This window comes from Bactrocera dorsalis, chromosome 4 (assembly GCF_023373825.1).
Source record: "Bactrocera dorsalis isolate Fly_Bdor chromosome 4, ASM2337382v1, whole genome shotgun sequence".
In the NCBI taxonomy this organism is placed as follows: Eukaryota; Metazoa; Arthropoda; class Insecta; order Diptera; family Tephritidae; genus Bactrocera; species Bactrocera dorsalis.
In genome coordinates, this window is record NC_064306.1 from 63,997,726 (window position 1) to 64,224,142 (window position 226,417).

Genomic DNA, 226,417 nt, shown 5'->3' on the forward strand with positions numbered 1-226,417 from the left:
AATGTCATGTATCCCAGCCATGCCACGTTTTTAGATTTTGTTTTTTACATTTTTTGCTTACATATCGTCATTTCATTTAATCGCCATAACTCTCCCAGGATCCGGAAACTAGCAACCTTAGTGCATGAAGAACGTAAATTTTTTAATAAATTTCAAAATTTACGAATAACTTAAACATGTCAAAAGCAACTCTGTAACAACGTCGTAAATATATAAAAGGCAATGGCAACTCTTATCAAAAACATTTAGCTGTCAATTTCGTCAACAGTTGTTTTAGCTAATTTTGGGAATGAAAAGTGTAAGTTTATAATATTCCTGCCACAAAAAAGTAAACAATATGCCGTGCTGGTACTGGGATAAAAAGGACCTGCGTGATACACCTTCTATTCTGGATGGAATATCATTTGAGACTGAACGCCGCTACCGAAAGGAGGGTGCACGCTTCATAATGAATTGTGGCACAGAGATGGGACTAGGTCACAACACTATGGCTACCGGTGTAGTGTATTTTCACCGCTTTTATATGTTTCATTCCTTCAAAAGTTTTCCAAGATATGTTACTGCTTGCTGTTGCCTCTTTCTTGCCGGTAAAGTTGAAGAAACACCGAAGAAGTGTCGTGACATAATAAAAATAGCAAGAACTTTACTGTCCGATAACTATTTCTATTCCTTCGGAGAAGATCCCAAAGAAGTAAGTTCCCAAATTATTTATGTTTCTTTTAATGAAAAATTAAATTTATATTTTGTTGTAGGAGGTTATGACATTGGAGCGCATTTTGCTGCAAACTATAAAATTTGACTTGCAAGTGGAACACCCCTACACATTTCTTTTAAAGTATGCGAAATGTTTCCGAGGTGATCAAGTGAAATTACAAAAAATGGTGCAAATGGCTTGGAATTTCGTAAATGACTCCCTTAGCACGGTTGTATGCTTACAATGGGAACCCGAAATAATCGCAGTGGCACTTATACATCTTGCTAGTAAGCTGAGCAAATTTACCGTCGCCGACTGGGCTGGACGTCAGCCGAGTCATAACCGTTGGTGGGACATGTTTGTATCAGATGTAACAATGGAGATTCTTGAGGATATATGCCATCAAGTATTAGACTTATACCAACCCAATCAAAAAGAGACACCTGAATCCAATAGTCCACCACAAAAACCACCTAGTCGCGCAGATAGTCCTACACCAACCAAACCTGTGGTTACCACTGCTAATACAAGTTCACCCGCTGCAAAACTAAAGCCACCACAACCTAGTACTTTTAACTCCGCCACAAATGCGCAACCCGCGATACCAGCTGCTAGTGAGCTGAGTAATATTCAAACCATAAGATCGCTGGCAAATTCTGGCCCAATTGCACCCACTGTTGGAGAACCTGCCGCTATACCTACGGTCGGTATGGCCTCAACCTATCACAATATGTATCCGATACCTTCTTCAGTAACCACACATCCAATACATTCGCTTTATAATTCAAAAGTACCTGCTCCACCTCAACCGCCACCACATAATTACGCAGGTCCTGGTGGACCATCGAGTGTCGTACCGCCACCACTTCCACCACCCATAGCACCATATAATATGCCACCAGCAGCGCCATGGGGAGGCCCAGCTTTGAATACGAATTCACATTATCCATCAAATGTACAACCGCCTATGCCACCTGGACCAAGTGGTGGGGGTTCACAGCACGGATACCAGGGAACGTCCCAATATTCTCGACGTAATTACATGTGATTAAACGCGAATGACTATTTATGCAAAGCAGATTTAAAAGGATTAAGAGATTAGTAAATCACGGTAATAAATATTTGATACATTTAAGGATAATATACAATAAAAACAAAACATAAAAACAATTGTGTAAAATGTTTTTTTTTTTTTAATATGGGAATTATGAAATTAGAGGGTTTAAAACTTATTTGTATTTGCCTTAATGAGTTCAGAAGTTTATTTATAAATGTGTTTTGCGGCATCTGGCAGCTTTATGTGCATATGTCATCAAAAAACACGTATAAATACAGACGTAATCAGTTTTCAATTGTTAGTAAAGTGCTCATGGAGTGAATAATAATACTAAAAATCTATTTAGATAAAATAAATGATATAAATATAACAGCGGCAAGACATATAAATAAAACAATTAAAACTGACAATTGTGCTGCTGTAATAAAACACTATTGCAATTTGTGTGTACTTCCAAGATTCTAAAAAGTGAGTTCATCGTGGCTGCAATTGGCACCGACTCGATGATGAAAGGCATATAGCAAATTAGTTAAATTTTAACAGCAAATCCGCCTCTGATTTGTACAATCACCATTAGCCATTGCCTTCGGTGAAGAAACAATGATAGGCGTTGTGAAATTACCATAAATACTGACGTAGTACATAGAATTTATTACAACAAATATTTTGTAACTTCCTTCATGCATTAAATTGCTAGAAGTGCGGCTAGATTGTCAGCATTTTAACTTAATATTTCAAGCTATTTTTGTTATTTTTAATATGTGTGTCATTGAATAAATCATGTTGTAAAGGATTTTTATAATTGTAGTTGACGCATTTCATGCAAACATAAACAAACTTGACAGTTCACACCGTATGCAACAAAATTATAGCATGCCATTTTTCCCAAATATCATGCTATATCTTCATATATCGTAAACATAATATACGATATATTTTAATTAAATAAGTACAATATACATTGAAAAGACTCTTCTAAACTTTAAAACTATTTTAATTTAGTAGAAGATTGCATAATTGTCAAGTAAAAATATTATGCTAAACATATTGATTTTAGAAAGTCAGCAACCGTCAAATATTCATTGAACCCGATTCCCGTAATTCGAATATTAAGGATAGTTTGTACGTTATTATTTTGCTGCTCTTATGCTAATATATAAAAATTGTACAAACATTTATTTAATATCTCGAAATTATATATTAATATTTTGGAATAGTTTATTTAGAAATTTCTGCTTTGCAGGTAAATGCATACATGCCAGTTTATGGATCGATATTCGGAATAAAAGTGAAAGAACAAGCAGCTACCCTTATTTTCCCTGGATTTTTTCTCCAAAGCAGCAGTCGGGCTAGATACTTTCGCAATTAAGAAGATAGTCAATAATTGAAATCTATTTGTGCAGTGTGTAATAGCAAAATGTCCTACGTATGTTGAATAACTGTTTCATAAGTCAATTGCGGTGTTAAAATTAATTGCTATATATTTTTACAGCGTTTGAAAGCAACAAAATGTCCCACAGACGAATTGTCGGTAACAAACAAGGCCATCGTGAATATTAACGATTTTCCAGAGGATGTTAAGTACGTATTGAAAAAAATATTTAAATAATATATAAACTGCATACAATCATTTTCAAAGTATATAACGGTAATTTTGTACGTTTTCAAGGTATGCCGACATATCGCCTGGTCCTGGACAACATTACATATTTGCACTATTGCATACCAACGAGGTGGCACGGGGTCATGTTGGATTTTCGCTAGTGCAACGAAAATGGGCCACACTATCCATCAATCAGGATATCGATGTGAGACCTTATCGTTTTGATGCCAATTCCGATGTCATAACACTTGTCTCCTTCGAGACCGACTTTTTGCAGAAGAAAATGTAAAGTACTTTTTATGCAATATTTCACATTATCGATTTATTTACTACCCTTCTTCGTAAACAAGAACAAATAACAGTTATTTCTTTGTATTATTTTATTTACAGTACCTCCCAGGAACCCTATGACTCTGATCAGATGGCTAAAGAGTTTTTAATGCAATTTGCTGGCATGCCATTAACTGTTGGTCAGACCTTGGTCTTCGACTTTCAGGGCAAAAAGCTGTTAGGACTTGCTGTCAAAACATTGGAAGGTGAGTTTTAAAACAAAAATTCAATAAATAAATGTTTACGATATTTAAAGGTGAAATTTTTATTTTAATACATGTTTTCTTATGAAAATTATAATAATTCATTATTTCACGTTACAGCTGTGGACCCCAAATCACTTGGCGAAGGCAAAGAAACAAGTACTAAAAATGTACGCTTTGGTCGCATACTGGGCAATACAATCGTACAATTTGAGAAAGCCGAGAATTCCTCACTTAACTTGCAAGGCAAGTCAAAGGGTAAAATTGTACGTCAATCAATTATCAATCCCGATTGGGATTTCGGCAAGATGGGCATCGGTGGTTTGGATAAGGAATTCAATGCCATATTCCGACGTGCTTTCGCGTCCCGTGTCTTCCCACCGGAACTTGTGGAGCAGCTGGGCTGCAAACACGTTAAAGGCATACTCTTGTATGGCCCACCTGGTACCGGTAAAACGTTGATGGCACGTCAAATTGGCACTATGTTAAATGCGCGCGAGCCGAAAATTGTTAATGGCCCACAAATTTTGGACAAATACGTAGGCGAATCAGAGGCCAATATACGACGTCTCTTTGCCGAGGCTGAGGAAGAGGAAAAACGGGTAAGCAGAAAAAACTTTATGATAAAAAAAACCATAGAAGTCACATTACTTCCTCTTTGTCTGCAGCTTGGTCCCAACAGCGGTTTGCATATTATCATTTTCGATGAAATAGATGCGATCTGCAAAGCCCGTGGTTCGGTCGCTGGCAATAGTGGCGTACACGATACAGTGGTCAATCAATTGCTCGCTAAAATCGATGGTGTCGAACAACTGAACAACATTTTGGTGATCGGCATGACAAACAGACGTGACATGATCGATGAAGCTTTGCTGCGACCCGGTCGCTTGGAGGTGCAAATGGAGATTAGTTTGCCCAACGAAGAGGGTCGAGTGCAAATTCTGAATATACATACGAAGCGTATGCGGGAATTCAACAAGATTGCCGGTGATGTTGACTCGAAGGAAATCGCTACATTAACAAAGAACTTTAGTGGCGCTGAGCTGGAAGGTTTGGTGCGTGCAGCACAATCTACCGCTATGAATCGCCTGATTAAAGCCGACGCAAAAGTGCATGTTGATCCGCAAGCGATGGAGAAGCTTAAAGTTACACGCTCTGATTTCTTGCACGCGTTAGAGAATGACATTAAGCCGGTAAGTTGACAATTGTTACAAATAAAATACTTTTTGTTAACAAATATTGCAATGCATCCCACTAGGCTTTTGGTACAGCACAGGAAATATTAGATAACATGCTATCACGTGGCATAATCAATTGGGGACAGCCTGTGGCCAGTCTACTTGAAGACGGCATGTTGTATGTGCAACAAGCGAAGGCAACCGAAAGCTCTGGCTTGGTGTCGGTGCTCATTGAGGGCTCACCCAATTCTGGCAAAACCGCGTTGGCTGCTAAATTGGCAAAAATGTCCGATTTTCCATTCGTTAAAGTGTGCTCACCCGAAGATATGGTCGGCTATACCGAATCAGCCAAATGCTTACACATTCGAAAAGTAAATATAAAGCAGCTGATCGCATGAAACAAATATTTTCTTAACATTTTACTTTTTGCTTACCATAGATATTCGATGATGCTTACCGTTCCACTTTAAGCTGCATTGTTGTCGACAACGTCGAACGTTTGTTAGACTACGGTTCAATTGGTCCACGCTACTCTAATTTGACACTGCAAGCGTTGTTGGTTTTGTTAAAGAAACAGCCGCCAAAAGGACGCAAACTGCTCATTTTGGTCACTTCGAGCAGACGGTAGGGCTACAACAACTGTTTATTTCTTAAAATATTTATTAAAATAATTGTGTATTTTGCATGGTCTGCATCTAGTGCTGTTCTGGAGGAAATGGAAATGTTGACGGCGTTCACTTCCATCTTGCATGTACCAAATCTGTCTAGTCCAGAACATGTATTAGCCGTGCTCGAACATGCCGAGATATTCAGCAAGGGTGAATTGCAGGCTATTGGCAAGAAGATGTCTGGCAAAAAGTAAGTAAAAATCGAAAGAAAAACAAAAATTTCTGCTAATTCACACATTTGTGCTTTATTATTGTATAGGATATTCATTGGCATCAAAACATTGCTCGGTCTGATTGATATGGCGCGACAAACGGAACCACAGCATAGAGCCATCAAATTCCTCTCAAAAATGGAAGAAGAAAATTTCTTAGGATTGGCTAAGGATCAGTAACTAGTACGAAAGGAATTCAACATGTCAATAGTGGAGCTTAAGGATATTTTCTGAATATAAAGACAACATTGTGTTAAAAGTATGAACTAACTAAAAGCATATATACATATATAAATACGAAAAATTGCGTAACATTAAATTAACTTATTACACATTATAACTTATGCTAAAGAGCAGCACATATGCATGCAAAAAAATTTAAAAAATGGTGCGTAAATATTGTAAAAGTGAAGCAATTGTTGACCAACGGTGGTGGGCGGTTATTGAGCGAGCCGTACATGAGAAAATAAAGCGTGTAAACGAGTAAAGTTTAGCATAAACAAAATAGTATTGATTTGTAGGCTTTTTAACAAACATAGTTAAATTAACGGTGAAAGTATTAAATGCTAATATTTGGCACAAGGGACAGCGGTTTATATGTGATTGATTTATAGTTGATAAAATAAGCAATTATAGAAACAGAAAAATTAAAATTAATTAAATAATTATTGAATTAGCACATTTAAGTCCCTGGTTTTGCAACATCTTTCCACTAAACACACCAGCATACTTCATTTAACCTAAACCACAATTTTAAAAATCTTTAGCTTTGCATCGTTTAAACCGTCCTACTATCAATTGGCGTTAGTAAACATATATTTCCTATAAATATTATATTTAGTTATGTTTGTATTAATGTTAAAAAATATAAATATTTATTAGAATTCCTACATTCCAAACTAAAATCTTAATATGCTAGCCTAAATGAGCCATGAAAAGTATTTAAATCACGGCATTTTGACATACGCATGAATAACTGTATAGTGCAGTTGGATTTTGCTGCCAGCAAAGCAAAACAAAACAAAGTGCATTAATATCGCATGAGTGTCAAAATGTCTGCACATATGACACACGTCATATTCACAATTTGTCGAAATTAATTTATTGGCAATAAAAGTGAATTTTTATGTAACGAAAGCTTACTTGTGTTAATTACAATTGGCTAAATTATAATAGCTTGCTTGCTTTTTCATAAAAAAAATGCTAATTATTATAAATGTCTAATTACGGTACAAGGGCCGCAGAAACTTAACCTCAATTAATAGCATTAAGGAAACCAACGACACTTTGTAGGAAAATTTCTCTTATAATATTATTAATAGTGTGTAAATATAATTTATATTGTTATACAACTCGAGTGCGAGCTGTTAGAAATAAATGGATGAATCGCTAGAAGTAGAGACCTAATCATTTTATTTTGTTTGCACTCAAAACACTACAACTAAACATTTGTGAGGAGTTCTAAAGGTCTAAATATCGCACTGTTCACTTATATGCAGTAGATTTCTCCGAATTACATGAGGACCAAAAATTAAGCATTATTATAAGACTATGGTTGAAGTGCGAGGTTTTTGATGGTAAACTTTTCAATAACATTTTAGTAGCTAATATTATGAAAACTTTGAACAAATGCAAAAAATTAAACATTTAACTTTTTATAGGTTAGGAAAAGAATTTTTTGAAATATAATAGTATGGTGAAAGTGAAAAATTAAATTCTAATAATTTATTTTGGTGACAGAAATACTGAAACGAATAATTTATGCTTATTTGCTCTAGCGAATTGTTATTGGGCTTTATATTTTACTCGAAAGCAAGCGTTATAATGCTCCAAAAAGGTAGGGATGTTTTTATCCACGTATTGTTTTTAATAAGGTATTTATGAGAGAAGAGTTTGCATAAAAGTTAAATTGTATTAAATAGTTAATTAATGAAACTAAATGTAAAAAAAAAATGTTATTATGCTGTTGACTTCCCTATAAACCATGTTAAAACATCAACTTATTTCAATATATGTATGTAATTAAAATTTACAACTAACGTAAATATCTATAATCAAATGCTACTGCATAAAAAATACAAAAATAAATAAAAACAAAATAACAAAAACTCACGATTTTGGAAAATTACTTCGATTAAATGCCAAGATATGCTTATAGTTCGCTGAAATTGCTATATTTTTCGAAAACTCGGGCGCTGCACTTGAAATGTATGACTATAAACAGCAAGCAACAACATGATTGCTATGACGAAACTTAACAAAAGTCCTTGGTTACCGCGTGTAAGCAGTCAGAGCAGCATTTCTTCGCACCCTTTTTGTTATTTGTATAAAATACTTGAACACAACGCATTTTTAGTCACAAATTTAACGGTATTTTTAATTTCTTTTTCATTACAACAAATCCGTGCACTGCATTTTTTATTATTTTATTTACTAAATTTTAATTTCACTATAAATATATTTTGAACAAATAAATGCAGGGTGGTTTGGCCTCTTCTTTTAAATAACGGTTTTACTATGGTTTAATGACAATTTTCCTGTGCGCACACGACGTTGTAAACGCTACAAAAAAATAAACAAAATAAAAATATAACAATTTATTAAACAATATAAATTAATTAATTAACGGTAAATAAATAAAATAGAAGCACCTGATTGAATAAATCTCTGATTAGACGATTCCCTTGTCGACGTCGCTCTTCACGCTTGCGTTCCCGCTGCTTCAAGACCTCTGGTAAATTCTCACAATGCCGCTGTGTCATTGCCTTCATCTCTTTGGTGGCAAAAATGCGCAAACGCTCTGAAAGTGAAATGTCATATTAATTTTCAAAAAAGTTATATGCACATCTAGGAAACCTACTGGTTGCGGGTGGGGGCAAATGTTGCAACCGCGTCTCCAACGAGTTTTCACTGGCATTCTCAATAATGTCGCGCAATTCCTTACCACGCTCCTGACGCAGCATTTGTATTTGATTGAGTATAGCCTTACGCTCCTTTGTGTGCGCAATAAATTGCGGTTTGGCACGTACTAGATAGTCCTGCAATGCGCACGCTTGTGCATCTTCACGTAGCAAATCGTTGGACTTGCTGCTGGAATGCGGTGTAAATTGGTTGCCGGCGACTGATGTGGCGCTGGTTGTTGTTGTGGTTGTTGTAGTTGTAGACGATGTAGTTTTCTTTTCGAATTGTATAACGTATGCAATGGCTTTCGGCTTCACTTGCACGCAAATCGATTGGCCAGAACAAACGGGTTGCGGATTATAAGCGAAATACTGTGGTACATTCATATGCGCCGAGTTATATAGTATGCGTCTACCGAAAATCGGCTGTGAGCGACGTAAAGAATCACCAGTTTGCACAGCGACTCCTGGTGCAGCTGCAGTCACGGCAGCCACGTCATCATACTGATGTGTAGTTGTTGTGGTCGAACTGGTGCTGCTTGAGCCCATCGGTATGGAGACCTCGGATGAAATGCAAAATATTGACGAAGTCGATTGCTCGCTGTGTATTGTTTGTGTTTTATGGGAGTAATTGATTGCATTGCCCTGCTGGGACTGCACACGTGGTGGACAGGGTGGTGGGCAGGGTGGTTGTGCCGTTTGCGAACAGTTAATATTCGTTCGCGCTTGCGCCGTACACTTGTTGTTGTGCTGTTGATGAAAATACGCTTGATGATACGCTGGACACTGCGTTGAGGCACACTGACAATAGCCATTGGGGGGCATATTGCGGGGCACAGAATAGTGTCCAGTTGTTGGCGGTGCTGGTGTATGCGTGATTGTGTTGCAACGCTGCTGCAACTCATGTATAATCTGCTGTTGTTGTTGTATTAACATTTGTTGTTGCTGGTGTAGCAATGACTCGTAATGACTGCGTTTTTTCATGCGATATTGTTCTAAAAACTCGCGTTTGCGTTGTTGTGCGAATGAGCCGACACTCTCGCCGTCATTACTATCACCGGAAGGCGTGTCAATTTTGGAGCGTTGCTGCTGGCGTTGTTTGGCACTTGGCAATGGCTTCGGTTGAGCTGTTGGTGCGGATTCGTCCGTTAATTTAACAGCTGGTGGCAGTACTTGTTCTTCTTTAGTAGTCACCGTCTCGGTCATAGTGCGGAAAAGCGCTTTGCCTGGCACTAAGTTGTCATATGTGTTTGTAGCTTCAACGGGCTTGTCGTAAATGATTTGTGTTTCTCGCTTGCGTTGTTTCGTCGATTTCGTTTTATCATCTAATTTAATTACATCCTCGTTTGACTCCTCAATAATCACTTCGATTTCCTGCATCGCTTTGTCATTTTTACTGCTATGTGCGCCGGTTGTCGCCGAGCTGGTCGTTGAAGCCAACTTTGTGTCCGTAAAAACAGTGTCGTATAATTTTTCCACATTTAGTGGAATCGATTCATGCATTTCCAACAAATTTTGACGTTCTATATTCGGCTTTAGCAAGAGGCAGCGTAGTGTTTCTAAGCGTTCGATTTCCGATTGTATCCACTGCAGTTGTGATTTTCGTTCCGGCTCGATTTTTTCACTTGCAATGCATTTGGCTAGTTTATTTCTCTTGGCGGCTACCTTTGCCATTTCTAACTTCTTTTGTTCATATTCAATTTCAGATTGCGTCATAGGATTCAGCCACTCGCGCATTGTAGAATGCGCAGCGACGTCTACATCTGTGTCAGAAGCGCCACCACTTTCAATATTTATTAAGGCTTTCTGTGTGGTGACATCTTTAGATGTAGAGCTAGCTTTAGAGGCAGACGAATCTTTGTCCGTGCCTTTATTTACATTTTCTGGTTCATTCGGCAGTGAATTTTTCTGTGTTTCAGCACTTTCGGGAATCTCCTGCGTATTACTGTATTTCGGTTGTGGTACATCCGTCTCTTCCACTTGTGTGCCAGCACTTATACGCGTGTGCGGTATGTGTAATTTTTGTACATCCTCGGTATTTTCAGCGGCCAGTTGAGCTCTTGCCTTGGCAGATGTTGTAGGCAGCGATGATTTCCTTAAAACTTGAAAACAATAGGAATTAAAAATTAATTTGCTTAAATGTCAATTTCATTACCATCTACACGCATAAGACGTTCGTCAAGTCCTTCGCTGCTTGTACTCGAAGGTAAATTACTCGCTATATCGCTCATGTCCATCGTAGCTTTGCCAGTTCTTGCCACCGTAACCGCAGAACTTGTTTGGGGTGTAGCTTCCATATTTTCATTTTCATTCTTATGTGTTTCACATTTCTCCATTTGTGCCGTCAATGCATTGCTAATATGTGCGGCAGCAATCTCCGCGGCATCACCTTCCTCGTCGGCATTGAGAGTTGATATGCGTTTTACGATATCTCGTACGAGTCTTTTCTTTTGCTTTTGACTTAAGCTTCGTGCATCTATTAGCGAGCACAGCAGTTGTATGCCTAAATCTAGTTGTGGCGAGTTGATGAGCGATGAAGTTGAAGAGGAGTTTTCTTTATTTTCACTCAGAACTTTTTTCAAAGTATCGTGTACTTTTTGTAAATCCGCTACTATACTCTCTTGTTTGGAACTGTGTTTTCTCGAGTCAGCTATTTTACAAGACGACAGCATTTCATTAATTTCTGCTACGAATGGGTGCATGGGCTCTTCGCTAACTTTGGACTTCACAACATTTTGATGGACACTTTTCAAAGCACTTTTTTCAACACGTTTTTCTTCGTCTGTTGTGGATCGTCCCGAACGGGAGGAATAATAATCGAAACTGCTCGGAGTTGCAGTGCCCGCTGCGGTCGAAGATGTAACAGAAGGCGTATTGGACAACGTCACTTGCACTTCCCGAGATATGTGCTGTGGCGGTGCATATGTAGAAGTTTGCGCATATTGATCATATCTCTTTTGTAGTGACATTGATGTGCTTCTAGAGACCAATTTCGGTTGAGACTTGTTGCTCTTTCCTTTATCCAATTGCATCATTGTGCTGGAAGCTAAAGGCGGTGTATTACTTTCGGGCATATGTTGCTTTGAACTTTTTTCCGGCTTCTGTGTTTGAATTTGTTCATCGACATGTTTTTTCGTTCTTTTCGAACACTCAACAGTATTGGTTTCCTTTTTCGAACAGCTCATAGATGAAATTTCTTGAAAATATTCTTTAAGCACAGAACGTTCTAAAATGCTAATATTGCTAGTTGATAATGACTTTTTATAGCCGACATCGCCTAAGGAATCCCATTCAAGACGTCTGTGTGACTTTGCTATGGATTCAGGAGTTTGTGTTTGTTTAGTTTGACCTTTCCTATGATTACTGGGTGGTGGTGTATGCAAGTCAGGAGCAGATGATGTGCACTAAATATTAAAAACGTAATTGTCAAAAACTAATTGGTATTTTTCATATTTGCCTCACCTCGTCAGCTTTCGACTTCAGTCCCTTTCCAATAGTGTTATTAGACTGCATTTTTATTGGCACTATAAATTCTTTCGGTTCACAATCACTTTCTATGGTCGTATCCGTTTCTTGATGAAACAATCGTCTCATACTGCGTCCTTCATCTTCACTACGGCAACTGCTGTTTGTTGTTGTACTGCTACGACTTTTGCAATCGCTCCGACTTCCGCATGGTGAATATAGACGCATATACTTTTCTAAATCGCGATCTTGTCCAAATTTTAAGTAATATTCGATTATTTTCTCATTAACTCGGGATGTGCGAGGAAGTTGCGCACTTTTACGCATTTTTATTTATGCTTCCTTTTGCGCCATTGAGCGCTTTTACAAAATTCGAATAGTTTTTTCTTCTTCTACGTTGAAGAGCGTAAATAAATTCACAATGAGGATCAACTTAATAATATTGACACATATCTTTCAAATTGTGGTGAGAATTAGCTGAGCTGCAAATTCGAGGGAATGTTGACAAGAAATTGGTAAATTTTATAAATTCCTTAACATTTAAGGTACAAAATAAGAAATATTTCTACAATTTTTTATTTATTAATGTATTTAAGTTTCTATCATATAATATAAAAAATGTATTTAACTGATTTAAAAACATGTTAATCGAAATCTACCAAACATTAGTTCACCATCGAAAACAATTTCACTGTTCGAGCACTGTTTAGATTCTATAGGTTGATTGAAATTAATTTCGGATTCAGCTGTGCATATTTACCTACAGAAATGGATATACAAGTGTATTGTTAAAACTAATCTTTTATATTGCTGCTATATAAGAAAACAAAGAAAAAATAGTTGTAGTTTTAGCCCCTTTGTTTACGTCGATTAATAAATACTAATTTAGTGCATTCGGTTGTGTTTTTTACTCGTATATACTTGTTAATTTTAGTTTAATCCGCAGTGCGAAAATCGTAGGTAGCTTGAGCCGCTATTGCGACACGTCGACAGATTTTAATGTCGGCTGAAAGCGGAATTGTAGCATATCAAGTAACATAGTACTAAAGCAGTTGGAAGCATTTATTTTATAATAAAACTTTTGTTTATAAAATGCGTGTAAGTAATATTCGTGGGGGTCGATTATGTCGCATAGCGCTGTGCTGTTGCATTATATTGCCGCTAATATTTATACTGGTCACATGGGGTGACACAAAGCGTGGATCAAGTAGTTATCACGGCAAATTCGCCAGATTTAACCATCTACGATTAGAGGGAAGGCCGCGTGAGGTGCCAAAATTGGTGGAAGGTAAGATACCATCATTTGTAAATATTTTAGTATGTAAACTTGTTTTATTTACTTTAACTACGCCGGTAAAAAGTTCATTGACTAGTTGTGACCTTGTTTTATTTTTAATACAATGTTTGGGTATTATAAAGAGTGAAGCGCATGCAGCAGTTTTTATAACCAAATTCTTCTGCTGGATATTTATTGTAATCTTTTTTGCAATAGGCGAATATTTTTGAATGTAACTTTTTATGGAAATACTTTGTGATCAACCTGTTTTACTAAATACAAGTACAAATGTGTGCCCGCTTATGAGCAATATTTGTTGCAAAGAATACAGCAATCACAAATATACTAATTAATTTTTCGAACATCAAAAATATTTTAGCGCTCAAAGTTGATAACAAAAAAATCAGCTATTTTTTGTAAATTTTCTTTTTTAACCCGCTATTGAAACGTATGCATTAAATTAATTAAACTCAAAGAAATTGAAAAGGTGTGCTCTCAGAAACAATTCGTGGCGAAATATTGTCTTAAAAACAAAAAAACATTTTATATAACGTCACGCGTTCTTGTTCGCTCGTCTGCTTGCCCTTATATTTATATTAGACCTTATTGTTTTTTCTTGCTTTCTTATAATTCTAACTATCGTCCTGTTTTTAGGTCTTGGAAATTTTGAACCAAAAAATGTTGAAGAACGTGTCGGACCCGGCGAGAATGGTGATGCACATCAACTGTCGGCCGACAAAAAAAATCTCGCAGATGAATCTGAAATGGAGTATGGCATGAATATTGCATGTTCAGATGAAATATCAATGCATCGCTCGGTGCGGGATTCACGATTGGAGGAGTGCAAACATTGGGACTATCCCTATGATTTGCCCAAAACTAGTGTTATTATTGTTTTTCACAATGAGGGTTTCTCAGTCCTCATGCGCACAGTGCATTCGGTCATCGACCGCTCGCCTAAGCATATATTACATGAAATAGTGCTGGTGGATGATTTTTCGGATAAGCGGGACTTACGAGAGAAGTTGGATAACTATTTGCTACAATTCAATGGTTTAGTAAAACTTATACGCAATGACGAGCGAGAGGGTCTAATTCGTACGCGTTCGAGAGGTGCCCAAGAAGCGAGTGGTAAGCAAAATATTAAAAATGCCAACATTTTAATTTTGAAAATACACATATTAACCAATTTACTTTTCGTTTTGCAGGTGAAGTGATTGTCTTCCTCGATGCACATTGCGAAGTGAACACGAACTGGTTGCCACCGCTGTTGGCGCCCATCTATCGCGATCGCACGGTCATGACTGTGCCCATTATTGATGGCATTGATCACAAAACCTTCGAGTATCGGCCAGTCTATGGCAGCGATGCACATTTCCGTGGCATTTTCGAATGGGGTATGTTGTACAAGGAGAACGAAGTGCCCAAACGCGAACAACGCCGCCGCGCACACAACTCCGAACCATACCGCAGTCCCACACATGCCGGCGGCCTATTTGCCATTAATCGTGAATATTTCCTCGAATTGGGAGCATACGATCCGGGCCTATTGGTTTGGGGTGGTGAAAACTTCGAATTGAGCTTTAAGATCTGGCAATGTGGTGGCAGCATTGAATGGGTGCCATGCTCGCGCGTTGGACACGTTTATCGCGGTTTCATGCCCTACAACTTTGGCAAATTGGCGCAAGCCAAGAAAGGACCACTGATAACAATCAATTACAAACGTGTCATCGAAACATGGTTTGACGATACACACAAAGAGTACTTCTATACACGTGAACCGCTGGCGCGTTATCTCGATATGGGCGATATTAGTGAACAATTGGCTCTGAAGAAGCGTCTCAATTGCAAATCCTTCCAGTGGTTTATGGATAATATAGCATATGATGTGTACGACAAATTCCCCGCACTGCCAGCCAATTTGCATTGGGGCGAATTGCGCTCCGTCGCCACAGATGGTTGTCTCGATTCGATGGGTCATCAGCCACCTGCCATCATGGCGCTCTCACACTGCCACGGCGGTGGTAATAATCAACTGATACGTCTAAATGCCGCCGGTCAACTGGGTGTAGGTGAGCGTTGCGTGGAAGCGGATCGTCAAGGCATTAAATTGGCTGTATGCCGTTTGGGCACAGTGGACGGTCCGTGGAATTATGATGAGAACACCAAGCATTTACTGCATCGCACACACAAGAAATGCATGGCCGTGCATCCGACATCGCAGCAGCTATTCTTGGCACATTGCGACGTCAACGATGGCTATCAGCAGTGGTGGTTCAAAGCAATCAAGCCCAGGTGGTAAACAGCATGCCTCAACAGCAATGTAGCACGGGTTTCATTAGCAACGAGGAAATTATGAAATGTATTTGTTGAATTTGAACAGATTTTTAAGATTTTAAAGTGAGCAGAAACGCAAATTGCAGTGAAGTTTGTCTACAATGGGATTGATTGTGTGTATTACATACATATGTATGTATGCTATAGAAATGTACGGGCTCTTGTGCATGTTTATGCTTGCTTGCTCGTAATTTTAGTTGTATAAGCGAATTTATAATGCAAAATTATAAAACCGAAGCTTGCGAAGAAGGGCACACGAAGTATGATATTAATTCTTATGGCTAAAAGTGCTGACGAAACGAAAACAAAAATCAAGCAATAACTGTAACTATGTTATGAAACGATAGAAAAACAAAAACAATCATAATTATGTGTATGTATATGTGGAAGTCACTGCATCGATAACCGTTCCAAGCGTTTTAACGCGCTCAAGTTTATTAAGTTTTAACTAAGTACTGGTTTTTGACGTGGATGGATATGAAAATGGCCTTGAACATTTAAGATCACGCTGACTTTTCGGCGCTAAAGACCTATGCTAACATTTTTTATATGTAGGTATATTCTTTTTTATAGATACATAATGAAATGCTTCAACATTGCCAACTAAACATAGAAAATTTTAAGAAATTTTATCTTCCAATTGTTATAATTTATTACTAAGAGCATATGGGACGTTAGTTTCTGGTACAGTACTATAATTTAAGTAAATCATGTAATTGAATCTGTAACTTTGTAATTTATATCATATTTGTGTATATTTCGTGTGATACAGAACGTTCTTTTCTTGAAACTAAAATATATATTTCATATAAATTATTATGTATGTATGTGTGTACCTCTTTACACACTTTTAACAATTTTATTTATTTCTTATTTATAAAGGAATTGCAAAAGTAGAATATAAGTCTGAAGAAAATATGCAATAAATGATTTTAACGTATGCTATTTGTTTGTATGTTTTGGTTTTGAGGTTAGGGAATTAATAATAATAGTTTAATAATACTAAAAAATTAATTTAAATTTAATAAAAAATATCATTTAATAACAATTTTATCAAGAAAGTGCTATAAAGCAAAATACCCAAAACTAAAATATAAATTTATGTACATACATTCATATTTAAGCAGCCGAACGGAAGTTGTTCGTCATTTATAGACAACTCTGGTATCTACGGTTATCTACACCACTTCATACAATGTCTGTCAGCTATGTCACGGTTCCTATGACATCAATTATCGTTGTCAGAAGCATTACAGTAGTCGGAAAGCCTGATTTTTAACACTTGATGAGTTGGAGTGGCAGGCATACATGTTTTAGACTAGTGCAGAAGCCCTTGAAAATGTTAAAAAAGGAAAGAGATTCATACTATATTGAAACACATCGGAAACTAAAAATGAAATAACAAATATTAATGGAAAAATAATTTAAGAGCAGTCTGAGAAAGTCGAAAAAAGGAAAAATGGTGGTTAGTTAGATGGAAATCTTGTAGGTAATGAAAAGATCTGTATCGTTTGTATATAGAGTTTTTTCACATAACCTCAATTTTTTACATTCGATTTTTCGATTGAAAATTAGCTGTATTTGACACATAAGAAAGCAAGTTTCCACCAAAATTTTGTGAAAAAAATGTTTTGTACTTAAAAAAACTCAGAAAATAGGTTATTTGAATTTTTTGAAGAAAATTTGAGGTTATGTGAAAAAAGTTTGTATACAAAAATTATATACCTTTCCATTAGCTACAACATTGCCTTATAACTTTTATTTATAGGACTCGTAGTTTTGCCAGAAATCGAGATAAATCATTCTTAAACTTCAACTCCGTCCCTTCCCTTCCTTTTCCGGACTCATATGGCCAGGCGGCGGTTCCGGATCTTTTCATTACCTGCAACATTGTCTTATAACTTTTTTCTAAGGGACTTGTAGAAGAAATCACCCCCCTCCTCTTCCTTTTCCGGCTCACAGTTCGCCTATTAATTATTCTTCCTCTTTCTTATTATTTGTTATTTTATCTTTCGTTTCCGAGGGGTTTCAGCGACTGTGATTATTTTTGTTTTGTTATATACTACATTTCATATAAAAATATTGACAACTGATAAATACATACTGATAGACATATTTATGTGTATATATTATGTGCAAATGTAAGCGAAAATATTGATAAGATCGTATTTGTATATACTAAATATATACACACACACTTATATACAATTGTTTATAAATACTAAACTTTGTATGTAATGAGTCATTTGATAAGCTAGATAATGTCTATAAATCAGTAACGGTAATCGAAAGTCATTAACTGTGATTAACGGTGGTTGAAGATTTCCTAGAATTGAATTGTAAATATGTGTCATTGTAGGAAGATATTTCAAAAAATTGCTAAAAATAGTTCGAGACGAGTTCTAGAGCTTTCAAGTAAGATGGAGACACCCTTCCGGGCCAAACTATTACGCATCGAAGAGTTCTTGCTAATTGGAAATACTTAATTACCCCATACATTTATGCGTAAACAAATCAAGTCAATTTCAATGATAAGTCAAGATTACCTTTTAATGGTGCCATATCATTAATTGGTCTCAAAATTAAATTTCTGCTTTCTAGAGCACCTGCCAATCGAAGTTTCGCACAGTGATAAAATGAGCCCTTTTATTGCAAAAAACTCGGTGAGTTCAGAAAAAAGTTTAGAGCCAGACAATACCCTTCGCAGGTGACTACCTGTAGCATAGGGTTCAAAAAGATCTTTATCATAATTTTTCTTGGTCAGTTTGCATGGCAGCTACGGTAGTCCGATTTGTTCAGAGATGGAAGCGTTACCTCGGACAATAATCTGTGCCAAATAACGTGATTTTGACCTGGATCGGACCGAGAGACTAGTTCGCTTATTTACGGACAGAATGAAGAATAAATTTCTAGGTTAGAAATATATCACGTAATCCTGTACTGTTGGCTAGCTAATACTCGCTAAAAGAAAGTTATTCGTCACTTCTCCAATAATCATTTAGAGTACGGATTGTACAGGAAAGAACCCGAAATTTTAAGTCTGGCGATCAATAAAAAATCAATAAAAATTCCCATAAATCCCGAAATCACACAGTCAGCAGACTTGACAACGCTATTGCCGGTGTTTTTTTGTTTATCATTCGTTGTATTTGATAAGATTTCTGTCGCTTTAATTGTAGGCTCTTCATCGATGTGGTATAAATGGGCGAATTCCCCGCATTAACTTATCATTCAGTGATAGTAACTGTAAAAGTGTAAACAAGTTTTCTTTTTTATCGAAAATGCCACGTTTCTACGCTTTGGCTGGTTTTACGCTCTGCGCCCTTTTGGCTGTTAGTGTCGTGAGTGGCGGTATTGTCAGGGATGGCAGCATCGAAATAGCGCCGGAGAAAGTGCGTCAAATAACGGTGGTCAAGGATATTAATGAGTTTAAGAAAACCCATCCAGGCCTATCCTTGGTAGCATTGAAAAAGGTGACTGGCCAGGCGAGAAGCGGCTCCACTGTCGAGTATAAACTAGGCGGTCGTGTAGATGGTGAGTTGATTGTGTGGGAAACCCTCTCAAACACTTTGATTAATTATGGTTCTTTGGCTCACATTTCAGGCGATACTTTAGTCGCTCAGATCGCCGATGCTTTTAACTATGAAGATGCGAAGGATGTGACGGTTCAGTTGACCTACCCACAAGCTGGCACCGGCAGCATAGTCACCTATGTGTTGATCCATTGCGAAGCGGACTCAACTGAGGGCAATGCTTACGTAGTTGCCGGCGGTATTGGCCAGCGATTTATCTCTATTGTATTGGAGTCCGCCTCAACGAAAACGTTCTTCTACAATGCGCAAATCTATGGCTCAAGTTAGACGAATTTCATATAAATAAATAGTACTTTTTTTATAAGCGGAAACTTTCTACAAATACATGAAAGTACTCGTATTAATGGAATCAAATTCTAAATGTCTTGTTTTAGACTATATAAAGTACAATATATATTATCAGTGTAACATAATGAGTTGAGTCGATTTAGTCATGACCGTCTGTATGTACGTCTATATATACGGGAACAAGTCCCACAGTCCTTTTCTCACCAAAAGGTTACACATTTGTAGGAGCCGTCAACATTGGACTAATATAGGATATTCTTCTTCTTTACCGGCGTTGAAACGGCGTACGCGGTTATAGCCGAGTCAACAACAGCGCACCAGTCGTTTCTTCTCTTCGCTACGTGGCGCCAATTGGATATTCCAAGCGAGGACAGGTCCTTCTCCACCAGGTCCTTCTCCAACGAAGTGGAGGTTTTTCTCTTCCTCTGCTTCCTCCAGTCGAATACTTACAGAGTTGGACGACATGACCTAGCCAGTCCCTTAATTCGCTGAACTATGTCAATGGCGTCGTATAACTCGTACAGCTCATCGTTTCATCGAATGCCATTTTCGCCGTTGCCGATGCGGAAGAGATCAAAAATCACAGTTGCAGAACCTTCCTCTCGAAAACTCGTCACGCCGACTCATCAGATGTTGTCTAGTCGCTAGGGTTCTTCTTTTCATTGGGGGTGTTTTTAGCGTTGAGGGTCCAAAACCCAGCGCACAACCCTGGGGCGGGATGGTTCGTCTTCTCACTTTAGCACGCCTTCAAACAGATGTTCTCTGGAACACAGGGGATACTTGATCTAAGACTGAAAGTAATGAACTGCTTGACTCTTAAGTAAAAGAATCGTTACTGGCCACTCTCAAGTGAATAGCGCTCAGAGAACTTTCCTCACTTTCGCGAATTTCTACACTCGACTCCATAGGATATATCTACTATAAAAACCGAACATCATTTCGAACGATCACACTCAAGTCCCTCTATGAAAAACATTTTTATTTGGCAAGTATCTTCATGAAATTGGAAACAGATTATTCTCCAAGGCAGCGCTTTAATCTCTGAACAAATTGTTTAGATCGGAACGTTATATCATATAACTGACCGAGCAACATCAAGTTAAATATCTGTATATATCCTTTTATGTTATAAATGTACCTGGGAAGGGTATTATAACTTTGGAAAGTGTTTCTTTTCTTATTGAAAATCATATTTTTCGATTTACCGATCGTTTAACTTATGCGTAGTGGATCAGAATATTATATTTTAATCTTAGCTCTGTTTTTCTTCGATCATATTCGGTATAAGTGCTTATGAATTTATTTTGTTGGCTCCTCTCTTCTGTAGTTAATACATCCCTTTCCAGCTTCTACTATTCAAACTTCCTCGCATCCTTTTTTTAGGGGTTTGAAAGCTCACAGGTCTTGAAATCTATGGGCAGTAGTCCTTATGGCTCAGGTTGGTCCCTCATGAAATATATGTATAGGGTTAACTAGCTCCAAACGTTTAGTATTGTACTACTTCTATAACAATTATAAAGTATTCCTCCCGGTCCTTTTATTCTACAAGAGGTTTCAGATAGATTATGTCACAAGTTTTTTTCATGTACATACTACTGTTTTTGGGTAAGCAGATCGCCTAGTGAAAGGATTGTCTGTTTTAACAGAAGTTCTCTCTCAGTGTGTTTTTTTTCTTGCAAATTCTTTTGTACTGATAATGTGGTCGCCACTGTCGATTGATTGGCAAACGGATTCTTCAAACAATACATGCGCATACTTGTAAATGTTGTTCTTAGCCTGAAAGTATGCTTTTATTGGTATATATGATACTACTTGCAAGACTTTAAGGTTGAGACAAGTTCTTTTGTATATTGAAAAGAATGGCGAAAGTACACACACCCACCAAATGCTTGATTATGAGTTCTTAATTATCTTCCAACATTTTGATACCATTTTCAAGTGCAATCTGATACTCGTATTCGATTCAAAAGAGATCGCATTCTCACCAATTATAGTATGTACCTATTTATCTTTTTCCAGCAAACCTTTTATTTGAGTCTAAGAACAGGTAAAAGTCACTCGGGTCAGATCCGGAGAATATATGGTGTTTAGATCTTAGTAGCTATATTTTGTAAATTTATCCATGGTCTTCGTTGATTTGTGATGAATCAGGAATAGGTTATGTTCCTTAGATGTCTATAGAGTATTAACTACTTCGATCTATCCGATGGACATCCAAAATATTTTTTGGAATTTTTTTGATGTTTTCGTATTTTTCGGATATTCATTGGTTTGGGCATCCATAAGAAATATTCCACAACTGTTAAGAGGCTTGTCATTTTTGAGAAAACCTTGGTCATTGGTCATTGGTTTTAATTGAAAAAAAAATCATTTAAAATACTTGTAGTCACCGCTAGGCCCACATGAGGTGACAAACTTTCTAGCTTGACGACAACATTTGTAATTCATGCATGATATGACGAAAACGGAAGCGAAACTATATAATTAGCTGTAAGTTGGCGGCGATTAGCACGCCTCTGTTGATAAGGCTACTTCCTACTTGCCAGCGTTGATTGTGAAATTTCTTTCAACTAAATCGATTCTAATAATGAAATGTGTCGTTAAGCATAATAAATTAAACTCGGTACCATTCTAAATTATTTGATTACGTACCCAATTGCTTATGTTATCTACCCATAACTGAGATTAAGTACCGTTCTATATGCTTCTTTTACGTCATTTTTCCTCAACGCCTAAAAATACTAATTTCTTCAAGTGTTACCATAAATATTCAAAATCCTTACCTAATATACGATCTGTGGTTCTGAGTGTTCTTTCATTTGTTTCACTTGAATTAAATCTCAAAAAACGCAATCTGGCTTGTAAATATTAAATAACTACTTCACCTGAAGCAAATTTGTCAGACCACGTGACAGGTATACACTTAGCACGCTTAGGTAATAGAAACTTTATGCCTTTAATTTTCTTATAAAGGGTGTTCTATTTCGGGATTCGCTATTTTTTTGAAGAAAAAGCACAGAAATTTCAATTTTAGTGGGAACTGTTTCTTTTCAAAAAGCCTATAGAGCGGATCGATGTCGATTGGGAAGGTCGAGCGGCTTCAGTACTTGCACAAGCTGTAATTCAATTTAAGATCTCGACGTAAATTGCGCCAAGTCGTTCCATACGTCAGTCCGAATGGCTGAGACCGCGCCGAATCGACTCTCCACGTTCTTCGTGCACACTCTCAGCCACAACATTTATTATTTGTATACTTGTATATAACTATGTATAAATTATACGTCATTAAATCGTTTATACCAAGTTAATTTTGATTTATCTTTGATGTAAAACCGTTATATTAGCGCGGTGAAATCTGTTGTCAACAAATCAATATTTTCGATAAGGCAAATATTAGGGCAAAATAAATAACAACAAGGTTTTATAATAAAGTTTATCGCTTTCATCGGTTAAATATGTTTCTGCACTCATACATTGTGACAAAAAAGTACCCGAAAATTGACAAATGGGTAAATGACATTTCAAAAAAATTGAAAAAACGAGCCGAAGCCAAACTTCGCCAAAGCCGCTGTTTTCTTCCAATATTGGTGGTTTGCCATCATGACTTTGTCCCAGAGGGACAGACGGTCAATAAGTAATTCTATTTGCTGTTGCGCCCCATCTGGCGCAAAATTTTATCGAGACGCGTTGCTCTTGGTTTCGTTTTTCCATTTTCGTGATGAGCTATACAAACATACGTCTATTCCTCTTGACGTAGCAGGCGAACTAAATAAGCTAGAGTAATGGTACAGATATCGATGGAGAGGGGAGAGATGCCGGAAAAAAAGAAAAGGAATTTCAAGGTCACAGGTTTACCACAAGCGTGGCAATAAAATCAGTCTCATTACTTAATTGTCAAACCTCGTATGTATGTACTAAATTTTCCTATGAGGAGTAGCCACTGTTGGGGTAACTTATTATGAGCAACTGAACTGGTAATACCCATAGACAATGGTTTATCTATTTTCTGATAATAAAAGACATTCTTAATGTATTATATCTCTGTGAGAATCAGATACGCGAACATACCAACTGATCAAATTTGAGTCGGACTGATCCAATTAAACTGCGACAACTGTTGAAAAATCAAGCGAATGACGCTCCAAATGTTGGATTAAGCAATGGCAAGGGTCAAATTTGATCAGTTCGACAGATTGATTGGTTTATGGTTTTTTGAACAGTTTGCCAAAAGCGTGAGCTCTAAAGTCAGAGGCATTTTTCCATGAATCCTACGTACTACACCTTAAAACTCGAACTCGACTATTCGAAGGGAGTGAAGGTTGTGAGCCTTGATACAGACTAACTTGTCTGCTTTTCATAACCTTCTATGCTTAGTTTTTTCCAAATGTTGAAGCTGACTTTTATAAAATAAATGCAAAATATTTTTCTTAGGTTGGTACAAACTCTTTTATGATTGTTCAAAGTTAAAACGCCGCAAAGAACGGGAGGGTACAACCTTGTAAGGTTAAAAGAAATATTCAACCTCTCCCAAGGCAAATTCTGCCTCCTTGTCGGGCTCTATACGGGGCCTGCAGGAAAACTTGTCCTACAAGGGCATAGTCTATGCACAGACTGGCGGTTTTGCGGCATGGAACAGAAAACTTCAGTACACCTGATTCTAGATTGTCCAGCAATTTGTAGAAGCAGACTCAAGGTCCCAGGCTTCATCTACGTGGATAGGAATTGCATCACCTTAGTCGCGCCAAGCAAGTTCCTGGAATTGTTTAGAATGCTGGACCTGAGTGAGCTTATGTGATATAGGGGAGGGCACAATAGACCATATACCATACAGCAAAGCCTCAATTTTCTACCTATCTATCTATCTAGATCTCCATTTGTCAAATTGGGGTTTTGGCAACTGTTATTTTACGACGCGAAAAATTTGTTTGTCGATTTTTACCAAAGAAAAAATTTTACAAGGAGCTTGATTGGAGTTTTGTGTTTCCATATTCTGTTGCAAAAACTATGCAGAGCAAGCATCATTACTGGTGACGAGACGTAAATAGCGAATGGCGCTCCAACAATGAGCTAATTAAAAAAAATATATACGCTGAAGGTATTGAAAGCCATTCCAACCGAGGCTTATAATAGTAAGTGGAAGGAAAAATGTATTGGCCATAAGAAATACGTGAAAAGTTTTTTTCAGTCCGGGTCAATTTTGATCAGATGATATATGACATATTCCGGAAGGTCTTCTATTTTTCGCCAAAAGTATGTATGGTTCTAGACTTAAATCAAGTGGTTTGGAAGTTATATACAACATATGAACTGCTCAAACTTAGAAAACTGTCTTTTAAGACTTTCGTAGAAGTGATCCCTCTCAAGCCGGTTCTTGTATTTGATCACGATTCGAAGAGTAGTATAAGTTATTATCAGAACACTAGAACTGCCGCGTTTTTGCGATTTTTAAGCCTCAAATTCAAATACATGATATGGTAATGTTCTGGAAATTCTACAAATAAAAAAATATTATTTACGATTGTTGTTTTGTATTTATTTTGGGCGTGGAAATGCAAAGTCATCGAAATGTGTGAACATTATCTTCTCTAACACTTGTGCTTTATCATTTACAGATTAAGATCATCAAGAGGAAGAACGACACACCTGCGTTCCTACGTTTGTAAATATTGCCTGTTAACATTTACAACCAAATTTTAGGGTGCTGACTTTCAAGTTTCCTGATATTGAAGATTAAAAAAAAATGAGTTATGGCGTTTGTGTAGGGAAATACGACGCCTTAGCAGACTATTCGAGTACAAACTTTTTCTAATGTGAATGACATCTAGAACTTTTTTTTGACAATCCCAGCTTACTTCATAGTATGGATATCATAGAGGGTATCAGCCTCACCCCCGATAGATCAAATCTTCGATACCATTTTGTAGTACGATTGAACTTTTTTTACAAAATAGACCTTAATCTTTATGAGCATTATTTTCAGTATTGAGATAGGGAAAAATTCTCCAAAAAGACAGCATCTTCAAGATTGAGTAGGTGACTCTCAACAGAGAGTTTGGAAATCAAAACTGGAGATGATGATAGTTATTGAGTTCACCTTTTTGAGAGGATTGTTTACTTCTCACTGCGACATAAATTGATTTTCAGTAAGGCCCACCTGTTGAAATTTTCGGATTTTCCTCTTCGAAAAGCGCAAGCCACTCCAATTAGGTGGAGTATGTGAGCTATAGCTGCAATCTAATTTGTAGAGCATACGCCGATATAGCTGGTATTCTAAAAATAATTATTAGCGCTTTCTTAGTAGCGTATTTATAGGTGTACACTTCAGTTTTGATAAGAAAAAATTCGGTAAAAATTCACGCCAAATTATTTTAATTATTATTTATAGCCAATTTCCAATTAAATTATTCGAATACTTCAAGTGCAGTCAATTTGGCAGGAATGATTGATATATATACAGCCAAATGTCACGGTTTAAGATGCAAACTGATAATCAGCAGTCCATTGCATGCGTGAAGTGATAAAAGTTTATTACCACTCGTATCAGGTCTTGCACGCCTAAAATAATTAAGAGATGACAAATCGCTACTTTTGGATTGTAGAGCAGGAAATTGCTTATGTGCTTCGTCAGCGATAGAACTCAACCCTATTTGAAAGTGATTATAAAATTTAAAAATATTTGAGTGTCATTCTGAAATCCCAGGTAGAAAAGGTAATAAATATATGATTAGACATGATAAGAGTGTAGGGAAAAAGTGGCTCTAAAATAAAAATCTAAAGTACTTAGCATAGGTTAGGACGTAGGGCTGAACCTCGCACCAAAAGTAAAGCAGGATTGCATTCAGATAGCAGTTCTCAGGACCTTACATATTCCCACAGGAAATAGTCAAATGGTGTGATATCACACGATCTTGGTGGCCAATAGACCCTCCCAAAGGGACAACGGTCGCCATTGTTTTTTCTGAATGCAATGGCAGCTCTTGATTATATTCAGGTTGCTCTTCGTCCCGAATTCTGCAATTTTGCTTGTTTTTTTACATAGCCATTGAACCAGAAATAGGCTTCGTTGAACAAACTTTGCCTCGAAAACGTCGGATCTTCTGGGAACTTTTCAACAGCCCATAGAGCGTAACGATGTCGCTTGGGAAGGTCGATCGCCTTCAGTTCTTGCACAAGCTGTACTTTGCACGTTTTCAATTTAAGATTTCGACATTAAATGCGTCAAGTCGTTCCATAGGTCAGTCCGAGTTGCTGAGACGGCGCCGAATCGACTCTCCATAGTCTTCGTATACACTCTCAGCCACGCCTGCTAAATTTCTTTACTGCATGCTGGACGTGGCCTATTTGCTTGAGTATTATCCAATAATGAATGCTGGGTCTCAAGATGGGTGATGGTGTTGCCAATAGTACGCTGAAAGAACCTATTATGTTGACCAGAAGTTGAGGGAAGAGCGCGAAACACACAACGTGAATTTTCGAAATAAAGTTGAACAAGTAACCGGAATGGACCCGGAATTTTATCCGCCCAAGAACTGTCAAATCGGCACCATTCCTCGAAATTACTTCAGGAATATTTATTGAACTCAACTGATGGACCATCTGAGACGTAGCCACGGCCAACATTTGAAAGAGATAATCTTCAAAAAGTTAATAAAAAAGTTACGCAAATAGAAAAGAGCAATGCTGCGCTTTCTTTAATTGATATTTCTGTAGAATGCTGTTATCTTTTAATTAAATCGTATAATATTCCAACACTAGATATGGACAGATTATAATAAGTCAAAAAACGTTTTGTCACGCTTTCACAGAAATCATTGCTCGTGTTTATTCAATGTTAGGGGTGTTCTTATTAGTTATAATAGGTGTATTCATTCCGAATATGTATGAAAAATAAAAAAGAGTCTGGGGAAGGAAAAATGATAGTAGAAGAGATACTCTCATGTAAAAACGCTGAAACATGTTGATTTCGATATGCGTCTCTGCTATATGAGAGGTAGGTTAAGAAGTTTTCGGGGTCTCTTGACTCGCTTAAAATTTAGAAAATTCATATAAACCTCTTTTAGGAATTCAGTGATTCTTCCTGCGATTATGGCGTGATACCCGCATAAGAATTGACATTGTTTACCTTCCTTAATATCTGTGATTTCAGTAATGGGTTGTCAAAATCTGTTATTTCATGAATTTTGATATTTAAGGGAAGCTCCTTAAAGATTGGTTTGAGGCTTGGATGTTGGTTTGGGAATCTACTGTCGCGAATGCTTTACATTCAGGCTGCCAAAAGACCTGAAGAGTTGAAAAATCTTCTTTATTTTCCACTAAAGCATAAATTCGAGACACCAAGCGCATCAGCTTTCGAGTACAGATGGGTGCGTTGTGATGAATGAACGACGCTTTCACCTGTGCTTGCGAGAGTTCTAGCATTTTCGTTATCTTATCACCAACCAACACATACACAGGAGCGTGTATTTGTATTTAGCACCGAATTTGAGAAATTAGTGAGAGTCATAATTTTCACGTTGATAACACAATAATTTACCTGGAAGCGCCTGGTCGATGGCATGAAGATAACAATGAATGGAGAGTGGGAAATAGAGAGTAGAATACTAAACGTGGTTTGATAATAGAAAAATGTGCCATGATATGTATACATATATAGTACATACACACATACATGTAATTGTAAATGCATGAAGATGTATTGAGCAAGGTCTACCTGTTCATAGAAGAGTTGATTTATTTGCAAAATTTGTGGTTGAGTCCCAGCAATTGCCTATCTACACGAGCTTTTGCTATAAAAACTCACTAGAGCCACTCGGGGAACAATTGATTTGGAAAGCGTTTAGTCGACAACGGACGCGATTGCCATATAGATGAGCTAGACCGAATATTGTTTTAGAAACCAACAACAAAAAAAATTCAAGTGCTGAAAGTGTGTTCGAAATTCCAAAATAAAACAAAAAACATTACAAAGATGATTGATCTATCGAGGAAGTGCTTTATTGTCTTAATCTGCATTACTAGTGCATTAGCGGTCGATTTGCAGTACTCGGAAATAGTAACGGTTAACAATGAAACGCGTTATATTGTGCTAAATCCAGATGCCGCTTTGACTTTGTTCAATAAAAATCATTACGTCGGCGGACAATATGTTTTCACATCCGGCAAGAGAATTACAGGTGAGTGTCATTGGTTGCGGCTGTTCTTACGAGCCGAAATTTTATGACAACTCTTAAGCATTTAAAATAAATAAGATTGTATGTGAGTGTTACAGATTTCAACTAAAAATTGTGTTGTAGAAGACAGTGATATATTTTCGAGTGTTTTTGTGACAATGTGATAAGTAGCTGAAGTCCACTTGAGTTAGTGTGTACATACAAGTATAGTGTTTTTACTAACAAATTTTTGGAGGCAAGACTTTCTGCTTTATCTCAGAGAACACCTAAGAATTGATGGTCTTAAATTATGTGAAAAACCTTTCGAAAAACTTCTTTGAGGATCAAGTTATTTTCTTTATATGCTTTTTAGCGATTTTCCTTCATCTTGCGTTGGTTTTTATCTAAAAGATCATGTCAAAATGGGCTTCCCGTGTTGCTCTTTTGGGTCTGTTGAATCGTCAGAAGATGTACGGAGCTAGATCAGATAGAAGACGGTGGTTGCCAATATTTATTAGCTCACAATTTTGGCCATTTCAGACGAATTGATTGACGCGAATGCCGCATAACGCTATTATCTCTTTCAAATGTTGGCCGCGGTCATGTCTCAAATGGTTCATCCGTTGAGTCCAAATTTCGCTGACTTGTTCAACTGGTAACTGGCGAATGACACGCGTGATGTTTTGTCTGCATAGACTTTACATATACCCACAGAAAAAAGTATAACGGTGTGATATCATACGATCTTGGTGGTCAATCGACCGGCCCAGAACGTGAAATTATCTGCTCACTAAAGTGTTCTCTTAATAAATCCCTTGTTTGATCCGATGTGTGAGAAGTGGCGTCATTTTTTTGAAACCAAATGTCGCTGAAATTACGAGTTTCAATTTCAGGCATCAAATAGTCGGTTATCAAAGCGCTTGGGAATGTCGAGAAGCTTCAGTTCTTGCATAAGTTGTATTTTTATAAGCTCTTAACATAAGATCTTTATGTAAAATGCGCCAAGTCATTTCATATGTCAGTCCGAATTGCTGCGAAGGCCGCCGAATCGACTCTCCGCGGTCTTCGTGTACACTCTCAGCTGCGGCTGCTATATTTTCTTCACTATAAGAAATGCCGAAAATCAAATCGCTTACTTAGTGAATGAAAGTTCTAAATCAATAGCACCAATAAATCGATAGTAATCTTTTATAATTATTCGCTCTAAAAATGCTTTTCGAAAATTTATGATTTTTGTAACTTTGTACTCCTATTCCTTGCAGGCGATCGCTTGATACTCAACTTCCAGGACTCAACGCAATTCACTAAAGGTGAAGATGTTGAAGCTCTACTACGTTATCCAGCCAAGGGCACCGATACAAACATCATAACTCAGGTAGACATCTATGCAGCAGTATCCTCAGAAGATGCGGACTCTTTCTTCGTCGATGGCGGTATAAACAAATCCTTTTGTGAGATACTTATCGCCGGCAATAAGACAAGTTATGTCGAGTTTGAGATGTTCATTTATGGTTATTAGCTGTACGTAATGTGTGCCGTTACATTGAAAATGAATACATGAAATAATTTTTGTTGAGCAAAAATTTTTATCTCTGGTAAATTTAGAGAACAAAGATAACTTAATAAAACTGTGATCTTAAGTAAAATTGAAATAATGGAATAAAAAGATAGTGATGCTACGTTGAGCGTAGTAACAAGTTTGGAATATAGATTAAGTTCTTAGAGTTTTTCACTATATTTTTTAATAATAATAATAATAATAATAATTATAATATCAATGATAATGGGCTTGGCATGGTATTTCTTACTGAAAACTTTTTTCCTTTTTTGTTCAGCTTTTGAAATTATCAACACTTTTGATGCTTACGAACGCATTTGAATAATGATAATCGGTTAGGAATAGATGAACTAAAATGCATACGAATAAAATCCAAGTAACGAAACCAGATTTCAAAGTTGAAATTGCGAAATCGAATTTTCGATGTCGAAAACTTCGAACTTCGAAAACAAAATTTCGTTATTGCATTTTCAAAACTATATTTTCAAATTCGACATTTCAAAACAAAAATTTCGACGTCGAATTTTCGAAGTCGAATTTTCAAAACTGAATTTTTGAAATTTTGCTTTTAAACTAATGCCGAATTTCGAAAATTAAATTTCGACATTGAATTTTGGAAACTAAATTTTCAAATTCGAGATTTCGAAATAAAAATTTCAACATATGTAGATTTTCTTTTGTTTTTGTGATCACAGTGGCATTCGACCAATGCTAATGAGTTAAGCGTAGTTACACCAAAATTAGTCTAGTAATTTAAGTAATGAAACCGAATTTTCAAAGTTGAATTTTCAAAATCGAATTTTCGAAATTGCTATTTCGACACGAATCCTAAGTTGAGATTACGATATAAAAATTTCAATGCTTATCAGTTAGGCGTACAGTGTTTTAATTAATGAAACCAAATTTTCAAAGTTGATTTTTCAAAATCGAAATTCTGAAGTCAAGTTTTCGAAAATGAAATTTCGATATTCAATTTTCGAAACTTGATTTTTGGCGTCGAATTTTCGTTCTTTTTTTTGCTTACGGATGCATTCGAACAGTGCTAATCAATTAGGTATAATTAAACTAATTGTAAATACAGCTTTCTCTTTTTTTCGCCAATAACTTCGAACTACTGTTCTTCTTAGTAAAACGCAATCCGAAAAACACGCCAAAAATTAATGCTCGAAATCTTTATTTCTATCAGCTTTGAATAATTTATTGATCTTTGATCATACGATGTTCATTCTCTCTCGCTCTTTCTCTCTCCCTCTCCCGCTCTTTAATATTAATTCTAATGTTTTCCAATATAGTAAATTGGGTTTATAAGCTTGTTCCATAAAATTAGCTGACTGATTCTGAGCTAATCTATGAGTTTTGCAAAAGTCCATTGACCTTTGATCGTAAGACTATGTTTCTTAGAAAACGATCTTACTCTGAATCTCGAGTTCATTAGATTGTCCGAAAAATATCATATAAAGCTGACCTTTCATAACACATTTCCTCATCAGAAGCGCCAAATGCTCTGAAAATATGCGCCGTGGTCGAGCTTTTTTGCCGAGGAAGGTATATTTGTTCGTTGTTTACTATTTTGCGCTAGAATTTTATTGTTTCTGACAGTAAACAATTGACGTATTCCAGAGATTACAGGCAGAATTTATAATTAAAAGAAGTTCTATGACCAAAAATAAATGGAAAATTTATTGAAGTCGTGCATTTGTAAGTACATATTTTTTAGACAACAAACTTGTACGCTAATTTCGCAATTGATTCTACTTATCTTTGGCAAATTTATAATTGCTTTCTTATCAAACGGTAATAAGTTAATATTTGGTTTATATTGGCACGTTCTTACGACTTTATTGGCAACGGCAGCGCTTATGGTAAGTACGCAAAAATACTCAATTCATTACAATTTGAATTCAGAGGCTAATATTTTTCTTTATCACAGCTGATAATCGCTTTTATGGCGTCGTGCCGGTACACCATCTGTCTACATACGTACATGGGAACGCACAGAATTTTGGAGTTTCTCTTCTACAAGTATGTATATATATGTAGGTATGTATGTATGTATATCTAGCGCCCGTTTCCTATAAGACAACACAAGTACTTTCGAGTAGTAGATACTTGAAATTACACAATGTGCTTATTTGCTCAACTAAACTAGAGGGTAATTAGAGATAGTTCAGGCGTTAAAACTAGATAATTGTCTGAAGTCGATAGTATTATTAGCACTTGTCGAACAAGAGAGTAATAATACTCATATTATAATACATATAAAGTAAATACATATAATTATTATTGGCGAGAACTTTCAAAAAGTGCTATTTATAGTATTATTCTATAAATGCAACCCTATTGTTGGTGAGTACTTGTGAGACTTGGTATGTTGATATGGTCTTAAACTAAGACACGTCACTTATATTGGAGATTATGGATTTCACCTGGCCAAAGTACGATTTTCATATTTGTATAGTGATTATAACTATACAGGGTGTCCCATCTTGTATGCCGGTATGTAAAAATTATATAACATTAGAGAAAACCAATAACGTACACTGCACCAACGCTTATTTTTAGATCGGACGACTAAAGGATACAGCTGCAATTCAAATCGAATGCTCAAAATGATGTTCTTGTATGGAAACTTAACTGTGAAGGGTATTATAGCTTCGGTGCAGCATAAGTAAACATTTTTATTCTTGATTTGATTTGAGGGAAGTGCTCTGTCAATATTTAACTCAAGCGTCCTTTAGTTTTCTAACAATCCGACAGTACGTGCTCTTCAACTGCTACTTTCGGTTCTTATATTAGATGTAAAACTGCTGGACTCAGAGAGTCTGTAATAATTCGTTCTTATCTAACGTCTCTCTTCACTGAGCTTTGAAAAATATCTGGCCTGACGATGATAGATGGCACTGCTAGAATTAAATCTATACTGTTTTTTGATAGCCCTAACCTTGAAAAGGTGCTTGTATAAATTTCTGCTCATTAGTTTGTGATTTATATCATGTTGAGTGAAGCAACTTGAGTTATTGAGAAAAGAACAGATAAAAAGGAATTTCGCGAATTGATAAAATATTGCTTTTTGAAGGGAAAATATATAGTTGAAGCCAAGACTTGGCTAGATGACGTGTTTCCGAACACTGCCCAGTCAACTATCAAAGATTGGTATGCCAAGTTTAGACGTGGTGAAATGAGTGCCACAGACGGTGAACGCAATGGACGTCAAAAAGAGGTTGATACCGACGAAAATATCAAACAAGTTCACAAAATAAGTTTGGATGACCGTAAAGTGAAGTACAAGACAGCAGGTACTCTAAAGATATTAACTCAGCGTGTACATCATATCATTCGCGAATATTTGGCTCTGTGCAAAGTGGGTGCGGCGCGAGCTCACTTTCGACCAAAAACTATGAGGAGTTGATGATTCGGAGCAGTGAGTGTTTGGAGATGTTTGACAGTAATAAACCCGAGTTTATGCATCGATATGTGACAATGGTTGAAATGGTCCAAAGTTCAACCGGGAGTTATTCGAGTGTACTGCACACGATGAACCCCATCCAAAGCGCAGAAAGATGCGACAGTCGGCTGGCAAGGAGGGCCATCAACAGCGACTATTACATAGCGTTATTGCGTTTGAAGAATGAAATCGCCGAAAAACGCTCGCATTTGAAGAAAAAGAAAGCGCTGTTTCACCAAGACACGACATAAATTGGACTTAAAATTGCTTCCGCATTCACAGGTTCTCCAGAAGTGGCCGCCAGCGAAAATTTCATCTCAAAAAGGTCTTTTTCTGTTTCTCACATCTCAAAAGAATGCTCGCTGGATGAAACTTTCGTGAAATAAAAAAGTGATCGCCGAAACTGTGGTCTATTTTGAAGAAGAAAACAAATCGCACTACAAAAAATGGTATCGAAAAGTTGGAGGGTCACTATAATCAGTGTATCTCCTTTGAAGTGAACTATATTGAATATGAAAAAGGAATTTTGCCAAAAAAATATGTTTTACTACAGTAGGCCAAGTTTTTTCAATTGACCTGGTAATTATAACAAATAATGGTCCACATATCTTTCGCAGAAACATTACCTGATTGAGCGGTTTAAAAACAACTCTTTTTCTTGCTCTCAGAAACGGTTTAAATACAAGATGACATCTTTCAAGTCGCACGAAGTCATTACAATAATTTTCTGGTCTGTTTATTGGTGTAATCAGTATTGGTATTTTTGTCTTCTTTATTTATTTTCTTTATGACTTTCTTTAGTATGCTGTATAATCATTATTATCAGCCTTTTCCTGGTAGAAAAATTTTATCTACACATTTCAATCTCTATTTTCTTCATTTAATAAGTAATTCTCTCTCTGATTTTTAGCGCTTCCGAAAGTTTTAAATCTCTAAACCTTGGGTCAAAAATTAAAGTCGTATAATCGTCTATTAGAAGTTTTGTACAGGGTCTTCAGATTTTTTTGTGAGCTTTTAAAGGCATACCAGCTGTTTCTACTAATGACCTAGATAGTTCTAGAGAGACCTTCTTTAAAACTTTGACGATTCGATTGGAAAAGAGTAATGTAATAACGGTTGTAAAAGGTTTCATATAAAAATTATAGTAGCGAATTTATTTACATAAAAATATTCATATATTTAAAAGTTTTGAAACTTTTTGTCAAAAAAGCAGCGATTCTAAACTGTATACTATATAATTTAAAATAAAAAAATTTATAAAAAATATTTTTGATGTTGATGCAATCCTACTTTCAAAGGGTTAATTAGGATGTGAGTTTATAATTCCAGAATTTTTTGATAGTTGGCAATACTCTTCCAGTCTGGATTTAGGCGTAATTTATATTTATAATATATACAACTCATATGCGCTTCAACAAATCGTTTATGTACAAAAGTTCCTTGAGAATGTCACAAATTCTTCCAAACGATATCCTCAATAAAGTCCAGATAAGATGCAACCCTAGTATAAAGGCTGGGAGTGACGCTAGCGCAGCCATCACCGGCCGACACCACACCAATTACACGCATCTTTCGATACGCTTCGTCAACGATGAGGTTAAGCGGGCCACCCGAGTCACCCCAACAGGCGTCGCTGATGGAATTCGGATCGCTGGCGCAGATTTGTGTGGGTAAAATACCGCGACTTGGTAAGACGCCGCCGCGCACATAAGCCTTTCTGCAATTTTCTGCAGAAACAGCTTTGACGCTTGCCTGTAGAAGTACATTGGATTGTCGACGTGCTGATATGGGTGGAATATGAACCGAAAAGAAAAAAAAAAGAATTAATTATTTATTTAACGAAATCACAGTTTTTATTAATTACTTTTCAACTCCGTTACACCCCAACCGGTTACGTTGAGCGTCGCTTCGGGTGGCGGATCAGCCAGTTCTGTGTGCAGGCAAACTGGAAATACTAGAGAAGAGTATTCAACATCATTTTTCAGCTCTATTATGGCAATATCATCATACTTTTCCAAATTCCGGTAATTCATGTGTGGGTAAAGAGCCTAAAATATGGAAAACTTTATAGAACTATTAAGTCATACATTTTGGTAGAACATAACAACATTACCTCGATGGGCACATCGACAGCATTTTTCATTTGTTCGGGATTATTGAAATCCGTTACACCCAAGCGCACAATAATCGGTTTGCTATCCGGTCGATTAACACAATGCGCCGCTGTGAGCACAAAACGTTTATCGATCAGAGCGCCGCCACAACGAAACTCATAAGGTGAGCTTTGTGGATTGATCGGCGCATAGCCGATAGCAGCCATATGTGGATATTCGCCCGGCGCCACCGGCGAGCCGCCTAATATATGTGGCACAGTGTACGGCTCGGCGTATTCATCTAATAAGCGGCAAGCTTTTTTCGCCTTTCGCTCTTGCGCACCTTCGAAGTTACCACGTGTCTTTTTGTCGTCATTTGAATTTTTTTCACTTTCTAAAAAATCTTCTTTGGTGTCGAAAATTCCTAGCAAATTTTTTTCATTTGCCAGGGGACAGCAGATGATTTCTTCATAAATCGTAAAACCACATCGTTTCACATCGGCTTTCGTAAGTCCAAGATTTTGCATTTGTTTTGCAATGTCAGGACAATCGCGTGGTAATGCGCATCTGCCAAACACTCCTTGTTTGATTTCACATGGATTGCCCTCTGTAAGTGGAAAAATATATTTTTGTATTTAGAAAATGTTTCGAGGTTAATGCACAAGTGTACATAATAAGTGTTTCTATAAATAAAAATGGTAAGTAACAAATAATAATTTATTTCATAAAGTTCGAGAAAGTCATATTAAGATTATTTATAGAAGTACGGCTGCCAGCGGCATTATGAATACAGAATCTCACATGGTCTTAATTATCACGGAAAAATTGCGGTCCAAGGACGCCGTCGGCCTACAAACCGCACCAAACCGTAATTCGGTGACTCATGGAGTACGTGTGGATTGCTGCCTGACCAATAACGCATACTTTGCTTATTGACAAAGCCATTCAGCCAGAAATGAGCCTCATCGCTGAGGATGATTTTTCGACGAAAACTTGGATCATTTTTAAGTTGTTGCTCAGCCCAATTCACGAACATACGATGATTATGATTCTGGTGGTCAAGCGGCTTCAGTTCTTGCGTCAATGTAAGGATGTAGGCTACGATCTTTTCGAAAAATTTCCCACAACGAAGTCACAGAGATGCCCAACGTTTGAGAAAGACGTGTGAGAGACTGATTTGGGTCTTCCTCAATTGATGCATTAGGGACAGCAGTATGTTCGACACTACGGACACTTCTTTGTCTCATGGGAACATTTAGTATTGTCCCTGTGGATTCAAAATTTTCCACTATTTTCCACATGGTTGATCTGACGGGACGATTATGACGACCGTAAATTTGACGTCCTAAAGTTGAGTCCACTGACTCCGAATTTCGGTAGTAAATTTTAATAATTTCGGCACGTAGTTTGATCGTTTATCTTTCCATGATGAAATGGCAAACCTTACTAAAGAGAAATGTCAAAAAAGCGGAAAAAGATTTGGCGTCGTTTGCTGTTCCTATCGGTCTACTTTTGTAGCGTCCTTATTGAAAAACCCGTTAATATTTCTTACGGCACTTAGTTTATCGCAACCCCAGATGATGTCACATCCTTATAAGTCACGTCATTCTTAGCACCTCTCATGAAGTCACATCATTCTTAGAACCTCTCATGACGTCACATCATTATAAGTCACGTCATTCTTAGAACCTCTCATGAAGTCACATCATTCTTAGAACCTCCCATGACGTCACATCGTTATAAGTCCCGTCACTCTTAGAACTTTTCATCACGCCACGTGTATGACATATCAAATTTTTAATAGCTTTTGTCCTTCAATCTAATAACATCTCATCATACCATATCACCTACAAGTTCGATATCACATGGCTGAAGTCATATCAAATTTAGATCATATCATACCGCCTTATATCACATTATATCATATCGGTAGATCTATCACATCATCATCTATTTCAGATCTATTGCAGTAAGATCTATCACATCAAATCATTAAAATATCAGATCTATCGCCGCACTTCATATCATCCACAAGTCAAATTAATTACATCACGTCATTAGTCAGATCATAACACATTAGATCTTATTATTAGCAAGTCAAATCAATCACAACATAACATATCACAACACATTCAGAAATTGGCACATACGATAAGATTATTATAAACACACATCACACATAAACTTTTTAGATACAGATAACATCACACCGCAGTTGGTCATTCCTGTTTCACAAACACATACATAACAGTTACATTTTCATAAGATCCCATTTCGGTATATCATATTTTGATTTATCGCATCATCACATCGCATGAAGAGGCATTACGTCATTACAATTAAAACCTAAGGAAATAAAAAAAATCTCTTTATTTGCCACATCGCGTCATAATTGGTTCATGACGTCGAAATAATACAATAAGCAATCTATATGCTTGTGGAGTGCATATTAACACATCACGTCAATGCCGCTCATTTGTAGGTTTGGCGGTGTTACGGAAACTGTCTAGTAGTATTAATTGAATTTCATTAAATAGATTTATAAGCTTAAAAATAAGCAACTGTCCATGCTTGCCTATTAAGCTACTGCAAGTAGTACATATACATATACTTGTACAGCTTTATTTAGGTACAAGACTCGTGTTTACGTATATTTGATTCAATTTCGAAAATAGTACTTGGAGTGATTAAAACAAAGGCTATCAGTGTGATGTTGGAACTATGCAGTAAAATACTATGGAAATGAAAACTGATAAAAAAGTTGATTAAAGACACCTATCTAGTGCATAAGAGAGATTCCTTGAATTAAGTGCGTAATTAAAGAAGATTTTGCTTTATGTATGCTAATTATTTTATTATTTATTTTCGCATATTCGTCTTACTGAACATACTTACCAATTTCAGCAGCGGATGTCAGCGACAATGTTGTTAGAACAATATGCGCGCAAAAACACAATCTTAACACCAAACAAAGCTTATGCGTTGTAAACATTTTTTAAATGCACTAATTGATAGTAAGAAATTAAGTACAGAGCACGAGCGAGTAAAAAACTATTCTAGAGACAAGACAGTTTTGCTGTCACAACAGACTGCATACAATCTGATCTGATCTTCGCACAAATTTTTTGTTCACTTTTTGTTTTACTCTATTTATTCTCAGTTCAATACAATACAACAGCGGCGATCGCACTGCGAGATACGCTGTCGGCAATGTTAGCGATCTGTCTGCTCGCCTACTCAGATTTTATGAATTACTTGAAGCTGGGAGAACATTGTATATATATACTCGTATACCGTATGTATATATTTTTGCATTTGTTTATTTATAAATTTAAGTATATATCGATCGCCAGTGTCTGTCTTGTAGACGCGAATGAATGCTTGTTTAAGTTTTATTACTATTTTGTTTGCGTGTTTTCAAGGTCTTCAAACATTTTCGAATCTATATCTTCCCGTTTTGGCACTACTATACAATAGAAAACAATAAAGACACGAATTGTTTGCGAAAATACGCGAAAACGAGATCGACTTGAAACTAACGACTCTCTCGTAGCAATGCACCGCAACGACTGAGTCGCTCAGACAAACTGTCTGCTGATCGCAAGCCTAGATTTTCTATAAACAACACTGTGCTGCATAATAAAAATGAAATTGGAAATGATCGCTGTTTTGATTGAAAATACATTTTTTACTGAAATGTTTTTATTTTGGTTAGCAATACGGTTTTGTTTTTCGAAAATTTGTGGTGATGAGACTGAATTGACTTCTATGAAACTAAAATAATTCTTTATACCTGCTTCTGAGAGTTGATCGATAATGACGCTTATAATCCGATAGCCAGAGCCTTCATGTATTCTTCAGAAGTTCTGAATCGAAAATGACATCAATAATAAGTCGTAATGCTATTAAGTGTCGACGAGCTGCCAAAATAAACAATAGTATTAGGATCTGTCATTGATGGACGTTGGAGCTGTTTAATGCCCAACATTTAACCTTGATAGTGACATAACAGAAAATTTAAGACTAAATACAGACTAGAAATGACCACAATCGCAAAGAAATCGAGTGTCTTTGTGATAAGACTGGTTTGGATGTCAGGCCACAACGGAATTGCAGGAAACTGTAAAGCTGATGAGCTAGCAAGAAAAGGCACTCTAGAACCGCTATCGATAGAATGGGAGTGGATCGGGGCTCCCGTATCTTATCCATAAATAGCTGGGCCTCACGGAAGCTTGGTCAACGTTGGGCCATCAAATGCAAAGGTAAAGCCTTTAGGCCCAAGATCGATCGCAAGAGATCTAGTGATCTCTTTGCCTTCAGTACAGCTTTTAGTAAGGCTGAGAATTCTACCAGACGCTGGCTTTGCTAATTAGGGCTTCAAAATATATTGTCCGTTTTCGACAATTGTTAGACTACAGATGGATTACCTCAAAGGTTCTATTTGTTTACAATGGAATTACTTCGGACTAAGTAGGCAATTGAAGAGTAAAGTCCTCTCTCGACGAACAAAAGCTAAACTCTATAAGTCACTCATAATTCCTGCTATATGGTGCAGAGGCTTGGACGATGACAACAACTGACGTGGCGAGTTTTCGCGAGAAAGGTTCTGAGAAAGATTTATGGTTCTTTGAGCGTTGGCCACGGCGAAAATCGCATTCGATGGAACGATGAGCTGTACGAGATATAAAATTAAAAGACAGCGGCTACGCTGGCTAGGTCATGTTGTCCGGATGGAAAAAAACACTCGAGCTCTGAAAGTATTCGACGCAGCACTGAACTTCATAAGCTAGCCAAAAAAGGGCTCGATCACTGTGAAGCTCTTTACTGGATAGAGATTACAAGCTCTAGGTCCTTTTGATTATGGTTTATAAGCTTAATGGTTGGTCTACCTTATTGGCAGCTAAGGGTTTTCCAATTAAATTTGAATATTCCTTACCCTTAGCTTCACCTTAAATTTCGAATATTATTTGAACAACATTTAACTCAAACAGCGCGATCACCTTTTTATTAAATTTTGTAAAAATAACTTCGTTTTTTACAAATATTTTAGTTTTTAATTTTTCCAGTTAAGCTTTCAAGCCATCAATAATCACAATATAGCGTAGTGTCTCTGTGTTAGTGGCGACCACCTGTACTGTAATACTTCGTTCGCCTATGCCGCCCGCCGTAGCGTACGCTTGAGATGTAAAGCCCGCATCGCCCTCCAGATACAAACTGACTTTCGTAATAAGTTGATCGCCAGCGTCTGTTGAATCGCTAACCGCAGTGTCATCAGTTGATTTCGGATATTGTATATTAACGATTATTTCATTTTGGTCAATGTTGGGTGTAACGGTCTCTTGAAATTGGTAAATCGGTACAGCACCTAATGGATGAATTATGGAAAATAGTTTTAATGGCAAACTAAAAATTTATTTTTATTTATAAATTATACCATCAACGGTGCTACCCAATATGAAATGTTCGACGGTCGTGGCATCCGATGAGCTTAACGGTTCGCGCTCCGAAGCACTTAAAGACGTTGCTGTAAGGGCCAATATAGCGACGATGAAGAAGTTGAAAGTAACGCTCATCTTTGAAGAAGTGTGTTCTAATATTTCCGCAAATCGATGTTGCACTAACTGTATATTCTATTTTACGATTTCTTATATATGAGCATCATTTACACGAACATAACTGATTTCTTGTAAAACTGTGTCGTTGTTTACATTGTAACGGCCTTCCGCGGCACCGTTTGTAAATTTCATTTCTGATAAAACATACTTATCTACTTATTTCTAATAGAATAACAACAATTTGTATCGACTAATTACGAGGGTTGGTTTCGTAGTAACTATATTAAACAGAAACACACCTAGTCTCATATTCTGGCAAAAATTTTAAAATAAGTTGGATTGAAACATAAACAACTGGAGATTTTGTACTCGGAGAGCGTAGAGAGCATTGCTTAATCTTTTAACTGCGTCTGTGAAGTTAAGCCATATATTTCGTCATCAAAATACAAAACACTCACTTTGTATACTTTTAAAAATAATTTGCTCTTTCAGTAATATGGCGCGGTTAATACTGCACTTTCAGAGTATATAATCTCACATTTCAATCAGCATGACAAGTGACTAGTGATAAATATCAATATAGAAAAATGCAAGCTGTATCTCATATATGTATTAGATGACGTACTGCAGTGAATGAGAGACAGAGTTAGAGAGAGTGAGCGACCCTCTCAGTGAGTAGTGGGTTCGAGACATGCTCGGAGAAAGTAATAAATTATCGAAAAATATTATGGAAATAATTTTCGAATAGTCTTCAGTGTTGAGAGTGTTTTAAGGAAGTTTTAACTTTTAGAAATTATTAATAAAGGGTGGTTTCTTAAAAAAAATAAAATTTTTTTGGTAGTCGAAAAGTCTTTTCGTGTTTCTAATCAAACTTTAACTTATTTTTTTATATTTATAATGAACTTTAATGGACCAATTATGTACCATTTTGGTCGACCGCTTCTTGCCATTTTACCGCTACAGACAATATTCCATCAGTGTAAAACTTTTCTGCTTTCTCGGCGAAAAACTGCGACAAGTAAAGTTCACAGGCTTCTCGTGAAGCCAACTTCACTACATGAAGATAGTTCCGTATTGACCGAAACAAATGGTAGTCTGATGGCGCACGGTCATGGCGATATGATGGATGCATCAAAACTTCCTACCCAAGCTTTCGCATTTTTGCCGACTAATCAAAGATGTGTATGGTCCTGTGTTGTCCTAATGGAAGACGAAGACCTTTCTGTTGATCACCTCTGGCCTATTCTTCGATTGTTTGCTTCAATATCATCAGCTGTTGAAAGTAAAATGTAGAATCAATCGTTCTAATAGGCTGGAGCAGCCCTTTACAATCCCCACTCAGCATAACCTTTCGAAGCGTCATTTCGGCGTTCATTGGCTGAATGACATGGAACCAGGGGCGGATCCAGAGCTGACTCAAAATGAAACTTTGAAGAATTTCATCAGAAAACCGCGTTTTTAAATCTTGTACGAGCGTGTCAACGAGTGGAATGTATGCAGAAACCCTCTCTTCATAACTTTGAGATGGCTGATTGTTTCGTTGATTCTGACGACCGCAAGTTCTGGGTTTTTTCACTTCAACTTCTAATTTTTCAGCCATCTGTGTAGCATAAAAAAAAATTATCAAAGTGATGATTAGCATGCACTCTTCGTGTGTTCAGTGTTGCAACCAATGTTGTTATGACTTTTGATGCTTTCCAAAGCTCGATTGAGTGTGTTTCTCGGGAAACGAATTAAGTGGCTGCGTCTGTGACAAACCATCACTGAGACAGAGAATTCCCACAATAAGCTCGAAGTTGCACTGTACAGTGACCAGATTCAACGTTTTTACTGCAGTCGTTCTATTCTTCCATTCGCTTATTTTTGTCAGTGCATGAACGATTTCTGGAAGAGGGCCTGTGAATTGAACAACGGCATCATATCTTTGTACCCACCTTTTCTCATAAAGCTGCACATTTTTTTTTTGCCAAGAATTGAGTTAAAACAGTGCTACGTTTCGGTCTCGAAACTTGGAAATACGTTGTAACCTCTCCGAATATTTCAAATATCTTTTTAATCAAAGCAATTTGAACGGATTTCGAAATGCTGCTGTTCAATTTACGGGAAAAATATGGTGTCATCTCAGCGTTGGTAGCTTCTTTTTGTATTTCCCTCACGGCTCCAATCCATCGTTGTGAGGTGAGTTCCCAGTTAAAATTTAACAAGTGTTCGCTGTTGAACCTGGAACTTCTCACTGTTTTATGTTCTCTGGCTCAGCTGTAACTTTAACGCTGTAAAAGAGAGAGTAAGAGAGAGAGAGAGAGAGATCTGAGAGATGCTGTTATAGAACTCTTCCATAGAAGGGTAAATGTGCGTAATCGATCCATGGATCAACATTGCTCCGAAGTAGGTCTACTCATTTTGATATGACTAACCAAACTGAGTATAAATCAAGTAACTGTCACAAAGAACGATGTTGAAAACAGTTTTGCCTCATTGGAAACCACACGCCTAATAAAACACCCGTTATATTTAATTCATCACCGCAGTGACTTTCAACAGAAATAAGCGGTCAGAGCGCCACACAAGATGAATGAAATTAAAATTATGCAACTTTTAGTTGAGTGTAATTTCTGGTTCGTGCTAGTAGCTAGAATAGTGATGTTTTTCTAGCTAGAATAGTGACGTTTCTAAGCTGGAAAGTACGTAAGTAATTATGCTACAAGCCATGAAGCTTCTTGTTTGCACTTCAACGAATTGTTATGGCATCGGATGATGGTATTTGACTGGCTCTTAGAGAATAAGACTCAGTTGGTTTAACTTATGCGTGTGCGCTTTTACCTTGCAGGCCATTTTAAATACTTTTAATTTATTTAGGCTTTCATTTTATGACATCCGGTATCATTGTACCTTCATACACGGAGCCTGAAAATTATTCAAACACCTAATTGGAAGCCGTTGAAATTGATAAAAGTCGGGAAATTCCTCTCCTTAGTCAGTGCCATTGTTCTAAAGCACTTTTAGACCAAAAAAGCTTCCAAGGAAAAGCCGGACAAAGCAAAGGAACTAAAAATAGTTTTATTAAAAGCCGGAGTTCGAAGTTCTTGGAAATGCAATCGCGTGGCTGCATACACAGAAGTACATGCATTTCAATATTATTGCGCCAAAATGTTGCGCTGACTGAGAGATCTCATTATCACCTCTTTCAATTTTTACACTTAAAAGCATGCTCATGTTCAGATTACATGTATCATAGAGATCACTCACAACCATATATGTACTTATATGTTTCACGGAACAATATAAATTGCAGTCTTGTTTATAAATAACTGTTTCGCGGAAATATTGTTCAACTGAAATATTCTTATCGCAATGCAATAAGGTGAGATGAGATGAGATGGAATATTCAGTTGTGCGAAACTAAAGCGACCGTTTGGTTAGATCGGGCATTTTACGGATCAAGTGTTTTTGCAAAAACTCGCAAAGTTTTTATTACAATAATTTAAATGGCTTGACAGCAAAAGGATTGCATGAATTCTGTGACTTTTTTTCTAATAATAACTGAACCAAAAAAATAATATATAGAAGAATCAGCTAAAAATAGAAATATATGAGTGTAACGTGAAATTTACTTTGTTTAATTTCGCCATAAATTTATTAATAACAAAAATATATATACTTCATAAAAAGAAAACATAAAATACAGTTTTTATACTTTTTTAAATACCGAATGCAACCGAGTGTTGTTTACAATTAAAATGCTTGCGACATCAAGGCGAATTTGCTTCGTGTTAATTGTTCTATTTGCTTCTTCGAGGCGTGGCGCGGCAGATCAGGAAGGTAAGTTATGTTTTCGGAGATGTAAAACCTTATTTAACAATTATTTAGCCTGTCTCGGCTATGTCAGCGACTCGAAAATTTAGAGCCAAAATCTTACGTGAATGAAAACGAACTCTGATTGGGGGAGCAGTTTTCGGATCAAATAATCGTTTGTTTGGAAGTTATAGTGGCAACTTTAAGAATATGTGATTTTTTCGAATTAGCCTTAGTCAGTTCATGACCGAACCAGAAAGTCTCTGCTTGGCATATGTTCTTCTTTATGGGCATTAACGACGCTTATGCGGTTATAGCCGAGTTTACAAAAGCGCGTCAGTCGTTCTTGCTCTGTGCTGTTTGACACAAATTGAAAATTTTAAGTGTACCCAGACCTTCGCCACCTGGTGTTTGCAACGGTGTGAAGGTCTTTCCCTTCCTCTGCTTTCACGGTAAGCTACTGCGTCGAATACTCTCAGAGCTGGAGTGTTTACATGCATTCGCACGACATGATCTAGCCAGCGTAGCCGCTGTCTCTTAATTCAATCAGTTTGTTGACAGCGGACTTCAGTTTTTCGCACAGTACGCTCAATAGAACCTTATATGCGATGTTGAGAAGGTATATCCCACGGTAGTTGGCGTAGATAGTGCGATCTCCCTTTTTGTGGATTGAACAGAGCACACTTAAATTCCAATCGTCGGTCATGTTTTCGTCCGACCATATTCTATAAAGACACTGGTTTATGCTGCTTTAAAAGTTATTCGGTTTTCTTCTTGGTCCGGCAATCGAACGTCTGCTCTATCGCCATCGATGGTTTCATTGCCTTTCAGCAGGCTGGCGATATGTGTTATCGAAAAATCACATAAAACTCATTCTCTGGAATCCGGTAAAGCAATGTACTAGTAGATCAAAACAACCGATAAATCGCTCATAAATTATCAATAGTCTAATAGCGTCAAATCGCACGACTGACTCTATTGTGAAATTCGCTGTGTGGCTTGTTCCGCCGTCTTGCTGAAACCACTTATTGCTCAAGTCCATGCCATCGCATTCGGGCCAAAAATATTCGGTTATCATTGAGCGGTTGCGATTCCCATTCACTATAACATGCCGGTTTTGATGATCATGTGAGAGACTGATTTGGGTTTTCCTCAATTGATGCGCAAGCGGCAGCAATATTTTCGACACTGCGGGCATTTCTTTATCTCACTGGCACGGGAATATTTTATACTGTGCCTGTGGATTAAAATGTTTCCACTAGACGTTCAATTAATTATGACAACCATAAATTGGAATTAAAACAAGAAAAACACTTCGATGGCACCGAAGCTATAATACCGAACTGAAGCTATAATACTCTTCACAAATCTTAAAAATTTCTTATAAAAACTTTGATCCGATCTGAACAAGTTCTTCGGAGATTGCGTCGTTGTCTTGGAAAATAACCCACGCCGAGTTTGGTAAAGATATCTCGTCAAATGAAAAAATTTTCATAGAAGCACTTAATTCCAATCGTTCGGTTTGTATGACAGCTTCTTGGTGAAAAAGGTACGGTTGCAAAATTTCAGTCTCTCGATATCCCAAAAGCTTAGTACCCTGTTCAGGGTATAACAAACTAATTGGTGGCCAAAGCCATGGCGAAGTCTATATCAAAAATACTTTTCAATAGTTTCGCCACTAAATTTTTTAAGAATCCTTAAACCTCTTACCGACTATTCTGAATAGCTCAGCTCGTAATAGATTCGATACTACATATATATTCAAACCTGATAATGTTACTTGAAGTTTCTCTTACCCAAGTAGTGAAACATTAGTTTCATTGTCAATAATTTGGTAGACGATTTCGACTACTTCTCCACGTATTTAATTGATGGCATTTTGGAATATTGGTCTTACTAAAAATTAACCAGTGCTTCAGTCTCCTATACACGGTTTTGTTCCATAATTTTATCACATATTTTTTTCGTTCGCCTAATTCATTTCTTAATCCAAGCTGTATTTTCATTAAAGAAAATGATCCCTGTGAAACCGACGATTATAGAGGGGTGTGCTACACAGCGCGAAATTGTCCACATTTAAAGGATGCAATGACAGCGATGGGCCTCAATAGCACTTTCGTGGCGACTTGTGGATTCACGGTTTGGGAAGAGCTCATTTGTTGTCCGTAAGTAGTTTTTCCGAACAACTTTAACCAATTTTATTTTGTTGTATCGAACATGCGTCACTTTATTTAATAGAAATGAAGTGAGTTTTAGAACAACAACCACTAAATCGACGGAATTCACCACGATATCTTCAAAATCCATACGCGATTCGCTGAAGGGGCTTTCGCCCGAGGAAAGTAAGCGGCGAATTAAAGAGTTAATGCGGGAAGCAATGGGTGGATTGGAACGACCGCCAATGAAGAGGTTTTTACAAATTATAGCCATTTAGTGGTCGTATATAAATTATACTTTTTGTTCTTTGTAGGAATGGCACAAGTTTGCGTGCATCGGAACGCCCAGCTGATCGTGGTGAGTATAGCAGAAAAGCGATACATAAAATTCAATAAATATTAAAAAATATTCTGTAAAACATTTCAGCATGCAAAGAAATCGAAAAAAATCTAATGCCCAGTCTGCAACCGCATGTACTTAACGGAACCGAGACCAATTTTGGCGAGTATCCGCACATGGCGAGAATTATATTCGACTTGGATAGATTGCGGTGTGGTGGCGTCTTAATCGATAAACGTTTCGTGCTCACCGCTGCGCATTGCGTGCGAAACAAACAAGGAAAACCAATCAAGGTTGTGTTGGGCGTAAGTGACTTTAATGATAAAACTCAACTGGAGTATCGACAGGATATAAATATTAATGTAAGTTTATATAATTATCTCTTCACTGTGGTTTCTACTAATATTTTTTTTGTAATTAGCAAACCTATTTACCGCAAAACTACAGTGAGTTTAGCTTTTACGATGATATTGCTTTGATTGAATTGGCCAGAGATGCCGAGTTTAGCCAAGGCGTATATCCCACCTGTCTACACACCGACCAAATGGAGCTGCCCTATGATATTGATCTAATTGTAACTGGTTTTGGCAATACCGAAAATAAAAGTACGTTGTCTGAATGCAGTCTTCTTCTATTGCTTTCTTTCACTTTATTTGTTATTTTTATATTTTTAGAGTCCTCCGATCGTTTGTTAGCGGCCAATTTGACGTATATACCCGGTTTATTATGCGATCAAGGTTACGCTGATATCAAGGATATTCGTCTCAACCGCGGCATCGTTGACACACAGCTCTGTGCCATTTCACCGTATAGCGATGCTTGCCAGGGTGACTCTGGTGGTCCGATACATTTTGTCAAAGATAAACATTATAATAATTACCGTGTCGTTGGCATAGTTTCATTCGGCTATGAGTGTGGTTCGGCGTTGCCGGGTGTGTACACTAGAGTGTCGGAATATTTAGATTTTATCGAAGCCGTTGTATGGCCGGATGGCTGATTGCTGTGGCCATGTAACAAAACTGTATTATATATATTATATATTTAGATACGTTTTTATGTTATTATCAGTAAAAATTTAGGATTCTTCGGTAGTTTTAAAAATGATTTGCTTAATTTATAGAAAAAATTTAGTAGAACATACATTTAGTTTTATAAACGATTATTATTAGTCGAAAACGAAAGCTTAATATTTTCTTACTTTTTCCGAATCTTTTCTCGTTTTGCGTTGTTGTATTATTGCTTGGAATCACGCTCAATTGGCGCATAATATTGGGTAGTCGAAAAAGTTTTTTCGTATTTTGTCAATAAATATCGTTGCGGTGGTATATTCCCAGTGATACCAATCACATTATGTCATACCATATAGTGTTGGAAAGGAGAGATTTTAAGCTGCATTTAACCAAAAAAAAACATAAAATTTGTGAAGTTTACGGAGACGATGCTGTAACAGTTCGTGTAGCACAATAACGGTTCGCACGTTTCCGTTCTGAAAACTTCGATGTGAAAAATGCACTTCGCTCTGGTCGACCTATCGTTGAAAAAGTCGATGAAATTATGGAAAAGATTGACCAGGACTGTCATATAAGCAGCCATTGCATAACTAAGGAACTTAGCATTCATCATTAAACGGTTTTGAACCATTTAAAAAAGGCTGGCTACAAAAAGAAGCTCGATGTTTGGGTACCACGTGAATTGTCTGAGAAAAATTTAATGTACCGAATTAACATCTGCGATTTTTTGCTGAAACGAAATGAAAACGAACCATTTCTGAAGCGAATTGAAACAGAAGATCAAATACGACAATATTGTGTTGAAAAAAAGCATGATCCAAGCGTGGTGAAGCTCAACAAATGGTCACAAGGCCAGGATTGACGACTCGAAAGGTTATGCTGAGCGTTTGGTGGGATTGGAAAAGAATCATCTATCTATGAGCTGCCCCACCCCGGTAGAACGATTGATTTCACATTTTACTGTCAACAACTGATGTGATTGAAGCAAGCAATTGAAAAAAACGGCCAGAACTGAACAGAAAGGCCTTCGTCTTCCATCAGGACAACGCTAGACCTCAAACATCTTTGATGACTCGCCAAACATCAAGAGATGGGTCGCTTCGTTCAACGTATAGTGAGGAAAGTATAGCAGCCGTATTTGAGAATAAACAAGAAGACTGTGGAGAGTTGATTCGGCGCCGTTCGCAACAACTCGGACTGACGTATGGAACGACTTGACACATCTTACATCGAGATCTTAAATTGAAAGTATACAAAAAACAGCTTGTTCAAGAACTGAAACCGCTCGATCTTCCCAAGCGACATCGCTTCGCTCTATGGGCTCTTGAAAAGTTCCAAGAAGATTTGACGTATACGATCCATACTTTGTTCAGCGATGAGGCCCATTTCTGGCTCATTGGTTATGTAAACAAGCAAGAATTTCTCAATTGGGGCAAAGAGCAACAAGCAAAGGTTCAAAAGCTGTCATTTCATTCAGAAAAACCAAGAGTTTGGTGTGACTTGTAGGCCGGTGGAATCATCGTGTCAAGATAACCGACTATTTGATGCCTGAAGAAGTTAAAGCTCGTGATCTCGGCGACATTTGGTTTCAATAGGATGGCGCCACTTCCTATACATTGCTTCAGTCAAAGGATTTATTGAAAGAATAAGTCAGTGAGCAGATAATTTCACGTTTTGGGTCGGTCAATTGGCCATCAAATCCGTGTGATGTAATACCGTAAGACTTTTTCCTATGAAGGTATGTAAAGACTAAAGTCCATGTGGACAATCTCGCTTCGATTCAGGCTTTGGAACAAAGCATCACGCGCGTCATTCGCCAGTTACTAATCGCAATGCTCGAAGCAGTCATCGAAAATTGGACTCAACGGATGGACCATCTGAGACATAACCATGGACAACATGTGAGAGCGATAATCTTCAAAAAAATATGTAAATGCCAAAGGAAGCTCTTTTGAATGATATTAAACATTCCCCACTAAATTAAAAGTTTCTGTGTTTTTTTCTTTAAAAAAGTAGGGAACCTCGAAATGGATCAGCTTTTTTAATGAATTGCACAAATTCTTTCCTTCTACAATAGATATATTGAGCTACAATGAAGATATTTGAATATGATTTAACACAAATTATTTTTCTATTATGTCGCATCAAAAAATGGTTAAAATCGATCTATATTTCCGCCATTAGATGCCGAATATGAGAACTTGCTACAGCTGAACTTATACCGAATATATCGGTCAGTTCGTGAAATACACATTTGGCTGCGGTTTGTGTTATCGTTTGATTTACTAGGAAGAAAGAAGGAATGAACAAGAAATCATTCAAAGATTTATTTCGCAAGCGCTTTCTGTGAAAATAAGCGAGTGATAAGAATTACAGAGGCAGACTTTAATGTTTTGAATGTTTAGTTATTTTTTGACAGATGTTTAGTTATTTGTTGCGTTGCGTTGACATTGCTCAGGAGATGTTGGACTCAGTCCGCGACTACCCAGATCCGCTTCAGACGTACATAAACTGGTGACGAATCATTGGTTTATGGTTATGACGTGGAAATCAAAACACAATCGTCCCCGTGGGAGCGTCGCATAACCTAAGACGGAAAAAAGCACACCAAGCCTGGTCGAATTTGTGGATTTTGCTAGCAGTTTTCTTCGATGTATGATAAATGAGGTCTTGCCAAAGGGATTATTGTTTGTGAGCCGTATTTCACAGATCTGACCACAATGACTTTCTTGTTCCCAAAACTGAAGATGTCCAAGAAAGTACTACGCTTCGCTACGATTGAGGATATAAAACTGCGTCGAAGGATCGGGAATCAGAAAAAATTACTTCTTTAAGTGCTGTGATAATTGGAAAAATGCTGGCAGCAGTTCCCTATATCTGAGGAAGATTACTTTGAAGGGAACAAAATAGATATTCATGAATAAATAAACACTTTCTTAAGAAACACAAAATGTGTTATACTTTTAGAGCAAACCTCGTATTTATTTACAGTGCAGTGCAGTCCATTATACCAGTCGGGAAAGTCTATGTATATTTGCACAATAAAATGAATCAGACCGAATATTTGGAAGAATTTGATTTCAGCGAATTTTCAGTTTGATAATTTATGGTATGGTACTTCAGAGGAAACTACTAACAGTCGGGTTGTGTATTTCTGTGAAGTCTTGTTTGAAGCACTCAGAGTGCGACCACAAACTTTTTTCATATGGTACATTGACCTTGGTGATTGTTTTCCTTCAATAAGGGATTCTTAAAATATGCTTATGCTATTATCAGCAACGATATGTGTTCAAACCAAATTTTCTCGCAATAAAACTCAACATGCTGAAGCTGAATGTTTCAGTTGTTGAGTGAACAAAACGACGATCACACGTGCGAATTATAGCGGACTTGAAGGTTGTTTTGCAAGCGCTCAAACAGCAGACACGGGAAAGCTGGGGCTATATAAATAACGGTAGTGTTGCACGCTTGCACTCAAGATAGTGAAAGAGTAGTGAAAATAAGTGAAATAAACTGGGTAAATGCAAATATCAAAGAGTTCCACGCATTCGAGCTCTATATAAATACATAAGTGGAATCGAGACAACGTAGAAAAGTGCATACTAGACTGTGGCACCACCCACTTTTATGATAAATTGCTTTGCAACTTTCTTATAGGCAACATTAGATTTCCAAGCAAAATGCACAGAATACCGGCAAATAAGCTTAAAGAGCACACTCGGTTGTTTATCTTTCTCATACTGAGCGCTCTCAGTGCTGCGAAACAATACGACGGTGAGTAAGAGTACAATTCGGTGAGTTATTCGAGGCATACTAAAGGGTGTTGTAATTTAGAGGGTGATTTCTGTGATTTTACGGGTTACAACGGGATATGCTTGAGCGCCACAAAATGTGCTAACTTACCGGCCTTGGCGCATACCTTGGGTTTGAGGCGAGAGCAAATTGGTCATTGTGGTTTTTCGATGAAGGAAGAAATAATTTGTTGTCCGTAAGTACTAAGTCGTCTTTTATGCCAGTAAAATACTTACATATTTCACTTCGCTATGCAAGTTTACCATTACCGCTTCAAGGTAAAGCCGAGGGCAGCACAAAAGGTAGCGAAGACGATCGAGTACCCGCTGGACAGGTTGGACGACGAATGCAAGAGATTGACATTTCCGCGCCAAATTACGTGAGAGGTAATTCTACTTTTTAGCCAAATCGCAGAGCTTTGCTCATTTCTTCTCATACTTATGACATTTAAGCTAATTCACCATGTGAGACGAGACACTATAATGGCACATGCAAGACAAAAATACAGTGCAGACATTTAGCCGCTAGCTTGGCCGATATGCGTTTAAATGATATGGATGTGGCATATTGCGATCAAGAAGATTTAATTTGTTGTCCGTAAGTATTTAAGTGTTTGTAAAGAAAGATTCTTGTATGACTTCAATTTGTAATTGAGCCATTAATTGTATTCGCAGCAATATTGAGCGACCAGCTGTTCGTGGTGAGTATTGAAGAAAGGAATTTGCTTGCGTTATAAATAAAAATACTAATATTCTTTAGCTTGTCGAGCCATTGAACGCAATTTAGGGCCATATCAAGGGGGACATGTCACCGGTGGCCATAAAGTGTTCGCCACGGAATATCCTTTTATGGCTCACATTTCTTATGATCGCCCGGATTATATCTGTGGTGGCACATTGATTCATGAGCGTTTCGTGTTAACAGCAGCGCATTGTGTCATAGTAAGGGAAGGTAAAGCCAAAAAAGTAATTTTGGGTGTTGCTAATATAAATGATCCTAAAGAAGCACGCTATCGGCAAGATATAGATATTAAGGTGAGTTATATACTTAATTAGACAAAATTATGTTAGGTTAGGTTAGGTCGATCGTAAGAAAGATCTCACTCGAGCGGTTTAAAATGGCAGTCTGCTGTGGTGCCTGAAACTCCAAACTGGACCATAAAATGTGATCACTTTCGACGTATCAAGTATCCAAATATAATGGGGAATGTTTATTATCATTCGAAAGAACTTTATTTGGTATTTATTTTTTGAAGATTATCTCTTTCAAATGTTGGCCGCGGCTACGTCTCAGTTGGTCCAATTTTCAATGACTTCTTAGAGCATTTCGACTGTTAACGGGCGACCGACACGCGTGAGGTTTTGCTTCAAGGCCTGAATCGAAGCGGAATTGTCCGCATAGACCTTAGACTTTACATATACCCACAGGAAAAAGTCTAACTGTGTGATAACACACGATCTTGGTAGCCAATCGACCGGCTCAAAACGTGAAATTATCTGCTCATCGAGGTGAGCTCTCAATAAATCCAATGAGTGTAGCGATGTGTAGGAAGTGTCTCCGTTTTGTTGAAACCAAATGTTGCCGATATCACGAGATTCAATTTCAGACATCAAATGGTCAGTTATCATGGTGCGATAACGGTCGTCATTGATGGTTAGGTTCTTACCGGCAACATTTTGGATGAAATATGGACCGACAATTCCACCGGCTGGAAAAAGTCGGCTCTTCTTGGAACTTTTTAAGATGCCAAAGAGCGAAGCGATGTCGCATTCAATTTAAAATCTCTACGTAACATGCGCTAAGTCATTCCATATGTCAGTCCAAAATGTTGCGAACGGTGCCGAATCGACTCCCCCCGGTCTTCGTGTTGCTATTTTGTCTTTACTGCGTGCTGAACGTTGTCTTTTCGGTCGAATGTTATGCAATAACGAATGCTTAGTCTCAAAATGGGTGATGGTGTTGGGGAATTGTATGCTCTGTGATCCGATTATGTTGACCAAAGAAAAGCTATTGAAAAAAGGGAATCTACTTGGATCCGTTTCCATGTCCGTATGGCTGTACTTGTATATACAGGATTTGTCGGGAAAGTAATAAGACGGAGTCCATTTAAAAAAAAAATTATTGAACCAGTCGTTGCAATTCTTTAAAAAAGTAGGCTCCTTGAATCCATTGAAGGCGTCACGGAAGGAAATCTCTGAAATAGCCTTGATATCCAAGGTGAATACTGCTTGGATTCCCTATATCGTCTCAAAATGTTTGCCTTTCATCAGCATTTTAAGGCAGCATACTCCAAGATTCATGACTCGTCGCCTGTGTTTACGTTATTCAAAAATTGGGGGTCAGTTTCACACTTGTTCAAAATTTCTTGGCACACTTCCACTCGCCGCAATTGCTGGTCGTCAGTGAGCAGTTTTGGGAACATCATCGCGCACACTTTGCGTAAATTCAAGTGCTCCAATACAATGTCCTGAAGCACAGATTTTTATAAATCTAACACCTGGACACCTGGACCTGGACGAACATCGCACACACGGGTCACATTGTCGATATTTGTCGAAGTCGCAGGTCTTCCAGCACGGTCTTCATCAGCGAATTTTTCCCGGCCCTCCAAAAAGCCCTGGCCGGACCACTTTTTGCTAAAGCAACATCTGGTTAAGCCTGCATGATCATATCAAACAACATCTTAGTCGCAGATTTACCGAGCTTCACATAGAATTTAACTGCGAACCTCTGCTCTGCATTTTTGTCTGCATTTTCGGCTGCATTTTTGGCTTGCACCACTCACAGATACACGTCGCTCGAAAATATTTATCCTGACTCTCCAGGTGTTCGGAGACACCTGACCAGCCGCTTGTTCGTTACCTAGGAACGCCCTCTGCCGAATCCAGTCGGTGCGCGTACGCTCCGAAGTACAGTCGCGGCGGAAGAAAATCAGTCCTATTACTTTGCGGGCAAACCTTGTAGGAGTACAAGTTGCTCAGTATTTGGGAAATCTGAAATTTTGCACACAGCCTTTTTTCTTTGAGAAGCTGCACCTTTCCGAACCGCCGTTAAGGGACTACTATAGCTTACTACACACTCAACGATCGAAACCTTTGCATGCGAAACTTTTTTATTGACAATTTGTTTTTTCATTTGAATTTCCTCGACAGAGAACGATTGAACATGAGCAATATTCAAGCTTTTCAGAGTATTTCGACATTGCATTGATTGAATTGGCTAAACCGGTCAATTACAGTCTAACCGTTTATCCGACATGCCTGCATACTGATCAAACCGAGTTACCTGATGGCACTGAACTAACTACGGCTGGATGGGGAATTACTGAGAATAGAAGTATGTTATAAAGCCCTAACAAATGTGATTTCACTTTCAGTGACATTTTTAATATTTATTTTATATATGTTTTTTAATTTGTTTGCTTTGGTTATAGAGACCTCAGAACATTTATTAGCGGTACAAGTGAATAAATTATCGCTTTCACAATGTAATGAACGTTATGCATATGCAATTGGACGTGCTATAAAACATGGTATTGACGATACACAACTCTGTGCCCTTGCGTACGGAAAGGATTCGTGTGGCGGTGACTCCGGTGGCCCTTTACTTCTAAGTGAAAATGCGGCTAAAAATACGTACAGAGTCGTCGGGATCGTTTCCTTTGGTTCAAAAGTATGTGGCGGCACCTTACCGGGTGTGTATACCAGAGTGTCAAAGTTTTTGGATTTCGTTGAAGCCAATGTCTGGCCGCATGGACGGCAATCGTATTTACACAGTATATATCATTAATTAATAGAAATAATTATAACTAAGTAACTTGAAAATAAAAGTAACTAGAACTATTTTAATTGTTTGTGGAATAAAAAAAAATCTATGAAAATTTTAATAATAAAATACACGAAGCTAATGAATTATTAAAGATGGAGTTTTTGGTGTCGCTCAACGTCAGTTTACACAGCCGTATTAGATTTGCGGGGATACCAAATTCAGTCATCGCGGCATAAAGGCAGCTGCTTTTTGTGCTGTCAAAAGTAGCTTTGAAATCGACCAAGAGGTGGTGTGTGTCGATTCTATTTTCACTTTTCAAACGGGTAATTGCAACTCGAACGTCTTCATGATCGGGCGCTGGAACATATGCTCCATCGTCATCGATTGGGGAATCGGGTTCGCCTTCTCCTGGCGTTATGCTTTTACTGCCATTCAGCAGGCTGCTGAAGTGTTCCCTCCATAATTTTAGTATGCTTTGGGCATCGGTTACTAGATCATCTCTGGGCGTTCTACTCTGGTCTTGAAATCTTCTGTTGGTCGCCGCATTTTTTCGTAGAATTTTCGAGCGTTATCCCTGTCGGCCAACTTGTCAAGCTCTTCATACTCACGCACTACGTTCTCTCTGTTTTTCTGTCTGCAAATGCGTCTCGCTTCCCTCTTCAACTCTCGGTATTTACCCCTTTCCGCATGTGTTGTGGTCGACCATAACGTTGCAAGGTAGGTAGTCTGTTTTCTCTCCGCTGCGACACGGCACTCCTCATCGTAGCAGTTGCTCTTTTGTATTTTTCGAAAATCATTGGTTTCGGTTGCAGCTGTACGTATGTAAGGAGTTTAAATTGCCGTTATACGGAGTTGTTGACGAGTGCTCTCAGAGAGTAAGAGTGCAAGTCAAGTAGAAAGTCGTTCGGCTATCTGTTGTGATTGCTGCTTCTCGATGTCGAACCTTCCTTGTGTTTGTTGACGTACGTCGGGTACGCGGATGCGAATCTTGGCTGCAACAAGATAGTGGTCCGAGTCGATGATAGGTCCTCGGAGCGCACGCACATCTAAAACACTGGAGATGTGTCTTCCGTCAATCGCAACATGATCGATCTGGTTAGTGGCTTTTCAATCCGGAGACAGCCAGGTATCTTGATGAACATACATAAAATAGTTACTTTAAAAAAGATTATACTAAGAAATAGTCTAGTAAGATCTAGCTCTGCAGTCATTATAGTCCAAAGTGTTTTGCCTTCTGCGACATTCGATCCATGAAAGACTTCTTCGACTACTGTCACATGGTTTCCCTTGAATTTCTTTCTAAGAATCATCAATATTCCAGCTGGATTGGACTGTCGCTTATTCTCAAAATATTCAATAGAACTCAAAGTAATTTCACTCACTTTTCAATTGGTCGAATTTGTGGGTTTTGCTAACAGTTTTCTTCGATTGCAAAGGAGGCGTGTGTCATGAGGTCTCGCCGTATTTCACAGGCCTGACCACTGTGACTTTCTTGTTCCCAAAACTGAAGAGGTCCAAGAAAGTACTACGCTACGCTACGATTGAGGATATAAAACTGCGTCGAAGGATCGGGAATCAGAAAAATTACTTCTTTAAGTGCTGTGATAATTGGAAAAATGCTGGCAGCAGTTCCCTATATCTGAGGATGATTACTTTGAAGGGAACAAAATAGATATTCATGAATAAATAAACACTTTCTTAAGAAACACAAAATGTGTTATACTTTTAGAGCAAACCTCGTATTTATTTGCAGTGTAGTGCATCATCATACCAGTCGGGAAAGTCTATGTATATTTGCACAATAAAATGAATCAGACCGAATATTTGGAAGAATTTGATTTCAGCGAATTTTCAGTTTGATAATTTATGGTATGGTACTTAAGAGGAAACTACTAACAGTCGGGTTGTGTATTTCTGTGAAGTCTTGTTTGAAGCACTCAGAGTGCGACCACAAACTTTTTTCATATGGTACATTGACCTTGGTGATTGTTTTCCTTCAATAAGGGATTCTTAAAATATGCTTATGCTATTATCAGCAACGATATGTGTTCAAACCAAATTTTCTCGCAATAAAACTCAACAAGCTGAAGCTGAATGTTTCAGTTGTTGAGTGAACGAAACGACGATCACACGTGCGAATTATAGCGGACTTGAAGGTTGTTTTGCAAGCGCTCAAACAGCAGACACGGGAAAGCTGGGGCTATATAAATAGCGGTAGTGTTGCACGCTTGCACTCAAGATAATCAAAGTGTAGTGAAAATAAGTGAAATAAGTCAACAAAACTGGGTAAATGCAAATATCAAAGAGTTCCACGCATTCGAGCTCTACATAAATACATAAGAAGAATCGAGGCAACGTAGAAAAGTGCATACTAGACTGTGTCACCACCCACTTTTATGATAAATTGCTTTGGAACTTTCTTATAGGAAAAATTTGATTTCCAAGCAAAATGCGCAGAATACCGGCAAATAAGCTTAAAGAGCACACTCGGTTGTTTATCTTTCTCATACTGAGCGCTCTCAGTGCTGCGAAACAATACGACGGTGAGTAAGAGCACAATTCGGTGAGTTATTCAAGGCATACTAAAAGGGTGTTGTAATTTAGAGGGTGATTTCTGTGATTTTGCGGGTTACAACGGGGCATGCTTGAGCGCCACAAAATGTGCTAACTTACCGGCCTTGGCGCATACCTTGGGTTTGAGGCGAGAGCAAATTGGTCATTGTGGTTTTTCGATGAAGGAAGAAATAATTTGTTGTCCGTAAGTACTAAGTCGTCTTTTATGCCAGTAAAATACTTACATATTTCACTTCGCTATGCAAGTTTACCAACACTGCAAAGTCCAGTCCTCAACATTTTAGAAGAATTTAAGCCGACCGAAACTCGTGCAAAGTCTCACCGGGTTGGAGACAATACAAACGAGGAAAACAATTTTCTTGATAGCATATTCAAAAAAAATTTTGAACCGATTGTGGCTGTGAACGAAAACGAGGGAATAAAAATGCCGATCGGGAATGCAAATGAAAGACTAATCAAATTATTTAATGGAAACATACCAATTCAAGGTAAAGCCGAGGGCAGCGCAAAAGGTAGCGAAGACGATCGAGTACCCGCTGGAAAGGTTGGACGACGAATGCAAGAGATTGACATTTCCGCGGCAGATAACGTGAGAGGTAATTCTACTTTTTAGCCAAATCGCAGAGCTTTGCTCATTTCTTCTCATACTTATGACATTTAAGCTAATTCACCATGTGAGACGAGACACTATAATGGCACATGCAAGACAAAAATACAGTGCAGACATTTAGCCGCTAGCTTGGCCGATATGCGTTTAAATGATATGGATGTGGCATATTGCGATCAAGAAGATTTAATTTGTTGTCCGTAAGTATTTAAGTGTTTGTAAAGAAAGATTCTTGTATGACTTCAATTTGTAATTGAGCCATTAATTGTATTCGCAGCAATATTGAGCGACCAGCTGTTCGTGGTGAGTATTGAAGAAACGAGTTTGCTCGGCTTCTGCCAACCAATAATACTAATACGAGTATTCTTTAGCTTGTCGAGCCATTGAACGCCGTTTGGGGCCATATCAAGGGGAACATGTTGTCGGTGGCCATAAAGTGTCCGCCACGGAATATCCTTTTATGGCTCACATTTCTTATGACCGCCCGGATTATATCTGTGGTGGCACATTGATTCATGAGCGTTTCGTGTTAACAGCAGCGCATTGTGTCATAGTAAGGGAAGGTAAAGCCAAAAAAGTAATTTTGGGTGTTGCTAATATAAATGATCCTGGAGAAGCAGGCTATCGGCAAGATATAGATATTAAGGTGAGTAATATACAAATGTTAGGTTAGGTTAGGTCGATCCTAAGAATTGTCTCACTTGGAGACTTGTGCCGCCTAAAACTTCTATAAACTGGACCATAAGACCCTTACAATTAGACATAAAGCGTGATCAATTTCCATGTACCCTACCTTTAAAAAAAAAACAAAGAAACTTCAAATATAATGGGGAATCTTAATTATCATTCGAAAGAACTTTATTTGGTATTTATTTTTTGAAGATTATCTCTTTCAAATGTTGGCCTACTTGGATCCGTTTCCATGTCCGTATGCCTGTATATACAGGATTTGTACGGAAAGTAGTAAGATGTCGGAGTCGATTTAAAAAAATGTGTTGAACCAGTCGTTACAACTCTTTAAAAAATAGGCACCTTTTGCGTTGTTGCAGCGTTGCTAGCGCGATTTCTAAGCATTGAAGGCGTCACGGAAGGCATTCCCCGAAATAGCCTTGAGATCAGAGGTCATTGCTGTTGGGATTCCCTATGTCGTCTTAAAATGTTTGCCTTTCATCAGCATTTTGAAGCAGCATACTCCAAGATCCATGACTAGTCACCTGTGTTTACGTTATTCAAAAATTGGGGGTCACTTTCGCACATGTTCAAATTTTCTTGGCACACTTCCACTCGCCGCAATTGCTGGTCGTCAGTGAGCTGTTTTGGGACCATCTTGGCGCATACCTTGCGCAAATTCAAGTGCTCCGTCACAATGTCGTTAACCACAGATTTTTATAAATTTAACATCTGGGCAATTAAACGAATACTTGGTCGCCGGTCTGAGTTCAAAACATGGCGCACACGGGTCACATGGTTGGTGTTTACGAAGTCGCAGGTCTCACAGCACGGTCTTCATCAGCGATCTTTTTCCGGCCCTCCAAAAAGGCCTGGTGCCACCGAAACACACCACTTTTTGCTAAAGCAACATTTGGGTAAGCCTGTTGGATTATATTAAACGTCTCTGTCGCAGATTTACCGTGTTTCACACAGAATTTAATCGCTCTTAAACCTCTGCTCTAACAAACGCTGCATTTTCGGCTTGCACCACTCACGGAAACACATCGCGGGAAAATATTTGTTCTGACTCTCCAGATGTTCGGAGAGACCTGACGAGCTCATTCGTTAGTCAGTTCTATTACTTTCCGGACAAACCCTGTAGGTTGAGACATCTGAAATTTTGCACACAGCCTTTTCTCTTTAAGAAGCTGCACCTTTCTCGGAACCGCCGTTAAGGGACTACTATAGCTTACTACACACTGAACGGTCGAAACCTTTGCATGCGAAACTTTTTTATTGACAATTTGTTTTTTCATTTGAATTTCCTCGACAGAGAACGATTGAACATGAGCAATATTCAAGCTTTTCAAAGTATTTCGACATTGCATTGATTGAATTGGCTAAACCGGTCAATTACAGTCTAACCGTTTATCCGACATGCCTGCATACTGATCAAACCGAGTTACCTGATGGCACTGAACTAACTACGGCTGGATGGGGAATTACTGAGAATAGAAGTATGTTATAAAGCCCTAACACATGTAATTTCACTTTCAGTGACATTTTTAATATTTATTTTATATATTTTTTTAATTTGTTTGCTTTGGTTATAGAGACCTCAGAACATTTATTAGCGGTACAAGTGAATAAATTATCGCTTTCACAATGTAATGAAAGTTATGCATCTGCAATTGGACGTGCTCTAAAACATGGCATTGACGATACACAACTCTGTGCCCTTGCGTACGGAAAGGATTCGTGTCGCGGTGACTCCGGTGGCCCTTTACTTCTAAGTGAAAATGCGGCTAAAAATACGTACAGAGTCGTCGGGATCGTTTCCTTTGGTTCAGAAGCATGTGGCGGCACCTTACCGGGTGTGTATACCAGAGTGTCAAAGTTTTTGGATTTCATTGAAGCCAATGTCTGGCCGCATGAAGGGCACTAAAGTTAGTGCATATTTACTCAGTATATATCATTAATTAATAGACATATTTACTAAATAAGACTAAGTAACTTGAAAATTAAAATAACTAGAACTATTTTAAGTGTTTGTGGAATAAAAAGAAAATATATGAGAATTATAACAGTAAATTACACGAAGCTAAGGAGTTATTAAAGATGGAGATTTTGGTGTTGCTCAACGTCAGTTTACACAGCCGTATTAGATTTGCGGGGATACCAAATTCAGTCATCGCGGCATAAAGGCAGCTGCTTTTTGTGCTGTCAAAAGCAGCTTTGAAATCGACCAAGAGGTGGTGTGTGTCGATTCTATTTTCACTTTTCAAACGGGTAATTGCAACTCGAACGTCTTCGTGGTCGGGCGCTGGAACGTAAGCTCCATCGTCATCGATTGGGGAATCGGGTTCGCCTTCTCCTGGCGTTATTCTTTCACTGCCATTCAGCAGGCTGGAGAAGTGTTCCCTCCATAATTTTAGTATGCTTTGGGCATCGGTTACTAGAACATCTCTGTGCGTTCTACTCTGGTCTTGAAACCTTTTGTTAGTCGCCGCATTTTTTCATATAATTTTCGAGCGTTACCTCTGTCGGCCAGCTTGTCAAGCTTTTCATACTCACGCACTACGTTCTCTCTATTTTTCTGTCTGCAAATGCGTCTCGCTTTTCTCTTCAACTCTCGGTATTTACCACTTTCCGCATGTGTTTCGGTCGACCATAACGTTGCAAGGTAGGTAGTCTGTTTTCTCTCCGCAGCGACACGGCACTTTCTCATCGTAGCAGTTGCTCTTTTGTATTTTTCGAAAATCATTGGTTTCGGTTGCAGCTGTACATATGTAAGGAGTTTAAATTGCCGTTATACCGAGTTGTTGACGAGTGCTCTCACAGAGAATAGGAGTGCAAGTCAAGTAGAAAGTCGTTCAGCTATCTGTTGTGATTGCAGCTTCTCGACGTCGAACCTTAATTGTGTTTGTTGACGTACGTCGGGTACGCGGATGCGAATCTTGGCTGCAACAAGATAGTGGTCCGAGTCGATGATAGGTCCTCGGAGCGGACGCACGTCAAGAACACTGGAGATGTGTCTTCCGTCAATCGTAACATGATCGATCTGGTTAGTGGCTTTTCAATCCGGAGACAGCCAGGTATTTTGATAAACATACATAAAATAGTTACTTTAAAAAAGATTATACTAAGAAATAGTCTTGTAAGATCTAGCTCTGCAGTCATTATAGTCCAAAGTGTTTTGCCTTCTGCGACATTCGATCCATGAAAGACTTTTTCGACTACTGTAATGTGGTTTCCCTTGAATTTCTTTCTAAGAATCATCAATATTCCAGCCGAATTGGACTGTCGCTTATTCTCAAAATATTCAATAGAACTCGAAGTAATTTCACTGAGGCTCGTAACCCATTTTGGAGAAAATAGGTTGGTGATTTATTGTAAATAAGTCTATGTGAAAGATATCCAAGGCACTGCTTAATCGATGGTTTCTAAAACCATTTTCAAAATTATGGTCTCTTCTGCTTTCGTATAGGGTTAGAATCTTATTGTGCTATATAACAAAATAGTTTTTTGCTCGTAAAGGTCTTACCGTAAAGAGTAGTTCGACAGCTAAAGCTCTATAAATCAAAATCACCGACATTTTTCAGTGGAAGTTTGAGTTCCTTTAGATTTTTTCCGAAAGATAGAGTTTTATACCATATATGAAACCGTTTCGAAAGTGCTAACTCTTGATAGCATGTCATTCAGGTACTCGTACATATTCGGCAGCTGTGAATTATGCCCATGTGGCGTGGGATATAAAAAGAAAGTCAGCCGATTTTGCAGACACATAAAAAGTTTAACACCTTGAGAAGCTGGTAGACATAGTTAATGGTCGAAATTTCTTTGAAAAGATGCGGCTACTTCTAGAACGTTTTATGACCGGAACATACTCAGTGAACAAACAATAAGATGATCTAATCAACGATGCCCAGGGCGTACTGAATTTAAAGAAGGCAAGCTTTTTCTGCTGGAAGGAATGGAAACTGCGACAGCCGGAGACGATAAACACGAAATCAAAGTTGAAGTCGATAGACGTAAGAGACGTTCTAATACTCGACTATATGGTGCAGAACCATGAACGAAGTCGACATCCGTTAAGATGGCATACGATGATTTATGGTCCTTTGATGATGTAGACCGCAGACAATGGAACGATGAGCTGTGCGGGTTATACGACGACAATGACATAGTTTAGCGATTGAAAAGACGTCTCTACGTGTTTGGACGGAAACGCTTCAGATATAAAGATGTTCGTTGCAGTACACGCTGATGGAAGCAGAGAAAGCAGAAGATCTGCACTTCTTTGGAAAGATCTGGTGTAGGTTTCGCTTGGTATTTGCAATTGGAGGCAAACTGCGAGAAGAAGAAACGAACGGCGCGGCTTTGTTGATTCGGCTATAACCGCGTAAGCGCTGCCTACGCCTATGTAGTAGTATCAGTAGATTCATTTACAATATTTAAAAATTATTATAAAAAAACAAACATTCTCATATCAAATTTCCTGCAAATACGCATACATACATATGCATGTGTTATCAGCTTAACGAAGCCCGTAGTAACGGGTGATTTTTTTGAGGTTAGGATTTTCATGCATTAGTATTTGACAGATCACGTGGGATTTCAGACATGGTGTCAAAGAGAAAGATGCTCAGTATGCTTTGACATTTCATCATGAATAGACTTACTAACGAGCAACGCTTGCAAATCATTGAATTTTATTACCAAAATCAGTGTTCGGTTCGAAATGTGTTTCGCGCTTTAATTTTGTTCAGCGATGAGGCTCATTTCTGGTTGAATGGCTACGTAAATAAGCAAAATTGCCGCATTTGGGGTGAAGAGCAACCAGAAGCCGTTCAAGAACTGCCCATGCATCCCGAAAAATGCACTGTTTGGTGTGGTTTGTACGCTGGTGGAATCATTGGACCGTATTTTTTCAAAGATGCTGTTGGACGCAACGTTACGGTGAATGGCGATCGCTATCGTTCGATGCTAACAAACTTTTTGTTGCCAAAAATGGAAGAACTGAACTTGGTTGACATGTGGTTTCAACAAGATGGCGCTACATGCCACACAGCTCGCGATTCTATGGCCATTTTGAGGGAAAACTTCGGACAACAATTCATCTCAAGAAATGGACCCGTAAGTTGGCCACCAAGATCATGCGATTTAACGCCTTTAGACTATTTTTTGTGGGACTACGTCAAGTCTAAAGTCTACAGAAATAAGCCAGCAACTATTCCAGCTTTGGAAGACAACATTTCCGAAGAAATTCGGGCTATTCCGGCCGAAATGCTCGAAAAAGTTGCCCAAAATTGGACTTTCCGAATGGACCACCTAAGACGCAGCCGCGGTCAACATTTAAATGAAATTATCTTCAAAAAGTAAATGTCATGAACCAATCTAACGTTTCAAATAAAGAACCGATGAGATTTTGCAAATTTTATGCGTTTTTTTTAAAAAAAAGTTATCAAGCTCTTAAAAAATCACCCTTTACAATCGCTAAAAAATGCATACTTCACGAGAGGCACGCAGAAATGATCGGACAGTTATTGTGAAAACAAGTGCTTGATAATAAGTACTGAAAGCGCACGGAAGTTTTCATATTATTCTGAGGTAAGAGCTATTCAATTCAATCGTCGTTTGAACTATGTAGATAAGTGCGTTTGCAAAAGTGAGAAAACATCTTAAGTGAAGTGGACTAGTATTAGATGAAAGACCAAATCTGTTCGTTTATCCGAAATAATGTCTTCTGCGAAAGGTCATACGAAGCGCCTATAAGGCAATGGCGAATGTCTGATTGCTGGAAAAGTGAAATTAGCGTATCTAAGGTCAATTAAGTCAGTATAATAAGCACTCGAGTTCGTAGAAAAACTTATTTCTAACTTTTTTGTGGGGTTTTTTCAACGAATCTGTTTTGATTTGGATTAACCAATACATATGTGAATAATTTATATAATATATGGTACACATATATATGGTATATTATATATACTTGTTCTTGGAATCCAAACAAATAAACAATTTTCAACCGACAGCTTTTGATAAGGCTCATAAGAATCCGAATTATATTATTTTCTACAACACATGAAAATTTTTATAGCGTAGGGATTTTAAAAAGGGTTTTTATTTATGGCGAAATATTTTTTTCTTGAAATCTATAAACTTGAAAAGAGTTGCTGAGTTTTGATTTTGAAAATTTGCTTATTGCAAGAGCTTAGCTTTTACTCAAGATATCTGAAAGGTAAGGGAAGGTAAGGGACATGTGTACTAAAATTTTGTCATGTACGAGGTATGACAATTAAGTAATGAGACTGATTCCATAAAAACCGTATATTTGAAAATTATGCTATAACTCTGCCTTCCCCCTCAAAGTAGTCCCCTTGGGCAGTTATACAGCGATTCCAGCGCGTTTTCCATGCTTCGTAACATTTCTGGAACGCTTCGACTGGGATGTCCGCGAGTACCCTCGTCACGGCCGCCTGGATGTCCGTAATCAACTCAAAATTGGTTCCTTTGACCACCGATTTTGTTTTAGGAAACAAAAAAAAGGTCACAGGTTTACCACAAACGCGGCAATAAAATTAGTCTCATTACTTAATTGTCAAACCTCGTAGGTCCTGTACGAAGATGATATTTCTATATACAAAATATAGTGTGAAAACAAACGATAACCATGAGTATATTTTTGCAGATACCTAGAACGAATTTCACCTCTCCTAATCAGCCTTCATGCTTGCCTCAACTTCGTATTGCTTCGTTATAAATTTGGTATACTAAATGGGCGCTACATTTGCGAACAAAATGCCTAAGCTTTATAAACTCAGCGCGGTCGTTCGGATATTTATTCTGCTCGCTCTCTGCGGTCTTAGCAATGCACAAGTACTTTACGGTAAATATACTGCAGTATTTAGATATTACAATATTTTATTAGACGAACTAAGTAATCATTACTGATAAAATTCTAGTTGACGACTTTTGTGATTTCGCTGGCTACGATGGCATATGTTTGGAAGCTAGCAAGTGTACTGACCTGCAGGCCAAAATGCAGGCAATGACTTTGGAAAGCCATCACGTGGGCCGCTGTAGCTTCGGCGTTAGAGAGGAGATTATATGTTGTCCGTAAGATTGATCTGGTATATTTTCAACATTCTAATTTTATAAAAGTCTATCACTTTAAAAAAAAAATTTCCAGAAAGTGGCAAATCTCGACATTTACTTTTTGAAGATAATTTCATTTAAATGTTGACCGCGGCTGCGTTAGGTGGTCCATTCGGAAAGTCCAATTTTGGGCAACTTTTTCGAGCATTTCGGCCGGAATGGCCCGAATTTCTTCGGAAATGTTGTCTTCCGAAGCTGGAATAGTTGCTGGCTTATTTCTGTAGACTTTAGACTTGACGTAGCCCCACAAAAAATAGTCTAAAGGCGTTAAATCGCATGATCTTGGTGGCCAACTTACGGGTCCATTTCTTGAGATGAATTGTTGTCCGAAGTTTTCCCTCAAAATGGCCATAGAATCGCGAGCTGTGTGGCATGTAGCGCCATCTTGTTGAAACCACATGTCAACCAAGTTCAGTTCTTCCATTTTTGGCAACAAAAAGTTTGTTAGCATCGAACGATAGCGATCGCCATTCACCGTAACGTTGCGTCCAACAGCATCTTTGAAAAAATACGGTCCAATGATTCCACCAGCGTACAAACCACACCAAACAGTGCATTTTTCGGGATGCATGGGCAGTTCTTGAACGGCTTCTGGTTGCTCTTCACCCCAAATGCGGCAATTTTGCTTATTTACGTAGCCATTCAACCAGAAATGAGCCTCATCGCTGAACAAAATTAAAGCGCGAAACACATTTCGAACCGAACACTGATTTTGGTAATAAAATTCAATGATTTGCAAGCGTTGCTCGTTAGTAAGTCTATTCATGATGAAATGTCAAAGCATACTGAGCATCTTTCTCTTTGACACCATGTCTGAAATCCCACGTGATCTGTCAAATACTAATGCATGAAAATCCTAACCTCAAAAAAATCACCCGTTATATTTTCAACATTCTAATTTTATAAAAGTCTATCACTTTAAAAAAAAAATTTCCAGAAAGTGGCAAACACCGGTGCAAACCCCACCCAAACTTCCCAATGCTTTTATAGATCTCTCCAAACAGCCTGAGTTTCAACATAAGTCGCCACCAGACGGTGCGTTTAGTGATAGTTCTATTCCCATCACTACAAGTGCACCCATAAATTTTCCTCAAAATGGACTCTTCGTTGCAAATCCACTGCCAAATGTACAGGATAACCAAAATATAAATGGCAACCCTGTTGTCGATGAAAATGAAAGAATGAATGCTATATTCGGTGTTAACCCTGAACAGATCGGAAATGATAAAGATGAAAAGAAGGCCAATTCTCTCCCGGTTGTAAATGAAAATAATAACGGGTTCTTCATTTCAAATCCAGTGCTGAATGTACAGGCTAACCAAAATTTAAATGGCAACCCAGCTCTCGATAAAAATGAAAGAATAAATGCCATATTCGGTGTTAACCCCGAACAGAACGGAAATGATAATAATAAAGATGAAAAGAAAGTGAATTCTTTCCCGGTGGTAAATGAAAATAATAACGGAATTTTCATTGCAAATCCACTGCTAAATGTACTGGATAACCAGTTAATTGGTTACCCAGTTATCGATGAAAATGATAGATTAAATGCCGTATTCGGTGTTAACCCCGAACAGATCGGAAATGATAATAATGTAGTTGAAAAGAAGGGAAATTCTTTTCCAGTGGTGAATGAAAATAATAACGGATTCTTTGCTACAAATCCAGTGCTGAATGTACAGGCTAACCAAAATTTCAATGACAACCCTGTTATTAATGAAAATGATAGATTTAATGCTATATTCGGCGGTAATCGTGAAGAGGCTGGTGTTGATAAAATCCAAGAGGAGAGGAAGGGAAATCCGGTACCCGTTATAAATGGAAATAATGGAATTGTCAGTGCAAATCCAGTGCCGAGTGTACAGAATAGCCTTAAGTTGAATGGTAACCCTGTTATCGATGAAGATCATAGATTAAACGCTATATTCGGTAATAATCTTGAACATAACAGCAATGATGAAAGTAAAGAAAGAAATCCTGCACCGTTCGTAAATGGAAATAATAACGGATTCTTCAGTGCAACTCCAGTGCCGAATGTACAAGGCAATGGACAATTTATTGGTAGCCCTGTGATCGATGTAAATGAAAGAGTCAAAGCTATAATAACCCTGTACAGCTAGAAAGTGATAATAGTAAGGATGGTAAGGGAAATATTGCTCCGGTAGTGAATGTAGAGGGCAACCAAAATTTTAATGGCAACCCTGTTGTCGATGAAAATGAAAGATTTAATGGGTGATCAAGATTCAGCTGAAAATTTAAAAGCTAAAATTAATGCTATATTCGGCGGTAATCGTGAAGAGGTCGGTATTGATAAAAACCAAGAGGAGAGGAAGGTAAATCCAGTGCCGAGTGTACAGAATAGCCTTAAGTTGAATGGTAACCCTGTTATCGATGAAAATCGTAGATTAAACGCTATATTCGGTAATAATCTTGAACATAATAGAAATGATGAAACTAAAGAGGAAACTAAAACAAATCCTGTACCGTTCGTAAATGGAAATAATAACGGATTCTTCAGTGCAACTCCAGTGCCGAATGTACAAGGCAATAGACAATTTATTGGTAGCCCTGTGATCGATGTAAATGAAAGAGTCAAAGCTATATTCGGTGATAACCCTGTACAGGTAGAAAGTGATAATAGCAAGGATGAAAGTAAGGGAAATATTGCTCCGTTAGTAAATGATAATAATAACGGGATTTTCAATAAAAATCCAATACCGAATGTAGAGGGCAACCAAAATTTTAATGGCAACCCTGTTATCGATGAAAATGAAAGATTTAATGCTTTATTCAACGGTACTCCTCTCCCGATTGATGATGAGAGGGTTAGGCCAAGCGGTGTAATTGATCAAGATTCAGCTGAAAATTTAAAAGCTAAAATTAATACCATATTCGGTGGTAATCGTGAAGACGTCGGTAATGATAATGACAAAGAGGAGAGCAAGGGAAATCCAGTTCTGGTTGTAGATGGAAATAATAACGGGATTTTCAATCAAAATCCAATACCGAATGTAGAGAACAATCAAAAGTTAAACGGTAACCCTTTTTTCGACGAGAACGAAAGATTTAATTCGTTATTCAATGGCAACCCTAGTCAAAGTGGAAGTGTAAGTAGTACTGAGAAATTGAAAGGAAATTCTCTTCCTGTTATTGCTGAAAATAATAACGGCTTTTTCAATGAAAACTCAGTGTCGAATATACAGTCTAATCAAAATGCAAATGGTAACCCTTTTTTCGATGAAAATGAAAGATTTAATGCTATATTTAATGGCAATCCCATCCCGAAGCAAAACAATATAGGTGGACTAAATGGTGTGATTAGTCAAAATCCTGCTAATTTGGGCGGTCAATCTGTACAGCTTGGAGATATAAGCAACAGTAGAGTATGGAAAAGAAAACCTATTCCAGGTGATGATGAACTGGTCCAAAATAATGCGGCAATGGATGGAAAAGGTATACCTGATGAAAAAGCATTGATAAATGCTATATTAAATGGTCAGTTAGAAGGCAGTCCTGAGCATTTTATATTTAATGATAAGCCATTACGGGCCAGAACTCTAAATAGGAGAAGACACGGTACATTCATGGAAAACCGAAGTACATTCAATAATGGACGTTTTAATATGAGAAATCATAGAAGGTCTGAAGAAAGAACACACCGAAGAAACCAGGGAGTTTACAGTGGTACCAGCAGAAATACACGCATTCGATTTGCAAATAATTAAATGAAAATTATATTATTGAATTGGAGATATTCTAAATCACTTTTAAATGTCATATACACATAATATATTATATTTACATATCATATATAAATACAAAATATTAAAATAATAGAGTTAACTTTATCGATTTTAGTACTGGGTTGTAAAATATTTGTTCTTACTCACTCTTTTATTTTGTCAATCAATTTGGGTGAAATTCATATGAATTTAAACCTTAAGTGATAAGAAAATTGTGGGAGCACAGGTCTCTTACCAAAAGCATCAGTGGCGTAGCTACTTCGGGCGCCCGGAACCAAGGATCTTCTGCCGTCCCCCTTTATCAACCTACCTACAAATTTCATGAGGTGGTTCGAATAATTTTTACAAAATATCTTCCATATTAGGTATATAAAATTTAGAAATTAGAAGCCACGCAAATACTCACTATACCTGTATCAGTTGCATCTTGTGAAAGATCTATTAGCAAACCTAAATTGATCAAATCTTACTTGAGATCGACCATGAGTCAGAGTAGACTGTCCAATCTCTCAATAGAATGTGAAACTGCTTCAACTTTAAACTACAATGATATGTGATTTGCAGCGATCAAAGCTAGAAAAGTGCATCTTTAAGTTGTATCACTATTTTCAAGAAAGCTATAAGCCAAAAGATATAAGACAAATTCAAAGACTGAAGGGTATGCGAGTAAAAATTAATATTTTTTTATTGTTATTCAGATTATTACATTGTAAGTTTACAACTCTTTATCTTTTATAATAAATTTTGGAAAAAAAATTGTTGAAGTATTGTTCTGAATATTAAAAAACAGCGAAGATCGTTTTTCCGCCCCACACCCCTTCGCCCCCCTAGCTACGCCACTGAGAAGCATTAATTACATATGTAAGTACATATTGGCCAAGAACTCCAAAAAAAAATCTTGAAATCTTCAGTATATGTTCGCCATATCGATATTTGTGCTGGTTTGCTTGGATTCTAGACCTGATACCCGCGACGAAGGAAGCTATGAACTGTGTTTTGAAGCAGTTTCACAAAATTTTTAAGAGTTTTGAGACCGCAAAAAATCTTAGATGCAAAATGCACACAAAAAAGCGATTTGATAAGTCATCCTCCATACCATCCAAACTTAGCACGGAATGCCGTCTTTTTCCCCGTTGGCAAAAAAAAAATAAAAACTCAAAATTTGTTTACATTCTTTCTTAATGTATTCATATGTCTTTAAACGGTTTCGCCGGAGCAGAAGAATCAATGCACTAAGCGACGGTGCATTACGGTGAAAAGCAAGAGTTGTCGGCACATAATTTCGGTATCTTTTTACCAATAGCTTCCATAAATGACGCATAACAATCAAATATTTAGTATTCATTCTTGATAGTTTGGCCGGCCGGAAGGAGTTCGGTGTGCACCACACTTCGATTACCAAAGAAAACTGTCAACATAACCTTAATTTTTGAACTGCTTTGACGTGGTTTTCTTGGCTTCGACTCACGTCTCGTTATACCGTCGTTTAGTCATGTGTTTCCGGGTCGTAATCATAGATCTAAGACTCATCGTCAGTAATAATATGTTCTATAACATTCTGGTAGTCGGAAAGCATTGTTTCACAGAATAATGACGGTAGGGCTTTTCCAACATTCTGAACGTTTCGGCAACAGAAAATTTGATTCCGCAAACAAAATTCAATGGAACTTCTTTATTGAATAATTTCACTTATCGTAAAAATTGCGGAATGGATTTTATATACTTCAGAAATACAAGCGTATACTAAACACAAATGAATATTATGATGTGACATTTGGGGCAGATGTCACTGACATCCAACATAGAAAAAAAATATTTCGACAAATGGATGTTAGAACGAAAATTAAAGTAAAAAGTCTTACTAGTTTTTGCCCACAGTTAAATTAATTTTCGGTAATTAAAATTTGTTTTGTTTTTGTTTGTTGTTCTCTAATTCCGAAATATAAAAGGCAACCTATGTCCCGTTATTTTTTTTGTAAAAAATACGAAGGCCGCAACGAAGACTCTCTACTCTATATTTACAAATCAGATTAAAATTTGTTTTTCGCACATGTGGCAACTCTTTAAAAACAATCAAAATTTTACTGACTCAAAACTCTGTATTTAAAAATATTTCTATATTTAAAAGACCATAAAATCAGCAAACGATTTATAAAATAATAAAAATAGTATTTAACACGTTTTGAGTAACATTTTTTGGTATTGAGGCGTTTAAAGTTAAGCTTACATGTTTTTGGTATATGACAGCAAAACATATATAGCCTCAAATCAGCTGTCAGCTGCTAACCTGCTTCTCATATATTTACGCTCACTCTCTCCACTTTCTCTCTTTTCAATTCTTTACCTAAGTTGGCAATTAGCCTAAGTCTACTTGAACTGCTAAGCTGAGCTTATCTGGTCGGAAAACATATGTACATACATAAGTATTTATTTTTGGCTGCCTTAAATACTCGGCATATACACATAAGAACGTCTCTCAAAGTGACGTAAATTCAGAAGCTTGGCTCTCCAGCAACACAACACACAATTGAGCTGACCAGTGTTCATTAGCGCACCGATTGGAGAAGATTTGTGCCAACTCTTTTCACTATTTTTACTAAAATTTATTTTACTAGGGAGCATAAGTTTGTGAAGGAGTTTCATGGGATTTTTGGGTTTAAGATGGGCTTATATGTAACATAAAAGTTTTTGAAGTATGCAAAAAAAATATTTTTTAGTACAATTTTTTATTATTATTTTTTCTAATTTTTTATTAATTTTTTTATTAATTTTTATTAATTTTTTTAATAATTTTTTTTTTTACTAATTTTTTTATTAATTTATTAAATTTTTTTTATTAATTTTTTTAAATTTTTTATATTAATTTATTTATAATTTTTCTATTAATATTTTTATTAATTTTTTATTAATTTTTATTAATTTTTTATTAATTTTTTTTACTAATTTTTTTATTAGTTTTTTTAAATTAAATTATTATTGAATTAAATGAAAAAAATATTTTTTAGTACAATTTTTTTTTTTAATTTTTTATTAATTTTTTTATAATTTTTTTTATTAATTTTTTACTAATTTTTTTTTTAATTTTTTTTATTAATTTATTTATACTTTTTCTATTAATTTTTTTTAAATTTTTTTATTAATTTTATTTATTTATTTATTTATTTATTTATTATTAGTTTTTTTAAAAGCTTACTCCACAAATTCTTTTTATACTACACTTTTCTTTCGCCTTCTACTACGCTTTTCAAGCGGAGCGCGTTGAGAGCTCGAGAGTTTGGTGCAGCTCAGCTCGCAAGCCAGTGCTCGCTTAGCTGTGGCGTGTTGCTGAACACCGCATATTAAAAGTTGAACTAGAATGTTGTTTTTGAAAAAACTCCATTACTCTAATTATAACTAAAAAAAAATAATAAAAAGAAATATATTTTTTACCACGCGATCAAATCACTGCGGTTGAAAGGTTCGTTCAAATTTTGCATGCTTTGTTTACAATTACATATTAACCGAAAAAATTAAAAAAAACAAAAAAACAAACAAAAAATCACAAACCGGATGAGCAACTGTTGAGTACGCGCGAAAAACGCAGCAAAAGTGTGTATAAACACACACACAGCACAAATTGCTTTCTTAAGAATTAAAAGTAAGGAAACAAAATAAAACGCAAAAAACAATAACAACAAAACACCAGCAGTGTCATATAGTGCATCCACATATTTATTAATTGCCAATGGCAAAGTGATAAGACTGACAACAAGCGCAGCTTTTAGATTATAAACATACATACATATATGTCTATCGATATATACATATATGTATATGTATAAAAATATATTTGTTTGTATTGCTAAAACAACTTTTGTGACGGGTATAACTTCGCACGGGTCTTTATGAAAGGTAGAATCCCTACAGCGGGGTTATTTTTATATTTCGAAGTATGAGTAACTGTTAATTTTTAATATATAGTATATGTGCTCTACTTAATACAAATACATAAAAAAAGTGACGACCTAAATTGATAAAAAGCTAACGGATTTTTTGATTTGATAATTTCAATTTAACAAAAAAACAAGACAATACCTTAACGTGAATCTGATATGGTGAGTTTGGCTGGCAGCTAAGAAGAAGATATCTTACCAAAAAAAAGTATTTTCCACTTAAAACTTGGATTGATCAGTTTGTATGGCAGCTATATGCTATAGTGACGTATTTTTGAAACCATTTACCGGATGAGCTTCAAAAATTTTGGAGAATATTCTTAAATATGAGTATGTACAGATACAATCGATATACGAGGACTGCTATATATATTTATGGCCTAATAATGAAAATAGGAATATTTATCAACGAAAATGTTTTTTTTTTTTCGTTGGATTTGGCTCGTCTTGGAAGACTCACACGGTCGTCGATTGCTGTTTTGTTTCGGGCTCATACGCATAGATCCATGATTCGTCACCTGTGACGATCTTATAAACGTCTTTTGAAGAACCGCGATCGTATTTTTTCAGCATTTCTTTACATCAATCCACCCGAGCGATTGTCAAATTGTGCGGGATCCAACGAGAACAAACCTTTTTTACGGTCAGGTGTTCATGCAATATCGAATGTATGCTGGTGGGAGGAATGCATAGGCATGCCTTTATCTGAAAGTATGTTACATGACGGTCTTGCATTATCAGTTCACGTACGGCATCGATGTGTTCTGGCACAACGGCTGTTTTTGGACGACCTTCACGGAATTCGTCTTTGAGCGACCGTCGGCCACGATCCAGTGCTATAGGATGGTGCTTCATAGCCATGCAAAGATTTTAGTTCATCGATGCACTCTTGTCGTGATAATCCACGTCGAAAGTTATGAAAAATGATCGCACGAAAATGTTCACGAGTTAATTTCATTTTTTGGCCGAGATGAATTTTTTAATTCCCTGTAAATAAAACAATTCACGATTAAATGACAAAACGTTCTGAGTGATGTTATGCTAAAAAATGTCAAACTTTCCAATGGAAATGTCAGATTGCACCTGGCAACACTTAGTGTTGCCTAGGCTAGAAATATATATAGCAGCCTATGTACATTGATATAAAAGAATACTTGGAAATTACAATTTGTAGTAAATTCCCCGGGTAAATGATATTTCAAAAAAAGTGTATTTCGCTAAGCTGGTTGGACTATCCTTAATTACTATGCTTACTATTACTTAAAGTAAACAAGACTTAAAAAACAGCACAAATGGTTTTTTCGACAAAATCAATTTATTTTATTCAAAAAAGTCTCCTTCTGCTTCAATACAGATTTTTGCACGATCCAAAAGCATGTCGAACGAGTGTTTTAGTTAGTCATTATGCCGGTGCACGCCTTTTGAATAGCCTCTACGTCTGCATAACGCTTTCCTTTCAAAGGCAAATGCATTTTCCGAAAAGTAAGAAGTCGCACGGTGCCACATCAGGTTAATACGAGGAGTGGTTAATGGTTAAAATGTGATTTTTGGTCAAATAATCGGTCACAAGCGTCGATCGATGAGACGGCGCATTATCGTGCAACAAACGCCAACTTTCATCTTCCCGAACAAGGTGAATACGGCGCACTAAACACTTCAAAACTACAAGGTAGAATACCGCATTAATGTTTTGGCCGGGTGGAACAAATTCTTTGTGAACAATACCTTTGGAATCATAAAACGAAATCAGCATTGTCTTCACTATTGACTTCTCCATGCCCGAGTTTTTGGGTTTCGGCTCCTCCGGTGCCTTCCATTCAGCACTCTGGATTTTTGGTTCGGGATCATATTGGAAACACCACGTTTCGTTACCAGTCACAATATTGTTAAGGAAGGTTTTGTCCTTTTTGGCCTCTTTAATGATGTCCTTCGAATGTTGGATTCTGAGCAATTTTTGGTCGTCAGTCAATTTGTGCGGAATAGATAGATGGCGCCACCAGAGGGCGCTATATTCAGAAAGATAGATTCCAGTTTACTTTGGAACGCACCTTGTATTAGAATGATAGCAGAGAGCTGGACAGCCGTCCGCTCGAATGATTTTGGTGGATATTTTAGGTATGAAACGCATTCTTTGTTCGACTCCTTCCGATAAATTTGAATTTTTTTCAAAAAGAGTACTGTAAACAGTTCTCTTTGGACAAGCTTGATCGTGCAAGTTTCGACTCCACATTCATGGAAAATGATCCGCCAAGCCGCTCAAAAATCAAGATGATGCTCATTGCTTTCATCGATATTCTTGGTTTGGAGCACCTTGAATTTATTTCGAAGGGACAGACGGTCAATAAGGAGCTCCAATTGTCCGTATTGAGGCGTTTGACTGAGATCGGTTGTTGAAGAAATATTCATGGATTTTGCACGATCATAATACACAACCGCATCGAACCTCAATTATGACCGAAATATGGCCAGGTTTGGCTCCGTGTAATTTTTTCTTGTTCTTAAAACCGTAATTGCCTTTTTGTGAAACTCGTTTTCAGTCGAGCGAAAAGATAAAACCAAATTCGCTGAAGGAGCTGAAGGCCATCTCAAAAAGTGGACTGGAAAAATTCCTGGCATAAGTATATTAAATCTGGTGGGGCTTTCTTTAAAGGCGACAAAATAAATATTGACAAATAATTAATTATTTTATTTACATCTTCCGGGTATTTTTTTGTCACAATGAAATTAATGAAAAAATGATTTTTTGAAATTCGCCAGTGGATATAACAACTTAAGGGTGTAAAAACATTTCATTAGTATTTATTTATGTTAATGAAAAACAATTATATTTTATTAGCAAAATTACAATTAAATTTTACTACCAAAAAGGCTATTTAGCAATATTTTTCTAATTTATTGTAAAACACATTATTGACGCTCATTTTTTTCAAGAAACATTTGTTCGTTTGCGAGGTAATTTAACTCGAAAAGTTTTAACTTTAGGGAAAGAGCATTAATTTTTGTAAATTTTGTGAGAAATTTTATTACCTTTCGCATGAAAAATTGCATAAAACAATTTCATAAAAAATTATTATTAATTAGTGTTATAATGAAAAGTGTGGAGAAATACTTTTTACGCTTTTTATTTAAAAGCTCGCAGGTAATAAAAACATTTCTGATATGGTCTATTTGTTGATTGTGTCATACGAATGTAGTTCAAAAAGTCGGGGAATGAATTGATATGCAGGTGCTTTGAAAACTGTATTTCATGGTCTATCCCAGTTTATTTTGGGGTTCCTAGGTCCAAAAGCTTAGTTGCTCTGGTGTTGATCGGGAAAAAAATACTAATGATCGCTGCCTGTGGAATCATCTGGGACTCTCCCTTTCTTTATTGAGCCTGTCATGCGCTCTGATGATAGAGTAATGTCTGGTGTGGTGTTCTTGCACCGCGGTCTTCCTAACGTGTGTGGGTTTCTCGTATTGAGCCCTATTAGACCAAGCCATTTCTAGATTGTGCATTCCTCTCGAGTCCGTGGTTGGCATACCCTACTCTACGACTTTTTAATTTAGGTTTTCGACGATAATTAGTTGACCTTTTATAGAGCTGTAGCAGCTAATTCCTGTGATATGGTCGTATCTGACCCAGACGAAACCGTTGCCGTTCCCTTTGTTTATAGTGTCGGCGTTACTTCTTGGTTGTAGTCATATAGCGGCGATTGTGCTGCTATCTTCTAGTCAGGTACCTCTACCTTTCATTTTTCATTGCACGATTATGATGATTCAATCGTAGCCGTTATCCAGGGTGGCTTTGGGTATTTGTGACCAGGCATTTTAAGCAAGCACCTTGTCCTCTCGTATCGGCCCCTTTGCAGTCTAAGGTTAAGTGTCCTCGTCCAAATCAGGAAAAGCACCTATATTCTTCCCTTGTTGTCGCTCTTTTGCGTTTTTATGTGTTTCTTCCACTGTTACTTCCTTTGTTTCGTTTGGGTCTTCTTTGCTCTTTTCCGTAATTTTCGCTTGGTGGTCGCACTAACCGCTTCGAGGTTATTGACTCAAGGATCGTGATGAGTCGGCTTAGATGTCCTGGTTTTTTCTCATGTGATGAGCCAGTTTCTACGGTCACTTTTGATTATTTATTACTTGATTGTTAATAACTAAATAAGTAAATAAAGTGAAGTAAAATATATTGAATTAAAAAAAAAATAAAATAAAATAAAATAAATCAAAGACACAAAAATGTTAAATATAGAAATCATAAAAATCAAACCAAATAAATGTACTGCTTTTGGAAATATTGACACAAAATGCCCACTGAAAGCATCACTTAAACTTCGCCTGCACCAATCGCGAAATATAGTTTGTCAATGTCAAGGCAGTGTTCCGCAATCTGCAGCGGCGCACAAGGTCACACGCATAAAAGTTAATATTTATTTGCTTATAAAACCGGTGTCGAACACAAGTATATATGTACTAATATCTTTACATACATGCACATTTTATTGCAGATTCGTTCACGGTTCAATGACTTAATACCACCTGTATCGCGTGCCGCTGCCATAACATATATATTGTACATACATACTTCCAGCCAGTTTAAGCGATAAAACTGCACCGCAACGCTTAGAGGCCGCTCAGTAAGAATATTGTGCAAACTGATTTAAATTGTTAATCATATGAAAATCGGAAATGCATTTCAAACATTCTAAATCACGACCAAGTGAACATTACAAGATGCTGCTGCTGCTGTGGAGCGTATTTGCCGCCCTGCTTGGATTGACCACAGCTCAAATGGAGGGTGAGTAGTCGATATTAGAATTTAATTTATATTTATATGTTAGATACATATCTATATACCATGCGATCAAAAATGACCCGGACTGACAAATAACTACATTTTCAGGTATTTACAATAATTAAAATCTTTATTTTCGCTTTCAAAGTAGGCTCCTGACCAATTACAAACATGCCGGAGCTTAAACCGAAGCTTTCCATAAACTTGTTATAAACCTGGGCTGGAATGACCCTCAGCGTATTTTTTCTTTAGCGAATTTCGGGTTTTTCTGTTTCGGGCGCCTTTCGCGACTTTCCATCTAGACGGCAACTTCATAATACCTTCCTCGTAGAAGCCCCCTCCTTATTTGCATAGAACTTGGACAGCCACTTTTCACAAGCCTGTTTTGAGTTCAACTTTACACCAACAAGGGCGTTAGCCATGGACAGCAGCAAGTAGTAATCACTTGGTGCTATGTCCGGGCTATGTGGTGGACGCGATAAAACCTCCCATCCGAGCTTCTGTAGTTTCTAACGAGTTATCAACGAAGTGTGTGGTCTGGCGTTGTCCTAGTGGACCACTGCGCCCTTCCTGTTGGCCAATTCTGGACGCTTCTGGTCGATCGCCTGCTTCAAGCGATTCAGTTGTTCGCTGTAGATGGTAGAATTAAGCAGCGTCTCATAGTGGATGATTCCCTTCCATTCCCACCAAACACACAGCAAAACTTTCCTGGCCATCAATCCCGGCTTGGCCACCGTTTGGGACGATTCACCAGACTTCGACCACGACCGCTTTCGCTTGATATTGTCGTATGTGATCTATTCTTCGTCGCCAGTCACCATCCGCTTCAAAAATGGGTCGAGTTCGCTCCGTTTCAGCAGCATATCGCAGGCGTCGATTCGGTCCGGAAGGTTATGCGGCACCCAAACATCAAGCTTTTTTGTGTATCCAGCCATCCAATCTTCTGCAGATGGTTTAAAATGGTTTGGTGACTAACTTCCATCTTCTGGGCGATGTCACGAGATGCCACATGCCGGTCTAACTCGATGTTTTCCATGATTTGATCGGTATTTATCGTCACAGGTCTGCCGCCGGCTGGCTTATCCATGGTGTCGTTTTTACACGCTCTGAATTGTCGAATCGTCTTCCTTCGCAGTTCGAAGCACCTCCTGACCTTTCAAAGATGAATAGTATTGCCAGATACGAGCTTTGTAACGCTTTATACATAGCCGCGAAATTCAAAAGACAAAAAGGCGGAAGGGAGATACCCAGAGGATACTTGGTCTAAGACCGGAATGTGTAAACTGACGATGAGCAATATCAAAAGCTTTAGCCATATCCGTCGGTTTGTCTATCCGTCCGCCTGTCTGTCCGTCTGATATCGATCTGAAATTTTGAAAATTTTTTTTCTCCCTCAGGAGTTCAATTGTCGTTACCGCCGATATTTAGCCACCATAGCATATATGTACATATAGTATGTAGGTGCCATACAAACTGACAATCGAATCTTTGTATGGAAAACTTTTTTATGTGACAGAACAGGTTCACAAAATTTGGTATGGACTAATATAATATGACAATATCTAATCTCCGAGCGTATTATTTAGACCTTGTAGAAATATTTTGGTCTGACGAAATGATTGTGAGTTAATATAATACAGCTACCTAACACACATTTCGTTTTTAATCTCGTTTCAGTAGGTGATCAATGTCAGAATACAAATTATAGAGGTATCTGCACTGAGGCAAGCAGATGTACGGATCTGCCGTATGCTATGGCTCAGCTGAGCCTGAAAAGACGTGATATAAGCCGATGTGGATTCACAATATTCGAGGAAATTATCTGTTGTCCGTAAGTTGAACGCCTATGATGCTATATATACTACATATATAAACGACATTTGTAATCTTTCACTACTGCAGATCCCTTTCCGTTCCCACAACAACCATAAAAACACGATCCGATGATCGTCCAGCTGTAAAAGGTGAGTTCAAAAACATATACCGATTTGTATGTAATAAAAATCGATACTAACCGTACTTTTTCCAACCTGGTAGCCTGCATTGAAATCGATGAACAATTGCAGCCGCTGCTTACACCACACATTCTAGGCGGTACACCGGTAGAATTAGGTGAATATCCACATATGGTGGCCATTGGACTGACTGACACAGATGGTGCTGTGGAATATAATTGCGGTGGTACTTTGATTGGAAAGCGCTATGTTTTAACTGCGGCCCATTGTTTAGTCACGCGACAAATACCGGTTATGGTGCGTATGGGTGTGGTGAATTTCACGGATACCGAACAAATGAAGGCGGCGGTTGAAATCAAAATTAAGGTAACGTATGTCTACGATTGAACTCAAGCATCATGCAATATACCATACATTCTCCCGCAGAAAGTTCACATACATCCGGACTACACGAGCGCTAATGTTTATAACGATGTGGGCTTGCTGGAATTGGAGGACGAAGTTACTTATAGCAACAATGTATTCCCGACATGCCTTTACACCGATCCAGATGATCCGCCAGCCAATTCTCCGCTCTTTGTTACCGGCTGGGGTGTCATCAATAGAAGCAGTAAGCAATACACAGCCTATAAAATATATTATCAATATCATCTTGCTAAACATTTGCTTTCTTCTTGCTTGTAGCGCGTGAAAAATCGAATGTTTTATTGAAGGCCCGTCAGACGATCGTTGACAACTCGAAATGTAATGAAAGCTACGTAGACAACGGCTTGACGCGTCGTAATAGAGAGGGTATCATCGCCAGTCAGTTGTGCGCACATGACCCGGGTCTAACAAAGGATGCATGTCAGGGTGACTCGGGCGGTCCGTTGAATTTGGTGGTCGACGAGGCTTTGAATAAATACCGTGTAGTTGGTGTAATTTCAGCTGGCTTCAGTTGTGGCAGTTCCACTCCTGGTCTGTACAGTCGTGTGTCTTCCTTTTTGGACTGGATCGAGAGCATCGTTTGGCCCAGTGGATAGACTTGCCGTTATTTTACGCTTTATCTTCGCGGAAGTGATAATTCTGAAACATGAAACCACCATATTGCCATACTTTCTCTAAAACGAGTTTAGGGGAAAATAATTAAATTAAGTAATGCTTGAATTAATATTATACTATTTATGGGCCCAAAGTAATAATTTTAATAAAGAAACACAAAATTCAGTTATCCAAAACTAAGGGATTAAGATTATATGATCAGGATGACGAGAGAATTTAATACTATCCTTAATAAAATATTTAAGAAGTACCAATCTGGAATATGGAACACAAAGAGCTATCTATCGGCGTTAACCTATCTGATCAAATTTGGCAGGGATTGGTCCAAGTAAACTGAGCGCGCAAACCAACTCGACGAAAACTTTGTGTTTCCAGGTTGAAACAGTCTCTTTTTATGTCCTATGAAGCTTGATACCCATATGTTAATTAGTGTGTTTTTGGCAGCTTGAAAGTTTGTTACGGAATCAATGAAATGTTGCAGAATTTCTTTGAAGATTCTATTTTAACATGAACTCAAGTTGGTAATATCGATTTTGGTCGCGATGTCATCGAAAACTTGTCTTGAGCAAGTCGTCCATCCATCTCTTTTAATAAAGAAAATATCGAAAAAGGTAAGGCGCTTGAAAATTGTCGACTTGACATCGAAGATCTCAACATCTCTTATAGTTGGACTTAACCAAATTGGTGAATGTTTCGGGTATGAAACGTGTCAGTGATAGTACCCCTTAAAATACCTGACATAACCGAACGAAAACCACGTCGAGTAGAGGTTATAAAAGAGATTGTTGACAACGTAGGCGAGGACTCTACATTCGTCAAACACATCATTACCGGTGACAAGTCGTTGGACGCCAATATAAACTTGAAACTGTTTAACAATCGAGTGAAAGACACTCCAAAAATGAGCCTAAACCGAAAAAAAAAATGCGCTGAAGGCACTGAAGGGCATCTCGGTCGAGATGGATTGGATTGCCATATATGTATTGGCTTGGAAACCTATATTGAAACCGATAATATATGTATTAATATATATGAAAATATTTTTTTTTGTCAGTACGGGTCAAAAGATCAGATGTATATAGGCCAATATCTCAGACAGCTTATGAAATGAAGAGAACATATTTGCTACATAATCGGTTATCATTTTTCCAAAGACTAAACTGTAATTGTATTATTGACATAGAACATGTCATGTGAACATTATGTGGTTGCTTCTATAAATTGGTAATATCGGTTCCTACCTTGCAACAGCACTAACCTGATGAATATAGAGACTTCTGTTAATGAGGTTAGATTTAATATAAATACATATTTTGCGCTGATTGTAAGTGACCAGGTGACCTAGACTATGTGGTAGATGATCTGTGATTAAACATAATTGTAATGAGTTAGAAATTCCGCTTAACGACGAGTGTTGAATTCATAGGAAAATCTTTTTAGAACAACATTTTCAGATTTCTCGATAAATAGCACACCACTACAAATCTTAGTTATTAGGAGAGCATAAAAAGCTGGGCTGTGTTTGAATCTTACCCTTCTCTACTAGTTTTTTTATTATTATACCCGGTGTAACGCGTTATACAAAATGTGTATGAAACGCAAGCCGATCTATATTGCTACTGATAAAAATTTCAACTGAGTATAGCAAACTGATTTGTTAAAATTCAGCAATATATTCTCGAAGAAGTACAAGGACTTACTGAATGTGAGCAAAGCGAGTATATATTAGTAGAGCTAAAAATTTCAACTGAGAATTAATGAGAGCAAATCCAGTATATATTGCTAGAGCTTAAAGTTTCAACTGCTAACATAAAATGTATGTATTTCATTAGCACTAACATTCTGACCTCGACGAAAATTGGCAACAGCGCCTTGAAATGCTTTAAACAAACAATGAAAATAAAGTCATATTCTATATTCCTAGCAAGGGTTAATTAATGCCAGAAATTATTTATGTATGACAGTAAAAAAATAACTTTCTTATCAATTCTGCGAAAATTAATTAAAAACAAGGTTCGCGAAGTTCAAGATATAGTAAGGCAATGCCACTAAAGATTATAACATATTTTTTTTCCATCTTCTGTAAGTATAAGCGTTAAAGCACTTTATCACTATCACTTATTTGCTGACATTTCTTTGAAATGAACGCTAGTATTAAAATTTGGCTGGATTTCCCCGAGATTCATTCAACGTCCATCAGCTGCAAGCTAACGACTTTGGGGATTCCATGATGAATCATTATTAAGATGAGAAAAATATTTTAGCAGAAGCGTGAAATTCGTATATGTTAGATTTGCAGCTCTTTTCTTCTCTCGGGTTGATAATTGAGATATGTTATAATTATGTGCTCGGTGCTTGTGTTGTGTTGTGTGATATGCTTTGTCGTTAAGCTGGGGCTCTGGTTTATCAGAGGCAGCTGAGATAAATATTACAAATAATTTGATAATTGATTTTGCTCAAAACAAACACAACAAATGAGAGTTATAAATGAGTTGCCAAGGCGCTACAATTTATTTTTCTTGAGTCCCTCAGGTTGGGAGAAAACGAAGTACATTTTATTCTGAAATATTGTATTCTTAAAACTTAACTGCTCCTCAGCACTTTTTTCAGTCTGAAGGACCTAAACATGCTATTTGAATATGTCGAGCGTTTCTTCTATTCTCGGAAATAGTTGACCATAGTTCTGTTTTTTTTTTGATGTGTTCAAGTGAGTTTAAGAGAATAAGAAAATAAGTCATGTGCTATCGGATCGGTATTCTAAGGCAGTGGATAAAGCAATTTAACATTTTTGTCTGGTCCGATGATAAGAGCTCCCTTTATTTTGGTGAAATATGCGCCATTCGGTTTTATAAAATTTGATCCATTTCGAAGGATTTATTTTTTGAAGATCATCTTTTTTAAAAGATGACCGCGGCTAAATCTCAGATGGTCCATCCGTTGAGTCCAATTTTCGACGATTATTTCAAGCATTTCAATTAATAAGTGGCAAATAACGCGCTTGTTGCTTTGATCCAAGACCTGAATCGAAGCGAGAATGTCCACATAGACCTTAGACTTTACATATCCCTTAACGGTGTAATATCACACTTCTTGTTGAACTATCGACCGGCCCAATACGGGAAATTATCTGCTCACCGAAGTGTTTTCTCAATAAATCCATTAATTGATGTGATGTGGGGGAAGTGGCGCCGACTTCTTGAAACCAAATGTTGCCGACATCACGAGCTTCAATTTCAGGCATCGAATAGTCCGTTGTAATACCACGATGACGGTTACCATTCACTGTTACGTTCTCACCGGCATCATTTTTGAAGAGATCCTTGTATGGACTGATTGTTCCATCGGGCTTTTACACAGTTCAGTCGTTAATAAGTACTTTTCATCTTTTTTTTTAAGATCTGGCATATTTGTCAAGGTCCCGTGCTCGATCTGTACTCTTATTCTGGACTCGACCCCGACCAACCAAAGCTCATTAAAGAGCTCTTCGATAAACCAAACTTTCACTCATTATAATTTGGTAATAAAATCCGTTCGCTTCTAGGACGTGGCTTTAAACTAGTAGATTGGTTGAGACCAATGCATATGAGTGTTGTAAGGGTCAAGCATTGTCTAAGAAAGGAACGCTTTATGTTCGAGAAATGTTCCATATCATCTATAGCTTACTTTGTATACATTTATACTAACTTGAATTTAAAAAAAATCTCTAACGAACAACGTAATTTTACTCACAAAACTGGCAACTCTATGGGGAATTCACGTTAACGCTTAAAGCGTAAGAATACATAACAAAGAGCGCAGCTTGTCTGATTCTTAAAAACCGGTTTCAGATGAATACTCTTATCTACACATTAACTTAAGTATAATATTTGCTCACACAACGTTCGTAGCCGCAGAAGCCAACAAGCTCTGTGCGCGAAGATTTGTTTCACTTGGCTCGCTACTGCCGTTAGCTGCGGTTCATTGTCCGTTTAAGACCGCAAAACGTTACAGTAAAAGTTAACTTACTACATTACAACAACTTTTAAATAAAGATTTATTATTAGTGTCAATATTATACAAAATAACGATAAACATGTTGAAAAATTCTTGTCAACTGTCGGTCTTCTTACTCGTGTGCTTTTTCTGCCTCACACAGGCAAAGCCACAAGAAGTGGTGTTATATGGTAAGTAGAAAGTGCAGTTGTGGTTGTATTGGTGAAAAGTGATAACAGCGTTCCAAAAAAAAGAAAGCACCTCCCTCTGTGACAAATTTTGTAAATGTTTTGCTTAAAAATATATATTTATTTCACCAGAGGGCGACGAGTGCGTTACAAACAGTTATGATGGCATCTGTTCGGTGGAGAAGCAATGCCCGCATTTAGAGGCTACGATGACTGGAAAAGGTCTGCTGGCCCGAGATGTCGGTCACTGCGGCTATACGGTCTACGAGGAAATCATTTGTTGTCCGTAAGTAATTTTGAGCTTCCATCAACTAGCACAAAATTTATGTGTTTGCACTTCTTCTTTCTTGTAGTTCAAACGAACCGGAGCGCCCACTATACAATAAATATTTCGCTCCCTTGGTTATTCAACAATCGATAACATTAATTATCACCACGAATGCGTATATACAAACGGAGAAAATCGGCGATCAATTGCTATTCAGCCAGTTCAACAAGACACAGCTCAATTAGTATTATAAGCACATCTGCCATATTATTAAGTGTAAGCCACGAGATTTGCATATTTAAACAGATACATATGTACCTACATATTGACATATCAGCATGAATACATATTCGTTTGTAATATCTCATAATAGACTGTAATAAATTCATTGTAATCCAAAACAAAAAATTCCCATGAAATTTAATCAGTGTTAAATATGCGCTTAGCACCCCGTTATGTACATTACAAACAAATACACACGCATACATATTTATAATGTAAGAGAAATATGTATTTAGTAAAATTATAGTTTTTGCTCACTCTTCGCGTGATGCGAGTGAACTTTCATTTGTTTTCGCCAGACATTACTCAAGAAGTATAAACTGTTTATATTTCTGATTTAAATATATGTATATATACATACATGTATGGAAATAGTATCTATTGATATAAACATTTGTATATATATTTTTGTAATTTTAATCAGCAATATGGAAGACATATAGACATATAGACTTTTATGTAGAATATGTAGCTTTGTTCGAAGGCAACCCATTAATCAACAGCGCATCTCATTAACCCCAACATATTTGATATAACTAAAGGGGTTTTCAATAAGAGCGCTACAAAATTTTTTGTTTTTCGAAACATTTTTAGGATATCCATGAAATTCCTGATACCTGTGAAAGTACATTCGATGCCATTCAGTAGGGAACTCAATTTCTTTTGCATGGCCACCACGCGCACGCTTGCAGCAGTCCAGACGTTGAACCCAATTTTCGACGGTTTTCCAACGTAAATCAGCCGATACTGCAATTTCACGTTCGATATTCGTACGAAGTTCATCAATCGTCGCTGGCTTGTTGGCATAGACCATAGACTTGACGTAGCCTCACAGGAAATAGTCTAACGGCGTCAAATCGCATGACCGAGGCGGCCAATTGACTGGGCCATTTCGTGAGATAACACGTTCACCAAACTTGGTTTTCTGTAAATCTATTGTGACACTCGCTGTGTTGCTTGTGGCACCGTCGTGCAAGAACCACATATTGTCCAAATCCATACTATCCAATTCGACCCAAAAATATTCGGTTATCATTAAGCGGTAGCGATTTCCATTTACAGTAACGCGTCGGTATTGATCAACACGGAAGAAGTACGGCCAAATGACGCCGCCGGCTCATAACACGCATCAAACCGTAACTTTTACTGGATGCAATGATGAGTCATGGAGTACGTGTGGATTACTGCCTAACCAATAAAGCCTGGATCATTTTCAAGTTGTTACCCTGCCAAATTCACGAACATACGACGTATATGGTGATCAAGCGACTTCAGTTCTTGCGTCAATTTGATCTTGTAAGGATTTAGGTCAAGTTCTTTTCGCAAAATTCGCTACAACGACGTCTCAGAGATGCCTAACGCTTGTGAGCGACGTGTGAGAGACTGATTTGGGTCTTCTTCAATTGATGCGCTAATGGCGGTAATATTCTCGACACTACGGGCACTTCTTTGTCTCACGGTCGTTCTTCCTCTTCGCTGTATGGCTCCAATTGGAGATACCAAGTGTAGCCTTCTCCACATGGTCTTTCCAATGGAGTGGAGGCCTTTCTCTTTCTCTGCTTCCTCGGTGGGTATTACGTCGAATATTTTCAGAGCTGGAGTGTTTTCGTCCATTCGGACGACAGCTTAGCCAGCATAGTCACTGCCTCCTAATTTGCAGAATTTTTCCCTCGAAACTTCGTACCGCCGAATCGTCAGATGCTTTCATCGTCAATGCCTCTGTATCAAACAGCAGGACAAGATGATGAAGAATTTGGTCTTTGCTCGTGGAGAGAGGACTTTACTTCTTAATTGTCTACTGAGTCCAAAGTAGCATCTGTTGGCAAGAGTTATTCTGCCTTGGATTTCGATTAATGCCTGTTCAAGATAAACGAAATTATCTACGACCAAGCTTCCGCGAAGCCCAGCTATTCAGTAGTAGAACTCAAGAGTATACGGGAGCCTCTACCCGCTCCCATTCTACTGATTGCAATTCTAGGATGCCTTTCCTTGCTAGCTTATCAGCTTTAAAATTATCTGCGATTGTGCTGTGACCAGGTGCCTATACCAGTCTTATCATAAAAAGACTCGATGCTACTGATAGCGAAGTTTGGCACTCCTTGACTAAGCCTGAATGCACCGATGACTTCAGGGCTAGTATCGATGAACTGGTATTTGAGTGGACAGTCATTTCTCCGAAGGAGACTCCACTACGGAGCTGTATATCTACTGTAAGCTTAATGGCTGCAACCTCGGCTTGAAAGCATTGAAATAGGACAAAAGGAAGTCTGAAGCTGGAGTTGGCAGAAAGCTTGTAAGAGGAAACCCCTCCATCAACTTTCCCCCAAGCTTTGACCCATCTCCAAAGAAGTACACTGCTCCTCTCCTCCAACTGCTTCCTCCCACCCACAACTCTCTCGCTGGTATATGGGCAGAGAAGGAGCCGCCAGAGTTCGGCTTGGCGACTCCATGAACCAAGCAATCGGGTAAGTCAAAATGTGTGAGGATTCCCGAGTATTCAGACACGTGTTCTTTTAGGAATCCTGATTTTCTGAGTCTGATAGCAACTTTCGCAACCATACATCTTCCGCCGATTTCTACGGTCACCATGAGCCAGATGGCGTTAAGTGCCAAGGTTGGAGTGGAGCTAACTGCTTCACACGTTCAAAAATATTTCAGCCTAAAATTTAAAATTTAACAAAAAATTATTAAATAATATCAAATGTGCCCAACAAATAAACATCCTTGGTAAAGTTTCGAATTTCCAGCCATATACCGCAGAGCACTTGTCACCGTTGCCTACCACAATGCCAACAAAGTTCAGACAATCGCCGACTGCGTGTTGAAGCAACATGTGTTTGTTACATTTACCCGACGTGGCTCGGCGTGCTATACCAAAATAGATAATAACGGTTGTTTTCTCGTATTTTATACGTCGCTTTGCTTGCTTTTCTTTTTGCTCGGCTGTTTTGCGCTAGCAATTCGTAAACAAAAACAATGAGTACGCTCCAACGCCTTAACATATGCAATGCCTTTTCCTCTCTGAGCTTTAAGCTACTCTAAGGTGACCAGCTGCAGCACAAACATTTAAAGGCGGCTATTAAAAGCTCAGCGAAGTGATTTTTATATATGTTGCGTGCCACAGCAGAAACTTCAGTTGATGTCGGAATGCGATAGTCGTTAGACGTGCGCTGGCTAAACAAAACCGAGTAGAGGAAACGGATATTGTGGATAACAGTTAATTTGAAAAAAAAAAAAACAAAGCAAAAATGTGTGGTGTGGAGTTTGCTTGTGTCTGCAGTATAATTGAAAGTATTTGAAATTGGAAAATTGAAAAAAAATTGTGTGTTGGCTTGTAGAATTATTTAAGTAATTAGAAAGGAAAAAGGAAAAATTAAATAATAAAAATTTGAAAAAAAAAAATCAACAAAAAACAACAAAATTTAATAAAAAATTTGAAAAGTTAAAGAAAATTTTTTAAAAATTTAAAAAATATTTGAAAACTTTAAAAAAAATTTTGAAAAGGTTTAAAAAATTTAAAATGAAATTTTGTAAATTTTAAACTAATTTTTAAAAAGTAAAACAAAACTTTATAAATTAAAAAATATACAAAAAAATTTTGAAAAATTAAAAAAAAAATCGAAAAATTAAGAAAAAATTTGAAAATTAAAACAAAGTTAAATGCGCAAAAAATATTTTGAAAAATTTAAAATAAAATTTTGAAATTTTTCAAAAAAAAATTTTAAAAGTAAAAAAAAATTTTGAAAAATTTAAGCACATTTTTAAAAACTAAATCAAAATTAAACAAATAAAAAAATTAGCAAAAATATTTTGAAAATTTGAAAAATTGAAAAATTTAAAAAATTGAAAAAATTAAAACAAAGTTAAATGAGTAGAAAATAAACAAAAAAGTTTCTTCAAAATAAAAACCAGCTTGAAGTTTTTCTAATAGTGCTTACAAAAAAAATATTTAAAGTGTTTGCCAGTACAACTCTGCAAATTGAATTTATGTAATTGTATACTAAATAATACAGTCAGTGTAATTTAAATCACAGTGCTATAATACATATATATAAATGGAAAAAATATGTCTACTCCAAAGTTTTGCTCTAAGCACACCTACATACGCTGACGCCCTGCCGTGTGTTTAAAAATTTCCGCTCCACATCCAGTATTCGCCCACAAATCGGCTGTATACACACACCTACTTAATTGCATGTAGCAAAACAACAAAAAAATAAAAAAAAAGTAAAATAAAACTTGTGTAGTTCAAACATTTGAAATTGCCTGCCCCTTACATATGACCTGACAATTGTGCTACTCGGCGTAGCCTACATTTAGGGGCTAAAAGTCAAATTGAAACTAGTGAGTACATAAACACTGCGGCGTTGTAACAATTTCGGGCGTCAGTGTGTCATGCTAACGAACGGCCGGTGGCAGACAATTTGTGACAGTCGGAACTGGTGCACCTGTTTCGCATATTAAATGTCAGTGTTGGAGCGTTGCGTTGGCTTTGCGGCAAGCTTCGCATGATTTTTAACACAATTAGTATTGCAGTTATCGGCCTGAAAGTGGGCCGCTAGGAATAACAACTGCATGCCGACAGCCAGTGCTGCAGGCTAACCTCGATTATTTGTTGCAACAACGGTGCGCTCTGGGGAGCACACGTGACCGTAGTAAAGCGAGCAGTGCCGTTACATATATATGTGCGCTAACTGTAGCTACATTGTTGTTGGTGGTGGTGACGAAGTAAGTTGCACTTTGAAATACTAGCTACTGCGTATATAAGTACAAATATATATATATGTACATATATATACATATATATATGTATAAGTGTGTATGTGTGCGTGTGACTTTATTGCAGCAAGTGCACTCAAAAGTGTACATAAATATTTAAAAACACACATGCAAGTGCTTAAGTGTGTGTATGTGGGGGCAAACACTTTGTAATGTATACATTTAGGCGCATATGCCGGTTGGGTGCGTACTAAGCGCCACTGTTTGCACAATTTAATTGGAACGCGTGTGCTTTTTGGCATACATTTTTAATTTGAGGCGATTATAACGGTAGTGTTAGGCCACTTTTTTCGCTCCCTACTGTATGCTTGGCGATATTTGATATGGCAAATTTTCCACGTCAAAAAAGTTGAAAAATATTGCCGCAATATTTATTATATTTAATAACTCGCACGTGTGAAAATTTATGAGTGAAATTACTTAAATTAATTTATGGTCTAGCTTAGCATTAGTGCATTGGCATTAGCGCCTAAAAATATGCTTCCCTTGCTAGTATCTGCGTTGGCATTCACCGGAATTGTAACACCTGTGCAAGTGATTGCTTTTTCCCCAAAAGCTGATAAGTGTTTTCATTTATGGCCAAATTAATTTATATATTTTCGCAATAACGACAATAACAATAACAATATTTACAATGGTTGCCCAGCGAGCGCGTATTAAAAAAAAATAATATTTGCACTACTGCTGATAAGTTAGTCAAATAAAGGAGGCAAGCGCTGTTGTATGGTCACGTCACGTTGAAGCCGCCTTGTGACCTTGTTGCAGGCATTATAGGTTATCGGGAAAAGTAGAAATAGCAAAAGTTTGAAGGGTATGAGTTTGGGTGCAGTCGAGTTGGGTTCATTGGGTGCTGTTGCAATCAGTGCGATTTCTTTCATTTAAGCATACTTGATTGCATCATATTATCTCACCAAAATATACCACCATATGTGCTGTAAAATCAACCAAAATAAAAATAGTTATTATCTTGGGTATATGGGGCGATATTAATGCGTAAACAAGATATGAGCTGATGGCTATTATTTTTACAAGAGTTTTGTCATGTGTCAGAAGAGGAACTGTGTTTGATAAATAGATATTCAAACTCCATAGAAATATTTATTACCTATATTTTATCACAATAAAAGCAATACAAATTTTAGCCCAATTTGAGCATTTCGTCTTAAAAACAGACACACCTTCGTAGATAAACTGCTAACCAAAAAATTTGAAGAACACACATCTCCTTCTACCATTTGACTATTTGGTAAGTTTGGTATTTAACGCAACTGTATACTTGTAAATCAAAAATAAATACAGAAATTTTTTTGGAACACAATTCCACGGTTATATGTTTTTTTTTTTGGGAACACTGCTTTCTCTCAGCACACTCACATTGTCATGCTATATTCATAGATTTGTTCTTGCAAGAAAGGTTACCACTTTTATTATCTCGACCGCGGTCATAATGTTAAATAGTCAGAGTGAAGTGAAACCAATTTTTTGCCTGAACATTTTTTTTCATCAAAAGAGCCTCATAAATGATAAGTGGAATAATATCAAGACGTATGCTTCAAACAAGTTGAGAATATTATTAAAATAGTCATCTGTCATCGTGTATGTTTTTGACTTTTTTCTGATGTCGCGGAAGTTAAAGTTTTTTTCAGAAAGTTTGACGAAGCAATAAATTAATTTGACCAAACCAAAAACTAAGCTGTAAAAACTTAACTTGACATAAAAAAACAAACCTTTGAAATCAAGTTTTAGGGATATTACTTAAATGTTAATTATACCCTGAACAGAGTATATTAAGTTTGTCACGAAGTTTGTAACACCCAGAAGAAAGCGTCGGACACTCTATAAAGTATATACTATATATACATAGTATAAGTGAGTATGTTGAGCTGAGTCGATTTAGCCATGTAGGTCTGTCCGTCTGTATACATACGAACTAATCCCTCAGTCCCTCAGTCACTTAAGATATCGTTTTGAAATTTCGCAAACGGCATTTTCTCTTCAAGAAGCTGCTTATTTGTCGGAATGGCCGATATCGGACCAGTATAACATATAGCTGCCATACAGACTGAACGATCGGAATTAAGTTCTTGTATGTGAAACTTCCACATTTGACAATATATATTGACGAAATTTAGTATAGATTATTTTCTAAGGCAACAATGTAATCTCTGAAGAAATTGTTAAGATCGGCTCAATGTAGCATATATGTACATACCTACCATACAAATCGAACGATGGGAATCAAGGGCTTGTATGGAAAACTTTCGTATTTGACATGGTATCTTCACGAAATTTGACATGGATTACTACTTAATATAATCTCCGAAGAAATTGTTCAGATCGGCTTACTATAGCTTATAGCTTCCATACAAACTGAACACATAGTTACGAAAATAAAAGCACCTGTGAAGGGTATTTTAGTCAGTGCAGCCGAAGCCGTTTTTTCTTTTTTTTAAATCAATTAAAAAATATATCAAAATTATAAATTTTAGAGAATTATTAATAGTCAATAAAAATTATTTCATGCGCACCCCAAAATACAGACGCCATTAGCTTGCCCAGTCGGCTGTTGTGTTTTTTTATGTTCTGAAGCAGGTTCAACGTGTGCAATCCACTCAGATGACTGTCGATCTTTAGAGTGAAATAATTAAGCCACGTTTCATTTATTGTCACTTATTGAAGCAAAAACTAGGGTTTATTACACTTGAATATCTCCAAACATTGCTTTTAACCCTCAACTCGTTGATTTTTTTTCGATAAAAGGTGAGCTCGCGCGGCACCCACTTTGCACAGAGCTTACTCATACACAACGTTCAGTTGATATCTTTAGAGTGATAGAAGATCAACAACTTGGTCATGTATACTCTGTTTTGTGGTTTATGTACATAAGTATCCTTCAGTTTTATCGGCAACAATTCGCCGCTTTATAACTGATATAAAATCTAAAACTCAACTAACTGGAAATTCCAGTCGAAGTTACACGAAATGTGTTCATTTTTACTTCTTCGAAATAATCACTTGACTACTTTGCTCCACAATATCCTATGTCCTAAGCCTTATTAAAGGGTTAGATGAGTTTTGGAGAAACAGCTTTGAAAAATAGCCTTCGCTATGCCGGGAGGAAAATGGAAATTGGATTTTTGGCAGACATTTTTACAAAAAAAATGAAAACTTCGAATTTTCTTAGATGCAACAACTGTAAATTTGTTCGATAATTGCCGATTTATAATTAAATATTTTTTTTGTGTCTCCTTTAACCTCAAAACTTAACTCTTTAACCGGAAAGTGTATATTATAAGTTTGAATGCATTGAGAAACATTTAAGCCGCCGTTATACGAGTGTGGAGCACGTTATTTAATAATTACTACTAATAATTAATATTTATTATTATATTTCCATGTGTATTCTAACATACACACACACACACACACACCAACAACCAATATCAATGACAATAATTAATGGTAGAATGACAGGCGAATATTTCCCGTCTACGCCAGCAATGAAACGAGAAATTTCACTTATATAATTAATATGTTAAGCATATTCAAACATATGAGCGTCTCATCAAAGCATGAAAAGCATTTTCTCTACACACATACACACACACTCACGCACATATATACGCGCTCGTAAGAGATAGCGACACGTTTGAGTAATTATGTGTGCGTGTGTGCTGGAGAAGGTTGAAATGTTGGAGATATTAATTAGCGTGGCGCACCCATTCACGGTCTATAAATACGAGTACTTTATGCAAAAACACCAGCAAACACACAGACACGCACACATGGAAATGTGTATGTAAGTGTATGCGTGTATTTATAGTATATACAGTTATAGCTATATAGTTCTAGTATAAACAGTTAGTTAGTTCATTGGTTAACACACACAAGGCTATTGCGTTTCTGCGCTGACGAGCCTTTGTGCCACATGCCACATATAATATATTGCTTCTGTACATATTTCTAGTCTTGAAAAAGTGCTCGTTGAAATTCCGCTTAAATACACACTTACAAAAGGGTTATCCTGTCATCTAGTGTTAGTGTGTGTGTGTTGTTATAAATACTACAATCGATTGTTGTGTGTGCAACGGTATTGCGCGTTGCCCGAGCAACTTTGTAATCATAAACCGCGCATTTTTTATGCATTACCGTTATGTTTTTCTCACTAATATTATTATAATTTTTTACTATAATGAAATTTAAAGGGAAATCCGCTGTTATTATAGGCGAAAATGTCTGTGGCATTTCAATTAGCGTTTTATGCGGGCTTTTTTTGTTTTAGTGTAAGCTTTTCACTCAGGTTGTAATTTAATTCAAGTTTTTAGCTTCATATACTTTAAATGACAGCATAATTTGATTTTCTGCAATAATCTAATTTGGCGCATTACCTTTATGATTTTATTAAAGTAAGTGTGCTTTTATTGCCAAAAGATTACAATTACTTTGTAATAGCATACACTTTGTATAGGCATATGTTTATCATACCAACCATCCATAAAAAATTCACTCCTGGACTGGATTATCGATCAAGGCAAGAGTACAATCTCCGAAAAAATTGTTCAGATCGGCCCATTCTACTTTAAATTGTAAAAATGGTATTCGGATATTGTAAATGAAACGCAAAACATTTAATTCTTCATCAATATCTATTTTTCGGCTTCAAAATAATCCCTAACAGATGTAAAACACTGATGCCAACGATTTTTCCACTTCTCGAAACATTTTTCATATGTACTTTTTGGGCTGGATTTCTGCTCCTTCAACGAATGCTTTAACTCTCCGATCGACTGAAAACGGGTTCCACAAAGCGGCAATTTCAGTTTGAGAAACAAGAAAAAAGCCACACATCGAGTAAAATCTATGAATTGTTCTTTCATCATTCCGGCCGTTTTCAATGGATATTTTCACGCAAACGCCTCAATAAGGCCAAATAGAATGAAGCACCAAATCATGAATATCCAAAAAAAACAATTATCATTGCCTTGATTTTTGAGCGATTTTGGCGTGGTTTTTTAAGTTTCGGATTTTTTCACTTCATTCCTAGGATTGTTGACTTGTTTGCATGTTAAACTCATAAACCCATGTCTTATCGGCAGTTACAATGCTCTCCAGGAATGTGGGATCGAAATTCGCACGATCAAGCATGTCCAAAGAGACCTGTTTATGGTATTCTTTTTGAAAAAAATTCAGCTTTATCGGGACGAGCCGATGAAGACCGCGTTTCATACCCAAAATATCAAAAATCCTTCGAACGGGTGAGATATCAAACTTTCTTGCCTTCTACCTAACACTTGCCTCACGACTTTCGAGCACCATATCGTAGATAATAATTACGTACAGCCCTACCAAATTAGCAAAATACTTTTGTTTGAAATATCATTTACTCGGAGAATTTAACAGCATTTTTCGGATATTTTTTGTTACAATATATAACTGCCATAATCGGTCAAAATCGAGTCCTCGTATGGAAAAAATTTAATACCAGATTCTGTACGACGAAAATTAAAAGTCTTTGTTTTTGTTTTAAATTGTAAATATTTTATTTTGAATACAGCATTATCAAATCAAAATATTATAGACTCTTCGGACCTTCTCGTGCGGTATAACGATGTTTTCGGACCTACATATGATTAGATTTCGTCTTGCGCTTAACAATCGTTTGAGATTTTCGGATACACGGCCTTTTTTCCTTTGAAATAATACTGCCTTTGAAATAATCCTGCCTTCTAGACTCATTGCGAGTCCAATTTGAATGTCCAGCTGACTAGTCAAAATCATCTTTTTGACATCAAATGTTAAGGAAAGTTTCTACAAATGCTGAACCGCTTTGGTATTCACTAATACTTTGTGAAATAATACATTTTAAAGTACTCTTACCAAGTAGATTTCCAAAAATTGAGCAAGTTGTTAAAATAAAAGAATTAAGGAAATGAACGGTTCAAATATCATTCATAACATCTTTTAGTTTTAGCTGCAATCTCAGAAGTTAAGAAAATATACATAGCGGATTTTTCTAATTAGCTTACTTTCTCTTCTACAAAGTCGTCCATTAAAAAAATTAAATTTTTTAGATTAAAAAAGGACGATATGGTTTTGAAAAAACCAATAGGCTTTCACCGAAGAACTTCGTAGAAGAGTAAATTCTCTAAGGTCCAAGAGCAAATAGACAGCATGGCGCAAGGATCACACTTAGACTGCTGTGTTGTGATATTCAGTCCTTTATAAAGCCACCTCATGTAGTTGGATGTTAGGTATCGGCAAAGCGGTCTGAACCTATCATAAATTTGCTTCGTTGGTTTACTTAAATTTCCGCGACTTTATCTGGATGTCTGAAAGAATGAGTCCGAGTTTTTTTCGCCTTGATCTGACAAAAGCGACCCTTCGAGGAGGGAGTGTTGAGATGATTCTATCTCATATTTTTCTAAACTGCTGATGCAGCCGGCATCTGGTAGATGTTCAATTTTTACTGCATGAATCCTGATCGGACATTGTCCAGTAAGAATTTCTAAACTATTAAAAGATGCACCTTGCTGAGAGCAAAGATTTCCCTACATTTCCTCCACTTTATCTTGGGCCAGAAAAACTGCACAGCTCGTGGTGTTGAGGCCCAAAAGTTCAGTAGTGAACGACAAGAAGCCAACGAAGTTTCCACCCGTTTCCATTCTGCAGTTATTGAGCCTAAAGTAGCTGTTCTACCAAGCTCATCAGGCTTACAGTGGAGTGATGGCAAGTTCCCGATAGAGCTGATAGAAAAAATACTATCAAATTGGAAGGAATACATTTTTGTAGTTACTTTAACACAATTGTAACTACTCTTGGGTTACTTTTGAACCATACTTTAAGAAATGTACTACAAAATATCTTTTTGGCGACTTTTATTGAAAAAAGTTCGTTATTTTTGATTAAATGTTTTGCACTATTTTTTCGTCTCAGGTAATAAATTTATATTAGGAATATGGCTTAAATCCGTTAAAAATGAAATTTATTGAGAATGTTCTAAGTTCAGCACCATCTCGATTTTAACTATAGGAATTCTATATGGAATATTTTAAGTAAAATATTTATGACTTTTCAAGTCTAAAAAAAAGAAAACGGTCGATTGCTGTTTTGTTTCGGGCTCATACCCATAGATCCATGATTCGTCACCTGTGACGATCTTATAAACGTCTTTTTAAGCACCGCCATCGTATTTTTTCAGCATTTCTTTACATCAATCCACACAAGCGATTGTCAAATTGTGCGGGATCCAACGAGAACAAACCTTTTTACGGCCAGGTGTTCATGCAATATCGAATGTATGCTGGTTAGTGTTGCCTAGTCCAGAAATATATATAGCAGCCTATGTAGTGCTGTCGTAATCCGATTATTTTTTCATATTTTTTTTAATTAGACTATGTGTGTATATATCTGCTGCCTTTTTTCAAACGTTTGTGAACACAAGTGCTACCAAAAACCTTCTTTTATTATTTTTTATTTGCTTGCAGCATTTCGTCTTTAGATAGCGCTCAAGAATAACAAAGTTAAATCGCTCAACATGCCAGCGCAACATGTTTTGCACGAAAACGGCCATTTCGTCTACGAAATTTGCATGATTACCTTCCGCAATATTTCTTACATTTCGGTGCTATTTTTTCTAGCACGAATACCTCTACATTTGCGAGCTCTGGAATTGATGTTGCACAATAACTTTTCCTGCTCATCACCGGCCTCTGCAATACATATGTATGTGCATAGGTATGCATGTGTGGGTGGGAAAAGTTTTCCAATCAAATCACAATGATATATCCGCTATTAGGCTTCGTTGCGTTAAGCGCTCATTCATCACCGTCGCTACAAGTGGCTATGAACAGAAAATAACACGCAAACACACACACACACACATATATATATAAGTACATATGCGGCCACTTGTTTGAGGATGACTGGATGATGCTGTAAATCCAGCTTTATAAGAAAAGTATACGCTTTCAATATAATATCTTATTTGTATGTATGTGTGTGTGTGCGTGTTGCACTGCTTGCGCCAAATCGTCTTTTTATCGCTTCCTCAGCTACGGCAACACCTCGACTCATTATATCTGTGGATTACTCACTACTAAATTCCAATCACTTCTACAATTACATTCCATCGTTTACTGGCATTCCGTTTCCGTCTCCGCCTCCGCTCTTGTTGTTTTTTCTTTTTTTCTTCTTCGGGAAAGTTTGTCGATTATCATTCAAGTGGCTATAGGAATTGAGCGAACTTATGTTGCAGCTTTAACAAAGTTGTTGTAATGGAGTACTATTTATATTTTGTAATGAGCAGGAAGAAAAAGAGAGAAATAAATAAATGAGGCAAATAAAAAATCGATATAAAATGGCTTATCCTGAAAAAAATGTAATTTTTCTCTGTAGCAACTTTGCATGAAGCATTTGCAACCCATGTTCTCCACATACATATGTATATACGTACATATGTTTTGAAGCAGCTATCTGTGGACTTGTAGGTGTATACGCTTTGTTATGAAGTGCGATTACATGATTTAGTTGAGTGCTTGAAACACCTATACTGGCGGGCGAGTGGTGCTACGTAGTCAAGTGGGCATTATCTCTAGCTGAAAGTGCCTCCCATATGCTGCTGAGTACAGTGTGCTCCAGTTATTTATAGACATTGCGCGGTGTTAAGGAGCTTGTTATGGACAGTTGTATGAATCAATATGAAGCAGTAAGCTACAATGGCTTAACGCGCTTTTAAAAATAAAAAATATGACGCTCCCTTGAACGGTTTCCTTCAACGTTTATATACGCTAAAGTCAACTTAAGCGGATATGAATATTATATAAATATGGCAAGTATTTGATAGGATCACGTAGAAATATTTGTGCTTGAATGAAACTTTTTCATTGGAAAAATGTATTTTTTTTACTCCTTCAAAATGTTGCTACAGAGTATAACAGTTTTTTTTCATCTATATATACTATATGTGATAACTAGGAACCCAAGATACAAAACTGTGATTTAGTATAGCGAATTGAACTAAAGAGGTGCTTCCAGCTACTAGAACCTTAATACTTATGTTTAATGTATGTCACAAAGGACTGAAGTACAAGTAGATCCATAGATCGACCAAATTCTCCATGACGAATTTCTAACCTCACCTTCTTCTTTCATTTCCCATATAACAGTTATGCTAACTGTTAGCTAGTACTTAATGGTTTCAAAGAAAAAGGTTAAAAATTGGACAACCGATATGGCACCACATACTTTTCGGTGAATTTCTATATCTCAGGAACCACTTCCACTAAATTTTGATGACGTTAAATGGGCTCGAACTATAACTACGCCGATTCCGATTTTCCATTTATATATACATATATCTGGCCTAGGCAATACTAAGTGTTGCCAGGTGCAATCTGACATTTCCATTTGAAAGTGTGACATTTTTTAGCACAACATCACTCAGAACGTTTTGTCATTTAATCGTGAATTGTTTTATTTACAGGGAATTAAAAAATTCATCTCGGGCAAAAAATGGAATTAACTCGTGAACATTTTCGTGCGATCATTTTTCACAACTTTCGACGTGGATTATCACGACAAGAGTGCATCGATGAACTAAAATCTTTGTATGGCTATGAAGCACCATCCTATAGCACTGTGAAAAACTGTTACAACGGATCCAATCGTGGCCGACGCTCGCTCAAAGACGAATTCCGTGAAGGTCGTCCAAAAACAGCCGTTTTGCCAGAAAACATCGATGCCGTACGTGAACTGATAATGCAAGACCCTCATGTAACATACCTTCAGATAGAGGCATGCCTATGCATTTCTCCCACCAGCATACATTCGATATTACATGAACACCTGGCCGTAAAAAAGGTTTGTTCTCGTTGGATCCCGCACAATTTGACAATCGCTCAAAAAAGACTCGTGTGGACTGGTGTAAAGAAATGCTTAAAAAATACTTTCGGGGTGATTCAAAACACTTTTATAAGATCGTCACAGGTGACGAATCATGAATCTATGCGTATGAGCCCGAAAAAAACAGCAATCGACCGTGTGGGTCTTCCAAGACTAGCCAAATCCAACGAAAGTTGTTCGTGGAAGAAGCACTTCGAAGAAAATGGTCGCCTGTTTCTTCGCCAAAACTGGTCATGTGGCAACTGTTCCATTTGAGCAACGTAGGACGGTCAATTCTTAGTAGTACACCACCATTTGTTTGCCTGCCTTCGGAGAAATTCGAAAAACGAACAAGAGAAGACGAATCATTGTGCACCATGACAATGCGAGCTCTCACACATCGGCTCAAACCAGCGCCTTTTTGACCGGCCAAAACGTCGAATTGATGGGTCATCCGCCGTACAGTACTGACTTGGCACCCAATGACTTCTTTTTATTCCCACACATCAAGAAAATAATGCGTGGTCAACGATTTTCGTCGCCATAAGATGCTGTTGAAGCATTTAAAAACCATGTTTTGGAGGTGTCTCAATCGGAGTGGAAAAAGTGCTTCGAAAATTGGTTTGAGCGCATGCAAAAGTGTATAAATCTTGATGGAGAATATTTTGAAAAACAATAAAACCATTTTCGTTGATAAATATTCCTACTTTCATTATTAGACCAGAAATATATATAGCAGCCCTCGTAAAGGTGGTACACTGCTTATCGCGACCCTCAATCAGCCAATGTTGCATTTTCTACGCATTAGAGTGGGTTGATCGTGTGCAGTCCCCTCTTATGACTGCCGATTGAACATCTCCGTCTTCGGTGCTCATTTCCCCACATAATTAATGTACTTATTAGAATTTTTTATTGTTACAAACATACACTATTAACAGAGAAATTATAAAATGTTTCGAAAAAAATATTATAAAATCTGCTATTGCGACGCCATAACCGACGACCCTTCAGAAAAAAGTCTTTACGAATTGTTTCTCAAAGACCTGTTTAAAATTTCACGAAGATCGGTTGGGTAGTGCTCGAGAAATCTTGTCAACCAACTTTAAAAATACAGTTTCGAGAAAAGTTCTGAAGAGCGTATCTCCAAAACTATTACCCCGATCAACTTAAAAACTTAGGACAATATTCTAGATGTGTTGTAGAACTTAATAAGACAATAAAAAATATCGATTTTTTGAAAACCATAAACCCATGTAATCCCTTAATGATTAATTTCCCTACGGCAGTTTCCGGAAACTCGTCTTTAAGCCAAGTTTTTGCTTCAACTGTATTTTTTTCCCAAAACTCATTGCCTTACTAACACACGAAATTCCTTTTCATCAATCTTTCACTCAAAATTATATAAATCCCTAACTAATGATCTGAGTTGTCCAAATTATACAAGCACCTTTTGAAGGTTCGTGTTAACTAAAAAGAATATGCGGAGGGAAAAGTATATGGACTTAATGATAGTAGCGCCATCTATGTGTCAGGCCGGGACTTTTCAATTGGCCTGTTATATCTAGTTTTTTAAATTTCGTCCCTCTTGTTTGAATTAAGTTGATATTTGAAAATTGAACGGGTACAAAGTGTTCGGTTATACCCGAAATAAACTCCTTTATACTGATTTTTTTATACTTGGTACTCCAAAAACTTTCTAATCAATACTTGAATATATAGATTTGAATATTTTAAAAAAGAAATGCTCCATAGAGTTCAAAGTCCTTCCCAATTAGCATTCAGAACTGTGGTTATGTTAACTTAAGCTGTTTCCATATCCTTGGTTTATTTGTATAATAATAAAATATAAGTGTAGGAGAAAGAAATATATTATTTGATAAGTTGTTAGAAATTTGAAAGTAATATAGTTATACCGCTCTCATAGAAATCCACGTGTCTATTGACAAGAAGCTGGTACAGTCGATTTTCACAAGGTTTTTCTTTTGGCGAATTTTTCAGCCGCAAAATCATTTACTAAAAATATAAAAAGGGAATAATCACTTGGTGCCAGATCCGGATTATAAGATTCTTAACAGTCTCCTAACAAAGCTTAAAGTGCTTCTGGCGTGTCAATGTGGATGTGAGTGACCTGGTGTTCTCTTGATAGAGTACAATTTCTCTTATATTGGCCATAGTAGGCCGTTTTTGGCTGTTAGCTTACTTCAGAAAGTCCGATTATTAACAACACAGGTCTGAGCGTGGCCGTAGAAAAGCAACTCATAGTAGGTGACTCCCAGAAAATCCCATCAAATAAATAACAAAACCTTCCTGACCATCAATCCTAAACTAAAATATGAAATTTCCACGAAAGACAAACCGAAATTAACATAAAGATATTTCATATGCAAAGAGCTTTTATGAATACTACTCATTTATATTCATTTTCTTTTTTGGTCAATGTTTCTCCGAGGCCCTAATACCTGTCTTGCCACTAAGTAAAAATGAAACAAAAGTTTTTTTTCACAAAACAAAGACCAAACCGCCTCCAATTTATGTTTACATTAGAGGCGGTCAATCGTAATTAGCAAAGACAAAACTTTTGCTCACCTTCGTTGACACAGCACAGATTTGAAAAGTTATGGCAACTACAAACAACACAACTAAATGTGCGACCGTGTGTGTGTGTGTGAGAGGTTTATGTTTTCAGTTGCGGTTTTATAACAGATGTGTCTGTGTTTGAACAAAAGATTTAGTGATTTACAAAGCACACACCTAGAAACCGAGCGCAGGGTCGCACTCGAGCATAACGCAGCAGAGATGTGAAGGTATGCTGACACACACGCGCGTACATGCAACAGAATGTGGCAACGAGTCTGTAATGCCATCATCAACGTCAGCAGTAACATCAACAGCAACAAAAACAACAACATCAAGAGACAACAACAGCAACATCAAGAGGTAACAGCAACAACAATATCAAGAGACGGCAACATCAACTGCTGTCAGCCGGCAAAGTGTGGAGATGAGCATTTGGTTTAATGACAAAATTCGTTAGTTCCATTCAACGCGCACCTTGCCACACGCGCACAGCAGCAAACACCGATTTATGCTTGTTTACATAGACTATATATATATGTGGATATGTATGCGTGTGCGCTGTTGAACTTGTTGCCTTGATTGCATTGTCAGTGTTGTTGGGCTGCAGGCATAGTTTGTCATAGCGAATCCTTGAACTTTTTTGCCCTCACGACGACAGTGTGTGTGGAGCCAATTGAAAGCGTTGCAAGTGCAGCGGGTGGCAGGCGGCACACCACACGCATTTTCGTTAGATGCACACACACATACACACCTACCTAACTGCATATTTGTTGTAATTTAGCATATGTTGCTAGGCGTAGTGTTTATTTGCATGCGCCTGTGTGTTGGTGTATGCGTTTACGTGTGTTTGTCAACAGCTGCGCTTGACTGAGCTTTGTGTGCAGCGCGCTGGGCCGCCTAAAAGTATGCCAAGTGGTTCAACTTTTCTATTATTCGCCTGCCTACTTAGTCGCCTGTTTGTTGTTGTGGTTTGCATAGTTTTATTTCAGCTTTTGCGGCGCTTTGTTTACTGTTATTTGGGTTCGTTCATCTGCGCAAACACATTTGTGGGCACTGCGGTGAAGATTTACCAAGCGCACACCAACACACTCACATATATATAAACACACATATACTCACAAACATACATACGTAATGCTTCATATTATACACAACAGTATTTGTGTTGTTTGTGGTGAAGGTCTCAATGCAAAGGTTGTTACTGAGCGATTTAATTGGAAAACATTGTTGGGAATTTGTGTGAATTGTGTGCTTCATTTGTGGCAGATTTAAATAAGTATGATAGGATATGTTAAGTGATATTTGATAGCAACGGTTAGTTTATTGCCCAAGGGGCACTTTTATATATAATTCAGTAGATTTTTTGTGGTTTTCCGATTTTCCGTGGAATGTTTTGATAGCTATTGAAAATTTTTCCAAACAACTAAGTTTTTTTCACTCTGGGGAGTTTACGAGTGCATGAAACTTTTTAATCATATTTGGTTGTCTATTATTATGCGATATAGAGTCCGAAAGAAAAACCAACTTGACAACATACATATATTGAGAGCATGTAAACGTTTTATAAAACACATATTCGAGGGAACAAACAAAACTTGTATTCATATTTTTATAGAAAATGAAGTTGATCTTCTTGTAATGTAATGTATTAAGACTGAGTAAGTAAAATATTTTGTGAAGTTTGTATATAAATGGTCTGCCAACAAAAACGACTTGTTGATAAATGAAATAAAATACTAAAATTTCGTCAAAATAGTTCTGATTGTTTTTTTATGCATATATTTGTATGCCATTTATGATTTGAGCAAAATGTTTTCGATGACACCGGGCAGTAATCCGGCTGTAATTTCAAGTATAGTGCGCTAAATGTTGTCTTCGGGCTCCTTGAGCATAGCTGGTTGATTGACATAAGCCTTTGATTTGACATATCCTTAGAGAAAATAATCTATAGGCGTTAAATCGCATGATCGTGGCCACCATTTGACTGTTCCTTTCTCCAAATTAACGAGTCGTAAAACTTTGTACCCCATATGTCCATGTTTACACGCTTCACCATCTTGTTGTAAATAGAGATCGTCAACGTTGTACCAAAATGAATTGTGACATGATAAAATGATGATGATTATATTATATTATTTTTAATAAGTAATTATTCAATGTTCAAGTTCAGCCGTTTTTTCCACGTAGGCCTAAGCGTAAATTCTAATTAGAAACATGATAAAATTCATGAACGAAAAGCAGTTGATCCTTCTGTTTGCTGTAAGAGAAAAGGGGAGAACTTTTAAACAAAATCTTAAATTTTTGATTGAAAAAAAAATAAATGTAGATTGTTCATAAAAAGAGTTGTTATCATAATTAAAATTTTAATTTCATATGGTTTCTGAAAACCAACGTTGCCCGATTTGAAAAATACAGTTTCAAGAAAAGGTGTTGAAACTGATACAGCCAACTTTTATTGTCTGTTATACCAACAGAATAATATTTTTGGACAATAAAGTCTAATTCAAGAGATAAGAGGTTACTTAACCTAGATTTATTTGTCATAATTTCTCAGTAAAGAAAATAAAAAGAAATTCGTTTAAAAATATAAGCTGATATTCCAATGAATACCGAAGAACCGAAGCTCAAATATTCTTCAAAAATAAAATAGTTTCCATCCAAGTACCTGAATCTGGTCGTTCAGCATAATGACACTTACCTGCCAACCATCTCATGTCGTGAATCCGACAAAGGAGTAGCTTTTTAGGAAGAAAAGAACGTGCGTAAAATTTCAGAGCGATATCTCAAAAACTGAGGGATCTCAGGGATTTGCGTAGATACAGCCAGAAAGACGAATAGGTGGACAGAGCTAAATCAACTCAGCTCGTCAGCTGATCATTTAAATATATGGTAATTTTTATAACGTCTATTATGTTTGTCACGAAATATTATATATCAAAAAGGAAACAGCGTATCCCTATAAAATTGACCATATATTTTAATTTTCGTTATAATGAAGATTCTTCGAAAATCATTTTCATATCAAATTATTATCGAATATAATTAATGTACTCATACTCAATTTCAAACACTTGAGTCGAACCCTTTTTCCAACTTTATAAACAAATATCCAAATATAAATAAATTAATAAATTTGTGTTGACGAAGCTATTTTCATTACAAAAAATACCCGAATTTTTTAATTAAATCACCAGACAACCCGGCAAAAAGTAACAATAAAATTAAATTTATCCGTAGCGAGCCGCAAAATAGAATTCACCGACAAATAATTACCCAAACAGCAGCAATTAATAAAATTTATACGAGTGAATATATTAACAGAAACATCGCTGCCAACAATTAAACATTGTATTAGCAATCTATACAGCGTATAACGGTTTGTTTAGGGTAGCAAATTAATTACTCATTAAACGCTCACAGCTCGCACATAAGCAACAAATTAGGATCAAAGCCGACGAATGTTTTGCGCGAAGTGATTAATCCGTTAGGCAAGGCGTCGCTGCCGTTAAAAAAAAACGTTGCTATCAACATGATTACCTATAAACACAGTACATGATGGCTGTTCGGTTATTTGCACAGGCTACCCGGTACAAATATATGGATGTATATGTATGTAAATACATATATGAGTGAGTTTAACACATTAATGAAGTCATTCCCGCTTGCTGAAATGGATGAGAAGATCCGTGTAGTACTTTGCGGTAGTTGTTGACCATAAGCCATATAATTATATGTTTGTAAGTGTATGCATGTTTATGCATACATATATACAAGTATTTAATACAATGCTATCTAGCGGCTATGAGCTCGATATGGTGACAATGTTGTTGGGTGAACCTGAAAATTATTTTAGTTGATTTAATTTGATATGTCAGTGACAAGTCAAGCATGCAGTGAAATGCTGCCAATGAACTGGTCAAGAATATCAATTTATTACCGTTTAAATAATAAAAAAAATGGAAAATCTAAAAATAAAAATATAAGATTTTTGTACTAAATTTCAGTTTTCCTAATAGGTGATAACTCCAATCCGAACTATAATAAATAAAAAAGCTTTTTGAATACCTTTCGCATAATTTTCTGATATCTTGTGTGTTCGCTGCAAAATTTGAAATAATTTGACTTATTTAATTTTTTCCAAAAGGTGGCAACTCTTCAAAACTATTTTCGAAATACTTTCGAGAGACCTTGCTAACCGGCAAATGGTACTCCCAAATTTTTTAATGTTTCTAGTTTAACATTTTTCGTTAGGTGGCAACTCAACAAAAGTACAATTTTTTTTATTTATCTAGTTCGTTACATTTACAAACCGTAAAAAATACAAATTTTTTTTATCTAATTTCTTAAAATCACAACTCATATATGGGTATATATAATTTTTTGTTTAACATAATTTTTCCATAGGTGGCAACTCCACAATAAAGCGAACCTTTTAATTATACCAAGTTCGTCACATGTACATATCATATTTTGATATACATAATATTTTGACTATTTTTTTTTCGAAAGGTGGTAACGTTATTAAAATATTTTCGAACAGACTTTCCCAAATGGCATATGGTTTAATATTTCTGGATTCAAATTATTGTATGGGTGGCAAATCTATAAAAATAACAAACTTTCTAGTTCATTACATTTACAAATCATATTTGGGTATACAAAATATTTTGATTAATATAATTTTTTTTAATGGGTGGCAACTCTACAACAGAACAAACCTTTTAATTATACCAAGTTTGTTACACTAACGAATTATATTTTGATATATTTAATATTTTGAGAAATATACATAATTTTTTTCGAAAGGTGGCAACCCTAAAAAAATTGTCGAAATAGTTTTGGCTGATTTTCATAAATGACATAAATGGATTAGATTTTGCAATATTTTTGGTTCCAATTTTTCAATAAGTGGCAACTCTACAACCAAAAAGTTTGTACTTACCGACTTTGTTAAAATTAAAAAATCATATTTTTTCATTTTATTCCTTTATTTATTTTGTTATGGAAATTAGTATTTAGTTGCTAGAAACCACATTTAGATATTTTTTTCGGAAAATAGATGAGGAACTTTAAAAACTCTTTCCTTAGAGGTTTTTCGTCTTTCACGACTTAAAAACAACTAACTTAATAACGGGTGATTTTTTTGAGGTTAGGATTTTCATGCATTAGTATTTGACAGATCACGTGGGATTTCAGACATGGTGTCAAAGAGAAAGATGCTCAGTATGCTTTGACATTTCATCATGAATAGACTTACTAACGAGCAACGCTTGCAAATCATTGAATTTTATTACCAAAATCAGTGTTCGGTTCGAAATGTGTTTATCGACAAATTTTGTTCAGCGATGAGGCTCATTTCTGGTTGAATGGCTACGTAAATAAGCAAAATTGCCGCATTTGGGGTGAAGAGCAACCAGAAGCCGTTCAAGAACTGCCCATGCATCCCGAAAAATGCACTGTTTGGTGTGGTTTGTACGCTGGTGGAATCATTGGACCGTATTTTTTCAAAGATGCTGTTGGACGCAACGTTACGGTGAATGGCGATCGCTATCGTTCGATGCTAACAAACTTTTTGTTGCCAAAAATGGAAGAACTGAACTTGGTTGACATGTGGTTTCAACAAGATGGCGCTACATGCCACACAGCTCGCGATTCTATGGCCATTTTGAGGGAAAACTTCGGACAACAATTCATCTCAAGAAATGGACCCGTAAGTTGGCCACCAAGATCATGCGATTTAACGCCTTTAGACTATTTTTTGTGGGGCTACGTCAAGTCTAAAGTCTACAGAAATAAGCCAGCAACTATTCCAGCTTTGGAAGACAACATTTCCGAAGAAATTCGGGCTATTCCGGCCGAAATGCTCGAAAAAGTTGCCCAAAATTGGACTTTCCGAATGGACCACCTAAGACGCAGCCGCGGTCAACATTTAAATGAAATTATCTTCAAAAAGTAAATGTCATGAACCAATCTAACGTTTCAAATAAAGAACCGATGAGATTTTGCAAATTTTATGCGTTTTTTTTTTTTTAAAAAGTTATCAAGCTCTTAAAAAATCACCCTTTAGTTATGGAATCCAGTTATAGGCAACACGCCTTCATATTCTCATGAATATTTAATGGCTGGCAAGGAAGTAGTGAGAGTTTGGAAGAGTACCAATAAACCTTTTCTGGTTTCGTGGCAAATTTTCTAAGGTAAGGACCCCTTTTGGTATTTCTCTTTGACCTTGTTGAATAACGATTCTCTTATATGCATACCTCAGGACTTTTGCAAGAAAGTTTAGTTCGACGGAGTGTACCCACTCAGTCTCCCATTTTCAACACCCTTTATTAGAAGGAAAAAACTTTTAAATTTTCTCTCTCACCATATGTTTACAACATTTTTTTAGTCAAGTGGCAATTTGTAGGAGTCTACAATTATTATAATGGTGGCAATTAAAAGGTCAACACAAACTTGTTGATGCATTTTACCAATTTCCAGCACCGCAATTAAATTCCACAGCACAAATGTCACGAGTGAAAAGTAAGGCATTAAGACTGACGTTAAGGTAATAAACAGAAAATAATGGAAATATGAAAAATGTGTATGCAATTGTTCCGCAGACTACATTGTTGTATCATTTGCTTGTATGGCCCCGACCTGAATGGCCACACTTTAGTTTACTGTTGTAGTTGTCTAACTGATAGCTAACATATGTATACATAAGAATATACATGTGTGTTCATAAAAGCTAGATAGTACAAGTTGGGTGGCTTGTTAGTTAATGGCGGCTTTATAGTGCCCTAGGGTGACTTTTTTTTAGCATTTTATATATGAAATATACATACATATAAGGAGGGAGTTTTGTATTAGGATGTGTGGGTAAATAAGAATTAAAGGCAGGATATATAATAAAAAATATGTAATATGTATATAATAAAAATAATGTAAAACCTCGTATTTATACATTATATTTTCATTTATGTATTTAATTAAATTTTTGTCTTATATTTGAGTTTTATTTTTCTAATTTTCATATTATTTTCCCGATATTACCTTCAAAGCTTTCATATCATTAAAATTTCAAGAATTCGAAAGTTTTAAAAAATCAATAATTTTTAAACGGAATATAACAACTAAAGCTTTGACTTGAACAAACAGTTCTTTAACAATACTTATTTAAATCTTTTTCAACAGTTTTGCAATAATTACATTAGCTTCTGTAATATTAATAGTTTCCTTGTGTTGTATAGTATACAGGGCGTATGAGTAACTTTTTACTTTTGTCATAAAATATGAAGTGCAATTTGTTCCATATGAGCATTTATTTACACCGAACAGGACATACTAAGTTTACAACAAAGTCTATAATACCTAGAAGGAAATATCGGAGACCCTGCGGCGTGAGGAGCTGAGTTGACTTAGCCATGTCCATCTGTTCGTCTGGATAAACGTGAACTAGTTCCTCAGTTTTTGAGATATCAATTTGAAATTTTGTATACGTGCTTTTCTGTCCAAAAAGCAACAGATTTGTCGGAAGCATATAGCTGTCATACAAAGGGACCGATCTAAATCAAGACCTTGTATGAAGAACTTTTTTATTTGTTGATATGTCTTCACGAAATTTAGCATACATTATTAGATAAAGCAGGGGTATGATCTCCGAAGAAATCTTTCACATCGGGTCACTATAACATATAGCTGTCATACAAATTGGTCGGTCAAAATCAAGGTCTTGTATTGAAAACTTTTTTATTTGAGTAGCTATGCTCATGAAATGTTGTACAGATAATTGTGCAAGACAATCCTATTTTAACCGTAGATATGGTTTAGATCGGACTACTATAGCATATAGCTGTCATACAAATTGAACGATCAGAATCAAGACACTGTACGAAGAACTCCTTTATTTGACAATATATCTTCATCAAATTAGGTATAGGTTATTGTTTAAGGCAACCCTACAATCTCCGTACATGTGGTTTAGATCGGACCACTATAGCATATAGCTGCCATACAAACTGGCCAATCAAAATCAATTTCTTGCATGTAAACCTTTTTTACTTCTCGGTTTAGCCGAAGTTATGATTTTTTCTTGTTTTTGTAATCAAATAAGTTATGTCAAGTAAAAAGTTAGAAATTCTTTTAATATTTTCATGCACGAAATCTTATTAGGATAGAAAAGTATACTACTAATGTATGTACTGTGGATTATGTAGTCTAGGCATCTTATTGTGATTGAGCCAAATTCTTTTTAAACTAACTCTCTGAAAAATTTTCAGTACTACCGGGGTACATTGTACAAATATATATAATATATGTACACATGTGCTCGTATATCGCGTATATTATGCATGGTATGCCAGCTTTGCTTGAAAAAAAAAATCACTCATACGCATTGTAGCACCTTATTAAAAATGCTATATTGTTTTTGTTTCTTCCACACCCGTCAGCGGCATATATAAAAACATGTTGAAAAATATGCGCATATTAATATAAAGTGAATAATGTGATGGCATGCTAGCAATTTATAATTCTGCAAAGCCTGCCTGTGTGTATAAATCTATGCGTGCACGTAGATATGTATGTATAACACACATATTTTTGCACAGTACTAACATAAAATACATACCTACATGTGTGTTCCGTTTATATGTATATGCATGCGTGATGCTAATTTTTTGTACAAAAATGTGTCGCATAACAAATCATAAAAACAGCCGCTTGAAGGACAGCGGCATAACATTTATGTGTGTGTGTGTGCAAAGTGTGAGCTTAAACTGATAAATACGGATGATAGCTCGCCCCAAGAAATATTTTTGTAAATACACGCATTCCATATTTGTTTTCAGGTGTTGCGGGTTTTTGAACTCGAAAAATGCTAGAAAGAAGTGCTTGCCTAGAATATTTTCACAACAAGAGGCTGGCTAATGTATGCACATTTGCGCACGTGTGTAGACAATCGCACAAACAGAAGCATGAAAATATTCCCAAATTTATGCGAGATCAGCAATATGGCACTTAATTTATTATTTCGATTTCATCGATGCTGAAATTCTAGTGCGCACTTTTCACAAAACAAAAAACAAAACGGTGGGAAATAATCGAATCAATTCTTTTGCGTGTTGCCACTTGAAAATATTTACACAATTCATTTGCATATGTGCAGTTTATTGTGCGCTGATTAAGCAAATTTCATTTGTCAGTAATTTCCTGAGTAAACAAACGTGAGTAAATGTTCTGAAAAAATATTTATTTTTTTTGCTTGCAAGTTGCTGGGGTTTATTGGTGGAAGTGCATATACATATAGGAGTATATATGTGTTCATTTATGGCAATGTTAAGTATTTTTACTTTGATAAAAAGTTTATAGCTGATTACGTTTGAAGTAAAACTCTGAGGCACGAAACTTTTGAGAGAGAAAATAAGCAAAAATACTGACTTTTCTGTTTGCAAACTTTTTTTTTTTAATTTTGAAAAATTTGTATTAAATATTCTACTTTTTTTGTGCACAAAGTTAAGCGTACATTTTTTTGTCACACTACCGTAAACAAAGATTCGAAAGTGAAAATGGTATTTAATGCTATAAGTATATACATCAGTGCCAAAATTGTACTCACCATTGTTAAAAATTACTTGAATGCAAAAATTTTGCTCATTGCTGTAATCATATGTATATCTGTGTACTAAAATTTTGATCACCACTGTTAAACACACTTGAATATAGAGATTTTGCTTATTGCTTTAATCATATACCTGTGTACTAAAATTTTGCACACCACTGTAAGAAAATCCATTAGTGCCAAAATAACGCTCACTACTGTTAAAAACACTTGAATACAGAAATTTTGTTCACTAATGTATTCATATATTTTGCTCATCACTGTAAGCAATATACTGAGTGCCTGAACTTTGTTCACCAGGGCAAGCAAAAACATAAGTGCAAAAATTGTTATTATGATATTTTTCTCAAAATTTTGTTCACTAATGTATTCATATATTTTGCTCATCACTGTAAGCAATATACTTGAATGCCAGCACTTTGCTCAACACTGTTAAAAACACTTGAATATAGAAATTTTGTTCACTAATGTATTCATATACATATTTTGCTCATCACTGTAAGCAATATACTAGAGTGCCAGAATTTTGTTCACCATTGTAAATATAGTATATATGTAAATATTTATTTGTCTAAAAATTTTGCTTGACCCTCACGTAAATAAGTTGAGGGCTAAAACTTTGCACAACACTGTAAAAAATTGATATGGCAAAATTTTTTCCAAAATTTTGCCTGGCACAAAAATCGTTGAATGCCAAAATTTTACTCAGCACTATAAAAAAATGTGTGTACCAAAATTTTGCTCACCACTGTAAATATAGTATACATATGTATATGTAAATATATATTTTTCTCAAAATTTTGTTTGACCCTCACGTAAATAAGTTGAGTACCAACACTTTGCTCAGCACTGTTAAAATTTTTTTTGTGCCAAAATACTGCGCACGACTGTATATGTACATATACATATGTATGTATATATGTATGTTTTCCAAATATTAAACGTGATATTGTACAAAAGTAGTTGAATGCCAATATTTTACTCAGCACTATAAAAAAATATTTGTACCAAAATTTTGCTCGCCACTGTAAATAAATGTGTATGTATACAAACCACAGTGGTCATTCCCCCATCTATAAAAATGGCTTACTGGCTTAACTTAAGTTTATTTACCGCTCACTAAAATACAGGGTGTTACAAAATTACAAATTATTTAAATTTGCTGCCATTTCAAGAACTCTTCGCAGTTGAGGAAGTTAAACACTATTCGGACTATATTTGGTATGAAAATTTCGAAGTGCGGCCATCAAACATTCATAATTACATTATTGTTGAGTAATGCAGACAGGTTGTTCTATGTATAGTGTAACGTTGCAATTTTACTAAGCTTCAATTGTGAGCTGTCGATTTGTGTTTTTTTTTTGTTTTCTTTAGGATCTTCAACAGCTTACTACATAAATAGCATGAAATTTAAACCTTGCGTCACTTTTGGGACACCCTGTATTCGATTCCAATCATGCATAATTTGGGACACCCTTTATAATAAAATAATTAACGCGTAAAAGGTGTAATAAATAAGCCAACAACCGCTTACATTGCTCCCAGCTGCCAGCTATTTGCTTATCAACGAAACTATGTAAGTCAAGTTCACGTTCAGGTTCAGGTTTGTTGACATTCGTGCGCCACAAGGGTGTCGCTAAATTAGTTAATTAGTTTAGTGGCAGCAGAACGAAAATAGTTGGAACAAAGAAAAGAAAAAAAAAACAACAACGAGCTACGAAATGTAACAAAACAAAAGGAGAATATAAATGTTGCGGTTAATTAAAGACCAAACCGGAACTTTGAATTGTGCATATAATAGGTATTTAAGTATACTAGAAGCTGTTAGTTGTTATATGCAAATGCGGATATAGGTGTATTAGGGTGTCCTTTTTTTATCTACGATATTAAGTAGATAATATTCTAATAAAAAATTTAATCCTCTACGAAAAAGGTTAGGTTAGGTTAAATTCTGGTAAGCCAATGAGCCAGGCATAGACCAATTTGTATCCTTTGCCATACCAAATGGAGTTCAGTTCCTAGATATATGAAGAGTAGTCATCCTTTAGAATGCCTGCGCTTGACGCTTATTTGAATAGACTCTGTGGCCTCACTATTGATACCTCCTCCAGTATATCATAGCGTATGGACCTCATATGCTTACATTGGAGTGTTGCCATGCGATACAAATGCACAACAGATACTCCATTGTTTTCCTGGTGCCTAGCTTTAGACATTTCCTGTAGTTTTCTCGATCTATCAGCTCTATTCTGCGGGCATGTGTCGCTACCAGACACTGATCAGTTAGTATTCCGATCATGTTCTTAGAGTCTCTTCCATCGATTGCCTATAGGACTTTGTGTTTTGCACATGACATTTGCAGTTTTGCACTCTGATAGCCCATCTCAGCGGGTTTCAATTTTCTTTACCATGCTTCTATCCAGATCGCCGTATAGACAATACATGGTTTACCCAATGTTGATCACGTTTTCGGTTGTTAGATGTTCACCATTTTTGGCCATCTCGTCTTCTATTTCATTGCCCTCAATGACTTTGTGGCGTGGCACATAGTTGAAGTGAAGTTGCTTGTTTCTGGCAATAGTTTCCACTGCCGCCCTGCTTCCCAAGACACTTCTGGACGATATGCGATACGAGATTACTGCCTTGATTGCTGCTTGGCTGTCTACATAGATGTTGACTCTGGAATTGTTTGCAACTGTATTAGATCAGCTCCGCGGCTTTCACAATAGCAAAGACCTCAGCATGAAATATACTGCAGTGGTTCGGCAACTTGAAAGGCTGACTTATGTTTTACTCTGAGCAGTATATCCCCGCACCAATTCCATCGTCCATTTTCAAGCCATCCGCATAAATTTTTAGAGTGTTGCGCATAGCTAACATACCTTTGCGTCAGCCATCTTTTTCTATGTTTACTTAGAACCTTCTATCCCAGTTGAAAAGTGGGGTCATGTAGTCGATGTTTGCCCAACCGCCATTACCCACTGAGCTATGGCCATAGGTTCTACTTACAAAAAAGCAAAATTTACCAAAAAAGGAAACAAATTTACCGAAAAACACGTGAAGTATAAATTAAAAATTCACCTTTCAATTTGATCATACATATACTACGTAAATTTTCCTGCGGCCAGTAGTCGTCCCGCTGATTTTGCTGCGCAGTTTTCAGCGACGAGGTCCTGTACGAAAAAGTTTAATAATTTTTTTCTCGTAAAACTACTGCCTTAATAGTTATAAGCACTTAGATTTATGCATCAAATATACTGCATTCATATAGCGCACCATGTCGTATGAGCAACACTTAATCCATACAGCACTTGTAGGAGTAAGAATACTCAGAACGGTTGATGTATGACTTTAACTGCGTATAACTTTTAAAATATTAGCTTTATCGAAAAAATTAATAAAATCTTTTTTATAGAGGAGAAAATTTTGTATATGAATATGTAGTTTTCAAAGTTTTGGGTTTATTTGCTTCGGAGATAAATAGCTTACTGTAAAAGATAACAAAAAAATACATGTGATATGAATACATGGGAAAATAAACATATAAATCATGGCAAGGTTTAAATTGAAAAAAATTAATACAATGTTCTTTTATTTACTAGATAAAGTTTTTGGAACAAAAACTGAAATTTCAGGGAGTATCTGAATAAAAATCAACTTAGAAAGTAAATGACACCCTAATGTGTGTATGGACAAGCATATATAAGTAGAAAATTATACGCTCAAATTATTGAATGCTGACATAGCATGTTAATTAAGCATATGTGGTACATATGTACATACCATAAAATGTTAATATCTATAAGTTTATGTATGTGTGAATATGCCAACTTGTAATTAGTATAAAAAGAAAGCTCATATAACATAATAATACAAAAACTGTTAAAGCATACACACTGGCACATATGTTCATACACATTTTTACATACATATATGTGAGACTTATCATATTTCATTACCATCCGAGGGACACGGAACACAGCTAATCGCTAGCGGAAGATTAATGCTGAAACAGTCAATATTAATTAATTATCTGCAAGCAGCATAGCATTCAGTTTGCATAGGATTTATTGATGTGCGCAAGAAGTTTATAACCGCAAAGCAGCTGCACACACATTTCTATACAAATATGCACACATATTTATACTTTATTCTATGATGCCGTAAAATATTCAAGGTTAACCAGCAAAATGGTCGCTGAAAGGAAGGTCGCTTGTTTGATGTCTGCCGTTTTTGTTTATGTTATGCAAGTATACATATATGTATGATTAGCCGCTATCTAGGCACAGCCACTTGAGCTTAAGCGTGCATGTGTGTTTGTGACTGTGGCCTGCCTCAAGCAAACTTCATACTTGAGATGGGTCAACAGGTGGTCTAAAGGTTAAAAGTTTTTGTTTGTCTTCTTTGATAATTTAATGGTCGCATGGTAGGAGTTTGTGTGTATATAAAAGCAACAGCAACAACTATAAAAGTGTTTTTCAGCACTCAACTTTATTGCCGCGCTCTTATAAAATTAACTGTAAATATGGTTGCAAAGTTTTTGTTAGTTTGCGGTTCTATCTTTTCACATTATCACCTTGAGAGTTGACTCTTCTTATGCGTTTTCTAGATTGTATCTTTGTCTAGAATGTGTCGCCTCGTAAAAGTTTGTAAGGCTTTGCATGTGTGACCGGCTGAATGGACATAAATGTTGTTTATTTACTTGATTTTAGGTATTTTAGCTTACTTAACCGCAAATTTTATGACTTTTGGTTAAATTTCTCTAAAGTTTTTTTATTTTTATTTTTATGTGTATGATATTATTATATGATCTTCTAATCAGTATCTTACTTTCATACGAAATTATAAAAATATATATATTTGAGTAAAAGAGCAATAAGTATCAAAGTAAAATATTTAAATTTTTTTTTTTTAATTGAATATAAATTTTCCAATTTCCAACTGCTCTTACCAAATTTAAAAATAATTTGTATGAACTGTCTTTTTCAAATCACATGGCAACATCAAGTAACAACAATCAAGTATTTTCGCTGTTATTAAATAGTATTAAGATTATACTTGTTCTAAATTAAACAAAAAAAATTAAAAATATTTATAAATTTTGAAATAAGTGGCAACCTTCTAAATTTTTTTGCAAGCATCAGAAACCATAGAAGATTTGTTCTCAATTATATAGATTATATGTTTGTTAAATATTTTAAATAATCTCATTTATAATCAGGTGGCAACTTCACAAAAATACATTTTTAGAATAAAATTTTTAAAATTATATACATATTATATCTTTTATTAATTATATACATTTATTGTTATTTACATAATTTTTACATAGCACACATCAAATTTTTGTTAACTGTTTTTGTTTTTTTTTTGTAATCACATGGCAACATCAAGCAATTATATTTTTGCTGTTCTTAAATAGCTTTAATATCATACTTTTACTAAATATTTAAAAACAATTTTCGATAATTAATATTTAAAAATTTTGAAATAAGTGGCAACCTTGGCCATACTTATTCAAGTGTCTGAACATTTTAAATTTTGTCACGCAAAGTTATGAAAAATTCTATGTTTTCATATGTACATATGTATATTTTAAATAATTTCATTTATAATCAGGTGGCAACTTCATAAAATAACGTTTTTAAAATAAAAGGATATTGAAATATTTCAATTTTTTACTGTTGTTGTATTAAATTTGTATGTTATTTGCATAATTATTACACTGCACACATCACAAATATAAAAGTGTGGCAACATTTTTAATTATTTTTACCGACTTTGGCGAAATTAGTAGCTTTCAGTTTTATCAAATCACATTAAACATTAGTTTAATATAATTACTATAGAAAAAGTCTGAATAAATTCAAATTAAGTAGTAATTATTATTTTCCATAAATAAAATCAGGTGGCAACATTACAAAAAAAGTTGTTATGTTACATACAGTCTATTAAAAACATTAATATAATACTAGCATTACGTATAATTTGTTAATTTTAAGTAATGCTAAATTTTAGTAAAAGTGGCAAATACCTTTAAGTTTGTATTTAAGGTTACGTCTAGTTTCTATACTCGTATTTGAAGTGTTATTACTACACTCTGTTGAAATTGTGTAAAAGTTATTTATAGTGTTTTCCATTTAGAAAGAAAATAGGTGGCAACCACTTAGATATTTTGTTTTGCTATAAAAGTAGTTCGAATGTTATTTAGTTAATATCCCCATTGTGCAAAATAATTTTTTTTTTACCTAAAAAATCGTTTTTAAATGCACATGTAAATAATTTTTTAAGTCCAAGTGGCAACCACTGAAAATAAAATTTTCTCACTATTATTAATTTTAATACCTTTATTGTTTAGTGTTTTTTCTTATTTGCTATTGTTTATAAATATAACTGCAATTGTTTTTTTTTTGAAACCAGGTGGCAACCACTGAAAAAAGTAATACATGAAAAAAATTTATTTTAATACCATTATTCTTAAAATTCTTATTCAATTTTGTTTATAAAGACATTTGCAATTGTCTTCTTTTTGTCCAGATGGCAACCTCTGAAACTAAAATTTGTCTCAATATGATTAATTTTAATACCTTTATTGCTTTAAATTTTTTTTCTTATTTACTATCGTTTTTAAATTTACCTGCAATTGACGTTTTTTGAGTAGAGGTGGCAACCTCTGAAAAAAAAATTTGTCTCAATATTATTTATTTTAGTATCTTTATTGCTTTAAAATTTTTTATTTTTTTTTCTAAATCGTAATTAAATACATGTGGCAACCTATTGCTGTTTTTTTTTAAGTCTTAACTGGTTTCAAAACTTGACAGCGAATCTAAAACTATTAATAACTTATGACTATTAAAAACTTTATTGTTTTAAATTTTTTTTTATTTACTAACGTTTTTATATTTTTCGACAATTGATTTTTTGGGGTCCAGGTGGCAACTACTGAGGATAAAATTTTTTCCACTAGTTTTATATATTTTGATTCCGTTATTGTTTTAATTTTTTTGCAAATTTTTTCTTTGGAAAATCATAATTAAGTACATCTGGCAACCTCTGATTAGTTTTTTAAAGCTTTAAACGTTTTTAAACTCAACAGCGAACCTTTATCTCTAATGGCTATGGCATCAAGGACTTCCTCGGGCATAAATATGCCTGAAGTAAATAAATATTTGTGATAATTTTTCAAATCAATAACTTACTTATTATTAATCTAAATATATTTATTATATAAAGCTTTATTATGTAGCATCAAATACGTAAAATACGAAAAAATTCTCACTCACGCTACTTCCTGCATTCCTTCCTGACACATTTTTACACCGCTCACAGTGCATACGTGCACTGACGCCGCGGAATGCAGCGCGCGAATTTTCCAACGCACCTCACGTGCCACTCAACCAAATGAAAATTTAAATATTTCGCTTTCTACGTGCGCTTATTGCTTTAATTTCATGGGAGATAAGTTCATTATGGCATGCGGAATTGCAACTGCAAGTCAGCTACTCAAATGCATTGTATGACAATTAACCGTGTTTATTGCTCTAGATAATGCGGCAGATAATGTAGTCCACGCAAAAATACACGCACACAAATACACTTAAATATATACATACATATATGCATGAAAGCGTGTTAACACACACTTACATTTGCTATTTATAAGTTAAAGTGGAATTTTATTTTTAATGACCATTTAAATAAATTGTTTGTTTTTCATTGTGTGTATGTGTGTGTGCGGTGGTAATTATCCGCTCGTGGAAATATGCGAAAATGCTTAAATTACACGCAAATGAAATGGAATGTATACTTTATTGCGCCAGCTGACGCTGCAAAAGCAGTAGAATGCAGGTCAAGTTGTGCAGGTGCTACGCTGCGTATGAGTAATGTGCGCGCATAAATGCCCGCATAAAGGAAGCATGCGTGAATGAAGCGCAATTTAGATAACAATTTTTCACAGAAAGGGTTATTTTTGTATGCGGATTCATGGTTAAAACTTTTTCCCAACAAATTTTCCCATCATATCGATAACTTTAGTATTTTTTGAAAAATAATCGATATTTAACTCACTTGACTTAGCTAATTTTAGTTTATTTAATCTACTGAAATGATTTCCTCTTTTAATATGTGTTAACTACTCAACTCAACTCGTCATATCAATTTAAGTACTTGTGTTTTCATACCCTTGCAAGCACCGAAATTAATTGCTTTTGACAATGAGCGCACGAAAATCATGCAAAGATTTTAATTACATGTCCACCAACATAACCGTTAGCTGACACCATGACAGCGAGACGTGAAATTATGTATAATAACAGCTAATGACATGTTAAGAAACTATTGTTCAATAAATCATCAATCAAGGAACAGGCAAAGCTGTTAGCAATGAACCGCCCATTTTAGGTTAGGTTACCCAAAATAGGAAAAATTTGCGCCAAACAAAGCTTATATATACAGAAGTCACTAATAAGATATTGTGAAGGCCACAAATAGTTGAGAAGTTGTGCTGGAGAAAGCTGTTTCAAAATCCTAACCACTTGCATAAGTCCATAACTTAATGACTTGTGTAGTCACAAAGCTCCAAGAGGGGTTCCTTAATTAGTTCTGGATCCTAAGAATACTCTGCAATAATCAGCTATGCAATGGCACACCAGCGCAATTCTAAAATATCCGCAGGTTATACTCGAGTTTTATGGATTTTTCGACCATATTGAACTACTTCGAGATCTTAGCCAAGAAATCGGGTATATTATAGTATAACAAGACTTATTTTTTACTCATTTATTAGTTGGTGGATTCACTATACAATTTTTTAGAGTAAATGTCAACTGCCGTTATAAACCATGAACACTATCGTCTAACTAAAGAACTATTTCAGCATTTCTTTATAGGTTATAAGCGCCAGTACACTGACTTAACTACTTATATATATGTACATAACACGAAAAATATATGTGTCAGTAATCCAGTGTTTATTTACATAAAACTACACATTTGACTTGCCTCCATACAAGGTCCGAATAATTTATTAACGCTCATTTGTCTACAAATTTGTTCTCACTGCCCATTTGTGGGCCATAAAAGTGTAAATAAATAAAATTATAAATACACGTGTGTACAGAAAGAGAGATAAACAAACAACAAAAACACAAACAAAAATAGTAAACAAAACTACAGTTTAGACTAAGCTTTGGGGCATTATTTGCTCCTTCCTCGATGGTAATAAGAACTAATGTGACGACTATTAATATTTTTTCTTGCATATTTACCGTTGTTGTACGCCGAAATTGAAGCGCATAGCTTAGCCTGAAGGCAAGTTGCGGCAGATTGATGGCTTGGTTTTCATTTGTAATGTGAAAATATTAACCTAAATTTGTCTTCATGCTTGTAGTTGTTGTAATAGTGTAAGAAAAATAATTTACTTTATCTGAGGCATGCATCTTAATGTCCCAATTCGGTTATTTTTGTAGCATTTTATTTTAAGATCGAACTGCCAGAAATAGTTTGGTCGATTGCAGCGAGTGAGGAGGAGGGATTAAGCTGCATATTTGTGTATGGATTGTTGAAGTATAATGAAACTAATGTTGTTTATCTGTAGTTTAGTGTGTGTTCTTGAGATATGTTAGTTTCCGTATTTTCCAAGAATTACTAGGGTTTTCTTTCTCTTTTCGTTAATGGTCGACTTTTCATTTTGCCATTACTTTTTAACTAGAACATGTAGTTGTATCCAGTACTAGTTTGGCTGGTAGGCAGGAGTGCATAACATAAGCGACATTGTTCAGTTGTTCATCAGATGTTAAAACTCAACATGTAAGAATTACTGGGAACTGAAATATCTCGAACTTTGGGGGACCAGAATGCTACAGAGGAAGTGAAAATTGCTCATTTAGCAGTTTATCTTCAACTTAGTCTTAGTTTCTTTAATTCTTTTATCAGTATACCATCGTTGTTCAATCACATTTTTCATGTTCCAATGTTCTTTTGTTAAGATTTAATTTTTAAGTACAAGAAACGAGTAAAAGTCTAGTTTTAGTTTCTCAAGTGTTAACTTTTGTGTCCTCTTTCTGGAATATTTGGATTGTCTTTCTTAGGCTCCTTTCTATTGGGACACTGATGTATTCGATCATCAAGTCATTTTTTTCTTCCTTAGCAAGAGTGAGGCTTCCTTCTTTTCACTACTTGGCGTCAATTGGAGATTCTATGTTTATCTAGGTCCTTCATCACCTGATCTCTTTAACGGAGTGGAGGTCTACCTTTTCCTTTGCTTCCACTGTCGGGTACTAAATTGAATAATTTTAGAGCAGGAGTGTTCTCCGCTATCCGGACAAAAGATCTAGCCATCTCGATTCACTGAACTATAAAAATGTCGCTTTATATCTTGTACAGCTCATCCTTCCATCGTTTCATCGTTCCTTTTTCTCGAACACTCTAAACGCTGACTAATCAGATGTTGTTATTGTCCATTCCTCCGTATGTAATTAGCAGGGTGAGAATGATGGTGGCTTGTAAATATTGTTCTTTGCTTCTCCAGAGACGACTTTACTTCTAAATTTGAAGCCCATTTGAGAAATATATTATAATGCGCGAGGCAAGTAGAGGTACTTTTTTCTATGACCTTTATTTTGAAAGATCACGCGTGAGTCGTGTCAAGCTGTCATGCTCTATGGCCTCTTGAAAAACCGAAGAAGATCCGACGTTTTTGAGCCAAATTTTGTTCAGCGAAGAGGCTTATTTCTGGCTGAATGGTGAGTAGATAGTTTCACTTTTTAAGCCGGTTGATTGGCCATTAAGGTCGTGTGATACCAACTCGAATTATCTTGTTACTCCTCTCTGTAGTATAAGGCCTCAACAAGGTTTCAGATTTTGGCATCGGCCATGACTTCTGTTGCCTTGCAAATTGACTTCCTCATAATGCGGTCTGGAAACTACTTTTTCCTTCTTTCCATCTGCTGCATTTTATTTTCTTCAGTACGGCTCTTCTTCACAAAGCTTCCTAACGCTTAATTGCTCATAATTTTGAGCCGGAATATTCTGCAGACGATTGTTAGCATATGTTGATAATTTTTTAAAGTCTTAGCTTCTTAGTGAATGATGCTCAGGCTACACAAAAAATCCTACGTGTTAGAAAATTAATAAAATCTTTTCGGTGTTAGCAACCCAAAATAGGCAAGAAACATCTTCTAACATCACAGTCGCAAAATGTCTCTAAACTGGCGTGATGGCTTAGGTATTTTTAGTGTTATATATTTTTTGGTATTTTACTTGAGTATGGAAAATAAATATGCTCAAAACTTTCTTCCAAATTGTCCTTCACCAAGTTATATTATTCAGCACTTAATTAAGGTTAATCTTTCAAAAATAAAAAATGGTTTCATATCACCGAAGCCTATCTTAAGGCGCAATTCAATATCAGCAACTTTTAAAATAAGTCATAAAGCTTCAAAATCAACAAATCTGAAGTCTTCCTCTTGTTCAATCGCTGCCAACAATAACATTTTCTTGAAATTTATAAAATTCCATATTATTTAAACACCAACAACCACATATAGCTTTTATTGTCTCAATTTCCATATACAATTGGCTAGGAGACCTTAAGACAAGCGACTTTTATAACAAATCGTTAAGCAAAATTAAGTCATATCGTGTTATTGCATATATTCGTAGATATCACACTATCTGTTTAACAAGCTAAAACGATTTTATAATCACCCATACACTGATGCAGACCTCTAATGTCGTCATATCTTGACTTTACAACCGCTTTAACAAAAGAATATAATATTTTTATTTTACTACCTTGGAATTTATACAAGCACTTACACACAAATGTATATATGTAGTTAAAATCGATATTACTCACTTGATATTTTCTGCACACAAATACATATTTATACATATGAAAATATTTGTGATACTCCGTTTTAAATTTCACTCGAGCAAATGCGATCGCGCATCCATATTCGTCATACGCAATTGACATTTGAAGCTGCTGCTGATGCTCCCACTATATAACTGTTTGTATTGGCATAAAAATATATATGTATGTGCTTATACTGCCAGCAATACAATTTTACTTCTGCTAAACGAATTGCTAACCCTGACAAGTGAGTGTCAAACTGAGAAGCGTCGCTAATGGCAATGGCAACAAGGATTTCCTTATTGTCGCGCCATTTTGTTTACGAGTGCAATCGACTAGCATAACTGTATGCACATACTGACAGCTTTGTATACAGATATACGAGTATTATATATGTTTTAAGATACATATATATTTATGTGTATATTTGCGCTTTTTGAGCGCTTCAAATATCCCCGATTGTCGTGTATGTGGCAAGTGCGAATACGAGAATAATAAAATAAAAGCACAAGTGTTAGCACAAATAGAACAAAACGTCGAAAAATAAATGCAATATAACATAAATGGATCTCAAGCTGCGTCAGGTAACAAAATCAAATTGAATTGTGTTGTATTGCCAACACGAGAATAGCTGAGGGCTCTTAAGTGACAGACCAAATGTTCTTCCACGGATGGCATTAGTGCTGCGTGTGTATGTGGTTCTGCAAAATACTATAGAACTCAAATCTTTAACAACAAAACAAAGATCATATATTTGAAAGCAGTTTCTTGATGTAAGATTTCTGTATAAGTGAGAGTAAAGGTGATATATAATTTAGCAGAATTTAATATTGTATGTGCTACAGATTGCCCAAAATGTTTGGATTGATTATCACATAGGATTTTACAATAACACATGAATTAGCTTGGCTTGAATTTTATTATAATGAAAAGGCATAGAATGGATATCATTTTCTATTTAAGCAAGCGAGACACAAAGTAGTATTTCTATGTTTTTATTCAACAAAGAAATTGTCTGAACATTTTGGAGTTTCTCTGTTTCTCTGTTATGCCGTTCAGAACAGATCAACCAGATGTTAATAATAGCCCATTTGGGATATGTCTGTTCACTTCATACATATTAGAAAATTTTCCAGAAAAATCAAGGCGGTATTTTTGTTAGATTTTATTTCTGACTTCTACCTCTTCTGATGGTACTCCTATCTGCGAAGTTGTGCTGCTTGGACTGATGGTGTGAGTTTCAGATAAGATTGAATATAGTACTTTATGAAGTCATATCCTTACTGGGTTTGTCCGGAAAGTAATAGAACTGAGAAGATTTAAAAAAATTTATTGAACCAATCGTTACAATTCTAAAAAAACTTTCAAAATCGGCTCTTTATGCGTCGATACAGCGCTGCCAGCGCGGTTTCCAAGCATTGAAGGCGTCACAAAAGGCATTCTCGGAATAACCTTGAGAGCTGAGGTGCATGATGCTTGGATCCCCTCGCGGTTGTCGTCTCAAAATGCTTGACTTTCATCGAACTTTTCCGGCAAAAAAAAAAATCTCGGGATCATACTCAAGGATCCATGACTAGTCACTACTAATTACGTTATTCAAAAATTGGGGGTCACTTTCACACATGTTCAAATTTTCTTGGCACACTTCCACTCGCCACAATTTCTCGTTGTCAGTGAGCACTTTTGGGACCATCTGCGCACACCTTGCGCATGTTCAACTGTTCCGTCACAATGTCATGAACCACAGATATTGATAAATTTAACATCTTCGCAATGAAACGACAGTCTGAATTCAAAATTTTTAGCACACGAGCCACATTGTCGATGTTTGTCGAAGCCGTAGGTTTCCCAGCACGGTTTTCACCTCTTCCCGGCCTTCCAAAAAGGCCTGGTGCCACCGAAACACGCCACTTCTTGCTAAAGCAACATCTGGGTAAGCCTCCTTGATCATATCAAACATCTCTGTCGTAGATTTACCGCTCAGTTCAAATAGCTCCACCAGTTTACTTTTAAGCGTTTTTTTTCTTAAAATTACATTTTACAAATTTGCTTGAGTTATTACCCGTAAACAAACAATCCTAGTATTATTATCTTTTTTCTGTTTTCATGCTCCGTATATTTACATAATTCTCTATACAATGACCTAGCAGATCCAATATTTCGCAGGCCGAAAACGACCAAAATTTCTAATAAAATTCAACTTTTGTTTGAATCGAATCCATTTTGTCAGTTTTATTCATTTTTTCGTTAGTAAGTCATTAGACCTATAATGCCTTTTTTAAGAAAATTTTTTCCGGTTTCATTCATGGAGAAGACCGGTATAACTGCAGCAGAGTAGGAGATGTTTTTACACCACAGGCACAGGAGATCGCATGTATGTACCTCGAAAAATATTTAATTTTTTTTTCTTCAAAAATTTTATTGTGGTTTCAAATATACTTACATAAATGCACACTTAAAATTATAAAACAGTTGATATAGCACTTTTTTGATTCCTAAAAATAACAATTTTTAGGCTGTCACACTAAGTGTGCCGCTTAATACACAAGCAACATTTTTTATTTTTTCTGTAATGTTTCTATAAACATTGCACTTCCTTCCTTATTCTTTCATTATTTTTATTTGTTTTGTTAATGTGTGTTTACATGAGCGTCCAAATATTATTACAATTTTCAAAAATAATTCACTTTTCGCTTACTTAACAATCAACGTGCTCCAGTTGTGTCTAAAATTAACCTGATACTGGAAAACCATATATACCTCTATAAAAGTATAAAGGTATGTGAAAATGTAGCTGTTGAATTTTATTTTTATCTCACAACAATTACAAGCGTACACACTCGAACGTGAGTGCTCTCCAAATGCATGTGATAATTTTAAAAACAAATATTATGTAAAGAATTACATGCTTGCTGAGTGGCGAGTAATTTTAAAATAATTGCAAAAATAATAAACCGCATACTTCAGATGAAAAACAACACAATATAACTACATATGAGTAGGTATATATGTTAGTATGTATGTAAGTAATAAATAAGTATGTAGAAAAAACAACGTGAATTGCATGTTATGCCGTTAGAGTGGTGAAAAAGTGGAGACAGCGGTTGACTACTCATACAATGTTGAAAGAGTGGCACATAAAAAAGATATACATCTATATACATATATAAAATATACATACAAAATTTATCGCTGTACAAAACAAATTCTCAAACATACATACATACACATATATTTTTTATGCAATTATGTGACTCTCATAGAGCGCAATATTTATGTTTCGGCATACAGTTCTTAAAAATTTGATGGATGAATTCTTTTACTCACTTTTTTTAAGTAAAACACGCATATACATACATAAGTATTGTGTGCAATATATGAGTGTTCTTGGCAATAATTGCGTTTACTTTATACATTAGACAACATAAAAAATGAATATTAAATGCATTCTATAAATAACGCGTGATATATTTGCATATACTCGTAAGCATGTGTAAAGCCAACAGAAGATCTCCAGAAATACATATATATCAAAGCCGCGTGCTGCTAATGAAGTATCGCGCACATTTTTATGCACAGAATCAAGTCTTAATAAACGATGGAATTCAAGCGATTTCTTGGAATTTATTTTCTTGCTCAAAACTTGTGGTGTAATAAATGTGTGAGATACGCTGCGGTTTGATTCTTACCCACAGACTTTCATATTTTTTTTTAAGAGAAAAAAAGAAAAAAAAATCTGACTGCAACGCAAAAGCGTTACGCAACGAAATAGCACCACAACCGCATTTATGTATACAGTGAACCACTAGTTATAAAAAAGAACGATTGACTTTACATTGACAAGTTTTTGAGTTTGTCGATTTTAGCTTTTGTAATAATAATATTTGAGCACATGAAAGCAAAAAAAGTTAAAATGTTGCCAGCTACCAGATAAAAATAATTAAATAGTTAATTCATACATCTGATATAATACAGAAAAACTAAAATACAGCATTCAAGTAAAAACAGTGTAAGAAATCTAAAAATTTAAAATAATTTCGAATTAGAGTTGCCACCTTTTTTGAAGTCATATTTCATTAAATTAATAAGAAAAAGTAGATATTACAATAAGGGTACCAAACTGAGTGGCTTTAAAAATGATTATAGTTGAAGATAATGTTGATGAGGGTTGCCACTTGTTTAAAATTTACCACCAATAAGAAAATTTTTAACAGGTGGCAACTCTTATCAAAATTATTTTCAACTATAAATATTATGTAATTATTTTTATTAAATTTAATTGAATTGACTGATATCTGCGTACATTTTTAACTTAAAAATAATCAGTAGAAAGGATTTTTTTTCGTTTGATACCCAAAAACCTCGTTGACCTGCCACTGGCTGGATTGTACGAACAGTTCGTTCTCTCTATTGAATAATATTATAATACTAATGATGACACTAATATTGAGGTTACAATGCATATGATCTCTTCATAATAATCCAACAATAATATTTTAGTATACTTACAATATATGTATATTTGTGATAAAATATTTAATTGTATTTATGATAAATATAACTATGAGTAAAAGAACTTTAGATAGATTTCTCATTGCTTTAATCCATAAATATTTCTTTCTAAAATAGTTAGATTACAGCATATTTCTGACTATTTGTCTCTTGCTTTGGGGATTTCACCAACACAGCGATCCGAAACACACATATCATGCTTCGTTAGGTCGTTATTTAAGGGGTACATCCAGTGTGTTAACCTAAAAATAATCATAGGCGCTTTTGAGAATTAAAAAATCTACTGGATCAATAGTTTTAAAATTTGAAAAGTATTTGTATTCATATTTAAGAAATACACAGCAAATTTTTTGAAGAATTAAGTGGAAGAAACCTAAACAAAAATTTTCTCTATTAGATGTTGTACTCGTACAATGGCTTACAGTCGAAAAAAATCAATAGTTTACAAAATGGCTGTGCTTCAAAAAAGTTGCATTTTGCTGAAAGTTTTGGTAGTTTTTGGTCAGCTAATATTGGATTTTTGTTCGAATCGAAACTGTTTGATCATTGTTGAAAGAGCTATGTACAGAACATGTAAAAGAAGTTGATAGCGAGTCCTAGTAACAACTCAAGAAAATTCGAAAAATGCGGTTTTGGGAAATCCCTTTTATAGATACTGATGGAACTGAGTGGTTACATTTTAGAAGCCTGTAACTCAACAAATATCTGAAATGAAAATCTTAAGTGTATACGAGTATAAAGTTTTAGTACGACATTTTTAAAGGCATATGCTATCGAAATATGCAAAACGTAATAAATGAATTTTTCAAAACTTTTCAGTTTTCAAAATTTTTAAAATTTTAAGATTTTTGAAATTTTCAATTAAGCGGCCCACTCACGACAAATTTGTTTGACAAATCTGTTTGAGTTTGAGGTGGTTTTTGTCGTGAGTGGGCATGTTGTCAAACGGATTGAAGGTTTGCGACAAATTTCAAAAACTAACAACCGATTTGTGGATTCGTTTGTCGTGAGTGGCGTGGTTTGCAAACATTTGGTCAGTTGCTTGAAATTTTTGCAGAGTAAACATCAGCGGATAAAAAAATTGCAAGCGTGAGCAAACATTTTTAGGAAGAGTTTATTGAATTATTTAAAAATGAACCGGCCTTATGGCAATGCAAAAGTGAAAATTATAAGAATAAATGCCAAAAAGATAAGTCGTGGAAAAATTCAGCTCCATTGAATTTAATAGTTTTACATGTGAGTGGTTATATCTCTCACATAACCACTCTTTCATCCATTCTTTCTTCATTATTTTTTTTTTTTGCATTTGGCTTTTTTCGCTTCATGCACTGGTGTATTACTAGTAGCGCAATTACATCATCCGCGTTATAATCAGACATGTTAACTCCGCGAAGCACACAATGGAAATAAAGTTTGTCAAATCGGTTTGTCGTGAGTGCTCAACCGTCTTCAAACAGATTTGTCAAACAAATTTGTCGTGAGTGGGCCGCTTTAAACAGACAACATTTCATAGATATATATTTTTTTACGAAATGTTAAGGAAAGTGAAAATGGGAGTATCCAAAACTTGAAATATTTTTATTTTCATAAAGACTTATCGAGAGCTTCCACACATGCACTATGAAAATACGCAAAACATAAAAAATAATAATTTTTCGAAAATTCTTCAGTTTTTCAAAACTTTTAATTTTTCCAAATTTTTCAATATTCAAAATTTTTCAATATTCCAAATTATTAAAATTTTTCGGTTTTAAAAATTTTTCAATTTTTCAAATTTTTTAAATTTTTCAGAATTCAAAATTTCTAATTTTTCAAAATTAATTCAAATTTTAAAAATGTTCAAAGGTTTGAAAAATAAAAAAAATTGAAAACTGAAAGTTTTTAAATGTTTTTAATAAAATTTTTTATTATTGTTATTATTATTTTTTGCATATTTCGATAGTACATACATATGTATGTACTTACATATGTATATGCCTTTAAATATTGAACATTTCAAAAACAAAATTTAAACATTTTTTAAAATTTTCTTAAGTTTTTTAAAAAATTTTAATTTGCACAAATTTTAAATTTTTCAAAACTTTTAAAGTTTCTAAATTTTAAAGGCATAAAATACATTTTTAAAAATTTTGGACGTTTTCAATTTTTAAAGGAAGAGAATTTTCCAAAATTTATATTTACATACTATCTTAATATGCAAAGAGTTAATTTTTTAATATTTTTCAGTTTTAAATTTTTTTAATTTTCAACATTTTTATTTTTGTCTAAGTTTCGCATTTTTTTTAAATTTTGCATATTTCAGAATTTTTAAAATTTTCAAATTTTGAAGCTATGAAAGTTAATTTTTCTCAATTTTTAGCTCTTTAAATTTTTAAAGGCATATAATGTCAAAATATGAAAAATTAAAACAAAATAAATTTTTCAAAATTTTTAATTTTTCAAAACTTGTAAAATTTTGAAGTTTTTAACGCATATACATACATACAATCGAAACATGCAAAAATATTTTCAAAAATTTTCAGTTTTCAAAATTATTGATTTTTAAGAGTCTTTAAGATTTCAAAATTTTTATCTTTCAAAGTTTTTTTTTTTAATTTTTCTTTAAAATTTTTTTTTGTGCAATGCACGGAATACTTAACTTGGATAATAGACATTTCGTAGGCTTACAATATATACTATACATAGTTGCAACTTGATTGATTTGAGTTTATTAGTGATATTTTTGCTTTTACTGATTATTATTATTTTTGTAAATTTCTAGGAAATAATTCCCAGAGAAAAAAATTTTAATTAAAATATGGCAACTCTGATCATATTATAGAGATGTATCAACTTTTCCATTAAAATAAGTTTCTGTGTATCATAAATTTAAGCAACTTCCATTAAACAAGCGCCAACAAAACTCATAACTGCTTTAAATAATCTGCATACACACACCCATACATACATACATACATATGGTACATAAAAGCACGTGATGAAACTTAAGTAAAATATCGCTTTTGTTGTTGTTCTGCTATAGTTCTCTACTTTTACGAAAATGAGTGGAAGCAGCAAACTTTCTGCAACTAAGTTGAATATAAGCATAAGTGCAGGCTCCAAGGCACCAACACACATGCGCATACTTATTAATGTTAGTTTGGTGTTGCAAATCTGCACATTTCAAAGTTGCGAGTGATGAGTATAATGGAAAATAATTTCAAACTATTGGACGCCACTCAAGCGTGACGCACCGTATGTCAAACAAAGTTGCCACATCTGCTGCTAATGCTGCTGCTGCTGCTGTCGTGACATGCGCTTTCGTCTTTCAGGCGACTAGTTTATTACCGGCGTCGCTGTAATGTTGCTCGGAATGCATGTAAACGATGGTGTATGCATGTTGCACGTTGCACGTTGCAAGTTGTTGCATGTGTCTCAGCTATTACAACATTACTGCTGGCACTGCGCATTTGCCGTTATCGCTCGACTGCAGCTGCGCGTAAATTGCATTCGGCACATACATACACATACACACACATACATGCGTTGAAACATTCATAAAAATCACTGCAAATAAATCATTTCCACTATAATAAACTGAAGTGATAGCAAAGCGTTGCATATGTTCCAGGCGCTCGACAGGGCATGTAGGGAAAGAAATGCCAATTCACACACGCAAACATGTGTATATGAAATATATGTATGAGTGCCTACATATGTTTTATGTAACGCTTCCCAGGCATTCAGGCCAGCCGCTGCAGTGCATGCCGCAAAAAGAGAAGCGGAATTGGCTAACAAGCTACTCGAGTGCTTTATATGAATTTATGCTCCGAAACACTCCACACACACACACACATCACAAACAAGTATGCATGCATGTATGTCTGCGATCTAAATGAGCGCACAAACGAGACGTATATGTGCCAGAGTGACGTGTGACGTTGATGTTGCATAGAAGTCTTCTGCCACACAAAGCACATTTCAAATGGGCGAAAAACCCACAGGATGTGTGGAGAAATTACAATAAAGGAGGCACCACAACAAGAAAAATTGAAATATAGTAAGAATAAATAAGTGAACTTAAAAAATTGCAGAACATTGTTAGCAAGTACATGGGTAATTTGCGGTACAAAGAGTCTATGATGAACTCAAGTAACGGTTTACGGGGATATAAAGGGTTATGCGGTAGGGTTGTCGTTCGAAGTGTTACATGCGAGTGTTTATTGCTTAAATTTTCTGTGGAAACTGGTTTTCAATGATTTTTTAATAAAGCTTTTGAAGCTTTGATAAAAACGTTTAAGGCTTAGTGAAAGCTCACGAAAATTTAGTGAAAGTTCTATAGAATATGTCCAGAGGTTACTAAAATCAAGTAGTTTTATTATATTTATAAAGTTTTTCGAAAGCTTTCTGCTGCAAAAAGCTTAAAAACGTTCTCAAAAATTAGATTGTATGACGAAATGCTCAAAGTTAGAAAGCTTTTCGAAACCTTCTGTTCAGCCTTGTGCTGATGAAAGCTTAAAAACCTTCATAAAAATATATTTGTATTACGAAATGTCTATAAGTTTCTAAAACTTTAAATATTTTTTTTATTTTTATAGAAACTTTTTGAGAGCTTTTTAAACTTTCTGCTGCAAAAAACTTAAAAACCTTCCAAGAAGTAAATTTGTACTATAAAATAATATAAAATGTACTATAAAATTTAAAATATCTTTTATTTTTATAAAGTTTCTCGAAAGCTTTTGCTAAATTTTTGCTGGAAGAAGCTTATAAATCCGGTTAAAAATATATTTTTGTTGCAAAATATCTATAAGTTTCTAAAACTAGAAATATTTTTTATTTGCATAAAGACTTCTCGAGAGCTTTCTGCTAAACTTTTTGCTGAAAAAAGCTTAAAAACCGTCATACAAATAAGTTTGCATTAAGAAATGCCCATAAGTTAAAAAATTCTAAAATATCTTTTATATATGTAGTTATAAAGTTCTTGGAAGCTTTCGCTGAGCTTTCTGCCGAAAAATAAGTTCAAAACCTTTCTAAAGACAAATTTGTGTGTTTGAAATGTCCATGTGTTGCTAAAAGCCATAATATTATTTTACATTTGAAAAGTTTTTCGAAAGGTTTCGCTAACGTTTTGCTGAAAAAAGCTTAAAAACCTTCACAAATATAAATATGTTTTACGAAATGTCCATAAATTACAAAAACCTAGAATATTTACTATATTTAAAAAGATTTTTCAAGAGAGCTTTCGCTAAGCTTTCTGCTCAAAAAGCTTAAAAGTAGTCATAAAAGTGAATTTGTAGTACGAAATGTCCATAAGTCACTGAAACCAAAAATATATTTGATATTTATAAAGATTTTCGAAAGCTTTCGCCAAACTTTCTGCTGAAAAAAGCTTAAAAACTTTTATAAACAAATATTTGTGTTACGACTTCTTTTACACAAGCCTACCTTTAATTGTTCTAAATAACAAGCAGCATTTTTTCACCCATTTTTGATTCCATATTCATACCTCATCGTGACACCCAGTTCCACCACCACCATGCCTACACATAAGCGAGCAAGTGTTCCAGAACAACGACTGCCAAGAGGCACATCACGTGCTCGACCAAATTCGCTGTGGCATGTGTGCTGGCAGGCGGCAAGCAACGTGCTCCTCCCCCACTACGCCTTGCACGCGCCCACACTCTCACACTCGCCTTGTGGCAGTAATGGCTGTGGCATAGCAATGGCAAAAAAAAGGCTGAAGAAAACTTGGCAGACCCATTTTTACTTGGAGTCAGCTCCATATGTCGTCGTAGTCGACGTTCTTGTTTTTTAGAGTTGTTGTTTTTTTACCCGGCTCTTTGCTAGAGCTGCCGTTGGCAAGCTGTGCGGTTTTGCGGCAACAATACGCGCAGGTCGTTGCACTCGCCGCCGCTGACAGGTCACCGCCAACAAACACAACACCAGGCCTACACACATACTATATGAAACGTTGCATGCAACATGCTGCACATGGCCGATAAAGAAACACGTACCGAGGCATAAATACGTCAGCATTTATTTGTGTATGTATGTATGTATATATGTATATATGTTTGAGTGTGCAGTTGTGGGCAGCTGAAGGCAGCTAGTGGTAGCCTCAGCAGACAGTCAATAACAGGCAACAAATTAAGGGCAATAAATTGAACGGAAGTTGCCGCTTTTTGCAGCAAAACGAAGGGTGCAACACACGCATACAAACATTCACATAAAGGGTTTGCAAGAAAAACCACCGCTATTCACTGGTTGAATAGCAGAGCCGATACAAAAAACTGCTCCTTAGCGAGCATTTGTGTGTGGCAAGACGAACGGAAAAATGTGGAAAGGTTGTTAGGAAAGAATCCACGTGCCACATTTGCCGTCATTGCTGCTGCCCACGCACCTGCATACACTCACACATACACATACAAGCAGTTGGGTATGTAAATGTTTTTCACTATAATTCCAGCAACAACAACAAGTAAAAAACTGCGTTATTTGGAATTTTATTTGCCACGTTTTCTATTTGCGTCGCTCTCGTTGCTGCCTTCGCCGGCGCAAACAGTTGGCAACGTTTTTGTGCTGCGCTGTGAAAATGCTCACTTCCGCTTGCCGTTTCAGCGAAAATAAAGAAATCAGCTGCCGGCGCAGACCCGCGAACCACCTTGCTGCATAAACTTACGACTCAACTGAAAGGAAACGGAAATGGCTGGCTTGCTGTTGTTGTTACTGCTGCTGCAGTAGCTGATTGCCGCTACCAGCGTTGCTTGTATTTGCGGCAAGTGCGCGCGAAAATGCCGTTTCTACTAGCCACTTGAGAATTGCACTCGAAATTCTGTGGCAAAACATGTTCAGCTGCTTGCCGGCCGGTCCCCTGTGATTTTGCAACTAAATTGGCCGTAAATTGAGTGAAGTGGCTATGCATAGAGTCCAAAGAGAAAAACAAGCGTGCATTGTTGCTGCAATTCCAAGCTCTGTTGTTGCAGCAATTCTTTCTGCCAAAGTTGTTGAGCGTGGCTTCTTCTCTGGCAGCCATAAATATCGCCGTGCTTCGGCGTGTTTGTTGGGAGCAATTTAGTTTTTCAATAAAATGCAGTTTTTCTCTGTATCTCAAGAGACATTACAAGGTGCGAATGGCGTTTGCCGAAGTGCTATTTGAAATACTGCGTATGTGCGTGTGTGAGCTCTAAATCCACCTTAGGTTATATATATTTTTTATTTTCAGTTTGGTGGAAATATTTAAAAAATACGAACTTTGAAGATGTTGGTATTGGATGGAGTAAATTCATGGAATGCTGAAGAATATCTTCATAGTGCTTACCGCTGAGTTAAAAATAGAACTTCACTTGTAGTGGTATTTTTTCATATTTGTTTAGATATTACAGTGTTTTTGTTCTTATTGTTGTAACCTGTACATAAACCCTGTTTGTAACAAAGTTTATAACTCCCAGAAGGAAATGTTGTCGATGCTATGCGAGGTTTGTACAAAAAGTATGGCGAATTTTGAGCTCTGGACGACTATCAACCTCCACCGACGCGGGCTACGACAAAGATGCTTGAAAATCATTGATTGATTATTAGAGATCTCGCGGATAGTGTTGGAATATAATTTTGAGGAATGTTTTGTGTCTCAAATGAGTCAAATATCGATTGATGCCAAAAATCGCTCAACTTCTCATACTGCATTGGTTCCCCGCGATTTTTTTCTCAAAAACTCGACACGTAAATACTTGTATTATTCCGCAATCACCGTATTCGCCTGATTTGGCTCAAAGTCATCAAAGATGTGTGTAGTCTAGCGTTATCCTGATGGAAGACGAAGCCATTTGATCAGTTCTGGACGTTTTTTGATGGCTTTCCAATCCCACCCAACACCCAGCATAACCTTTAAAGGCGTCAATCCTGGCTTTGCGAGCATTTGTTGAGTTTCACCACTCTTGGACGATGACCTTTTTCACACATTATAATCGTATTTGATCCATTTTTCGTCTCCTGATCATCAAAGATGTGTGTGGTCTAGCGTTGTCCCGATGTAAGACGAAGTCCTTTCTGTTGATCAGTTCTGGCGGTTTTTTTTCGATTGCTTGCTTCATTCTCATCAGTTGTTGACAGTAAAATGTAAAATCAATCGTTCGACTGAGCTGGAGCAGCTCATAGTATATGATTCTTTTCCAATCCCACCAAACACCCAGCATAACCTTTCAAAGCGTTAATCCTGCGTCTGCGTAAACTTCACATATTTTATTGGTAGCTTCCATGGCATTCTTCCCTTTTTTATAAAAAAATTTCAAAATACAGTGAATTTCTTCATTATCTTCCCTCATTTTCGAACAGCTGTAACTTTTTTTAATTTATTAGAATTTTAATTTTTTTTTGGTTAAATGAAGCTCAAGAAAATCTCACTTTTCCAACACTATAAGGTATGACACAATGTGATTTTTAGCATTGGAGATATACGACTGCAACGACATCTATTGACAAAATACGAAAAGACTCTTTCGACGACTCAATATGATCAACGAGACGAGCTGAGTCATCCATTAATTTGAGTCCCAAATTCATTTAATAAAGTAATTTTGGAATTAGGGATTTATATCAACTTGAAAGACAGAAAATTTTTTTGTGATATATTTTTGCAGTTGTATTTCATTTAATTATAAATTTATAAATAAATAAAAAATACTTCAGAATAGCATGAAAATCGAAATTATTATGAAAATGTATAAAAGGATCTACCACCGAGATGTATATCTCCCCAGTCTACGAGAAATTTTCGATGACTCAGTGTAGCACTACGGCTATATTCTAAATGTTGTCTTTGAGCTCCTCGAGCGTTGCTTGTTCATTGGCATAAGTCTTTGATTTAACATACTCCCAGTGAAAATAATTTAGAGGCGTTAAATCGCATGATCTTGGCTACCATTTGACTGTTCTATTTTTCGAAATTAACGAGTCTCCGAACTTTACACTATGTGTCCATGTTTAGATGTGAAACATGAGACTTCGTACCATCTTGTTGGAAATAGAGATCGTCCGCATTGAGTTCATCAAATTCCAAGAAAAAAATTTCAATATCGTGTTATAATGCTCGCTATTGATGGCAACGGGTCTACTACTATCTGCTTTATTTCGAATGAAAGACGCCAATGATGCTGCCGTATCCCAGTCCGCACCAAACAGAAAATTGTTGGCGATTAAATTGCGTTTCTGGAACCACAGAAGAATTTTACTCAACTCAATGTAGACAATTTCGTTTGGTGACAAAACCATAGTGCCCTAAATAAGGTGCATCTCAGAAATTGATTTTTCGATGTATATCGTCGTTCCATCGCTTCCAACATCTCCAGCGCCCAATCTGCAAAGTTAAAGCTCTTTGAATGGTCTATCGGCTTTAGTTCTTGTGGCAACACATCTTATACAGATGCAAAGCCAAAACCATAAATTCGCCGTGTTGTCATCGGAGAGAGACCCTACTGCGCAGAACGACATGGAATGGACTCCGTTCCTAACGGCAGTCGGATGTAATTAATCGGAAGGGACCCCGTTTTTTATCGGGCCAAAGACTGCCAACTCAGTATCATTACTCGAAATTACTTCAGGAATGTTTTCTATCGTTACAACAACAAACACAACAGGTCGAACCGACTGAATCGGTTTTCGGTTTGACATTTCTTTCATTACGGGCTTTCCTTTGACGGGAAGGTAGCAAACTATCGGAGAGACTATAATCGTTTTCGAACTTTCCAAGTAAGCGTTGAATACCGCGCTCAGAAGCAGCATCATGAAGACCGTGTATGCCGGAGAACCTGAATTTGAGTAATAATCTTGGACAATTTCCAAGCGTTGTACCAAACTGAAACGTGACATGATGAAATGATAATAATGATAAGCCCTTATTGAACATACTGTCAAAATTTGACACAGATCCGTACACAAACATGGATCCACGAGCTGTCAAAATCACGACTTCCCTACTGGTAAGCGCTGTATATAAATGATCAGCGTGACAAGCTGTCCGTCTATCTGTCTGTGTGATGTTATGATCAAGTATTTTGCTTTTTCCATAATTTTTTTTGGATATAACGGCACTTCAGCAATTTCCACTCAACCAAAAGTGAGCTTCTTGAAAAATCAAATTTTTTTTTGTGAAAATTGAGATCGATCACCTCGTTTTCGGTAAATTTCTCTTGCACGAGGTGGGTTTTGAAAGCCCGCAAACCAAGACACTATCGTTAAATCTTTCATAAAGCGGATGCCTACAGCTCCAGTTATACTGCGCAATGGCTGGGGAACTCATTCGGGTCTCCGTCTTCACAGTGGCAATAGCGCCTTCGCTGTGAACTAGACGGTATCTTTGACGATGCGCATTATCCACTAGAATCATGCCATGCAGAACCGATCCATGGTTGCTCGAATGACCGACTCTACTGGGCGATTATGTCGACCGAATATGGACTATAAATTCGGGATTATACGTTCTGTACTTAAGTGTGGTTGAGCTCTCAACTGAAAATTGTATTCCTACTACAGATAGGGTTGCGAATATTGAAAAAAGTTGAATGTCGATAATGTATTGAGTTTCCGGTAGTTGTGGAAGGGTTTTTATTAAGTAGTGTTGCATATAAAGATATTCGTTTATATATATAAATATAAAATATTGCCAATTTATTTTCTAACAAATCAACTTTTTCCATATAAAAACTTCCAACTCACTTTGATCAAAACATTTGGTTTCTTCTTCCTTGCAGCTACATAAACAGATGTCTCAATGCCTCGTTGAAATCCATTAAAACTCTGCTGCGCACTTAGGCAGCCATCGGCAACCTTCAGCGGTGGCCACAATTGAACATTAAATCACTTAAGAAACTACAACCACAACAACAGCAATAGAAATCAATAAAAATGCGTTCCTCACCCTACGCCTATCACATCGCCAACGACTTGAGCGAAGAAGAGTCCGACGGCGATGCACTGGACTATCACATGGCGGCGGCCATTAGCTCGAACCATCGCCACCAGCAGCAACAACAAATGGAATTGAAATTGAAAGACATACCGGAGAAGTATTTGATGGTGATTGCTCACTTCCTGTCGGGCGATTTCAATGACACCGAAGCGATGGACCGTGTCAACGGGCCCATACTGAAAGCCAGCATTAAGTCCGTCCATTGGCTGTTCCTCATCCAGTATGCGTTATTGGCGCTGGCCGGCATTGCCATGAATGTGAGCATTATTGCGTATGCGATGTACAATCGCCTCTACAAGGATGTGACGCACGCATTCATCGTTAATTTGGCGTTGTGCCATTTGGTGCAGTGTGCGCTGGTGTTGCCGATAACATTGATGGTGATGCTCATACAGAATTGGATATTCGGACAATTTTTGTGCTTCTTTCTGCCGATGCTGCAGGTGAGTGCTTGAAATGAGGGTGCGTTTGGAGGAGGGAGTGGTGTTAAATGGAAAATGCTTATGTAGAAGTGTTGGTGTAGTTAAAAAAGCTAGCTACAGGTTGACTGTAAATAAAAGTAATTTTTTCACTAAATTCGGATTTTTTGTATTTTTTGAGTAGTTTTGAGGTTATGTTTAAGCTAGAATTAAGCTCAAATATTTTGTTATGTAACAGTCGATTCTTATATCAGTTTCATGAAAAGTCAGTTCGAATTTAAATCCTTCAATTATTATTTTAAGTATCGCTTATTACTCTTTACACTAATAATTAACAAAATAAGAATTTTCGGTTTATTCCTTGTAAGATTATTAATGGAAAAGTGTTGGAAATTTACATTTATTGACTAAAAAACAGAAAAAATCAGAAAATCCCTCGAACTTCTGATTGACCTTTTTTTTTTGAGGTTTAGGACAAGCTACCTCTACTCTTAAGGGGTTACCTGGGTTACCTCGGCTAAAATATAGTCTTTTTTCAAAAATTTTTTTTTGCGATGAACGAAAGAAAAAACTGAAAATTGGATTTTTGGCAGACGTTTTCATCAAAAAATGAAAATTTCGCTACATTTTTTTTTTCAAATGAAAAAAATACTTCATCCAATTCTTCAATAATTGTATATCAAAAGACCTAAGTAAAATTTGATGAATTTTATCGGTTGAGTAGTTCTCAAGAAATCTTGTCAACTGACTTCAAAAATAACGTTTCGAGAAAAACGCGTTTGAAGATGGCGCACTTAGCCTAGCTAGCCTCGAGCACACAAGTTTGCAAGCATGTATCTCCGAAACTATTACTCGGATCTACATGAAAATATAGGACAATATTCTTGAGGTTTTAGGAATTTAATAAGATAATAAAAAAATCGATTTTTTGAAGCCCGTAAACCCATGTATGTAACCCCTTATGATATTGAGTTTGTTTGACATACCCCACCGTCCATTTATTGACTCTAACTTCATTTCCCACTGAAATAACACTAGTTTGGTATAGCCAACCTCTTAAAAATGATCAACGAACCGTTTGATACTAAAAAACGCTAAAGGCTGGAAAAATCTCTATTGTGATACTTCTTCAACCGGATTCTGAAGTTTTGACGAGCTGCAGACTTAAACCAGCTTACAACTGCTCGCGTATTTATGGCATTATTTATTAGTTAGTATCAAGCTTAATTGAATAAAAAAGTAAGAATAAAGATGAATGTGTTCTACGCCAAATAAAGCAATATTCCACCGATATTTTAACTCACCCATCACTGTTCGTCAAGGCATTGAAGTTGTGGAAAATTGACTCCAATTTCGAACAAACATAAGTTACGAAAACAATATCAGCCTTGAAATCTACAGAGGAATAATTCTACATGAATAAACACAGCTTTGATACGAGTAATTAATTCAAGATCAAAGGTTTCACCAACCAAACTACACTTTCCCATGCATTGTGCAGGTCAGTAAAGTGGACTAGTTTGGGCTGTAGTGTGCCTGGGATAAGGAAAAAGTAAAACATCTAGGGATGTAACTAATAGTGATAAATTTTGAATAAGATGTTGAGCTCTGCCATTATTCGGTAGCAACTTAGTGTTATGAATAAAAAATTAGAGTCTATACTTTGCTAAAATATGTCGTCAGTTTGGCGCTACAGCCTTTACAGTTGAGGAAACCTTCAAAATTGCCACCTCTTGTTGTTTTCGGGCTGAAAGACCGAATTGTAGTCATTTAGTTTGAAGCTTGTATGAATTACTACTGAAAAAGCCCGCTCCAGCTCCTATCTCAATTGGGAAGAGTTGAAAAAAAGTTACAGCCTATAACTATTCAAAAAAGAGTGAAAATAATGAAGAAATTCGGTTTACTATTTTGAAATTTTTTTATAAAAAAGGGAAGAATATCACGCAAGCCACCAATGAAATTTGTGAAGTTTATTTGATCGTGTAGCACAACAATGGTTCTTTCGCTTCCGTTCTGGAAATTTCGTAGGGAAATATTCACCTTGCTCTGGTCGACCTATCGTTGAAAAAGTAGATAAAGTTATGGAAAGATTGACCAGGAACCATTATATCGCTAAGGAACTTAACATTCATCATCAAATGATTTTGAACCATTTAAAAAAGGCTGGCTACAAAAATGTTTGGCTACCACATGAACTGTCTTTGAAAAACTCAAAGGAACGAATTAACATCTGCGATTCTTTACTGAAACGAATGGAATCGAACCATTTCTGAAGCGAATGGAAACAGAAGACGAAAAGTGTATCAAATATAACAATAATGTCCGAAAAAGCAAGCGTCCAAGCGTGGTGAAGCTCAACAAATGATCACAAAGGCAGGATTGACGCCTCCGAAGAGTATGCTGAGTGTTTGGTGGGATTGGAAAGATGATTCGCTATGAGCTGTTCCAGTCTAGTCGCAGGATTGATTCTATATTTTACTGTCAACAACTGTTGATATTGTAGCAAGCAATCGGAAAAAACGGCGAAAACTGATCAACAGGAAGTGTTTCGTCTTCCATCAGGACAACGCTAGACCACACACATCTTTGATGACTCGACAAAAACTGAGAGAGCTTGGCTGGGAACTTTTTATGCATCCATCATATAGCCCCGACATGCACCATCGGACTAACATTTGTTTCGGTCAATGCAGAACTCCATTAATGGAGTAAAGTTGGTTTCAAGAGAAGCGTGTGAAAATTACTTGCCGCATTTTTTCGGCGAGAAATCAGACAAATTTTACACTGATGAAATAATGTCTCTAGCGGAAAAATAGCAAAAAGTGGTCGACCAAAATGGTACATATTTGGTTTATTAAAGTTCATTATAAATATAAAAAAAATAAGTTGAAATTTGATTAGAAATACGAAAAAACTTTTTCGACTACCAAATATATGGTAATTTACCACTTGCTTAATGATTGGTTAGTAATATTATTATATTTTGCAAAAATTTTTGTTTAAAGTATGGTTACATTATTTATATAATTTTTTTAAATCCTTTGCCATAATTTTCCCATAAGGCAATTATAGTCGCAGACTCTGTAGATTTCGAAAGCAAAAATATTTGTTAATATTAATACCTTTATACGACTAATTGTAATTGAACGAAATTCCTTCAAATTTAATTAAATTCAAATACAATACACTGCAATTACCTTTAACGAAACTATGCAACGTTTCACTAGAAAATTCCCAGACATAAGAACTCAGCTAAGCTCTAATTTAATTCTTACTGAGAATGGTTAATCAAATAAAATAAACAAACCTTTTATAAATTGTACACAAATCGAATTCGATTTCGCAAATAACAACATTTATATATATTTTGCACACCTTTGCAGCGAAAAAAAATTTCAGTCGGCTAGGAACGTGATAAATGTAATAAAAGTAAGTTGCGTATACGCAGTGTAGCCGCATTACAGCGTGTGCAGCTGACAGCTACGAGTGTTTGCCTTTTGAGTGCGTGTGGCACACAATTCAACACGTTTTTTCTTTCACACAGAAACACACATAGATACATATATACGTGCACATGTATGTACATACATATATACTATAAAGGACCAACAAGCACCATTGAGGTCGGTGCGGCTAAGTGGCCATTGGCCGCTGTCACTTGAAATTGCCGCTATATCTATAAAACTGCTGTGGAAATAAAATTTAATTCGCATTGTTATTTCATGCGAGCACTTCGTTCAACAGCGGCATCACAACATGATGGACCGTCGGCCGTTTGGTGGCACTGTCCGCAGCTTAACCACACTGACATTTACTCATATACATATATTATATATTGTTATGAAGGTGTCCTGCGAGACAATACCAGTTAATACGGCTTCAGTGGTGCGGCACATTTTAGCTGCCTTGTCATGCCTTCAGCATTCAGAAAAGGCATTTGTGACACGTGCTCGGACGCACCAAAGCGTTGAAAGCGGAAACATAAAATTTATTAAGAAGTTTCGCTTTCACTGCCTGCAGCGCCTTCACTCTCACTCACTATCACTTGTTTTCTTACACTCTCTCTGTCTCTCTCTCTCAACAGCGGTTGCCATGACGCGCTCGCGGGCATTTTCTGCACATTTATCGATAACATTCATTAGCGATAATTGCTTTCGTTTTCGACGCGTTTCGCGGAACAAAGTGCTGGAAATAGCAATGGCACACAATAGAAAGCAACAGCAACAGCGGCAGGGTATAAATTAAATTAATTTGAAGGCATTGTGCGTGAGTGTGCGTGAGCAGCAGCTGTTGTCTTTATACGCACACACACACAGATAAATACATATAAATACTTTCACACTGCTTCGTCGTTCATTACTCCCGATGCCAGCCACCTATAACAACTACAACAGTCGCCATTTGCTTCGTGCTTTCGCGTTTTGCGCTAATTTCATCAGTTTAATGAAATGAAAATTCTTCTGCCATTCTCTTTAAAAAATAAATTCCCCAAGTTATGAGTATTACTTTCACGCCTTCGCGCTGTTGCTCTCCTTGCCTGGCTTTGTTGAGTGTTTAGCTTCTTTGTTATACGCTTTCATTTTGGCTTTCACTTGTCGGGTCAATGGCAGGAAGTGCGCTAAAATTTTGGCGCCTCTCAATTTCCTTAAACTGAACTTAATCACCGGATATTGACCTGAATACATAATTATTTGCAGTCATTGTCATGCAATATTGCTGTCATCTATTTGTCGTTAATGTGCACGGACGCAAGAGTATCGAATTCGCTTGAAGGCAGTGTTGACATTGGACCAAAAGGCATAACTTGTGCTGGTGTTTGCGTCCTTCACGCTTTTAAATCCGCATTTTCAAGTATTTTTGCGCTCACTTTCTAAGTATAGGCAAGTTACTATGTTATGTTATATGTGCGCACACCTCATTAGGACGCCTAAATAGTTTCAAACATTCTCGCATTTGTTCTATAAATAGAAATCTTCACTTTAATGCATGCAACAACACAGAAGAAACAGGTTTAGGAATTCAGTTGCCTCAGATGTATATATATATACATTAGGGTGTTTTTTTTTTCTTTGAACAAATAAAATTTCCTGCAAGTTTGTCATGAACATTTTTTGACAATCAGAGATCTTACTAACATCGTTCAAATAACGGAAGGGTCAGTGAAAACCAGTTTTAAAAATGGGCCTAAGAAAAGTCGAAGTGCGTTAGTTCCAAAATCACTTAAATTGTCTTCAATGTCTTGAAACGTTTTATTAGTGGCAATGAATCTTGGATCTAGGCTTACCACCCGATTAATAGGTCGAATATTGTGGCAAAGTTGAGCCGAAGTCGAAAAAATCGCGTCAAATCAGGACAAAAATCAAGGTTATGTTGACAGTTTTGTTTGACTATAAAGGTGTGGTGCACTCCGAACTGTTTTCTACCGGCCAAATTGTCAAGGGAATTATTTTTATTTATTTTAAATAACAAAATGTGTGAAAATAATCATAAATTCAGGGCCAATTCACTTTTTCTCGATAAAACCACCTTTTGCCTTAACTATGGCCTTGAGACGATCAAAAAACGAATCGCAAGCTGCCCGTTGTTTTTCAGCAATTCTTAGTTCACTCCCGCTTTGTGAGACAATGCTGAGTCTTGTTGAAAAGTCCATGGTTTGCGACCAAAATGTTTGTTTCCCCACGGCTTTAAAGCAGCCTCCAGAACACTTTCCCGATAATATGTCGCATTTACTTTGACGCCAGGCTCGATGAAAACAATTGGAGAGCGCCCATCTGCGGTGACAGCGGCCCAAACCATTATTTGTGGCGGGTGCTGTCTCTTGGTGGCCAACCGATGACTTAGATTCTCGTATGAACGTTTGGTCAAGTAAACCCTATCGTTTTGAGAGTTTACGAATTGCTCAATTGGAAAGATTTTTTCGTCAGAAAACACAATGTTCAGAATTTGACCGCTTTCGGCCAAGCGAAGCAACTGCTTGGCTCTTTCAAATCTTACTAGTGGCTGCTTCGGTGTAAGATCATGGGCCTTTTGGAACTTGTAAGGCTTGATCTTGAGTTCATTTTTCAATATGCTTCGAATGCTGCGTTCGGATATTTTCAGTTTTTAAGCCATTTGATTGGCACTTCGTTGTAGATCTCGCTCAAGTCGCTTCATTATTTTCTGAAACATCTCACGTGACGTTGCAGTCTTTTGATGACCACCTCCATGTCGTTTGGCGATGCTACCAGTAGCATTGTAACGAGTGATGGTGATGGTAATTAAGAGTTTGTGGTCTGACGACGTAAAAAAGCTATTTGTGCTCATATATTATACTAACGAGAGTTCGTAGTAAATACAATATATGCTGAAATGCCAAGAAGTGGAGCAATGATTAAGTCTTCTATACAATTTATTGAAATTTCTTCAATAACTTCGATATAATTTGGTGAACAGAAGCAACAGTATTTTCTAGAACACAAATAGAAAGACTAAGAATTATGTGGCCTATTATTTTTAGAGCTCTTAGTCTTAATTCTACAGCTGCCACATCGATGAAAGGCCGACGATATCGACCTCAAACTCACAGGCGGATCTCTAAACATTAGTTAAAGAATATTTAGCTTCACCGGCTGTGACAGCGAACTTCTTTATATTATGACTTGGATGTGGAGAGCATATGGAAAACACTGAGAATTAGAAAGTTTTTGAGTTACAAGAAAAAATACTTTTATCTCGATATCAGTAACATGTGATAAGCTATGCAACCTTCATATGGTTTATTACTTCATATCAGGGTTTCGTGTAAGCTTTTGTGAGTGTTGATAAAGTACTGATACCAGAGTTCTTCGACTTTTTTTGCTAGAGATAAATCGTAAGAGGTTTTGGTGATGTAGAACTTACCGATCCAAACGAGACTAGATCTCCAAATGTACTGCCCTTTGCCGAATGAAATCTGGGTCAATTTCAGTAGCGAAGAACCGACAGATGTTGGAATTGAGGTCTCTGTGATGTTCTTCGCCGCCGCCGCCTACGTTGCTTTCCCAACATAGTTGAAGTGGCTTTAAACGGTCTTTGGTAGCGGAAGATTAAAAATCGTACCAAAATCAAACCATCAAAGTTTTTGGAAAAATATGTAATACAATCATGTTTAAGATTGTTTCTTCCTTGCGATAACAAAGCCAAATCTTTAACCTTCAGTCAAACACCTGAACTAATAAAATTATAAACAAATTTCTTAAGTAGGTTGTGATCCAACTATACGAATTCCTTGGCTTCATTGAAGATTTATTTTTGGTTCTCAAAGTGTGATTCTCATTCCAGTTATAAGTCATAAAAGCTAATTTTGGCTATCTTGTCTCCATTTGGTATCTTTTTTATACATAAAATTTTATTTGAGAAAGAAACAACATTTTTTAAATTTTGTATTCTCAAAACTCACGGCAACATAAGTGTCATAAGAGAAATCCAAAGCTTAAATATTGAAACTGGCAACTGTTTTTACTTGAATAAACATTTTCACGAGTTCTTTATACCACACACTTATACAATTAAATAAAAAAATTATATAAAAAAATTCTCAAATATTTTTTATTAAACGTTAAAAGTCTCAGAAGGTCGTAAAATAAACCTCGTAATAAAATTTTGTGTCCACAATTCACTACAGAATCAAAAACAAGATCTAGAAAATCGTTTTTATTGCTTGAAATTCGAACAATAACATGAACCTAACTGTCCTTTGGGACATCCAAGGGTTAATTAGCATAAATTTTGCTATGATAATTTAATGATTAGCAGCTAAAAGTATGCAAAAGTTATGAGTAAATATCCGCAACACTGCCTACAATAACCAACTTGGCTTACGGAAAAGGTTTAACCGTGATTCCAGCGCGATTACGAGTACCATTAGCCTACACAGTCACACATACAAATATAACTAAATTTTTTGCGGCGCACAACTTTTGCCATTAAAACTACGCGAAAGTGTCATTTGCGGCAGATATGGAAAAGTTTGCGGCCTGAAGTCAATTGCCTGTTGGAAGTTGCACGAAACGAAAGTTCAGCGACATCGGCTAATAAAGCGAGTGTTTTAATAGAGCAAAGGAGGTAGAATAAATAAAATAAAAATAAATATGAATTAATACAAATGTATATTTATAGTTGAAAGTAAACATTGCTTTAAAAGCACTAACATCAGCTTGAAAGCTCTAATAAGCAAGTGGCAATATCAAACGAAGTTAATTATAAAGTTTGCAGAGTCAGTTTCTAAATAAAGCGCTAGAAAGTCAAACAAACTCTCATGGAAGTTGCCCTTTTTAAAGTTGCCTTCACAACAACAATTTTACTATATATTTTCATATATATGTATACATTTGCCTTTTTTATAATGTTTTTACTTGTTTTTCGGTTTCAATTTCTCTTCTTTATGCTCGCCACAGGACATTCCGCTGCATGTTGCCATAATATCGCATATACTCATCGCCTGGGATCGCATGCGTTGGCTGAGCGATCCACTGCAGGGCCGCTTGCCGGCCTTTGTGTGCTGCTGCGCGACTTGGCTTACTGGCATGGTGATTGCGCTGCCATATCCCATCTATACGATTTATGTGGAATTGGGGGTAAGTGAAATATGGACACAGAATTATTTCATTTACAGATTTTATATACTTGCTTTTGTGTTCAACATGATAAATGGAGTAAACGGGGTAACTTCAAACTTAAAGGTTTTAGTGCGTTAAATTTAAAAAAGCTCAGAAAAAGCTCGTGTCAAAAAATAGTGAATTATTTCGGTTTTCAGTAATAGAGGCCCCACTTTTGGAAGAATGCACTTAAAGTAGACTCACTTAATATCTCGTTTCGAACGATTTCTTCAAACCGCGGAAGTTGAAGATTTCTTCCCTAATATGAAACGGTTGTAATATTGAAAAGCTCTCAGAAAGCTTTATAGATTTTTAACTAAGCCATTTTTGCCCCAGTTGAAATACTGAAAAGCTTTCAGAAAACCTTATAGATTTTTTACTCAGCCACTTCTGCCTCGGTTGAAAGGCTGAACAACTCTCAGAAAGCTTATGGATTTTTTACTAAGCCACGGTTGAAATGCTGAAAAGCTCTCAAGGCTTTATGGATTTTATACTCAGCCATTTTTGCCACGGTTGAAATACTGAAAAGTTCTCAGGAAGCTTAATGGATTTTTTACTAAGCCAGTTTTGTCACGATTGAAGGACTGAAAAACTCTCAGAAAGCTTTATGGATTTTTTACTAAGCCATTTTTCAACGCTCGAAATATTGAAAAGCTCTCAGAAAGCTTTATGAAAGCCAATTAGATGTTAAATTTGGTATAAGTCGACCCATTTTGAACCCATCTCGCGCACTGTAATACTTCGGAGTTTCGAAATTTCTGAAAGGTCTTAAATGGCTTTAAATCTTGATTCGGATATCGCATAAAACGAGTGAGTTGACTTGACTAAAATAAACTGACCTAAGTGGAAGTAACTGATTTTTTTACTTCTTTATAAAAGCTTCAAGAAGATTTCACTTATTTAGCAATCTTTCCACAAAAGGTTTTTATCGGATAATAGCAACTCTTAAAAGCTTAAACTAAAATTAACGTCTTTTTCTGAATCTAAGTTCTGAAAGTAAAAACCGTTTCTACTGGCCTCGAGAATCTTTGGCCACTTGGTTTTTTTCCTTGTAATGGGTAGTCTAAGAGAAGTCTGGCCAACTGTATGCCAGGTCGTCTCATAAAAGCTCTTTGGAATTGTATGTTACAGTTAATGTTTGAAAGCTCGCGGTATCGTTGCGAATGAATACATTTATTCTTTCGACGAATACGAATACACATTATTGGCATAAAAATGTCAATGCCGTGTTTTCTGATTTACTTTGCTCTAATGATGCGCTAAAAATAACTTCGTATTTAGCGAGACAGCTTTTAGGCGATGCTGGTTTACTTAAGTGATCTTGGGATAAAAGTTTAGGGCTTTAGAAGTTATGTAATTGAGGATCTTTAGATGCAAGGTGAAAGCTTTAAAAGTTTATCAAGCTTTTTTTATAAGTTATGGTTTTATATGCATGATTTCCTTCGGCCTCCAGGAGCTTTCATAGAGCTTTAAGCTTTTTGAAGCTTTGATAAAAGCTTTGTAGTACTTATAAGTTTTACATTAGTGCTGATATTATATCTGTTTTGTTGAATGTCTTGAATTTTTTTCTGCATGAATAAAATCAAAACTCAATAAGTTACTTTTTCATCAAAAGCTCCACATAAAATTAGTTTAATTACAATGTTGGGTTGTAGGCTGAAGCAATATGAATATTGCATGTGGTTTTCATTGGAAATTATTACTGGTGTGCCTATAATCTAAAAATAAAATATACCACAATTAAAGATTATTTAAAAATTAACGAATCCTGCATATACTTCACTTCGTCAGCAGGTTTATACCCACCGTATACCGAGCTCGTGACTGCCTGGAGCGTTAAGCGTGTCTGCCTGTATTTGTAAAGTTCCACCGGCAGCAATTTCATTTGTATTTGTATTTCCAACGAATTCCTGTTTGTTATTATTGTTCTGTGTTGTAAAATCCAGGTGAAAATCCATTGTTCCGTTTGCTGTTGTTATTGTTGTCTGGAGTTTAAAATAACAGTGTATTTGTTTTCTTGCAGCTTTACTGTTATTGTTATTTTCAATTATCGTTCATTGTTATTTCGAATTGTGTTCTCACACCTTCTCCGAAATCGGACATTTATTGCTGTCAATTTCGGCTTTACTTGACAGGCAATGGCCGAACCTTCGCTAAAGATCCTTCAGTATCTTGTTGGTTGTTATATAATGGAAATATATAAATATTTACTAATGTTTAATATATATGTATGTACATACATTTGAACTTTCCTAGAAATAAAATAAATTATATTAGCTGGAATTGAATGTTTGAGCGTTGGAATGAGTGTACTTGAGAATGAGAACCCCCCGCCGTACAATAAAAACATTTGTGAGTGCACGTGCACCTACTTGCCGATGGCTAGCATTCTTATGGTTATTGTGTAGGACTATTCGAGTTTTTTAGAGTTTTCCAAAGAAAATTTCAACAAAGAACTTTTCATTTCGATTCCTAATTGCTGTTCTAACTAATTGAGCTTATCTTTAGAGCTTTTATAGAATACCATAGTTAGTGGTAAATTACTGAAACAAAGCAACTATTTTTGCAATAAGAGCTTTCAGTTATAAAGCATTTAAATGAAAAGGACTTCAGATATAATTTTCATTCCGAAAATAAAAGCTTTGGGTTGGAGCTTTCACCGTAAAAAGGAAAAATAGGCTTTAAGTCATTATTTTAATTAAAATGAGCATACTTTTAGGCATATGTTGTATATGTAAATGTATATGTTGTTCATAAATATATTTGTAGAGCATTGTAGAATTAAAATGGAAACAAAAATACTTTAACCCGCCAATAACGTTCATAAATAAAGACGTTCCCTTATAAAAACTTGATTTTACTCGTTCAGTTTGTACGACAGCTATGTGATATAGTGGTCCGATCTTGAAAAATTTCTCAAGTATTATAACATTACTTTAGGAAATAATCTATGCCAATTTTTGTGAATACATCTTCCACAAAAAAAGTTTTTCATACAAGGATTTGAGCTTGATCGTTTAGTTTGTATGACAGCTATATGATATAGTAGTCCGATCTTAAATTTTTTTCAGATATTATGGCGTTACTTTAGAAAATTGTCTATGTGAATTTTTAGGAAGATATCTTTCTAATTTTTTTTTTTTTTTTTTTTTTTGTTTTTATTGAAACGTAACAAGACATGGATTTACATTTCATTCGAATTGCAACTAGTGACAAGTGTACTAACAAGCAATATTTTTCATAACTTATAAGGTAAAACAACAAAAGCTCTATTAAGAAGCTTTTTCAAAACTAAACTTTGTATTAAAAGCTAAATATTATAATATTTGCTATTTGCTTAGAAGGTCATGGAACGTTGTTCTTTTCAATCTGCGCCTGCTATTTCTGGCCTCACCTAGTTGTCGGGCTTCAGCGTTTACGTGGTTTTGCAGCCTTGTGGCATGTTTCGATGCCGTTTCGCGAATGACTTCCCGAACCGTTTTTATGTGAAGATCACGATGTAGATCTGAGTTCCGTACGTACCACGGGGCATTTACAATTTTTCGAAGAACTTTATTTTGGAATCTTTGCATCATTTCGATGTATAACGGTGCAGCACATCCCCATAGCTGAATTCCGTATGTCCAAATGGGCTTCAACGTTTGATTGTAGACTAAAATTTTATTTGAGGTTGTTAGGGGTGATTTCTTGCCGATAAACTAATTTATTTTGTTGTATTTTAGTTTTAGTTCTGCAACTTTTCTTTGTATAAGCTCCTTCTACTTTAACTTTGCATCCAGCGTCAAACCAAGATATTTCGCCGAGGTGGAGTACGGAATTACTTCATTCCCAATATATAAGGGGATATACGTAGCAGTTTTGTTAGTGAAGTTTATATGTATAGACTTCAACTCGTTGAGAGTAATGTTCCATTTTTGTGTCCATTCTACAATTAGGTTGATTGAAGACTGCATTCTGTTCGACGACTCTACTACATTTTTATCAGTAGTAATGATGCAGGTATCATCTGCAAATGTGGCGATTGTGCTGTTTGGCGGCGTAGGCATATCGCTAGTAAACAAAATGTATAAAAGTGATCCCAGGTTGCTTCCTTGGGATACACCTGTTTTTATTGACTGTAACATAGTATATCATTGTTCCTGCTTGATTCTGAAGTAGCGGTTGCTCAGGTAAGAGACAAGTAGTTCAGTTAGATGCTGTGGAAAGAGAAGTTTTAATTTATGAAGTAAGCCATGGAGTCGTACTCTATCGAACGCCAGGGATTCGTCAAGAAAAACAGCTGTGCAAATTTGCTTTTTTTCCATCGCATCCTAACTGTTATTCGATGAACTTGATCGATTGAGGAATTGATCCAAATTGATGAATTGGTATAAGGTCCTTTTCTTCAACTAAGAACTCGTATGTTCTGAAGTCTTCTTATAATTACAACTTCAAGTAGTTTGGACAAAATAGGCAACAGTGAGATTGGACGATATGATAATGCTTCCTGTGCGCTTTTCCCGGGTTTTTGTACCATAATGATTTCAGATACCTTCCATGACAATGGAACGTATCTGAGATATAAGCAAGCGTTTACTATCGATGTCAGTTTTTCTAATGCTTTCCGCGTTAGATTTTTCAGTACCTCAGCTGTCACCAAGTCGAAGCCGGGAGCTTTTCTTGATTTAAATCTACTTTTAATTATATTTTCCACTTCTTTAATTGTTGCTGGTTGGATTTCTCCTACGCATTGCGAGCCTTCCATCTGAGGTAATGTTCCATGGAGCAGAATAGGACTAAACGTTTTAGTGAGTTTTTCTGAAAAAACTTCCGCTTTTTCTTCGTCGCTTTTGGCCCAGGAACCATTTGGCTTTCTGAGGGGTGCATTTGACAATATTGGTTTCCTAGCATTTTTTACTGCTTTCTTTCCAAATGAAAAAGTTTTTCATACAAGGACTTGAGTTTGATTGTTCAGTTTGTATGACAGCTATATGCTAGAGTAGTCCGATGTCGACGATTCTGTCAAGAAAGCAGGTTTTCGCAGAGAAAGGAACGTCTGCAAAATTTCAGATTGATATCTCGAAAAATTAGAGCCTAGATCGCCTATATATTGACACACACGGGCAGCCATACGGACTAATCTCATCACACCGATATTTATATGTATATATATTATAGTTTTTCTAACGCTTCCTTCTGGATGTCAAGAATAATATAACATATAATATACCTTGCTCTAGGTATAATAAATACTCACAGTTTAAGTAAATTATTGAAGCATACATTTAGGCGCATCAAAGAATTATAAATCCATTATAATCGATGCCTTTAAGAAAAAAAATATTTATTTTTATTTTAGTCTAATTTAGTACGCTTTATTATATATTATTCTTAGAAATCTCGTCCAAAAATATTACCGATTGACAGTCCTCTACACTTAGAGTTCAAATGTCAAACATTTCTTAGCAGTTTGAAGTCAAAAAAAGCTGATATTGACATTGACTGGCCACTCAGATCTCCAAATTTGTCTCGCCTTATTTCATACTTTGGTATCGTAAATAAATGGAATCAAGTTAAAAACTTTTTGATTTAAAGCTAAGTAAGAGAGGAAAAGATTAAGAAGTATTTCTTATCAGAAAAAACAACAAATGATCCACCTTTAGTGGACTTTTTCTAAAGTTTTTTTATGTCGCATCACTCATTGTAGCATATTCATCAGTTTGCAGCTCCTTTCCTTTCAACATATTTACATTTGAATTCCTTCGAACTAGTGTTTTCAACGCCTTAAATCCATAAAATCATCTCCCTCTAAGCTTGAGTTAGTTACTAACGCCATTTCGTTGCATAGTTGCAGGCGTCATTTTTCCTTATTGACCATATTTCTGCATTTTTTGCTCACTGCTTTCTTCGTTATTTGCTATTTTTGACATTTGATGGCCGTTAGCCATCAACTTGTGTCAATGTGAATTTATGTCAGCGCGTTAATAAAGTGGCCACTCCGTTTGGGTTTCATTTGCATAAATCAAGTTGATATTTGATGAAGTCACTTAAGTCATAATTTATTGGGAACACATAAACTACAAACAGCATTCTATTAAGCGGCTTGTTGCAGCTATATGAATGGGGATGTTGCATTCTGTTTTGGGATTAAAGTACGAAGTTTGGTTACTTCAAAGCAAGCGCTTGTAATACAGGTATATGAATGATATATACTACATAACAATAAAAAAATAAATCTTTTGCACAATCCTTCAATTGTAAAAGTTCCCACATCTCAACTTTTTTCAACATTCTTATGCAATATATATACATATATATACATATGTATATTAGAGCTGGTCAAAAAAGTTCCTCTTGTGTATTATAAATAATTTTGTTCGCTTTTACTCTGTGGTAAAATATAATAAAATATATTTGAAGGATAAAATCCTTGAAAATTGCTAAAGAATTTCATTTAAATTTATTAATTAAATTATGGTTTTGTGTAAATTTTATAAGTACTCAGTAGTTGGTATGCATTACTTAAAAAGATAACACATTATTTTACCGTTATTAGTAATGATTACGTTTAAATACTGTCTTCACTGAATATATGTATGCTGAAAGCCTTCAAAGTAAATACTTGAAGCCCAAATGCCAATGATATTTGAATACTATTCATATCAATGAATTGTCTTTCATTCTTGGAGAGCATTACAACAAAAAAGCCAATTATAATTTTCACGCCTGATGACCAGAGACAGTTGGAGCCAAGGAATTTTCCAAGACACGTGATTACTTTGATCAATTTGCCTCAATTAAGCAGATGATTTGATTGAAGCCAAAGACGACAAAGAAGAAGTTAAGCGGCTTTAATGAAATTTTCGACTTCTTACATTTATATTTATACATATATACATGTATATACATATGTATATATGTATATAATAGATATATTGAACAATAAAGCCGCTCACAGCTGGTAATTAGAAACAAAGGCGAAACGACTCAACGTAATATGAGGCATATGAGAGCAGATGAATGACTCTTGAATAGAATTAATTTGAATGCATAAAAACAACAGTTACAAGCGCGATCAGTTGTAAATAATCTGATTTATTGTGTTGCCATGCATCAGTGGATACACGCGCGAACAAATATCAGCGTTTCGTACACGAAGGCACACTTACATGCATGTAGTTGTATATATGGCGTTGCAGATGCATGGATTCAAGCAGAGGAAGAGGAGGAAGGAAAGAGTTTGATGCGAAAATAAATAAATGTGTGTATGTATAGATATTGAGTGATTAAGTAATTTGAGACTTTTTATGTGAAATCAAGTAGAAGCTGCGGAGCACATATGCATGCCTGTGTAAGTGTGAATGTAAGTATGTAACGATGTAAGAAAACACCTTTTGTGTAAGGCAGCACCTTTGCAAATAAATTAATATAAAAACAAGGAAAAATGTTAACTTCGGCTGCATGTATGTTATAATACCCTTCACAGGTGCATTTCTTATGCCACAAAAGGTAAAATAAGAACTTTTATTTGATTTTGTGCGGTCAGTTTATATGGTAGCTATATGATATAGTTATCCGATCTTAATAATTTTTTTTGAGATTATGGAATTATTTTAGGAAACTATTCTTAGTGAGTTTTATGAAGATAACTTGTCCAATAAAAAAGTTTTTCATACAAGGAGTTGCTTTTGACCGATCAGTTTGTATGACAGCTATATGCTATAGTTATCCGATCTAAATTATTTTTACGGAGACTGTAGTTTTGTATCAGAAAATTATTCATAGGGAATTTCATGAAGATATCTCGTCAACTTAAAAAGTTTTTCCTACAAGGACTTGATATTGACCGATCAGTTTGTATGGCAGCTATATGTTATAGTGAGCCGATCTGAATAATTTTTTCGGAGATTGTGGAATTGCTTTTTTAAATTATTCTTAGCGAGTTTCATGAAGATAGCTTGTCAAATAAACAATTTTTCCATACAAGCACCTGATTTTGACCGATCAGTTTGTAGGACAGCTATATCCTATACTAGTTCGATATAAACAATTTCTTCGGAGAATATAGCATTATCTCGGGCAATAATTTGAGGAAAGTTTCGTAAAGATATTTAGTCAACTTAAAAAGTTGTTCAAACAGTGCCTGCATGTTGAGAGATCAGTTAATATGGCAGCTATATGCTAAAGTGATCCAGTTCGACCAAATTTTGAAGGGCAAGGCAGGTTCTTAAAAAAAATTGAATGCCAAATTTCACGAAGATAACTCGTAAAATAAAAAACTCTCCATACAAGCAAGTGACTCTGATCGTCTAGTTTGTATGGCGAGAATATACCTCAGTGGTCCGATAGCGGCGGTTTCTACAAATGAGCAGCTTCTTGTGCAGAAAGGAACATTTTCAAAGTAACAGATCGATATCTCAAAAACTGAAGACTTAATTCGCATATATATATGTAGGCGGAAAGGCAGAGGGACATACCTAAGCCGGCTGAGCTCATCACACTGATCAGTTATATATATATGTATATATTATATAGGATCTCCGATATTTCCTTATGGGTATTACAAACTGTGGGAAAAGTGATACTTCAAGCACATTTGTCTTATGTCTTATCTTATGTATGCATGTATGTTTGTATGCCTGTACCTCATATATGTGTGCAGCTATTGGCTCATAAACGGACAGCGAGCTATGTATTTAAGCAGTCAAGCGGGCGCTTACCAGCCAAGCAGTCTCTATTGAATTCGTTTACCATTGTTGTTATTGTGGTTCTAGCTCTTATTGTTGTTTTTGCCAACGTTACGATTCATTCGGTTCCATTGAATGTGTCACTGAGGGTCTCAAAGTGGGAAAACAAGTGAATTATGACACAAATCGTGCGCACCAGAGAAGCGCCTGGGCTCACTTTACACGCTTTCATCTTCAGCACACCCACAAACAAACACACTAACACTACTATGAACAAACACACACACACGCATACTTTCGTTCGAGTGTGTACGTGTCGCAATTCGAGCTTATTGGCTCAATGGATTTCTATGACTCCCACAAGTGGTTGTTATTTGCACTGCTGCTGTTGTTGTTTTTGTTGCTATTGTTAACTTATGTGTTTTCGTTTTGTTCGTCCATTGTTTTTGTTTATGAGCCTGTCCTCTCGAGAGCTCGCACACTGCACGGTGTGTGCTGTGTTTATTTGGCTCTTGAGCGCGCAACAGCTGTTCATTCAATCGCATAGTGACGGGTGGTGCCCCTCTGCCTCTCCACTGTCTTGCCACTATTGCTAGGCAGTAATTCATTTACATATTGTATATGTATGTTTGTGTGTGTGGATAGTTGTTGGCGGCGTACGTCACATTGCATTTGGATGAATGAGTTCATTGAAGTGGAATTATGGCAACTCAAGTTGACAGTTTGAACGACACAAATAATAATGAGTTAATGAATTACTCAGAAGACATGATGAAAACGCGCGCGCTGACGCTGTAGATGAAGACTTTGTTTATTTTGACGAAGCAGCGACACGTAGTAGGGCAAGGAGATCGCTGAAATTAGAAAATACATAAAAAGTGAATTATTTAAACGGAGGATTCGCATTGAAATCGTGCGTTAGGTCGAAGTGAGTGCCATGTCCGAAAGTCCGGAAGAAGTATGTCCGAGCGGAAGTGAATATTAATACATACCTGCTCTTGAAATTTATAGTATTAAAATAAATTTTGGAGTATTTCGAAAAAAAGGAAGGAAATGATAATGACTTCGGGTGAAAATGAACAGTGATGAAGGAATGAATATACACTTAAGCCATAAGAATTAAATTTTTATATTAGGAGGTCTTAGTTTGTAGTGTCTTAAAAAAAGAACAAAGAAAAAACGCCAACTTCGGCAGCATCGAAACTATTATACCCTTCATAGGTGCGTTTTATATAGCATAAAAGGTATAAAAAGATATTTATTTTGATTTTGATCGTTCAGTTTGTATGGCAGCTATATGCTATAGTAATCCGATTTGAACAATTTCTTCGAAGATTCTAGCGTTGCCTTAAACAATAATCCCTACTAAATTTCATGAAGATATCTCGTCAAATAAGCAAGATTTTTATACAAGAACGTAATTTTGACCGATCAGTTTGTATGGCAGCTATATGCTATAGTGATCCAATATCGATGCATCTTACGAAATAAGCAGCTTCTTAAGGAGAAAGAGGCGTGTGACAAATTTCGGATCGATATCTCAAAAACTGTGGAACTAACACACATAAAACAGACAGAGAGACGGACATGACTAACTGGCTATGTATTTTTCTCGTCACGCTGCAGCGCGCTGTTCTCATATTTATATGATTTAAAGGGTTTCTGGTGTTATAAACTTTGTGTCATACACTGCTAAGGGAATACAAATTTAAACTACGATTTTACCCTCGTTAGTTCTTCGAATTGAAGTTCTCTACTTTAAACACTTATAACGTTAGGTACATAGTTGATTATCATACTATTTAATAAATTAACCTCAATACTGACTTTTTCCATAATTTTATTAAATTATTCAGCTTGGTAACCGGTAATAACAATAACTGTAACCGGTAATCATGGTAGATAACGGTTAATATAACGGTTATCATTACCAATTTTGAACCAAATACTTTTACTCTTTACCATATAACTCTTAGCTAACTTCTAACACCATGTTTGTTGAGATATTTTTCATATTTCTAAATAAACACATTGTGTGTTCAAGGGACTAACCACAAGTGTCTTTATTTGTTCATGGGTTCTACCAAAAAATATTCACCGACCTGGCCCATCTTTACAAAATTTTGCTTTTTTATTCCGACTTTAACTTTTACAATGAAAATGGTTATGAAAATAATGAAATCTTTCCAAATCTCTCAAAAAGTTTACGAAATAAGCCATTTATCCTAAAAGTAGGCAGTGCCATGGCCACTTGCTCAACCTTAAGCCATACCAGTCGTCATAAAGACAGACAGATGAAGAGAGAATCACATTTATGAATACTAAACGAAAACTTCCTCTCATTTTTTCAAAACTGAAGTTAAACGCATTTTTTATTTGAACATTCAGAAATGAAAGCACAACAACTGTTTTCCACTTACTGCACTTTACCCGAATATTATATGGCGAAGCGTGGTTGTTTCGCCGATTTAACGCTGGATCGAGAAGTTCTAGTAAAGCATTGCTAACTTTTTATAACTTTGTTTCCAAAATGAGAAAATAATGAACAATCAACACTCCGCTTCAATTCAAGCTGGCACCATTAAAACATTAGAAAAACAATTTCTGCGTTTTGAAGCCTGCAAACGATAGATTATGGAACAATACACTACCCACACCACCTGCTTAATGGAACAGTTAAAGTGTAACAGTCCGAAAACGTTTTATGTGTTTATTTACACCCAATAAGCGAAAGAATAATGCAAGAAAAATCACAAAGCGACTTCCTGTGCACGAAGACACTCAATTCGGCCGGAAACTAAGAGAAATGTGTTGTGTTAAGGACGTGACTGTCTGCACGGCTTAAACAAGGCAACTCACTGAGTCTTTATTGCTTTATGCCTTTGACGCTGCGGCCATTTCCGGCGGTACATCGTTTACTCCCACCATTTTACTTGCTCGGTGTGGGTTGGGGAGCGTTTATCTGCGACTTCCGCCAAACACCAACTGCGCAGCGCTGACCCTTACATAAGCGGCTCAATATTTTTGCTTCCACATCATACTTTTTCGTAAATATATGTAAGTGTATATAAATGTATGGCATATTTAGCACTCGACGCTGACGCTTTTGGCGCTAAGCCGTCAGCTTTATTGCCAGCAACGCCATAACTTTTGACTGCGATGGCACAAAAATATTTTCCGAGGGGCTGCAAAAGTTGTGCTCAAGTTGTTTTTACGTGTCTGTGCTTATTTTTTTATTGTTGTTATGACTTCAGCTGACGCGCTCTTCAAAGATAAACAGTTGAGCTGCTATTTCCGTTGCTACTTTTTCGCATAAACCAAATTTGGCGGCGTTCAAAGCCTGTTTTTAGTGTCGATTTTTATGGCTTTTGAATTCAAGGCGAATGACCATAATGTTGGGAAATTTTATTTTCAGTGATTTTGTGTAAAATTTTAAAGTATTTTTGAGTTGTTTTTATTATTTTCAGTAAATTTGGATTTCGAGTTACCTTAATGAATCATTTAATTTGCCTAATACCTGATGGTTGATATGGGAATGGTATAAACTCAAGTTTCTTTAAATTTTGTTGTTTAGTAATAAATTGTTGTCATAAGCATAGATTCGGTTAGGAAGTCAATTCAAAAGAAGATCCTTTTAGACAGCATAGAATAATAATCCATTGTTATACATAAATACTCCTATGTATTGATCGAAAATATCCTCAAAACTCGATGAGACACTTTGCCTTCCACAAAATTTTTGAGCCGGCTAATATCAAACTCGGCTGTTTCAACAGTTTCACCGAAGATATGACTGACGAGATCTTTGCACATCTGTCTTGCAAAAGCTGGACAATGAAGGAGAGAGTGTCTTCATGTTTCCACTCTACCTTCCTCCATAAAATGTTTGCTGTTAGCGTCCGTGAGCTCCGTCTATGAGCTTTACGGCATGTACTCCTTTTGGATAATGTTCAGTAAAAACTTATACGATAGTGGCAAGATGAACCTTGTAGAGCAAGTATTGTTCAGTGGAACTCCAGCGTTCTACACCCAAGATCAAGTTCCAGGTCAAGCCTGAGAGACGGATATTCCGAAATCCTGTCTCATTTCGACTGTATCCTGGATAATTGGAGCACTGCGCCGCAGAGCCTACTTCTGAACTTCTCTGCGCAAAAACCTCCGATGGTTATATGGGTGAGCCGGATTTGCTGGAAAAGAGGTGCGGTTTGCTTTTTCATAAATGGACGGAAGCTCAAGGGGAAGGTTAAAGTGGGAGTCTTCTGTGGGGAGCTCTCAATCCATTCTTGTTTCAAACAACCACTTAACTCTCTTTTTCTGAAGCAGAAAGGGTAGCCATCAATTTAGCAGCAGATTTATTTCTTCGAAATGTTACTTCTTCTAGAGAAGTATGCATCCACTTCGATAGCAGAGCTGTTATACAGGCATTGAGCTGGCTGCTAATGAGCTTAATGTTGGTTAAGGAGTGCATGACCCCTCTGGGGGGGGGTAGAATTCTACTTCCATATTAAATCTGTCTGTCTGCCTGGCCTCAGCGGAATCGTCGGAAATCGTTCAGCCGATAAACTTGCAAAGAAAGGCACACTTACCCAACGCATAAGCAGCGATTCTGCAGCCTTCATGCATTCGGACGCTGAATTTATGGGTTTCTCATGAGCGTGTTGGATTTCGAAAGCCTTCTAGCCCAGAGTGGTACATATAAGATCTATGAGCCTCTCACGAGCTCAGCAATCGTTGGTTAGCAACCATTCCTTGTGGGATTGCGAAAGCCTTCTTGGCCCTGAGTAGTAGCTTATAGCAAGGTTCACATTGCCGCCATGTGTCCTAACTCGACACTGTCCCATTGAGACTCACTCGCTGAGGCTAAAGAATTTGGAGGACGCAACTCTTCAAAATTGCAATAAGGAACGTGAGGAGGAAACGTCCATTTCTCCGCCACCGTCCTTCCGCCCGTCTAAGGTTAGAGCTTGGAATTGAAATATGCGACAGTTGTTTTGATTCATTTCTAGAAGCTTAGCACCTCGACAGTCGTCTTTAACTGTCCCAGTGGTAAATCAGCAGATTTACCTAATCTAATCTAACCTAAATGTTCTTGAAGTGGAGATAAGAAAAAGAAAACGTGTTATCTTGTGATTATCTCTACTCTTCTGGTCATTGGAAAACTAAAAAGTCATATTTTTGAGGCCAGTTTTTGACTTCTCAAAATTATTTAAATTAGTAAAGCTAAAGATGCTTAAAATTTTGTTACTTCCCACCACAAAAGGATGAATATGGAAAACCTCTGACGTTTTAAAGGAATATCGTTTGCTTTCAACTCACGTTGATTCGCTATTCAAGTTCGGACTAAGCGGACCGAGATTCAGGACACTAAATGACAATTTGGTTTTTGAGATCACTTTTTGAGGAAGTATTCTTCAATATTGAACCTTAAGATATATGAAAGAAAATTTTCTAAATTTTTTTTAAAAGTTATAATGGTTTTCAAAACTGTTTCAAATACATACAAACTAATACTACAGTTATATTTGCACCTATACTTTCATTTTACTTTCTTATCTCACATTTCATTGAAGAGAAATATTTTTCTAATCCAAAAATGCCTCGAAATTGTATCATCAACGCAACCAGCAGCCAAATCATACTAAAAACTCCAAATATTTCGACTCTGATTTTTTCCAAGAAATTATTTTTCACATTTCTAACGAAATTTTTGCTCAGCTTACTTGAATTTGCAACAAACTTCAAGATTCATTGCCACTCCACACAAAATCCTGTTAACTTCGTTGTTCACACACCTCACACACATCTACAAGTAATCCCTCACTCGAATCCCCAGCATATCCTTTGCATATTAAAATGTTAATGCCAATCAACTGACATTGATACAAATGTCCGGTCTTCCAGTTGACCGCCGAAATTCGTGTAGTTCATTCGGAAATTGTATGACTGACAGTCATTCAAGTGTCAGAAACATTTTGCTTTTGTGCACAGTGAAGGGTACCAAGGCAGAGAGTGTTGTAACTACTGTAAACTGATTTAAAATGCAATGGGCAATATTCATAATGACAGGCCACGAGTAAGGCATGGAATTTAAAATAACTAGTTTGCAGTACAAACAATGAATATAAATATATATTATAATATAGCTGGGTACTCTGCACTGAAAAAGTGGGTGTGGGGAGGGTGTGAGATGAATTAGAAAAGGGCTGCTTTCACAAGCGATTTCCTTTTAATTAATTCAAATGGTACCTAGATTAACAGCATATTCTAAAAGTTATGAATTTCAAATAAGAATAAATATTTGCGCTTTCTACAGCCAAAGCCAAGAGGAAGAGGAGTGGAATTTTACATCGAAAATCAAAAAAATTTGCATAAAATCAAAGCAAAGTCACAAAAAAAAATTCATAAAAAATATATTTTCACCTACACATACATATAACGAAGTAAAAACAGCTTTCCATTCAAAGCACATTACATTAAATTTGAGTTTAGAACTCGCCTAAAAATAATTTTTGGATAAAAGTATTTGGGACGCATCAACAAAAAGCTCATACAACATCATTTAACTAAATCGTATTTACTTAAGCGTCTAAGCCTATCATGTACCACACAAATGAACAAATAAAAAAAAACAAAAAAATTGGAAAAAATCCCAAAAATGTCCAAAAAATAAAAAGCAAAAAAACACAAGCATAATCATGCATGACCAAATCCGTATAAATCGCATTGTTCAAAAGTGTGGCAACACCATAATGTCTGCACAAATGAAATGTGTCCGAAGATTGACTGAATTTGTGCACAACACCAACACTAATGTGACATAACACAAGCACACAAATGCGTGCGCCATGTCGACACACATCCAAGCTTTGTACGCACACATCACTCATACGCTCCGGTGCACACTTGACATTCAACTAGCAGTATAATTGCATGCACACGGTTGTAGTGGTTTGTGGGTTGCTTTGGCAGCAAGTTTGCGCACTGAAATGGACACGAGTGTACAGTGACATGCTTTGTACTTGTTATTGTACACATAAATTACATATAATACACATATACATATATACTTCCATTATATACTACTTGATACTAGTGAAATATGCCCAGTACTAAATAAAATCTGCGCGGAAACTTTTCAATTATGCTCGCCAAAAAACTTTTGCGAATTGTCAGCTGGCGGGCGAGTTTTATGTTTTTGCTGTGTAACTGTAAAAACGTTTTGCATGTAGTGGTGTATGCTTATGAGTGTGCGTATAACTCAATGAATATCAACGCATTTTCTACTAATTAGAAATGTTTTCAACTGATTTTCAGCATATTCAACTCTCAATCTCGTACACCGTTATCTGTTATCCAGGAAACGTGTGCGTAAACCTGTAAATTTGCTAATTTGCGGTTTTTAATTCACAGCAAATGCAATTGACACAGCTGCTGCGGATGCGCTGAAAGCCTTGATTACCAGGTCAAATAAGTTTTGGGAAAATGGCTTTGCTGTTTTAATGAAATAAAAAAAAAAAATGCGGATTTGTATTTCTAAGTTAATAATTTCTCTAAAAGCTCGGTGGCATGTCTGAAAGTATGTGCTCCCAAGTGCTTGAGTCTTGTTGAGTTATTTCCACCTTATCTTCTACCACACAGCTTCTGCAGATGGCGTCTGGTAGGATTCCCAGCCTTACTGTGTGGACGCCATTGAGACAATGGTTCTTTAAAAGTCCCAAAACTAAGCTGAGTCTGGCCTAATTGAGGCCAAAAAGATCACTAAATCTCTTGCGATCGATTTTGGATCAAATAGCTTTTGCGACAGCGCATGCACCGTTGGTGGCCCAGCGCTGGCTAAGCCGAAGGCCAGTTATCTGATAGTAGAACACAAGATGATATGGGATCACTGACCCGCTAGGTCTAGGCTGCCTTTTCTTACAATCTCTTCGGCTTTGCAGTTTCCTGCGATTCCGCTGTGGCCTAGCATCCATACCAATCTTATCACAAAGACACTCGATTCTATTGATAGCGAGGTTAGGCACTCCTTGACCAACACCGAACGTATTGTTTAACGAATTCAAGGCTAGTATTGCGTCCTGGTATCTGAGTGGACGGTCACTTCTCTGAAGGAGGCTTCACTCCGAAGTAGTAAATCTACTGCTACCTTAATGGTGCAAATTCAACTTGGGAAAACACTGCAATACCAGTCAGGAAGTCTGAAGCTGGAGTTAATAAAAAGCTCCTGGCGGTAAACTCCTTCACCAACCTTTCCCTCAAGCTTTGACCCATCCTAAAAGAAGCTCACTGCCCCTTTCCTCCAACGGCTTCTTTCCACCCATAACGCGCTTGCCGGTATATGGGCAGAGAAAGAGCCGCCAGAGTCGGCTGTTCCAGCGCACACAATGACCGAATTATTGCGAGAAAAGTTAGGAGATTCGATTATTTTAAGAAATCGTGACATTGAATGGCCTCCAAGAAGTTGTGTTTTAACACCAATAGACTACTTCTTATTGGGTTATTTCGAGTCATTGAGATTTAGCAATAAATCGAACTTTCTTCAAGCTTTAGAAGTCAATATTGAACGTGCTATTTATGACATACAACAGGATTTAGTGGTAAAAACACTCAAAAATTGGCCTCTTCGAATTCGTTCCTGCAAAAGAAGACATGAAGGCCATTTGAATGATGTTATATTCAGAACTTCAATGTATCGATTCTACTTCATATTAAATAAAGAACATTTGAATTTCCTTAACAATTAGTGTTCTTCGCTCTTATTGAAGATCCTTGCATTTGAAAATGTTCTCCGAAAATTCGAAGTTTATCCAGCAAATTGTTACGGAGATAAAAGCGTATTTTTAACTTAGCGTAATCGGCTGCCAAAATTTAAACACTTTTGACTTTGAAACAATGTTTTCAGAGTCGGTGAAGAAAATTTCTTCGAATGGCTGGAACGCTCGGCTTTAACTTTTTACATGACATTTTTTAATATATTTGATATATAGTACATATGGGCTCAGATTAATTAATATTTTTAACAAACAAGTATTACATACGCTGCTATATATATTTCTGGACTAGGCAACACTAAGTGTTGCCAGGTGCAATTTGACATTTCCATTGGAAAGTTTGACATTTTTTAGCATAACATCACTCAGAACGTTTTGTCATTTAATCGTGAATTGTTTTATTTTATTTATAGGGAATTAAAAAATTCATGTCGGCCAAAAAATGGAATTAACTCGTGAACATTTCCGTGCGATCATTTTTCACAACTTTCGACGTGGATTATCACTACAAGAGTGCATCGATGAACTAAAATCTTTGTATGGATATGAAGCACCATCCTATAGCACTGTGTAAAACTGGTAAAACGAATTCAATCGTGGCCGACGCTCGCTCAACGACGAATTCCGTGAAGCTCGTCCAAAAACAGCCAGAAAACATCGATGCCGTACGTGAACTGATAATGCAAAACCGTCATGTAACATACCTTCAGATAGAGGCATGCCTATGCATTTCTCCCACCAGCATAAATTCGATATTGCATGAGTACCTGGCCGTAAAAAAAGTTTGTTCTCGTTGGATGCCGCACAATTTGACAATCGCTCAAAAAAGGCTCGTGTGGATTGGTGTAAAGAAATGCTGAAAAAATACGATCGCGGTGCTTCAAAAGACATTTCTAAGATCGTCACAGGTGACGAATCATGGATCTATGCGTATGAGCCCGAAAGAAACAGCAATCGACCGTGTGGGTCTTCCAAGACGAGCCAAATCCAATCCAATCCAAAAACATTTTCGTTGATAAATATGCCTATTTTCGTTATTAGGCCAGAAGCCCACGTATAACTGCGAAATGTAACATTCTAATACAAATCATTTCATACAAATGGAGTTAAAAACAAACATAATAAACTTCCAACTTTCAAAACTATTTTCATTGCATATTTTGAATCAAATGCGTGGCAACAACATCGGCAAAACACATTTTGATTACTTATTTAATGTGTGCCTGGCCTCTCACTTCATGCACAAGTAATAGCATGGTTACTATACTATACATAGTATACGTATACTCGTATATAGTGAAAATTGTTGTGTTTGAATAATAGTGCAACCAGTTGTAATATCCGGCACATAGAACTTTATAATTAAATAGTTGGACAGCGCAATTAAACTGTTTGCGCTGCAATTCCTTCTGTTTCTGGAATAGTAATTTATATATTAATGTGAACTTCGGCGAAACTTTCATTTCTAGCTAGTAAATTTAATAAGTTTTGAGGCAATTTAAGATCTTCACTTGCATGTTTGGCAACTCTGTGTTGCGAAGTGATGCAATAAGAGCATGGAAAGGTCGAGATACTTCTGTATAATGACAATGTAACAATACTCGGAACTTGCTTTTGGGCATACTTCTAGGAGCATATCTAACACTACCATATTGTAGAATAACCAAGATTTAATGTAGTTCTATGGAGCTTCCGAGATAATAAAGTTGCGCACAAGCAATCCATTAAGTAATGTACATACAAAATAGTACATAAACTCACTGAAGAAGGTTACCAAAAGTCAGATTGCTGGGTTAAACTACAAATTCAGAGCGGCAATTTTATAATCTATATAGCCACCCAATCCGAGAGGTCGCTATATAATATTGTAATAGGCGCAGACGGTGGATACAGCCCCCATATAATGTTTCCAAAACTCAAGAATTAGTTCAATGATTAGAGTAATGAAAGATTATTATGGAGTTCCAAGATCTCATTGAATATTATTTCTCTTAGATAAAATGCTGTACCAAAAATTCATTGCGACAAAAATACCTGGAAATTGTAATTTAAAGACAAGATATTTAATTATTCATTAATATTTATTTTGTCATATTCAAAGTGATATCCTGGAATTTAGATGTAATAAACTTATGCCAACGATTTTCCTCGAAACACTTTTCATAAGAATTATTTGAGATGACCTTTAGCTTCTTCAGAGAATTTTGTTGTGTTCCATGGAGCGGCAATTTCAGTTTGGGAAACAAGAAAAAATCACACAGAGCCAAATCTGGTGAATACGGTGGTTGATCGATGGTATTCATTGCGTTTTTGGCTTTAAATGCGGTCACAATCGTGGATCGATGCGGTTGCGCGTTATCATCGTGTAAAATCTATGGGATATTCTTCGTTTTCGATAGTTGCTCTCATGCCAACGCCTCAATATAACCAAAAAGAACTCTTTCTTGACCGTCTGTCCTCCGGAACAAATTCATGATGTACCTAACCACCAATATCGAAAAAAATAATGAGCATCATCGTGATTTTAAAGTGGCTTTGGCGTGTTTCTTTTTGATTTCGGCTCCTTTTTTCCCACCATTCCGATGATTGTTGATTTCTTTGCATGTCAAACTCATAAACCCATATCTCATCGGCAGTTATGTTGTCGGCTTATTATGTAAGACTAACATTAGCAAAAAAATTAGTAAACCCACCTACAAATATCCCGAATCATATTAAAATTCAATAGACAAATTTGTAAAGACCCAAGGGAAGTTAAACAAAACCTCCCAAAGAACAATGACAGTGATTTTATTTTCTTCTTTCTATTTTTTTTTGCCGGTAAGACCGCTTGTAGAAGACTTAAAATATATGTAGTTATATGAGAGCCCTTATGTATTACATATATGCAGCAGCAGCTTAAATCACACAGCACAGTATATCATTTCTTTCCATCCACCGTTAGAATATTTTATGTCACAACAATATTTATTTAAGTACCTCCATGAAAAGAGAAGAAATAATCGAAATCTGTAACAAGTCAGTAACAATATTTGGCAAAATAAGCTGCGCTTGTACATCGTTGGGTGTGTGTGAGCAGGTGAAGTTATGGAAGAAGGGGATGATTTGGCATATGAAATGATTGTGGGTGTGGCAGGTGTTGTGCTTTGCAGTGGATAAGGTAAGGTGATGTGCAGGGCACACTCGAAAGCGTCTAAAGTAGGGTTTAAGTTGCTCGAATGCTGTTGCTTTTTTCAGTTGTGTGCATACCAATAAGTGTATTTAGGTACATGCTCACCGGTCCGTAAGGCTTATTTTAAGACCTTTGTGCTGGTTTGGCTGCTAGTTGTGGGTTTGGCTGCTATTGTAGATTTCAGCAATGACATTGCTTTAATAATGGTATTGTCTTTTACAACAATAAACGAGTAATGTGTAAATAATAGTTAGTATTATATAAAAGCTTCTACCAAGCGTACTTCTTCGCTTGTTTGAAATTAAAAAAACTGATTTAAGCTTTCGCTATAAAAGCATAGCAAAATGGAAGGAAGTTAAAGTAAGACATAAAGGATAAATACCTAATTATCTCATACTTGAAAAGTATATCCAGTGACAACTCAAGTTATAGTAAAATTTGTTAATTTTTCATGGAGTGCCGAAAATGGTGTATCATATAGAGAAAAAATAAAATTTGTTTGACAAAATTAAAGAATAATGTTCAAAATAGTTTATAGAAGTGATGATAGGCTATCAAACCGGAGATCACTACACTTTAAACTTTCCGAAAAAATTTTTTATCGCGATTGGTTTCTGGCTTCAAAGTAGGCCTCAGACTCGTTGATTGGCTTTTCATTTGTTTAATTTCTCGAGCACTCTTTTGAAGTCTTTGAAAAAAGTAATAGGTTGTTGGGGGTCTGATTTAGCGAATAGCATTTTCTTCTTCTTCTTAAAATGAATTCGTTGTGTCACGATTTCGCCCCTCAAACGTTCCGGCAACTCTATAAAATAGTATTTGGCGTTGATAGGTTGCCCTATTCGAAAGTAAACGTTCAAAACATATTCTTCTTCTTCTTTATTGGCACAGACACCACTTATGAGGTTATAGCCGAGTTTTCGACAACTCGCCATTCGTTCTTCCTTTTCACTGCGTGGCGCCAATTGAAGATTCCAAGCGAAACCACATCTTTCGCCATCTTGTCTTTCCAACGGAGTGCATGTCTTTCTCTTCCTCTGCTTTCTCCGGCGGGTACTGTGTCGAATACTTTCAGATCTGGAGTGTTTTCATCCATTCGGACGACATGACCTAGCCAGCATAGCCGCTGTCTCTTAATTCGCTGAATGTCGAACCTTCTTTGTGTTTCTTGATATTGGTTTTGCTGCATAGGGACGGGTGCGTACCTTGGCTGCAAAAAGACAGTGGTCCGAGTTAGTGTAAGGATCTCGGTGCGTACACACGTCTAAACCACTGGAGACATGTCTTCCGTCTGTCACAACATGATCCATCTGGTTGGTGGTTTTTCGATCCGGAGATACCCTTATCGCTTGATGAATTTTTCTATGCTAGTACTAAAGATAAACATATTTCGGGCTCGGTGAAGTCGATCAGCCTGGCTATACTTCATGGATATGGAGCCTGGATTTACCAACCGTTGTGTCAAAGATACGTTTTTTGCTGAACCTGAAGTTTTGACAGTCTGGGGGGCAGCTCTCATAGGTACATTCCAAGCGCTCATAGAAAGTATCTTTGGTGATCCACCGGGATGAACGCCAGGACTCGGCGACGGAGTCTTTCTCCCATCACGAACTCAACACCGTATTTGGGCTCTTTTAAATGACCACTGTAGTAAATGCCACAAGGACCCACTCGGCACAGTCTTTGCCCCGTTCATCGCATTTCTTGGACGGCGCTGATGTCAGCCTTCACTGTCAAGAGGACATTAATCAGCTGCGCAGCGGCACCTTCCAAATTAATAGAGGTGCTTACCCTTAAAACGTAATCCTTAATACGTTTGCAGTAGTCGTCATCAAAAGGGGGTTTCTCTTTCGTGGCTATTTGGTTCTTTTCATTGGGGGTGTTTTTTACTTTTCGGGTCTCAAACCCAGTGCTCAACCCTGGGGAGAGATGTTTCGCCTTCTGGCTTAAGCTCGCCTTCAAACGGATTTTGTTCGGCTACTAACATTAAAGTCGCCTAAAAATACTGACTTCAATTCCCTTCATCATTAATACTACAGAAAAATTCGGATAATAAACTGGTCTGCAGTAACGAAATAAGCGGTAATGAAAAAACCTGCCATAAAACACATATTTCTGCCATCAAATGAAAACAGAACAAATCTCGCCACAGGGTTGCACAGTGCACACATTGTTGCTACTTTATGTACTTAATTACAGTTTATAGTTCTGACGAGCTGCCCGACAGATTGCTGCCATCATTTCTCGTCATTTATGTGTGTACTCGTATGTCACCGTTATTGGCCGAACAACTGTTTCAGTTTTATTGCTTAAACAAATGTCTGACTTCTGCATTTGAACTGCTCATCTGTCGGTAGTCTCCTTGTCGCTCACACTTTTCCGGCGCTATTGTTTCAGTAACGGTCCATCTGCCTGCCACGTGCTCTCTCCCACCGTGGTGGGTCGAGTCATTTTATGGTTTTTCTTTTAATTACTCTGGTTAAGCTTTTAATTGCCCTTTATGTTGACCAATGACAGAGAGAGACTGTCAGCAGCAGGTAGTGTTGAACAATGGGATTCAGTGTGGTGGGTTGTCAGACGAGATTTGTATCTTTTTTTGGAATTTGTAGTAAAGGTTACATTTTCAATTTGGCACTTGAAAGATTTTTCGATAATTTTTTACCTTTCTGTTTTTTAATTATTACGGAAAATGTGTTTTAGCAAGGGTTGACTTATTGTTGTTAATTTATTTTACCATTTTCAGGTAGATAATGAATAGCATAATACAAATTGGCCAGACGAAGCCATACAAGTATTTATTCTAAAAGTTTCACCTGAAAATTTCACAAAGATTTTATTAAGAGATTTTCAGTTTTTTAAATATGGAGGAAGATGAGATATTTATGAAAACTGACCTTTTTTGACATCTTTCTTTGATTGCATTCAAATGATTGAGAAAGTCGTTTGCCCAAAACAGAAGTGAGCTTTCTTTAAGGCCGCAGTGAACTTTGTTTTCAATAAAATATTTTAATTGCCGAACGTGTATTTTTATGTCAATAAAAATTTTCTAAAAAAAACTCTCCAAATGGTTTCAATTGTTGTGTATATTTTTTTAATTTCGAAAAAGTGTATATGGAAAAATCTTTGTTTTACCTATTTAATATAATAATAATTCTCCGATGTCATTAAATTTAATAATTTAAATTTTATTCAGGTAGCAAACCTTCTGAAAATTTTTAAAATCGATTAATTTGACGGAGAAGAGCTTATACATCATAATTATTTTGGGATTTTGATTCAAAATTTTAAAAGGTGGCAACTCTTTCAATAAATTCTCCGAAAATATATTTAAGTCTTTTTAGTTTGACGGAAATATCCTTATGTACCATAATTATTTTAGAATTTTAATTTAAATTCTTAACAGGTGGCAACTCTTTTCAATAATTTTTTTTTGCTTTGAGTTTTTTTAAGCTGTTTGTATGTCCCATAATACTAATTCTTCTTTGACACAAAATATAGTAAGTTAAATTTTGTCTAGATGGCAACCCTTCTGGAAAATATTTAATGCTGTTTAATTTGACGAAGGTGTTCTTATATATCATAATTACTTGTGAATTTCGATTAAAATTTTTAACAGGTGGCAACTCTTTTCAATAACTCTTTTAACTTTAACTTTTCTTATACTGCCCACAATTTTGTATGGGCCATATTCTAATAAATTTAACCTTTTCAATTTTATTGATTTAAAATCTACTTCTAATGTCCCCTTAAGAGTGAAGTCGTAGAACTTAGCATTTTTAGGCTACTGGCGGGAAAGAGAAGTAAATTGAAAGACAAATTAGTTAGTTTGCTCTGGAGTATATATGGCCGTGCTGATAAAATTAATTTCATATATCTAAATCTTGATTTAGTTTACTAGTTCCTTGGTCACATATAAAGCCGGGTCCGGTCCGTTGGTCATGACAATTATTATTTTTATGCCCTGAACACCGGACCACTATAAGATATAACTGACATATAAACTGACCTATCAAGCTCAAGTTGATGAAAGTAAAACTTTTCTATTTAACAAGGTATCTTCACGATAACGTTTATAATCCAAGGCGTCGCTTGGCTCCCATATTCCTGTAAGCTGAGTAAGAGGGTGACCTCCACTCAGTTGGAGAAGGATCTGGCCACTCTTGGTATCTCGAATTGACGCAAAATAAATTAAAGGGTAATTACTTAAGCTTTTAGTGGGAGGTCTCCGCATTTGTCGTCACTCACAATATATCTTCTTCTTCTTTCTTTATTGGCGTAAACACCGCTTACGCGATTATAGCCGAACAAACATTCTTTCGTTATTTAATAAAAAGAGTCATGGTAAGATTATCATCTGTCCACTGTGAACCAGACGAATACAGGAATTGAATCCCTGTTCCTACAAGCGACAATAAAATTATTTTTCTCAAAATTGTTGTTCTCACCGGAGCGCATTTCTGACAAGAAAATACGTCTCATAAAATACAATAGGCATATGGAGTGTTAACAAAATTTTTGGGACCCGGTTTTGTCGAACAAAATTATGCGGCACAACACAAATGCGAGGAGAGAGCCCAATCAGGCAGCTAGACTGGATGTTAATGCCATTCATATGTGTACAATTTATACAAATAATTAAGTGAAAAATTTTGAATGTGTGGCGCTCCGAAATTAAACAAATTTAGATAGAAACAGTTGGAAGAGGAAGCTTCCACACCTATGTATGTAAACAAAATTTGTTAAAAAGCTTTGAAACTTCTATACAAAAACACATATGTGTATATTAAAACCGATTGTTATTTTTAACTTTCCCTTCCTGAATATTTATCAGCAGCTGCTAACCATAAATTAAATTTAATACGAAAATTAAACCAATTTCCCGCAGAGCTATGCCTAAGCCACTTGTGTCTACTTTAGCTATGCAGACTGTTTATATTTCCAGAAAAGCGAACTCGTAAATATTTGCATTTCCACTTTGTGAGTGTGTTTGTGGGTGTGTGTGTGTCTGCCAGTTGCTTTGCAAACTCCGGGCATTTTCCTTGCAAGACGAATTCTTTTATCAGCCACTTCCCCATTGTTAAGCGACGCGTCTAATAATCACATGCAGACTGCTTTGTTTTGCCACTTCCTTGGTGCACCCCCCTCTCAAACCAACTAGTTAAGCGCTCCCACTGCCGTGCGTCAAATGTTGCTGTTTTTAATTTCTCCGGGAACGGAATTTTAAGCGCTTCTCCAAGGCGTGCTCTTAAAATGCTAAAGCGTTTTTATGGAGCAGAATTAAGACACCTCCTTCTAGGCACCTCCTTCGCATGTGCCTATTATGGCACTTAAACTGCCGCACACGCTCCAGCATGTTTTAATGCGAACTCTGGCTAACGCTTCGCTTCGCTTTGACGGCTGTACGGTATATTAACAACCGGCTTAAGTCGCAAGTGCGTGTCGAAAATATATATATGTGTGTGTGGGTGTTCGAGAACAACCAGCGCGAAATGTGTAAGTTATTCTTCTCTAGTGAATAACTGTGAAACTAACACAATAACGGGAAATAACAACACAGCCTCCGGAAGGTCGGTTATACAAACTTACATGCGTACGTGTCTTCCGATTCGTCTAAGTCTGAAATATTCCACAGCGACGTGATGGTTATCGTGATTATCTCACGTCTCAGGGAGCAGCATTCAAGTGTGTAGGTCTCGCAACGTGGCTGCAGTTAACACTTTAACACGTCAAAATACTTACTGATTGAAAATTGAGGAACTTTTGCAAATAAGTTTTTTTTTTTGGTAGAGTTCTACTTATATCATAGCGTCTCTCTCATACTCGAGTCATTCATTCTGAACTTTTTCTTATAGTTATACATCTTTCAAATAGTCAGTTTCCATAAGGCTCTTCTTTGTTTCAAATATCATTTCATTGATAGTAGTAACCAGCTCTTAATCGAAGTGAGGGAACTAAACGAGCTTGATCAACCTTCTTTTCTGAAGCTCTGCCTTCTGAACGCCGAGTTTACAACAGCGCGCCAGTCGTTCTTCCTTTTCGCTGTTTGGCGCCAATTGGAGATTCCAAGTGCAGCCAGATCCTTCTCCACCTGGTCTTTCCAACGGAGTGAAGGTGTTCCTCTTCCTCTGCTTCCCCGGCGGGTACTGCGTCGAATACTCTCAGGGTTGGACCTAGCCAGCTTAGCCTCTGTCTTTTAATTCGCTGAACTATGTTAATGTCGTCATATATCTCGTTTAACTCATCGTTCCATCGACGACGGTATTCGCCGTTGCCTTCCGCCATTCGCCGTTGCATTCCTAGAACCTTTCTCTCGAAAACTCGTAACGCCGACTCGCAGCTGTTGTCATCTTCCATACCTCTGCACCATGTAACAGGACGAGATAGATGACTTTTAGAGTTTGGTTTTGGTTCGTCGAGAGAGAACTTTGACTATCAGTGACACAGTAATAAACTCGGAAAGAATTCGAAGCACACAACGCTTCGATTCACTAGTTAGGTTTTTGACCGTGTTTAAAATTGTGTTAGTTTTTCTCTTCCGACACTAAATGAAACATACCAACTGTCGAGGCTTTGCTTTTACAATTTTCCCAGATAAGGTTCTTCCAACATCTGGTCAAACCCAGATTAAGTATATCTAGTCTATTCAGACATCACCAGAACTTTGACACATCTGCTCTCGGTTGTTTTTTTTTATTGACGGCGAAGGTTTGGTTTATAGATTGAAACTTTCGAAACCCGATTTATTCGATATTGGTAACTAAACTGGGATCCCAGGGTTCCACAATATATTAGCAGAGAACTACATTTCCATCAGATATATATTTGATTTTAAAATTTATTAGTATCCAGATGACTTTTGGGATATAATAGTCTCAACCGTGAACGGATGTTGTTAGTCGATTCGACTTTTTGCAAACAGGAGCAAAATAACGAGACCAGGGTTAATACAACACATTTTTTTTTTTTTTGATAATGGCTCAGTTCATTAAAACTAACTGGTTTCCCTTACGCTACAACCGTCTTTGAGTATATGTCTCTACTAGGTATTCTGGTAGAAAATATTTTTTGAACAACCTTCTTTCTAAAACCCCTAAACCTCATCTAAATCGAGTTTGTCAAAACTACTTTTCTATGACCTTGGAAATAGAGAGAGCTGAAATAAAGCAACAGGATCCTTCAAAAGATCTATCATACCGATAACGTCAAAGTACAGTACCACCATTTAAAAGCCTCCTGTTAAAAGCTAAAGGCAATTCAACTCCACAAAAAACAATCCAATTTATTGTTTCCGCTGCTGGGTTAATCCGAACTCCTCCATCACATGTACCCGGCGTGGCACGTGGTGAGTAAAAAACACGCTGGCTGTCTTTTGTGTTGTGTCAGCAGCTTTTTCGCGTCTGCTGCGCTTAATGTGAAGTAAAATGGTAATTTATGCGTTTTTTGCCTCTTTGCCGTGTCGCACATATTTCGGCGAAAGTTTTTATTTTCGCTGTCAAAATTATGCGAAAGCGCTCGAAAGGTCCAACGTGCTGGCTTTGCTGAACCCTTTTTGGCGTTGCGGGTGAAAAAAACGAGTGATTGAGTTATGCTTAGGCTAGAGGGCACATACTCATATATCAATCACAATAAATGCCGTTTTGGGGTTTTATTAATTGTTGGGTCAAGTTGTTGGGTTAAATGTAATAAATGTTAACATTTATTGAGAGTGTAAAGGTATTCTTTGTAAAATATTGCGAAACATTTGAAGCTCTTACGTAAGGCTTCAAAATGTGCTTTGGTTACTGGTTGGAAGCATGTTAACAACGGATAATAATGACATTTACATAACCAAGTTGGCCAAAGACCGAAGAAAATTAATATTTATTGGCTTGCAATTGCTGGTGTTGCTTCTAGATTATTCAATGTATTATATATAGTGGGTTATATTAAGTTAGGTTAGGTTAGGTTAGGTTAGGTTAGGTTAGGTTAGGTTAGGTTAGATTAGTTCGATTATAGCTCTCTAAGGCCAGAAGTTAATAGAACTTTATGCAAGCTACTTAAACTAGATGTAAACCAGAAATCGCATGAGGCTACGAAGTTGGAACTCACAAGCCAAAATATGACTGAGATCTATGCTTATCCACAATCTTTGAAGAATATATACTTAGGAGACGTGCAGTCGAAAAATAATGAGACAAATTCTCTTCATACTTCTTTACTAGGGACTGCATTCAAGAATTCAGAAGTTCTGATAATTCTTTATTCTATATCGAACGGTTCGGAAAGAGGTCTAATTTTACTGTGGTGCTGATTGAATAAGGGTCTTTTCAGAGCATAGAGTCATTGGCTTTGTGAAAGTAGTTCCCATTTTCAACGAACTTTAACTTTAACTGAGGTTCGAAAAAGTTACTAATCATTCGCCAAAGAAATTTAAACCAAATTTCGTCGAAGCTAATACTTTGAATACCGCCAGAATTCTGCCGAGTTGACAGCCCTTGATCGAATAAAAAATCTGATTCTATTTCGGTTACGTAGACCCGACTGTCGTGGAGACGGTTGGCTATCAAACTAGATCGGTCAGTTCATTAGCGTCATTTACCATTTCTTGAAATATACTGCAGTGGTTAGGTGGCCTAAAAAGTTTTTCAAATGAAAGTTGCTAACTTTAACAACCAACTTCGAAGCATCTGACCAAATAGTAAATTCATTCTTCCAACACTATGAAACTTTTTATGGCGCCTAAGATCAAACTAAACCAAAAAATCTAAATGAAATCGACCAAAAAACCAACGATCGGTAAACTTCGCCGGTAGAAGACTCCGATTCCAGCCGCATATCCTAGACGCTGAGTTTTAATCGAAGATCTACAAAAGACGTCAGCTTAAAAAAACTACCTAACATTAAGAAATGAAGCCCAATCGTGCGTTTGCTGCACAGAGCCGGGTGCACATCTTCGCTGCAGCAAGATAGTGGTTCGAGTCAATGCTAGGACCTCAGAGCGTAAAAACACTGGAGACGTATCTTCCGTCTATCAAAACATGATCGATCTGCCTGTTGGCTTTTCGATACGGGGACAGACAGGTAGCTTGATGAATTTTCCTTTGAATCTATTAACACATATAACCATATTTCCGGCCCCGTCGAGGTCGATCAACTACAATCCGCAAAAAATTGAAGACAGATTGTAGGAGCTTTTTGAAAAATTATAGGAAAAGGCCTTAGTTACCGTTTGTCATAGAAATAGGTTAAAAAGTAGGAAAAGAGTATATCTACTTCTCTATCAAAGTAAAAGTTCACATTTTGTAAGCCAAGTTCGAAACTTTTAGCACAGTTAACCCTATTGCGATTCCCTGCAATTTACTCTCACAGGCAAGACTATGAGTGTCATAGCTATTTAGTAAGCGAGTGGGTTTGTCTACCCAAAAATGTAATACAAATATGCAAACTTTATTTAAACGCGCATTCTTATCAACAGCAACATTCTCTCCACATTTCTTAACCACAAAGGATTAAAGTGTCTTCAAGGCCACAAGTGTGTCAGCAAAATCAGCAAGCTTCCGCCGCAATAATTTTGTTACCCGCCGGGGCTCTAAACTCTTAAGAAATTCAAATTGTGTAGGTATGAGCACGCAACTGTTGCCTAAATGCTTAAAACCTTAAATTCCTTAGCGCATCTCTGGCAATAAAAACTTTAAAGGGTTCTTATAAGCTCAACGGCACTTTTTGCGGAATGCGAAACTTTCACTTTTAATTACAAAACCGCACGAACACACACAAATATCTACAACAATAATATAGCTATCAAGTTGAAGGGCAAAAGTCAGCGCTTGCGAGCTTTTGAGTGTGATATTTCGCAAAATTATTGCACACTTTTTATTTCACAGTAAAGCAACAACAAGTGGTTGCTGATTTTTGCTGAATTTCATGGCACATGTACGAGCACGAGCTTGCGGGCAGCCACCGCAGTAGATCGTCGTGGTGAGATATTTGCCGCGTTTGCACTTCTTTCCAGCTTTTCTGCCTTCACCTCCACCGATTCGTATGAATTTTCTTAACCGACGGCAGTACAACATTCATAAATTACAAAATTAAAATTCGTTTTCGCCGAAGTGCCAACAAAATGCGTTTCCTTCCACGCGCGACGGCGTAAAAAAATTGTGTGAAAAAGCCTTAACCACACATTCTCATTTGTTTTACTCGAGCCTAGACATTCTCGGGAAGCCAACTTACTTTTATACAGTTCGTTGGTTGCATAATATTTATTTAAGTTACGCGGAAAAACAGCAGTGTTCGTACGGACTTTAGTTATTTTTTCCGTCTATAAGTTTTATGAGTTTTCGTAATCGTTGAAAGAAACTGTAAATTACATGGAATGGCGTAGTGTAGACACAGTAAGCACTCTTATGCCGGTGGTTGATTGAAGTTAAGTAATATATTTCATACTCCCCTTGAAAACAAGCCTTGTAAGTGATCGTTTAACATCTGAGCTTTTGTTGAAGGACTGCAGCTTTCAGAGCTTTCCCGCTAACTCACTGGAAAAGTCAAACGTTAAACCTTTTAGCGTACCCTCATATAGTTTTTCTCCTTAACAATAAGTCTCTTCCTTCTTAAAATGAATAACTTCGAATAAATCTAATCCCAGACCTGGCAACCTCCTTTATAACGGCAATCCTGCTTAAAAATAACTCGGAAAGAAAGGCTTGTAAAACTTTCCGATCCAAATCAGTATAGATCTCCGAAAGAACAGCCCTTCGACAGATAAAATCCGAGTCAACATAATAACATAACATAAGAATATAACATAGAACCGGCTATCGTGGTAATCGTGCTCTGTTTCGCTCTGGATACTGTAGCAGGTTAAACTCCTACTTATCCAGAATTGACCCCGACGTATAAAATATATATCCAGCGTGCAACGAGGCCCCGCATGATATTAACACCTCTTTGCAGGTCCAGCTAACCCTACACAGCTGATATCCCTCTCCCTATGGTCCGACCCTATCTTAACAGCACGTTTACTGGGACTACCGTTGGATGACCTCGAAGAAAATTTATCTCAACCGCACCACCCTAACGGAGACTAGATAACCGTTACAACCACACAGATTATTTTCTATGAACTAGTAAATTTTATGAATACATACATACTTACATATACCTCATATGATTAATGTATTTTATTTAAAAAAAAATTTTAAACATCTGGCAACCATTCTCAGATACTCAGTACTTTGATACTCATATTAACATTGCAATAATTTATTTTATTTTTTTTTTAATTAAGCAAAATTTCAATTAGCTGGCAACGCTTCTCAGAAATATTTTTAATTCTAATCTTCCGTAAACTTTTTTATACATGTTATTATAGCTGCTTTATTGTATTTATGAATTTCATAGAACGAATATAATTGAACAGGTGGCAACGCCCCAAAAAAATATTTTTAACATTTCTAAAAAACATTTTCATTTTTATTTTACATAAACTTCCTTTCATAAACATGCTGTTAAAATAAATATTAAGGTGGCAACCACATAAAAAATATAATTTCCACTATCGGTTGCTAAAAAGTTGTATTTTTACTGCATTTTTCCTGTATACCATATTAGTATTTTTTCATAATTTTTTGTAACAGGTGGCAACACTAAAAATTTTTTTTGGGGTATACAAACCTTCGAAAAATCTACATACATATAGACACATTGTATTGGGTATAAAAAAAATATATGTATGTACAGATGTATGTGTATAATTGTGCTTAGCTTTTCAGTGGTGATATTCTGTACCCAATGATTCCATAAATATACTCTTAAAATACATAAATATTATATAATAAAAATTAATAATTTTCAACTATCGGTCGCTAAAAAGTTGTATTTTATACTGTATTGTGCCCTTATTTTATTATAAAAATATAGTTCATAATTTTTTAACAGGTGGCAACACTAAAAAATTTTTGGGTGTGAAAAACTTTCAAAAATATATAGAATTGTTTTTAGTCTTCTTAGTAGTGTTGTACTGCGTCCACTGATTTAATAAGCATGCTGTTTAAAATAATATTGTTTAACAGATGGTAACCTCACAAAAAATAATTTTCAACTATAGGCCGCTAAGAAGTTGTATTTAATACCGTATTTATTTTTCGTAACTTTTTTAACATGTGGCAACACTAAAATTTTTTTTTGGTTATAGAAACGTAAAAAAATATGTAGAATTGTATTTGGTCTATTCGGTAGTGATTTTCTGTGCCCACTGATTTCATAAACACGATGTTAAAATAAATAATATAAAAATATAAATTTCTCATAAAAAAAAAATTTCGTAAAAAAAAATAATTTTCAACTACCTGCCACTAAATATTTTGTATTTGTTGTATTTTATACTGCATTGTTCTTGTATATCATAAAAATTTTATTAAAAAAAATTTTTAACAGGTGGCTACCCTAAACAATTTTTTTTGTTATAAAAACGTAAAAAATATATAGAGTTGTTTTTAGTCTTTTCGGTAGAGAGTAGATTTTCTGTGACCAATGTACGTGACGGAATTTTGTTGCGTTACACAATTTCGTTGCGAAAATCTTAAAGTAGTACAAGTATGTTTTAAACAGCAGCAATAATTAATTTTAAAGTTATTATTTTGAGAATCTTAAGAACACACGTAGAGATCTGAACTTTCGAGGAACTTATTTGCAAACTCTTCGCTGATTTAATTAAAATATATTTCGCCATACTCTCATCGTATATGTATTTGTACTGCATTATAATGTAATGATTAAGCAATCAAACATAAGCACATACATATGTAAATATTAACATTATTTATTTAACGCAGCAGATGCCGGAATATTCCATATAATCCATTTATGGGCTTCGCATATATGTATGCACGTATTCATAGTAATCACATGCCAAACGCATTTAAGTTGAATAATTAAAGTGAAATGGGCTTTTGTGGTCTCCCACACCTTCTCTAAACATGTGCTTTCACGTATTTTCACTATTTACAATTATAAATATGCATACATATATGCAAATAACCGAAATTAACGCAGGTGCACTTTCCTTGAGAATTTAAGCAAATATTTTACAAATCTCTAATCAGATTGCACACATCAGCGGTTATAGATATTGTAGACATTAAAATTAAGAAATTACGAATAAGTATTTGCATTCATTTAGGTTTAGGTACGAAGGTATGGTCAAAATTAAAAGTAATCATTATGGCACTCACATATAATTATATATATGTATGTATGAACATATGTATGTAGGTCTAGCAATTTGTTTATAACAGCTCATGCCTCATACTTTTACCCACTTTCGCTTTGTCTTTGGCTAATAATCGATAAGTCAAATGACAGTTTTCGCTCGCCGCTCAAACCATACAAACGGTTTCTTAACCTATAGCTATATGCCACTGCTACTATCATTAACACGCAATTGTCGGCAATGTACTTCAACACACTTTTAAAGTCGATGTAGATAACGACCATGAAGGAAAAATTTAACTAGACTTATATTGAAGGAAAAAGAACAAATTTTTTTTTTTATAAATTTTCTGTTTCAAATATAAAATATACAAATATATGTCACTCACCAAATAAATGGAACAAAGAATAGTAATATTTTAAACGAATACAACTGTACAATACACAATATACCAAGGTGGTTGAGATAATAGTTCGAAAAATAATTGAACTGAATTAATAGCTTGAAGTAACGGGGTTCGGGATATCAATGAAATTATTTACTCCTATGAAAGTACATACATTCGATGCCATTATGTTGGCACTCGATTTCTTTTGCATGGCCACCACGGGCACTTTTCCGGAAGTCCAGACGCTGAACCCAATTTTCGATGGTTTTCAAGCATAAATATGCCGATACTGCTGCAATTTCACGTTCGATATTCGTACGAATTTCATCAATCGTCACTGGCTTGTTGGCATTAACAAAAAACTTGACGTAGCACCAGTAGAAATAACCTAACGGCGTCAAATCGCACGAAAGAGGTGGTCAATTGACTGCACCATTTCGTGAGATAACACGTTCATCAAACTTGGTTTTCACTAAATCGATTGTGACATTTGCTGCGTGGCTTGTGAAACCACATATTATCCAAGTATATATCATCTAATTCGAGCCAAATATATTCGATTATAATTGAGCGGTAGCGATTCCCATTCACAGCAACGTCCCGGTCTTGATCATCACGGAAAAATACCACCCAATGACGCCGCATCAAACCATAATTTCTTCGGGATAAATGGTGACTCATGTAGTCTGTGTGGATTACTGTCTGACCAATACCGCATATTTTGCTTATCGATGAAACCATTCAGCCAGGAATGAGCCTCATTACTGAGGCTGATTTTTCTATGAAAATCGGGATTATTTTCAAGTTGTTCCTCAGCCCAATTCATGAACAAACCACGATTTTCGTGGTCGAGCGGCTTCCGTTTTTGCGACAATTTGATCTTGTAAGGATGTAGGCCAAGGTCTTTTCGCCAAATTCGACACAACGACGTCACAGAAATGCCCAATGCTTGAAAACAATGTGTGAGAGGCTGATCTAGGTCTTTCTTCCTCCGCCAGCGTCAGCAATTCTCCATACTACGGGCACTTCTGTGCCTCACTGGCACGGGAACATTTTGTACCGAGCCTGTGGAATCAAATTTTCCCACTAGTCGCTCAATGTTTGAACTGACATTTAATAAATTGGACTCGTTGTTGGATCGTATATTTTTCAATGACGAAATGAGCGGGAAAAAAATTAGGCGTCGTTTGCCAAAAGCATCGATAATATACCAAATGTAGTTATAAATAAAAATTGTTATTTCAATAATGCGAACCTAGAGCTGGTCCTCTTTGAAAGTTACTATTTTATTACATTTCCTCCACAAGTTGATACTCTTTTTAGGTTATGCATTTCCTACCAGGTTATAAGCAATATAAAATCGCTCACATATTTACATCTTTACTCATTTGCCTATTGCAACAGTTTTCACGAAGTCCAATCCATATGTACATACATACCTACACATGCAACCAAGTACATAATAACACACGCCTCTCTGCATAATAAATACACAGAGTTCCTACTGGGCACGTGTGCCGCCAACATTAAAAATTCATTTTGCATTTTGCCTCTTCCCTTTTACATTGCGCTATGTTGTAATTTGTCGTTTGTTATTATACCGAATATGTCCGTTAAATGTCGAAGGAATGTAGGTCTCTTCAGGTCGTTGTTGTGCTGTGTACGTTTGTTTTGTTTTTGGTATTACGAATATAAACTAAAATCAATTGAATTGCATGTCAACATGAACATCGTCAATGGCCATTCGCCTTTGCTTTGTGTGGCGAAGATTCTTTTCGGCGAAATGTTAAGTGGCGGGCGTGGAAGTGGAAGAAAGCCAGCGGTTATACATATGTAACAAACATATCTTAGATAAACAAACAGACACTAATTTGGTATGCACGTTTTTATAAATTTGTTATGAGCTGTCATTAATACCAAATGGTATTTAATTTGACACTTAAACATGACACAGAAAAGGTTACGGCGTTCATTTTAGTTTGAGTTGCATAAGACTTAGGCTTAGCCTACTCAACAGTTGATTAGTAAAAAGTACTGACCTAGTCAAAACAACAGAAATTGAAGACTAACAGTATTTTTCAAAGGCTAGCTACTGGGTCTTTCGAAGTAGATGGAATGAAACCCTCATGCAAATCCTGCAGCAGCGGATGCCAAAATTTGCTATTGCGATGATCTAAGCCATTTAAGAATATATTTTTATAGCCGTCTTCTTACATAACACTCCTGGCTTAAAAGCAGAGACTTAGCAAAATTTCGAATAAGTCAATAAGCTTCCTCACTCACTCTCTGCCGTTATTAATACCTTGGGGGCCAAAATATCCACTTACTTAGGCGCTCCTCGACTGAAATGAGTTCGAGAAACCTGAAAAATAAAGTGTGATCCATTTCGAGGTTCAAGACTGTCTTTTTCAAATGTTGGCCGCGGCTACCCGTCAGATGGTCCATCATTTGAGTTCAATTTTCGATGATTCGTTCGAGTATTCGTTCGAGTATTTCGCCTGGTAACTGGCGAATGACAGGCGTGATGTTTTACTCCAAAGCCAGAATCGAAAATGGAATTTACGCATATCCTTTAGACTTTACATATGCCAACAGGAAGAAGACTAACTGTGTGACACCACACGATCTTGGTGGCAAATCGACCAACCCAAAAGGAAGTGATCTGCTCATCGAAGTATTCTCTCTATAAATCCATTGCTTGAAGCGATGTGTGGGAAGTGGTGCCATCTTGTTGTAACTAAATGTCGCCGAGATCACGAGCTTCTATTTCAGGCATCAAATAGTCGGTTATCATGGTGCGATAGCAGTCGCCTTTGACGGTTACGTTCCCAACAGCATCATTTTTGAAGAAGTATGGACCGATGATTTCAATGGCCCACAAACTACAGCAAACCGTTGTTTTTTCTGGATGAAAGGGCTACTCTTGAATCTCTTCAGGTTACTCTTCGTCCAAAATGCGGAAATTTTGCTTGCTTACATACCCATTGAGCCGAAAATGGTCTTCATCACTGAACAAAATTTGGTTCGGAAAAGTCGGATCTTCTTGTAACTTTTACAGAGTCCATAGAGCGAAGCGATGTCGCATGGGTGGGTCGAGCGGCTGCAGTTCTTGAATAAGCAATATTTTGTACGCCTTCAATTAAGATCTCGACGTAAAATGTAAAGTAAGAAAATGTAACTGTTTCCTTGACAATCGGATCTTAGTTATCGGAAGGGTCTCGAACTCGTATACTTGTAACGACAACAACTACAATAATTTCTTTAGTCTCATTTTCTTCTTTAAAAAAATGTATATTATTTTTTTTTTTTTTTTGATTATACTGAAAGCATTCAATACAGGCAAAAGTTCATGGGATGAACGCTTCCACATAATAAGCTTATTAAATACTTCAATATTTGTCCAAAATAATTTAATATTTATTGTCCTTTGAAATTACCCACTAATCCCCTACAAATACTTATATCCTCATCCTTGTATGTAAGTCTCTATCCAGGCGCAGCAATTTAATTGTATAATGTTTATTTGATTTCATGTCCAACCTACTTATTGCCAACAATCTGCTTGTAAAAGTGTAATTCCCAAGTCAATTTACGGTTTTTCGATTTTTATATAAAATTGCTCGTGGCAATCAAAGTGACAAACAAGCAAATGTCGTACATATGTCTGAAGTGTTTAAGTATGCACTCGCGTCTAATCGTAAAAACTTATATATGTAAGTGTATATGTGTGTAGTAAAAGTCGTTTTTCCAAATGTTTGGCTCTTGTACTCGATGAATAAGTGCTGAGCTTTTGTGGCACAGCAATTTCAAATGATTCACGCGATCCAACAATCAACCGAACGGGCGTAGCGCTGTCAAAGTTGGCGACCGAACTCGAACCGCGCGAGTACTTCCAGTGGCAATTCGGAGATGTCTGTGATGTATACCGCCATATACTGTATCCTCTTGTACAAGTAGATGTGTAAGCTTTGAGGGTGTGCGGGTGTGTCGGTTCCCTGCACCAACGACTCAACAACTTGTCTACACATGTCTTTTTCGGTGTCAGCGGTTCAACTTTGATTCAATGCTCCACTTGAATTCGCCGCCACACCGACCCCAAAACTCTTCGCTTTAAACTCGGCTATCGCGGTTAAGTAAATTGGAACGAAATTACAGTGGGAGTAAATATTTGATTAGATTCTTTGGAAAATCGTTAAGCACGTACTTGTGTCGGTAATCGCGTATATATGTACTCATAGCATACGCGGGGATACCAGAAAGCAGTATATACTTATACGATATGCATATAAGGAAGTATGTATATATTTTAATGGGTGTTTATTACATAGTATTTCGTCGCATTAATAAGGGTACTGCACCTTATCGTATGAATAAGCTGAGCGTAAGTCTGACAACTGGTGTTGGTAGTGTTGCCGCCCATTATATGTTAGAGAATTGTTTCGTAAATAAATTTTAAATACAAAATATTTTTACTCATCTATGAAGATCTTCTCTTCGATTTGTCCCACAAAGCTCAGTACTAATAAACGGTGCTTCTCAAGTGTTCAAACAAGAAGTAGTATGTCTACCTAACATGTTTCTATAACAGACACAACTTACGCGGTTGGTCGCCAACAGCGTGCTTCTTCATTCTTTCGCGCCAATTGCAGATTTCAAGACACATATCTGGTCTTTCCAATGGAGTGAAGGTCTTCCTCTTCTTCTGCTTTTCCTGACGGGTACTGCGTCGAGTACGCTCAGAGCTTGAGTGTTTTCATCCTTTCGTACGACATGACTGAGCCAGCATAGCCTCTGTCCCTTAATTCGCTGAACTATGTATATCTTCGTTCCATCGCCGTTGACAATGGGCAAGAACCATAAATCTTCCATAGAACCTTTCTCCCGAAAACTCGACTCATCAGATGTTGTCATCGCACATGCCACTGGACCATTTAGGAGGACCGGAATAATGAGAAACTTATAGAAAGTGGCCTCTGTTCGTCGAGTGTGGACTTTACTCTGCAATTGTCTACTCAATCCAAAGTGCCAACAGGTGGCAAGAATTATTCTGCATTAGACTTCGAGGCTGACATTTTTGTTGGATTTAATACTGGTTTCAAGATAGACGGCATAATCTAAAACTTCGAAATTACGACAGTCAACAGTGACGTGGGAGCCAAGTCGCAGAGGTCTATAAAGAAATGAAATGTGTTAATTTTATTTTCTTCAGATTTTTCAAGAATTTGCCTTACTATAAATATCTGGTCGTTTAGTTTGTCTCCCACTTTCGCCCATGGCTGTGGCATGCTTTCTAAGTTCATATGTGACGATTCATGCCGTCGACCGATTAGCACAGTCTGGCGATACCCATCTCTATTTGTAATGTTCTTCGCGGTGACAAAGCTGTTCAGCTTCTTACCGACGACACCTACTCCAAACATACGCTGCTTGTCATTGCAAGTATAGTAAAAATCATAATTCCTTTTGTAGATAATGCCACTTCCAGTCCACCACACTTCTTGAACAGCTGCGATGACAAGTTTATTCTAAAACTTATCGATCCAAAAGAGGTTAGATCACCGAAAAAATATCCCTTGGCTGGATAAAATCCGCGTCAATTCTGGTAACGTAGAACGGGCTGTCGTAGGATTTGTGTGATCATGAAATCGATGAATCGAACTCGTCACAGCTTAGTTCCAGCTTCCCTGGCCGAGTCTTTTTTGTGGTATCAATTTGTCAGACTTCTGCCCAATCCCCCCCAGGATGGTCACATGACCCTTTCCTTCCTTCTTTTTTCCACTGGAGTTGAGTACCTAGTTGTAAAAATAAATATTTTTTTTTTGTATTTATTGACTCAAATAATTTTTATTTTTCAATTCCAGGATTATGTGACAGAGCTGAATGGCATCGGCCTATGTGTGGTCAACTTAATGGATGATATGCACGAATATATGCGTGGACTGTTTCTGCTAATGTAAGTAGCGTATACTAGTAAAATTTTTTGCATTTAAAAAGTAAATTTATAGACAAATGAGAGCTTTTCCTTAATATTTTTTTAGTTAATTAAAAATGTATGCGCTTTGTTCTACCCGGTCAAAGAACTCAGTCCGCAATATATTAATGGTGAGGCGGAAGTATAAATTCATCTTAAATAATCCTCTAAGAAAGACAAGAGAAAATTATCTTTTGACATTAAATATAAGTTTGTTCCTTCAAAAGTCCTTTCTTCGATAATACCAAATCTACAAACTCACATAGCCATAAATCAAAAAAAAATTGTTCCGCCACATTTCCTGTTTATTAAGCTTAAGCGCTAGCTTTGAGTCAATAAAAAATTTGTCAATACACAATATTATTGCTTAAAATGCAAATTGCGCGCACCACAATCCCTAAAACCATTATTCTTACTTAACACAATAACAACAATAAAGAATGCTGCATAAAAACCAAAGGCAGGAGCAGCGCTTGCCAGCTCAACGCTTGGCTTCCCTTGGCTTTTGGCCGTCTATCAAAGTGGTCTTAGCTTTTTAAATGGCAGCATTCATTGCTGATCGCTTTATGTGCATTTAGACAAAGATTTATATTTGGATTTCGACATAAAAACGAAATGGTCACTATGATTTGTGGCGCCAGCAAGGCACTCAAGTTCACTATATAGTAAAACCGAAAGTGCGTGCTTTTAAACGTCGCTTTCTAAAGGGTGATTTTTTAAGAGCTTGATAACTTTTTTTTAAAAAAAAAACGCATAAAATTTGCAAAATCTCATCGGTTCTTATTTGAAACGTTAGATTGGTTCATGACATTTACTTTTTGAAGATAATTTCATTTAAATGTTGACCGCGGCTGCGTCTTAGGTGGTCCATTCGGAAAGTCCAATTTTGGGCAACTTTTTTCGAGCATTTCGGCCGGAATTAGCCCGAATTTCTTCGGAAATGTTGTCTTCCAAAGCTGGAATAGTTGCTGCTTATTTCTGTAGACTTTAGACTTGACGTAGCCCCACAAAAAATAGTCTAAAGGCGTTTAAAATCGCATGATCTTGGTGGCCAACTTACGGTCCATTTTCTTGAGATGAATTGTTGTCCGAAGTTTTCCCCTCAAAATGGCCATAGAATCGCGAGCTGTGTGGGCATGTAGCGCCATCTTGTTGAAACCACATGTCAACCAAGTTCAGTTCTTCCATTTTTGGCAACAAAAAGTTTGTTAGCATCGAACGATAGCGATCGCCATTCACCGTAAACGTTGCGTCCAACAGCATCTTTGAAAAAATACGGTCCAATGATTCCACCAGCGTACAAACCACACCAAACAGTGCATTTTTCGGATGCATGGGCAGTTCTTGAACGGCTTCTGGTTGCTCTTCACCCCAAATGCGGCAATTTTGCTTATTTACGTAGCCATTCAACCAGAAATGGGCCTCATCGCTGAACAAAACACGCGCGCGAAACACATTTCGAACCGAACACTGATTTTGGTAATAAAATTCAATGATTTGCAAGCGTTGCTCGTTAGTAAGTCTATTCATGATGAAATGTCAAAGCATACTGAGCATCTTTCTCTTTGACACCATGTCTGAAATCCCACGTGATCTGTCAAATACTAATGCATGAAAATCCTAACCTCAAAAAAATCACCCGTTATTTACCACAATAATGCTTCCTTTTCAAATACGCACCATTGTTTGCTTTATACTTCCTACTTTATTTTATCTGGCTTACTTTTCCTGTTTCTTTAATTTATCGCAATTTTGCAGGTACTGCGCGCCCTCCGTTCTGTTGGCTTATCTTTACATAAGGACTTCACAGGAGCTGCGACCACCTGATGGTCCATTTGCCGTTATGATGTTCGAGCATCGCGCGGATATGCGAAATCGCCAACGGTATGTACTGACTGATAAGAAATTCGAGTAATTGTACTAAAATGTCTATATTAAGTAATCTATTTTAAAGAGAGAAACAAAATTTGGTCAAAGCAACCCAAATTTCCACGTTGACATCACTAAACTGACTTACGAACTGAGATGTAAAAACTGTACTCCATTTTGTTGTTTTCAGTTTATTCAAAATTTTTGTTGTAAATTTTTAGTCACCTCGGCACATTTCACTGAATTCGGAAAATAATAGATACATTTTGTTGTGAAGCAATTTATTACTTAACGAGTGTCAATAATAGTGGATACAGGTATATATGGATACTTCATACTTTTATAATCTTCATTATCTTCAGACAAACTTTTTCTGTACAGATTGACTGCATGGGGAGTCCCTGCTTGTCTGAAACCTCGTTTGGTATCGAACGGCTCGGAGAGGCGGCTTTAGAAGCGCCGAACTGGTGATGTGTGTTTGTCACGGGTCTTTTCCAAGATATTTCGCATGATAAAAATCTGGTTGGTTGTAGATTTTCCAGATCGAAAGCTACACTGATAAAGTCCAATCAGTTTGTTGACGTTGGGCTTCATTCTTTCCCACAGCACGCTCTATAGTAATTTTGTATGAGATATTGAGATGGCTTATCACACGGTAGTTATCGTAGATTGTGGGGTCTCCTTTTTTTGTGGATTGTACAGAGCACACTTAAATTCATGCTTTCATCCGATCATATCTGGAAAGGAAGCTGATGCATGCTCCGTATCTAATCTTCGCCGAAGTGTTTGAAAAGTTCGACCGCCAATCCGTCGCCCCCCACTTTCGAGCTTCTTCATGGCCAGGCAATGGAACGTCTGCTCCATCGACAATCGATGGGGAATCAGTTTCGTCTTCTCCTAGCGATGCTTTCACTGTCATTCAGGGAGTTGTAGAAGTGTTCCCCCCATCTTCTCGGCATCAGTCACTAGATCATCTTTGGGGGTTCTACAAAAGTAAAGAAAATACATAAGTTTTCAGATTTATGTTGATATCGATGCTGATTTTTATGTGGGTGTAGGATATGAAAATCCAGCAACGAACTAATCTTTTACCATAAGGGGGTCTAGTAAAGTGCTCTTTAATACTCTCAATTGGTTTCCTTCCATCCTAGAATCACATGATTACTTATGTTCTATTTGTCATGGAAATACTGAAAACTATTGTATTTATCCCTCTATTTATACTTCTTGAGAAAAGCTCCCGTTATCATCTGTTCTTTTCGAAATATTTGAACCGTGTTAAACAATGTTTCTATCTAGTGCCAGAACCCTTTAGGTTATATAATGTATAACATAATTCGTGACTAAGACCATGGAGTATCAAAAGAATTGTGTAAATACTCCAATCTCCTTAAACAATTAACCCTTTTTACCAAAGCTTACGAGTGTTCTCATTTATTTTCATTTCTAAGACTGTTCTAAGATTTATGTCAAGAGATATAATCATTAAAAGCTTAGCCTGCACAAGAATTTGTCGAGCATATCCTTCATTTTTACTTCTGGTTCTTATCATTAGCCAATATAAGGCGTTTCTAAATATTATAATCTTAAGGTATATTGATTAATCTGCATACTAGGGGTATACTTTAAATCGTAAACTTTGAATCATTCACCGTACAGCGACACCTATCAGTGAGAGTCTTAATAATTTATAAACTCCACGCTCATTTAAATCTCTCATTTGCGCCAACTTCCTGCAAAGTAAATCACATTTGAGTGGGCGTGACGACAAATATCTCACTTCCCTGTCAAAAATATATAAATGTAATATCTATGACGAGTCATTATAACCGTTGATGGTGCACCACAGCGTTATACAAACCGAGATAATCCGAGCAAAGCCAAAGGCTCTCAGGCTCGTGTGCGCTTCACTTTCTGATTCCGTAGACGCTTGTTTGCGCTTTTCTCTTCACTTCATGCGTTACAAATGCAGTTATAATAGCGAGTGAATTGCGTAATTACGTTTGCAGTTGTTTGTAATTGTTATTTTGTTGCTACTTCAAGTGGCTTGAATGAATGAGAGAGCTCTAAAAATAGCAAAAGTAATTGTATAATGAATGCAGAAGTGTGGAAGTAATCTTCTTACGGTAAAAAAGCCAACGAAGAAATGCAATTGAAGCAGCGAAAGAATAATGTCAGTTGGCGCTTTGTGACTGCGAATAAAGGTGAATAGCACAATTGAGTATAAATAGCAGTTGTTGAAAATATACCTATGCGGAGGTGGATTACCGCATCATAACCATGCTTACCTTCTGGGGATTATACGGTTTTCAGAGAAAAAATTTCCTTTCAGCGAAAACTTATTTCTATTGTGAAAGTTCTCTTGGAACTTGTGTTAAAAATACTTCTTTTAAGAAAGAATGAGAGAATTTTATGAGAAAAAATCATTGAAAATAGTTATGGGTTATGAATATGGTAGTTAATAGTAGCTCTGCGGCTTTTGCAAAGACCTCAGCTTGAAGTACACAGCAGGATTCCGGCAATATGCCTAACTCTGGACAGTATATTCCCGCAGCGACTCCATCGTCCATCTTCAAGCTAACCGTATAGTTATTTAGTGTGTTACGCGTAGCTAACACTTCTTACCCAGTTGAAAAGTGGGGTCATGTTGTCAGCGTTTGCCCAATCGCCATTATCGACCGAGTTATGCCCAAAGGTTCTATATATTATATAAACTCACCTGCCGCTAATTGTCGTCTCGCCGATTTTGCTGCGCAGTTTTCAACGTAGAGGTCTATAGGTGACAGGTTTAGTACCAGTTCAAGGGCCGCCGTTGAAGTTGTTATGCACATCTCAGCGAGCCTCTGAAGCCTCTCCATTGGCTTCCGGTAGGTAAATTTCCGAACACCTGTCCACCATACTACTGCACCGTAGAGCATAATTAGTCTCACAATAGCTGTGTAGCACCAGTATATGAAAGAGGAGGAGAGACCCCAGGTTGTGAAGCAACACGCATATAAAGCATTGCTGGTTTTTCTCACTCTTTCTTCCACGTTGTGCTACCAGTTTGCTATTCAAGACTACCCCATGGTACTTGGTGCGGTCCTTGAGAGAGAGTTGTGTCCCATTTATAGAAGGGGACCTCCATGGCGGACTTTTCTGTTTCTTGTGAACACCAGCAGATCCATTTTCTCCGGCTTCAACCCCAAACCCGCTGGCGGTGCTAAGTTCTGGACTTCTTTGAAAGTGGTGGTCATAATTGGTCTGTAGACACCTTCCTGTTATTAAGATCGCAATGTCGTCCGCATATGCGACTGCCTTAAGGGCTTTGCCTTCTAAGTTATTTAGCAGTTTATTCACCACTAATGTCCGCAGAAGCGGAAATAGAACTCCACCTTAAGGAGTACCTCTAATGACCTCCTAGGCCATTTTAACGTCATCCCATTCTGCTCTTATACGTCTAGAAGTCAAAAGGCTACTGATTCAGCGTTGTATAGCAGGATCAACACCTATTGACTGGATAGATTCTGTTGTTGAACGCTCTATAAATGTCCAGGAATGCTTTAAGAACGTTTTCCTTATATTCAAGAGCCCTTTCGTATATTTCTTAATGCAAACATATAATTTTTAGCCTGATTTTGATTGGCAGTTAGTGGTCCGATCTGAATAATTTCATCAGAGATTGTAGCGTTGTCTTGGAAATTAATCTATACCGAATTTTGTGGAGTTATCTTGTCCAATAAAAAAGTTTTCCATATCAGAGGTTGACTTTTGTCGGTCAGTTTATATGACAGCTATATACTATAGTGGTCCGGTATAGGCGAATTCGGCAAATCGGCAGCTTCTAGGGGCGAAAAGAACATTTACGAAACTACAGACACTTATCTCCAAAACTAAGGATGTCAGTTCGTTGCTCCGATCATTTATAGGATCTCCGACGTTTCCTGCTGGGAGTTACAAACTTCTTGGCAACCATAATAGTCCCTGTTCAGGGTATAGAAAAATAACTCACCTCTCCTATTTGTATAACCTCATTACTTCTTGGAACAATTTTGTAATGAATTGCTAGATTACTTTTATAATGAGGAAAAATAAAAAGAAATTCATTAAGTACTCACACATCACTCTAAAAAAATTTCCAAAAATACACAAAAGCGGCATTATAGATAAGAAAAAAAATCTTAAGTGTGTCGCAGGTGCTAAAAGTAATGAATTATCCACAAAGTGTCCCCATATTTCCAAAATTATAATTAACGACTTACGAATTACGTTTTGCAAGTCATAATTTTTCTATTCCCCCGGCTTAGCTTCAACACCTGTTAAGCCTCCACACAAATATATTAAAGTTTCGCAAACTTTTCCTCATTAATATCAACACTCAGGTCAGCATATGCGCCGAGCTTCGGTCCAAGACATTCTACGCCTCAACTAATCATCATTCATTATGCTCGTACATAACGGTAACTAAGCAAGACAACAACAACTAATGACATTATAAATATTTTACGCACCATTGGATATCATCAGGTCCCCAAACACACAAATTTGCCTGTCGACTCACCTGGACAACGCAACGGTAAATTAACAGGCGACTTCACTTACACAATTGCGTAACCAAAAGCCTCATAGTGCTGCCGTGTCCAGCAGCAGCTATACTATATGTTTGTAACTGTACGTCAACTGCGTTGTTGCTAATGCAGAGACCAGCAACTAAATTTAATATCATTATTAGGGACCGGACAATATGTGCGTAGCTAGGGACTCAGAGCCAGCAACATACACAGACATCCTCAGACGACCACACTTAAACATATGCCATCTAACTAAGTACTCATCTTCTACTTTACCTCTCATTCGCAGCAACTCATCAGCCTCTTCGGTGGGCGTCAGCGTCGGCGCCACCAACACTTCCACCTCGGGCATCGGCTCAGCGCTCACCACCCACACGAATGGCGGTGCCAGTGTCGGTAGTGGTATTGGTATGGGTCACAACACCTCATCTGCGCTGTCGACAACCGGGTCCGCCACAACGAAGACACGCTCGTATGACTTGTACAGCGCCGAGTTGGATGTTTATCGGGAGAAGCGAAAGCAACGCAACTTCGGCAGCATGGCTGCGGCTCAGATACTTTGTCTGTGTCCGCTAATGATTCTACGCTTCGCACGCCTTTCCATGGAGGAGACCTATGAGAATCAGAAGCATTTCGACTTCACATATTTGATGTTTGTGTGGATCGCTTTTCTGCCCACCGTCATCTTTCCCTGCATTTATGCCTCGCAGATACTACCCAGGTAAGCACCAGGCCGTACGGGAGGGGAGTGTAGTAAGACTTAACAGAAATGTGTGTGCTTTTATGCTGTGTATGTGTGGGCTTATAATATTTATAAGCTCACATGACAAGCTTACTACATCTACTTAGTGAAATTAATTAGTTAAATAGCTGCTTGGTTGGACAGACCAATGGCTTTGATTTGATTGCTGACTATTCAACTTTGTGCTATGTGTGAACTAGATGCTCTGACGGTTTCATAGGTGTGTGAGAAGATTGTATACCCACTTTGTCTTTATTTATAGCAGCACTTCTGCTAATTTGAAACTATTTATTTAGTTCTGAGAATGTGGGTTATAAATAAAGTTTAAAGTTTTGTGTTGCATGTTTTCTTAGAAATCTTTAGTAGAGGAACGGAGTTTAGGAGAGGCATAGAGGTAAGCCGAACAGCTTATAAAGGTGTTTGTAAGCACTTTGTTGAGGTGTTCTTTTCTGTAGGAAGCTTTTGTTTAAAATAATCGACGGTTTGACTATGCCTACAGTCTGTCGAAGTTTTATTTATACTTCTTTATAGACGTAGATACCGTTTAAGGGGTTATAGCCGAGTTTAGTCTTTTATCCAAGGCTGTTTCCAACTTTTCATGGGGGTGTTTTTACGTAGCGGGTCCCAAACCCAGCACACAACCCTGAGGAGGGGATGTTTCGCCCTCTCACTTTAACTCGCCTTCAAACGGATGTTTTGTGGCTATCCAGAAGATACTTGGTCTAAAACTGGAAGTCCTAAGCTGCTTGAGCCATATGTAAAAGAATCGTTACTGGCCACTTCCAAGTGAATGGCGCTCAGTGAACTTTCCTCACTTCCGTGAACTTCTAACTATGGCTCCATCCTCCATTATTTACCATTATTTTGGTCTAAGATAGTCATCAAATTTTGGAAACCGATTCTCCTATTTTTCGCATATGAAATATAGTTAAGTCCCAGGAGCGAAGAATAGAGACTTATGTTATCATTCTTACCTCCTTTGATTTAATTATGACGGCTTCTGATTGTTTCAAGAAAAAAAGATTTATTTCTTCCTCGATCTCTCGGTGCTTTTAGCTATCCTGCCATTTAAATGAGAAAAAATATTTTTTTCATATGTCTTTAAAAATACAACCTTTCCAACTGCATTTCATTGACTTTCCTTTACCTTCTCCAGATTGTATGAATACACCTAACAACGACTTCTTCCAAATTACTCAACCTTTTTGGAATAGTGGATTTACTGACTCTAGGGTCCGGGTTGACACTTTTTTGCTCTTGCATAGTCGGTTTTATTTTCTTTAAAAGTATTATGTATTCTATGAACATGTCTAAGATGTATTGATATGATAATAGTGTTGGGGAATCTCTTGAATCCTTTTGAAGTATTTTCGTCAATATTTTAATCTCTCGCGCTCAGTATTTCAGAAGGTAGAACTTCGATGGTTTATGAGAGGTCGGTTGGTATTGTTGAAAGTTTCGTATTTTCAGTTTTTTATTATTGGAGGCATTTGATCTTTTGTAATAGTGTTCTCACCTTAATACAAGCTTTTCATCTCGTAAAGTCGTCCTATGTGGTCTTCGAGGTTTTTTAATCCAGTAAAGAGACAGTTATTATATACAAAGTCTTTAAAATTTTTTCATTTTTCCATTGATTCATTGATTCATTGATAGACGAGGAATGCATCGCGGCCTTAGGACTTTTGTGCACTCTCCTATATTACAAAGACTAACCTAGCCACGGCATATAATGTCCAATATAGCGAAACGATGTGATCCTTATGTGGAAACATAGATCTAAAGGCCTTTAACCTGCGTCTGCAGACTGCTATGCACTCAATTAGCAGGTGCTCTGATTTTTCAAGCTTCTTATCAAAGATTTACGAAAGAAACTGGACCCATATTGTGTAAGTACTTTTTCAGCTGGCAGTGGCCAGTGTAGAATGCGACCAGTGGTCTGAATTTGTCTCAAGGGATTACATAATTAAACCTGCTGAGGCTGTAACCCCTACTTAGCCACTTGGCAGGGCGCATGCCTTGTAGTTTTGCCACCAATACCTCTCTTCCTATTCCATTCGATCTTGCGGAAGCGCTCCTGGGGACTAACCGTAATGAAGGGTTCAGGTCATTTCATGTTAGTGCAGCGGGCGAGCTTCTGAGCCAGTTTTGTGTATCTCCATGGTAATTAGTGGCTGTAAAAATGCCTGAAATTCTGTCAATAGTATAAAGAGAGAAAAACTTTGCTTCGCTAAAGTCGTGGAATACTTATTTTATCAGTCCGTTGGTTAGTCGTTAGTTAATGTCTTAATTGCTTACGGCATTCTCTATTTAGAAATTTTCTTTCTAAATTTGAAATCAACTCATAGCAAAAATATTTTCAAATTCACCCAAAAATTTCCCAAACGGAAATTGTATTCTTATTTGCCGTTAAATTGGTATTCTCTCCGTGAAATTCTTACTTAAATTCCATCAATATTTCCAATTTTTAACAATTCTCTCACTCTCTCTCTCTCGTTCAATCCTTATGCACACAATGCCACCGTTATAATCACTCATTTTGTTTGTCTTTCCATTTCTACTGGCTTTAAGTGCAAAAAACACCGTTATTGTCGGCTGTGAGTGTTTGTTTTGTTTAAGAAGCGGAGCGACAAAACAAAAACAATCGCTATAAGAAAGCGCGTAAAATCAACAATGGAACTCGACTCAGTGACTCGACTGAGAAAATATTGCCATAAAAAATATCAACCGAATTGAAGGCAATAGAAGAGAACGAAAGCGAAGAATGAATAAAAGTCAAACAACTTGTTCAACCTTTAATGCCACTTTAGCTAATTTAATTATGTGTACATATATATATAAGGATACAGAGTACATAAGCCAATATGACTAAGTTGTAAGCAAATTGATGGTATTGTAGGCGGATATGGGTTTGCTATTCGCGATCCTGGAGATTATTACATTTAAATCCGGGAAAAAGCTATCCAAAGCTTTGCGGCGTCGAATACTCTCAAAGCTGGCTGGCCAACGTAGCCGCTGTCTCGAAATTCCCTGCATTGTGCCAATATCGTCGTATTTATACGAGAAGTTCATCGTTCCGTCGACTCCGATATGCGCCGTCGTTAATGCGCAAAGGACCATAAGTCTTCCGCAGAATTTTTCTTTCAAAAACTCGTAACGTCGACTCATTAGACGTTGTCATTGTCCATGTCATTACTATCCCCACAGCAGGTCGAAGACTTTACTTCTCAATTACCTAAGTACTCAGTCCGAAGTAGCACTCGTTTGCATGAGTTATTCTACGTTGGATTTCGAGGCTTACGTTGTTGTTGATGCTGATGATGGTTCCAAAGTAGACAAAATTGTCTACGAGTTCGAAGTTATGACTGTCACAATTGACGTAATAAGGAATGTGGGTAGTATGGGGATTAGCTGGACTGATGGACGATTAGATGTTAGTGGTGTGATTTCCACCAGACGGAATACCGAACAGTTAGGGTGGTGTGCGCGTGAGTTGTTTATGCGGCGAGGGCGGTTAGCTGGGAAATAGAGTTAGATTTTGTATGAGTGGTGTGATGATGGGGTCCAACTCCTGGCCACCAGTCCAGAACTATATGGAGCTCAACTGGTAGCAGCTTCGGCTACGTGGTCTGACCGGAGACTTAATTCTGGTACCACGGGAAGCAGGAGTTTACTTCAACCTGCTCATGCGGACTGGCCCCTCGGGGAGTATCGTGGTGGTTGTGGTTAAAACCCAAATGCGGGAAGAACTGACTTTGTCAGTTGAATATGCAGTTGCATTGCAACCGGGTGCTGGACCCAAAGCACGGCAGAGGTTTTAGATGGGCCTCGAACCCAACCAAGGTGGTTAGTGTGTCCATTCCACACTGCCAATTGGTACTGAAAATGCCCAGCGTTCTCAGGACGCTGTTGTCAGCAGGTATCCACGTTAAACACACCGGACGTTGTCACCAGTGATGATCGAGCCAAGTCGCGAATGCGATGAGCGTTTGTTTGATATGAACCGTTTGTATGATGAAAAGATTTCGTCTTGCCCTCGATCACTACCAGACCCATTTGCTTCACTTCTTTGTTCAATCTGGATAACGCAGAACTAATTGCGCGCTTGATATAGACAATTGGCTCAGAACATACGCAGGATATAAGGAAATGCTGTCTAGGCCTTCCTAGTTCCACGTTCTACTCTTCCGCATATACACAAAATTGTTTAGCTTCCTTGTAATATTATATGTATCAGTAGTTCCATTTGTTTGCGTTCACTTTCAATTAATCTTGCGTAATCTCAGCGAGAACGTTTATTTCGCTCGCAGCGTCCTCATTTTGCATATCCGTCGTTAAAACAAGGACATTGAATTACTAATTACGACCTGCTTGACTGAAATCACACAATCAGCCATCAGCCATGAGGATTTCCACTGATCCATGTTGAATGTTTATTTTAATTAAATCCCGTTTTTTGCGCTCGTTGTGTTTCGCTAGAAAAGGCAACATTGTAGCGCCATATCAGGACATACATATACACTGTATTTATTTACAACTCTTTGTTTTTTCTGCTTTCTTTCTCCCGCGTATATCGCCGATGAACAGAGATAAGCAGGAGCGCATACGTGGCTATTTTCGTCTTTCGACGAAACGTTTCCATAAATCGCGCAGTTGTGGCGGCAGCGGCAGCGGCCACACGCCCAGCTCCCGAGAGGATTCCATTGAAAAGGACGACAACACAAACGCCACGCAAGCCACATCGATACTCGTGAACGGCGAGGAGTTTCTGAATGGCGGCGGCAGCATTACCGGCACTGCGCTGGTGACACGTCATGAGCTCAATCGGGCTGCCAAGTTTCAACAACAGCAGCAACAGCATCACAACAATTGCCGACAGGCTGGCAAAGACAGCTCGAACGGCGTTGCGGCGGTAGGTCAGCATGCTTACGGCAGCAAGTCGACACCGCTGGCGAAGGATGTGCGTGTGAAGAAGAATGATGTGAAGATTAAGATAATATCGGATGGCGGCAAAGGCAAGAAGTCAACGTTGGCAGGCATTGCCGGTGCCGGGCAATTGCAGGCACAGCATGCTGCGAAGAACGGCAGCGTGAGCAGCGGCAGTCGACGCGAGAGTGTTGCCGGTGGCGGCGGTGGCGGTGGTAGTATTGGTGAGCGCAAATTGACGCTCGGTTCGTTGGATAACTCCTGCTCGAATATGACCTCGTCGACCTACTGCAATGGCGCTGGCAGTTTGCTGGAGGATGATGGTGGCGCAAGCAATTTCGGTGATGGTGAAGACTCCTCAATTGTGAGTGGCATGATTGTGCCGAGCGGCGGACAAAATGGCGTCAACTATATGCAACACAAGAAGTGGAGTCTCAGTGGTCAACCATTGTTACGTAACAAGGATTTATCGTTTAGCGATTGCAGTAGTTTCTCGCATATGGAGACGGCCAGCACGTTGGAGCGCGACATGGAGATAATCGATATGTTGGAACGTGAACGTAGCATGGACATACAGGAGATGATAGAGCGTGAGAAGCACGGTGAGACGGTGCGCATGACGGTGGGTGAACGTCGCAAGCTACCCGATATTGAGAAGATTTATCAGCGTTCGCCAAAAGCGAAACTCGATCCGTACAGTTATGATGTGTCTTCACAGGTGACGCCGACACCGTCAACAGCAACCGCCAAGGATAGCATACCGAACTCTTTGCTCTGCAGTGATCCGTTGCAGTCAAGCGGTGGCATTAGTAGTAGTGGTAGCAGCACGAATGATGGCGGTTATAGCGTTGCGTCGACGTTTACCGGAGATGATGGTATGGCAGCGCATCGCCTGTCACGCAACGATGACGGTGAGAGTGGCATCGATGTCGACGAAGAAGTGCCGTCCGATTTCTTCGACAAGTACACGCCGGGCGCTGCTAATTCGGTGCCATATGCCAGCAGTGGCGGCGGCCCAGCAGTCAACACACCCACTTCCGCCTACCAGTATCAGTACTCGCGTCGTCTGAGCCGCAAATCGTCGCATCACAGTCAAGGCTCCAATTCACATCGCACTTCGAAGCGTGACAGCTTCAATTCCTTGAATGGCAGCGATCTCATTGCGGGCGCATTCGGTGAGCTCGATCCAACGCAACCGCTGTCGAAGATGTCAGTGGTGGAGGGGCGTATGCGCCGCAGCAGTGGACGTACGTCCAGTTTCTCTTCCTCGGCGCGCAGTTCAATGAAGTCACGCGACTACAGTCATGGTTCATCGCATTCGGCGCATCCAGAGTTGGACTTCAGGGAGAATATATTCGCTGAACTCTGAAGAGGTGAGTGTGGTAAGACTCGAGTTTAGGTGCCACGATCCAAATTGTGCATGCTTTATTTGAAAAGAGGTGCCTAATTGGATTAAATTAAGCAACGAAGGTATGTTTGAAGTAGAAAGCTAGCTTTTAATACGAACAAATACAGAAACCCTTATAGTAGTGTGTATTGGTATGGAAGTCCTGACAGAGCAGTTTTATAACAGTAGTTAAGCGTAAGTTTTTATTAATGTAGACAGATCCTAGTATGTGGTAAGTAATGTTAAGTATAAATTTGAAATGTGATGAAAATAGTTACAGAATTGGCATAAGCATTCTAAAACGAAAAATCAAATGGAGTTTGGTGTTAGACGAGGAAATACTTACACATAGTGTTGTTGGAGTTACGTTGCGAATAAGTTAGTGGGTTTACTATGTGGGAATTGAGTTCATAAGGGTTGCTAACTGGAGCAATATACGAAGCTTACCTAACCTAGATTGACAGCTGATTTGAAGGTTAGTTGACCTTTGAATGTTTGGTCAAGCAGATTTCTGGTCAACTGTTCCGAAGGATATCGTTGGAATTGTTGTTGGTCAAGTATTTGGATTCCGAGGTTGATATACTCATGAGTTACGAGAATATCAATAAGGTAGAGTATTTGGCTCTAAAGAACTTAAGTGGTTCGTGACAGGACGAGCAAAACTCGAAAAATTATTAATATGATTATTTGTATGAGACAATTGCAAGATTTGTTCCTGTAGAACAGCTGGGGTTTAAGTTAAACATGTGATTACTTAGCATATGAGTTCTTTTGAAGAAAAGTGCGGGTTCTTGAGTAAACGAGAGCTACTAATATAACGCTATTATGAAAGAATCTGTGAGAGAGCGTGAAAAAGTCACGTTCTATTGTATTTTATATAAGCATTTGTTAGTTTGATAGTTAATTATGGTGCGTTAGAAATAATTAATATTTTTTACAATACTTTGAAAAACTGTTTGAGGTTGAAGGCGACTTTCTTTGAAAAATATAAGAAATTTGAGTTAGAATGTTCGCTTGTATTTGAAAGTATCTTAACAAAGCTGCCTTCGATTCGTCGAACCGAGAACTTACTGAATCAGTGAATCGAACAAACTGGTATAAATCTCATAAACTGGCATAATTCAATAATTTTTGAAACCCATCACTTCCATCACTTCGATGTGGCATACGAATGCTCTCTTCCCATAAATATGACTGCACAATTTTTAAATTTGTTTGTTTTATATTTTCGCAGTAGCGGATCGTACAAACAATTGGCATAAATGCCATAAACTGGCATAATCCGCTTGTTCTTGAAATCCACCACTTTTATCACTTTGATATGGTATAGAGAAGCACTCATCTCAAAAATATAATATAATAACTAGCTGGATTTTAATTTTCTTTGTTCTGTAATTGAGTGGATTTCCCACATGTCGTAGAGCGAAGTGGCGAATCGAACAGATAAGTGAATAGCGCAAATAAATGGTATAAACCATAGAGACAGGCAAAATCAAGACTATTAGAAAGCAAACACTTTGGACAAGTAACCACAAGCTCCGCTTTGTTGAATTCAGTTGGTTGACTTCGCTGTTCCTTTCACTCCTCAGCCTTTTGACAAGAGAGAGGAGAGCTCCCCAATGGTGTAAAGAAATAGTATTTGAATGAATAGTGAACTTTAGTGTTGCTTTCACTTGTCATTTTTTTAAGAGCTTGATAACTTTTTTTAAAAAAAAAAAACGCATAAAATTTGCAAAATCTCATCGGTTTCTTTATTTGAAACGTTAGATTGGTTCATGACATTTACTTTTTGAAGATAATTTCATTTAAATGTTGACCGCGGCTGCGTCTTAGGTGGTCCATTCGGAAAGTCCAATTTTGGGCAACTTTTTCGAGCATTTCGGCCGGAATAGCCCGAATTTCTTCGGAAATGTTGTCTTCCAAAGCTGGAATAGTTGCTGGCTTATTTCTGTAGACTTTAGACTTGACGTAGCCCCACAAAAAATAGTCTAAAGGCGTTAAATCGCATGATCTTGGTGGCCAACTTACGGGTCCATTTCTTGAGATGAATTGTTGTCCGAAGTTTTCCCTCAAAATGGCCATAGAATCGCGAGCTGTGTGGCATGTAGCGCCATCTTGTTGAAACCACATGTCAACCAAGTTCAGTTCTTCCATTTTTGGCAACAAAAAGTTTGTTAGCATCGAACGATAGCGATCGCCATTCACCGTAACGTTGCGTCCAACAGCATCTTTGAAAAAATACGGTCCAATGATTCCACCAGCGTACAAACCACACCAAACAGTGCATTTTTCGGGATGCATGGGCAGTTCTTGAACGGCTTCTGGTTGCTCTTCACCCCAAATGCGGCAATTTTGCTTATTTACGTAGCCATTCAACCAGAAATGAGCCTCATCGCTGAACAAAATTTGTCCGAAAAAAAAAAAAAAAACCGAACACTGATTTTGGTAATAAAATTCAATGATTTGCAAGCGTTGCTCGTTAGTAAGTCTATTCATGATGAAATGTCAAAGCATACTGAGCATCTTTCTCTTTGACACCATGTCTGAAATCCCACGTGATCTGTCAAATACTAATGCATGAAAATCCTAACCTCAAAAAAATCACCCGTTATAAGCAAGATCTTTTGGGTTTAAACTAAAGTAGTTCCTTTTGTATTGTTTTTACTTGTCAATTTCTGATCAAGACGACTCACTTAATCCAAGCATATTGATAAATTCCAATATACAGCCAGGTGCTATTGAGGCGATGTGATCCCTATTTGGAAATATGGATCCAAGGGTCTTTATCCTGCGCCTACAGACTGCTGTGCAGTAAATTAGCAGGTGTTCTGGAGTTTCGAGCTCTATGTCGCAGAACCGGCAATTCGTACAAGAAGCTAGACCTTCGTTATATAAGTGCTTCTGGACTTACAATGGCCAGTGGATAAGGCGACAAGTAACTTGGAAGATTTATTTCACATTTAAACCTTTTGAGGTTATAACCCATTAGCAACTTAGCATACCAAGGAGTTTGTTGCCAATACCACTCCCTACCCACCCCTTCATCCTTGCGGAGCATCTCCTTTATGGTGTAGGGATCAACTGCAATGAACGGTTCATCAGCCAATTCATTCTCAGCTATACCTTTGTGACCTGACAACCAAATAAGGTAGACTTGATTACGATCTGATAGACTGTCCAGCCAGTCACGTTTTTGCGCCCTCGGTGTACCATCTGATAGTAATATCTCTAAGCAATTGCTCCAGAGCAAAATCGCACCAGCCTTACTGCTGGAGAAACCTTGAACTTCTTAGTGAGGTTTACACTCTTGGTAATACTGTCCATTGGGAGAAGCCAATTGAGTCCTTCATGAGCTGGGAAGAGACTGTCATACCTTTGCCAAACCCTTCTGTTGTCATTTAAAGCAGTGTGCGTTTGGCTACCTGACCGATTACTAGGTTGAACGGTGTAAGATCCAGCATGATTTCAAGTGCCACCGTTGGTCATGTGCGTATAGCATACGACACGCGGATGCAGGGCAGTCGTTGCAGCTTCGGTAGTTGAAGTCCTACCGAATTCTGCGATACTTTCGAGGTCCAAGCCACCGCTCCATATGTAATAATCGGTCGCACGATCATGGTGTACAACCACCTGACAATCCCTGGTTTGCAGCCCCAGCATTTACCAGCTAGCCGATTGTACACCACAAGTGCTTTAGTAGCTTTCAACACGCCGCAGATTCCAGCGTGAGAACAAGTTTTTCACTTCTCAGTTTTTTAAGTTGAGAGAGGTGAGTTCAGACTAAGCAAGCGGAAAAGTGGCGAATCGAAGGCGGCTAATGTCATAACATTTGAAAACACTTTTGAAAGAGTATTGAATTGAGTTGAGTGGTGTTTTAATTTTTTATTAACAACAAAAAATTCTCCACTCTTGTGCGTGTGTCAATATTATTGAAGTGAATTTTTTACCAATTTGTTCAAGTCAATAGCTTGGAGGCGGCATTTTTTATGCGCATTTTTTTAACTAACTTTTAATTGTGAGACAAACATAGCAAAACATGAAATGTGAAATCAAATTAAATTTACTAATTAATCTAATTAAGCTGTTAATTAATAATAAATACAAATAATTGTTGCGTTTTTTGTCATTGTTAATGTGAAAGCACAAAGTAAACAGAAACAACAACAAGTAATATTTATATATGTACAACTACAGTGTTTAGCGTTAAACAAAAAATTACAAAAAAAATTATAAAAATAATAATCATTATTATTGAGATATTGTTTAACAAGCGTATTTATTGTATTTGTAAATGAAAATTTTGTATGTTGAAAAGTAAAAAAAATTGTAATTTTAAAAAGTTAAATAAATTTTATAAACGGGATTAGCATTTAAACGAGCGCATACACGGGCATTCATAAATATGCCAGTGTGTGTGCGCTGGTAGTGGGCGGGGCGTTTTGTAAGAGCAGCAGCAAGTATGTGCCAAGCTTTTAGCAGCTACAATTTTCGATACTAAAATACAAAAGAAATTTAAATAAAATTTTTCTAAAGCGCTGCAAGCAAACAAATAAAATTATCAAAACTGTAAAATAGTCTATGTTGATTTGTGTGAAACTATTTATACAGAATACAAATAAAACTATTATAAATATATAGTATAAAACAAAACTTTAATGAAATACTAGTTATGAGCATATTTTGGGTTTTTTGTAAATTATATTGTAAAAATATTGTTGTGACTTAATAATTCACAAATATTTCTGAATGCATGTTAAATTTATATACAGTTACACAAACAATTGCATAGAAACAATTTATAAATATAAACACCTAGAAGAAGCAGAGATACAAACTACATAAGCTTACACGGTTGCTTCAAAAAACCTGCTTAAAACTGAATAACGGTAATTAACGCATATAAAAATAATTTTTAAAATTTTAGCAGTTGAAAGAAAAAATAAAAACTTCCAATTAAATTTTATATATATTTTTTTCAGATGTTTTTTTATTAAGTATTATTTTATTATTATTTTTTTATTTTTTTTAAATAATTTATATATTTACAAAATAAAAAAAAATTAAATAAAATTATTTTTATATAAAAGTTTCAATTTTTTCCTGCTCATGTTTCAAACGCGGACTTAGTGTGGCCTAATACCCAAAATTTGTGCAACAGACTAGTTGAAGCTCTAAGTATTAGCTTTTTCATATTCTGAGCAACAAGTAATAAATACCGTACTAAAAAAGGTAATTCTCCAACTCGAAACTGTTGGTAAAAGCGAAGAAAGACAGGTTAGCCTTACTGAGGGCGAAGAGATTACTAGATCACTTGTGATCGATCTTGGACCAAAAGGCTTTTCTGACAGCGTATGTACCGATGGTGACCCAGCGCTGGCCAAGCTCCCGCGAAGTCTGGCTATCTAGCAGTAGAACAAAAGAGGATAAAGGAATATCGACCCGCTCCCATTCTACCAATAGCGGTTGTAGAGTGCCTTTCCTTGCTACCTCATCATCTTTACAATTTCTTGCGCTTCCGCTGTAGCCTGGCACCCATAACAGTCTTATTAAAAAGATACTCGATACCAGGTTAGCTACTCCTTGACCAATTCTGAACACATGTTAATGAGTTCAAGATTAGTATCGCCACTCTGCCAGCTGAGTAGGAGAATGCTCACTTTTCTGAAGGTGGCTACACATTGAAGCTGTAAATCTACTGCTACCTTAATAGCTGCAAACTCACCTTGGAAAAGCTGCAATAGGAAGTCTGAAGCTGGGGTTGACAGAGAGCTCCTGACTGTAAATCCCTCCACCAACCTTCCCCTCAAGCTTTGACCCATCCGTAAAGAAGCTCAATGCCTATCTCCTTTAACGAATTTTTTTCCTGGCCGATATATGGACAGAAAAGAAGGTCCCCAGAGTTCGGTTTGGCGACTTCATGATACAAGTGATCTGGTATGAAATCAAAGTGCATGAGGATATTCGAGCGTTCAGCCACGTGTTTTTTTAAGAACCCAGATTCTCTGAGTCTGATAGCAACTTCCGCAGCCATACATTTTCGGACGATGTCTGTGACTATGTGCAAGATCGCGTTAAGTGCGATGCTTGTAGTGGACCTTAGTATGATGAAGAGTGCCGTCCAACGCTATCGGGTTTATTTGCAAGTGTGAACTTGACTATAGTGTAGTAGAGCCAGTGTGCCACTTTCGGTGAGAGATGCTTTGCTCTTTGATACTCGGCTTCCATGAAAGCTATCTAGTAAATAAGAAATGTTACTGTTATAGGCAATGTCCTCAAGTTTTTTAAGCAAGTTGTTAACGACCAGTATCTATAGAAGAGGAGAAATAACTCACCCTTACGGCGTTTCCTTAGTGGCATTTCGTCGAGCAAGTGCGTTGCCCCACTCCGTTTCAATCACTCTGTCGCACAGAGTACCGAAAATTAAGTTTTTGAGATTTGATTAAACCCCAAGATCATCCAGATCAGTTAAGTCTGCTCCGGCAGGACGTTATTGAAAGCTCCCTCAATAAAAAGGAAGGTCCCAACAACGAATTATTTAAATTGGTCTGGCTTCCTTAAGTCATGACACAATAGTATGCAGGGCAGTAACCACTGACTTGCCTTTACAATAAGCATGTTGCGCTCCTGATAAATTGTCACTTGGAACGCGCCTCCTTATGTACCAGTCCATCAGTCTCTCCAGTATTTTAAGTAAGAAATAGGCGAGACTGATGGGCCTGAAGTCCATGGCCGTAACCAGGGAGCCCCAACGAGTTCTTGGGATGAACCTAACTCTGATTCGTTTCCAGGCCCGCGGGGTGTAATCCGGCCCTATGCAGTTCGCATAGATATGTGCCAACCAGTTGCATAACACCTTCAAAGCCTGCTGAAGCTGCGCTGGTATGATTCACTGCATAGGACCGACTTTCCATCTGCGTCCTTAAGTTAACCAGAAGAGACGGGGTTTTGATAGTATGAAATAACAAAAACAAATTAAATAAAACAACAGTTTTGACATTGTTCTTCGTGTTGAGGTGATGTTGCCACCTGATTCAACTTTTTAAAAATGTTAAACAGTAAATTAGAAAAAAATGCTATGAAAGCATCCAAATAAACAACAGTAATAAAGATTTATTTTATTTGAAATGGTTGCCACTAATATCGAGTAGTATTGCCATCTTTTTGTTTTTATTTATTTTCTTGAAAAGTAGAGTTGCCATCTTCCCGCTTTTATTTTATTTTTTCAAATTCATTACATTTTACAAATGATTAAAAAGTGGAGCTGCAACCATTTTTCTGGTAGAGTTGCCATTTTTTTTAATTTTATTTTAGGACTTTAGTAAGATTTCAGTTGAAAATAAGTACCAAAAGGAATTCCCATCTATTCATTTTTAATTTTTTGTCAATTTTATTGCCTTTTAAAATTGATTAAAAATTGCTGTTGACATCATTTTTCTGGTGGAGTTGCCATATATTTGAAAAATTTTTTACAAAAAAGTTTGAGAGTGAAAACACTAAATTTTAACAATTTTATTAAGATTACAGTTATATTATGGAGTGGAGTTGCCATCTTTTTTTTTTCCAAAAGTAGAGTTGCGCCCTTTTCGTTTTTATTTTTTTTTTTATTCAACTTTTAATTTTTTTTGTTATTTTTTTTAAGTCTTTGGTTCAAATAGTTTTCAATTAACCGTTAATTTTTCACCTAAAATTACTTTAAAAATGCTACAGTAATTGAAGAACCATATAAACATCTTTTAAACTTCAAACCCGAATAGAATTTCAAGTTTTAAGCAAGTCTTCTTAATAATCAAAGTTTAAATATACAATATAAATATCAAACTAAAGCAGAAAATTTAAACGAAAATGCAAATATTTACTCACACTCAAATAAAGCAAAAGTATTGTAACAACAACAACAAGTAACCGCAACAAAAATAAAGAACAAATAAAATCTAAAAATATTTTACCACTTAAAACTTAATAGTTGAAATTTACTACACAAATACAACAAACAACAACATATTTATACATACTTGCAAACGAACAACAAAGCAATGCTCAAATGAACGGCATACATACATACATACTTACATAACCACTTTATTGCATACGAATCAAAGTACATAACTACAACAACAATACAAACGAAACATACTAATATACTTATTACAACAATGTTACAGCAAGCAAATACCTTGAAGCTCTCTAAGTACCATTGAAGCAAAATGCAAGACGAAAGAATAATCAAAAAACAAAAAACTAAAAAAAACTTGTTGAAGCCACAGCGCATAAATCGTCAGCAGTCGACTGCACCGCTTACAAATAACCGTTACATAACTACATGCATACATATATATGGTGTACTGTTAACTGTATGCCACACTTGAAACTACTTATACTTACATACATACATGAGCGTATACTTATAATGAAATTTCCAAAAAAAAATACCTACATGCATACATACATATGTACAACCGAGGAGAAAAATGAATAAAAACATGCGAAAAGCATGAAAACTTACGTAAAATATGAAAACTGCGAGTTTTATTGCAGCAATTTGCCGGTGACTTAGTTCATGAGTGGCAGCAGATTGGCAACGCGTAAGTATTTGTGTGAGTTTACTCATAGCTGTGAGTATATGAGATGTATTGGTACAAATAATAATATATGTAATGCAACTCTGTTCTGAAAAAGTTTTAGATTTTAAGCAAATTTTAATTATTTTTTAATAAGTGGTAATAAAAGGGGCATGCATTGTGACAAAAAAGTAGTCGAAATAATAAAACGCAAAATATTTAATTATTCATCAATATTTATTTTGGTCGTCCATCAATAATTCAAAGTAATGACCACCCGGATTACTCAATAGCACTACCCCTTTTTATAAGCACTTTGGGATGGCCTTCCACAGTTTCAGGGGAACAAGAAAGTATCACACGGAGCCAAATCTGGTGAATACGGCGGTTGGTATTCATTTCGTTTAATGCACCAAACCACGAATATCGAAAAAAACCATGAGCACTATCGTCACTTTTGAGCGTTTTAGACGTGTTTTTTTTGGTTTCAACTCATTTATCCCATGTCTTATCGGCAGTTAAAATGGTCTCCATGAATCTGGGATCGGAAATCGCACGATCAAGCATCAGTAACACGTTTCATACCCAAAATATCCACCCAAATCATTCGAAAGAACTAGCGACAGATGTCGAGCTCCCTTCCATCTCGATTGTTTAGTAGCACTTCCAGCACCACGTTTGTCAGCGCAGCTTTCACCCACTTCCATCAGGCTCTGGGAATTTTCCTTCCAGTATTACATACCTCATCCAGCACATCAATGAAAATGTGACACATCCGCACACGATTTAGCGGGTATCATATCCTTTCTATTTGGTCTTTTAACAGACTGTTTCTTAGCTGTCACTGTTGGCGGTTCAAGCTCAAAATTGCGTGAAATCACTTTGACGCAATCAGTGGACTTCAAAAGTTCCTATGTAAGCTTTTAATTGGTTGCAGTTGGACACTTCTTCGGATGCACTAACAACTACATTTTTGACATTTTCTTTGTAGTAGTAATTTTGGCTACAGAAGTTGATTCCGGCTGCCGTTGGTATTGTTCCTTCCTTCTTGGAGCTAAGTTCAACCACATAGTTAGTGCAAGCCCTTGTACCTAGACCAATCTCCTATCTTTGTACTAGCTGCTTTCAAGCTCGTAACGAACGCTGCCCTCTTAAGGGAACAACTAATCCCAGAAAAACCAATTTCTTTTAATATGTTGTAAAGTAATATTCATTTTCTTTACCCATGCAAATAAGATTTTATTACGAAGGGTGCAAGATATCCGTAAGCTCCGTTTGCTTCGCTTGCCTATTTGAGAGCCTCTTACCCAGGCCAAGCTTAGACACGAGTCGTATCAGACCTTAATCCAACCTTTTTTGTGCCCCTAGCCACAGTAGGCTTTGCTATTGAGGATCAACGAACACTCCTATAAAGTCAGACCTCAGCTAGATAGCTCCCAACTGCAACAGGAATAAACCGTTATCAGCCGTCTCTTCCGTGATACTCGAGTATCTACTACCAGTCGGCGTCGAAGAGGGTTCAGCAGGGGTTTAATATACACATTCCAATCCTTTAAATAACCTATAAAAAATATTTAAAGTGGGAACCGTAATTTAAAATATTCAATAGTAATATAATAAGAATGAATGAATTCTTAAACAACTCATGGCAACCCTTTTTGTAAATGTTCAAAATGTCCACCTTTGATTGAACAAATTCTGAAAAAAATTTAGGTGGCAACCATAATTAAAAATATATGAATTGTGAAAATAAATTGCAAAAAATTAAATTTAGTTACCTTGAAATCTTAAAGCAGCACTAGCATTTAGGTATTATGTAAAAGTTTAAAAGTTAAATAATTGGCAACTCTAAATGAATTTATAAAAAAACTTTATTAAGATATATTTTGAATTACTTTTCATTGATATTATCGAATAAATATTTCAAATTTACATTTTTTAAGAAAAAAATTGCAAATATGAAGCTGGCAACCCTATCTAAAATTTTAGTCTGTTAAAAATTTTACAAAAATAAAAAATTATTTCTGTTATGCACTCAGAAATATTTTAAATTTTTTGTTTATTAATTTATTATTTTTTTTATAAAATTGGCAACCCTAGTTTAAAGTTTAGGATAATACAAAATCTAAGGAGGTTGTTTTCACCATAAAAAGTAAAATTCTTCAAATATGTTAAATTTTAAACATAAAACTAAAATTTTCCAAATTTTAATTTTTAAAACTTAAATGTTAAAAATTAAAAATGTTCAAAAATTAAAATTAAAAAGTTTCAAAAATTTTAATTAAAGTTAAAAAAATGTTCAAAATGACAATATTTGATAAAAATTAAAATTAATAAAAATATTAAAAAAAATTAATAAAATTAAAATTTTTGAAGTTTTTAATTTTATATTTTTAAAATAAAATTTAATTTTATTTCTAATTTAATTTTATTTTTTTTTTTTTCAAAATTAAATCTTTTTTGTTAACCAAATAGTTGGCAACAATATTCGTATTTACGTGTATATTTGCTGTAAAATAACATTGAATAGCATGAGACAAAAATCTACTAAAATCGACTCCAATCAAAATTCACCACACAATCGTGAATCTTTTGCAACTTGTCGTCAATAAAAAGTGGTAAGTCCCAAGGATTTACAATCCTCATACAATTTTAGAAGCTTAGAGAGCCACCATAATCGCCGTGGCAGTCTAGCGGAGTGGAAGATATACTGGTAGCGCATTTTGTGCTATTAAATTTATCCATGCATCCATGCATGTGTGTATTGTATATGTGTATGCATGAACACCTTTATTTATCGAACACACATAAACACATCCTCCTGAAACACACACACACCGTTGCACTCTGCTGCTCGTGGAAATATTTACACGTGAAATTGTTATTATTATTGTTAGTGTTGTTACTGTTCTCGTTCTTTGTTTGTGCTTTTATTTATGTATTTTCGCTTATAAAGTTCACAACAACAACGCTGTGCAAATTTGTTTGCGCCAATTTGTTTGCACTTCTCGCGTTTTTTCCATGGAAATTCTGGTCGTCGCTGCGTGTGTGTGTGTGTATGAGCGTGTGTTGGCTTCAGCAGGTGTGAATTTCCACTTTTCACTCTTTTCGCACATAATAAAAGCCATAAAAATGATGGCGGCAAAGTAAACGAGCAAAGCGCAAAGCACCGTTACTCATACCATATACCTCACTGACGCAGCTGTGTAATCGGTGAGGATGATTTTTTTTAGCGGTTGCGAAATTCTGGCAGTGAGCAAGTTTAATCAATCAACAGGTTGATTGCTTGCTCTACACAGTTCCAGCTGTTTTGGTGTAATATTGATTGATTTGATGTGGAATTATTGGTAATTGGGGTTTATTCGGTTTTACTTTGGTTCTGCTCGAAGAAATTTTTGCTGAAAAAGAAAATTCTACTGAAGAAAACCTTTCCTTTAAAGATTTGGAAATAAATAATTTCATGGAAAAAAATCCGTAAATATTTCTTTTCGAGAAGGTTTAGCTTTTTATGTCGATTTACTACTATATTTAGAGCTTTTCGGTGTCAAGTTCACGCGATACGGTAGATGACTTATCAAATCCATTTCAGGTGCGCTCAAATGCAATTCTCTCAGTCGTTGTGTGAGAGCTTGAATTATCGTGATGAAAGACCGTCTTCGATGTTTAATTTACCTGATTTCATGCAACTTTGAATAAATGCTGGTGCCTCTAATGCCTTTAGTTATCTCTATCTCACTATTGGTCACATAAGGATCTTGGCATATTAGTTTGCGTACAGCGTACGAGATTCCGGAACAACAACCGATTTTTGAAGATTTTGACGAAACTCATCTTGGTGTGATCTACGACCTTGATTGAAATCATCATACCACCGACAAATACTGGCCTTTGATGCAGCTTTATCGCCAAAAATTTTATTAGGTTATTCGATACACTGTTGTTGACTTAATTCACGATAAAATTTTAACAAATAATCGCGCGAAATTGTTGCCAATTTGAGTTAATTTTTCGGCTGAGTTGAGTATTTTAAGTTACTGTAAGCAGTGAGTATAAATAGTGAGTTAGTATATTGCTCAATTGGGACACCTGCATTCCAGAATATAAAACGCAACTTACCTATTTTACCATTATCATTACATAGAATTAGCTTAGGTATGTGACTCAGCTAAAATTAAAGATATAAAATGTTGCCTACATTTAGGGTTATAGTGACACTTAGTCAGGAATAGCGCTAACAAAATTATTAAAACATAATTTTAAACACAAATCATTACACAATTATTAATATTTATGCAAAAATTCAACAAGCAAACCATTGAACACACTACCGGAAGCATCACGACATAATTGAGGCTTAATTTAACCTGTTTATAAACCAATAATTGTTATGTAAATGCAGTAAACAACAATATACTCGCATTCCCACGTGTCTCCACTTTCAACTGTCGTATACTCGACACACAACTTTAATGTGAAATCATTTACCACGCACAACATTGTCACTTCAACAGTTTACTGTTTACTTTTACCTTTTGAAAGCATTAAGCGGTGTTTTTTTGCCTGCAATAATGAGCTATAAACGTGCTAATTAAGTTCGTTTACAGTTGTGTGCAAACAATTGCAAATTTCAGTCATTGTGTGCTGTGATTGTTTGCGCAAAAATGTATACAAATGTTGTTAAGAGCTCAACTTCGGGTGCAACACGGCGTATGAGTGATCAATATGTGATTGGCGAGATATATTTACTGGGAAATTCTTATTGCCCGTGAAATGCTAGCAGCTTTGTTGAAGAGATTTCTACGAAATAGAACAAAAAAAATGCACATTTCTAAGAGAGACAGACGGGGAGGCGTGGGCTTGAGCTTCTATCTACTGACAAAGCAGCAAACTTCAGCTATTCTTGTTTCACAAAGGGCGGCAATAGCTTGTTAAACGTATTATTCTTTGGAAAAATTGTTTAAATTCTTCAAAATCTGTTTTTTAGGCAACTAAATCGGCTACTATGCTTTAAAGGTCTTTAAATTTAAATCGACCGTTGTATTTTATACTACATAGGAAGAAAGACGCGACAACATATATTGAAGTTCAACAATATTTCTGCGACTGCCTTGCTCATGGCTCTCTTTCTATTTTAGTTTTCTTTCTTTGCTAGCGCTTCCGTAAAACTGTTATTTTACTACGACTTTTGTTTAACTTTTCGGTATTTACATTTTATGTACTTACACGAAATTTTATTTACGTTTAAAGTTTTTTAACTTGAAATTTTCTTAAGTATGTAGTTAATTTTCATACAAGTCAAGTGAAATAAGTTGCTGAAATTGTCCAAATATTCTGCCAGTTGTGTTTCTACTTTTACCGTTATAGTTCAATCTTCTGCTACCGTTAAAATAGATTTATATTTAAAGTATTGGTCTGTGACTTGGCTAAAATGTATTTTAAGATATATTGTTGCCTACATTTAGGCAGCTGCAAATACTCGTGGAAGTCGAGACATAAAAGCCAAGATCGGCAAGTATACTAGTTGATATCACAGAAACGGTGGATTGTAGGAAGAAAGTGTTCAAACATTTTTTATGAATAACTTTATTATCTATATTTCTCGTTCAAAGTGCTTTTTGAAACAACTTAACATTTCTTTAAAAATCCCAAAACAAATTTTTTTGACCTTTGATCTCGAATATTTTTTGTCACATATCGGAAAGATAAGTGGTTTTAGTATGCTATTTGGGAACAAATTAATTAACTTCCATCTTGTTGTAAATTTATGTAACCCTGAATGTCTACTTTGACCGTATTTTTGAAAAAAAAAATTGAGGCTTTGCACTAGGACCCATGCTATTATGATTTTAAGACAATTCTTAATTGATCGAGGAACTAATTTTGATCCACAGAAACAACTACTTGTTCAAATTCATAGCGAAAAGTAGATATTGGAATTTTTTAAACTCTTTATTTTGATGATCATATTTTAATTATTAATTTATTGCTTCAGTACTGAAAAGTGTAATAAAATATAAAAAGTGGCAACTCTACTCTAAAAATATTTTATATTTTTCGTTTCTAACCCTCTTGAAATGTAATCGATATTCCAATAGTTCTTTGATATTAATCAGAAATTATATTTTAATTCAAAATATTTTTAATTTGAAAGCCATGGCAGCTCTATCATAGTGTTTCTACTTATTAGGATAAAAGTTATTTATTTTATCTCTACATAAGGGCAGAGTAGACCCTAGGTCGCGGTGCATTACCTCATTAATAATCTGAATAATAACAATCTGAAGAAGGTGGGTTACCACTTAATAAATTTGTAAATTATTGTTACTTTCCTTTTTTTAAGTTTTTGATACGGTGGCAAATCTGTTCATAAACTATTTTCAAATAAAAGCTTTATTAAAATCCTTAAGTCCATACCAAAATGTGCGTAAAATTTCTTCAATTTATTTGAAATAATTTAATCATAATTGTTGACATGTGGCAACCCACCGCAGAAAAAATATTTTACCATAAGCCTATTTAGTAGTCTCTAATTCAATTCCATATTTTTTGAAGCCATTTATTTCATTAATTTTATTTTTATTATTATTTTTTATTTATTACTTTTTGAACCGGTGGCAACTCTACCCATTTCTTTCAAATGTACATAAGCTTTTTGTAAATTTGAGAGCGCTTAATAATAAATTCGTAAAATTGACATACTTTTAACGGAATTTAAAATTTAATAAAAATTATAAACAGATGGCAACTCGTCGCAAACATTTTTATACTTTGGGCCTTCTTAATATTATCTAATTTAAATACATATGTACGTAATTTATTAAATCAATTATTCTATTAATATAATTTTTATAAATTTTTATTTCTCTAATTAATTTTTGAACCGATGGCAGCTCTCAACATAAATGATTTTCAAATACAAATTTTATTAAAATTATTCTGATCATAATAATAATTACGTAATTTTTTAATTTATTTGAATTTAAAATTGTCTAAACATTTAAATAGGTGGCAACCCTCCCCCAAAAAATTCCACACATTAAGCTTCAAACTCCATTTAAAATGGTTTTTTAATGATATGTTTTTTATATTATTAATTTTCTTAATTAAATTTTTAACAAGTGGCAACGCTGCTTTGAAAATTCAAAAAAAATCATATTATAAGCCTTTACACGCTATTTAAAATTTTGTTTATGATTTCTTTTATAATACTATTTTCTTTATAAAAATTTTGTAACAGGTGGCAACTCCCCTCAAAAAGTTTATTTGAGACAAGAAACTTCTACGGTATAAAATACGGATATAAATTAATTTCATACGTAGTTATTTGCTCGAAATTTGTCCAACAGGTGGCAACATTCAAACTTTTCTGTTTTCCCGAGTTATAAACCTGCCGTTTTAATTGAGACACAATTTAAAATTGACAAAAAATAAGTAAGACGTTGAGTAAATTTGAATAGTTACCACAAAATTAATGTTTACCCAATCTTGTACAAAAATCTTTTGGCAACTCTTGTTGAGAATGTCGTTAGCAAGTGAGCAAGTGATTAACGTGATTGTCAAGCATAATTTATTGACGTACGCATAAAAGCAATTTTTAACACCTCAATCAGCAAAAAACCTGAAAATACACTTGCCTCCCACTCATTATGCTAGCGATGCGTTTTTGAGCCAATATTTGCACACACATTCGCTTCCATACAAACTTAAATATATACATACATACACATACTAAATGTATCTATAGATTGCGGTCATGTTGTCGCTGATAAATATGTGGTTCAGATTTTGAGTACTTGGCGCTGCAAGCTATCGCTTGGAATCCAGCCAAAATGGCAATTACTTGGCAGCCACAAAGTCTGTTTCTTGTAAGCATATGCAAGTGGATTCGTGTTAGATGGAATTTATGCGGTCACAATTTTGCATAATGTGGGTCAGATGAAGTCACGCTCGCACCTATTGCCAGGCCAGTGCTTAAAGTATTTCGGAAATAATAAATATGGAAATGAAGGTGCAGCACATCCTCTGTGATTTCCTCTTAATTGACTTAGACAAATGCTAGCTGGCAATATTAGTAGGTATATGGCACAAATCACTTCGGATTTCGGTATAAATTATTAGCATATCTTTGTGTAGGATTTCTCGTTGCGAAAACTGTTGTTGATATTGTTCACAGAGATAATGGGAATCTTTTGATGTACGAGTATAGTACAATAATTGGTGATTATGTTGAATTCAAGTAAGTGAAGCAAGGCACTAAAAGGAGAGACATACTAGGAACACCACTAACAAAGCCTGCCTGGAAATCCAACGCAGGATAGCTCTTGCCAACAGGTGCTACTTTGGACTAAGTACGTCCTCTCTCGACGACCAAAAACCAAACTCTATAAGTCACTCATTATTCCCATCCTGATATATGGTGCAGAGGCTTGGACGATTGCAACAACTGATGAGTCGACGTTGAGAGTTTTTGAGGGAAAGGTTCTGTGATAGATTCATGGTCCTTTGTGCGTTGGCCACGGCACATATCGCTTTCAATAGAACGATGAGCTGTACGAGATATACGACGACATTGTTATAGTTCAGCAAATTAAAAGACAGCAGCTACGCTGGCTAGGTCATGTTGTCGGAATGGACAAAAACATTCCAGCTCTAAAATTATTCAAAGCAGTACCCGCCGGGGGAAGCAGAGGAAGAGGAAGACCTCCACTCCTCATCATGTCCAATTGGCGCCACGTAGCGAAAAGAAGAAACGACTGGCTCGCTGTTGTTAACTTGGCTATAATCGCGTAAGCGGTGCCTACGCCGTAAAGAAGAAGAAGCATGAGAGCACCAAAACTACGATTTCTAAAAACTGTCTCATCAGACTAGTCTTATCCTACTAGCATAGCCTGATGGAAACACTTTACACTTTGACGAGTGACAACGCGACGAAATAATTGCTTTATCTTCTCTTTCCGTTGGTAAATATGTAGTATCAGAACATAAGTCTTCTGAATACACTGAACTCTGACATAAACGATCGAACCGCTAGTATAGTTAAAATTATCGAATTTAGGTCAAATATTAACCGTTTTCTTTAATTTTTATTGCCATTTTGAAGGGAATTTCATAACGCCGACTCTCCTTGAAACCCTCATACCTATTAAGAACTGAACTGCTGATTTTCATTAGCTTGTCTTAAGGCGAATTTTACAGAGCAAAAACATTCACCAAAGACTGAAACAGGTAGTAATCACTTGATGCTCGGTTCTTACTATAAATCTGAAGCATATGAGCCTCCCAACCAAGTTCACGGAGCTTCTAGTGAGTAATTACGAAAAGTATTACAAAAAGATATTGAAAAGTTGAAGGGCCGCTATAATCAATATATCATCCTTGAAGAACTATCTTGATTAAAAAAACAAACGAATTTATTTTACTATAAAAGGCGGGGACTTTTCAATTAACCTGTTAAAAAGGCACGTTCGGAATTTAACATATGACTTCATTTCGCGTAATGACAGTGCGAAATTTGATAGCAATAATGATAGAGTAATGACTTGACATTTTCTCTTCAAATTGTTCCACAGAATTGGTGCTTGTTGCTAATAATGCTTCAGACATTAATATTAGGTGGTTAAAAAAACGAAAACAATACGAAAAAAAACACTTAAATAAAAAGATATTCTTGTTGTTATTGACATTATTTGTATTATTATTTGGAGAATGCTACTATGGGCAAACAATAGTAAGACTTTTTAATTTAAATGTATCGCGGAAACCCATTCGTCACTGACACCGGTGCCAAATGTCACACCAAAATAATCATTAGTATTTAGTCTTGTCTAGCTGAAGTACATAAAGCGATTTTTACGAGGATTGAAATCATTCAACCAATAAATTCCATTAAATTTTGTATGCGGAATGAAATTTCTGGTGCTGAAACGTTCAGAATGTTGGAAAAAACCTTGGGTGATAATTGCTTATAATTTTTTTGTCGCTAGGAGGGGCTTTAGATTGGTACAAATTATTCAAAGATGGTCGAGAATGCGTTGACCTCGAACCACGTACTCGGACGGTCATCAATATCAACTCATGATCAACACGTCAAAAAATAAAGGAATTTGTGCTTGGGGATTGACGATTAACAGTCAGAGATCTTAGAGTTCTTACTGACATCGTTGGAATATCGAAGGATCAGTGTAAACCATTTTGAAAGATCATTTTGGCCTAAGTTAAGTGAAAGCACGATTGGTGCCAAAACCATTCAATTTTTTTGAAAAACAGCTTGGTGTTAACATCTGTGTAACAATGCTTTTTAACTGCCAGGATGTCATGAAACATATTATTACTGGCAATGAGTCTTGAATCTATGCTTACAACAAGGAAATAGACGATCAGTCGGCCGAATCGGGTGGCTGATGAATTTTGCTACATTAAGAAACTCAAATAATTTTTTTTTTCAGTGTATTGAATTCATTTTTCTTTTATTCATGTTAAAGCTCATTCAATTTTATTAAATATAGCTTAATTAGTTTTAAAAATAATGGAATTTAAATGCCCACCACCTGCTCATTGAAGCACGTGCGGCATCTTACCAAAAAGTTGTTCATTACTGCTTGGAGAGTTGAGACAGGAATAGCCGCAATTGTTTCTCGAATGGATTGCCTTAGTTCATTCAAATTTGTTGGTTTTGCTTTGTAGACTTCCTGTTTGCAATAACCCCACAAGAAAAAGTCAGGTGCAGTAAGGTCAGGCGACCTGGGTGGCCAACGGAATGTGGATTTTCTGGATATCAGCTTATTGGGAAATTTTCGTCGCAATTCTGTCATAACAGGTTGGGCTATGTGAGGAGCTGCACCATCTTGCTGAAACCACACAGAGTTGAAAGAAATTCTCATTCGGCGTAATTCTGGATAGAAAAACTCTCTCAACATGCTCAAGTAACGGTCTCCAGTAACCGTAACGGTGTGACCGTTTTCTTCGAAGAAGTAGGGCCCGACAATGCAGCGTGATGAAACTGCACACCACACTGTGACACGAAGTGGATGCAATTCCGTCTCATGGAGTATCTGTGGGTTGGAAGCACTCCATATTCGACAATTTTGTTTGTTTATGTTGCCGTTTAAATCGAAATGGGCCTCGTCAGACATGAAAAGACAGTTCAACATGTTTCCATCCTCTTCCACCATTTGAAGCATCTTCTGGCAAAATTCCAAGCGAATCGGCAAGTCTGCAGCGTTCTGTTTGGTGGCCATTTGAATTTTATATGGGAATAAGTCCAAATCTTTGTGCATAATTGACTGTAATGACTGTCTGCTTACACCCATTTGAGCAGATAAGCTTCTCGTCGAAACACATGGATTGTTTTGTATGACAGCAGCTACAGCAGCGATTGTTTCCTCCGTTCGAACTGAAAGATTTCGGTGGTAAGGTCTTCTGTTGACTGTCCCATGCTCGGCAAAATTGTTTACAAGTCTCATTATGGTCCATCTGCTCGGAGGATTGCCGCTAAACGTGCGCCTATACTCTCTTTGAACCGAAACTACTGACTCCAGTGAGTGATAGCGGCGGACAATCCAAATTCTTGTTTCAGTGTCCTAGTTATCCATTTTTGTTAAATGTAAAAATCTGCAAAATAAAAAAAAAATTAACCAGATTCATTAAATAAAAAAGTTATTTAATTTTTTTTTGGCAGCGGCTTTCATCAGCCACTCTGTATCGAGGCAAAGTTGAGTCGAATCGTAAAAACCACGTCAAAGAGGGTCAAAAATCTAAGTTATGTTGAAAGTTTTCTTCGATTATCGAGGTGTGGTACACTCCGACTTCCTTCAGACTGCCAAACTGTCAACAACGAATAGTAATTGATTTTATGCGTTGTTGGCGCGAAGCTATTCGTAAGAGGAGACCGAAATTATGGGCCGATAACTCTTGGTTTCTGCACGACGGTTAATGTACCATCGCATACTGCATTGGTTTTTAGTGAATTTTTCGTCAAATTTGCAACCAATGTCGTGCCGCAACCACCGTGTTCATCTTATTTAGCTCCGGGTGATTTCAGGCTGTTCAGAAAACTCAAATGAGCGCTCCGTGGAAACCGTTTTGATTCAATTGTAAACATTGAATGTGAGCCGCTTCATGAAGGCTGTTCTGGAATTTTACTTGAACAATTGTTTTGAGAATTGGAAAAAACGTTGGCATAAGTTTATTGTGGCCAAGTGGGATTACTTTGAGAGGGACGACATAGATTTTGAAGAATAAATTAAGAATTCTAAAATTATGAACAATATTATCAAAAAGTCTTACTATTTTTTGCCCATAGCAATAAAAGCATATAGGAGAATTACTATTATCTGCCAACTTCTTAAAATGTTTATTTTGCATTTTAAGTCACACTCTTAAGACTTCTCTTTTGTTTTGTTATGTTAGAGTCTAAGACCTCACTCAAAATTTGCTTACCAAACAAATCTCCGCAAAATTGACGGTTTTTGGTACATTCTTGCAAAGCTGCAAAATGCTATTTATTATGTTTAAGACACAACACGATGAAAAGAAAACAAATAAATTACTGTTATTTGCTGACAATTGTTGCACGGCATTAGCTTGACAACTCAATGACGAACTGCAAATCCACGGTTCGAGGCCAAATGGCGCAATAAGAATGCCAAGATTAATGCTTTTTTCTTGTTTTTGTTGTTGCATATTTATTTTTTATTTTACTTGCGATTTTTAAGTAGCGAAAAATTGCAGAAAAATGGCAAAATAAATGGCGCTGGCAAAGTGTCAGCCGAAGAACGTCGAGCGGCGAGTGGCGACAAATCGCATTAAAAATGCAAACAACGCGAAAGGAATTTGAAAATCGCTTCGCTATGCAGCGCGGAAATGTACTGGCAACCGAAAAAATGCAAATCAAGTGTAATTAAATGCAAATAAAAGGCACGCACACACACACACGCATGCAAACCATAAGCAGTGAAACCGATTGCGTGCGTTACGAACAGACAGACGGACTAACAGGCGGGTGGACGGACGAAAGAAATCCAATTTGTTGTATATTTCGCAAGCGACACTTCCTCCTCCCAGCCAATAAGCGCGATATGCTTAAATATAGATACATATGTATATGTATGTATATTTGTGTGCGTGTGTGTGCGTGCGTAATAACAGTACAAATAACCACAAATGAGCAGTGAACATAATAACAATAAAGCGGCGAAAAAAGCGTACGCGGCAACGCCATTAACGAGAGGCAGTAAAACTGCTTTTGCATATGTGTGTGTGATATATATGCATGTACGTGTGTGTGTGTGCGAGTACATTAAATAAGCGCGCAGAAGGCAAATAAACGCCAAGCAACAATGCACGTAAAGTCAATTGCGGCGGATTTACTTGCCTCGTACGCGCTTTATTTTCGCCCTTTTGTTGTTGTTATTATTTGCAGACGTTTGTTTTTGTTTTCGCTGTGCTTTTGTTAATAAAGCT

At 36.5% G+C, this 226,417-nt stretch overlaps 15 protein-coding genes across 22 annotated transcripts; 12 read left to right on the forward strand and 3 right to left on the reverse strand.

Annotated features, from left to right (window-relative positions):
• The first annotated feature begins 229 nt into the window (after window positions 1–229).
• LOC105226960 (cyclin-K) lies at window positions 230–1,864 on the forward strand. The gene is made up of 2 exons (XM_011206104.3): window positions 230–691; window positions 753–1,864. The coding sequence occupies exons 1-2, from the start codon at window positions 338–340 to the stop codon at window positions 1,740–1,742; spliced, it is 1,344 nt and encodes a 447-aa protein (XP_011204406.2). The 5' UTR covers window positions 230–337; the 3' UTR covers window positions 1,743–1,864.
• Window positions 1,865–2,027: 163 nt separating this feature from the next.
• Window positions 2,028–7,980, forward strand: LOC105226961 (vesicle-fusing ATPase 1). 2 transcript variants are annotated; one of them, XM_049456398.1, is made up of 11 exons: window positions 2,028–2,873; window positions 2,995–3,177; window positions 3,244–3,332; window positions 3,421–3,639; window positions 3,745–3,890; window positions 4,008–4,489; window positions 4,556–5,080; window positions 5,146–5,436; window positions 5,505–5,689; window positions 5,765–5,923; window positions 5,993–6,204. In XM_049456398.1, the coding sequence occupies exons 2-11, from the start codon at window positions 3,169–3,171 to the stop codon at window positions 6,123–6,125; spliced, it is 2,238 nt and encodes a 745-aa protein (XP_049312355.1). In that variant the 5' UTR covers window positions 2,028–2,873; window positions 2,995–3,168; the 3' UTR covers window positions 6,126–6,204. The 2 variants fall into 2 exon arrangements, with proteins under 2 accessions (XP_049312355.1, XP_011204407.1); XM_011206105.4 differs by having other exon boundaries at window positions 2,033–2,219; window positions 5,993–7,980.
• A 148-nt stretch (window positions 7,981–8,128) lies between these two features.
• Window positions 8,129–12,788, reverse strand: LOC105226963 (Alstrom syndrome protein 1 homolog a). Its single transcript, XM_011206106.4, has 5 exons — window positions 12,308–12,788; window positions 11,001–12,249; window positions 8,806–10,947; window positions 8,597–8,745; window positions 8,129–8,507 (listed from the first exon to the last, which is right to left on the reverse strand). Exons 1-5 carry the CDS (start codon window positions 12,635–12,637, stop codon window positions 8,445–8,447), a joined length of 3,933 nt encoding a protein of 1,310 aa, XP_011204408.2. The 5' UTR covers window positions 12,638–12,788; the 3' UTR covers window positions 8,129–8,444.
• A 220-nt stretch (window positions 12,789–13,008) lies between these two features.
• Window positions 13,009–16,863, forward strand: LOC105226964 (N-acetylgalactosaminyltransferase 7). The gene is made up of 3 exons (XM_011206107.4): window positions 13,009–13,598; window positions 14,241–14,717; window positions 14,795–16,863. The coding sequence occupies exons 1-3, from the start codon at window positions 13,403–13,405 to the stop codon at window positions 15,886–15,888; spliced, it is 1,767 nt and encodes a 588-aa protein (XP_011204409.1). The 5' UTR covers window positions 13,009–13,402; the 3' UTR covers window positions 15,889–16,863.
• A 1,681-nt stretch (window positions 16,864–18,544) lies between these two features.
• On the forward strand, window positions 18,545–19,857 carry LOC105226965 (uncharacterized). The gene is made up of 3 exons (XM_011206108.4): window positions 18,545–18,586; window positions 19,103–19,457; window positions 19,527–19,857. The coding sequence occupies exons 1-3, from the start codon at window positions 18,560–18,562 to the stop codon at window positions 19,781–19,783; spliced, it is 639 nt and encodes a 212-aa protein (XP_011204410.2). The 5' UTR covers window positions 18,545–18,559; the 3' UTR covers window positions 19,784–19,857.
• Window positions 19,858–28,613: 8,756 nt separating this feature from the next.
• On the forward strand, window positions 28,614–30,668 carry LOC105226966 (uncharacterized). The gene is made up of 2 exons (XM_011206110.4): window positions 28,614–28,977; window positions 30,216–30,668. Exons 1-2 carry the CDS (start codon window positions 28,773–28,775, stop codon window positions 30,470–30,472), a joined length of 462 nt encoding a protein of 153 aa, XP_011204412.2. The 5' UTR covers window positions 28,614–28,772; the 3' UTR covers window positions 30,473–30,668.
• A 4,417-nt stretch (window positions 30,669–35,085) lies between these two features.
• Window positions 35,086–39,627, reverse strand: LOC105226967 (serine protease Hayan). The gene is made up of 4 exons (XM_011206111.4): window positions 38,945–39,627; window positions 36,070–36,656; window positions 35,821–36,004; window positions 35,086–35,737 (listed from the first exon to the last, which is right to left on the reverse strand). Exons 1-4 carry the CDS (start codon window positions 39,039–39,041, stop codon window positions 35,406–35,408), a joined length of 1,200 nt encoding a protein of 399 aa, XP_011204413.2. The 5' UTR covers window positions 39,042–39,627; the 3' UTR covers window positions 35,086–35,405.
• Window positions 39,628–41,026: 1,399 nt separating this feature from the next.
• LOC105226968 (uncharacterized) lies at window positions 41,027–41,671 on the reverse strand. The gene is made up of 2 exons (XM_011206112.3): window positions 41,484–41,671; window positions 41,027–41,414 (listed from the first exon to the last, which is right to left on the reverse strand). The coding sequence occupies exons 1-2, from the start codon at window positions 41,620–41,622 to the stop codon at window positions 41,116–41,118; spliced, it is 438 nt and encodes a 145-aa protein (XP_011204414.2). The 5' UTR covers window positions 41,623–41,671; the 3' UTR covers window positions 41,027–41,115.
• A 3,307-nt stretch (window positions 41,672–44,978) lies between these two features.
• LOC105226970 (serine protease persephone) lies at window positions 44,979–49,022 on the forward strand. Its single transcript, XM_011206114.4, has 7 exons — window positions 44,979–45,423; window positions 47,408–47,561; window positions 47,635–47,805; window positions 47,867–47,910; window positions 47,980–48,254; window positions 48,314–48,497; window positions 48,567–49,022. Exons 1-7 carry the CDS (start codon window positions 45,342–45,344, stop codon window positions 48,887–48,889), a joined length of 1,233 nt encoding a protein of 410 aa, XP_011204416.3. The 5' UTR covers window positions 44,979–45,341; the 3' UTR covers window positions 48,890–49,022.
• A 145-nt stretch (window positions 49,023–49,167) lies between these two features.
• On the forward strand, window positions 49,168–62,400 carry LOC105227548 (serine protease Hayan). Of its 4 annotated transcripts, XM_049456416.1 has the most exons (9): window positions 58,368–58,748; window positions 58,889–59,005; window positions 59,067–59,220; window positions 59,283–59,632; window positions 59,699–59,843; window positions 59,921–59,946; window positions 60,015–60,289; window positions 61,628–61,811; window positions 61,908–62,400. In XM_049456416.1, the coding sequence occupies exons 2-9, from the start codon at window positions 58,912–58,914 to the stop codon at window positions 62,237–62,239; spliced, it is 1,560 nt and encodes a 519-aa protein (XP_049312373.1). In that variant the 5' UTR covers window positions 58,368–58,748; window positions 58,889–58,911; the 3' UTR covers window positions 62,240–62,400. The 4 variants fall into 4 exon arrangements, with proteins under 4 accessions (XP_049312375.1, XP_049312374.1, XP_049312373.1 ...); XM_049456418.1 differs by lacking the exons at window positions 58,368–58,748; window positions 58,889–59,005; window positions 59,067–59,220; ... (3 more) ...; window positions 60,015–60,289; window positions 61,628–61,811 and adding exons at window positions 49,168–52,676; window positions 52,737–52,890; window positions 52,953–53,080; ... (2 more) ...; window positions 53,454–53,728; window positions 55,847–56,030 and having other exon boundaries at window positions 61,908–62,369; XM_049456417.1 differs by lacking the exons at window positions 58,368–58,748; window positions 58,889–59,005; window positions 59,067–59,220; ... (4 more) ...; window positions 61,628–61,811; window positions 61,908–62,400 and adding exons at window positions 49,168–52,676; window positions 52,737–52,890; window positions 52,953–53,080; ... (3 more) ...; window positions 55,847–56,030; window positions 56,128–56,602.
• Window positions 62,401–65,799: 3,399 nt separating this feature from the next.
• Window positions 65,800–69,672, forward strand: LOC125775303 (circumsporozoite protein-like). 2 transcript variants are annotated; one of them, XM_049456420.1, is made up of 5 exons: window positions 65,800–65,904; window positions 66,983–67,180; window positions 67,257–67,410; window positions 68,387–68,876; window positions 69,060–69,672. In XM_049456420.1, the coding sequence occupies exons 2-5, from the start codon at window positions 67,069–67,071 to the stop codon at window positions 69,567–69,569; spliced, it is 1,266 nt and encodes a 421-aa protein (XP_049312377.1). In that variant the 5' UTR covers window positions 65,800–65,904; window positions 66,983–67,068; the 3' UTR covers window positions 69,570–69,672. The 2 variants fall into 2 exon arrangements, with proteins under 2 accessions (XP_049312377.1, XP_049312376.1); XM_049456419.1 differs by having other exon boundaries at window positions 68,387–69,671.
• Window positions 69,666–71,174, forward strand: LOC105226971 (putative uncharacterized protein DDB_G0286901). Its single transcript, XM_049455772.1, has one exon. It carries the CDS (start codon window positions 69,666–69,668, stop codon window positions 71,172–71,174), a length of 1,509 nt encoding a protein of 502 aa, XP_049311729.1.
• A 3,292-nt stretch (window positions 71,175–74,466) lies between these two features.
• On the forward strand, window positions 74,467–83,067 carry LOC105226972 (serine protease persephone). 3 transcript variants are annotated; one of them, XM_029550487.2, is made up of 7 exons: window positions 74,467–74,649; window positions 79,609–79,898; window positions 81,573–81,726; window positions 81,798–81,859; window positions 81,933–82,216; window positions 82,277–82,460; window positions 82,535–83,067. In XM_029550487.2, the coding sequence occupies exons 2-7, from the start codon at window positions 79,790–79,792 to the stop codon at window positions 82,870–82,872; spliced, it is 1,131 nt and encodes a 376-aa protein (XP_029406347.2). In that variant the 5' UTR covers window positions 74,467–74,649; window positions 79,609–79,789; the 3' UTR covers window positions 82,873–83,067. The 3 variants fall into 3 exon arrangements, with proteins under 3 accessions (XP_029406347.2, XP_029406348.2, XP_019846128.2); XM_029550488.2 differs by having other exon boundaries at window positions 74,480–74,649; window positions 81,576–81,726; XM_019990569.3 differs by lacking the exon at window positions 74,467–74,649 and adding an exon at window positions 74,674–74,829.
• A 3,698-nt stretch (window positions 83,068–86,765) lies between these two features.
• On the forward strand, window positions 86,766–87,965 carry LOC105226974 (uncharacterized). The gene is made up of 3 exons (XM_011206117.4): window positions 86,766–87,054; window positions 87,184–87,337; window positions 87,405–87,965. The coding sequence occupies exons 1-3, from the start codon at window positions 86,964–86,966 to the stop codon at window positions 87,562–87,564; spliced, it is 405 nt and encodes a 134-aa protein (XP_011204419.2). The 5' UTR covers window positions 86,766–86,963; the 3' UTR covers window positions 87,565–87,965.
• Window positions 87,966–91,256: 3,291 nt separating this feature from the next.
• LOC105226990 (uncharacterized) lies at window positions 91,257–206,077 on the forward strand. The gene is made up of 7 exons (XM_029550499.2): window positions 91,257–92,329; window positions 141,528–142,188; window positions 150,579–150,758; window positions 190,818–190,909; window positions 192,686–192,811; window positions 197,636–198,067; window positions 202,673–206,077. Exons 2-7 carry the CDS (start codon window positions 141,682–141,684, stop codon window positions 204,378–204,380), a joined length of 3,045 nt encoding a protein of 1,014 aa, XP_029406359.2. The 5' UTR covers window positions 91,257–92,329; window positions 141,528–141,681; the 3' UTR covers window positions 204,381–206,077.
• The last annotated feature ends 20,340 nt before the right edge of the window (window positions 206,078–226,417 follow it).

Excerpts from the sequence above, each read along its gene's own strand:
- LOC105226960 (XM_011206104.3), top strand. The coding sequence starts at position 338 with ATGCCGTGCTGGTACTGGGATAAAAAGGACCTGCGTGATACACCTTCT. Across the intron at positions 692-752 it reads TCGGAGAAGATCCCAAAGAA|GAGGTTATGACATTGGAGCG; the intron begins GTAAGTTCCCAA and ends ATTTTGTTGTAG.
- LOC105226961 (XM_049456398.1), top strand. Across the intron at positions 5,081-5,145 it reads TAGAGAATGACATTAAGCCG|GCTTTTGGTACAGCACAGGA; the intron begins GTAAGTTGACAA and ends GCATCCCACTAG. Across the intron at positions 5,690-5,764 it reads TTGGTCACTTCGAGCAGACG|TGCTGTTCTGGAGGAAATGG; the intron begins GTAGGGCTACAA and ends GTCTGCATCTAG.
- LOC105226963 (XM_011206106.4), bottom strand. The coding sequence starts at position 12,637 with ATGCGTAAAAGTGCGCAACTTCCTCGCACATCCCGAGTTAATGAGAAA. Across the intron at positions 12,250-12,307 it reads TGAAGTCGAAAGCTGACGAG|TGCACATCATCTGCTCCTGA; the intron begins GTGAGGCAAATA and ends TTTAATATTTAG. Across the intron at positions 8,508-8,596 it reads TCAGAGATTTATTCAATCAG|CGTTTACAACGTCGTGTGCG; the intron begins GTGCTTCTATTT and ends ATTTTTTTGTAG.
- LOC105226964 (XM_011206107.4), top strand. The coding sequence starts at position 13,403 with ATGCGTGTAAGTAATATTCGTGGGGGTCGATTATGTCGCATAGCGCTG. Across the intron at positions 13,599-14,240 it reads GGTGCCAAAATTGGTGGAAG|GTCTTGGAAATTTTGAACCA; the intron begins GTAAGATACCAT and ends TCCTGTTTTTAG. Across the intron at positions 14,718-14,794 it reads AGGTGCCCAAGAAGCGAGTG|GTGAAGTGATTGTCTTCCTC; the intron begins GTAAGCAAAATA and ends TTCGTTTTGCAG.
- LOC105226965 (XM_011206108.4), top strand. The coding sequence starts at position 18,560 with ATGAGCCCTTTTATTGCAAAAAACTCG. Across the intron at positions 18,587-19,102 it reads CTTTTATTGCAAAAAACTCG|GCTCTTCATCGATGTGGTAT; the intron begins GTGAGTTCAGAA and ends CTTTAATTGTAG. Across the intron at positions 19,458-19,526 it reads ACTAGGCGGTCGTGTAGATG|GCGATACTTTAGTCGCTCAG; the intron begins GTGAGTTGATTG and ends CTCACATTTCAG.
- LOC105226966 (XM_011206110.4), top strand. The coding sequence starts at position 28,773 with ATGATTGATCTATCGAGGAAGTGCTTTATTGTCTTAATCTGCATTACT. Across the intron at positions 28,978-30,215 it reads ATCCGGCAAGAGAATTACAG|GCGATCGCTTGATACTCAAC; the intron begins GTGAGTGTCATT and ends TATTCCTTGCAG.
- LOC105226967 (XM_011206111.4), bottom strand. The coding sequence starts at position 39,041 with ATGTTTACAACGCATAAGCTTTGTTTGGTGTTAAGATTGTGTTTTTGC. Across the intron at positions 36,005-36,069 it reads CTGTCGATGTGCCCATCGAG|GCTCTTTACCCACACATGAA; the intron begins GTAATGTTGTTA and ends TCCATATTTTAG. Across the intron at positions 35,738-35,820 it reads GGGTGTAACGGAGTTGAAAA|CACGTCGACAATCCAATGTA; the intron begins GTAATTAATAAA and ends CACCCATATCAG.
- LOC105226968 (XM_011206112.3), bottom strand. The coding sequence starts at position 41,622 with ATGAGCGTTACTTTCAACTTCTTCATCGTCGCTATATTGGCCCTTACA. Across the intron at positions 41,415-41,483 it reads ATTGGGTAGCACCGTTGATG|GTGCTGTACCGATTTACCAA; the intron begins GTATAATTTATA and ends TTCATCCATTAG.
- LOC105226970 (XM_011206114.4), top strand. The coding sequence starts at position 45,342 with ATGCTTGCGACATCAAGGCGAATTTGCTTCGTGTTAATTGTTCTATTT. Across the intron at positions 47,911-47,979 it reads GGAACGCCCAGCTGATCGTG|CATGCAAAGAAATCGAAAAA; the intron begins GTGAGTATAGCA and ends AAAACATTTCAG. Across the intron at positions 48,498-48,566 it reads TGGCAATACCGAAAATAAAA|AGTCCTCCGATCGTTTGTTA; the intron begins GTACGTTGTCTG and ends TTATATTTTTAG.
- LOC105227548 (XM_049456416.1), top strand. The coding sequence starts at position 58,912 with ATGCGCAGAATACCGGCAAATAAGCTTAAAGAGCACACTCGGTTGTTT. Across the intron at positions 60,290-61,627 it reads GGCAAGATATAGATATTAAG|AGAACGATTGAACATGAGCA; the intron begins GTGAGTAATATA and ends TTTCCTCGACAG. Across the intron at positions 61,812-61,907 it reads GGGAATTACTGAGAATAGAA|AGACCTCAGAACATTTATTA; the intron begins GTATGTTATAAA and ends CTTTGGTTATAG.
- LOC125775303 (XM_049456419.1), top strand. The coding sequence starts at position 67,069 with ATGGGCGCTACATTTGCGAACAAAATGCCTAAGCTTTATAAACTCAGC. Across the intron at positions 67,181-67,256 it reads CAATGCACAAGTACTTTACG|TTGACGACTTTTGTGATTTC; the intron begins GTAAATATACTG and ends ATAAAATTCTAG. Across the intron at positions 67,411-68,386 it reads GAGGAGATTATATGTTGTCC|AAAGTGGCAAACACCGGTGC; the intron begins GTAAGATTGATC and ends AAAAATTTCCAG.
- LOC105226971 (XM_049455772.1), top strand. The coding sequence starts at position 69,666 with ATGAAAGATTTAATGGGTGATCAAGATTCAGCTGAAAATTTAAAAGCT.
- LOC105226972 (XM_029550487.2), top strand. The coding sequence starts at position 79,790 with ATGCATTTCAAACATTCTAAATCACGACCAAGTGAACATTACAAGATG. Across the intron at positions 81,860-81,932 it reads TGATCGTCCAGCTGTAAAAG|CCTGCATTGAAATCGATGAA; the intron begins GTGAGTTCAAAA and ends CCAACCTGGTAG. Across the intron at positions 82,217-82,276 it reads CGGTTGAAATCAAAATTAAG|AAAGTTCACATACATCCGGA; the intron begins GTAACGTATGTC and ends ATTCTCCCGCAG.
- LOC105226974 (XM_011206117.4), top strand. The coding sequence starts at position 86,964 with ATGTTGAAAAATTCTTGTCAACTGTCGGTCTTCTTACTCGTGTGCTTT. Across the intron at positions 87,055-87,183 it reads ACAAGAAGTGGTGTTATATG|AGGGCGACGAGTGCGTTACA; the intron begins GTAAGTAGAAAG and ends TTATTTCACCAG. Across the intron at positions 87,338-87,404 it reads GAGGAAATCATTTGTTGTCC|TTCAAACGAACCGGAGCGCC; the intron begins GTAAGTAATTTT and ends TCTTTCTTGTAG.
- LOC105226990 (XM_029550499.2), top strand. The coding sequence starts at position 141,682 with ATGCGTTCCTCACCCTACGCCTATCACATCGCCAACGACTTGAGCGAA. Across the intron at positions 190,910-192,685 it reads CGTGGACTGTTTCTGCTAAT|GTACTGCGCGCCCTCCGTTC; the intron begins GTAAGTAGCGTA and ends GCAATTTTGCAG. Across the intron at positions 192,812-197,635 it reads GATATGCGAAATCGCCAACG|CAACTCATCAGCCTCTTCGG; the intron begins GTATGTACTGAC and ends TCTCATTCGCAG.